This window comes from Rhopalosiphum maidis, chromosome 1 (assembly GCF_003676215.2).
Source record: "Rhopalosiphum maidis isolate BTI-1 chromosome 1, ASM367621v3, whole genome shotgun sequence".
Lineage (NCBI taxonomy): Eukaryota > Metazoa > Arthropoda > Insecta > Hemiptera > Aphididae > Rhopalosiphum > Rhopalosiphum maidis.
In genome coordinates this window covers 20,889,240-21,177,597 of record NC_040877.1, presented here as the reverse complement: position 1 = coordinate 21,177,597, position 288,358 = coordinate 20,889,240, and the positions used below count along the sequence as shown (strand labels likewise).

At 31.9% G+C, this 288,358-nt stretch overlaps 3 protein-coding genes across 6 annotated transcripts; all 3 read left to right on the top strand.

Annotated features, from left to right (window-relative positions):
- The first annotated feature begins 21,481 nt into the window (after positions 1-21,481).
- Positions 21,482-31,033, top strand: LOC113549577 (serine/threonine-protein phosphatase 4 regulatory subunit 4-like). Of its 3 annotated transcripts, XM_026950949.1 has the most exons (17): positions 21,482-22,069; positions 22,163-22,325; positions 22,393-22,466; positions 22,533-22,639; positions 22,709-23,070; positions 23,721-23,809; positions 24,172-24,366; positions 24,450-24,575; positions 24,656-24,832; positions 24,902-25,007; positions 26,569-26,694; positions 27,389-27,591; positions 28,121-28,289; positions 28,360-28,414; positions 28,866-29,348; positions 29,441-29,451; positions 30,774-30,952. In XM_026950949.1, exons 1-17 carry the CDS (start codon positions 22,058-22,060, stop codon positions 30,776-30,778), a joined length of 2,463 nt encoding a protein of 820 aa, XP_026806750.1. In that variant the 5' UTR covers positions 21,482-22,057; the 3' UTR covers positions 30,779-30,952. The 3 variants fall into 3 exon arrangements, with proteins under 3 accessions (XP_026806750.1, XP_026806751.1, XP_026806749.1); XM_026950950.1 differs by having other exon boundaries at positions 22,163-22,316; positions 29,441-31,033; XM_026950948.1 differs by having other exon boundaries at positions 29,441-31,033.
- Positions 31,034-79,234: 48,201 nt separating this feature from the next.
- Positions 79,235-199,609, top strand: LOC113556491 (dachshund homolog 2). 2 transcript variants are annotated; one of them, XM_026961461.1, is made up of 13 exons: positions 79,235-80,678; positions 112,575-112,604; positions 134,350-134,498; positions 148,075-148,297; positions 149,215-149,265; positions 164,120-164,199; positions 164,332-164,505; positions 165,244-165,456; positions 171,272-171,355; positions 189,052-189,198; positions 189,858-190,031; positions 197,110-197,223; positions 198,278-199,608. In XM_026961461.1, the coding sequence occupies exons 1-13, from the start codon at positions 79,798-79,800 to the stop codon at positions 198,328-198,330; spliced, it is 2,373 nt and encodes a 790-aa protein (XP_026817262.1). In that variant the 5' UTR covers positions 79,235-79,797; the 3' UTR covers positions 198,331-199,608. The 2 variants fall into 2 exon arrangements, with proteins under 2 accessions (XP_026817262.1, XP_026817270.1); XM_026961469.1 differs by lacking the exon at positions 112,575-112,604 and having other exon boundaries at positions 198,278-199,609.
- Positions 199,610-229,528: 29,919 nt separating this feature from the next.
- Positions 229,529-241,621, top strand: LOC113560367. Its single transcript, XM_026966202.1, has 5 exons — positions 229,529-229,698; positions 235,331-235,344; positions 239,067-239,249; positions 240,556-240,763; positions 241,426-241,621. Exons 1-5 carry the CDS (start codon positions 229,529-229,531, stop codon positions 241,619-241,621), a joined length of 771 nt encoding a protein of 256 aa, XP_026822003.1.
- The last annotated feature ends 46,737 nt before the right edge of the window (positions 241,622-288,358 follow it).

Genomic DNA, 288,358 nt, shown 5'->3' with positions numbered 1-288,358 from the left:
GACTGTGACATTGTTGTAACTTAACGATGTGTTCAAATCAATTCGTCATTATTTATTTATTTCATAAAAATCTATAGAAATGTATTTCAGTTGGAATACTGTCTATATTATATTTTTAACATTACTAAGACATTTTAAGATTGTAAATTTGCTATCTGGGTAGAAATATAGTTTTATTTGAATTTTTCTGTTATTAAAATATTATTTACTCATAATAAAATTCAATTTTTTTTCAATTAAAAATTTATAAGTAGGTCAATGAAAAATAAAATAAAACGTATACTAGAAGTTTTTGCTAAAAAATATAGTTTAATATTATATATTATGATACAATACGTATTTACTAATAAATATTATTTATATTTATAAATTGTGTTACGTACCTATATATTTTTTTAATACATAAATATTATTCAAAAATATTTTACAAAATCCGTTAAAAATATTCCATTAAACATTCCACCGGTGTTGAACTTTGTCAGTTTCAATTTCGTTTTTAAGCACAATATCGTTTGATATGATCACATATATATTTTTTTAGTTATTATATTTTTGATTGCCTAGGTTAACCTGACGCTGTCGTCGCCCTACAGACTTGTCTATGATATCATTGATAACTTATTCATACAACACGGTTTGTAACGGTTATAGTAGGTATTATAGTGATATATAATACATCATATACGTTATACATATATATGGCCTAGTTTCTTTCCCGCTTTCTTAAGGTTTACTTCTTTCGTGTGCTTTAAGACTTTAAGTTGATGTCAAAAAACACGTCACCTCGATAGAAACCCATTATGAGTAATTAAACTTGTATTATTAATGAAGCAGCATATAGACTCAGTTTTGAATAAACACACACACACAGGATCGGGGATCCTGCGTCGTGAAAGGTATTATCGTGTACACACACTGCATTCTTAGTATAATATGTAAATATGATGGTATATATACTGCGGTACGGTACCTACCTATATAATATATTATATAATTTTATAATATTATGTGTTAGGTACTAAACCAGCTCATGGCCGTGGTGGCATCAGTGTTGTACGCTTTATATAGTTTATATAAAGCCAACGGAAATTAAATATCATCTGCGCGCTGTAATACACGAAACGTTGTTCAGCCGTTTAGTCGGTACATTTTTTGGATACACTTTAACACTTAATCATTATTATATAGGTTTGCGATAAAAACTATTTATTATCTTTAAATTTCAAATGGCTGTAAACTGTAAAGACACCTAATGGAGGTGGTAAAGTTTGTTGTATAAGTTTAAGTGGAACACGTAATAGTGTCATAGTGTTCTCGGAAAAACCTTACCGAAAATGTAAACTAATTGTTTGAAGGTAATAATAATACTATAATATTCAGAAGCGATTTTCTGTATTTTTAATTTACAACATTTCTTCCTTTCCACAGACTTGCTTTTTTATTTTTCCGATAAAACATTTTGGGATTACTTTTTGAAGCAATTCTTCTTTTCTTATCCTCGGTTCGTTGAAAAGTTCATTTAAACTACCGGAAATTAGTATGTAGGTCGATACGTTTTCGCCTTCTCTCTTAATGGATTTGTTATGAATTGTTTTTCAAACACCATGATTTATGATTAATTTTCGTTTGAGATCTTAAACAACTATTCGTTAATCTAATAAACACATCATTTTTCAAAAAAAAAAAAATAATAGCAATAACAATGCTTTTCAACAAATAATTGTTTATTTTAAAAATATTAATTTTTTATAGTATTTGTAAATATTTTTGTTTTGTTTATCAGAAATATACTTCACAATCTATATTTTAATTTTTACAACAAGAAAAACTAATGTGAAGCGGATAGATGGTTTGTTAAGGCTTGTGTGAAAAATCCATCAAATAATGGAACTTTATAATATATAAATAATTAAATGACGTATAAATTTTGTTAACATATCAATATTTTCATAAACTAATTTACCAGTTTACCATGCACAATAAAATAATTTGTGCTACTTGTGTTTATGGGTAATATTATTGACTATAATAGTGGTAGTTGATGTATAGTTTTTGACTTAACCGTTATCAATTATATTTAAAAATTATAGTATAATATTATATAACACTTAAGTACAACATATTATTCAACTATATATCTTCATTTTATATATAAGATTATAATGACAAAATATTTACGTTAGAAGAATCTTAAATTAACTCTATTTTAAAAGTAAACATTTCACTTTACCTATGTATTTAATTGCGTGTTTTCATTTTATTATATTCACAAGTATGTGATAGCTTGCTAGTTGAAATAAATCTAAAAGGTATTTTTTACAATATTATGTTGTATTGCCTGTATTATTGTTCTTAATCACCTAACTAATTGAAATGCATACATTTTGTACGAGCACACTCGTACCTCATAAATTAAATTCACACTTTTGTCAGTATATTTATTATATTATTTAAATTATACTTTGACTATCAACGGTTGAAGTCTTGATTTATTAACATATTATAGAAATAAAATATTTTATGAAAAATGGTCGGTACCTACTTCGTAAACATGGAAAATGATCGTAGAGCCCTTTTTATAATTTATAGTTATTTCAGTGAACAAATTTTATATCACTAAGTGACATTGATATGTTATAAACGCATAACATTTTACAAATTTTAGGTGATAACATGATTTTGATATTTGAATAGATTTTATATCAAATTTTGTAATATGAATTAATAAAGTTTTATTAAATTTACTTTGTGTGAGTTGAATGACTTGAATGCAATTTCATAATTCTTTTATTGCTTTTGAATAAACCCAGTTTAAAAAATAATAATAATACAATTTAAGTAATTGCGTAAAATCATTAGTAAATCAAAATCTGAATCATACATTTTATCCGTTAAACGGTAACAGTAAAGTTTAATAATAATTTTTAATAATTGTATACATACAATATTGTATTATAAGACCAGCCAATTGGTTTGATTATTTACGATTTCATAACTTGAATGCAATATAAACATTATACTTATATTAAATTAAATAACTTTAAATTCATTAAACTATACAACTTCATAAAATTTAAATGATCACATTTATAAACGATTAACGAATAACAATTATGTATTAGTTTACATTTGATAATATAAGAGTATTTAATTGCATGTATATACAACCGACCTATGCCATCTAACTTTTATAAATAATGTCAAACTGAAAACAATACAAAGTTAATAATTAATTTACTCGGAAAAAAGTTGAAATATCGTCGTTGAACGTCAATATGTCGTATATTTATGTAATTTGTTAGGTACTGGCAACGATTATTGTTGGCTGCTGCTTGAGAAATTTAAAATTTTGTTATTTCACTCGAAATATTATATTAAACGGTTTCTGTCTTCAACATACTTACATATGTTTATAAATCGTACAACGTATATCTAAAAAACAAAAACCAAAATTGAGTTACAATAAATATTATATACACTGTACATACCTCACAATCCTCAAATATTTTACGTACATGTTATTATGTATGTGACGCGCTCGCATGTTAGATTAGTGTGTGTGTGTGTGTTGGTAGGGTTATTAAGGATGATATTTTGATCATGGATCATTGTGGTTGAACGGGAGAAGTATATGCTCGGAAGTGGGAGTGGTGGGAAGGGTTGACGAATGCGTCGAATAAATTAGACGCGTGGCAGAGGGTCGGAAAAAAAATGATCTTGGGAAAGTTCTATGACCAAATTACCTGAATGGGCCCCGGGGTTTGGTTTTCCTCTTATTATTCGAAAAAAAAGGAAAAAACTCGTCTGGTCTAAGACGATTGCCTCTCACGTTCGGCTTATCCGAGCGTCGAACACGTTTTGCGGGTCCGATCGAACGCCATTTCTCACATGGGGTGGTAGGACGGCCGACGGCGGAACGCGTTATTTATATACACACACATATATATACAATAATACAAGACCGCAAAAGACAAATCGAATCGTTTATACCAATGACACATACCCCTTTGTTCTTATTACTGACACTGATCGGTCGAGTATACAGAGTTATATGTATAAATATATAATATTATACCGATATTGAACACACACACACGCATATATTATATATGTATATATAAGTACATATCAATAATGAATAATATGGGCTTCGGGAGGTAGGTTTAGGTACTACTATAGTGGTCTGAACTGTTCGTGGACAATTTGTCATATAATCTTAATGTTTACCATTACAAATCAACACGTAGTCGCGTTCAGTTAATACGCCTAACATACAATAAATTATGGAAACTTAAAAGATGCTTATAATGTAAATCGTGTACTTATATTTCTTTTATTTTCTTAGTATATTTTTATTCATCGTAATGTCTTATGTTGTATTTAATTATATATCAATAACTTTAATTAGAAAATACACACTTGTACAATGTACTTATACGTGATAAATGTATTATTATAATACATTAATGGACGATAATTTTATATAATATAATATATATTATATTATAGGAGTTGTGAACGACGTAATTCAATGTAAGTATATGATAATACAGTATTTCTATGTAATTATATTCAATTATATATATAATAATTGATTATTGATAATTAATTAAAAAATAATTGTTTATAATTATTATGAATTGATATTAGGTGTTTTGACAAAACAAATTCACACGAGGTAACAATATTTTATTTTAGCGCCTAATGCTTAAAATATTAATTGTTACATGGTTATAGTGACTATACGTGTCTTTATTCAAATAGTTTATAATTTTTAGCTATAATCTATAATATTAAAATATTACATTATAGTTATTTTGTTTTAATACATTTTTTTTATTATTATTTTAAATGGTACATTATTAAAATAAATAATATTCAACCGTAAAAATAATACTTAATTCAAAACGTTTATAAATGAAAATGGGGAAATGAGTTTGTTTGTTTGGACTGTTTAGAGGGACCCACGAAGGGTCTGCTAATGCTCCAAAGCCTAGTGAATCTTTAATTCGGGCTTGTATAGTATGGTAAAGTTAATACTTAAACTAATATCAAATATATTTTATAATAAAAGTTTCTTGGCTATATTGCTAATATTGCTTATATTGTTTAGTAATATCAGTAGATAAACTGGAGTAACTTTTGCTTATTAGTTATAATAAAATATGACAATTTTTGTAAACTTAAAAATACGGTTTAAGGAATTTTATTTGAAAAATAGCGTTGTGGCATCAAACCATAATTTAAAATTAAATTACCAGTATAATTTAATTAATAACATAAGTTTTAACTAACGTTCAACAAATATAATTTAAAGCAAGTGTAAAAGTTTAATATAAATTTCTAATGTATAGGTATTTATATATTTTTAGAATTATACTCATTGTATGAAATCTTCTTTTTATAATTTGTCTAGATTATATTGAACTGAGTGTTTTTAATAATTTTTTTAACAAAATTTAATTTTTGTTTTAATATTTATGGCTATTCATTGTTGTTTAATAGTGATGTCAGTAGTGGTCGAATGATTTTTCATAGATGGAGGAAGATAATGCTATTTTTTACATGTACTGATGTACTTTACCTAACCTAACGTCATTTAAGATCTCAGTTCACGGGTTTTATTAAAACTTATCGAGAGAGAAAAAATTGATATAAAAAGTTATGAATAGTTTTATTAGTTTAATTAGTATAAATCAAATGTATTATTATTAAATTCATATTTTAAATATATAATATATTGGTTATAGCCGTTATAGGTATTTATGAGTAATACGTATTTCGTAGACGGTATGCGTTCAGAATCGTTATTTGTGTGGCATTTAGAATACAATCAACATTTAACACATCTATTACAGTGACCAGCTACAACGTATTCAATGTCGAAGTACATTTTACACCTACAGCTACTATTATACGGCAGAGCAAATCTTCGCGGTTATGTGTATTATTATTCAGCCATATTCAACCTAATGATAAAAAAAACGTAAGTATTTTACATTTTACGTTATAGTCGTTATACAATTATTTGTAATTAAAATTAAAAACAATTCAGTACAATGTTGAAGTTAACGAAAACGAAAACGAAAAATGCTGGCAGCCCTGTATACAGTGAGTAATGCGTAAGTATATATTATTTTCTTAACTATTGATAAACCTATATTAAATATACATTTTAATTAACATGACAAAATGATAATTCTCGTGTACAATAAGTTGTCAGAATAATAAACGTTTTCAATTCATAAACAATTTCATTTACTTGTTTTTGTTCATATTATTTTACAATTGATGATTCGGCGGGACTGCTTGGCTCTAAGACGAAGGGTGAGAAACCAGAGGGATTTACAGATCTCATCGTTTTCTTACATGCTGTACATGGACATACATTTTAATAGCGAAGGGGCTGTGATTGTCGGTCGCGATGAATCATATCCCTCACCAGCTACTACTACAACATAAATTTGGTAGAATTTGATTAAAATCGTCTGTGGAACAAAGTGGAACCACCTACCCTATAAGTGTTCTAGACGTGTACATAATACTGCTGACAAATGGACGGGTTAAGCGGACGCACAAAAGCTCGGGCTTTAAAAGAACAAGAATACAAGATCCTCCTCGTTTCTCTGCGTTATGCACTGGAAACGATCCAAACACACCTTTGGCTAGTCTTCTTGCAAGTTGTTGAAGGATAACTTTAATAGAAGATATCCCCTAAAGGTACCTACTTGTTTAGCGTTAAAGAACATACTATGGATAACTGCACATTAAACATTTACTTCAATACCATTATTTAAACTTTTAGATTCAGAATAACGGAGCGATGGTCGTTGGGTATTGGTTGTATATACAATGATGTGTGTTTAATTTTTTTGTTTTTGTTTGAGTATACGTCTGTGTTGTCACAGACGGTGGTTTTCGATAGCAATATATCTGATCGGTATAGTTTTTACAAGTAAAAATTAAAAATTCCTAGTAATTTTCAAAATAATCGAAAAAAAAAAGAAAAAATGAAATTATAGAATTGTGGGCATATTTTACGTATGTTATATTATTGTATTTTATTCACACAATGACATTTTCATACGCATTGTTTACGGCAAAATTTAATTCGACCTACCGTATTACTAGTATTACCTACCTATATACTAATAGTTAAGTAAATTACTTTAATAGCAATATAATTATATCCTAAGATATACTTAGTAATACATAGGCTAACAAACCGTCTACACTTAGAATCGTTTAACGTACGCAAAGACTATCATTTATATTTAACACGTGCATTACAGTTATTTATTCCTCAATATGGTGAGGTTCACCCGACACCTGCTGTACAGCAGCTGAGGGGTTACCTACTTTAATTTCTCCCCCTTTTTTTAAATTATTATTATATAACAGTTATTTATTCATATATTTTATCACGTACAGAGTCACTTTTGAACGAGACAAATGAGTATAATATTATGAGTTTTTAGATGCATAAGAAAACTACTCGTTAAGTATCCAATGTTAATTACTATTTATATTTATATTATGTATATTATATTAACATTTTTATAAAGGTGTTCTGCTTCTATAATATAATTATACAAATAAAAATCAAAAGTTAATAAATTATACGATAGTTTCATTAATAGATATGAAGTGAAAATATAAGGACGATTTAAAAATGATAGAATAACGAGCATGACGTATATATTACCTATACGTTTATTTTTCCGAAAAAAAAATTCAGGAAAAGTTAATACTTTTTAAATTACAAATATGTAATGAAATATTTAATAAAAGGATCGTCTGAAACATATTTAATATATACATTATCATTAAGAAAGTTGAGACAAACATTTCAAATTTAGTACTGTTGGTAGGAATTACGAAATGAAAACCGTACAGCATAAAATTAAAAATATCAGCGTTTAATATTTAAAACAAAACCTATCCTTCAGATTTACTTGACATATTTAAATATGTCTTAGCTTGTTTAACTCGTAGGCTAAACAAACCAATAACCACAATAGTACAGTTTTAATAGTAGGTACGTTGGTTTTCAACGGATTTACTCAGTAATACGAAACAAATTAAGCTGTAAAATATTGTACATATTTTATAAACATATTTTTGTTTTTATCATTTAAACACACATTTTTTTCTTCATTGATTTTTATGTGAATATTTTACACGCTTATTACGCTACATTTTCGAAATGTTTGTTTCAAATAATCTTTCCCTTGTGATTTTATGTTTATTATTATTGTTATTTAGCATTATTTATTACCTATTTTAAACGTAGATTATCACGCTTATTTCCATTATTGGAAATATCCATTTGGCCATTTAAAGAAACTGACTGAATGATTCTTGAACGTTCTAATAGTCTATTAGCAATAGAAATAGTCGTTAACCAAAAACAGCCAACGTATGTAAATAAAACATTGATGGTTGGACGTGGACGTGTGTTTTGTAGTCTAATTATTAAGGACCAATGTAAATGTATTCTATTTTTTCCCGTGACTATAATATCTCTATTATTATTCTATTCTGTAAAATAATCATTAATTAATAATATAATTTTAAAATTAACATCGTTAGTCGTTACCACATTCGTCGGACTAAAAGCGATACTTTGTTTATATAATTTAATTTTTGTTAAAAATAATTTATAATAAGTATGTCATTTTATTGCACTATTTTTTATTTATACATAGATAGCTAATAAATCAAATACATTAATTATTCTTAACTAAAAACATTAAGTTACAAATGTAATGTTATTATAATAAGTAATAATGTTTTGCATACGAATTTGTTTTATTGCAGAACAGATTTTAATTTATGTATAACCGAGCGGTCGTTACTTTTTTTCGGACACTTATCATAATAACAAAACAGACAAATGTTTCGGCAAATAATTGGAATTATATATTACAAACTTGAAACAGATCCGAATATCCAATTCAGTAAATTCGCTGAAACCGGCTTTATTCAGGATTAAAAATTTATTAAAAACTACCGTACTAGGACTTCATAGTACCAAAGTTAATAAACCTCCATTATCGGTTAAAATTTTAATTTCCTTTCCGTTATTATCATTTCAAATAATATTTGCCAATTGTTTTCTATATGAACTCCATGTCCCCGGCACCCCCACCTCAAATTTTTGAAATTCGATATGAGCCATTCGTTAGTGCTCCGTTTGTGCTTCTTAGTGCTCTTCATCCCGACGTTTGTGCTTTCGCCGTTCACAAGATATAGAACTTTCAAAGTGGGGGGGCGGAGACATGCTTAGCATCCCCATTTTTAAAATTCGATATCTCGTGAATGGCGAAAGCACAAACGTCGGGATGAAGAGCACTAAGAAGCACAAACGAATGGCTCATATCGAATTTCAAAAATTTGAGGTGGGGTGACAGGGACATGGAGCTTTCTATATGGCTATTCGTTTATTTTCTTTTTATGGTTATTATTTATTATTAATCAATTTATCTTCATGTATAGGAATTACCTGTTGGCTGTTGGTATTTTTCTTTGGTGAAACCGTGTTTTTATATTGAAATAAGGGAACAAAGCGCAACCAATATTTAGCTAATTACCTTCACTGAATTATTAATAATGCAATTTATATTTTATAATACACACATTTTTTAATCAGACCTATCAATACGTATATTGTTGTAATTTATATTAATTTATGTTATCAAAGAATTTTTCATGTCAACTGAAAATTTATCAAATATTATAGTTTGCTTGTTTGGGTGAAGAGATGCTCTTTTTTTAAGTATAACACTGATTGTTTAATGAAGTGGATGCACCGTTTACTCTTATTTTATTTCGCTGTTTCAGAATGTTGCATAGGCATTTAAAGTTTAAACATCTAAAAAGAAATTCACCTTTTAAAACACCATCTAAATTTATTTTTACTCGTTCTTGTACATTATTCTAATATGCTACAACACACTTCATTATTTTGGACTTTAGCACAAAGGTTATTATTATTTTAAGTTGATAGGTATCTACCTAATCAATTTCAGAGTACATTTTTTTCATTCTACCTAAATAATATTTTAATAAAGATATCCTGGTGTAGTATTCATACTAAAATACCACTAATACTAATAAATAAAAGGACATATGCATACCTATTACGGCTTGTAGTTCATATATTAGGTATATCACACATGGTTATGTTAATTTGGTTCATTGCCGAAATAAACTTCAATTAAGTTATTAATTTATTATCTCGCTTATGTAATGACTTCATTATTTACACTTCATAGATAAGTCATACATTTTTGTTTTGCTGTTTTAAATTTGCAATTTTATAATTTTGAAGAATGTCCCATTGATAGACGATAGTGATCGGAAAGTCTAGGACGGTTCACTGTGCTCAATTTGCTCTGCGTGAGACATAAATGAATGTACCATGTATGCATGTATGTTATTTTTTTTCCATGCATGTTTTACTTATGGTGTATTCTATACAGTTTTTGTCATACCTATTTTATTAGATGGCAATGGGCAAGAACAGTGTATTTTATCAATAATTTTGCAATTAATGGCTTATTAAATTAAATAATATATCATTTACCAATTAAAATATATATTACTATAGCATAAAAATTATTTTTGATTTCATTGCTCAGAATTGCCACTCGATTTTTAGCGCTAAAAGAATGTTTGGAAATTTCAAATTATGTACCTACAACTGTCTTAGTTAAGTTTATTAATATTATCGCACATATTTGCATACTAAATTGTATGATATTGTACGTAAACTAAACTATTTGCAACCAAATTAAACATTATATAAATTAATATGTGCAAATACTAAATATGATTATTGGAATAAAATTGTTTATTAAAATATGCAGATAATATGTTACACGTTTACTCCTAGATTCTACCATAACTTTATTTGTTTAGACTGACTAGCGGCGATGCCCAAAATTTCAGTATTGTAAACAATAATTACTAAATACTTATTTCACAGCGTATCGCAAACTATTTTTAAAATCCAGGCCGGTATAAATGTATACTAATCAATAATAACTCCAAGATAAGGTTTTATAATACTATAATATAACAAATAACATTAATTACCTACTTAACTATTATTTTTCAATATAAAGTATAATAACAATATAAAACGTCGTGGTTATAATATTGTAAGTGTATTCTTAATGCTAATAATAACTAATACGTTCACTTGATTTAGGTACATGCTCATGTTTTAATCGTATAATGCCATAATGTAGGTATTTACATAACAAGATAATTATTGACATAATAAGAATTAATACGAAATGTATAAATTCTTACATTAAAAAAACTTAATACTACATTTGTATCATAGATACTTGCGCATTATTTTGAAATTGTATTTTTTTCTTGATAAAAGCATTAGCTAAAAAAATGTTGATCGTACCACTCGAAACTCACTCAAGCTTACAGTTACTTAAAGTTTTTAAATCAAGCAACAAAAATCAATGCTAAATAATTTATTTTTTGTGTCAGAATATTTTACTTCAGAAAAGTAAAAAATGTAAGAGTTATATAATATTTATAAATGATATTTTAAATTTGTTACTCAAATATAATATATACTTCATAATAATAGATTATTAAAGGAAAATATATAATATTATAAATTAAATAGTAAATTGATTTAATTAAATATTAAACTATTGAATATATATAACAGGTGAAAACTTATTTAATTTAACTTTTAATGTATTAACAAAGAAACATTAACGGAGTGGGTATTGCTTTACAAGTTTACAGGGACATTTTAAATTATAGAAGTAATGATTGCAAAAATAACAAAACTGTAAACAAAACATACGATACAATTTAGTTTATTTTAAATATATGGTAATGGAATTTTTGATGGATAATTTGTTTAGGTTTAGTCTTTAAACATTTTATACATTTTTTTAACACAAGAAGCAAAATAAATAATTTTTATTAAACATAGATAATAGCCAAAATAGGTATACATAAATACATAATACATTATACATATTAAAATTCTTTTTAATTTCTACTTAATTATTATCGAAGAAAGGAGTGACATACTCGTACTACTATTATATTGCATTACCATGTACCTACCCGTATTCCACACAATAATATTAGCATAAGTTAAGTTAGTTATTAATATTTTTAAATTCGTCTATATCTACACGAAATATTTTATAAACGTGAAACACATTAATTACTTATTAGTAATTTCTTCGGGATATTAATAAACAATGGAATTAATTATATTATTATTACAATAATGCAATATAATTTAATAAATATAATTAAGTGTACAGATAAGTTCATTTTACAAAACATACAATATTAAAAATTGTATGACTCTTTTATTTTATTGGCAAAATATAATACTTTAATATTATCTATACTTCATAGATAGTGGGTTATTTAATTATTTAAAACTTATAAATATAAAATTATAAACACAGGTACATTATAATATTATCAGTCTTAGTGGCTTCGTGTGGATAACTTAATTGCCGATAACTAAAAAGGAATAATATTATTTTAACTCAATGATTGTTCAATAGAAGGATTACTCGGATGATCGATCGACTAATTAATCATTTCTTCAATAATATTAAAATATTATAGAAATATACTCACTTGTCGCTATCTAGGTGTAATATTCCTATTTAAAACCATTTGTTTATTGAGTAGCGTACCCAGTATTTATATTATTGTCATAGACGTATATCGGGGGGCTAAGGGGGCTCTTCCATAGGCATAATTAGTATCTCCCTTCCAAAAAACATTTATTACTATTCCATATATTACTAAAAAAACACATTTTTTAAATTTTAATTAAAGTACGTTTACTTTTATTTTTCATTAATCATAATACTACAACTACATACTATTGTTTTTATATTTGTATATTTAGCGAAATACTATAACCATTGATTATGAAATATACTTTAGTATTTAAAATCATGGTATAACGGTCCTTACTATTATTAATATTTTTATTATTATTATTGAAATAGCTATCGTTATCGATTATTGTTTTCCCATTTCTAATTTTAGAATTTAAACTCTTATCGTCGATGTTCTCACGATAAATGCATTACGTACTCACTATGCATATAAAGGCACCGATAGCCACGTCTCACATTCGTGTGATGATGTAGTTTATTGTAGTATATGTATTACCGACATTCGTATACAATTTTAATATTATTTTTCTGTGAATGTTTATTATGAACCATTAAAAATTGAATTGAGCTATGAGTAAAAAAAAAATAAAAAGAATCGAGGTATTCTCTCATTCTTTAATAATAATATATTATTGCATGATTTATTATAATTTTCAGGATTTATTTTTTCAAACAATTCTAAAGTATTATACTTTAAAAGTTTGAAATATTAGTAGCTAAAAACATTGCTATTAAAAAAAATGTAAATTTTGATTTAAAATAAAAAAAAATTATAAGTAAAAATGTATAACCAAATCTATAGATTCTTCTTAAAGTTGCATTGTACCTATTGTCTACATCATTAGCTTCTTGCAAAGAAGTTTTTAGCCAATACGCTAAATTAAAACTTGGATGAGGAGTACCAGTGGCACAGACTCAAATATAAATAGAGGTAGCTTATCGTTCAATGGAAAATATATCACCCACCCACAAAATCGCTTTCAAAAACTAAAAAAAAAAAAAATGGAAATTAGTACAATAATGCTTTTTTAATATACTGCTATTATTGGCATTATTGGCGAATGTATTTGTTACAATGTCCGTGTCAATTTGAATATCATTTTTACACAAAAGTGCCATTACACTTTCAAGCCAAAAAATTCAGGGGTACCTTAGAACCCTCTAGTAGTCTAGTGTGCGCCATTGAGGAGTACAATATAACAGACTAGATTTACTTATCTACCCATGCATATTCTATAGAGGAATGGATATAATTTTTTAACATTTTTTCACAAAAATATAGAATGTTATCATTAAATTAAAAAAAAAAATGAATTATTTATATAATATATAAATATAAAATAAAACATATGTAAGTTTAATATCATGTTATAATATTTTTATTTAAACAATTTGCGCTTATGATCATTATAATATTATAATTTTAAATTTTAAAATCAAAGAACAGGTTTATTTTACAATATTATAAAATCAATGGTTCTAAGTATTCTAACTAAATAATAATAAGTTATAGCCAGTAGGTACATTTTATGTGTTATGTACTGTAATATGTTACACAAGAATACATCAAAGCCGCAAGACAAAAACAGTAAATGTCAAACTGTAACGAAAACAAAGTTCAGCTCAAAACAACTAAAACATAAAATAACAAATGTTTAAAACAGATACAATCGCTTTATACTATCAATAAATATATTATGCTATATAGGTAGTTAAAAATGTTAACGATAAAATATTTATTAATTATAATATGTATCTCGAGAAGAGTTAATTGAATAAAGTACTGTTCAAGAAAATATGTTGTGCAAAACAATGACAACTGAATCGTGACAAGTTCAAATTAAAAAGAAATATATAAGTACTCGTTATAGATATATCGTATAGTTGTAGTGTAATTATTTTTCGATTGATTTTAATTTTATTATTTTAATTCTATATAGGTACTCGGAACGAATAAACGTATTTAAATTTTGAATACATTTTTTATCTACATCGACGAAAATAGGTCCTTGTCCTCGTCATACAATAATAATATATGAAGACTGAAGAGACATAAACATACTAATTATATATGATTTTGATTTATAATAAAAAAATTGGCATATACAATCATAATTAATTAGGTCATCTTTTAATTTGATTTATATTTTTAATTTGTTACATAAATAGTCTAAAATCCATTGTTATGGAAATAAGAATTCGTTTTTTCCCAAATTCTTGGTAAGAGTGTCGGAACGAGTAATAAATATCGGTGAAAGGTGGTAGGTACGTATAGTCATGCAGCGTCGTCCTATATTAATACAAATTATAATAGATTTAAATTAAAATAAAAAGTAAAATAACAGACATAAATTATTTGTTACATTTTTTTAAAACTCTGTTATATTAAATTCTTTAGTGTTATGAAAACGTTTTATATATTTTTTTTTTATTTCCAAAAAGGAGGTATCTACGCACAAAACAAATACCTACTGAATAACTGAATTATTATACTACGAATCGTAATAATATGCATAATGCACATATTATAATAATAGGCATATTTCCCGAACAAAAGATTCAAACAAATCGCACAATTAGTATAAAATACATATAAATTGTATAGCCGAGAAACTTAAATTTCCGATTGAAGGTTAGGCGTTGGGTTGTATAAACTATTTAATGCGTTTAACCACACTACCGCAGATTCAATATTATACTATACAGTGTTATTTTATCAATGATTAAACTTAAAAGTTTTAACGACAAACTATAATTTAAAAACCATTTTCCGTCGAATTCAAAATTCATTGCATGATATTGGCTATAATTACATGACGGATACGGCACACGGCGCTTACATCATCCGAAGCGGAAAATGCCGGCAAGATTGGCGGACACACGCCGAAATAATAAAAACACAAACTTCTAATTTTACATTGTTTTATAAATTAGGAGGGGCTATGTACTGAGGACGGAAAATGCCGCGGAAAACTATGTGTATATCTACCCCCGGGCTTAAATCTATAATAAATGAAAATGTTACAAATATGTTGAAAACTTTCAACTATAAAATGAATTGAATATTTTCGTAATGTTGACGATTTTTTCAAAATTTAAACTTTGAACTTATATCATTGTAAAACCAATTGATTCATATACATCTTCTTTTCGCTCAGAATATAAAAGTATTATTAATAATAGTCGATATCGGCAATAAAGGAAAGTACTTAAATAGGTACTTAATATGCAGTAATGCCGTATCCTACTACACTTTCAGAAAAAAAAACACGAGTACGCTTTTAAATGTGTAATGTACCTACACCAAGCTAAAATAAGTTCGAGACCCAGCGTATATACACTATTGACTATATATAGTGTAGCGACTGTACTGTATAGGTAACTACAAACTACGAAAAAAAAATCACTTATTTTATATACCATATAAATACTATAAAAATGCTTTTTATTTTTTAATACACCGTCGTCAATAATTACAGCATTCATCGAGTGGTAAGTCGAGGATGCACCATCATGTGGCATATGGCATGTGAAACAGTATACAGTTTAGTCAGTTTAAAATATTAATCGATATAGGCACATTATCTAATATGTATATATATAAATATATATATGCCATTATAAAACAGACGAATTTTTTTTTATATATACATTTTTTAAACTTTGTCATCTACTCGTATTTTGTTGATGTATGTTCGTGTCTTATTATAATATTTCACTGCAGAAATTACGTTCCATTAAAAATATTATTTTCTTAATGATAAGCTATAAATAAATAATTTAATATTATAATGAATTCTCACATTCTATTGTTATTTTCCTCATCCAAGTGAAAAAAAAATACATAAAAAATTTAAACGATTATAACAAAAATCAATTTTTTGTCCCCCTTACAATAGTTACAAAAAAATGTATTATGTATAAATACGAGTATATAATAATAATAATAATAATATTTAATATAATTCTGTATATTGTGGCGTATAATGTGATATTATGTTAAACTATGATTCTATATTTCTATTCTAATTTCTATTAGTTTTCATTTGCACCTATGAGGTACCTATTACCTATATATTTACCTAATTATTAATTTGATAATTTAAATAATATAATGAATACATAACTTCCTTAAATAGAACTTCAATATTTTGCTGTGTAGATACTTACGGTCAAAAATTATTATGTAATACTCTGTAAAATAATAAGTAATAACACTATAATATTCCTTTTTCAATTTTTCAATTATTGTTTATTTTATATATTATTATTATTACTGTTATACATTATATGGTATTTTATAAGTTCTGAATTTCAATAGAATTGGTCCCTTTGCATTAAAAAATTATAATTTGATTAAATGTGTACAGTTAAGACAATATCTAATAAAAGTCACTAGCTTTTTTATTTTTATATTTTATTTATATTGTTAATTTTGATAGATAGATGATGGATGTGATGGTGGATCACAAAAGGTGTAGAATCGTCTCCGGGTATAAGTATAGGTATATAGGTACTTAGGTACATAAATATTTTGTTACATCACAAAACATTTAGGTCCTTCATTAAAAGGACGGAATTGTGAACAAAATGACATAATTATAGAAAAAGTGTTTTTAGATTTAAAAAAAAAACAAATATACATCATTGTTAGACTAATATATTCATCGCTCCTCTCAGAAACTAAATTAATTAAAAAATGTAATAAAGTTGATTATAAGTATACGGTAGTTAATACGGCATGACTGCACGACGAATTCAAATTTGCTTTTAGAAATATTTAGGTTATGAAACAATGTTCAACAGATTGATACTATTTTAGACAAAAAAAAAAAAACAAAACAAAATAATTAATATTCTTTTGTGCAAGTGCTGGTACGCTCCGTTATTTAATTTCCACTTCGGCGGAACTTCACCCACACAACGAATAACGATCACTTAAACAACACATACATTTACACGACACTCACGCACTTCGAAAATTTCCTTTATTTAATTCCTTAAAAACGGTCGGTATCGAATCCCTTTAATTATAAATGTTGGTATTTTAAATTTTAATTCCAAAGAGGGACTAGTAGTCAGTGTACCGTGGTTAATGACAATACACTTAAATTTTATATGAGAAAATCACAAATTTAATACAATTTATTTTGCACAACTAAATTTACAATTTTGTTTTCTTAAGTTTAAAATTGAGGGATGCAGGTCTTGAAAATACGCATAACTGTATAGGTATATCTAATTGTTTTATAAATTAATCTTTTTATACTTTACTTGATCAATATTTTAAATACACCAAATTCTGCAATTGATATCAATTATATATTTTTCAAATGCATTAATTATTTTTAAAATTGTTTGCCGTATAACTGACACCCTAGGGGCAACCATAAATCATAATAATTTATCATTAGCAGAATAAAATGAATAAACAATTTTTGAAAAGATAAATTTAATTATACGCAAACATTCCATTCCAAAATAATACATTAATATAGTAATATTATGATCTATTAGTTTAATTTTACATAGACAAACTAGGTAATATGGGAATTGGCAGCAAACATATGTATAGTTTATAGATAAGTACTACTGCTATAATATGGAAGATGAGAGGGGTATTTTCGTCGAAGGCTTTGTTTAAGGTATAATTGGATACATAGAAGGGAGCTTTGATGATTTGCCTCGGGGTTTTTAGGTTGGGATATCTGAAACATTTTAATATTTGATGGATTCGATGAGCTTTTATTAGACAAAAACTACATTGTGGAGAGACAAAGACTATAATGGATATTTGGATACACAGTTTTTCAATTTATAATTTAATTTGTTGAATGTGATATTGTGATATATAAAGTATAAAAACATGTACTTTGTCTTTTTCCAGTTCAAAACTATGACTTTTTAATACAAGTTTGAGTGGTTAATTATTAACACATTAATTTTGTCTCGATAATTTCATAAGCTAGGTTAACTTCAGTGTTTTAAAATGAAAAAAGTAGGTAAGTGAGAACATCTCTACTGTACATTAAGTGTCGAGTGATTCACTATTATATGTCTGCTAAATTTCAATTGAATGATATTATCATTGTATATAAAAAGCGATTTTGAGCGGGAAAGGTCTATTAGCCAATATCACCAAGTGATAATGTTTTTTTGAAATAGCTATATTCAAGTCATTTATTTTACTTTTAACATGATAGTAGATTTATATAATTTTTTCGAAAATATTGAATTAATTATATTATTATAATAATTAATATTATTAGTATTTAATTATTATAAAAATATATATTTATACCATATTACATCAACTTATTAATTATATAATTTAAAATACAATAACATCTTTCTAGTTTTTGTAAATACCGTAAAATAATAAAATTAGGTTCATAGTAACTATAAGTCTATAAATATATAATATTTTAACTAGATCAAACATTTTATTGTGTATAAACAAATTCATAATAATATAAAATATACAAGTTTAAGTTCCTCCAAATAATGTTTTTAAATAATAACAAAATAATTAACATATCGTTATTTATCGTTTAAATAACTACGAAAAATACATAATTATCTATGTATAATATTTTTAAATGTTATAGTTCTAATATATGAACTACTAATAAGGAATCTTGTATTATATTTTTAGAACTTACGAGCACTAAGACAATTTCTTATGAATCTCTTATTACAAAATACTTGGTAATGTTTTGCAATTTTGACGGATTACGCTAAATGCATACAAATAATTACATACATGTATTTTACAGTTTTTTTTTTATAAATATAAGAATATCTTTTGTGGGATCTTGTATTCTTGTATTAGATTTTCAAGTATTTCTACCAAGAAAATCATTTTAATCAACTAAAAAAAATTGAAAATGAATTATGCTTATTATAAAGCTCAAAAATAGCCAAAATATTTTGCAAATTTCATTGTAAATAGAAAACGATAATACACTGTTGGTTAAATTTCAAGTATCTACGGTTATTCGTTTTCGAGTTCGGAGTTACATAAAAAAAAATAACAAATATCGATTATGTCGTAAATTAAATTTACTTAGAAATTTCCGTTTTTTCTTAATTTTTTGTTTGTTTTTCCCAATTATAAAAATATGTACTACAAAACCACCTCCATTTTATCGACAACTTAACGTGTACTTATTCACACACTCTCAAAAAAAACATATCATGATAAAATCAATACATCCATCACTTCGCTCAGAATATACTCGTAAAACAGTCAGTCGAGTTCAATTAAAGACCACTTCGATTACAATATTTATATTATTTATGATTATTGTAATCGATTCTGAATTCTGATTGTGTTGAGTACCAGAGAGTAGAGACTGGAGTACTGACTAATGAGTATAGTGTAGTATAACTACTGGGCACTTGGTAGACTGTATCAATGAAAGCAATACGAATTATTCGTTTCGGTATTATTTATTTACATAAAATTTACAATTGTGACGTATTGTCGAATTACCTATATTACACATATTGTGGCACTTACGTTTGCACAAATCTTCTCTTGTTCAAATATAATACACCGAAGACTTTTAGTACACAAAGTAGGTACTTTGCTAATATCATTGATTATAAATACAAATATTAATTATAAATCATAATCAGTGGTTTATATACACATTACACACAGTGGCTCAGTGCCCAAGAGGGTTGTTGTGATGCGGTGGTGGGTGCCGACTGCCGAGTAGGTATTGGGTAGGTACCTATTCAAGTGTTTTATATTATTTGTATTCAACGGATGTAATAAAATAATAGTTTGGATCACAGAATTTAGATAACAGGTAATTATTACAAATTTACAAACGCAGATTTCGATATTTTAGTCCAAGTTTTATCGACTAATGAGTTTGCACCGCCACTGATCACTGGACTAAAATGCATAGATAATATATTAATATGTACATCATAACAATATTGTCAGTATTGCATTACTATAATTCAGATACATGGGTGTTAACTGTTGACTATTAAGTGTATTAAACAAAGATTAATAGTCCTTATATATATAAAAGAACAGGCCATTTTTATGTACCTATTTTGTGACGACACTATTTAACTTTTTTCCAATTTTTTTTCACTGAGTTGTTCCAAATACCTGTCTGAGTGTCGTCACGTCGCCCGATCTTCAAAATTTTGATTTTAAAGGGTTGAAATCGGTGAAAATAAATTTTTACGTGTAATTTGTATATCTATATTCATGTAATAATAACAATAGCAGTCGGCCGATATCTGGAATACGGTACGGCACGGCGTCCCGAGGGTTTCCAGAGGTACCTGCAACCTGACCTTTTTTTTGTATGTGTATTTTATCGGCGTGTAGATATGAATCGTTCCGATGCGTAAAACACCGGTCACCGATTAGCTCAATTATATAAATTATAAAATAAATGTTTTTCGTCTTTAAAACACAACAATGTGTGTTGATTTAAGAATTTCATTTTGAGAAAGCAAAAACTGCACACGGGCGAAGCCGGGTAATTCAGCTAGTGATATTATATAATACGTGATTCGTGAAATAAGTAAGTTATAGGACAATTGGATATTATAAGACACATAATAGGCACATTAACGTGGCCGTCGTAAATCGCACAATAACAAATAACAATAACAATAACGATAACAATACAAAATAACCGCACATCGATAAGCGCGCTGACGGGCTGTTATCACGATAACGACGACGTATGATATCACTGCGTTATCATAATAAGCACCTACACAATAATAATAATAATATTTAATAACACGTCCGTCTTGTGAGTGCCGCAGTAGTCGTATGTGGCTGTGGGCTTTGCCGAGGCTACGGCGGTGTTACTATGTGTCACCCATCTCCTCCTCGCAGACGTGTAATAAAAATATGTTCGTCGTTTCTTCTTCCCCACCACCCGTCCGCCGACGACAGCAACAGCATCGCCGCTTCCGTTATTCAACCGCAACGTGAGTCGTTCCAGAAATAAACATCATCGAACACCACTCGTACCGCAGAGACGCCGTCGTCATGTACCTACACCTGCGCGCACGCACTCGCACACATATGTAGGCACCTATACACACGGTACGTACACCGTGCCGACACGTACGTCCTAGATCGTCGTCGTCGTCGTCGTCGTCGTTCGTTCGTTCGTGCGCCTTCTCGCGTTTTTACGGCATTCGATCGCGTTTTGGTTTTTTTCACGAGGGCTGCCGGAACAGGGATGTCGTCGTGAACGCTCGATTCCGTTCGATGGACCGAAGTTTGGTCGCCGAAAGGTGAACGGAACGAAACTCGGTCGTAACTGCAGTACACGAGAGACACCGAGCTATGTCTGTTATCATCAACCTTCTGTATGATGCAAGATGTACGTATTACGACGGTCTGTCCGCACGTTATTATAACGGGTGTAGTTTGTGTGTTTGCTAATGAACGACTTGGTCGTTGACGGCGTTTTCAGAATGACACGAAGGACTCGGCCGATTATCGTTATGAAGCGACCGAAACGGTGAGGAACATTTTGAAAAGGCAGCTGCTCACCACCGATTTGTTCCAACAGACGTTTTTGACCACCATACTCTCTGCGTTAGATAATCACACCGTCAACAATAACAGTACGTTGTGTACGCGTTTAATCGTTGAATAATCGCCTGTAACGTTTGTAATCTTTTAATTTTTCTTTAATGTTAGGCGTTATCAATACGTGGTTGGACACGCTACTTGATTTCATCGAATTCTTACCTGTTGACTGTTTACAAAGAGAGGTGACATATTGAAAAAGTGTATTTTCTCAATGATATTTTTTTCTAATATTTTATCAATGTTGTTAGATTTTACCATTTGCTATTGAGAGAAGTGATCTTTCCAGGCCCGAATCATTGCGTTTAATAAGTTGTAGGATTTTTGGATCTCTTGCCCCTAAACTAAATGCATATATGTAAGTTACCTATTTGAATTCTTGATTTTTCCTATAATATTGCTTTATAAATTTATTTTGTGATTTTAGTATTAAACGTGAAATATGGCCATGCATTTTATCACTTTGTCAAGATGAAAGTGTTCTAGTAAGAAAGACAGTTTGCCAAGAGCTAAGTAAAGTAAGCGCATTTCTTAAAGACAATACAGAAAATTCAAAAGACTGTATTTTGCTGCCAGCAATTGTGGATTTAGCTAATAATGCTGATTATGGTGTCAAAGTTGCTCTGCTCGATGTCATAGTAGACATAATACCATGTTTTCCCAGGGAAATAATTGTCACCGTTGTGGTGCCAATGGTTAAAAAACTAATTGACACAGATTTTAATAAAAGTAATTTCCTAGTGGTGGCAGTTGCCAAGAATTTCGGAGTCATTTGTAAAGCCCTTAAAGGTAAGAGATATTTTTATTTTTAAAATGTATGTAAACAAAGTTATAAATATTTTTAATTACATTTGTAATAAAGATTATTTACAAACAAAATACAAAACTTTCACTGAAAATTAAGTATGCAATATACTTTATAATTGTGTTGTATATGTTAAAGTGCGTTTTCTTAATAAGTCTTAAATAATGGATATTTGTTTATCACCATTTTAATATGTTGTATGAATTTATGATTACTTAAAAATGTACATTTAATAACTTAAAAGTCCTAAGTTTTTGAATTTTCTACAATCTACTTATTATTATTTTTTAAAACATTTATATTTTAATCCAAAAATGGGAAATAGCGTATTGAATTTAACTTTTACGTAAGAAACCTATGACCATTGACTTTGACAAAAAAATAAATTTAATGAAAAAAATTTTTTATTATTTTAAATACACTTGTCATATAATTTGTTGTTTGTTGAACATCAATAAAGAAGAAGAATTAATTACTTAAATAATTTTTTCTCACCTAATTAACCTATTTATAAATAACTGTTAACAAATATTGAAATATATATTGTTTTTTGAAGTTTTTAATACTAAAAATTGATAAAATTATTTTATTAATAACCTTGTTTTTATGATAATAATTATATTGTCTTTTATAGATTATTTAAGTTTTGAAGATGTATCTTGGTTTGTCAATAAATATACAGATTTATTGAAATTTGATTGTAAAACTGAGTATAGTAATAATGTAAGTTACAATTTTTTATTATTATTATTATTCATACTTATAACACAATATATTGTATTTTAAATCAGTATTAGGTATTATATTGATCATTTTTGAAGGTAATTTAATCTCTTTAACTGCTGTAAGGGGTATTTTAATTTTATAAATGTAATTTGTATATCATACTTAGTGTTGAAGTAAAAAATGTGTTAAATGTTAAATTAACTATACTGAGTAATAAATAAGCTACCCACAATATAATACAATATTTGGGAGCTAATTAATTTAATTCAATTTTAAAATACTTGTAAATACTAAAAATTATTTCAAATATAAGTATAAGTATTTAATTTAATCACTTATATACTTATTTACTTCAACAGGATCATATTATTTGTGATAAGCCATATTTGACTATTCAAAAACTCTGTGCTATCAGTCTTACAGAAATCATACTTTTAAGTTCATCAGACAAGGGTAATACAACTTTGTTAATTTATCTTATCAATCATTTGGTTGATTTGGTCTCAGAAGATTATGTAGAGATAAGAATAGCTTTGGTTGATATTATCAAAGAAGTGAGTAGTTTATTTAGATAAACTTTCTTCTTTTCTTATAATTGAAATTGCTATTGCAGTATTTATATATATATTTTTTTTAGATTTTGGTATCTTTAAATGATAAAGTAGTATTGATTTCTTCAGTGTTAATGAAAATGTTGTCAGAGAGAGACATAAAAGTTTTAAAAGTAATGATTCCTAATTTAAGCTTTATGATTACGAAAATGGTAAATAGAAATATAATTAAATAAATGTATATTACATTTACTACACTAATTATAAACTAACTAGTAATTTTATTTTAAAGAAATATCAAGAACAAGTTTTAAAATCACTGATGCTCTTAGAAGAATATTTATTTGCCCAATACAACTGGAGACTGTATGCAGAGTTTTTGCACCAGGTAATGGTTTTACCTACATGCTACACATCTGACCAAGTATTTTATGTTGGAAAAGTAATGCTCAATCGATTGGAATGTGTTGTAAGTATATATTTATTATTTTATCTGTGTATTTTCAATAACTCATGTATTTTTATTTATTTTTTAAAGAGACAAAAACCAATTAGAGAAGCTGTTTGTACGTTGCTATTGACAATTTTACGTTATAATTTAGATGAAAGCCAAAGAACACTACTACGTGAACATCTCATTGATCGTAATTTTCTAAATACGCTATTTTATTATCTTATAATTTTATATACCAGCGGTTCACAAATTTTTTGGTTGTGCTCACCACAAATTAAAAAAAAAAAAATCTTTATGACACTAATAGCATACCTATATACATAAAGATATAAGAATACAAGTGTAAAGTGTTAATGAAGAAAAAAAACTTTATTGAACCTAATTACAAGTTGAATAATTTTATGAGATTTTTGACATTGCATGTCCCTTATGAGAGAGTCAATATCTAGATTAAAACTGGATTGTGTTAACTTTATTGCGTTAATTGTGTAATATTATGTTATGGTCGACGGCCCAGTCCCACCCTACCTGCTGCCCATAGATTGGGAACCGTTGGTATTTTACATAATAATAATTAAAAATTTACAATTTAATTAATGAAAATAAATAGCCAATAGTTTTATTTTAATGTGTTATAAGATGTAAAGTTCATTTTTAGTGGTTAATAGTTAATACAGAATGATTACAAGGTGTTTATTTTGTTATGAATCACTCATTATTTCAAAATTTGTTAACATTTTTGAAAATATTTTTTCATAATTTCCATTTCAAATAAAACAACACTAAACATTTTTTTTTATTATTATATGAAAAGTGGATGAGTAGCTTTTGAGTTTTATGTATATAAAGTTTAGGCGAGCATAGTATTAGACTAATATTTTATGGAGCATCCCTGTTCATTTAAATTTTAAATATTTATAACTCATAAACTATTCGTCCTAATCACGATTGAAATGTATCAAAATACTCTGAAAAATATTTTGCTTTAGAATATGAAATTAAAAATATATATTGTCAATCAATAAAGTAAAAATTTAAATATAATGATGTATATTTTTTTAAATAATGTTGTTTTATTTTGACTGGAAGTTTTCAGTTCACAAGTAAAACATCATCATTGTACCTCATGTATGAACTAATTTGACCAAGATTGAATATAGCACTTGATATATTTTTGAACGAGGTTCAGACTATTCTCATAACTTTCCTGATATCTCTAAGAACAATCTATAAAGCTTACCTAGATATATTAGGTCATTTTTGAGTCGATAATTTATAAACTTAAGGAGTAAGGACACCAAATTTTGTTGTATGTTTAAACAAAAAACTTAAAAATTTAATATTCTGCTTTTTTTTAAAAAAAAAAATCCTTGTTTGCTAAGCACAGTGTGAGTCAAATGTGCCCAATTTTTCCCCCTTTACACGAAAACAAAGAATTATCCTAGTTTAGTGATCCAAAATAAAATTCATATGAGTACTACTCCAATACCATCCCATAATAATTGAAAGAATAAGCTTAACAGTCCCAACTCTCAAGGAATTTATTTATGTACATTTTATTAAAATAGTCAATAGATCTGGTAGTTTCTGAAATTAGCACATTAATGTATACAAATTCTTCAGCTTTATAATATTTAAATATACATAAATTATTTCAAAAAGTATAAATATGCATTAACTACTTGTAAATTTCTTGAATTTAAATATATTTTATTTTGTTTATTGTCACGGCTTACATATTTTTTTTTCAGGTACGGTTCAAAATCCAAATTTCTACAAAAGATCATTTTACATATTTATTTGTCAAGAAGCTTTGAATATATTTTCCACAGCATATTTTAAAAAACACTTTTTCTTGCCTTTACTTACTTTAGCAGGTATATAATTTATTATTATTATTGCAATAATGTAAATTTTAAACCATATGGGTATTAAATAGACTGTTTTGGATGTTTTAGTTTTATAATAATTACTTTAGTTAATATAAAATTTATGTTTAGTACAATATTTAGAATGTACACTTTGCAAACTGCTAAGTTTAAATCTATTATGACATAAAAAAGTTGTTTGTATTATACAAAATCATTATTTTTAATGATATGTGATTTACAACCAATAGGTATATGACTTTAGTATCTTTAAACTGTTAATCTAATTACTGTGTTAAAATTACTAATCAATATAAATGAACAATTATTAAATTTCATGATCAATAATCAAAATGTATTGTTAGCAATATTAGAGACTACAAAATATAATTAAAAATTTATCTGAATGCTTGGAAAAAAATAACATGAAATTCCCATTAGACTGCCATTTTGTAAAGAAGGGCTTTAGTTTCTTTTGCAACTTTAGGAATGTTCTAGCAGTCTACAGTACATTATTTATGTGTGAACTTATATAACATTCTTGTTTGCCTTAAAATAACAACACAATGTAAATGTTAGACCTGATTGTGTAATTTTATTATTTTTCTTTGCTATTAACAGTGTATGATTAATTAATGAGCTAGACATTTTAATGGAATAATTAATTTTCTAATTATAACTTATATTTTGTTATTTATTTCAGATGATAAGGTTGCAAATGTTAGATATAGCTTATGTAATATAATGTCCAACATAGTAAATATATTTAAGATATCGACTGAAAAACCTTTAGTTGATAAATTGATTGATACTATAAACAAACTTTTAATTGATGGAGATCGAACTGTCCAAGAACAACGTCCACTTTTAGAATATTGCAATACTACAATTGGTCACATATTACGGGTAATTATATTGATTTGTTTAACTTAAAATATATTTAATATTGTAGTCTTCATAATATAACAGTTTTAGTGAGACTAGTGACAATAATAAAATACGTATTAGAAGGAATTAGAAACTGAATAGTATAGAATAAATGTATTGAAGATATCTTTGTAATAGTATCTAGTAAAGGTTGAAAAGTGATTCTAGTTAAAGTACTTATATCAATTTATGGTATTTTATTCAAATATGACATTTGTATAAGTTTGGTTAGGAATATTGGATGGTTTAGTCTTCATCATTATTGATAATCTATTATTATTAATAAAAAAAGATTAATAAACTATCATACTACAATCTAAAATAATGTATAATAATTATTCAATAATGCGATAGTGGTATTTTATTTTGTGACCATTAATATTTTTTAAGAGGATGTTGGCACATTATTTGTTTTCTCTCTAATTTATCTATAGCACAGTAAATTTGTATTCAGAAGAACCAATTCTTGTTTTGTTGTTTAGTATACCAAAAATAATATAATTTTTAGGGCAAGAAAATGTCTGAATACACAGAAACTGATGAAGATATAATCAAATTTAGTGAAGAATCTCGTTTATTGCTTTTGAAATCAACTGAACGTATTCAATTGGACAATGGTGGTGTGTTCTTAAGAAGTTTAATTGAAGAAAAGATGTTTACGAGCCAAATAGATGAATGTGAGTAATTTTAAGACAAACTTTTTAATTATAATTTATAATGTTCATTTATTGGATTTTTTTTACACAGGTTCAAGAACATCAAATGAAGATGATGAAGTTACTTTGGTTGGTAAAAAGTCATTGTAAGTTTATAAAATATTAAATTAATATGTTTAGTTGTAATTATTTTTTATTAAATAAAATATGCAATTATATTGTATAGTATCTATTATATCTTAGTTAATTTTATTTGATTAAATGTGGTTACCAAAGTTAGTACATTTAAAATATTTAATTAGCTTATTTAGATAAAAAAAAATTTATTTATTTTTAAAAAATAGTTAGATAAAAATACAATTGTATTACTATTCTCTTCATTCAACAAATAGGATTGTTATGGTTAATTATTACAATATTTATCAGAAAAGTTTTTAAATTTTTGGTAAGGTATGTATGGCTATTTGAAAATTTAAGAAGGATTTAATGAACATATCAGGTTGTGTGTAATATTGAATTATAGCTTAAAAATTGGTATAAAATTATATTATACTATTGTATTTTATTATTATCTTATTATTCTTATTATATTTTTAGTATGTTGGAATCTGAGTTCATCAAAGACACTGGTGTTTCTATTAATAAAATGATGGAACATTCTTCGAAAATACCTACACCTGTACATCAAATAGTTATTGATCCACAAAATGGTAGATCACTTAAAGAACAAAAAGTATCTCATTTGCCAGTTAAAAAAGATAGAACACTCTCACCGGCATATCGATTACAAAAGAGACATGAAAGTAGTGAACATGTGGTAACTCGCTCAACAAATATTGCCAAGAGAAATGCCAATTTCCGTGGAAAAAGACTTAGTGTTCCTGTGATGTCTTGCATCAATGTTGATATAAAGAAAGATGCAAATGGTAACCTTGTAAAGTTTGCAGCAAAAAGACCACAATCTTGTTATGTAGATGAAAATCAAATTGTTTTGTCAGAAATAAAAACTGAAAAATCGTTGTCTGATGAATCATTAGATAAGAATTCTAAAAATAAACCTTTAAGTCGTCTTCCAATAAGGTATTTAAAAATGAAAATGTTTATATTTATTTAAATTAATTTTATTGATTTAACTTAAAATGTATTTAATATTAATTGTTTTATCATTTCAGAAAATCGCAAGGTAAATAAAAATAAAAAATACAGTTTTCCATTAAGTTATAAAACGAAACCAATGATCTTATGCCAAATTGAAATATTTTAACTGTGATAAATTCAGTATACGCACAACAAATTATATTGTAGGTACTAAACAGTTTTAATTTTAAACATATGTTTTAACTTTTAATTACCTTACATATCATAAGTTAGATGAATCTAAGTATAATTTTATTACCTTTTACAGTATTAAAAACATTTAGATGAGCTAATATATTCGTAGTTAATTTAAAAGTGTAATGTTTTCATGAAACAATTACTTTCTTGTTTTTATATTTTGATTCTGATATATTAAATATATAAGCCTAATTTTACCTAAAGTTATATTTTTGTTAAAATTAGTTTGTAATTATTTTTTAATAAGCGCACATTGTGGTTTGTTATATTGTCTTTTACTACTAATACAACAATAAACATTGTACAGTACAACCTTGATTAATCACTCCTCAATTAACTGCAACTAATCGTGCATTTAAGTAAAATCTTATCTCCTTATATGCTAGCTGGTTTATCCGAAACTTTCTGGAAATATTAACTAGATAAATGATATATACATTTTATGTATGATATTAAATCAGTGTATCTTTGTACTAAAAATTCAGTTGATCATAATTATTAAAAAAATAATAAATAATACAAATGTTCTATGTTTAAAAAGGTTTTCTTCTTGTTAAGCCGTATTTGATTATCCATCAAGGTTTCTGGCCTGGCTTGAGACTAACAATTAATAGAGGTTCTACTGTACAAGTATAATTAAAAAAAATATATATTTAGAACAAAAAAAAAATGGAGTTTAAAATCAGATATTGAAAATATTTATAATTAGTTTATAATCAGCTGACAAAACCTTAATTTTATTTTATAACAATGTCATTGTGTCCATTTTCTACAGTAGTGTTTCCCAAACTTTTTCATCTTATGGCGCTCTTTTGGAACTGAATTTTTCTCATAACAATTTTTTTTAGATAAAATAATGAATAGAATATTTTAAATTTATTTTTGGATAGCATAAGGATTAGTATTGCGGCGCTGCTACGCATATTTTGGGAATCGCTGATCTATAGAGTTAAAACCTTTCTATAAACTGAAATCTAAGTATCTTATACATCGTTCACTGTAAAACTTTAACTGAGGATTTAAAAAATATATTGTAAAATCAAAATTTTAACTGTTTAAATAAATATTTGTTTTAACCAATATTTCATGGCCATGATTATTATACTTAATTTAGGTCATTAGATTGTTAAAACTGGTTTTTTAAGCTTCTGGTATTAATTGTGATTGCAGTGTAATTTGGTAAACTGGTTTTTAAATCCTGAAATTGAATAATAAAAAAATTCCATAAGATTTTTGCAAGTGTATACAGTATTACAGTACATAAAAGACAAAAATAATAAATTCTAATTTTGCATCTTATTGTTAGAATATTTAGGTATTAATAATTCTTACCATTATATTGAACATTATACTCGTTAAATATATAAATAAATAATAATGTAAATTTAAATGACTAATTAAATATAAGTTGTTAAATGTTTACAAATTTAATTATTTTTATAGTGTGTATTTAAACATTTTAGAATTATAATTTGAGTAGAGAAGATATTAGCTTATCTTAGACAGGTTTATTCACTATACAATATTAAAATTGTTATTGTTATATATATATGTATAGGAAATTGGTACTATATAACAATTTTGATGACAAAGTATATTATAATTTATTTTTAATTTTGAATACAATTTTGGTATAACATGTGTAGAAATCATCATATTCATTCATTTCATGAGTTGTAGCTTAATTATTATAACCATTCTTATTTGGTTGAAAATTATACCTAATTATTGATAACTATTAATAATAATTTTAGCACTATTATTTCTTTAAAATTGATAAAATATATGTTTTATACAGATTAATGATCTATACAAAATTTAATTTTTATTGAAAGCTAGCATTGTCGATGAAAAAATATATGTTATATTTATGATGGAATATGATTAAAGAATAAATTATTGGTATTATAATGTCAAAATATTTTTCTGAATTGTATGTATTTGAAAATAAAGACTGTTTATTAAATATTTAAATTTTTAAGTGAGATTTAGTACCTTTTTCTAAGATATGTATATGATATGTTCATGTGGTACCTCTGAACTTTGATGACACATTTTGATAGAATAAGCAATCTTATTATATGTTTGAAGTTTGAACTATTCCCTTTGTATTTTTATAATTGTAAAATCAAATTATTTGTGCAATTTTTCATATTATTTATACCTAGTTATAGTTTAATTATATGTTTAAAAATTATTTAATTTATAGTAGTAACAAAATTGTAACCATATTAAGTAACAAATTATTTATTTTATAGTAAAAACCATAATATTGTTAGCACTGGAAGAGTTTTGAAAAATGCTGTTATGTTGATTAAAAAAAAATATATTGTAATTGTTTTATATTTATTGTTTTGATTTTGGTTTGTTAAAGAATTTTGTGGTTTTTATTGTATATTTACTTAAAGAGAAAAACTCATATTATACTTTTGTTTATATATATTATTTAATTTGTTCTTGTCATAAATTAGTGTTTACTATAAGCTTGGGGGATACATTTTTATGTTTGGGATTGTTTATTTTATGAAACATGAAAAAATAAACAAATGAGTTATTTCTGTCTCACGCAAGCATAATAATATATAGTAAATATTCTAATCAAATTTATTCTAAAAAAATGTATTTATTGTTAATATTAGAGCAATTTTACTCCTTGAAAAATTTGTAGTTTTATTTAGAGTATGCTTAAGCAAATAGTTTTTATTTTAATATGAGTTATAAGTATTTAAATATTTTATTTTTCAAACATATATCCTTTAAAATAACTTTATGAGAAAAAAACCACTCCTCTACAATTGCAATGATTTTAAAATGTGCTCTTATATTAACTATAAGTACTGTAATAATCTAGTGCTGAGATTTACTATTTTACACGTCTGCGAGTCTGGGACAACACGTATGGTTCTATATCCTCTTAAGGTCAACTAGGGTAATATAACTAATAAGTAATAACAGTAAAAACGAATTAGAATAATTCCTAGAGTCATACTTATATTGTACCAGTTTGTTGAGTAGACTTGTATAGGCTATAGATTATTTCATTAAAAGCTGTAAAGCTGTAATGGTATATTTTAAGTATGAAAGCCTAACTTTTATAGTTTTATGGTAACGATTCTGATTTTCGAAACTTGGTTTCTTAAATTCTGGGTTCATTTTTGGATTTTTCTTAAATTACTGGATTTATTCTGGATATAGTTTTTATGATTTTAACTGCTATTTTGTGGCACAAAATATGTTTTTTAATTATAAATTATTTATACAACCAGACATACGGGTATCTGTAGATATTGTACTGATAGAAAATTCGGTACCATGAAAGAAGTGAAAAAGGGAATAATAAATTCAAGAATTTAATAATCATCTATAAATTTAAATAGTCAGCAGTAGGATATTATTTTGTAGCGAGACCATCTTAATATTATGTACCTGAACACAATAGTATTGTTAAATATACTTAAATACTAATGATTAATATTTCAAATAGTTATACAGTTGTACCTACAACCTACTAATAGTAATCGGTACTAAGTATTGGTACATCGTACCAGTCATAAATATGTAGAATGTAGATCATCTACTAAATAGGTATGTTTTATTAATTGTGTTGATCATATTATTTTTTGATTTATAAGAGTATTTTGACCATTGTACAAATTGAATAAGTACATGAATTCAACTATACTATAAACCACCAGGTACCAACTATTAATTATTACTATGAGATAATTAGCATCAGGAGATGACAGGCAAAATGAGTGACTTCTCATTCTTGAAAAGATTATAAGTGTAGGTAGTTAAATACTTTGTGCATGAAAAAAAGAAGAAAATCACGAACTTCGAAACTAAGTCCGACCTACAAATTCTGATTTGATCACTTTTTTTTTTTTAGGGGGGGGGTATAGAAAAAATATAAAAACATTTTATCCCTCCCCCCTGCAAACGTAACCAAATTACGCCACTGACGAATATACAACCTGTATGCCATTCACTCTGTATGCGTTTATTTAATTTATTTCTAATTATTATTAATTATTACATAGTGATGCTATCAAATTTGTTGAAAATAAACTCAGCACAATTTTAGCAATTATATCAATTGGAAACTTTAAGATGCAGTTAAAAAAAGGTTTCCATGTACCATATGATGTGATTTACAAAATAATAATAATTTTGTGGTAAATATAGATTTCGTCTTATCAGCTTAACGTCGACAACTATAACATTGGATATTTGGATAATATGCACTTTTATAATTATTATTAGTAGTAGTATTGATAGTTTATGATATATCATATATTATGTTCTCGTAAATTCTATTCGACGAAAAACAACGGACGCCATCATAGTACACGTATTTCGCCAGCGGAAAATAATTTCCGTACCCCAAAAGTGTATTTTAATTTTTAATCGATTTTCGGATTTTCATTAAAGACTTAAATCGCTCACTATACAGAAACAATAACTATTTTTTTCGGAAATTCATCGAGACTTGCTAGTATATGTACTTATATACTATATACTTTATGCTTAGTATACCCATGATTTTATGAAAAAATCTTAAAGAGTATAGGCAGTATAGGTACTGCGTGTGTGGCCTAATTGTTAAGTTATATGAAAATATAATTCTGTGAACATTTGGACCCGTTAACTTAACCCCTTTTGGCGCCGAAACAGGGTTAAAATATGACACAAGGGGGTGGTTTTAACCTTATTTATTTATATTATTTGCTAAACTACAATAGTCAGTGCCCATAAATAGCGTAATATTGTGCGTAGGTAAATAAATCTTTTTTTGGGTGAACTGCAATTGTGCGTCGAAGCATATAAGTAACATGCGATTATTGTTAAGATTGTGAGAAACAAACCTATAGCTGTTTATAAACATAGGTTTCTGTTGCACAGTCAGCGTTCACGTAAATCACACGTTTCGTTCATATAAATAACAATTATAATAGTAAGTAGCATATTGTACGACCAGTGGGGATAGTCCATCGGTCTTTAGTGAGTAAGAATTTTAAATGTACATTACATTACGGCTTAGAGAATTAACAGTAAAATACTATAAGAAATACGTTTGTGCAATTATTCTTATTAGTTATATATAAGCAACAATTTTAGGCGACGAAGAAAATAATTAAATCTACACTATAAAATTATAATTTTAATACATTTTTCATTTATCTAAGATGATAAAATAATAGAATATATAATGGTTATTTCATTAGAGAAGTTTCAAGTGTTATATTCATATTAATACAAAATTACAACTCATAGCACCAAGTACTGATACAAAAACGAACTTCAATCAAATAATCGAGTCAACAGAAATGTTCGGAACAGGTATAAGGACATTGGACATTAGGTACTATTTTCGCGTCAAGACTTTTTCTATGCAAATTCAATTATGAACAATATTCAAAAAAACAGCCATATTATTACCATCGTCCATCGGTTGGGTAATGAAAAAATACAAAAAATACTTTTCAGTCAATGTGTTCCGAGCACATCTCAAAATATAGAGTATATGACACTAATGAAAAGTTTTAGAGAATATTCTAAACCTGTACTTAGTGATTATAGACATATTTTTTATCGAACTAAAAAAAGTCAGGACGAATCGAAGGCGTCAGTGGTATGTTCACTTTTCAGAATTGTTTAGTAGGACCATTTGAAAATTCATTATCCCATTTACTCCTATAGAAAATAATTAACGAAATTCATGATGACTCTGAAGGTAATAATCGAATTTGTATGGTTGTCGTACCTGTATAAACATATTTTTGCCATGAAACCGCGTTTTCATAGAAAAGACATTTTTAACAAAAAGTGGACTTACCCGGTTGTTACACTGACGCTAAGCCAGTTTGATTCGTCCCGTTTTTTTAGCTCGATAAAAGTTATGTACGTTAGCCACAAAGTACAGGTTTAAAATATAATTATTTATCTGTGCGCCAATTGCAAGGGTGCACATGTCAAAAATCTTGCATCAAAATGTTGAATTTCATCTGAACTAACAGCGGTCATTCGAGACATATTTGTCATCGGTATGGGTTCGGGATCGATCCAAGATCGTCGCTTAGAAGAAGACACGTTAAAGGTCGGAGTTATCAGGTAGGTACCTAGATAATAGAATACATTTGTGCAATTATTCCTACTAGCAATACGCAATATAGTTTCAATTGTCTATTCATGATTATGTTTATGTAATTTTATTAGTATTACATTGGATGTAAGGAAAAATAAAAAAATATAATTATAAATATCAACGCCTAGATATGTACAAAACATTTTGTCATTGTCGGAGTATCATAAAATACATTAATACACTAAACTATATAGGTAGGTACAGTGGCGGATCCAGGGGGACCTAGGGGCCTCGGCACCCCCAGGCCTCATTGACATTATTTTTACTTACAACAAATATTTTAGATTATGTGATAATTTAATAATTGTAATTGATTACATGATATCTATTTTGGAAACCATTGGGAATGTTATTTCCGTTATTGGAATAAAAACAGATAAAATTAATATTAAAATAAACAACATAAATATCATTATAATGTATATATCAGGGGTGGCCAACTTTAATAGACTTGCAATCGACCTCCAAGATTTTCTAGGTTGTCGCAATCGACCAAAAAAAAAAAAAAAGTTGTCAATAAATAAAGAATATATGATATATGTACTTGCGCGTTACACTTTTTATTCAATATCTGTGTATAATTTCGTTTTTCATAGTTATTTATTGCTTTTTTCTAAATACAATTTTTATATTCGTCGGATATACAAAGATATAAAAATTTACAAATTTACAAAAAAAAAAAATATTTTAATTGTTTTCTGAAAAAATTCAAAAATTTGAAAGGGTGTCATGATTGATTCAAATTCATCTCGAGATCGACCGGTCGATCGCGATCGACTGGTTGGCCACCCTCGGTATATGGCTCGGAAGTAATTTTTTAGGAGGCCCCCAAAATTCAATTCTGGATTCGCCACTGGGTAGGTACCGGCATTAAATTATCAAAATGTTTGTCATCTTCGTATTATTAACAATAGGATCAGGCAGTTTTTGAATAAACACAAATTTGAATTAACTATTATTATTGTGTGCAATTAATTTAATAAGTAAACAGAAGATGGCAATAAAAATATTGGATTAGACTTTTAAAAGCTTTTTTTTTTGTTTAAATTTATGTTTACCGCCACCTTGGGCTAAGACTATTTACAGTGTTACATATAAATTATAAATATGCCCAAGCATTATAATTCTTTTGTGTATTGTGCAAATATTTTAGTTACTTAATCATATAGTATATAATTAGATAACATATTGTATTAATAAGTAATAAAGGTATACTGTAGAAGCTATTACATTTTTTATTTACTTAAGCTGTACAGTTGATTAGTACCTACATGGTTACATAATATTATAATCACTATTATATGCATAGCATAAGCATATAGTAAGTGCACTGTTTACTCTAATAAATGAAAAATATAACTTCCTTAGCTGTTTATCGCTTATTAAACATTTTGTTATAAATCTGTTACATTTTTATAAAGGTATATAAATCAATTTGATGAAAATCCAACTTATATATTATAATAGTTTAATGCTTTTACTCATTAACTGAGTTAAAAAATATATTCTTATTATGTAAATTCGATTTCGAACGAAGAGACTTATTATATCTTATACAAGTTATATACCTATCACAATGGATGTCTTGATCTATTATATAGATAAAGCGCAGTGTTTCATTGAGCAAATGAGTTCCTCTCAAATTTTATTAAATTGGGTTATGTATTTATATAATAGACAGGTATTATATATACACTTGTGTTTAAAAACATTTTATTATTGTATTTATTCCAGAAAAATAGAATAGAAAAATTTGCTCGAATACTAGCATATTATTATCTGTTTGCTTTTTAGTTTTCGCTTTATACCTATAAAGATAAAATATACCTATAAAAATATAACACAATAAATTATATTGTGTGACAAAAATTGTTTTTGATTTCATGACGTATAGCTTTATTGTGTATAGTAGAAGTAATAATTTATGAATAGTGGCTAAAATACCCAGAAAAAACCTCTTAAAGGTTCCTGAAAATTTTCTAAAAGTCTTGTTATTGCTCTAAAAATATTAAAGATTTATATTCACGGTTTTTTTTTCAAGCATTTGACAAGAAAATCGCCAAATTTTGAAAATTACTTTATGTTTAAAAATATAAAGAATATTCAATTTTTATATGTAAAAGAACAACGATTTTAGTTATTTTATTTTATTTGTCGGGAACTTAAAACTCTTATGGTATCTTATTATACGAGTTTTATAGACACAATAATAACATTTTCAATGTTTTTTAAATTCAATTCATTCAATTACAATTAATTAATCCAACTTATTGTGTTACTACAGTATAAAAAAAACTACTCTAGTAGAAATATAAATATATTAGGTATAAAATATTCAATATAATGTATTAATATAATATAATATAATATAGGCTGTCAGATCGTCTTCGCTGAGAATCGTTTTTCGTATTCATAATGACTTATCATTATTCATCGGATTCAATTTTAATTTTTAACACACATAATATATTACCGCGGAGTGATATTTATTAATCTTCAACGACGAAGTCCGCTTGACACCTATACTGTATAGCGAAGCTATTAAAGTACATGACTTTCTGTCTTTTAACTTTTAGCATTCTATGAGCATAGTATGTTCTAATATAATATTATCATATTATAATAATTTTAAATAAACCTATTATATCAGGGTACGCATAGTATAATATAGTGTGTTTTATCACTACTATCAGCTATCAGTATTAATAAAAACGCGATATCCGTATTAGTGATGAAAATGTTTTCATATCGTGGCAAAAAAAAAAAAAATAAAATAAAAATGAGGAATAAATTAAGATCCCCAGCAATAAGCGATAATACTGTAGCAGTGATGGGTATTCGATCTGTGTATTATATTTAAGTAGAAGGTGCTACGATTATACCGGTGTGTATATACAATATGACAGATAGTGTCGTCGAAAATGTTTTATTTTACTTTTTTTTTCACAATCATCATTACTCCCTTGGACGATGATGCGCGGTTAGGGGGGGGGAGTAACGTGACCGTGTTAGAGGAGGAGAAATCAATTTGAAAAAGTGCTTTGGATATAAATCATTCTGTGACGGTGTATGTGTTATCCGGGTTTTTTGTCGTCGTCGTCCCATACCTAAAACCCCCCGGTGGCTTTTCGCGGTCGTCGTATTTTTTTTTTTTTTTTTAGACACATTTTTTCTCTCTCGCCGCAGATCGATTGTCGTGCATATAAGCACACAGACACAGACGCACGAGCCCAAAGGGTGGTGTGGTTGAGATAATAGCGTGATAATGATAATAGTACTAATAATAATAATAATATTGCGACGACAACAGTATGTGCGCGTTGCGATATATTTCACACGCGACACGACACGCCCGCGAGGTGAAAAATATTATTATATACGTATACACACAGACGTACATACACCGTCACGGCGGCGGCGGCGGCAGCGGCAGCGGCGGAGGATGATGATGGACCGGTGCCAAATATCGTCGCGTGAGAGACGTCGAGGCGGCGGTGACATGCAAAACAAGCTACATCGCCCTGTTATATTATGTATATATATATACGCGATTCCTTCCATCTGTAAGGCGCCGATAACGTCGTCGTCATCGTCGTCGTCGTCGTCGTCGTTGTCGTCGTCGTAGTCGTCGTCGTTGTCGTCGTCGTAGTCGTCGCGCCGCCACCGCCGCCGCGACACAGATGAGCTTTCACCCGGCGACCGCCGTGAATAATGGTCGTTTCCGCGCTCGCGCGTGTGTGAGTGGGTATATATCAGCTTCACCCACACCTATATCGTCATCACACTGCCGCACACACCCGCACGAAATTCGTCCGTCTCTCTACCCACCGCACCGCCACGCGTATATAGTAATATCGTGTCACGCCCCAACGGGTAAATAATACGGCGGCGGCGGCGGCTTCGAGAAAAGAAAAATTATGTCTGTGGTAAAAAATGTTTTAAAAAAAATAAAAAGCCGCTCGTTTGTGTGTGTGTGTGTGTGTGTAGCGTATGACGTGCGCCCTGCCCGCAACCCTTTTCTTCTCTCTGTCGATGTATTTTTTGGCACGCTCGCCACTTATTTTCTCCTTCGTATATTATGTATATGTATTATACGTACGTATGTATATACAGTGGAAATCACTTTACCGCCTGGAAACGTTTGTACACCTACACGCGCATTACGAATAATATGATACTGCACACAGACGCGTACAAAAAACGTTATAAAATATTACGCGTATGAGGTTCGCGCGCGCACAACTATTATACACATAGAATAGTCGTCGGTATAAGATTTATTATTGTGTGCCCCGTGATGGCGGTGTGCGTACATAATATTGTGTATTATATTATATATTGTTATTATTAGGAGTTATTGGCCGTTACACTATTATAATATAGTAGTAGTGATATACAGTGTAGAGGTATATTGATGATATCGTTATATTATACCGCTGCAGCGCGTGCGGGCTGTGTGCCTACGGGTTTCCTCGTGCGGCGTCCGTTTTTTTATAAATTTTTTCTCGGCGATTTGTAATGATATTTTTGCGTGGCGCCGCATGACGGGAACGCGTTAGGGAGATTTCGAGATGTCGAGAAATAAATAATAATAATGACATAATATGGGTAATTGTATAATCAAATAATCTTATATCGAGTATGTACAAGTCAACCACCAATCATCCCCATCATCCCCCCTATAACTACTCTACTAATCGAGAAGGCGATTCGAGAAAGAAGTGCTTAAATCGTAATGATATTTTAAGACTTGAGAGATCATAACACTATAATGATTCGAACAGAAATGTGGACGACGGATTTGGTTTACTGGTGCTGTAGTCCACAGTGCCGACTTACAAATATTGTGTGAGCTCGCGTGTGAGATCTCACCGGTTTTTAAGATAATTAGTCAATACACGATTGACCGCGATATAAAGCTACGGAGAACGAGTGAATTGTATAGTTCGAATGTTTTTAGTCTTGCACACGATATTTTATTTTACACTAGACACTCGCAATGACAGTGCGTATAATATGTCATCTATACGATCAATATAAGGGGACTATTGTACGAGACCCAATGAATACCTAATTATATTATTACATTTTTATGGTATTTGGTATATTATTATTAAATTTTAACCGTTTCTGTAAAATTGACAAAAAAAAAATAATGTAAATAGTTTACCATAATGCGTAAACTGTCAAAAAAAAATAAGTACTTATTCTTATGTACGTAAATAAGTCGTAAATATTTACATTCATCTATTTCATTAGTTTTAATTCTAACGTGGTTAATTTTTCTTACGACTTAGATAGAAAATATTTTTTGTACAGATAAGCATTATAAGATAAATTATAAGAAATTATTATGGGTATATATTTTTAGACAGAAATTTAGTTTAATTCCTATTTGGATAAAAAGAATACGATAATTTTCCGTATATAAACCGTATAATTACGTAATAAATTTATAAATAATGTTATTGTATGCATAATAATCGGATAATGGTCAAGTGGGCTCGACACGTTTTTCGGAAAACGAAATGTAATGTGATTATTTAAATTTAACATCGCGTGATAACCAAATATTAGGTTTTTATTATGCGATGATGACTTATACCTACCTATATGATTGTGTTCGCCCTATTCCATTGTTTAATGTAATAATTGTGCCCCATGTGCCTTTGAACATTGTCACCCTTTCGGTGCTGCAAAAATCACACTTCAATTGAAGGGGTGCAGTGCCAGGGCCATTAATGACGAGACACATTTTAAAATCTCTACCATGTGAAAAAAAAACGTACAACCGCTCAACCGCACTCTCGAGTGTAAAATATTACATGTTAACAAATTTATAATGCATAATTAATGACAGATTTCACAAACTGATCTATAGGCTTATGCATTTCGGCGTACCATAGATAAATCCGGGTAAAATGTTGGGTTGTAAAAATCTTTATGGCTTTATACAATGAAAACATATCTTATTCTTGTTGTCTATCGCGGATACGCGCGTTTATCGACATATCGAGTCACAACTTGTATAATATCATTGTGTAATTATTATTGTTATGAATTAGATTTGTTTAAAATATTTATTAAAACGCGAAAGCGTTTACGTTCGTACCCGCAGATTAATATTGTTCAAGTAGGTAGATTATAATATAATAGTATTATATTAAAATAATGTGTTTTATTTATAGATGTAGTACATATTATGTGTGCTTATATTTGCATAATTTCTTGATGTAAAGTTTATAAATCAAGTGGTATTTTAAAGAAATTCTTACGACAAAATAAATAGAATTAATATTATTATGAAATATCCTTTAGGCTGAGCACACTGAAGCACAACATGTTTAGTGACTGAAAAATTTTGTCATGCATTTGGCTTCTATAATAATAATATTTATTGTCACCAAATTGACAATTAAAAAACAATTTATGAGTAACAAAACAAAAAATTACATTAAAATACATTGGTTCTCTTTTCAAAAGCTGAGCTTGTGCTGAAAAGAGGGAGTTGTGATATAGATTTAGATATTATTGACAATTAATAAAGCAAAAAATAGAACAAAATAAATAGGGAATACACAAGAAAGACAATAAAAAAGAAAAAAAGATAATAGAACAATAAATTAGTAGTTGCATTATAAAGGCTATATGATATGTATATAATCATAAGTAAATAAAATGTTAAGTTGAGCATGTTCTGTGGATTATAATATACTGATATAATTAGAAGATTAAACACAATTATTTGATAACAGTGATAAAACATTAACACGAATTAAACTATTAACAATGAAAAATAATATAAATTAATGTATAAATTAAAGTATAGATTATTGAAACAGAGCATTAATTATATATTTTTTATACATATTGAAACTCTTAAAGTTATGAATATTAAAATTATAAATAGTACAAAATTGAATGAACTTATATCTAGGGCTATGTTGCCCGAATACTGTATTCATTTTAGGAACGACGACATTAGTATTAATCTTAAAGTGAGTATTGTAATTATGACCTGGAATATCAATACATTTTTTCATATCATAAAATAGTAAGCAAATGTATACAGTGATTTTAAATTTAATATCGTTAGCTCTTTGGATAAATTAACTGTAGGAAATAATGTAGGTTTATTGAAAATTAATTTAAGAAGTGAGTTCAAAGTGATTTCAAGATTCGTAAAGTGAGTGTGATATGGTCCCCCCCAAAAAGAAATTCTATAAGAAAGAATTGATTGTATAAATGCATAGTAAGTTAATTTTTTTAATTTGAAGTTAAAAACGATTTTAGAGATTTAAATACATAGAAAAATTTTCTTAGTGAATTATTTATATAGTTTATGTGAATATCCCATTTTAACTTATCATCAATAAATATTCCAAGATATTTAACATAGTTTACTCTTTTTAATTCACTACATTTGCATACATTATTTTTAGTATTATTATTGATACAACTATTAGTATGAGCAATGATTTTATAATTATTTAAATGTATAGATTTTTGTATACCAAAGTGAATGTAATTAGTTTTATCACTATTTATTTCTAATGAATTATTATTTAGCCAGCTTCTTATGAAACAATATTCGGATTTCGGAAAGAAACTTTCAAACACGCGTTTGGCTCCCGTAGTGTAAATAACAATTAATTTTCGAAATATAGTTTTAAATTAAGTATTCATTTCGTGTTTTTTTTAGGATTTTTTAAAAATCGATCACGATACTTTAAAATTAAAATATATTTGTGAAAATATTTTATTAGTTTTTAAATTAAATTTTGAAATTTATGACGTAAAGTTTTATCACTAATAAGTAATAGTGTTTAACGATTGAGAGTATATGATTGTAGTGAATATTTTTTAAGTTTGGAGATTCACACATTGTTTTTTATTAATAGTACATGTAAAGAATTGACTAAGAACCGCATTGTTTTAAGATGACGTATATTATTTGAAAAGTTTTCTGTAACAAGAAACTTAGTTTTGTATAGAAATATTAATGTCTATGATAAATGTCTTTATTTTTTAAATACACATTATTGTTTGAAAAAGAAAAGGAGATAAATCTCTTGTAAGTTAGTAAATATAAGCTCTTAAAAATAAAGATTTACTTGCACAAACTATTTTCAATAGTATTTTCACTAACTTCGATCTCTATAATGATAAACATAATTCATTCAAGAGTAACATTTGTGTAATATCAAGTATAATTCCGTGTGTTTGATATATATATATATATGAATTCCGAGATGAATATTATTTGCTTATTATAGGTCTAATTAAATGCGTTTTATTACATTTTTGTCTATTATCCAATTATATAAAATATACTTTTAGATTAGTTTGCTGATTTCGTATATCATGTTAGATTTACAAGCCTTCAAATTATTATTTTGTTTGAAAAGTATAATTGTTTCAAAGATTTAAATAATATTAAGTAAAAATTAAAAATTAAAAATAAACAATTGTGATAGTATAATGATTGTACATGGATTTTATTTAGTACCTATTGTTACTAGTTTAATAACTATAGTTTTGGCTTTCATACAAACGATCAAATAAATATCGTATAATTGAAAGTGTATAAAAATGAAAATGTAGTAAAACACATTAAAGTATTCTTTATACGCGCGCATAAATAATTTAGTTTATCATATTTGTGGAATCACGCGTGCCATAGACCCGAATGTATAATATATTTATACCTATATAGAAAATAATCCACGTATAAATTGTTTGATCAACCAACGCGTTTTCGGAGGCCTAATGGCCAATATAATTGCGTAAATCCGATGACACATTAATCTCGTTTTTTATTATTATTTCCGATACGGTCACAAAATCGGAACCGTTAAAAAAAATGGGCCACCCCCTAAATATGTGATGTGTTTTAATTGACATGTACAGCGGCGATGGCTAAGCGATTGCTTAGGTCAACCGATTAATCTGGTATGAGCTAGTTTTAGTGTGTGTTTTACCGCAAAATTCTCTCCATTCATTTTCAGCCCTCTGCTCATGTATGTATATATCTGTGTGTGTGTTATTATGTGTGTATTATTTCTGATAAACGGCGTCAAATCTATATAATGGACCAGATGTTTTACGCGATAATACTGGAAATTCGTCTCGGCCTTTGGGTGAACACGAGCCATAACTAAAAGGTTTTTGTGCGTATGCGTATTTTTTACTTTGTTATTGAAAACGGAATATATCGTACATAGATGGATCGGCCGAATTTCGTGGCAATCGCACGTTTCCGGATGTATATAATTGGAACAGCTGTTGCCGAATCGAATCGAATGGCTTACCGAGAATTATTAGCTTTGGCCACGTAATGTGTTTGAATTATTTAAAAGTATAGACACCGAATACAAAGTTGTCGCAGATTACTGCATTAAATATTATACTAAGTATAAAAATACCTGTCTGGTTTGAACTATTTAATAATTTTTATATTATTAGGTAATATCATCGAGCGATTGAACATTCTCATGTAGGCATACATATTGGCATTTAATAATTATAATATATAAGGTGCTTAAATTAATGTTCGACTCCAATGTTTCATAATATGAATTAACAGTTATAAATACAATGACGTATTTTTTTATCGATTAAAATAAAAATCCTTTTGTTAATTTTTTTTATCATTGATAAGTGAACAAATAGACAATTACTCTATTAGACACTTAAGTTGTATAATGGTGGTTCATTATTGTCGAAGACAAAAGCCTTACAAATGTAGATTATTTCTAAATGAACATCTGGTATATACTTTTTTATTGGAAACTATTTTTACACACGATCAATTTGTATTAAACGTGTTTTTATTACCGTTTGGATTAACTAGCTTTGAAACGACAGATGCATTTTAAGAAATCACGGTTAAGAGCTACATTCGCGACAACCTTATAAGCTGCATTATAAATGAAAATTATTCGATCATTCGACTTAATAAGATATGTGGTTTATTCCTACATACGGATCCGAATGTTAAACGAGAGTTTTGAAGTTAATAAAAAACAAGTTCATACATTTCGTGTACTTATATAGTTTTTAAATTAGTAAAAACTTAAATCGAAAAATATGTATTATTGGTATTACCTAAATTATTATCATTTAAATATAATGGATGTTATATTATTGTTACATAATATCGTGTTAAAAATAATATCAATTATTATCCCATAATTTTTAGGTAACTATTTGATTAATTAGCCTAATATAAAAATTTGTCGACGTATTTAATTTAATTTTTATTTCCGTGTCCTATATTATTATATTATATGTATAATATAATGATGATAATATTTTTGTTTGTTATTTTTCTGTTTTGATGTTATTATACACGTCTTATGGGTCAAAAACCGAAATGTATTTTGTACGGTGAACACACTGCACTATTGTAGTGCATATAGATACGTAATCTGTGTACAGAATATCCCGTTTACGTCGTATAATGGTAGCTATTACACGTTATAACCAGTAGAAACACTCCAGAATTAGATATATAGCTTTACGAGCACCCATTACCGAACTACAATAATAAGCGATAATGAGTGGGTTGTAGCATCAGATTTTAAATTGAAAGCCCAACACTGGGATATATAATATGATAGAGGATATTATGTTCGCTCGAGTATGCCGGTGTGCCTGAAACAATGACAACAATTCATTCGAGTGTTCAACGTACACAATATAAACCTTCATCAGATACAAATTTTGTTTGTGGTAAACACTGTGTGTGTGTCACTACTATAACGTTATTCGTTTTGACGTGCACAATCGAATGGGTTTTTGTTATGTACGTCCACGGAACGCAAAATGCGTTTATTGGTTAAAACACAAAGTAATAACGTTAAAATACGCTAAATTACGTTACGCGAATGCATTTTTTTTATTTTTAAAAATTTCAAGCTATATCGAGTTATTTTGTAAAAAATAATTATATTGCTAGTTCTTTGTTATTCTTTATTGACTTATTATGCTACGAATAATATATTTACAGGTGTATAATATAATTTATTTTGAACGAAATTTCCATTTATATGACTGCGAATTGTGATTATGTTATAGTAATATAGTATTCAAATGCAATTTTATAGTATTGTATTTAGTCGGTGATTTTTCTAGAGTATTTTAGTTCAGAATTATATTAGTCATCGTCATGTAATCTAGAAGTGTATCAAGGCATACAAATAAATATTTTTTTGAATGTTAAATTATAAAATTTTACTACTTGAGAATTATCAGTGCAATTATTGCCGTTTTTATGTTTACATAAATTTATACTATCTTGATTGATTGTCAGAAATAAGGCACCTTTAGTTAATATCATTAGATATTTTTGTGAGTTATTTTTTATTTATAATATTAAATTACACAATAAACATTGCTACAACTTGCTTATTAATTATTGGTATTTAAATATTTATTTTGTTGAATCAGATGATATTCACGAGTTCCTGACTGTATTAAACGTATTGAATTTAAAAGAATAATATACGTCATATTTTATACATAATACATGAGAATAATATTTATGAGTAGAATTTATATTGACCCTCATTATGAAAAAAATGGAGTAAAATGTTTAACGTACAGTCTCGATGAACATTAATTTTATTTATTTGATATTAATTTAGCTTGCAACGTTTAATTTAGGCGAAAATAATGTACTCTGTATCTAGTAGTAAACTATAATAATATGTGACTGGAATATAATTGTGATTAAATATCGGAAGAAATATTTTATATTTTGCTGCATGATGTGTGGTCCGTTATTTATTTCATTGATATTTCTATTTAATATTTAATTATTAAATAAACTGGTTCAACCGACAACGTTAATTATTTTCTAGTCTTAACCTATTTAAACAAAATGTTTTATTTAATATAATATTATTTATTATAATATAGAACATATTTAACAGATAGAATAATTAATACCTAATAAATAGATTGGGTTTTTTGAGTTTTATTTTCATATTTCTTGATTGAATGTACCTATAAAAGATAATATTGACAGTAAAAAAAATGTTTTAACATTAATCTTACCTGTATTCTGTTAAAGCACAGTATATACAATTTTCTTATTTTTGGGTTCGATATAAATGTATAATATTCTTTTGTAATATATGCAGTGCTCGACTTGGCAAAATTAAAGTAGGGGGATTCTGTTAACTTTTAAAAAAAGAGCGTCCCCATCACTTGTTAAATGTTACTAAGCCGTGGGGGCTACGCCCCCACACCCCCTATATCCATCTTTAAATTATATGAAAAATATTTATAAATAATCAAACTAAAAAAAAATTACTGTACATATTATATTGTATTTATAATTAGTTATTTATTAGGTATTTATTTTTAGTTATAACTAATATTATGACAAACTCAAAACTAACTAAATAAAAAACAATTCATTTTAACTATTTATATGAATAGTTCCATAATTTATCATAAGACTTATATTGTAGGATGCAATAGTAGTTAGAACAAATATTTTGTGGCACAATTTGTAGTGATGATTTAAGATAATTAGTTAAATAATAATAATTATTATAATATGAGTTAAATATCTTAATAACTATTAAACCTATGGTAAGAAATATTATTATTATGTTATCACGTGCATTTTGATAAAAATTAAGAATGATGCAGACGATGCAGTGTCCCCTGCGTTCCCTTTAAAAATAAAAGTAGGGTACGCTAAAATTTCTGAAAAATTAGTTGGGGTACTTTGTCCTCCTGCGTTCCCCCCAAATTGAGCACTGAATATATGTATATACTATTGCGAATAGATTTATTAATTATTTTTATTTATATTATCTTATTTTTAATTTTAATAAAATATCAACCTTATTTCATTGCATATTGGCCTAATACGTCAAATGCAGACATGGTATTAAAAGACACTTTATACTTTTTAGCAACTATCACAAAGTAACCATTGTATACAATTTTTTAATAAATGATTAAATTTGTTTCAAAATCTGTAACAACAGTCAAATTGTTTAACAAAAAACGAGATGTTCTAAAATTTTAAAATATCTTTCATAGAAACATAATTTTAAAACCAATTGTTTTAGATTATTATTATTTATTATTTATATTTAGGACATGTAGAAGGTTGGTAGAATCTGTAACCAATCGTAAAATAGTTAGGTTTCTTCCACTTTAATGTTAAATTACATTTATTATTCGCTTAAATTATTATAAGTTATATAGCCTATAGGTATCAATATATGTTTTTCTTCGTTATAAATAAATATAGAAAATATTTTCTAAAGTACCTACTTTTATTTTTATTCCATTAGGTACCTACATAAATATACATATGATTTTTTTACATTGAAAAAAAAACTAATCATATAGGTACCTACTATAGCTACAATTTATCATTAAATAATTTGAATAAGACTTTTTCAAATATATAAAATTTATGATATCGAGTTTACTGATCAAACTGGTTTTGACTGTTATTTATTTAAATTCTAAATTACAAAATTAAACTCATATAATAGTATTAACAATTCTAAATTCGTAGAGGACGGACCATATATATAATTAAGTCGTTTTCTTACAGTATGGCCATTGCTCATATGACGGACAGTTCTATAAACGCGGTGTGTGTTGTGACAACTGTTTTAGCTTACGTTGGTATACAAATCAAATATTGTATTGTGTAGCGAAGAATACATTAATACACTGCATATTATAATGTATAAAATATTATATATAGTACATTTATGCATAATAGATCATTTGTTGTGCATCGTATGATTTTATGGGTATATTTCGTTGTTATATACTATGCCCGTCGGCGTTTTAGGGTGTTGTATTTAGATTTTGGACACAATAATTTAAAGTCGTTAATAATTATTTATATACATGTTATACTTATATTACCTATACATATGAAACGCGATAATTATTTTTTACTAGGTTCTCGCTGTAATTTTTGATCAAAAGATAAGTCGCGGGAGCTATAAAACATCGTAGTTATGTAAAAATACGCATAAACGTGTATTTTACAATACATAATGTATAACTAATTAGTAATCGAAGTCTGCCGTGTTAATTTAGTAAGTATAATTCATTACCTAAAGTAGCAATACATATTATGTACGTTAAAGCGGTGAGTTTTCGAAAAATATTTTCTATATAATTAATTAATTTTTATACGTACGTTTTTATAAAGAAAAAATCTGAGTTTATTACGATGTTTGATTTGTATTTTGGAAAGGTATATTATAATATGTTGTGTTATGACCGAAGCCACGCTGACTATTATAGCTGGTTAAATACGGGTAATGCGTATACCGTCATCATTATATATATATGTAGGTGGTACACGCGTTTAGTCGTGTAGTATATCGTAATTATACACATGCTCGAATTATAACTACTGTAGACGAGTAGATTTGTAAACAATAGGTGTGGTTTACGACAATATTTCTGTTAGTGGATGAGGATGGAGGAGAGAGAAGTGATAAGAATAGGGGCGAAATTCCGTACACCGAACATTATAATTAGAGCATGGATTTGTAAGCACTAAGACTAAAAAGTAACAAAATATGCAGTCGAAATCGTGAAAATGTGAATCAAATATTATGCGTGAAAACATTTTTTTTTTTTACTAAAAAATGCACAATATTTATTTGATTTACAAATTTAATAACAAGTTATAATAATTAATTAGGTATATATGTATTTAGGCCGGGAAATTCTACCATATTTTTTTGTCGAATTTAAGATTCATTGTCTTATATCAAAGTAGCTATAGTAGTTATACACGATGGGCGTAACACGCCGCGTTTTCATCCACAGCAGAAAACGCAAACCGACCAGTATTAAAATAAAAATGATTTTTAGAAAATTTTTTTAATAATTTAATATATTTTTAAATTTTACTTATTATAAAAATGAATAAACATATGCATTTTCAGTTTTTTTTTTGTGAAGCTATGACGTTCATCTGTTAACATATACTTAAGACTGAGGATCGTTCGACGTCAATTGAAGTTGTTTGGGTATATTTGAAGTAACTATAAGTATTGTAGGGTTTTGAAAAATATAATTTATTTATTCATTTACCTATAATATTTATATTATTATATTTAGTGCCCGCCTACAAAATTTATTTTTTATTTTTCTACTTGAAAACATACTCTATCTTTTTTGAATTTTTTTAAAAATATGCAATATGCGCAAGAACGTTCTAAAAAAAATTAGTTTCAAACAATTATGGTTCTTAATGACTACTGGCAGAAATCCAAAAATATGAAAAGGAAAAAAATTTGCATAGAAATCCATACTTTAATATATTATAATATACGCTGCGCAATCGTTTTACCGCAATGACCGCAATTTTAACTCAGGCCGTGTCGTGAGCGAGTAATGAAAATCCGCGGGCCGGATTGCCTCCCAGGTCCGGGGTATTATATATTTTGTCCATGTCCCCGCCATCGGTCACCCGCCAGCCGACCGCCGCCCACGACACAATATGATTACAATCCGTCATTAATCGTCTACCTCTCAACACACATAATAATAATATGTAATACGTATATGCGTATTGGTACGAGTATATGTATCAATTAATTAAATCTGAATTGCTTGGCTTATTAGACTATATTATAATATAATATAGTTATATTATATGCGGTTGCGGGAAACCGGGTTTTTTATTCGTAGGTATACCCGTGATGTTTAAAAATTTCGTTTTTATTTTTAACGACTGAACTGCTGTAATGCATCACGAACGAATTACCAAAACACTACCACAAACGCGCGCGCCACGGCTAGTGTTATAATATTATGTGTCCAATAATGTTCCTGTAAAATTTAACGATCCATACAAATATATAACTATACACACTATTACCTATTGCTATTATTTTTGTTTTTTTTCTATCGAAATACGATTTTGATATTATTATATAGTTTTGTTTCGACAGTTCAGCCCCGGGCGTAGATCCTAATATAATAATCGCCTCCGCGTGTCCAAATTATAGGGTTATGCGCGCACACAACGGCAACAACAATAATAATAATCGATCGGCCGATCGGTCGGTCGGTCGGACGGACGGACGGTCGGCTACAAATAATCACGAAACGTTATAGGCTCTTATTTAACCGATTGTGTGTCTATATAACCGTCTGTAGACCGCACAGCGATGTATTACACGTAAATGGACGGGCGACAATAAGTCGCATTGTCGGTTTGTTATTTATTTTTGTAATTATTTTTTTTTTGCCCACGTAAACTAGAGAATAAAAAAATCGTAATTTTTTTCCATTCCACGTCGATAATAGAACAGTGTACATAGTAGTTGCGTTTGCCTCTACACGGTATTAAACAGTATTTTGACCGAAAATTGTAATCGTTATCTGACGTAGTCGACGTGAAAATAGTATAAATACTGTGCACATACATATATATATATTTTGGTACAGGTACTAAACCTGAGACGGTGGTCAACTTATAATAATGAAAAATAAACACAAAAAACATTTTTGATAAACGGCGACGACGAATATTGTGTGATGGCGTATATCAACACAATGAAAAATTAAAAGAAAAATAACGCGTAGCGCGTGACAAATTCAATCGATAAGAACAACTATATACGTCTAGCTAATAATAATATAGTATAATATATATATTATTATTATATATACGATTTTGTAGTTTTGTATCTGTACAGGTAAATAATAATGTCAAGACCGCACATATACCTACGTACAACTGCACTTAAAAGTAATTACCGCCATTGAGTATAATAATAATTGATAGCGTCTTCATAGCGGTACCTATATACATACTATTATATATGTATATAATACCGAGCTGCAGCATTGTATATAAAATTATTTCGAGATTTTTTTGTTTCATTTTATCGCGTGTTTTAGTAAATGCCCACACAAATCATCAAAATATGTCATTTTTTTTTTGTATTTCATTCAATCCTGAAACGTGTGGAAATGATGCAAATATTATCGAATTCCGTTTAATCGATTAATATACGCTGCCCATATATATATAATATAATACATGTGTTTGTGTTTAAAATGAAACGTGAAATTTTTAAATTATTTATTTTTTTGCGTGATCTTTTTTTTTCTTTTGAATACATATTTGTTTTGCATTACAGTACAGAACATTATATTATTATTTTTGCATATAAATACATGAGCATAATAATATTATATCACGTGGATTTGTATTTAAATGCGGACCACCGCTGCGGTGTCGTTGGAAAATCGGAATGAGACCGATCTGACAGTGCCGGCGACAGGGGCGTCTGTGGCGACTTAGCCTTTTGCGGTTTTTTATTGCGGGAGACTTTCAGCAGACCTGTCAAATAATCTCACAATAACACCCCGCGCGCGTGGACTCTATGCCGGTAGATGGTTTTATTTATTTATTTTTTTTTTTTAATATTTAATACGCCTCACGGAGGATAATGTCAAACGGCCGCCGTCGACGACGCCGATTCATCATTTGCCGGCAAAAGAATCTTTTTTATAACACCACGTCCTCTTGTCTGCACACCGTTTCAATATGATGCAAATTTCCAATGTGAATCGCATGACACGCGCGCCACAATGGTTTGAATGACAGCGAGGATATCGAGAGACGGAGATATTCAATTTTTTTTTACTCGTTCGTGACGCTTCAAAATGTACAAGAGACTCGTGTATATAGGCACGTATTTCGAGCACCCTCTTTGCCACCAAGTCCCTAGTTTGGTTGTTGTTAAATCGTTTTTGAACTAGTAAAAAAAAAAAAAATGAAAAAAGATATATATATATTAATATTATTAATATAAATAAATAACTATACGTTATTGAACGCGTTACATATATTATGATCGAATATAATAGGTGTTTTTTTTTGATTTTTCTAATGTTCTCATGACAAAAAAATGCATTCAACTTTATGCGTTATTTAATGTTAATAAACAGGTAGATAAGTTATTTTCTTTTAGACTATGACGAGTAAAGCGAGGAATGTAGTTGACACAAGTTGTTTTACATATTTGATGACTATATAAGGAAAGCCATTAAAAGAAACTTAATCTATAAAAAGTTTTGAGAATTCTATTTAATAGAATTCTAGTTAGTAGGTGAGACACATAATATTGTATACATTGAGTAGTCCATAATATTCGATTTTCTCTGCGGTCGTTTTCTTTAATTGTGTATCAATCTAGTGCAAAACATCCGATAACCATAAAAAAGACGTTGAAGAAATTCCAACAAGCTCTATTTAATTTTTTACTTATTTATATTAATGTATATTACAATACACCGTTATTTTATATCGAGTTGAGTGATGACGAATTACGAGTGTACAACAGGAACTTTGTATGCTATTCAGTTCATAAAATATTGTTGCATGTTTGATACTAGACCGTCTTGTTGCATTCGAATATTTACCATTTTTGCAAATTCAATTACTAAGCAAGATCTAAATATTATGTTTATAATAACTAATTTAAAGATAATTTTATGATGATGCATATTACTTAAAATTTATGTTATCTAAAAATCTGAGATCTGAGATAGATTTTTCTGAGTGTTATAAAAATAGGTATTTCGTAACGTGTAAATAGTCCATTTAGTTGATTTTTTAAAAACACGGAAGATATTATGTAATTATTGTTTTTTAAAATTTAAGTTGGGTTTAGATTAAAATGTTACTAAACAATCATTTATATATTGCCATATTGTTATAGACTTCACAATATATCCATTAGGTCTTTGAACTCTTTTATACAACAATATGTAAAAAATAAATGTGAATATGTCTCCTCCCATAATTTATTCACGACTGACATATGCAAAAGAACGTCAACGTTTATAATTATTAGTAAATATTGTGATTATACTTAATCGTGTTAGTGAATTTAGATATATTAACTGCTGTTTTTCGATTTTTGCAACAAATAAAAATACATATTTATGCAATAAATATATGTATTGTACACATAGTAGGTAATATGTAAGTACATATGTATATAAATGCACATAATATAATAAACAGCGACTATATAATAAAGTTTTTTTTTAACATAAAAACGCTCACTGGTTTTGCACGAGTCTAAAGCAAACTAACGTGGTTTTTAAATTTAATTATAGCCTACAGTTTTTGTAGAATGCTTTTAGATCACAACTTGCTAATGCGTTATCAATCATTTCTATACCTGTTAGTTTTAACCAATACGCCTGAGGCTAGTATTGTGTTATTATCGACATTTACAGTCTACACAGATTTTTATTACCCTCCAAACGTTTAACCGGTAAACCGATTTACGTGTAAAAAGATTACTACCATATTTGGATTGTACTATTTAGACATCGGTTACCTCCATTTAGAATCTCGTCTTCTTCCTCAATTATCTTAAAATAAGTCTCAAAGCTAAATTACCGCGGATTGTATTGCCTCATAATAGCGACCACAGTGTACCTACTTATTATGATATTGATATCATCACAATATATTATATATATTTTACATTAACAATCCGTATCATAAATACATAACTAATATGATTATACAATATTTCAATATACGAGACGGTCATAATCATTAGTTTAATCACGAGGTACAATATGATTAAATCGTAACGTAGCCATAATAGTGTTTAAACATTAACGAGGAATGATGATTTCGTATAATTTATTATGTATTTTTGTAGATAAAGAATAATACATTTTCAATTTATTCGTATATACCTATCTATATCTATAGTATATTTATGATGTATTTTAATTCGTTAAAAATGTGTAAACAAGAAGTCGGTGTAACTATAAAATAATGGAGGCCATTTTGTATTTTTATTTAAAGAGACTGTAATTATTATTTTTTAGTTCTGCGTCTTGTTATAATATGATCTACTGTGAGCAGTAGAATATAATTTCAACAGATGTTATAAATTATAAAGAATAATTTAAAATTCGCTTTGTCGAGTATCATATAGATAAGACAGATAGGCACTTTTATATAATATATTATGAATACTATTGATACAGCTGTTACACCAGTTAGTAGTTGATAGGTATTTAGGAATTAAAAAATGTGCCGATGTAAGACATTTAGACATTTATTATTTCCAAGTACCTATAGATAAAGTGAACTTGAATTTATACCCAACACTCGAGAGTCATAATAATAATGCATTATTATATTTTATGTTCATTGGTGGTATTGAATCTTTTGTGCTCCGCAAAATTCCGTTATCTCAGTACCGTTTGCATTGACGGTGCTAAGTGGTTAAATTAAAAATTTGTATTGACACTTTGCACGATTTACATTGTACGCAATAATATTTATTTTACCTCTTGCAGTAATAAGGTATAAAACTACGTAATCTGAATAAGCGTTTATGCGTATAATTTATAGTACAAGTATAATAATAAAACAAAGAGATACCTATAGAGAAATCCTCATCCAATTTAATATAACAGAACCAATTCACTATCATGAAAATTGAAAATTATAAAATTAAAATTTAAAAGTCTAATAACAAAAGGCTATCTTGAAGTGGTGTTTGAAAACGATTTTGAACGGAGGTCGCTGCAATTCACTTTTAACTACGTTAAAGATTTGTCTACCGATCGATGATACTTGTCTTTACAACATATTTTTTTGATATTTTTCATAGTTCTTCGCAAATACTCAAAGTATAGTAGGCATCAGTGGTAAAATTTAAATTTACATACTAAAAAGCTTTTTAATTTTACCATACACTGACGACTGATTTTCAACACATAAAATGTATAATAAATCGATACAACACCATAAAAAACGAACTTGTTCTAAGTTAAATAAAAAAAATAAAAAACACGTTAATTAATATATAATATTTGATAAATGATATTTAAGTGCTTTTCTATGAACTGGATTTTTATACCATAGACTGATTGTCGCCCACGAATTTTATCTTTCTAGTAGTCGGGTGTGTTTTTTATCACCGTACATCCATAACGTATCGAATCACTAACCCTCTTTTTGTTTCTTATTTCTAAAACCGCGTACACTATAATAATATACGTACCTATATACATATATACAATACCAAAGGCGGGAGCATTCTATATAAAAGCAGTGGTGATAAGAAATGATCATAACACGCGGTATGATTGCTCAATAAAGTGTTTTTTGGGGGAAAACTAGGGATGTACAAATAAAAATATAAAAGGGCATCACCACCACGGAGGAGAGACGAAAGAAAGCGTTTTCAATTTATTATATTCGATATACATAAAATATACTGAAATAATATACTCATAGGCGAGAATAACGCGTTATATGTCGCTAAGTCGATGATACTTATTTTGATGGTCTCTATATATATGTGTGTACTGTGTATATATATTTCCCTCTGCCTCGATTTTTTCTCCGGGGACACATGCGCATGCGCGTGCACACACATACACACATGCATCTATACGTAAATATATATACCTAATATGTTCGCTTACGTGCATGCATGTGTGTGTGTGTGTGTGTGTGTATGTATGTTTTTTTATCGCTCCATGACTTCCCGTTCTCTCGGTAAACAGCCATAAGTTATACTCCACAGACTTTACACGTTTTCTGTATTAGCCCCAATGGTATCGATTACGTTTTTATATTGGTAACTGTCGTATTCGTCGAAAGTATGAGAAAATACACGAGCGACGGGGTAAAGCGTGTATATAAAAAAATAAATAAAACTAGCACTTTATGGACTTTCAAAACAATTCTATCGACTAAAATCCACGGCTAACACATTCGCAATGCAGTGTGAAAACATGTCGTTTATATCCAGTGTAAGTCTTATACGTACACACACACGCGCTGACAATAATATAACACCAACACATCACACGAGTGAAGCAAACGTATATACTTACTGTGGGGAAGGAAATGATATTGGTTCCTATATACATAACATGGTGTATTTTGTTGTGTTTACCATTCGTCCCATTCCTATGACATACATGCGTATTATTGAGCATTTAATAAAATAGTTATTACAGGGAAGGGCAATACGATATTTAGAGATATACCTAATTATCTCTTATTATACACGTATCGTGAACATACATATACAAGTATAGGATATATATGAATATTATTGTTTATTAGTAAGGAATAACAAAAGTAAAAACGTATTTTATAGGTAAAACGATGTGAAATAAAGTAATGTTAAAAGCTTAAAATGTTAATAATGTATGCATGGTAATAATTATTGTTTAATTTTATTTTTTTATTTTTTTCTTGCCCACTATTTGAATGTGTATGACATAAACACGCGTTTACCGCACAATAATAAGTAATTTTAAATTTACACATTATTTTACGCTGCACTTACTTTACGACAAAACTTTTTTAAATTTGTGTGGACAGTATTTTTGAGTACAAATATGCAAAATGCTTGTTCTATTAACTATATGTTACTGTATACTCGTGTATATAATATTCTTGTTTCTGAAAAAAAAAATGAATATGATAAGTATTAGTTAAAACAGTCGAACAAGTTCAATGTAAATATCATATTTGAGTCAACATAGATTCAATGGGCATTGAATAATATAACTAATTTAATTTCGTTTTCATTATTATATTTCAAAGGTCTTGCAGTAAAACATGTTTGAAGTTAAAATTACTTTATGCGATTAAACACTGGCGCAGTGCACTCGCCATGTAATTATAAATACGAAATAGCCTGTTATTGGCAAAGTTATGGTTGCATTATAGGTAAAGTCTGTATATTAGACGGTACATACGTATGTATATTGTACACCTACCTACCAACTATAATTCATTAAAACGTATTGTGCGTTGCTGATCTTGTATAAAATTGAAAATTATCCAGTTTTACTCTTCGAACTTTACGGCAGTAAACAAACTCGAGTTGTTCGTAAATAACATATGTTAAGTCATGTAATAAAATTATCAAAGTATTTCAATTATGATGTTATATATATATATATTACATATTATACATACGAGTGTCGTATGTTTTTAATATTACTCGATTAATTTGCAAAAACAGCAGATAGATATAATTACATGCAACTGTTCCATTATAATCGCGATAAAGCAGAGAAAAAGAAAAGACAATATTGGATTTATCGTCGTGAATAAAATACATGATAATATTCGATAATTGATATGTATGGGAAGCGAGTTAGATTCTAATAGTCTTTGAAAAGTTGTATTATATTACAACGATTATATTTATTTTAACACTCGTAAGACGTAGAAATTCAAAAAAAAAAAAAAAATACGTACCTATCTCTCATAATAATTGTTTTAGTTTTTTCATTTTAGTGATGATTAAAAAAAAACAATATTATACTTTTATTTTATGCAAAAACGTCAAAAAAGTTAATATTTGTTGGTTACACCTAAAACACGGGTAGCAGGTGTTGGTCTATAATATAGCCGATTGTTGTTAGTATGTAATTACATATTTTTTTTAACTTTATTATTATTGTTTTTATTACAACCATTCAACCGTTTTCCCTTCAATTTATCCTCCTACTTTATTAAATTAAATTTAGATTGCTTTAGGTACTTCTTTCGGTTTCCATAGAGATTCTTTGGACATAATATTATAATAATATTGTATTTTATCAGTTAACATTGCGATTAGTGTTATTATTAAGGGACTTATTCTCCAGACTAATTTTAAAACGGTTTAACGCAATCAACTCACATAGGTATTATTCGTCGGTGTCTAAGAAATGATTAATTATTAAATTAAAAACTTTTATTTTTATTATGAATTTATAACGGAGTTATTATTCTAAAATAATATTATAGGTAACCTTTTTAACCTATTACTGTTTATATCGTGCTAATACGATCTGTAGAAAACATGATTATAAGTGTGTCGCAATGAAATATATGTTTAAAAACATGGTTGAACTCACTTATTTTATAACTTTAGTCTGTTATAGTGTACAACTGAGTCAATTATAAATGCATTTAATATTTTTTTCCAAATAACTAACATATTGTTTAGGGTTCCTTGTAATTATTTTTGTACTATTTTTGTTGGCCTATATGTACTTATATTTAATTTAAAATCCTTGTTGGTTACTTATTATACTATATTTTTCATAATTTATCATTGAAAGTTAAAAAATTAAAATAGAAAATAAATGAGCATTTGCCTATCATTATTTTTGGACAGGAAAACTATTACTAACTAAAATTTTTATTATTTTAATCTTTCGTTACAAGTATTTATATTGTATGCATTTGCTACCTATACACGTCGAAAGATATATTATAACTTATCAGTTAACTCTGACTTAACTTGTAACACTAAATAAAAGTATAATATGCCTTAGCATTAAAACACTCACATAATTACACTGTACGCAGGTAATCCATAATAGGTAGTTATTATAGATACTGTTTTGCTAGGGAAAATTGATCAGAAAAAAAATCAAATCAAAAGACATAATTCCAACAACAAATACATATTATTGTTATACCTATGTATTATAATAATATAATATTATAATGTATCTATATAATATAAATAAGCACCTGTGTTTATTCACCTTATCATTTGATATTATAATATAATAAGTCAAATAATATTATTAATGTATAATGTAATTTATAATGACATATTTTTGTACATACACGTATTGTACATATATACCCACTTACTTCCACTTATTATTAAACACATATCGTACGATATAAGATTGTCGTATTGGCTTATAGACATCATGTGAACGACATTCGAAATTGCATTTAATGGTCAGTTATAAACGAATAATATAATATATTATACACATTGTACATAAAGAAATAATAGCGTGCGTTCTATTATAAAAATATGTAAATTTGATGTTATTACCCCGCAAAAACTGCTGTGGAGTTTTCTAGACGGCTCACGGCCAAATCTTGTTTTTAACCAATAATTATTAATCTATCGAATATTTTTTATATTTCCATTTGTAATACATTCGTATTTTTCAGATGAATATAAAAAATTTAAAATTGTAGGTAGATCCGCGAAATAACGAAGAATTCACTGTATCGAGTAATTTGTATATATTGCATAGGTATGTCTAATAACAAACTGAACACGTATTTATTTCATGATGTTTAAAAGTAGTTTTTTTTTTTTAATTTAGGGTTGGCGCATGCAATTCTAACACTTGATATTTTTCTTATTTTTGATATTTCTTTGTTAGTAGTAGATAATATAATTAGAGATATTTTTTAATTATATTTAAAAATTAATATTAAAAAGAGACCTATATTTTTATTAAAGATACATACAAATATTTCTATACATATATCATGATGAGTTTAATTATCGAATATCAAGCGAATATTTATTTTGTTTTTAAAAGATTAAATTTTATAGATAAAAGGAGTGAAGTGTCAATATTAAATTATAGAAACTTATGTATATTTCTTAGTTTTTGCAAAATTAAATCGTGAAAGCAATACATATGAACATTTATCTATAATTAGTGTATTTCGCTGTGTGCGTAATATTTTATTTTATGAAATAATCAGTAGGTATAATACCCATACTCTCGGACAGCATTGACAATGTATTCGTTTGAGGTTCTATTATTTTCTTCTTTAATAATATTTATGTTGATTGAAGACTAAAACACTTTAATTGTTAATAATATAAGAATTAATATAGTTTTATAGTTCCTGATACATGTTTTGTGATAATAACAGTTGAGAATTATGATTTTCATTGAAGGTTAACCAAAAGGAAATTATAAAGAACAAAAATCTAATCGATTATTAGGGAAGTACCAAAAGGGTTCAATGTAATTTAAAGTTTATTTTTTATGTGCATTGTGTAGAAAACAGATTTTTTGTGTTTGATTGTACTGAAGTATAAAAGAAAAGTAACTTTTTCTATAGGGTATTTTTTTTTAACAAAATAATATTATTAAAATACTGCAAAACAAAAATAACGCTTAAACAATTAATTGAATATTTAATTATAACGGTTACACACGTTAAAAAATTAATACTTTCTTAATCTTAAATCAATTAAAATACAATAGCATATCAAGAAAACGAATATCTTCAACGAAAATTTAAAATGACGGCACACTATCAATAAGAATATTAACTTAGTTTCTATGGATACATGGTCATGAATAGTGATTTAAAAATTTGTATAAATTCCGTAACGTGAAAATTCCTACAATTATGATTTAACATAACTTTTGGTTGGTCGGTAGGTAGGTAGGTAGGTAGGTAGGTAGGTAGGTAGGTAGGTAATAGGTATAGGTAGGTAAGTACATGCGAATAAATTGTTCGTTGCGTTTTACAGCATTCGTAACAGCTAGCAGACATGTAAATCATCTACATTGATGAACCACACCTTCATTTAATTGTTATTAGAATCGCATGATAATATATGTAAAAAAATTACATGTATCCTATAAACAAATTATAATTTACTCGTTGAGTACTGGATAACTAAGTACCTATACCTAAAAAATTAACATTACCCAGTCGTGTTACTTATCCCTAATTGTTTTATTTACACATATTCATAAAATATTTAATTTGCCTTTTTTTGTGTATTCATTATTTTAAGCTTAAACACAAGGAAATTCTTACGAAAAATGATAATCTTGTATTGTCTATGTACATTCACGGTGGTATAATCTATATAATGCAATGTATAGCGGGATAATAATAACATAGTGAGTATAGAAATGGTATAAATAATGTACAGACATTTTATATACTATTATTATTATTATTATTATTACGTAAACGCCAGACAGGATATACAATGTTAGCCACTCGTCTCGCTTCGTTCACCTCATCGCGGGACAGTGGTATGATGAGAAATTAAATTTTAAATCCAATGCAAATATCATCAAATATCCACTAAAATAGTTCTGAGCCGAACTTAAGTTTATAATGTAACTATATTACACCAGTGTTATTCAGAGTATACCTACCTAAAAAAAAAAGTGTGATGCCGAGTTAGAAAAATATGTTTGTTCTGCATTATTAAAGTATTTGTATATGATTATTAAAAGTAGGTAGTACCTATAAGTAAAAAAAGTATACCTTACACTTCACAGTTCCTAAATTTTGTTTTATTTTTCGTCTCGTCTTCACTGCACACAAAATTATTTTGTGATTAATCATAATACCGTTTTTCATACATCATACAACTGTCGAATACCATTTTTTTTCTGTACATATATTATAATATCTCATTTGCCGAAAGATCGTTGCGACTCGCGGTTATCCGTGTTTCACATAGTTGCGATGTACTTAAAGAACAATATATTTGGGACGGAAAACTAGTAATGTTTACATCGATAAGACAACGTCAGTATGAATTGTTTTTTTTAAAACAAACGGATAATTCATTTTTTCATGACGCAAATGTCAAAATGTTCACTTCGAGTGGTTTGTGAAATTAACGAAAACATCATGAAGTGTTCGCAATTATTGTTATCGTCCTATAGCGGTAACTGTGGAATGCTGTCAATTTTGAAGTATGATTATATTTGTTATTATACAATATATGAATCTGTACATATATTGTATATATTATGCTTATATGCTTGAAAATTGATAAATTTATAATATAATTAGTGCAATCAAGAAGTAGCACAGAGGTCTTGTGCAACTCAGAGTTTAAAATGTATACACGCCTAAAAACAAAGGCCTTTTTCTACTATATTTTTATTATTTTAATGTAAATATTTTCGATAAACATGAATATTTTGTTTTAAGTATACCCGTATATACAGCTAGTTTATTGAGGAATAAATAGGTATCTTTAGCTTATTTAATGTTGTATAAATCAGGTAACGGATACGTAGTTATTTGTAGCGCAGTAATTATGATTTAATTTTATTATATATTAACAAAATAACTTTGAATACAGAGTAACCACGTTTTTCTTTATCATAATATTATCTTTGGTAAGATACAGGATGGACTATAAATACGAACGTGTTTACATAATTTCCTTGCTTATAATTTTCGTTATGACAAAAGTAAACTGTTAAATTGTGTTGTTCACGGATTTTTTACGACAGTTAAATATATAAATGTTAATATTACTACTAATATAATCAACTATTACCTATATACTATATGGTAAATAATAGTTAACAATTAATAAGATATTAATATGTCTTACCTATACAGTATTTTTAAAAACAAAAAGAATACCGAAAAATAAATTAATGATTTATAGGTCTTCCAGTTTCAAGCTGTTCTATTTTTAGTTAAAATCAGTTCGTTATAAAATGACCTCAACTAAATAAAAATAACTATAATGGTCTATTGATTCAGATAATCGAGTGAGTGGATTATGTCATCTTAAATTATTAGCAATTTAAATAAATATTATTCACTGTAAGATAAAAAAACCATATTAAAATAGTTGTGACAATTTTATTTTGTTAAACTGTAACTGTTTTACTCATTTTGAAGTATAGTACATAAATATTATAGGCACATTTGAAATCATTGTCTATACATTAATACAGTGTTAAGAATGTTGGACATTTTTACGATTTATATACTCCCAAAACATTGGTTTAATTGCGCATATATATAACAAGTATTATTAGGATATGATGCTTGTATATACTCGTATATTACTTAAACACGTATTTAATAAAATACGATTTTATCGAGCAGAGAGCTATAATATATAATATTATATAAATTATTTTAAAAGGTCTGCGGGTATAAGTATAATATATTATGTTAATAGTAACAAAAATCTATAATTGTTCGTCAGACGACTTATGTATTTATAATATATAGTGCTTACATTTAAATATTTAATTCTGCGTCCTGTGCAGTTATATTTATATTCGCTTGTACAATGACTTAATACTGCGTCAAAAGAATAATAACAGCAGTATATATGTATAAAAGAAACGTTTTTTTGGGGGCGGAAAATAGGGTCGTAAAATCGGTTATATAATGTAGCGGGGCGACGATGGAAGATAAGTGCTCAGCATACGCGTTCTCCACGTGTTTGAAAAAGTCGTGCTTTTGCCTTATATATGTATATACACACCCGACGCGGTTGCATAATGGCCAAAAATTGTTGTGCTAAATGCCATTACTGCCGCGGTATGTGTGCAGTCTATCACGTATTTTATATTATTTTAATGGGTACAAAAAGCTTAAGTCCAAAATATATTTAGGTTTTCAATTTTATTTTTTTATTTCATTATCGTCTTATTTTTTTTTTTTATCTCTGCAACGCCATTTCTGACGTACTATTACTTATACTATTTTTTTGTTTGAATAATAATTCATTAAAATCTTTAATATTTTTGTGTTTGCGTATAAAAAAAATAATAAGTTTGTAAAAAGTTTATCATCTTTTACTATTATTTATCTATTATACTTTTGAAGTTTTGAATTTATGTGACGTATGTACTGCGGTGTGTCCGTGATATGAATTCTGATAACTGCAAGGATCACTCACTATATTAACTTGGGATTTTTCAATTTTAATTATGAGCTTTTTATTTATTTCGCGTGGTACTGAAGTATTTACATATTTATGCTGTAGTTATTTTTTTTTCATGTATTTCTACGTTTAAACTATTTTATCACAAGTTAAAAAATGGTAGAGTAAAATAGCGTTTTGAATGTTATTAGATATTATATTTTTATTAATCGGTCATTTTTGAGCTGAGTGAGATATTATGGGTCTCCTATATTGAGTTATACTATACTTAGTCTCGGAATTATAAAACTTCCATTTTCAGCATTTTTTTAATCGTATTTTATTTTTTAATACATTTAAATACATTATATCAGATTTTTTTCATTATATTTTTATTTTTAGTAGTGGGCCACATAATCAATAACAATTACTATCTATATAAGAGTAGATTAATAAATATTAGTAGAAATCTTCACGGAATACGTCATTCTCGCTCAGCTTAAAAATGGCTGAATAATAAGTGATTTATACGCTGTACCTACACGTAAATAATTTCTAATATTCGAAATGGTATTACTTAATCACGTGTTTCAACTTTAGAAGTTTTATGTTCGACTACTGAAATTCGTGAAAATTCACTAAGGAAAATAATCGGTGTTGAAAATAAATGATTAGGTATAAATTCAAAAAGAAGTTGGCCTATTGCATATGCGAAAAAATATAAGTTCTTCGATAAAAGTATTGTATAATAACACAAATAAATGACTCTATATATTCATTAGTATCTTGACGAACAAGTAAATCGTGATTAAAATAGAAAGATTCTACACTGAGTTAACGAGTGTAGCCGACCATCTTAACCATACAGTTTACTGGCATTATTATTATTATTATTACTATTCAATCAGAAGTTTTTGATAATTGATATTTTATGATATAAAAACCGATTAGGTTATTTTTCGTTATGATCAATTATTGATGTATGAAGTATTTTTATTTCTTCAGAATGAAGATCAATCATAAATATATATAATATGTGTAATGTGTATGTATTATGTAGATAATGTATATACGTAAAGCTATTGTAACACGTAACCATCGAATGTATGGGTATTTCGTTTATTTTATGTTAATCACATGTTTCAAATATTTTTGACGTTCTAAACTCGACGAAGTAGGTAAACATTTTTACTACACATTTCAGTGTTGAAATAGAGTTACAAACCGTTTAGGAGCAGGGAAATTTGCTCTACCATCGGGCCATAAATATTGTAGTCGAACATACACATTATGCATAATATGTTCAATAAATTTAAAAGGGTCTAGTCTTAGTCCTGTATATTTTTACTCAGTTTTGCACTATCGGGCCATTAAAATAATTCCACAGTATAATATAAATCCATCACATTACTATATTATGTTTTGTTCACTAGAAAATCTTTAAAGTTTTATTTAAGAACATTGATTAGTGTAAATTATTCATTACATAACGAATATTATATTATTAATATATTTGGATATGGTTATAACCGGTAAAATGTGCATATTCTTTTTGATTGATGAGTGAAACGAGAAGTGTGTTTGCAAGTTTTTACAATATTATACATATTATACGTATTTTTATTTTTTTATCTTTTTAATTGCCAACATATATTTTATGGTTTTAAGTAAAAACAGTAAAATGATAACTACATTTAATAGTTACCATCATATTCAAAAATAAATATTATTAAATAAATAAAAATATTTATCGTTATTGAAACTTTCCACGGTTCTAAAAATAGAATTTGATAATTCGACACACTCATTCGATAATGTGAGACAAATTTATTCGGTCGCATATCAGTTTGTTTTTGATCACTGAATCAATAGGTTTATGTATCATTGTTGCAAAAATGTACATCGATTTTTATAAAAATTATAAATTACAGTATTTCATAATAAAATATATACATACACTTATACAAAAATGTACGAAAATTAAAAATACATTTTTTCGTTTTGTTTTTATAAAAAAAATGACAATATTTTTCCATACATCAACCGTTTAACCGTCTATTTGATTACTCGTCAGAGCTTTTGTCCTATGCCTGACGGATAATCGATATTTCACTGTAGTATCAATGTATATCGGTATATGGGAAATTGTATGTAATTGTTGTTTTGAACTTTAGATGACTTCTTGATTTTTTATGTCCGTATAGTTTCTATCAGTCTTAACAATTCGTAACAATTCATGATAAAATAACCAACCAAATGTGTAATTTGGGATTTAAAATTTAACATTTTCTGTGTAGTTAGTTTTATTACGGTTTTATATATTGTATCTTGAACATCTTAAAAACGTTTATTATAAAAATGTCAAAACTTTTTCGAAATTATATGTTATATCGTATTATTATTTATTTTAGGTTTCTCTTTAGGGTATTTGGATGTAAATATTTGAAATTAGAATGTAAATAGTTATACTCTTATCATATTTTATTATTTATTATTTAAAACTATAAACAATGCACATGTATACATTCAATCGACGTTAAAACATATAATTTTCGCATAAATTCGTTTCGCGAGTGGTTAAAATTTAGAACACGTTTTGTAAATACCTTCTAATAAAATTAGTAACACATTTAACGAATGTAATTGAAATATTTTCAAGTTGAAATTAATAATACAAACACTAGATTATTATTATTTGCTGTGGGGAGGTATTAGAAGGAAGACAAAATACCATTGCCAAATACCGCTATTACCCAATCATCCTGTCCAGTTCTTTTAATTTTAATATTATGTTTTTTCAATGACACAACAATTCAGAAATTAATTTAAATGCATGTCATTTCATAAAATATAATCAGTTGCATCAAGCATTGTACTATAGAAATCATAAATTATTACATGCATTTATTAAAATACTTTATGTAATTATTTATACTGCCTGCGAGTGTACCAGATTTATGATTGTTCGAGGACAGAGCGATCGAAGCTTAAAACAAAAAACATTTTTCTTATCTTCTTAATTATTATTAAAGTGGTATCGATACCTAAATAATAGGCTATAAATACTATTCATGTTGGGAGATACTTTCACGTGTGTATATATATATATATGAATGTGCCTTTATAGTAGGTATATATTTATTATGTATATGTTATGTTATGCCACATTATTGTTAAGTATTCACTGAAAATAACTACATAGGTATTAAGTAATTTTATAATTATTATTTAAAAAGATTTAAATTATGGGCCAATAATATGGCAAAATAAATTTCTGTTCCTAACGATTTAGCGATTACAGCTGTTTTTTTTTTTAATAGAAAATCATTATTAAAATATTAATTTGTATACAACGTGACGTATTTATTTTACTATTATATTAGATTATAAAAATGAAAATTATTTTTAAGGTATCACAATATTATTTATATTTAGGTAGGTATAGGTTTGTTAAAACTTAAATTTAAATAACAAAATTAAAGAAATAATAATAATAACATATAAATAATTTCAAAACGGCTAAATAAATATTTATATTATCATTAAATTAATTATAGGTAAAACAAAAATTAAATTTATATCTTTTTAAAATAGTTTTCTTTGACTCAATGTTTTTATGACTTGTTATCAATCGTTCCGAATGTCGGATTAGTGCAACTATTATACTCGTAGTCCGTACAGTAGTATATATTTTTTTAATCTGCTGATTTGTGAAGACTGACCAAACGTGTACCTATACTACAACAAACGATCGTAAAATAATTTTTTTTACGATCCGTAAAAAACTAATAAAATCAAATACAGTATATATAAATATAAATATACTTATTTCTCAAGTATAAGAAATCATCGAACAGTGAGAAGATGAAAATCGATTGGATAACATGTGCTATAACTGTTTAACGTTATAATATAAAAATGTTGAATGGGTATATATAACCAATAAATAAATATCGTCATAAAAATGTACGTGTATCTACTTATCTATTACAATATGTGTATTTAGAATAGTAAGTTGTTAATGATAATACTTTGAAAATTAAAAAAAAAATGAAATTTGTATCTATATTATATATGATGGCTAGATAGCTACGTTCAAAATAAACAAACATGCAACAATGCAATACATTTGTACGTAATTTGTAGGTATTTGACATACTTATAAAATAAAACGAGTTATAGATAGTAGATACCCTAAAATACTTTTCCAAAACAAAATCAAGTTGGATAAATCTAATTTTAAAGTATGTAAAAATAAATATGGATTTGATTCCAATACTCTAGATATTCACGATCATTATTTAAAAAAAAAGTTGAACCATAATTTTTCGCTTGTGAACTATGATGTGCTTATAATAAAACGTACAATATATATATAATATTCAATAGTTTATAGTATAATATAACCACTCACGACGGGCATGACGTATAGAAATTTAAAAATAAGGGCTAATGCATTTCTAAAGAAACGCCTAACCGAAGACTTGTAGTCTCGTGAAACTGTGGAAAGCAACTAGTGACTGCTGTCAATATTTTGTTAAATTGTTTCAATAATAAAATTGCACTTACTCTTAGCTATACATATAGTACATAATCATCATCATCATCATCGGGACGTTGTCGTTTTCAACTTTTTTCGCAGTGCACATTACAAGTCTGGTAACTATTCGTAACAATGTAACATACCTACCTATTTTTTGTTGTTTTTATTATTATTCATATAGTTACATGCACATATTCTGTGCATATGCATATTATATATTCTATAAATTATAATGCATGCGTATGCAACGTGTGTACATCGTGCACGGACGCCATACTCGAACGTTTTCGGATTAGACACCTGCCTGACATTATAATAAATTATGTGTTGACCTGGTTGTTTACTGTGCTATTATTGAGTAAATAAAACGTGTCAATCGTCTTTTGATAAAACTGTCAGTATCGAACTACGTAACAAAGGACTGTTTAATTAAAAATATATGTACGCCGTAGCTGATTATTATTATTATAATTCTACACAAATATGCGAACGCATATTATACATAAGAGACACGAATACAATAAATATATGTATAATACCTGTACGATATTACATAGGTATAGATACCAATATATGTACACGTTATGTGACCTGTGATTTTATACAAAATTTATTTTAAATTACGCGTATCCCAATAGCCGCTGTTATTCGAAAAATTGACTATGCATCCATATATATTATAGATATGTGTATATTATTATGTATATAGGTACGCTACAAAGTCTTCGTCGTAGCAATCACGAATCATAAACGAGTGATATATTTTAAGCACATATTATAATATTATATATTATTGTTATTATACACAATATATAAATATGTATTATTCGGTTATTGCATGTTTGTCGGTATAGGTAAATTTATTAGTGTTGTAAATACTCGTTAAATATCCAAATGAATCGTATTTTTTTACCGATCGGCCGAATCGGTTTCTATACTATCACCCGATATACACGCAGTTTATTATTATATTGTCCTGTAAGAACTAAGGTGTTCGTATAATATTATTATTACGTCCTATCAACGCGGTGGATTTTTTTTCCATTGTACCACGTCGTCGCGTCGACCATAGAAAACTATCCGTATAGGAATATACGTACACATTTTTCTCATTGTTAACTTTTTTCTTATTTATTTATTTCTTATTATTATTATTTTTTTGTATTTACCCACCTCTAGGCACGAGCTGGGCACGCGATTAATTTTAAACCGTTTTCCAAATAACAATCGCCGGTGCTTTCATTGTTTCCTATTTATTTTCGTGGAAACGTCTTACGCATTATTATAACCATTGATATACCTATAAGTATATACGTGCGTGTATGTGTGTGTGTGTGTGTGTGTGTGTGTGTGTGTGTGTGTGTGTGTGTGTGTGTGTGTGTGTGTGTGTGTGTGTGTGTGTGCTGTACTTTTAGTCAGCAGCAACGCCGCAATGATGAACCGCTAGGTCATCCAGTAACCCAATCAATATAAACAATTTTATTTTTATATGCAATAACAAATATTCTTGTTTCTTAGCTTATATTCACTTTGTAGTATTTACAATTAATTATTAAAAATTAACGTTGTTATTACTTAGTATATAAACGTTATTAGTAATTGTATTAAAATGTAATAAAAATAAATGTAAACCAATGGTAGCCAATTGATACATATCATAATAGGTACTTATATGTATGTCAATTATTTTTATAGCTTAAAAATAAAATAATACATTTGTGTTTCATATAATAATTGAAAATTGCTGCGCCGACGAACACAAACAATTATTAAGGACATTATAGGTTGATAATTAAAAACATATACACAGAGTTATGCAGATGACGCCAACATATGGTTGTATAGAAAGTATACAGAGATGTATAGTTCTTCGTTTGCATAAAGATAAAAATTCAAAATATAAATTTACAAGAAAAAAATATGTGGTATGAGTATTATTAAAAGTACCTGCTTTATACTATGGAGAATCATGCTACCAAGGGGTCATGTATTTGGGTTTATTAATAAAATTATAATTACCTATAATGGACATAGTATTATTGGTACCTATATAGGTATTGAATTTTATTTGGGACAGTGGAAGGGGAAAAATAGTAGGTAGAGAAATAATCGTAGGTTATTATAAATGTCTAATTATGATAAAATTAACATCTCCCGACAGTTGTCATGAAAACCTATAGGTTTGTTATATTATATTATACCTATGTTTGACATGTAATATTGAATGATCTCCGTAATTTAGATATAATTATGTAGTAATTTATAGCTTTGAAAGTATTTAACCTTTGAAATTATAAGAAAATAATATTCGTTCGCTGTATTTTTTTTTTTTTTACAAATTACTAAATAATTAAATATATAAATTATCTGATGATTTTTCACAATGTTTTAAAGTTTCTTTAAAAATTAATCTTCATGTTGTCATTATATATGACTTAAATAGCTTATATTTTTATTCCCTGTACTTACTTCATAATATAATCTATTTGAAATATTTGTGATGAATTCTTCTGTTCATATTTTTCAAATAAGTGATGGTTATGCAGATTACTGACATTTATCATTATCTATTAATTCTTATAATTGAATTTAAAATTTATCACACACTTTAGTTATATTTATATTATTAATAAATATTAAACATATATTATGATGTTCAGTATCCATGTAGACAATAAGTGTATTATTAATTATTATAATATATTGTTATAATTATTAATATTAATTATTATCAAGTTAACTTTGGTACTTAACTGTATTTTGTTACTACATAAATAGGATAGTATCAGTAATATCTAATAAACAAATGAAATTAATAACTTCTGTTATAAAAGACAAAAAAACTAAACAACAAGAAATTTAAATGTTAAATCGTGATGCAGTATAATAATCTGCAATTTTTCATTAAATTCTTGAAAAAAAAAATGATTTTTATTATAATTAAAATTATAAAAAAGAAAGTTAAGTTAAAAAAAAATCATTTTATTAAAATACATTTTTTATATAGTGTATTTGTAAAAAATAAAATAATTGAACTCCTCTCATTTGTAATAATGTTATAAAGATAAATATTTCTACATTTTCAAATGTTTAAATATACAAATATAATATAAGCAATAAGTTTGAAAGATATTCTCTTCCCATTCATATTCGTTAAAAAAAATATAAAGTTAATTTAATAACAAGTAATTAAAATACTTATTCTCCGTGCTAAACCTAAGTATCTACATATATTATAATATGAAATATGTATAATTTTTAATTAATTTACATATACATACTATTGTATCTATTTAGCCATTAATAAGCTTGTAGAAGTCTAGTCCTTTTAACTAGTGACTTATTTTTTTTGAAAATGTCCATGTATCTAAATAAAAATACGAACGATTCCTTTAAGTTATTATAAATTTCATTTTATATACATAAAGAAAAATATAATCACATATTATATTTATATATATTAATAAAAAGTATTTGAAAATATAGTCCTCATAAGACGTATTGTATTTGTATTAGTATTTTAGTTATATATAAAATCCCAAAAACAGATTTTGCAGAACAATAAATGATATATCTAAATGCGAAAAATTTGGGGATAGCATGCACGGTCAATCGTCCTGTATATTATAGCTTAAAAACTATCTGCAACACACCTATATATGTACGTTATATAAATACATGCAAGAATATGGCCCTGTAAACGAGACCATTCCAGTAGTTAGAACACTAACAGGTATATACTGCAGTTTAAAATATGTATATTTGTAATTAAATAAATCATATTTATTACATGTATAGATATACATATATTATGTATACCTACATATAATGCTATACACATCGCGAAAAATTAAAATAACATCGCTATGCGTAATTTTCGTTTCGGGCAAACGATTGTGTGATGTGCAGTACATAAACTGTGGGGTGTACGCGGTGATAATAAATATATTTAATATGTATACGTATATTATATGTGTAATATACTCTCAGCTGTCGTCGTATTAGGACCGAGTAGATCTGCCCGGGGACGCGTTCGGTATGCAAAACGGATTCCGAGTCAAGGAACCCGGTAAATGCACCCGCCGACCTTGATAGAAAAGTGATTTAAAAAAATTGTTCCGGTAAGTAGCCTATGCTGGCGCGTACATATGATGTATAAACGTGTTATGAGTGTACAACATAATATTGATGTTGTGTGTAGCTTCAGTAGGTGGACCGCGCGCATATTTGCATCGCGAATGGCGGCGGCTGCGGCATTTACATGTGCTGCAGGTCCATCCATATCCACAGGTATATCGATGACGATATACCATGTTATTACGTATATGTACACAGGTACCTATATATACTAATCTTCATGTACCTACCTATTACTACCGTATTTACTGTCAGGCTGCCGTCAAATGAAAATGTCGTTAATTGGTTACAATATGATTTATCAACTGCCTGCATGCGGTCACAAATAATAATGAACACGATGGGTTATAATAGGTATAGATGATGCTCGTAGCGTGTTATAGGTATGATGAGGTTTAAAGGATTTTTAATAAAAAAAATATACGTTATATTATTATTATTATGATATATATGGAAAAAACCGTTATGGATACTTGCTCATTATACTATCGTCGAGGCAGCCTATATTATATGTATATGTGCTGTGTACACATAATATTATTATATACACCTTTATATTATATAGCTGGTACATATATAATATGTATAAGTATAGTTACACTTTTGTTCCATCTCACCGTTCTTTATTTTTTAATGTCAAAACATTTTTCGATTAGCTTGTGTGCGCATATGTATTATAAAAGGTAGTAAGTATACACACATAATATATATATAAGTGTATATATACATGTATAGCTACCAACTACTGTTTGTTGTGAGTACAATATATACCTATATATATAATATAATATATATTATATATGCGCTTTCAAAACTATAAAATAATAGAATCTGTCATATAAGCCACTCAGTAGTAAATCAAAATGTGTTTTAGGGTACAATTTAATGCTTGTAAAAAAAAAAAAACAACAAAATAAAAGGAAACTGTAACCGCTTTGTTCAATTGCCCCCGTATATAGAGTAAGTATACATATATGTATAGATGATGCATTTATTTTTTTATTTTTCGCTCGCCCCTTTTCAATTCCGGCATACAATAATGTTCCTGCTCGGATATATACATATATATATAGTACATAGGTACGAGGTACTTTTATGTGTATATAATTTAATACAGGCAAATATATACGACTGGAGCGCATATGTATTATATAATGTATAGGTAAATCGATGGCGTGCGTGTAATGTAAGTGTGCACACACACTTAAAGACAATTCGCACATATATTTTAAGCAAAAAAAAAAAATGTATATAATAATGTTTATAGTTATTCATACCTTATTATATTCGTACATAATATTATTTGGGTAGGTATTATAGGTACTAAACATATATATTATTATAATGATGAATAATTCTTAAGATATCTAAAATATATTTATATATATATATATATATATCATTATAATTTAATAACAGATATTGAATAATATATAGTTTAGCTGAATACCTATTTAAAATTGAATATTGATAACCAAATATCAATAATTGTTCCAGTATGGCGATTCATAGCTAGGTAGATAATTCAATGTATAGTTGTTTTTGGCTGGATATTATAATGTAATAAACAAAATATATAATATAGTTACCTTCAAACCGGATTATATGTAAAAACAAATGAAACGTTAAAACAGATTAACGTAAACATAGTATACGGATAAATATTTGATGTTATATAGTTCATATATATATATAATGTACCATATAATGCAGTTTCGTATTTTAATTTATTGTGATTTTAATGGATTTCCAACAGATTATAACGTTTCCTTTTAATTTTCATGACTTAATTTAAATATATAGTTTTAATTTATGTCTATACCTCTATTCATGAAAATATTTCTCGTGTATATATACCTATACTATATATAATAATTTATATGATTTTACATGAATTTTGAAATTGTCTATTGATTATATACCTACGCGCCTTTACGGTTATTACGGGCATAAATATTATACTCAAAACACAATTTAAACAATTGGGCTTGTCAGATCAATACTATATTTATTGAGCTCTATATAATATGTAATATTATAAGTATTGTTTGAAGTTTTATTGGTGTCATGAAGCGTAGTTTATTTTACTTTCTAATCTATTTATTTGTTCTCATTTATCGATATTCATAATTGTAATTTGTATAACCCGTAAAGTATTTTTAGAATATCAATACATATTATAGTATAAGCATCATTATTATTTAACTTATACTAATATGTTTATTACTAAAAATATTAATAAATGGTAAAAACATATTTGGTGTACCTATTTGAAAAAAAAATGATTTAAGTTTAACTTAAAATTAATTTTAAATATATATTATTGTTACTCCTTTAAACGGTATAATAAAATATAGACAACTATAAATTAAAACGATTCGATTCTGGAGCATTCTGTGTATTATATAATAATTCATTACCATAAAAAAAAAAAAATCAACTATAACAGTTTATAAAATATAACATTATACAATTAGTTGCAAAAGTAATATTTTTAATTCACTAGGTTAAACGTAGTTAATGTCTGTCTTAAATGAGTTTGAATAAATAATACCCTGAAAGAATTTGCAGCACATTTATTCAAATATAAATAATATAGGTACATCAAAAACCAATTAATTGAAAATAATTAAATCTCAAAGTTATTATATAGTCAATAGATTTTTATATGCTTGTAGCTAGTATATTATATAGATATATAGGAGAGCAAGGAAATATATATATATATATGAACACACCAGGAACCATACAATGTTACAGCGATAATGACTTTTGTTTTAAGCGTAGATCGCCCTATTTATTTTCTTTTTATCAGTCAACCGACCGCGGTATCCGACCATGTGCGAATAATTAATTGTTGATAAGTCTGTTCGTTAAACATGATGCTATATTTAAGTAAAAATCGTTAAATTTAAATAAGACATTTCTAAACAGAAAAAATTAACTACATAATAGGTATATTATATTACACATAGAGCGTTATACCTTTACGAATTAAACTTGTTATGTGCTAACTATCCGTGTGTATAGTGTACCTATCTATACACTATTAATTAATAAAAAGGTAGGTATATCTACATTTTAAATAGATGAATTATTCAATTATTGTGCACATAACGTAACGCTAGTATCTCTACTTAAATGATTCATAGACAATAGACTTTATAAATATATATAGGTATATAGGTACATATTTTCTTATTATATATACCTACACACGTATTCATTTGTATATATAATCATTTTTTACTAACAAATAGAAATTTTATTCAAATATTGCGTGTTTAACGAAATCGCGATTTAAGTGCAAACCATAGAATATAATAGAGTATTATATACATATATCAGTAATATATTATTCATAGTTTATTAGTTTATAAAAATTCTTTTATAGATATTTATCTTTTTTGTAAATATTAATTATAATAAAAATACAATAATGTTTTTTTAAATAAACCTATATAATATGAATATAATATACTTATATAATATTATAATAGATCAATTCAATATTGTTTTAGCTAAAATGTGTATCATTCAAATAATATTATTTTTTGTGTTTTTTCGCTGATAATATATACATATAATATACTTATGACATAACAATATTATAGACTCATCATCATTTGAGGAAGGATTTAGGTTGTTTAGGATTATTGGAGCATCATATGGGGAAGACAAGCGTTTACGTCATATATATAGGCGGTACATAAATATAATATGTACAATGATGAATATTTAGTATATATTATCTAATATTTTAATATTTAATCTATGTACGCACACACACACACATATATATATATATATAAATAGCCGTATTTGAAATTGACAAAAAAAAACCAGATTTGGCGTTTTATTATTTTTAGTAACATTTTTTTACGTTTTCACGCATAGCCACTGTAATTTACTATATATAATATATTATTATAAATATACGTATAATATAATATATGTACATAGCACATTATAAATATGTATACGAACATTAATTCGCGCCTATAGGTATATTTCTGAGTAAAGTAGTCGTACCTACAACCTACCTATACATAAAATGATAAATATATTATGATATATGTATTATATACCTATAATAATATTCATCATGTATATGAGATATAATAATTATTATAGGCTACCGTAGTTTCAGTGTACTTGTTTAATAGACGTATCATTGTTGATGTAAAGACAAAATACATACATTTGGCCCGCGTATCGTACGCAAATATTTTATTTATTGTAGACGAATACTCGGGTATATACGTATATTTCGATGAAGCAATAGTACACGGTAGGTATGTGCGTATACCTATATACAATGCGCTGTACACAGGCCTTTTAAAAATAATATAAAAGCGTATTATTTATTTTTTCCATTTATATATAATAATATATAGAATATCCGTTGCGGGGCGGGCTCGGGCAAAAATCGATTTAGACACGAAAACTCTGTGTGCGCGCGTTAATTTTTTCCAATTCACTATGTACAATATTTGACCCATTTCTTTGGCCGTCGGTCCGCGTCCGTCCGCGTCCGTTCGCCGGCGCCCACGCGAGGGGTGCGATTTTCGCGCGCGCGGCGAGTTGCGGTCGAGTGGTGTGCGGTGGGAGCGCGGCGCGCAATGCTGCACAAGGTGCTCCGCGGGGAGTTTGTTGCTGCGGTTGGCGGTGGGGAGGGCGGAGGGGAGGACACAAAGGGGTTGGACACACGAGCGATACTTTTGCCATACAAAAGTAAACGGCGCGCGAACAGCGAGAGACAGAGTTATATATGTACTATTATTATTATTATTATTATTATTATTATACTATGCTGCAGTACGCGGGTGTGAGTGCGAGCGAGAGGCGAATTCGCACACAAACACACGTGGCCGCGCGCGCGCAGACACATATTTTATACAATATAATATTATATACGTTTGCAGCGCGGAAGAACGAACGCGGCGCAAAAGGAAAAATGGGTAAAAAAAAATATAATAATAATAATAGTAATCATAAAAACGAAGAAATATTATGCATCACACACGCGCGTGTGTTTGTGTGTGTGTGCGATGTGCGGAGCGGAGACAGTCAGAGTCGTCGTCGTCGTCGTCGTCGTCGCTGCCGCCGCCGTATCGCTAAAGCGGTGGCGGATGGGGGCGGAGCTCTGGGGCGCCGGCCGCGCGGGACGGGGTTCAGCGTCGGTGGGCGGCACCGTGGCGGCCGCGGTCGGCCAATGGCGCGTGGCCGGCGCGGTGGGGGAAATTCGGCGAGCGCGAACGCGGCGGCCAACGCGACGACGACGACGACGGCGGTAGCAGCAGCAGCAGCAACAGCAGCAGCAGCAGAAGCAGCCGCAGACGGCCGCGCCCGCAACAGTCGCGTTCCAACCGTACCGCCGCCCGGTCGCAAACCGCCGCCCGGCACACACCGCACGCAAACAGTGTAGAAAAAAATAATATCGAAATCATTTTACACACATATACACTCGCACGCGTATAATTTCTTTTTCGCGTGTGTGTCCGCGTGATCCGGTGCCGCCGCAGGTATAAGGGGGAATCGTTTTGGTGTCGTCGAATTTTTTTTTACCGTTTTTCCGCGCATGTCGACGGTCTGCTGTATTGCCGTTGACTCGATCCGGAAACCGACCGCCGTTGAATATCCGTTTCCGCGCACCCGCGCGAGTGCAGTGATTCCAACAACAGTATTGCGACCATCGCCGTTGCAGTGTGCGTTTGTTCTCATATGTTTATGTACATTTTCACGTCGTACAGTATAATATATTACATAGGTATATGCGCGTAGGCACACCGGTCGTACTGTAAAGACTGCAACGATTCGTTTCGCATTGCAAGGACCGCAGTCGCCGTCCGCGTAATTGAGCGCGATAGAGCGCGAACCTCGGCACATCATCATCATCGGTGCAGCATCGACATGATCATGGATTCGTCAAATGCCGGCGCGGAATCCACCGGCTCCGGCAGCGACCGCAGCAGCAACGTGTCGACCAGCCCACCACCGCCGTCGTCCACGTCGTCCCAGCAGCAGCAGCAGCTCCAACAACAGCAAATACAGCAAATGCAACAGCAACCGGCCACGGGCCCGTCATCAGTGGGCGGCGGTAGCAGCGTGGGTGGCAACAAGGACGGCAGTCCCAGGGACGAGCGGGGCAACAGCCCCATGATGAACCTCATCAACACTTCACAGCACCACGCCATCATCACGCCAACGCGTGGACTCAGCCCGCCGGTGCCGCAGAGCGCGCCGCCGGTGGTGCCGGCTCCGGTGTCGTCCATGAGCTCGCTCGCGTCCCGCATACCCATGGGACTGTTCAACTCGCTGGTGCACCACTCGTCGCCGCTCGATCTGATGGCCATGGCCCATCACCACCAACAGCAACAGCAACAGCAGCAGCAGCAACAGCAACACACGTCGTTGCAGCAGCAACAGCAGCAGCAGCAGCAACACCCGCCGCGGTCGTACAACAGCCCGCCGCCGATCAGCAGCACCGACCCGGCCGCCAACGAGTGCAAGTTGGTCGAGTACCGCGGTCAGAAAGTGGCCGCGTTCATGATAGCCGGCGACACGATGCTGTGCTTGCCGCAGGCGTTCGAGCTGTTCCTCAAACATTTGGTCGGCGGCCTGCACACTGTCTACACCAAACTCAAGCGGCTCGACATCGTACCGCTCGTGTGCAACGTCGAACAGGTACGCATACTCCGCGGCATGGGCGCCATACAGCCGGGCGTGAACAGGTGCAAGCTGCTCTCGTGCAAGGACTTCGACACGCTATACAGAGACTGCACGACCGCCAGGTAAGGACTTTATATGATATGATATTATATAATTATTATACGGCTAAATCGTAACAGCTACTGTAATGATATATGTTTATAAAACTATTGGCGATGACGATGATTTAGGTTCACACCTATATATATATATATATATATAAACTCCTATAATATATTATTATATACATACACGTTCATTGGTAACTGAATTTGGAACATATGGAAATATATTTCAATGTAACCAATTATATTCGGTATAATAGTTGAACTCACCGGGTATAATATAGAAGTCATCTGATTTAGGTATATTCAAAGGTACGTTGTAGATGCGTTTGGGGATTTTCGAGGATTTATATATTTATGTTTCACGTGTACCGCGAATATAATATTATAAAGGACTTTAACGCGTTTGCCTTTGCGATGTTCGAATGCGCACACATATATTTATATATATATATATATATATTAGTATAATAGGTATATTGTGGGCGGATTCTTTAAATTTGACCCCATGCTCATTCTTTCCGGTTAATACCTCTAATTTCTCATAGGGCGCAACCCTATAATTTTCTATTATCTGTATAGGCATAAATGAATCCAAAAGGCGCGATGCAGACAAATTGCGTTTCCTGTGCATGACACGAGTGCCTGTACATAAAGTTATTCTAATACCTATGTATTATGTAGATGGACATACGTATAAATCTTCACGAAACGCTTTCGAAAATTATGACTAAACACCCGGCTCGAGACAGCCGTATAGACCGGCTAATATACACGTAACCCCGTAATTGACGGTTTTAAAACTATCTAAATGCAATACAAACTGAATTTATATTACATGGGAATGGTATATAATATATATATATGTACCTATACGAAAAACAATACGAAATAATCGTAAAAGCTCATCGCGTATAGAATTACCCACAGTTTTCGCGTGTAAATAATATACGCGCCGACGATTTTCCCCCTTTAATACACTGTAGAAGAGCAGCTTTTGGGGTCGGAAAACACGTGTTGCATTTACAGACAAACCCCGACGACAATCGCATTTATAAAACCCTTGACAGATTTTATTATACCCAAACGGAAACACCGTCCGTGAATCGTATTCGTCCCATTTATTTTCACTTATTCGAATCGCACGTGTACACAATAAACACCTATACAGATGACATATACACTGAAAGGTGCCTATATCACTGTACAGTTAAAATCACATATGTTTCGATAATATAAATAGGTACTTATAGGCATTAAATTTATTGCACCGACCCTATTATAGGTATATTGTTTTTAAATATGTTATTAAATAATGGACAAAATCAGTCACATATAATCATTCATAGGTTAAATATTTATGTATATGTAATTGTACATCGCGCACTGAAACTTTTCAGTTTTCCAACACGTAACGTGTATTTATTGGTAGAATTATTTATATTCATAGCTAGTGTACCTATGCGTATTTTTTAACGGGTTTTAACGTGGCTATTATAGTCGTATACTCAATAATATATTATGGGCCTAGGTAAATAAAAAATTATATCCACCGCAATCGTGAAAAACTTACCAAATATGGCACCTATAAAATATAATATATGTAGGTAGGTAGATGCCGAGTCTATACAATCGTATAGCAGTTCTGACTGGCAAAAAATTATAAGAGATATAGGTATTAAAATACATATATACATTATAGGAGTAGGAATATATACTAACACGGGAGTGTTCGGTGGAGTTTATATAATATATACCAATGCATATATAGTCGGTCATAGGTAAAAAAATTGTCGAGTGGTAGGGTACTATTTATATATGTATATAATATATAGGTACACACTTCCACAATATGGGGTCGCTGTTGCACAATAAGGGGGAAATAGCATTCTAAAGGGTTATTTGCCAGTAGAGAAATACATTGTTACAAAGGAATAAAATATACATATATATATACATTTTATATGTATTAACTACATCGGGGAGGAAATGTATATATTATTATATATGTGTGCGCGCGCGTATGAATAACAATAAAATTGCGCTGGATCACGCGATCGACGAGCGCATGCTATAGATCAATTAAGCAAAACGCGCGGGGAAAATATATAAATCCTAGGGACTTATATTGTGCCCACCCTTAAAATGAGGTGGCATATATTACTTACTATATTCCACTTACATACATTTATATTTGTATACCGCACGAATACTATATCCAAATCGTTGTTATTATTTTACTATAGTTTTGTTGCAATAACATATATATAACTAAAAATAAAAATAAATTAACGCTAAACAACGCCTATTCCACATGGGCTGTACGGTTTTGTATTTTTCTTGATTCATTTTTCACGAGTGTACCTATATATAACTGCACCTATATTCAGAAAAAAACCATTGTAGCTTCCATAAAGTTAAAATAAACCATGAAAACATTGTTTCATTTCGATTTTTTTTAAATCATAATCTGTAACCACTATAATAATGTTAAATATTAAAAAAAAAAATCTGAATCAAACGCTTTTTTTATAATAATAGGTTAAATTTCTACATCAAACTTCTAAATTAAAAAAAATACAACATTTCAGTTTTAAACATTAAAACAAATCTGCATAATATGTAGATACCTAATGTACATATCTACTACATATTATAGTACTTGTATATTTAGATGACCTAATGTATAAACGACGCGTGCAGTTTATATAGGTATAGTATTAGGTTGTGTAAGATATATTATTTTGTTTAAGCATATATATATATATAGTTTTAATTAACAATTAGCCAACTATTATCGTACAATACTATATGTACCTATATACGCATATAGTTCGTTCCTAAACGGTTACCTTTAATGAGTGTTTTATGATAAGTTTTCTGCAACAATGGCCACCTAGATATTATATTATTATTTTGTAGTATCAAATTAACTTTGCAATGATCTCAAGGTAAACATTAATAAGAATGCGCGAGTTATACGTTTATTAATTATTTCACATGGGCTGTTAAATTATATTATATAGGTACGTAATTATTTTACACACAAGAAGTACCTACACGTTTATCGTAAAAATATTTTATATTTTAATTTACTTCTACTGATACTATAAAGGTATCAGCATGTACCTATTTATGTATTCAGAATAAGTACGTTGGAAACTACATATATACATACATATATATATATTTATGTGTATTTGTTTTGTATTAAATAATATTATCACGCACATTAAAAAATAAATGATGTTCAAAGACGTACGAACAAAAGACGAGTCCGTTTGACAGTGGTATACCCGATATATACGTTATTTAATAAATTACTTACGTAACTAATGCCAGTAACTATAATAGCCACACATTTTCATTTTATTCAAGTTCATACGCGTCAATCCGACGATTGAAACGCGTCATCGCGTCTCGTGGTTTCGGTGCAGTTAACATCAGGCGTCTGCAGAGTAGACTTGTTTTAAATGGTTTTACAATAATTTAACGCAAATGCGAGTATAAATACCTACATAATATGTATATACATATACAATATAGGTATTAAAATAAGTAACCATGTAGGGCTTTGCATGGGTTTACGTACTCACGCGTTTATTAGGTATAATATATATAGGTGAATGATTATTATTATTATTTTTTAAAATTAGCAGCTACAAATCGGATATAATTTAAAAACACTTCCTGGAGATAATTCTTATTATTGCAGTTCAAGAGTACAGAGTTTAACAAATTTGCAAAATTTTAGAATAGAAATCATCTATTACAATAGATATAGTACAAAACGATATTATGATAATATTATGTTAATTGTTATTAGTAAAACGCTCGATCATAATCAAAATAGAAGTTTTAAACTTTGTCGCAGGAGTAGGACTTAAACATACAATCTATAAGACTAAGTTTAATTTAAAATTACGCGATTTTAAGATCTATCGAAACGTGTTTTAATAACACGATGACTTTTATTTAATTAAAGGTAGTGATTTCCCACATAATTTTTCTAAAAATTCCGAACAGTCAACTATTTTATCTATTTTATTGATAAACTTTTATATAGGTACTATATATATTTTAAATCATAGCAATGTGCGCCTAACTTTTTAGTGTCTCAATTATTTATATATTACCTATATATTAATTATAATATATCGCAGTACTTAAATAATAAATAATAAAATATAATCGGTATATTATGGTGTTAACGTTACTGTTACAAGCCATCTTTAGACGCAACGATTTCAAGACTAATTTGTGTTAGATTAATTATCAAAATTATTATTATTGGTGATTAGGTACCTGATTATTATTGCACATAATAATATTATAACCAATTCGTAAACGGTACACCTCACCTACGCACGTGTGTGTACACTGCTGTGGGTTCATAATGTTATATTATATTATACCTATGTAGGATCCACCGCTTTTTTACCGGACGCAACAGAGACTGTTTAGGACCCGTAGCCCGTTACAAACAGCCGGTGTAACGTTTCGATAATCACAGAAATACGATATTTTTCTTCTTCTTTTAAGCCACTTTTTTTTTTAAACGACGAAGATATTAATATATGGGTAGGTACATTGTTTTCTGCATATCAAGTATAGGTACATGAATTATGATTTATTATAATTTAATATAATAATACTATACATTGTAATAAGAGTGAAACATTTGATTTTGATTCGCATATTTTTATTATTATTACAATTAGGTACCTGTGTAGATGTATTGATCTAATAATTAACTGTAAACCGTTTCCGGCGAGCTCATTTATTATTTTATATAGGTACCTCCTAACGTGCGCTATGCGTGCAGTTAATATTTAATTAAAACGAAATAAACATAAAATATGATTTCTTGCGAAACGACGACTGTTCATTGTAAATAGCAATGACCTATGTATAGTTAATGTAGGCACCTATTACTTTATACATTATTGTTAATACGTTTTTTTATTCCATATCCGTTAAAAATATAAAGTTAGATAAATACCAAATTATATAATCAGATATTATAGGTATCAATATTAAAATTAAATTAATAATACTATTTTATAAATTATTTTTTTTTTGCTTCATTCACAGTATAATCAAATATTTTATTTATTCTCGTTTCAACTTTTGAAAATATCGAATCAATATAATAATAAACTTTAAACTGAAATAATTTTGAATATTATTACTCTGGTGTAGCGTAATACCATGGTCCATAGTATAATATAACAATGTGATTTGGGTATTACAATGGATTAATAATTAAACAAGAATACGGTTTTATTAGATTTTAATGTTTTGAAACCAATCTGAGGGATTTTATAAAACGCATTCAAGTGTAGTCTGCTCAGCCGTTATTAATTAGTTATTATTGTAAACGATGGAAACAAAATATAAAATAACGAACAATGCGCGTCATCAGTGTACAATACGTAAAAATATTATTTATATAAATATTATTATATATCGGTAAAACTGTAATCAATTTATTAATCAATCGTCGTTTTTTAATTACGGTTCCGTCGTGAATAGCAAAGTTATATTTTATTAATTAAATCATTTCTATATAATCCAAATAATAGTGAAAAAAATTAAGTACGTTGGCATCTACATAGTGTATAATATTAAAATAAGTTACATATACACAGTATATATATATCTTTAATGCTATACGTATACATATATATTTGCTATTATATGCGTGTAGAATGTATAGATAATATATATACCTATAAAGAATCATTTATTGATCCGATGCCATAATTCTACTACCGTTGGTAGTACATATATTAAAAAATAACATTAACAGCTTTTTTAATACTATTATTAATGTTATTGTTATACCTATTATAATATATATAATATATATAGGGTACCTATATATTGTTTGAGAAGGACGTATATGTAGATAAATAGAATAATATAGAATAAATACGTTATACATTATATCCAAGTTAAAACAATAATATTTAGGTAGGTTTCAGGTTTGTAATGTTTTTAATACCTATACCTAGGTATATGCTATATACAATAATTATACAAATATTAAGAGTAATTTATAAGCGGTTAGTTTATATCCATTAAACAACATTTGCTTGAATTGTTCAAAATATTCAATAATTATTTATTATTATTTACTATCGACATACAATTTCATATAACTACAAAGAAATCTAAAATAGATTCAATGTAAAAACATAAAAACATAAGCGTATATCTATATACTTGCATATTATAACAATGTAAATATCATTAATAGATAAAAAACACGCCAGACTATTTGCTTACAATGCTTTCAAATCCCAATGAGTTATGACCATTATGAATGCTCTTACAAAAGGGAAAAATAATTAAAATATTCATGTCACTTTAACGGAATCCGTTTCTTCCTCCTTTTCTCAAAAAAAGTTATGATTAATTCCAGGAATGCATTCCTTTCTATGATAACGCGCTCTTCTTGGCGTGCAATACTTATGCCCGTAATAAAATACCTTCCTCTCGTCGTATATTTTAAAGGTTGTATTTTCGGCGGCCATCACCTAGGTTTATCACGTGTTAAATTGTATATATATATATATACATACATATAGCACTCTGTAAGTAGGCACTAACCACGTGTAGATAATAACGATGCGCGATTTCTGCGGCACAGGATAAATTACGAGTATATATAGTTCGGGTGGTAAACGCGCGCCGCGGGTTATGCGCGTTTGTGAATGGGCGGGCCAGAGAGTAGGATATTACATAGCGATTGAATGGAAAACGCGGTACAGCTAACAACAACAACAACACATACACATAATATATATATTATGTGGCAAGTGACATAGAAAAAAGAGTGAGAGAGAGAAAGAGAGTGTGAGAGAGTGTTGTCGGGCGGTGGGAAAACCCGAGCGTAGGCGTACACCACGGCGGCCAACAGGTGGTCGGCCAGACGGACAGACAGACAGACGTACTATATATTACTACTACTACTACGGCACGCACACAATCGTACACGGCGGGCAATAGTATTGGGCTCGGTGGAGGCATGAATGGCGGCGAGAGAGACGGGAAGACTGCGGAGCGAAGCCGCCGATGATAGGGACACGGTGAGAGAGAGAGAGAGAGAGAGAGAGTCAGAGTCGGCAGCAGCAGCAGTGTAATAATCGTAATAGCAGTCTGTGTCTCTTTGACGCGGCGGCGCGGTGCGATTATATCGTATATATACACACTTTTCCATTCCGAATGCATTCGGCGCGAGCGTCACGCCGGCTGTGGTTTTTCCCCGTTTTCATTTCCAGTCCGATTGCAGCCGTACGCGAGAAGCACCGTGGGCCGCGTGGCAAGCCAGTTTCCTCACCGCCGGCTTACGATAATATATTATAATAAAAGCAGCACAGCGAACTGCAAGACGTGTTCCATTATATTAATATACAGTACACTACGTCATCATCGTTATAAAATCTATACGCGTCGATTGTCATTCGATAAATTACGATGTGTTCTCTTAGTCTAGAAAACGTGTACATATTATAATATAACGCGGTGAATAATTTGCGTTTGTCGGTATATAGTTCGAATATTGCAGTTGTTATTTGTTTTAATTATTAGACCGAATCGACATGTATGTGTTATCAAACTTAAAGGTAAGGTTTAATTTCAAACCGAGAGAGAATATGAGTATTTTTAAATTTTGATATCTTGCATGACGTTCTTACACCTTTGAGTTTGATAAAATATATAGGTAAATTTACTCTAATATAATAACAAAACTTACAACACAAAATTAAAACTGTCGATCGCAAATTTTAAAATTATCTCGTACCCCCAAGGTCTTTAATAATATATTGTGCAGTATATCAATTATTTTGTTCGCTCTCCAATAATATCTTTGCTTTTTACGAAAACCATATAGAAATAACGTGTGTGCGCTGTGCGTTTTTTATATTATATATTTTACTATTGTGCAGACGCGTTGATGGTGCTCATAACATAATATAAAATATTATAAATCGTTTGTAGGAAATTATACCTGAAATACGGCACCACTACCGCCGCCACCATCTACAGATTAAATGGATAGGGTATTATCGATTTGCGCATACTTAACTTCTCGTATAATATAATATTGTACACAAACCGTTACGTGGAAAACGATCACGTGCGTATTATCGTTCTGTATTTTATTATATTCTATTATAATAATATAGCTACAAGATTATAACATTATATTACTATCATTATTTTTCCGTTGACAAATATAAATTTCAAAACACTTCATAATTTATCGGTTTTAGAAATTTGCGTGCGATATATTATATAATGTACCATAACTGTGAAACATCCTGTTTTTCGCATAGATATTCACATATAGGAAACTCACGTACATAACATTTTGACTGGTGAATTATATTTTACTCGGTTGACAACGGTAACGTGTAATAATCGAATGTAATTTTTGAATCGCTCTATAAACAGTTTTCACTACATTACACTACGTGTAACGTAAATAATATTCACCTACACAAATACAAAATTATATATAATATATTATAAATACTTACGCGTATGCGTCATGCACGTGATTTGCTAATATGATGTAGTAGGTATACTTAATATAATGTAATATTCAGAATATTATTAGATCTTAGTATCTATACATACGTATAATGTGTATACGATTATATATTATCTAAATGTTGGTTTCTCAATTTGCAAGGGAAATGCATTATTTTTATATTCTTTAATACATTAGGTATATTATTACTATCTATAGGGTAATTATAGGTACTATATAAACTTTACAATTGCAACTTTTGCAGAGATATAGTTCCAAGTTCAATGGTATTGAACGGAAATCATATAATCGAATTTACGAAGTACAAATGTGTTTTGACAATGTTACAGCTGAAAGGATTGTTTTTATTTTGAGTCATCAGCGTTCGTGTTGTACCAAAAGCCGATTGTAATAATTATTTCAAACTGCACAGCTATATATAATGTTATACTGTATGTTGCGCTGGGATTTGAGTTGTCGCAAATCGATTAAGTCCCCAAAGACGATTTGATTATTTCGTTTATTTTTTGTTCGTATATATTATGTGTGTATAGTAAATAGTATGTATGTATACATTATATTTACAGTAATAAACGCGCAGACTCGTTTACGAACATCCGTTCCCTTCGGTGGAGGCGGGCAGTCGCAAAAAGGGTTAAATTAAACTTGGTATACAGCTGTACGTCATGTCTTATACAATCCGATTATTCAAACGTTAATGCTCCGTGATGGCTAAGGATGCGGATGAATATAAGCCTTTTAAAAAAATTTATCGTTTTTACCGGGTTATGAACGCCATTTTTTTTACACAAATCACAAGAGATGCGCATCTAGTTTAATGTGTGTATATGGCGTCGAATATTTAATTATATTTCACTCATTCGGTTCTCCGTAAGTTTTGCGTTTACAGTCGACCTACAATAATATCACATAATGTTTTGCAAAATACACATACACAAGACCATCAACGAGGCTCGTTATTTGTGACTATTTATATGCATTTATGCATGAGCTATAAAATGGCCGACAAACGCTCATCGAAATCGAATAAAATATCCCAGCAATGTATGCGGTGGTACTTACACAATTATATTCATACATAATGTTTGTCACAGACGGCTGCAGTGATATACAATAAACTCGTAATATATATATATAATATAATACGAAATGCGATGTTGTCCCCCTACTTTGCCCCCCAAAATGTCTCCGCCTCTATATTATGTACCGCACAAAAGAGGATTACCGTGTCCATTGTATCAGTGTGAGTGCATGGAGACAAAAATCAGACGCCATGTTCGAAAAACCTTTTGAAAAAAAAAACCATATTATATTATGTACTACGTTTGATGTGCACACACACACATAAATACAGGCGCGCGAGCGAATTGAAAAAAACAGACAGTAGCAGCGAGGACGCGTCGAACACACAGTTGGAACGTAAAAAACTAAATGTGTATTTCTCGTCTGACTGGCCGCGGAACAATGCGAATCGAGAGAGAGACACACACGCACCACTCGCGCACAAATGGTGGAACACAATATAATATATTATTATTATTATTTATAAATATAATAATGCGTGCTCTACTGCAGTGTATACATATATAGATATCGCGAAGGGGTGTCGTCCTCTCAGCGGTGCATCGTACACACACATACACACACATATATATATATATATATGTATAAGCGTATACGCGTGGTCGGGTTATAAACATATATTATTATATAAGACGCGAGGGGTCGCGTGGAAATCGATCTGCCGCCAACGAGCGTTTTTATCCCCCCGCGCTCTCGTAACCCAGTTACAAGCACCGCGAGCACTCGTACATATTCGTGTTGTATACGCCATACATTTGGAAACAATATCAACATGTCACCTATATGCAATTGCATTTATATATATATGCAAACGTAGGTTAGGCGGCCGCGGATTTGATAAACGGTTTTAAGAGCATTTGCACCGGGCTCCGATTATTTTTTTCACCGAAATCGTGTTTTTTACTTAACAAATATGAAATTGGAGTGGTCTAATGGAAATAATAATATTCAGTTCTCTACGAGAATACGTTTTAATTTACATTTTTATTTGATCTGTATATCAAAATAAGGGAACATATTAAGTATAGTTTATGTATGTTTCTGCAACGTTGATGCTGTAGAGGTTGTCTGGTATATCAACGTCATCGTCTTGCTTATCCCAACTAAATATATCTAATGAATGTGTCCCTTTATCTTCTACACCCTCGTGTAAACTCAAATTCCAAAATCCCTACCAGCAGTTATTATAATTTATAATTATTAATTATTATATGTGCATGATTATATATATTCGTAAATTACGAAACTTGCCATACATCACATATTTTATAAATTTAATGACTTGAGCACTATTGTAATATTTTTCATATTTTTAATATTTATATTAAATTAAGTCCTATAGACATCATTCCGTTGGTATTATTATCGTCGATATGTACTATGATATAACACACATCGCAGTACAGACCAAAACCTCTAAGTATATACGTATATATCTGTATATTTTTCCTTAGTGATAGTATATAAGTATATAATATGACAGTTGTATATCTAAAAACCACGTGGCCCGAGGGAGTGGTTCACACACGACGAATGATGATCGGGATGTTCACGGGGCGGAATATTATATACATTATACTGCTGCATAGTGTGTTGCAAAATAATAAAGAAAAAAAATACAGAGATAATATTAAAAAAACAGCTGCGCAGTATACGTTGTTACAATACCTAATATATATAACGTATACGAACATTTTGACGATCTGAATTTTTTTTACCGTTATTTTGCTAAAAATCATCATAGTATATAATTTATTACGTAATTTTTATTTTTATTCTGTTGTGTCACCGCTACCCTAATACAATAATATATTAATACCTACGTATATATATAATATCGTGTGAGCTTATAGATTTCAACGTCCCTTTTGAAACTTAGGAAATCCTATTCTTTTTTTCTTTTTTAATAAATTTAAACGATTATTGATTGTCCAGATATTGCGAATATAATATAATATTATGGTTGTTTAGTGAAGGGGCGAACGAACACAGCCACTCATTCTTCGTCTATATAATATTATACATTATATACCTAATATAATAAGCTATAGACCATTTATAGTTAAATATTTTCTCATGTTGTGACGTTGCGCAACAGTATATAATACTATTATATCAACACGATTATTAATATTATATTTTTAAGTAAATAACAATAGAGAAAGTTTGTTAATTTTGTTATTTCTAACATTGTCAATCGTTAAATATCAACAATTTGTATTTTTTGATTTATAATATCGGTAGGTATATCTGTATAAAATATGTATATATATTAGTCGAACTTAAATAAAATATTTACATCTTACTCGAATGCTAAATAACCTTAATGTTGGTGGAAGCTAGGTGCTAATTAGTGACCGGATATGACTTGTATCTATATAATAATATATACTTTATTATTATTAATTATATTGAAATTAATTCTACAGTAATATAATTTACACTTCTAAGATTTCTAAAACTTGATAATTAAAAATCGATTCACGGGATTAATATTTTTAGTATGATTTACTATTTATCGACTTGTTTAAATAAAAGTTTATTAGTAATTTTATTAATTACATCGTCACAGAATGTAGACAATAAGTGATGTTGAACTATATATCTTATATATTAAAACGCATAGCTAGCGATCCGTGAAATTTAATGCTCTTTAGACGATTTTGTTCGACGAAGACATAGATACGGTGTAGATTATAATAATAATAATAGTGAATAGTCGAATAATAAATTTTTAATTGTAAAAATATAAAAACTCTAGTACAGATAAAATCTAGTTGAAAATATTTTACTAAGGAAAGATAGGGTTTTTTCACGAGCATTATCTACAATAGTATTTAATCATTTTTTTTTTCTCGTATAATTACGGTAGACTCGACTGAATTCATATTATGTCTTTTCATTTTTGTACTGTATACTGGAAAGCGATTTCATGGCTGTTGAAATATTGGTATACAAGGTAACTTTTTTAACTTAATTATTTTAACCTGCAACTGTGTCCAAAGATTCCAATCTATAAAGTCTTTCATATAATTTCAAAAGGCCATTTTTCACTCAGAATTAAAAATTACTTACTGTCATTGAATTAGCAAAGTTCCATTATAAAAATGTTTTACTAACTAATTAACTGGTCATTTAACCCTTCCTATCGCCCAACTCTCATTCGGAACTATTCCATAGATTCCCAAGAGCAGACTAAAAAACAGTGGTGTCGACGTAGACATGACCTGTAACTTAATTATACCTAACTTAACCTAACCTAAAAAAATATATATTATTATTAATTATAGATTTGACTAATATTTCATGAAAAATCGTTTCCTCTTTATTCTACTATGTTCATGTTATCAATTAAGTTTATTGTTCAGTTCTGTGACTGTGACAAATGGCCTAATGAAAAACTATTTTTACGATTAAGTTTCTTTTTAGTCAATTCACATATTTTGGGCTCCAAAGTTGTAAGCTTTTTTATTTGCACTAGTTTTTAGTTCTCGAATTGTGTAACCATAACTATAGACATATAAGCAGTTTCAATTTTGGTCCGATCTACCTATATATTATTGTAAATATTATATAAATGCTGAGAATTTTACAAATATTAAATATTGAAATGATTATCCTGCAGTATCTACCTATATACAATGCGTTTTATCCAATGTTTTACATTTATATGTATGTCTTATATTAAAATTGTTTAATGCTTCTTGGTGGGTACAAAAAGAATCATAATTTACAACAATACGATTACCTGATGGCAAAAATGTTATAGGTACCTTAACGTTGTAAAAATACCGTTCACGTTTAAAGTAATATTTACACACAATAGTTGTAATATATAGGTAGGTGGGTATCTATATTACACGAGAGTAGTACACTACTAAGTAGGTAGTATACATTATAATATATAGAAGTATATTTGCAGAAAGAGATATCAAGTTCACAGACCGCGTCGTCGTGTTGCGAGTCCAAGTCGTTGTTTAATTACGGTATGTAACGACGTGTGTGCGTGTGTGAGCGCGCGCCCGTGAGTGTGTATATAAGTAGTAATCGTAATTAAAAAATAATAATAAAAAAAAAAATAAAAAAAAATATCGTTTGCTCGAATAACAACAATGTGTCTAGGTATTATACATACCTTTATATGTATAATATATTATATACCAACGTTATTATTATTGCTATTCGTTTTCTATTGTAATGACATCGGCGGGCGGCGAATCGTCCGAGAAAAACATACAAAACGTGCGTGCGCGTACATTATAAATTTAATTGCGAGTTATAATGTATACGTATAATATACGATTCCCATACGAATGCGCCGAGGAAACGTTATAATAATATTATTATACGTCGGACGCGACCAGCAATCATAATAATAATAAAAACACGAATTTTATGTTTTTTCATTTCGTTTCGTTTTAATAGACATTTGTATTAGAGAAACGTTAATTAATCCATACACTAATTAAACTAGGTCTGACCGAAAAAAATATGCATATATATAATATATTATATGAATGAACTATACGCGTGAACGTCTCTGCCTCGTCCGCCGTACATATTTTAATATAATATATATTATACACGACTTAGCACGATAATTGCGCGCGCTTACCAAAAAATGATAATTATTGTTACCGTCGTCGTCATCGTTGACGTCGTCGTCGTCGTCTTTTGGCGCGCGGCATAAGTACACACAAATACATCACTCGGCACTTGGCTGTTCTCGTCCGTCACTCTCGACTACTTTCTCGTGTAACGGACGCCACTTGTCTGTGGTAGTCGTCCGAATTAAATAAACTAATGTCCGGTAGCGCGTAAAAAATAAAAAAAAACTTCTCTGCGTTATTATGAATATTATCTTTTGCTATACATCTGTTTGAACATATTACATAACACGGTTTGAACGTTGGGCACGGACCGATAGAAATGCAATGAAATAGGTTTTCAATTCTGTTCGTGTGTACATTATTATTATTATTATTTTATTTTTAGTGCATTGCACACACATAAAGGTGCAAATTAAAAAAAATATATGCCATTATTTAGCTGTTATTACCCATTAGGTACCCAATATAATATTATATTAATAGGCTGTCTTGCTATAATTAAATAAAATAAGTATCTGTAGACCGGTAATAATATTATTATATTGTGTGCATTTTACTGTTTTCTTCAGTAAAAAACGCGGACATCGATGAGTTTGTTAGATTAGGTAGCATATTGGTACCCCGCAACGCTATTACGATCTCGCAGTCCACGCGAACCGCGTCACCACCACCGGGGGGGGGGGGGTCACAGTTATTATGATGTACAACGCATTTATGTAGATATCAAATGTTATAATATAACGATTGTTATATTATTTTATAGGACAATACGAATCTTACGTAACTACTATAGCCATATCGAGATCGTTTATTTGTTTCTTTTTCGAGATATCTAACATCACGATTAAATGTATCACAATAATATACGCATCGATAAAATACAATATTATTATTATAGACTAACAAAAATTGATCGGCCCGGAGTACAACATACGAGTTTGTTGTTTACCTCTCAGATCTATAAATTTGTCGAGTCATTTACAATGTAATACATATATAACATATATATATAAATTATAATACGTATTAATCCGTACGAGAATTATTATATCTTTGATTCCTCCGTCGGAACAATGGGTCCGGGGACTCGTCTTGGAAACCTCGAGCCAATAGTTGCTGTATGTCTATGTATAATATATATATATACATCAATACATACACATTTTTTTATGTATGTGCACACGGCGGCGAAGAATTTTTCACGCGATGACAATTATAATATGACGCCGGGATAATACGAGTGTACAAACATATATACTGTTTTACCACCCGATGATTTTTCTCTATTAACCTCGGTATTACTTATAACTTATAAGTATATATAAATATGTGTGTGTGTGTGTGAAGGCTGTAGCTGTTTCGTACCTTTACATTATTAGGTATATATATATATGTATGATATACATCTCGTGTATACGAATATAACTCAATACAACATTTTCGTACGCATACACACTAATCATATATTACAATAATAATACATATTAATAATGTTTATCACGGTTATACAATATACTTGTGATAACTAAATTACCGGCGATATTAGTGAACACGAATTGCGCCTCTAGTTGAATTATGAAACATATTTTTTCAGTGATTTTTATAAGTACCTATAAAAATATATTCAATTGCGTATAAGGTAAACTTAAATTTAATTTAGCAATATTATTTTAGGGACCCCTTAAGAATATTAATTGTAAATGTAATACAATAAAGTTTAGTTTATCTTGTTGCCTGGTACGGTGCAGCATATTTAATGTGCGCCTCACTATGACATACCTAAAGCTAAACTATCAGTAAATTCGTTTTCTTTCCCCTCCACCAACCAGATAGACTAAAAAATTTGATTTTCATACAGCTGGTCTGTTTCGCTTGCTGTAAAGGTTATTCAGGTTTCGAGATTATACATAATATCATTACTATACCACGTGTAGGTGATTGTTGTCCGCAAATGTTCGTAATTCGTATTAGCTAGGGCGCATATTATATGCTCTGCAGTGAACGCGTGCCGAATACACATTTTGTGTATACGTTGCAGTATAATATGCATGTAATATGCAGTGAATGATAATAATTTACCGATGGTGGCAACGGGTTTTAACGGCTTCCGCGAGAAACGCACCGCACGAGACGCACTATAATCACGCGTACTGTAACGATCGCAATGATATGTACGATATAATATTATGATTCCGTCGCACCCGGTGTCCATCGATCGTATATTGTTGTTTTGTCGTTGCGGTCGGGCACAGTTGGCCGGACACGCGGCTGGTTCGATACCGTCTAATGTCTAAATGTGATATAATATTATTGTCGCGATAGGCTTGATGTCGATTTCTGTGCCGGGAAAACTCGAAATGGCCCAGCTGTTTGTCGTAATAGATAATCATATAGAGTGCGAAATACATCGACAACAGACCGACAATTAATAATCCCGTCGCGTAATAGATACAGAGTCAAATATAAGGCAGAAAAAAATATAAAATAACAAATGTTTTAAGTTAACGATAACTATATTATATTATATTCGTGTATAATATAGTATATTATACGTATGTGCACTTAAACCCTATCATACGAGATGTCTTACTCGATTTAGATAGATATATAGAACTAACGCTCGTAGGAAAGCCATTGCTTATCGGTCATTAGGTGATCTGTCGATTGTGTAATTTTCTATGACATGTATAATAATAATAATAATAGTTGATATTTAAAAACATATGACTACTATTAATTATAAGCGAATATATATTATATGGATTACATTTGGCAGTCCACTGTTTTCGTAACGTGGGTATTTTATAATCTAGTCAATCCTATAATAATATAATATTCCTCGCGTATAAAAATATAATATTGTCATTATTGTTGTGTGACCGAAATTTTACGATCAGAACTCGCATTTTTACACAATATGCCTATATTTTCTACGAGTATAGAAAGCGAATTGTCCAAGAAAAACGGTGGTCCCGCACGATTTTCAATATTTGTATTTTTATCATAATCGTTTTATTATATATTATTTTTATAGATCACGGTTGTTCATCATTGTTCTAAACCTATACCTATTGAAAATTATACTTATGCGTACACGTACCATGTATTGTATTATACATTTATTATGGCCGTAATACGTTTGGGCTAATTGCCTTTTCACGCTCATAAAAATTGCTATGTGTTTGAGCGAGATGTGTAAAATATGCTATTTGGGCGAGTATTATACAATAGATTTGAGACCACCTCAGTGTAAAGTGAGTGCAGGATATGTAAAACTTATGACAATAGCTCCAAGAGATGACATTGAATCTATTAAAAAAAATAGGATCAATGTTTAAATACAAAAATTTCATTATTTGAATATATTATGTAAAGCGGAAAATTAAATTTACGATTTTTTAAATTTGTTATGTTTGCATAATATTTGGTCAATATAATATATTATACTATTTTTCTATACATATTTTGCTTATTCATAGGTACTATGTGATATTTACAGACAGTATCTGTAGTTCTGTTTAAGTGAAAAAAAAACATGCATTGTGTAAAATTTTGTATACAAAGTTATATTATTGTACCATATTAAAAATGCTCACTTACATATATGCCAATTTTTCTAAATACATTATCAATTTCACCCAAAATCAACAAACTTCAACGTTTTGTTTTATACCTCATTTACGTAGGTACACGCGTATTCCACTCTTACTATTTTGTAACAATATAAAATATAATCTATATTTTAAAATATATTTAAATTTTTTTATAATTGATAACGTATCGAAAATCAAATACAATATATTTCATTTGATATGGGTTCATACTAATATTATATATTTACTTTTATAAGATTATTTTTTTCTCTCGGAAGTATTTCGTGGTAAACAATCAAAACGCACGCATTTCTGCAATTGTAAGCAACACAGTAGATATATTATTATGTATGTAATTAAATTTGGATAATATTTACCTCGGTTTCTACACACGGCCTGTGTATATGTATAATGGTTTATAATATATGCAAATGTACATGATTATGTTATAAAGAGGTACAGGCGGTACACATGGCGTTGTGATCAGAAAGAAATTCGTATTACACGAAATTCTAGTAGGGATTCTATGCGATTATTAAATTAAATTTCAACTGTTTTTATAAGAAGAATTTCTGATTTGACTGTGTGTACACATTTTGAATATATATATATGTGTGTGTGTGTGTGCGTGCGTGTGCCAAATACGAAATAATTATAAAGTAAAAATAATTATGTATATAATCCAACTTCGCTTGAGAAAAAAATGAACAAAAATAAAATACAGCACTATATCAGCGTATCTTGGTTTTAGTACACCTTAGTTAATGGGCAAACGAGTATTGCTATATCTTGCTTTGTGAACTAATTTGATCGAGATTGGCTATTATCCCATATCAAATTGAATATAGTACTTGGATATATTTTTGAGCGTGGTCTAAACTATACTACTTCTAAACTTTTTATATATCTTTAAAAACATCTCTATAATTTTTGTCAAAATCAGTTTAGTAGTTATTGAATTTATTAGTTAAACCAGCATTCTAAAAAAGTAATACGCAAATTAACATTATATTATAGTCATTAATTATTTTTTGTTAGATATTATAATAACAGCCTTCTTAAAATTTGACTTATATAGGTGGTCTTTTGTGATTGGCGCAATTTTTATAATTTTATTGTGAGTAATAAAAATTTTGCAACTAACTATACCTATATAGTAAACATATTATAATACTTCGCAAAAACACTGACTGGTTTCTTATTATTATATATATAGTCATAGGTATCGCGACAATCATTTAGTAATATTATTATAGACGTATTTAAAATTTATTATTAAACGTAGAATAAATAATCCATTCGATGTTAATTTTATACGCACTCGAATGTCGTTTTTGAGGCCAAGAATTTGTTGTGTGGGCGTTAACTTCGGCCCACGAATTTTGTATGCAAACGTATGCTTGAACGATATGGCACATAAACATAGTAATATTGTATATATATACAATTAATATTATATGTACCCAACAACAATGAATGATTTTAAATAATTAATTATTACCGTTGGCCAAGAGAAACACAATTAGACGTACACGCCGCAAATCCAAATATTTTAAATAATATACCTACGTTACTATAAAATCGTTTTTAATAAATCTGTAAAAATATTTTACTAATGAGAATATTCGGTAGGCGTTTGTCGTATCGGGACCGAAATGATTGGATCTGAGCATAGATTGCTTCATTCTATTCACGTAGACAAGGAAGAAAAAAATATCGAAACCCGATTTTAATATTATGATTATATGTAGTTCAACTGTACATGCACGTGCAATTATTCGAATACCATATTATAATATTCATAGGTTCAGCGAGCGCGTTATTTTTGTGCGCGTGTGTGTTACAAGTCGTTACTTTTAAATAATAATGCTGCTTCTGTTACCGTTCATGGTGCACAGTACTGTTTTTGGTCTGATTTTAGTAAATATCGATCTGGTTTTTTGTTCGGTCGCGTGCGTATTTTTGTTGAAAGTAATGAAAAAAAAAAGCAAAAAAATAACACTGGCATCTATTATATTTTACTTGCTGTATTCTGCGTGAATCACTGCAGTTGTTCAGAAATAATGACTGAGAAAAAAAATTAAATAAAAAAAAAAACCTGTTGATCGATTTTTGCGTCCAAAATATCCATCTAGCAATCGTTTCGATCTGGCATTTTTCACTATACTTAAAAATCACATTTCGCCAGGGTTTCATAAACGTGTCTCTCTCGAATGATATATCGTGTATGCGTACATATATAATAATATGTATATTATACTCGTAAAGATGAAACGATAAGGATGAGCGTCGATATGGTGTACATAAATATGTGTAGGTACGTATATGTACATATTATATACATGTTGTGGAGAATCACTGAACGGACATCGCGTGATGCCGGTGAAATGTAAAAAAAAATAATCTTAAGCTAATGAAATTAATACAGAAAATATCTCTATAAAAACATACGCTCCCGGGGGGTACACGATAGCGTCTACTGCAACACACTATCACGGCAACAGCAACAAGCGTGTCATTTGGTCGGATTTAGGCAGTCTGAGAATATCGAATCTACCGCCGTGGCTGACAACCTATGATTATGTGCTTAAAAATACATATTCGGTTCTTCGTGTGCGCCGGCCGTTTTCTCTGTCGTGGGCACAAGAGATGCGAGCCAGTCCGAAGACACGCGTTCGACTCCTGCCATACCTGAACGGGTGTATTATACATACACATGATAATATGTAATTCTTCGTATCGTTATTGTGTTGTATAATATTATTATACACACACTTATATGAGGTCGAACACAAAATACACATCACATTTCTCAGCGGATTCGAAACGCTGCTCCCGAACAATCGTTGTGTTATTAATAAAATATATAATATATATATAAAATAGTAATAATAATAAACAAATAAATAATGTATATAATATACCTACTAACGCGGAGGACGAGATCGGGCTCCCGCCGAAACACATTAGTGCGTCGGACCAATTAGTTATGGGGAATCTGAAGAGGATCCCGGCCGCGTTACTGTGTATACAACAACAATAATGATAATAATAATACCTATACTGGTAATAGTATATATCGGTTTGGTTTAGTGTGTGTCCTTGTTGAATTTGTGTGTGTACCTATGTGTTATTAGTTATTATGTTATACGACGACGGGTCTACAAACAACGAGAATAATAATGATTTATCAATACGTCAATGAGCGTGTTTGGAAGCAGAGGGGAAAAAAACAAAACAAACGAAACCAAACACGTCGTAGATGGGCTCGCGCGCACGCTCTAGGAAGAGAGAAAAAGAGAGAGACGACGAGAATCGGATGCGAGGAGACGCGTTGTGGAAGAAGAATGGTTAAAAAAAAAAATGAAAAAAGGAATCGAAAAAAACCAACATCTAGTCGTTCGAAATTACTTTTCGGATACGCTGTGTCTCAACGACGGGCTCTCGGGTAATTTAAAAAAATAAATATTGTTACAGCCGCGAGTCCGTGTCTATTTGTTATCATTCGTCATGCGTGTTCGTCAAAAGGACGCACGTAATGCCAGGCAGACCGATCTTCGTCGTTGTCGACGTCGAAATGCAATCGCGTATTACGCCCGCTGCAGCAGCTACACACACACACACACACACACACACAAACATATATTATAATATACAATATCCTCTATAGGTGTATAACACACCCGCACCGATCTGCCTACCCGCTCACGCGCTGCAGACAACAATTACTTAGCTGACGTTTTCCAAATTAACGCCGCGGGATAATGGCCGCGTCCCGTCTCCGTCTATGTCTACACACGCGTATATATATAAAATATAATAATATGCATATTGCTCTGTCGCTCGTGTATGTGTATTGTGTATATGTATTTCAGATTTGTTTATATAGAATTTGTTCTTTTTTTCTTTTCTCGTATTGTGTTATTCGCCTTATATATACATAATATTACGTGCTCTTTTCTATATGTATACATATATGATATGAAACATATACGTTGCACATGCGATATATTGTGTCCGTGTCACGCGGATCATCTTTTGGTAAATATTCGAACATCGACGCGCGTCTTCACGTTATTATTACTGTGTTTATTATAATACAGACTACGAAGAGTCATAGACGTATATTATTGTATATGCACATAATACACGCGAGATGTACATATGAGATATTATGTGGTGCGTGTATGGTGTATATTGTGATGCGGAGGAAAGAGACGGTTGAGAAAACGATTTTAAAATATTTCGATCGATTTTAGACGCGGTGCAATAAACACCGTGTGTCCACTATAATATATTAATATAATGTAAATATGTACTTACAGATAATATGTTATTATGGTCGAATATACTTCATACGAGTATATAGCGCGTTTATCGTTCGAACAAAATTATAGCTTGTCACCGATTCACGTGAACCTACGTTATATTATTGTTGTTATTATTATTATTATCATCATTATTACCGTTATTATATACTGCGTTCAAGTATTTCACACGAAAATGTCAGTTTCTCGGTCTACGTATGTAGGCATGTATAACTGCAGAGATTGATCGATTGATTTTCATATCGCGTTTACAATAAAATAAACTTGTTGTTCTCGGGCGTCCTATCAACCTATAACAGGTCACCGTGTCAGTATAGAAATATCTTATATATTATAATATTGTATTATCGTCAGGAGGAAGAGGGGAGATTTTAAAATTTCTATTAGGTATTATTATAATACACCGCAACGTATATCGTATACGACTCGCGGTATCGCAACAATTTGCAGTGTGCAAAATATAATCGTTTTTGCGCACGTTTTAAGTATTTATAAATTATAATACCTATACACCACTCGTTTTGCAGTGAAATATATAAATATTATATTGGCATTGCAGCGCGGGTCCAAATGTCACGATGACTGTTATAATATTATGCCGCGAGGCGTTAATAACAATAATTATTCGCATTATAAAATGTACCTTTGTAAATGTATATAAAATAATAATAATAACAGACGTGTTTATCTAATAAGTACGCGGCCGTCAAGGTCGATATTGCAATCTATGTTCGATATTGAAAAATAAAAAATAAATTGTCAAATGGTCGACTGTTTTAGGTGTACTACAATAGGTACGTATCTTGTTTTATTACGGAAAGCGAATGTTTTCGGCAGCGTTGTGAGGCGGACTATTTAGAACACGTTATAATAATATTTCACATCCGTACCTGCCTCGTAAAATACATATATTATAGGTATATACATTTCATATATACATTACATGGGTAAATACTTAATATACGTATAATATGAACCTATATAATATGCTAAGCGTGTAAAGTACACTGTAGTGCAATGAAAATGGCGCATTTATTCTATATAATATTTAGTGCAGAGGTACAGAGAAATGACACTCGCGATTTTCGTCCTTCAAGAATGTTATGCGCTTCATACATTTGTTGTTTGTCTACTAATAGCATTATTTTAGTACTCATGTAATTGCCACGTTTTTTTTTTTTTGTATGTTTAACGAATCGTAGAGTTGGGTAAGCTTGAATTAATGTTTAATATACTTGCAGACGCGTATTATTATAATTTAATCTATTTATTATCGACGGATAATATGTGCTGCGTAAAAACGGTTAATATAATATTAAAAATATTGGATACTATAGAAAATGTATAAGTATATGGGTAATTAAATATTTGAAAACGGAGATTTCATATTACATGTAAAAAAACGGGTCGGAACGACGCCACCGATCAGCGCGAATCGCGTGTGTTCGCGCTTAGTATTTAATTTATTTAACTAAATACTCATACAAGTAACACACACACTCACACACACATATCTAATATTATACGGGATATGTATAATTATTATTATTTTTTGCCAAATAAACATAGTATATTAAAATATAACATACGCGTCACGCGTGTGTTGTTCTTGTTATAGATATTATAATTTATGCGATATTTTTGGCCACCATATTTTTTTCACCTTTTTCCCGTTCACTATCTGACTCACAGGTTCAGACGATGCCCTATATAAATGCACAAACATTATTTAGTTATATGATTCGAGTATAATGATTTATGCCTCACGTATGCGTTAAGAACACCGGCGCCATTGTAATGTGTAACGCGTTTCCCTTTGAAATGCGTTTGAATTGCACTCCACATTATAATTAAATATTATTATTGTTCATGTCGTTCATGTCCACGTTTGCGTATTTACACTTTCCATCACCGACAAACACAGAATTAAGCTATTTTCACTTAATAAAAAAAAAAAATCGAGATGAAAATTTAAAAACTGTCTGTACATTGTTTATTGAAACATACACAACTGAAAACAAAACGCAATTTATTTTATATACATGATCGATCGTGCTTATAAGATTACCACCACCTTTTTAATTCGCTGCTATCAGTCTTTCTACAGGTAATATCACATTGTCGTTTTTTTCAATTTTATTTATTATATAAAAGTATAGATTGTAGATATTGAATAAACGCTTTTATGAAAAATAAAGAAATTTTTTCACACCATTGGAATAAATGGAAAAAGTGACAATTCTATTTAAGAATTGGCTTGATTCCTCACGTCTGCGTGATAATATATTACGGCAGCGAACTTGTGACGCCGCCAATCGACTTTTCGTCTCGGGCGCTAGCACGCGTACGCGCCCGCCGGCGGCGTTCTTCCATCTGTTCCCGTATAGGTACTCGTAATTGACGTAACACAGTAAAATATCCATTGTGAATGTAGTAACTATATAATATATAGTGAACACCACAAACATACTCACACTAGCTCATATAAAATACAATAAATATAATATTATACATGCGTACTTACTATACTCATATAAGCATGTTTACTAGACGACGGATGATTATTGTGTTATGTGCACGGTAATGTCATATATATATATATATGTATGATATATACATAGAGGTGTACATGTCATGTATATTATTATTTTTTTAATCGGTACAAAACCCACCGCGCGATTTTTAAAATTATTTTTCTATTCAATCTCTTCGCAACGTATCATTAAATTAACGTTCTAGTGCGGGCTGGGAATACGTACGGGGGTATGGAAATAAAAGAAACATAGCGTGATGCACACTGCAGTACGACTACACATAATAATATGAAATAATAATAACAATAATAATATTATATTATTGTCCATGTACGTACATTATAATATTATACACTCGGCATACAGACCGTCGCAAATTATCGTTTGTATTCGTATAATATAATATAGCAGTTTCGTATCTTGTATTCTTAATTATTATAATCGTATAGGCAATATAATAGATAGCGTCCGCTGTGCCGACTCGTCGTGACCCGTTTCGCAAATAAATTTCTAGACTGTGCAGTCCCACTTGGAAAAAAAACGATCGTAAATTATATTATTTTTTGTAGTGTTCCGTTAAAACAATTTTAACAATATAACATTGTATCTTATAAAATAAAACCGAACGTAATTTATGTTGAGCACGCGCGCTAAACGCGTTCGTCGGTTGTCGTTCAGCGCTGCCGCCGCATCGACGAAAACGATTTCGTCACACCGATTCGTACGGCGGCTTTAATCGCGACGACGAGGACACGCAACAGACCATCTCGGCTACATCGCTTCGTCGGGGAGACAGAACAAGATTTTAACCGGTCCGGGGCTTTATCCATGTTGTTATTACAGCAGATAACTGCTCCCGCCACAGTGCGTTTTGTAAGATGTCTAGCTTACGAGATTTTGCCTGTATATACCTACCTACAACGATTACTCACGCGTGCAATACAACGATAGTATATTATTATCACGGTCACGAAGCACGTGGTTACCGCTTCGGAAACCATGGTACACATTGTAATTCATATTTAACGTCATACCTGATACCAAGTTAAAACCAGTTAATTTGCGAACGATTATCGAATGAAACATGCGTGTAACACTTAATAGTAGAGTTGAATTGGTTATATCTGTCTGAATTGTATTATATACAGGCTCCGTGTTGGCTACCATATTTTTGATCCAGATTATCCAATGTCACACACTATAATATATTATATCGATGACAACGAGATTCTGTATAGCTCTAGACGATCAAGGACGATATTCCAGTGTGTCCTGCAATGTTGCGATCCAAGAATTGTAACGTATATATATTATGTAAATATCGTGTCACACGATTAAGATCGTTCCACTAAGATCCTAAAAATCATCAAAACGGGTGTTTTGGCAATCAGGTCTGAATCGGCCGATTCGAGTTATATAGAGTACGCTCCCATTCTCCCTACTGTAAAACCACGTTGATCGGTTACAGTTATAAGGGAAGGTACTCTATTTTTTCGACGTCGATATTGGTTTTTCACGGGAGGCGTACTTAGGCGCGTACCTACATTATGCATTATAATAGTATAATAATATACATAATATCATGTAGCTGACAACCGTATATTATAATATATATTGCGGCGGCATCGATTTCCGATGAACAACAATCAAAACGTGTGGACACATCTGTAGTGCGTGTACCAGAGAGAAACATTTTTATTGTCTCTCACTCACTCTCACTCTCTCACTCTATTCACAAGCACCTGCTGTCATTGGTTTATATATTGCTTCACGTATTGGAAACGGCACAAATTCGTGGTACATGCGTATCGGACGTCGCTTTGTAAACAAACACACACACAATCAAAATGTATGTAATTCTATAGAGTCGGGGATAGTAAGTATAGATGTAGTTGTAGTAGAACCCAATCATATTATTGACTTTTTGTGTGACCAAGGACAAAAGAATCGGATTAACTCACAAAAAAAAAAAATAGTAATAATATAAAAAGAGTAAAATACAAATACCTAAATGTATACGGCCGCGTCGCCGCCGTACAATGGAAATCGGGAGCGCCCAGAATAATTTCTATTAAAATTCTTATAGATATATGTATTTTTCATGTGTACATGTATATATACCTATACCTACGAAAATTGTTATATTCTTGAAGAACGGTGTATCCATTGTCTAATGTTTGAAAAACAAACAATAGGTTCATATGAGTTTTTTTCTTAACCATCTCTCTTATTATTATTGTTATTATTAATATTACTATTATAAATATCTTATAGTCATGATTGGAGGCCACTGAGGTTGAATGCCTCGCGGCTTTGACGACCAAATCATTTGTCGTATGCACATGAGTATTATGTGTATAGTTTATTCGCTAGTTTAAAAACGACATTTTACCCGCAATAAATAATTGGACGTTTACGTCGTCGTCTCCTTTTCGAAAATGTAATAAACTCTGCAAAACCTTTGATACTCACATTTTAACAAATAACAATACGGTTATAATATAACAACTGCACAACAATACCCAACATTTGTTTACGATCAACCGTTCTTTCTATCTGTTCCGGAAATATTATTCAGGAATATACACAGGTATATGCAATATAATACCTGTATAATATGTCATGTGTGTATAAGGTATTATTGTATAGAATAGAAACACAATCGGAATGTTCATTAGCCGCAAGAGTAATCATAAATCATAACGTAATCAATTGTTCTACGAGCGTTATAATTGTTTCGAAGTTTGATTGATGGACTTGTGATATTGAACTCTTCGGAGCACACAGTGCGGCGGCGGTGGCGCGGATTGACATCCCCCGGCAAACGGCGCTGGCGCGTTACATACCTACCTTAGCACCGGCGACGAAGGTATAATATAATACACGAACCGGTGCAAAACAAATATACGTCGAGGACCGCCGCCGCCTTGTGTGGGACGGATGAATTTGGGAAAACATAAAGGCGCCAGTGCAATAATTAAACGTTAACGATGTATAGGCTATATGCTTGCGCGTGTGTTTATGTATTATACGCATACACACATCGACATATTATACACAGGTCGATGATTTGTTTCGCTTCAGGAGGCCTCAAAATGTCCTTTTCATCCAGACACCCAAATCATTAAACAAAAACAATATTAGTCTTGTACGATACGTGTATTATTATCTATATACACATTACATAATATAATATATATATACGTATGTTTTTACCAATAATACCTACGTATACACGTGCAGACGATATACCTTGAGAGCGCGGGGGATCCCGTCATCGCAGAGATATCTGAAACGGTTTTAATTATTATTAACCGCGACCAGGGCGACTCAGATTGATCACATAAATAGGTATACGAATCTATATTATACTTTTTAACGTTCTGGATACTTTATTATATGTCGGATAATATGTTTGTGTGGTATTATGTGGCATGACAGGGTGGGCTACAGTGTTTTCCCATTTTCCCATAACGTTAACGCAAGAAAACGGGTGCTACACGCGACAGAATAAAAGATCCATTGCTTCGTCGGTGGGTACAATATAATGTACGAACGATTCGAAAATATTTTAAGCAGATGATTCGTCCCGTCTCTTCGAAACAATACTCGTGAGTCGCGTGTCTCAGGGCGTACCTATTATTATATATGTAATGCGTTTACCGAAAAAATGCTTTTGTATAATAATATTTTACAATTATTGTCATATATTGCGCACACGTCGCCGGCCGGGCGTTTCCTTTTTTCAATATTATAATGACGCACGGCGGTCCGTACGGAAATACGAGTTTAGGTGTACGTTGTTATTGTGTTTGCGATCCGACGAAGGGGGCCGGAACTGAAGATTATTGATGTCATCCGACAACGGCAATAAGAACAAGCGATATCGTTATTTCCGCGTACGACTTGTTGCCGTTGCACACAAGGCGTGTGAGTCGTGTGATCGCCGACGACGTATGGTTGAGACCCACTGCAGGGGCCGTACCAGGCTGAGTGATGATAAATGATTACTGAGAGATAAATCGTACGTATAAGACCTGCTGCGGCGCCGCGTGGTTCGTGAAGAAGCGACCGTGGCGAACACAACAACAAATATTGTACTTTTCCATTTCGGGGCGGCGTCGGCGTCGGTCATTAACCACTCGGCCGAAATTAACTCGACCGCGATGACACATTGTAATTATCAAACGCACGGACATAATAATATTAATATGTGTGTGTATACGGAATGGGGAACGACTCGCTTGTATAATGCTGAACGGGTCGAAACGAAAACGACAGTCGGACAGGAGAAAAATCGGATTTTTAGTCGGACGCGCGGTGTCGTCCCGCGGGTGTATCGCCGTCGCTATAATACAGCCCACCACTGTTAGACTACGCTTATGCAACATATATGTAATACACGTTATGATGTATAAATGTTTATAGGTTTACGATATTGTTGTTATTACTATATAATCGATTTCCGTCAGTATACCAATATTGTCCGACCGACAAACGGTGATTGGATATTTCCGTCGCGTAAAACATACTGGTACACTGGCTCTGTCTATATACGTACCAACGGTAATTATTATTGCCTAATACATAATAATGTATAATGTAATATATGTTATATGTATAATATTAGTACCTATACAATCTGTCATCTGCAGTTAGCGTTAAATTGTTCACGTGTTTTGCGTAGGCCCTGGTTATTGAAAATATTACTTGTGACTGAACCGCGACTTTATTTCGATCTACAGGTCACAAGTATTCCACTTTATATACAGTATGGTTGCAGTATTCCTGGAGTTTATGTCTACGTCTTATTTATCATTTTTTGTCGGTGCTGGAGTGTAAGACGGGTCAACTTTTTAAAAAAAATGTTTGCGGTGTAGAATCGAACTACTTAGAAAGAAATAGAGCGACGCGCGGTGATTTTACTGCCACCTGTATAGTGTTTGGTTGTTATCAGTATGCGTATGTGTGAATTTAATGTACTCGAGACGTACGATGAACTTGTTTTTCCCAAAGAAAAACGGAATGGCTGTTTGATTATTAAAAAATGAAATTTAAAAAAAAAACACGTTATTAAAAACGTTCACCGTGGAAAATGCGATACGTGCGGCGCGCATATCCGACACATTATAATGAGATGTACATTATAGTATTATTGTATACTGATACAAATAATACGAAACACACAATACACATGCTTGTTGTATCTATATGTGCGCGTGTGTATATACAGTAGTCGCGGTATCCATACGAAATTATGATATTATATTTAACGGTTGTAAGAATATATTATATTATATTATTATAGTCGAATGTACATGTGCGGTTGGACCGTACCATATATAAAATATAAAATATGTAAATATTATTACTGTTTTTATTGACGCGGGCGGGAGTTTTGGTTAAAATAAGAAACATTTTTTTTTCGTATATATATTTACGATGTAGATTGACGTTTCGGTCCGGAAAATCGACATCGGGTCGGGCGCAAAAAAAACACACGTAGATCCGTTCATTCGTTTGCATGTGTACACCGAAAACGATATTAAAAATATATATGCATAAAATAATATAATATACTTACGATATACACACGGCTAAATACCTATACGCGTAATGCATGTAAACGAGATATCCGAGCCATACATAACTCGGTCTGACAGGTGTAACGATACGTTTTAATAATATACAGTTTAATATATTATATTATCACGTGATATAATGTTATAGTCGCAAACATACAGCGATGAGTATATGCGTATGAGTATAGGTATATTTATGGGTTTTTATTGCGTCGATTCCGCTCATAACCGGCAGTTGTACATAACACGCAACATATACTTGTGCATATATTTCGTTGTACATGCGCTTAAGGTTTGATTTTTTTCGAATACTCATTACGGCCGGAACGAAATGACATTATCACGTCTCGTCGACTGATCGGACTATGCAGTGATGTACAAATTTCAAATATTATCGTGTTCAATATGAATCGCAAGATCATCATTATTGAGCCGAACGATTTAACTCGAGCCAGTGTGTTATACAAATTATATTAATCATTGAGAATATAAATTTATATGATTTTTATAGTTTTCGTCATCGTCGCTTATTCTCTCGCACAAACAGTTTTTTTTCCGAAACGGCCCGAAAAACTGTCAAATAATAATCATTTGTACACATGCTCACAACTATTGATTTCATTGGCAATCATATTGTTGTTATTAAAAAAAAAGTATATATATCATATTATATTATATTAGTTATAGATTGCGCGTAAAACGACAATTGTTATAGGACAAAACGTCATCAATCGATCACGCGTCGATCGATCTCGATAAATCTGAAAATGCAAAAAAATTGTATACACATTTAAAAAAATCTTTTTTTTTTATTTTGGTTTGGTTTTTTTTTTACCCGTTTGTTTCATTGTCGCCGGCACTACTATATGCACACATCTGCCACTGACCTTTGAGACCAATATTCACTCTCCCCTATACATAATATCATTCCGTTTTAATAGGCGTTCGACGCCCATGACCTTTGCCACTCCACAATGATATACCTTGACAGTATTCGGTAAACCGTGACTTTTTATTTTTTACGTTTTTATTTTTACCCACCATTGAATATTATATGATATTATTGTTCATACTACTTTTTTCCTTCCTTTTCTGCCTGCCTATTTTTTTTTAAACAGAATAATGGTGTTTATTGCGTTTTATTGACGTCCCGATGTCGCACGATCTAAATCCGCCTAGTCATTTCGGGGACTTGATTAACGACCCGCGGTGACTTCGAACAGGGACCGTTATAATATGCGTGATATATAATAATATTATTATATGTGTGTATATGTATTATGTGCAAACGTCGTCGATACTTCCAAATTCGCTTGTATCATATATCCCTTGCCTCATATATACACACTTGGTATCGTCGTCATCGCCACTAGTAAAATAATATTAACAATACACGTGCACGCAAGAAATTCAATATAGTTTAACTAAGTGTGTCGGAAGAAAAACTGAACGTAAATAGAGAACCAATTTTTTTACCAATACAATATTTTAAACAACCTGCAACACTGTTAAACTATATCGAATTTCGGGTTTGCCTGTACTTTGTTTTTTTTATCTATTTTTTTTTAACCAATTATTTATGCACTTTAGTTAAACTATATGTTTGGTTTCTTGTTTGCAGGTGCATGATGTCGCACAAGCCGACTGACAGGTAGGCAACGAATTGGATCATATTATTATAATATTATTTGCATACACATACACATATATACATACAACACGAATCGGGTAAGAAGTTTTCACGTGCTATATATACAGAGTATGAGTATATATAATGGGCGCCGTCGACAGAGTGGAGAAGGCTTCCGGTTATGGGCGATACAACGTCTGGAGGAGAAAAATCGTTATTGGGGCTTATAATTAAAAAAAAAGAAAAATAATAAAATAAAATATATCCTATCCCGCGGGGGTGGAAAGAGCAGCAAAATCTGAATCCGAACAAGAGATGGAAACATTTACACATTTTTTCGTTATTAAACGTCCGCATTTGTTTCTCGTGTCGGGTTTAAATTAACTCTTCTCCTTCCCATTCCCCTAACAGATGAAGCCCCTTCATTATTTAATAAGGTTATAAACGCAAAGAAAAATATCCTTCTTTTATTCCCGCTCCCTTGTTTAATTAATTACGCGTCCGTTCTTCCGGCATTTACTTTTTTTTATCTGAAGAATTTGATTTTTTTTTTGCCTGTCAGATCAAATCTGTAATTTATTTTTGTCAGGTCGATTTCGATTTTTTTTGCCAGTAAGATTTATTCAAAACGCTTTAATCGGATTTATCATTCAAAAGACGTTTTGACAAGCCGCGTTCTTTTTTTCTTTTGGCAATTTCAATAAGTACATATACCGGATGTGGCAGTCGAATTTTCATGTAGTTTGTTTTTATTACGTTATCCATAAAGTGTAATAATGTGAAATAAATAACGAAACCGGTCATTTTTATATATAAGCGTTTCTCTAAAATATAATACTGTGACAATTTGACCGGAACTATAGAAGTTTTTTGTGTCGTTTAAAAAAAAATCATATATAAACATAATATAATAACAGTGCCTAATATCTAAGTATAGATAGACTTTATATATATACATACAAACGCGAAATGACCATCGGCCGTTTCGTGCATGCGGATGGAAAAATGTGAATTTTTTTCCCCACATAATTTCGCACCTTATAACTCTGACCCCTGCGGTGGCTATCGGAGTGTTATTGTGACAAAAAAAAAAAGGGACCGGTCGAAAGTTCAACAGACAGTAAACGATTGGAAATGAAAAAAAAATAACAATAATAATAACGGGGAAAAACATGTAATGACAACGAGAACGACAGACGATGACGGCGGACGGCGGCAACAACAACAGCGAGACACAAACGCGAGTTCTGGTCACCGCGCGTGTGTGATCCTCTTACGTTTCACGGTCCGAATGGCGCAGACCATCGGCGATTTTGTGTTCACACATTAGGCGCGAATCCCCCACACTCGCACACAGCCGGCTGTCGTTACCGTTGTCGCCGCCGTCGCGTGAGTGTGCAGTATCGGTGTCAACGTGAAAAAAATAAAAATAAAAGAGAAAAAAAGGCGAACCCGAAACGACACTTAAACACCGCCGTCGCAATGGGTTCGGGACACCATGAAATTCGGAATGTGTATAACACGCACTCGTACACCCGCACACGGCTAGAACACGGGGAATGAAATTTGTGTAATAATATATATAACACAAATGCAGACAAAAAGAAAAACCAGATGTCTTCTCGTAAACCGAAAATAATGTATAATAATAATAATATGTCCTCTTACGCCTTTTCGAGCACATACACACGCCAGGAACACCATTTACCGCACTATACTCCATCATACACTTTTTACTACCTACCTAATACTATACGCCGTACTAATGGCTTAGGTGTGAGTGTTATTCCATTTCGTCGGCGAACCCTGCTCGGCATAATGCAAAGCGGCAGACCCGTATTTTCTGCAGTAAACGACCAGAATCATAATAATATGTGCTCTTGACAATCGTACTCGACAATCCGCGAGTGACACGATATATAATATTATAACGACGGTAATAATAATAGGCGTATAATGGACGCGCGTACACACACGAACGCCTAGTGACTGACGGTCCGAGGGGGTGAGGGGTAACATATATATATTATTATATAATCCGTGGGTGCAAGGGAAAAAGCGTTTCGTCGTCGTCGTCGTTCGACCTGCAGACATACGAATGCAATATAACGACCGTAATCCTCCGCAGTGCCTCGTCCGAGATGAAAACGATATCGCCGCGACGGATCGAGAAAAAACAAATCTCTCTAGATGGTGCGCTCGTTTTCGGGGCGCGAGGACAGATGGCCTGCGGGTGCTCACATATAGGTACACCGATGCACAATATGCACACGCACGCATCACGGACGAGTTGATATTATAATGTGTATCCACGAGAGAATTCTTTAGACGTTAGTGAGTGTTGGTATTCTTTTCGTTTTTCACGCTTGGCAAATTGGTGTAGATTTCGGTGTGACACGCATACCGCCGGCCGTTTGAAATAAGAAAAAAACACGAGCATTGCCATATTACTGGATTCAAAAGTGTTTACGATATGATCAATATGGTGACGATGATGTTGTAGTAGTAATATATTATATTATAAGGTGGTCAGATTTAAATATTCAAAACACGCGACTTTATAGTTATAACTTATAAGTATTGTGTTTTATATCCATATATATGTGTGTGTGTATACTCATCTCAGCGTAGACCGACACATCTCTGAACGAATTTTTTCTACTAAAGCCCCTTGAATTTTGGCTATATATTTCTTTTTGAAAATGTAAAGATATTTTACTGTATAGTTTTATTTTTATACGCCTTATATAATATGAGGTCTCTAGATAATAATTCAGGAATCGAAAAGCGAATAGCCACCACAATGTTTTGATCTGCTGAGTTTAGTTGTGGAGTCCCACGAATCATTGACGCATAGTTGCTCACCCCGTACTCCCCACACTGAGGTCTATGATGTATATCGTTTAACAATAATTATAAAATAATAATATATCAGACAAGCGATTTTAAACGCCTCACGAATTATTATATAATATTATCTTATCGACACCGGACACAGAACCAGATTGGCGTAGGTCGCCGCCACCTTTAATACATAATAACCCACAATGAATCGGATTACGACTGAGAGGAAATTGTTATCGACAGGGTTTTAATTGTGTGCTGTAGTAGTAATTGTAGTTGTTGTTGTATGGTATAGGTACCACTGACATTTACTTGTTGTCTGGAATTTTAATTAGTCAAGGCCGCCGTCATTCATCGCTTTTTCTCACCGTATTTTTTATTTATTAAATATTCTAATCGTTCTGTAAAAGGCAGCTGTAGTATGATTATTATCCACATCGTTATGCAAAGCTTACGTACACCATTTCACTAGGTCGTATAATATGTTTAATAATGTAGACATGTAACACTTCCATGCTGTAGGGCGATACAAAAATCATGTTTAAGAAAACTGTGAATATAATATTATCATTGTACGATTATTGTGAAATCTATATAATATTGTTACACACTTACACGTGACAATCTGTAGTGTACACGCTTTTTTATTTTTAATCAAAACAATGTGTAATAATAATTTGTACAAACGGGCGCCGAGTATAGGGAAAAAATTAACATCACGAAATCACGTCGTCGATCTCTCCGCCATATCATAATATTATATATATGTTTTGGTCTCGTCTTCGGCATCGCGTCATTTCACGGTGTGGCCCATTGTATTTAACCTTTACCGTTCAATACCTATACATAATCGATTATTCTTCTAGTCGTCACCCCGCAGTCACCCGGTGCATGTTTGATATATTATTGTTGTTGTTATATATTTATGTATCATTTTTTCTCCTATCCATTACATTGGGTAAAAAAAAAAAATAAAAATACAAAATAAATAGTGTCGCCGTCGTCGTCGCTTGAATAGACCCAAGCCGAAAACCAATTGTCCGGCGGCGAATTTTCTCGTTGGTCCAATCATTATTGGGTTCAATTGTGCGTGTGTGTGTGTAACCACAAACGATTCGATCTCCTTTATCACCTCTGCTATGCGTTGTCTTTTTTTGTCTATTTTTTTTATCATTATTATTATTCTCGTTGTATCACCTTTTCCGTTTGATTCGCTCTTTTTCGAATATTTTTATTAATAGGTAGTAATAATAATAATAATGCCAAAAAAATCACCTAGACAATAATAATATGTATTATAATGGCCGGCGAAACGATCACGTACCCGAATACGTGTCGCGCATTGTCTTCTCGTCGTCGAATACACGCACACTAAACACATAGATGGCCTCGTTCGCGCGACTCCATACCTTATTTATAATCATTATTTATATATATATTATACTTTTTTCTCTCAATTTGTTCTGTCGTCGTAGTCGCTGCCTATTATTGTTCGCTGACCAATTGTTTAACGAAATTGATGCGCTCATTTGTTATGTCGTTTGTCAATACGTTTTTTTACCCTCCGAACCTTCTTTCTCACTAAACCGCGGTTTCCTTACCACTGACCCCATATTGCGGTCATATCATATACTCATAAACACATAAAGGTACACACCCAGGACTGTATATATATAGTACATTTCGTCGGGCAGACGAGAGTATATTAAAAAGTTATTAGCACGATATAATATATTCATATAGTATACTTAATATAGTAATATTACACATTACAAACATCCATAGGAGTATCATAATTATATATAGTTACATTCAACACGTTATTTCAATATTTATTTCTTGCTGATGCCGCAGTGGTTTTGTACTTTTTTCTTGCCTCGTCGAGCCCCCTTTGCACTAAAAGCCGGCGAAACCGAAATTTCATTAACGTCATTTTAAGGTGAATTTATGTCGTAATTTCCGATGGCATATACACTCTCCTCTCTGGTTTTACACTCGCACCCATCACCTCCAGTCTCCGCCGCCGAAGCCACGGGACAATGGATGTGCGCTGTTGCTAATTCTTTGCAACACCCTCCGCCGACGGCAAAAGAGAGTTTTTCCGGACGGCAAAAGACGAGAACGAACGCGGGCAATGATTTACACGCACATCGCCCAGAGAATAATATTACACGGTGCAATAATTATTGTTTTCGTTAGCATAAAGGCTTTACAACGAAAACGATTCGAAGGATTAAGTTTTAATTAAAACACAACCGTTTTATACTACCACCACCACCACCTCCGCGGCCGCCGACAAACTTTTCGCTCTTTTCTATTGTTGTTATGACATAATATGTTTTTAAGTTATGTGTACACGCTGCCGCAAAGCAGTCGGAATCGAATGGGCGCATCTTTAAGAGGGGCCACTGCGACCGCCACGAATTCCTTTTAGCAGCATATACACATGTAAACGCATATTATAATATATGTATTATATTATTATTATATACGTCGATTCAATAATAATATACATGATAATACAATACATACTTTGTATTTTTTTTTGGACGCGGTACGGGAAGAGATGTGTATAATAAAAATAAAAAGTAAGGTAATAAAAAAATGCAATAAGAAGGATTAGCTCTATAAACAGCCCGCTTTCGCATAAAAAGTAATGAAAAAACATGACGTCGTTATAAACAATTTAGTTTGAACAAATAAGGGAGGTCCGCCGTAACTGCATCGTGGATTTAAATATTACGAAATAGTTTGATTACGATTCATTGGAAACGAAATTTTCTCTACACACCCCCCTCTACGCCATATTCGTAAAATATAATTTTGTATCCAATACCATTATATACCATTGAACACACAATACACGTTTGTGACAAATTATACCGTTTAGAGTAAATTTTAGGGTCCATGGACAGGCACCTTACATAATATTGTAATACTTTTATAGGTGTTTATTGTAACAAGATAGGTGGGATACATTAAACTTTTTGTATCGTGTAATATATAAAATTACCTATTTATTATTGGCAAAAATTGTATATTATTATAAAAAAAAATAATTTACAATATTATTTATATATTATTATACATATTGTAACATATTAACATAAAAATAATATTAATATATAAATATTATTTTGTTTATAATTTTTGTTTTGGCTGAAAGGGGAAGTCGGTCTTTTTTAAATTTAGTCAAAAAGTGAATCAGCCGAAAATGGAAATGTACATTTTTGGTCGAAAACGGCCATGCTCTGTCATTTTAATAATAAATAAAATTTGGACGGAGCCATAAAGTGTCTAGTCTGTTTGTTTTTTACTGGTTATTTCTATATTGTGTAATTTTTATGGGTATTGGATGTATGTATAACGATACTGTTACACTATCGTAGTATGTGTGTAATAATTTAATTTGCGCGCAGTTAATGTTTCGAAATGCAGAGCAATTTAATTAATTTTTTTTTACATACGGTCAAAACGGAAATGTAGTTATGTATGATATGATCACGATGCATATATAGTAAATCTACGTAGATGATACTTGTATATTCGTATAGAATAAATCGCTATGCGCACATAGATATATACACAATACGTTATAGTCAAATATAATATATTTGCTGTGTGTGGTATAAATAGTAATTATATTTTAACGATTCGACGCATCATTATTATAATATTATATTATGTACCTTATTGTATAGCTATACATATTTTATACACACATTTATGGTTATTAACGCCATGCGATTTATCTCATTTGAAGGCGGTGCAACTACAGGCCGTCTAGCGATTTCTTTCGATCTGTCCGTACATACCTATTATATAATTATTATCCTATCACCGGAAAATACATATTATTATTATACGTATGATTTTTATGCGCAATTTAATTTTACTCGTTGACATTTCACTTTATATGAATGCAATCGTAAACGTTTATCGCATAAAAATGTATAGAGTAGACGCACTGCAGCATTGATTAATGAATGGTTTCGTGTTACCTATAAGTGCCAATGGATTTTATTAAAGCCGTCAACGATGAATATTATTATCAGAAGCGCACACAGTCGCAATAAAACCACTAATAAACGTCGAATCGTCGACGTTTTGTATCTGAATATAAATAATATGTTATAAAGTAAACCCTCCTCGGCCGTCTATAAAGTATTAAATAAACCATTGCCATTCGAGCGTAAAATCGTTGCATAAAATATTATTACACACGCGTATTATGTATACGTGTGTATGCAGTGGAAGTTGTTTGAGTCACGATTTAAATGTCAAAACATATTATTGGACAAAACGTTATACGTCACTCTTGCGTTTGTACACGGCTATGTATTTATAAATATATAAAATGGAATAATTTAAATAGGGTCGGTATATAAGGTGATTAAGTCCGTGTACAGGCGGCGGCGGTATATTGGTTTTGGACCTTCAATTATTTCTTCCACCTCCACCCCGTCCGACGGTCAGCTAAACAATTTGGCCTCCACCCCGCTCGCTCTACACCCTCTGCCAACGGTTTGTGCGCAACAGAACTCTGTAGGCTATACGAACGTACACACACACACACACACACACAAACTTACAAGAACAACGTTAACCGAAGATGACAGATATATGATTATGAAAGGATGCGAATCGGAAGCAAATACGGAATGAAATTACATATGCGTTTTACGACTAATGGAACACAACAAAGGCTCTCCCCATACAACAGTGGATATATACTCTTTCCGCCGCCACTGCGGGACCCTTTTGTACGTGTGTTCATATATACATATATGTGTGTGTGTGTGTATGTGTACGAATTAATTGCTAGAGCTTTTAGCGATTCTAAATGTGACGGCCGCGAGAGGGTTCGACGATATCGGGTTTTGTATTATCAATTATTATTATATGTGTAGCGTATTACGACCGTCGTACCATCCATATTTTGTGCGTATATCTATACATACATAACCTGTACGCATATTCGCACGTGTTATACACACACACACAGGTATAATATTATAATAAAACATACATAATATGTGACGTGCCGCGATCCAAGCGAGTTCCGGTTATTATATCGCTATACTGTTGTGAAAAAAATTTCAATATAAAAAAAATGCTCACCAAACAGGCTACTTATAAATAGCATATAACATACGTTTACCATCCAAACATATATAAAGTACAGTACATATATATAAGTAGGTAATAAAATACTGATAATCGCAGGTGTGTACGTCCGTGAAATTGTTTTTGGTTTTTTCGTATATTGTATCTAGTGTATTCGCTCTCATCCTTGTTTGTACCTTGTACACCTATGTACAATATTTTATACTATTATAATATTTTACATGCGCATCATTCGTGTTTTCACGCATATAGAGCCGGATAACTCCGCACCGTAATTGTAATTAACAACGGTGTGTTGACCGGACGGAAGCAACAGAAACAATAAATAGTAAATAACCGTAAACAACACTCTTGAGGACACGAGGGACCAATTTTTTTTTTTTTAATTAATTATTAAAAATCGTTAACTTTTTCACACCCGCACCAGTAGCGTTCGCTTTTGTTTCACTGTAGTTTTATAGGAAGTAGGTTTTTTTTTCTTTTCGTCATACACATGTACTCAATGGCCACCAGTGTCTCGATGACCGATCAAAAACTGAACGGCGTATCAATTATTACCAACGTTTTCATCCATGTAACTAACCCTCACCGGCAGTTAAAAAAAAAAAATAAAAAACAAATCAACCGTCGTCCAATATGCTACACCTTTAACAGACATTTTCGTTGGCTTATACGTATATGTTAATATGATAGTATTTTGTCGAGCGTGTGATGTACGGTTTTCAATCAGAAAGTATTATTCACGGTCAAAATCCCGATGGGGCTCGTGATGTAGTTATATTACATAGCGGAGAGTTGTTGCTCACAGATAACTTCCTCTCAAAAATAAATATATTTTAAATCCGGTATTTAATCATTTTTAAACATTTTTTCAAAGAAAATAAACGTAGTAATAGCTCGGTTTTCTTAAAAAATCTAATCGTAAAGTTATTAATTTCCATGAAGCATCTACGAGGACGATTATTATTGAATAACTTACAGTGCACGGAAGTGTTTACTCACTATCTTAGTAAAATCGCCGCAGTACATTATGCATCATTCGCAACAGTCGTGGCCAAGAACTGGCTGTACTTAGAGAAATGTGCGAATTCATTGGGGAAATGAATTATCGCCGTGACAAATGCGGCTTTTGTTACTTTCCCAGTACAATATATATACGTAATAATATATCATTTAATAGCGTTTGCACATGTATATATTTAGCCGTCGATCCGGATCCGTCGGTTTCTACGGGATTACAAGGATTAATGTGTTTCGAACACGGGGGTGGGGGTTGGGTGACTGAATTAAAAGTCGGTCGATTAGCCGCTAATATCGGGCCCGTCCGGACGATTATCTGAAAAATCGGTTCCGTTCTCGCGCCGGTGAATCGGAAAAACCCGGTTGCCGCGTGCTCTTCGCATTTATATATTATACACAGCAGACACACACATATATATATAATTTACATATATATGCGCTCGATGCGGCGTCTATCTCCGTCACTGTCATTCTCCGCGTGTATCCGGTATATACCGTGGCGGTTTTTAACAAAGTGGTTTTAATTTGCAAAACAATGCACCGCTCTGCGTAGATCCGCACAAGTGTCGCGTACTCGTCTGTTTCTCGACCCCCGCTGCCGAAATAATCAGAAATAAACGCGTTCGAATTTTCCGGATTCTTCCGTCCGCGTGTATACACTCGTATAATATATTAAATGCGTATTTATTATGTACAGGATGAATCACCACCAATCACGCTATCCCCTTATTTTTATTCAATAAAGCAATTATTCAAAATTTATTTAAACATGTCAAAATCGATATTCCAACTACTGTTCTACAACAGTTTACAAACGCTTGAGTTTTTATACTGGTTTTTATGGTATGATTTGAACATTGGAATAATTAGTATCGTATAAATTCATCGCTAAAGAAAAAAAAATAGGGATGAGTATGGTCGATGAACCACCCTGTATTATAGTACATAGATACCGTATTATTATAAATAGTCTCCCACGCATTTTATTCATTCTCCTTCTCGCTCTTTTTGTTTCTAACGTTTTATCAACCACCGCGCGTTTCACAACAATTATTGTTTTCCGTTCCGTCAATTGCACGTAATTATTCAAAAACACGACGGAAGAGGAGCGAAATGGTTTTTGAAAAAAAATTTTCCGCATACTACGTCTGTATAGTTATAATATGCAGTGTGTTTCTCGGGTCACCGTGGTGTATCATAATACTGTAGTGTACCTATATGATTACGAGAGCCGCCGAACAAGAAATTCGTTTCATATATAATATTATATATAATTACAATTTTAATTAACCTGATGTATTTAACCATCGCCGTCGCCGTTAAGGCTTCGTGAAACAAATTCACTGTGAAAACGACCATATTATTATAATATTATTACAGTACACATATACGCACGTGTATTATATTTATATGAATAGGGGCGGTAGCGTTCGAGTTTCAGTGTAGTTTTATTATTGTAATTAAAATCTTATCGAAACAGTCGAATCTTCGGCAGACTGATGGCTCGATCGAACGTTTCAAACTCATGGGAAATGAGACGTACATAATAGTATTAGTGGTGAATAATTAACGTGTGCTTATGTTTTGAATGCGCTCGTGAAACGATTTTCTGTGCATATACACTCACAGATACAATATTAGACTATATATATATATATACATACGTGTATACTAAACACAACGCAGATTGACTGACAATAAATGATATACGGTCGGTGGCGTAATACACGAATCGACAACGTCAAAACAATTACTATTTAGTAGACGGTCGTAATCTCTGTAGATCCGCAATGATAAATATTATATAAGCGCTTACATATTTTTCAAAAAATAGTCGTCGTCACTGAACCGATGGTGTGGTTCTCACACGATCGACAGATCGACATTTCTGGTTTTTTTTTCTTTTTGTTCCTCAACACTAATGTATACATGTATATATAGACCCGTAAAATATAATATGTAGTAGAAGAAACGCCGTCAAATTATTGTTTGGCGCCGTCGTCGGTATTATATATATATATATATATATATTAAATGTATAATCGATCGCGCGGCGCGAGAGGACCTTTCAGAAATTGCAAAACACACACGGTTTACCCGTCTGTCACAAAAAACCATTTCTCTTCCGAATGTGCCTTCTCGTTTCATTATTTTATTTTTTTATTTTTCCAATTTTATTTATTTAATACTCTTTTCGCCGCTCAACGGTGTTTCTTTTTTAACGGCCACCCGATGACTCTGCGGTTTTCGCTATTTATTCCCTCGTCGATATCGTATAGTTGTATATATACGGTGCACTGCATCTCTTTCCGCCGCTGTACCTATATAGGTTTACACTCGTGCGTCTCGTGTCTTATATATAAATATACGTACGCAACATGTTCGCTTGTCTATTAATTCGATCGCCGCCGCCGTCACCGCGAAAGTGACGAAAATAAATGAAAAAGCCGTGGCGCTATACCTCGCCAACGGCCTAAAGGGTGGCAGTCGTGCGGTGCGTTCGCGAAAATCTCGCGCTCGAATACCAATGAACGCTCTGAAACTCAATTTGATAGAGTATAATAATATATAAACACGCTGCGAGGCGAGGGCGCCGTCGAAATAGAAGCAATTTCCTGCAATACACACGCGCTTCGTAGACGAATACACGAAAACTACCAATATATATTATATATACAGTATACACACATTATACGTATATTTATTATTGACCTGACCAGTAATTTGATACGATTTTTATTACGGCCGTTTATCAATCCACTGACATATCGCGTGACGATTGGCCGCCCGGAAAAATGGTTTATGATTGCCGCCGGCGGTTGAGCAGCGTATATTATATTAATATATATATATTTACCGCTAATATAATATTTTTCCGCTGCTGTCTTCCAAAGTTCAAATAAAATTACGACGGAGCTCGCATGTAAACTGTTCCCGAGGGTCCGCTGATATGCCAAACTTTTCATATACACGTGTACGTATTGGGTTTAATCAACGGTAATGGTCGTGTGTGCGCGAAGGATATACCTAGCTATAGGTATAATATATTATTATTATTGTGTACGCGTGTATGTTGTTGTGCGTCTTACGTAAGATGCTCATAAAGTCCGCAAGTTTTATAATCCAAATCGAGTTTTATTATAATAGTAATAGTACCGTTGTTTGAAACGGTGATATTATTATTATATTACACGCGTGTATAATAATATTATATATAGTATATACGTATGTATTGTTATTATTTTTTTAATATCTCCTTCGGTGACTCGTATTTCATTTAGGGCATTTACTGTACGGCGATGGCAGAGGGCAAAAATAATATAAATTATATCTTTTTTTTCTCCCCGCGCCCCTGATCTACCACCACCGTCGTCGTCACAAACAATATGTAAAAACGAAAAGTTATTAAAAACAACAACCGTTACTGGAAAAAACTTATCCATCTGCCGGAAAGAGGCTCCGGTGTGTTTAATTCTATATACATTTTGTACACAACTTTTAATACTCAAATGGCTTTTCGGATGGAAAAAAGGTGTATTAGTTTTTTTCCGTAAACGCATTTGCATGCGCCCACCGAGAGGAAATAAAGGCAACAAGACGGTCGAGAGTAATTTGAAAACACCATTAGATGGCAAATAAGCCGCGAGGAAAGGTCGTTTCTATTATGTAGCGGTAAAAAAAAGGAAGAAAAATCCTATGGCGGCCGCAAGGGGTGTTAAAAATTTATTGTTTTTAATTTTTTCCCATATTTTTTTAATTCTGGAAAATATTTTGTTTCTGTAATTATCTCTTTAATTTTTATCGATACTGTTATTACAAGTATTTTAGACGTTTTCCATAAAATTATACATAGAAATGGCTATAATAATAATACTAATTATAATAACACTAATATAATATATTATATTCGTTTTTTAAAACATGTAATGGAAAATACAAAGAAATTACATTTTTAATTATCACAAAATGTTCAAATTATATATATATATATTATAGTAAATTTTTCAAGAAACAGTTTAACGGGTAAACATTTTGTTTTTACGAATTTCTTTTTGTCCCAAAGCAAACGCATTTGCCACAAAATTCAAATGTACTTATAAATACTATTTGCTGCAACACGAGTCGTTAAGGAACAAAATAATATTTCGATAAATGTTTTCTTAAGGTTACATTGTTTTGGCGCACAATGAGATGCACGAAGGTTCAGCGTAGAATTTAAAATTTTACCTTTATTTATTACTATGATAAAAATATAAAATGTCTTATTCGGGCGAGAAAAAATTTAGAAAAACTGAAAACAATGTCTCCTCGGCGATTAACAGAAATGGAAAGTAAAATTTTTGAACCGAGTACAAATGAATGGGGTAGAGTGCAGGGGTTGGGGAGTCGACGCGCAAATTGCAAAACTTCTGTTAGTCCGCCGCCGGGGTCCGCGCGGCGATTTAATTACGGTATTAAGTTTCGGGGGGACTCGATTAATTATTCAGTGGCGTCAAAAATGGCGAAACACCAGTAGTGTATATTGTACACGGTATATAATATTTATTTACTGCAGTGTTTTGTATATACACATTAAACACAGTAAGTTCGAACTTTGTGTGGCGTGAGAATACGCGGTGCCTATACGATATTATTTTTTTCCCCGTCCGCCGGCCTCACCGGAAAATACGAATTTAATACACTGCAGTTGCGCAATCACCCGCCCGCCCATCAACCAGATCTCTGGCGCTAATTAAAACGCCATGAATAAAACACAGGTATTACTTTGGATGTAATAACACGCGCGGCGGCGTGTCGCTCAAAACGCTGTGGAATCGTATTTATGTACAACGTGTATATTATTATATATATGTTGTGATAATAATTCATCGTGCGGACGGGAGAGGCGCCCAAAGCCCCCGAGGAGGAAATATTACGACCGAAACCGAAAAGGGCTTTGCATTTCCGCCATTAATTAGAGACAATATTACTTGTGTATTTCTTATTAATATGCGCGCGGGTCGGCCGCGGTTAAATATTATACTATATTATTATTATACTCTCACACAGCCACTCGCCCTCTTTCTCACTCGCTCTCTCTCCCCCTGTCTCTATCTGCGATATTGCGTATCTCCCGTCGAATCATCATTATTATTTTCGTGTACACCTTCATAATACGAAATGTGTAGGAGGTTTTTTTTACAATTATCATTATTCGCTAGTCTATTTTCTCAGTGGTTTTTCATCGTCTCATCGCGCTCACGAACGACCACTTCGAAGCATTAATCGGCTCTTACCCACCCGAACGTCATACGTTGTGCGATACGCTTCGCGTCCCGTGCACCGTCCTGTCCGGTCGCCACTGTTTGTGCGTCGACGGCAAACCGCTGCAATCCTCTCGACGCCACCGTCGCCGACTTGCACACATGCACTATTGTGTATATATGGGTACACCTCGCGTATGATATTATATCTGCCACATCAGCAAAGAGTCATCGTCGCCGTAATGAAGTGGTGGCGTGCCGTTTCGCCTCAGCTGCCGAGAGGGTTATTTCTCTCACAAAGACGAGAAAAAATTATTTAAAAATAAAAAAAATAAAAAAATCATCGTCGTAATAATAATATATCCTCGACATCAATCCATTGTTTTAAAACGTACATCATGTGCGTAGAAAAATCGTGTGGTATACCGTCGCAGGGCACGTTTTCGTCAGCATCATATTGTCCGGGCTCATTCGATATTATAACCCGCCGGCCCGGGACCATTGTTTCTATCGCGCGCGCGCGCTCGTTCGCTCACACATACATCGAGTTATTATTACTATTATTATTATTATTATACCGCAGATATCGTATTATTACACAAAAGCCTCCGTGCGTCTTCTCCGCGTAATATGTGCGTACGTGCGTGCGTGTGTTTATAAAACTACTTTTGTGTAAAATAAAACGCACTTGGTTTTAAATTTATATTACTATATACACCAGCCACTATATATTATAATATTATATATATGGGCACTCTCGAGTGGCACGCCGACCGTATGTCATCCGATACGGATCACCACCGCACCGGTGTAGTACTTACCTATACGTGTGTATGTATGTGAGAGTGTGTATTGAGACAACAATATACACTCGGCTGAGGCCAAATGAAGTGTCGCGCCGCGTTATGCGTATTATTAAAATATTATTAATATAATAACGTTCGAGACCGATAAACGGATGTCGCCATATGTATGTGTGTGCGAGTATACATTATTACAGTCTACCCGGATATACTTGGTATACTCAATATATATAATATAATATACGCCGTATTATAATAAGTGTGTACTTCTACATAGTAGCGGGAAGGTGTATATTATTATGATTTTTCTTTAGACGTTTCAACGATCGTCCAAAGCTCTGTCCGTCCCGACCCTCGGCCCCGCGCCCCGTTGGTATATTAATAGTAATAGTACCTAATAGCAGTATACTAGTAACAGCTACGACTACTGCAGTCGCTTCCGTAAAAAGATAAAAATAATAAATAATAATAATATAACGCCGAGCGATAATTTACTGCGCATGGGTCATATGTTTCAGATTTTCTTCTTTATTTCGACGCGCTGACGATAAAATGACTTAAGTGCGCGTGTATATCCACGTATATAAACATTTTACTGTGCGGACGGTTATAATTGTACGAGGCTGTAAAAAAACTTTTATGGCCCAATAATTGTATATCAAGAGAAGTGAAATACGCTTGCTGATAATCGAGGCAAACAATGACTGTTGTTGTGTGCATACCAGTGTTATTACAGTTATAATATTATAACAATTTATAAAGCGCATCCGATAGGCGGAATAACGATATGAGTTTGTACACACACACACTTAACTCGACGGCGACCTATACGTCATTTCGGTCGTTACGGCAATCGTCGGTTTTTCGTTGTTTACCATTATGATATTAGGTACATTATTTATATATACACATATATATACACCTAATTAGGAACGCGTCACGTTTCGTGTGTATATACTTAAAAATTGGTCCACCCTTACGGTGCGGTGGCGTCGTCTCGACGAAAATCGACTATATATAGGTATACGCCATATGCGCGATATATTCGGATAAATCGTGTGACGCGAGCGCGTTTGTATATAAATGCGCGTGTTAAGTGTCCGTAACGTAAACGGACCGTAATAATAATATTCGAATGTTTTTTCTCATCGCACTCCCGACATAAATCTCGAGTAAAATTCAACTCTCGCTCGCGCATTATTGTTTATATCCGTAGAGTTTGTGTGCACTCGAAACGCTGCTGCAACCCCCGAAAAAGGGTAGTGTGTGTGTGTTATACACGCAGTCGTTGATATATACGCGAGTGAAAACCAACACTTACGCACACACTCATACACACATACACACATACGGTAATCATCATCCCATCATCGGATATACCATAAATGCGCGACGGTCTGTCGTAGTGTTGTTTTTGTTTTTTTTTAAATAAACAATTTCAATAGCTCTCTCGGTCTCTCTTATCCGATATTATATTTCTCGACCCCATACATATTACAATATGATATAGTGGTGCCATGCGGGACATGTGTCCTGGGCCACATGGGGTAAGATATATGTATATCATCGTCGCAGACGCGAGAGATCGACGGCGCCTCGTCAATGACGATTCTGTCGCTCGGGTGTCTGTTACGTATCAAAGATATTATTATGATATTATTATTACACAGACAGGACGCGCGACAATAATATATTATAAGTTTACGTACGTATACAACGATGCTGATAATCGCCGTTAAATCTGAACATCCCCTGATAACGGTAAGTGATGTATTTTTAACGTCGCAAGTATAATATGACATTAAAACCAGAAAACCAAATTTAGAAGAACGCGTTCAGCAGGCGGTCCGCGTGATAGTTTTCGGCTCTTTGACATAGGTTTATGTCGTAATTAAATCTCCATACATATTATAACACACGAGATCATTAACGACGTAGAATAGCGCGGGTTCTAGAGGGAAAACGGTTTCTGATAGGGATTCTCTTTGTGTGGTCACCACGCTGTTTTGTGCACGAATGTATACGCTAAACGGGGAGAAAAAAATGAAATGGAACAAATTTCGAGTATAATAATATTATATAGACCACCGTCTCGTCGCCGTCTCGCGAGCTCGTAAATTTTGCTCTCGAACCCGTCCTAAGTGGTGGTTTCCCATTCGCCGTATATGCCCGCGGAGTTAGACCAGACCCGGTGGACGCGCGTCGGAGGGCTATCAATCAAAACGAGTTTGGACCCCGTCCCCGTTTATATATAATAATAATAATATATCGTTGCCAACAATGTATATTATTATATTCTTATCTAGTTTTCCCGTTTAAACTAGTATATATATATATATATATATAAAGACGTATTGTAGTAATATTCAGTATATAGTAGTCGAAAACAGTCGGAATATTGGATTATGTATAGCCCGACCCACCCCACACGTGCGAAAATAATACACTCCGGCACCCTCGACGAGTGCGAGTCAAACGATCCTTTTTCGATAACAACTTATTTTTTGGTCGTTTTTTTAATGGTTATTTTTTTGCACACGCGTTTCCCTCAATTCGTAATATATTATTATTATTATTATTATTATTATCATCAAAACTATTATTATTTTTAAACGCAATCGTCTCGTGTTACAGTCGATGGTCCGTAACCCTATCGATATGTGTTGCCGGCCGAGTCATTGTCGTGCAGTGCGGCAGTCGTCCGCGTGTGCATTTCGTGTTGGTTTTTACTTCAAAGGATAATAACATATACGCAATAAAAAAAAAAATTACGAAAAAAGGGTGTACTACGTGAGTCCGGACAATGTGCCCTCCTATTGTTGTAATACGCGTACGTATACATACAGTATATACATCATATACTTACAATACGCGCGGCAGTATATCGATACGGCGGCGGCACGTGATAGTGCAGAAATAATAACAAACGTTTATATTTCTATTATGTACATATATATTGTGTTGTAATATAACTACAGCGTGAAAACCCGTTCGGATTCGGTTGTTCAGATAACGTTTCCCCGGGGTGTATTTTTTGGTACGATTTGATGATTTTGATTTTTTTTCCACTCCCGCGGGGTCGACGACAAAGTTTAACGAACTCGTCGGGGATTTTTCGTTTTTTTTCGTTTTATACTAAATTTTTAAACGTATGTATCTTACGCGGAAAACGGATGTCTTGTATATCTTAATCGTCTGTTTGTTCCGCAACACGTTTCCTCAAAAATGTCGTTGTCGTCGTCTCATTATAATTTCGTGTAACGCACACAAAGCGCGCGGGGCAAGGTGTTGATAGCTTTGTTCCGCACTGTAAACACGCGGACAACTATAGATGTTTTTTGTTTTACCTTTTTTTTTTTTTGATAAAACTCTGACACTGCCATGTGTATTGTTGCAGCTGTCGAAATCGCCAGTCTCGACTTTTCGAAAGTCAAATAGCTTATTAGCTATTACAGCGTACGTATCTACCACAGTATGAATTGTAGGTCGGGATAGGTAATACGTTTAACTACCGACATATACATTTTAGGTTGTACACCGTATAAAGGGAAGTTAAACACAATAATATATGTACGTATATATATATACATATATGATTCAATTGAGTCAACTGGCACCAGACACTCTATTATATTATTATATAACTATTCAATTGATATTCTTGTTGTATAAACAAATGTAATATCGTGCGAGCGTACAATTTACATATTATAGTAGTAGTATAAACCGCGGTACACGCAGAGAATGAAAAATTCGACAACAAAGAGTATTGCGAATGGAATAAAAGGCGTTTTGCATTGTGCGCGTGTCCCTTGCCGAGATGATGTTATTATGCCGTAGTGAGCAAAAAAAAAATTATATAATAAAAATCGAGACCCCCGGCCATGTATCAATATTTCTGGTAAACGGGGAAAAGGAGAAAAACTCGGAGAGCCTATTGTTGAGCAGCCAATTTGAATTATTTACTTCCTCCGTTGAACCAACAAATGAATGTGGAATATGCCCGTCCTATTATGCATGTATAGGTACACCCGAAGTCATAAATCTGACGGTTTTTTCCCTCGTTTCCGACCAGTATTTATTTATTTTTTTACGAATTATTCGTGTTTCTCCACCGCAGCTCATCCCTTCTTGCCCACTCTCTTTCGCACTATATATACATTTTTTACGCGGGGCGTTTAGGTACGTTTATTCCGCACATTAATATGCGAAAACCGCAGTTTTTCTCCCCATCGGATATGAAAAAAAGTACAACAAATCTGCTCTGAACAAAAAAATATCAAAATCAAAAAGGGCGGTTGTATAAAAGCACAAGCTATTACTGTGAACCCGACATCATAACACTTTGACATAATTTATTTGACTGTTAAACATTTGTAAGGGAAATGTCGATTTTTAAATCATATTTTTTATTATGCAAATTACACAAAAAATATTAAATCCCCGAAAACATCATGTAAATTATTTAGAAGACTCTTAATCTCCTTTAATGTTTATTATTATTTTTTTTTTCGGAAAAAAATTGCACCCTTAGGTCGATCAAAGTTAATTATCAAGAATTATATTCGCTAAATATAAAGACGTTGAAAATCGTTTTAAATATTAATAACTCTTGTGCAATATTTATATTAGCGCGTATAAAAGCAAATCGTTATAATAATAAAAAAAAAAAAATACGGCCACGTACGGAACAACAAAAATAAAATAATAAATGTACATATATATATATATAAATATTGTATATGCAAAGGAACAACAATGACGTGGAGCGAAAATACTTTAGACGTGTATGTTGGTATAATATATTATTTACCTCTTCGTCGATATAATAAAATATTAATATTATGTCCTATACGTATAACATGACGTTATATCATAATAATATTATTATATTATATCCGTTGATTCTATTGTTGAATGTATAGTATAAATATATGTACACAGACCTGGGTTATTGTCCAAGACGTGATTTTCTTTTTATTTCTACTCGTTTTCGTTGCCACAGTACGTGCAATAATGATGCGTATATCATTTTATACTTTTCTGATAAAATACATATTATATTATATTAAAGGAGTATAAATCTCACGATTTGAACGCGTCACAATAATAACGTAGTTTATGTGCACGCAGTTCAGTAGTGGTTGTGGTGGGATATAGGTTTTCATCAGGTCACCGCGCGTTCCCGTTCGTACATATAGTAGGTGTAGAGTATAGTAGAGAATATATGTAGGTAAATAATAATATATCGGCAGCGTTAATATAATAATATAGCGACAGAAAACTCCCTACTATAAAATATAGTATATATTGCGCCCGATAGGACTTACTAATCCCATCCCCTTCCGCGAGAACCATCTCTCCTACTACCGCAGCCGCCGCGCTGGAGTCAATTAAAAGAGAAAACACCGAAATCAAAGAGGTGCGGATTTAACGGACTGTGTCCGCGTTTGTGGTAGAAACCAATAAAAACGGGGTCGTAAATAAAACGACACAACTATATATAATAATACGCGTCTGCGTCTTGTCCGCTTTCTTACGGCCATGATTCTTTATACCTATCTACGTATATATATATATATATAAACACACGACTTTTAAGCTTATTCTCTGCAACGCGCGTTGGTCTTATCAATGCGTTACCAGCTAGTCGCGTTATCAACGGATATACCGGCGTGGGGGTGCCTTCAGTCGTAAAAACTAAAAAAAAAGAAATCCGAAGAAATGAAACGTTCAATATATAATAATATATCGCCGTCGACAGTTACATAATATATGATACATGGAGTAATATGTGGTAGATATATAACACAAAAACGACTATTTGTTAAGCGTTTGCAATTTACACACTAGCTGCACTTAAACATCTCTCAGTCCATATATATAGATAATACACACATGATACGCACATCACTACGATGATATTGCATCCCTAAAATAGTGTTGTAATAATAATATATACGTACATATCATTGACGAGGGCGGTCGTCGCATCTTCTGGTGGTGATTTTTTTTTCGGCTCCCGAAAACGTACACATTCGATATATGTCACCGCGATGGGGCGGTTTTCGTTATCTGACCGAACTTTTGAAGCAAATATTATATAGCTATATATACGTATGACGGTATTATATTATGTATATATACGTACGCGTGTGTGCGCGTACGCCGAGATTAAATCCCCGAGAACACGGCACGTTCCGTCTCCCCTTTTTGCGTTTTGTTTTTTTCATTCCCGGAAATCGTTTTTTAAAAACCATTATAATCCCGTGCAATAACTTGGACCGCACGTATGGTTTTCGGGGGTTTTTATTTTTTCCGTCGACGACGAGCCCACACACTGAGTGAGAGCTCGTGGAATTACGAAATGAAAATAAAAAAAATGCACGGGAAATCTAATAAGAACGCGAGGTATTTTCGTCGTAGGTACGTGTACAATGCTTGTGTGTGTGTGTGTAAATACAAACAGCGCTTTTTTTTTGTGTAACGTTTCTGCCGTGTTTAAACAAAAATGCAATTTCCACACAGCACGCGCGCACTTTATTAGTCTAACGAAGAATTGCGCGTTATTCTGCTCGCACGATCGTGTACATTCGAATAATACATGCGATATGCAAATTACAATGTATAGTTACTATTGGTTTTTGAGGATTGCTTTTCATTTTATTTTTGCCCTGATTTTATTAAAAACTGTTACTCATTTGTTTGTTTTGTTTCCCTTGTTCACAGTTCTCGGCCCGGAAGACCGCCCAAGAGAGCGTCGTCCGTAGGCCTGTCTCTGGCCGCGTCGGCCTCGCACTTGAGTCATCAGCTGAAGAAACACCGTCTCGAAAACGGAGACTACGTTGCTGGAGTTTACGAAAACGGACATTTACAAGGTAATAATATAATATTTCACAGTAATAATCAAACAGCCGGGTTAGGCGTAAAATAAAAAACCCGTTTGCGGTAACGCACGCTTGTTGATCGGTGGATCAGAGGTCGTAAACGCGGTCTTAAAAACTGTTCAACAACTGTTTTTTTAATTCTTAATTATGGTAAATTATGTTAAAGTTTAACGTGATTTTTACCGTTTGTATCATAGCCGAACGCCTTGTAATGATGTACGCGTATTATAATGCACGTATACGATTCGTTTTCTATTTATAATATATTAATTTAATAACAGTGTTCAATCGATAATTTTAAAGTATATACTTACAGACGTACCACAGTAGAAAATCATTTAATCAGCGTTCGTATACGAGTGATTAATACACTATGAGTTAGTTTACAGCTAGTATAATGTATTATGTGTGTGTGAGTAGTGGATATACGTTGTAGTTTGATATGGTGTTGTGTATATTAAATTAATGAGCGCGCGGCAAATACGTTTTTATTTATTATGACTAATTAGCAAAGACTTGTAATACGCGTGTAGAACTCGTAATTGCTATTACAGTTTTTTATTTTTTGAACAATAATTTATTCGATCCCGGTCGTACGATCGTCGTTCAGTGGACTAGTACCCACTTTATATTTGGTCAAGTTTAACGACCAACAAACGATTATAGCGTTATCAAGTCAGATGCTGAAATGCATTATAATGAATATGTAACATGATAGTAGTTTAAAATTATAGTGTCAAAAATATATATTAACATTTTCATTTGAATTTTCTCTACCGTCGCTAGTTGAGGATCACGGTTGAGTGCGATACTAAGATTTTTTTGTTCAAAAATATAAATATATAATATAATATTTACTTGTTATTAGAGATAAGTACAATTATTGAATTGAAAGAAACACACCAATACATTTGGACCTTTATCATTGATTGTTTTCCAAAAACTTGTTCGGTTTCGTATAATACGTAAAAAAAAAAAGAATAAATTAGCTAACCGAATTACTGCACCAATGATCTCTGCTGGGGCTCCTGCATTCGAATAATAATAATATTGTTTACCGTCTAAAAGTGGGCATTATAGTCTGTTTCTCAGTATGCTATAAAACGTACCTTATACGAGAGTTGTTCTCATCCGTTTCCCTCGTCTTTATAATATAAAATATATTACATTGTATAGATATCGTTACAATATTTTTATTCGGCCGCAGCTGTTCAGTGATCAATCATCTGACAAAAGGAGAACACTCCCGTGCATGCCCATTATGTTCGTATTTAGTCTGTAACATTGCGTTGTTGCCCCGTATATTATTTTCTTTTTTTTTTTCACCGACGATACTTATTTTTCCCTCGCGCTCCCCAAAAACCGGTATATTTTTCCTGTTTTGTTTTATGCATATTATAATATTTTATAATCACGCTGATTAAAAGCCTGCAGTGTTTGCTGCAGTGTGTGAGCGCACGCGTCCGTCTGTTTCGCACCCTTGATCTCTTCTTCAATCGTTTTGCGATGAGAGGAGCGTCAAATTTAATTTAAAATGAGTGAATGAAAAAAAAAAAAAGAAATAATAAAAAAATAACACGACATTTTTCTCGGTGTTATGTAATTAAGAGTTTTTTTCCTTTCGTTAAGAACGGTGTACGGTTCGTTAAGCACGATTGCCGTCACCGCCTGCCGCCGTTGTCACTGCGCTACTGTAGTGTTAACGTTGTACGCTCCGCGGCCGTTGCCGGTGCAGCGCGCCGAAAGACATTGGACACTGTCTTTTGAGCGTCGGATTTCCGCGAAAAGTTTTATAAAAGGCGCGTTGAAGTAAAAATTAAAATTACCACCCCTTTGAAAATTATCCACCGCTCGCCGTGTATTTACAAGGACTTCTACTAGTAGTACCTACTCCAAGTACATACGACTGCTTCCTGTCACCGTCGATCGGCTTCCGTCTGCGATGACGGTTATATCATAATAATATAACAACACGTCAAACAACAATAATTAATAATATTAACAGTATATATTATACAATATGCGTATTTTTTAAGTATTTTAATAATAAGTTTATGTAGGTACGTGTGTGCGTATACATACGAGTCGCGCGTAAAATGAAAACAGAAAACAAAAGTGGGACCTTTTTCTCACACACACAGGATAGACGCACTTAAAATGTATCAACAGTGCGTTTCCTGTCACCCAAATAATATAATAATATTCAGTCGCGTTGTTTTTTATTCCGCGCGGTTATTTTTTTTTATTAATATTATTGTTTAATTCCATTATATTACGGTTCAATTGACAAAGCACTGCGCGTGTAGCGGTGCAGTGGTAGTAGTATATATTATTATTATGTGTGTACACATGCACGCGCATTTACAGTAGCCAACAGAGTGCCCCCTTCCACCACGTGGTCCACACCGATAGTCATAGGTATACGTGCGCCAGTAGTCCCGTTCGGACAATGCGAACGTTTGTTGTTCTTCTCGCTCGTTATCGTTAATTGGACACACACGTATGTATATATACTCTATAATATAGTCTCTTTATTTCACTCTCTCACTCTTTCTCTTTCTCTCATACAATTTAAACGTATAATATATATACGTTTATATATATAGATTTGTGTTATAACCCCCAAATGACACATTCCCCTCATTTCCCCTCATTACGACGGTTGTTATATTATTATTATTTTTAATTTAAACAAACCGTATCGATTGTACAATAATATAATATCCCCTAGGCACGGTCATTGGAACCCACTCCTGCGGTGCAGAAGGTAGAGGTATACCGCGGGACGTCCGGCGAGCTCTCCAAGACCTCCGCTCGCGCGCGCGTGTGTAAACAACCGCTGCAGCGGTCGTTTGTATATAAACTTACTACGCGCTAGCCACATATATGCGTATTATGTAATATATTTTTAATTCAAATGTTATTAACGCGATTATATGTGTGTGTGTGTGCAATTAAACCCGTTCGGTTCCCACCGCGACGTGTGCTATGCGTGTGCATATATTGTCTAATATGTATGGAACGAACAAAAAAATAAAAAAATATAAGAAATTATATGGTATACCACCGCTGCCCGCGTGTGTGTTTTTCTTTGAAAAGCCTTTTCAGGTAGACGCGCGCACACACGTTTTGTATGTTCGTTGTTTCGGACGTCGTACTTTATTTACATTGGCGACGTGAAAAAAGGGTTAAATCGACGAGTGTTTTCACCTGCGGGACGGCGATCGCGGGGGCGACGACACGTACGGCTTTTGTTGCCGACTTTATTTTTTTTTCACTTTTAATTGGTCCGGAAGGGTCCGCCGCGACGACGACTCATTTTTTATTTTTCTAATAAACCGTAATAGTCGGTCGTCATCGACGACGACGTCACCCGGTGGTGAATCGACACAATCGTTTATTCGTTTATGAAAACACGCCGTCGCCTCGCTTGGTTGCCGTTTTTTTGTTTTCTCCTTTTCACACGAGCCTCCAGGCAAGCGAGCGCGCGCGCGCTCCCTCTCTACCGCTTGCGGTTCAAAGTTCGGGACGTATTTACGAAATGTCTTATTCGTTTGGAAATTAATGAATACGCGCAAAAAATGTAATAATATTACAAGTTAATAATGTATGTACCAATGACATATGGGCGTCGTTGAAAAAAAATTAAAAACCGTAATTATCGAGTTTACCGTTTTTATTCGCGGTGGTTTTTATGTATTTTTTATCAGCTATAATATAGTGCTATACGTGCGTATACTACAATATACTGTGTATAGTCAGCCGTATATGTCGCGGATTTTCGCAATTCAAACACGCGGTGCATAGACGTGCGTGTTGGCCGCTGAGTTTATTTATTTTGTTTGTTCGATAAACTGTAAACACACATTATAAATTACAATATAATCATATTATTATACCTACATGCTTACTATGGTGTATATCTATACTACTCGGACAGCGATAAGGAGAGGGCATAAACTTCACCTCTCCCATCCCAAGGTATATAATTGAACCAGAGATTCTTTTCACTGCTCTCGCGTGTGCGTGAGTGTGAATTCTGTGTGTGTGAATGTGCGTAGTGTATTATATTTAAGGTACACTTATACACGTATATTATATGCAATGTATTGCAACGGTGGCGGCGGCGGCATAGAGTTTGTATTAACATTCGCGTGTTTTGCACAATGGTCACGCAACAGTCGAAAACGTTGTGTCGCCGACCACTGTAAGTACATGTTATGATGTATATTGTGTACCAATGTGTGTTTGTGTGTGAGAATAGATATAAAACACATGCGCGTATGCGCGCGAAACCTTTGCGACCGATTGTTATTAACCGTATAGACATGAAATATGTTTTGCGTTAAAATCTCAAACCACCATCCCCTTTTTTTGTCCACAATCAAGGGGTCGTGCAACTTGGGCTGCGTGCACCGTTTTCCGATCATATTTCTGTATACCTACATTTTTTTTTTCGACGCGATATTATAAATTGTATATTATTGTAATTGTATCTATAAATTATTTTATATTCCGCCAACGAAAAAGTCCATTAGATTCGTGATGGAACCGACGGAAAAATAATACGTTACAACAATAATATAAGTATACAATGTAATCCATTTGGAAATATTCGATTTTACGTGATTTGCGTACATTATATATTCAATATGGTCGTTGATCGGGATATTATTAAATATATATTATTATAATTTAGAAATGAACCGAAAACGTTTCATTTTTAAAATCAAACCGGCTACCTGGGTATTTATAAGAATGAAGTTAACGACCGTCAGTTAAACTATTTGAACATGCAATATCGTTGGTATATATACATAATTCCCAGTTTGGTTGGCATCGATTGCCGCGCACCCTAGTGAACACCAAATATATATATTTAATACACTAATATACGACTACGATTCACGGCACTATATATATATAAATATTTTCAATCCGTTAGTTGTGAAACGGTTTTTTTAAAGTATATAATATTATAACTTTACTATATATTCTTGTTATATATAAGCACACTTAAAACTAAAATACATTTCTGGGACTAATACTTTTGGAAAATTCACGTACAATGCTTTTTAAAAATTATATAAGGAGCGCACGTAAGGATCGAACTGTACGACGTTTTAGAATATACTGGTGTCTAAAACTAATAACATTTTACAAGGCCACGATGGTCATCAGTTTAGGTTACACATAAATATACGTTTAACTAGAATATGGTATGACATCAGTTTGCTTTTTGATGCTTTTAAACTATGTGGTGTAATGAAAAATATAGTTTAAATTGTTTACGTCTCGTATGCCGTCAACTTTATCCTACACAGCATGACTGATATATATGAAACGGACATCGAAACTGTCATCCCGCGTCGAACGACGTTGTAAAACCACTTGGCGTGCGTTATCGCATCAGAACCAGGAGACAGAATATAAAAATAATCATGATAATAATAATAATTATTATTATTATAATGGTAATAATAATATGCGCGTCCACAGGGGTTGATATCCGACCGGAAAACGTACGCGATGCCAGCTATCCCTCTCTCACCCGTTCCAACCCCGCGACGGACGAATTCTAGAGGCCGTGCGTGAATAATGAATTGCCATCGTTTTACCGGTCAACGGGTTAAATAGTTAAACATGCGCTGGGATTTCGGGCGAGATAGAGCACGTATTCGGCCGTCCTTGTATTCGCGCGTCGGTTACGCTCCCGTAATCGGCTATGCCGCAGCAGCCCTTTGCGCTCATACCGTTTTCCTCCATCGGAAATGGAAATCCTCCGCTGATTAAGTTTAAATATATATATATATAGGAAGAAATAAAATAAACGCGTTTTATCAAAATATTCACATAGAATAATATACATAGTGTGCCCAAATTCTCGTCTTTTTTGTGATGTTTAACGGATTTAAAAGTGACAACCACGTCACATCAAAAGTTGCTTTTTTCGTCGTTTAATCTTCTTAAGCTTTTCACATCAAAAGCTAAGTTTACGTTTTTCTTATAAATTTACTATATCCTATTTAATATTTATTGTTAACTAGTCACGTGAAATTATATTTTTCTACACATTGAACCCCTACTCTAATCCGAAACATACTGATACTTGTCTTTTAAGTTTTGACTACTAATTTGTTCGTTTCGTGTACGCAATATGTATATAATTATATTGCGTTCACCACTCCACTACCCTCAATAATAATATTCTTATACTATTCAAGCCATCTTCTCAAATAAGTTTAGTACTGGAACTCGTGTTAATATCGTAGGTACATAGTATATACAATTATATTAATATTTATTATTGCGTACTATTTTTTCTTCGTTTGCGGCATACCACTGTTATTCATCATATATTTTATACTACTTGTAAGTTACTACACGAAACGCATAATTTACGTTCGTAAAGAATGGATATGACACATAAGTCATGGCGGCGGACAATGAAACGGAAAACGCATACTATTTATACGACCCACGTCATAAATGTCTTCTTTCGCGATGCTAGATATCTCCGTCCTGCGGGCTGTTATAATTGTTGATAATTACACGGTACGCATGCACCTACCTCGGACGTCTTCATTTCCCACTCTGCGAGCCTGCTGTCTGGTAACAGAACCACCAGGCCTAACTTGTACGCGCGCGTACATACACACACACATACGTACCAACACTTGTTCGTTGTGTCGGTCGTACTACTATATAGACAGCTGAATAAGTTACTGCATTATGATTACCGCGGTAACCCAGTTCCGACGTCATATTTACGGTCGATCCCGATATCGCGTTTAATACATACACCGATTTTTAGCATAAATTATTATGTTTTATTTCCTCCTTTCGCCGCCGACATATCATATTATATTCTGCACGATGATAATATGATGTGTATATAATATATTAGATTATTATATACACGCACGTAAAATAATATAATATAATAAAGTCGTTCGGACGAGGCCGTCGAGTGATTTCGAAATTATATGAACATACTACGGTGTATTTTGAATAGGAGAATCCTCGTGCTATATTGCACGCAATCAACAGCAATTAAAATATATTTAATATACGAACCGAAAGGTAGTAATCGAAAATTATTTTTCCTCAAACATCATATATCGCGGCTTCACGCGTCGGTCTGTATGTGTGTGTATATGTATATTGTATGTATATAACCTGTTTAGTCGGTTAGCTCCAATTACACACCTCGGTCGTGTGCAATTATAATATTATTAAAAATTCGATTTAAACGTAACCGACCGTTTAAAATCGCTACATCCGTCGTCGGCGCATCATCTAACGCAATAATTTGATTGCTCGACTCCGCGTGTCATCAACACGGTTCGATTCGTCATAATATCGCCGTCGGTATAAAGTACATATTGTTATTATATGTATATCCACAACACATTATGTATATTACTCGCCAGACAGCCCAGCGAGGTGGCCTAACACTGAGTGTGTGTGTATATTTATATATTGTATATACGACGAGATGATGATAATAATAATAATAATAATGAAACTGATATTATGTTTGTTCAATTAATGATATTATTATTATTGGTGTTGTCTTGTGTATGTAATTCACCCACCGACGACCGCGACGGCGGTGGTATATTTCCACGGGGTTCCGACCAGAAAAACCCAAGTCCGCTGCGGTGGTCTCCGAAGCTGCTTATTGTGCACGTCTCGGGGGGGGCCTTTCACGTGTGCGGTACGCTCGCTGTTAATCTTCGGCGGTCGAATATGAATATAATATAATACAGTATGTATGCACAGAAAAAAAGAAGACAAGTGCCGCCATCGCCGCGTGATTATATATGTATATATATATATATATATATATATAATGATAAAGTAACCGTTTTATAGCGATTGTTATCTCCTTTTGTTTTTCGTGTGTACGCCGCATTGTTGCAGTGACTTAAATAAATATTTAATTATAGAAACTTACGATGATGATTTACGCGCCACACACGATCTCATGTTTACACTTTTTTCTTCTCGTCAGCTTGTCACCGCCACTCATTACTTGTGTTATGGCTTGCCACCGCGTAGAATATAATATAATATTCTTTTGCGATTTGATGCTATTTCGGTTGAAAACATTGCGCAAAATGTATTATGTTAGTAAGAATTCGATCGAAACATAGCTATAAATCCGTTATGATTTTTAAGGCGGGAGGAGGGAATAATTAGAACCAAAATTTAATCGTTTCAACCGAATCAACCAATAAGTTCAGTGTTGATCACAGAATTCTATCAAAACCACCATAGCAATTTAACCTACCGTGTGGTCTGCCACGGCATTCAGCACCGTTTTGTCTGACCAGAAATTCCTACTGGACACCATGCAATGTCGCGGTAACACAAATATACTGCGGGTAAAAACGCGGCAAACACGGTCGAAAATATCTCTTGGAGTATATGCACGACGTGTCCCGGCAAACCGCCGGACGATGATCAAACACTACCGCGTGCGATCTTCGCCGGTATGGTATATTTATTTTATGCACAGAAAATCCGTCGGCGCGTCATCCATCATCACGCGTAGATGACGACCACACGATAAACAGCTACTCACCACCATACCCCCGTGACCCTGCAGATGAGGCTGTGGTTTCCCCGATCATTCCCGCAACGTTTATTACTATTACTTTATTATTATCGTGATTATTATTATTATTGCACACAGGGCTTTTCTTGTTGCCGCTGTTACAATATACAACAGCGGTTCCGGAAAACGCGCACCGATGGTATATATATATAATATGTATATTATATGGTTTAGTTGTGAGGTGGTGGCGTATCGTCGTCATCGTCCGTGCCGTTGAATATTTTATGCTTAATCCCCGGACCGCATTTGTCAAAAATGCCCCTTCTGCCTCTCGAGGCGGCGCGAACCTCTCCGTGAAATTCGAAATGATCGAACGGTTCGTTTCGGAAGTGACGCGGTGTGTATTTGGTCTTTTGATGTGGCTCGTTTTTTTTAATTATGCATTTGATCGATGCGACACGCGCACGACTGCGGTATGGAGAGTCGACGACGGCCGTGCGAAACATCGACGATTTTTAACAGACAATCGCCAAAGACAATAAATAACAACCAGAAAAAAAAATAACAAAAATCCGTACAGATCGTTCTACCCGTGGGATTCGCTCAGTATACATCGTTTGTGTTTGGATGTTGAATCGATCTATATATTGTTATGCATTATATATTATACTGCTGTTGCTGGATTATAGTTTCACCGTGGTGTATAGACGTAGTAATAATACATTGGTACATATTATTGTATATAACATATATACACATACAGATATATTATATATGTTGGTGTGATCTCGTGCAGAAACTATAGACTGAAGATGTTCTGGAGTTTATGATATATACGTATTTATGGGCTGTGTATAACAAACACTGTTATATAAATGTATATAAAATAAATGCGTATGAGGAATATTGTGGATCTCTGTAGCGTATATAGTCGGTGGATCGTTTTGTCCGTGGATTATAAGGGATACTAGCACTACTATACCAGTTCATAAATTTTAAACACGTACCTATCTATAAACAAGCGATGCTCGAAGTACCACATACAAATTATATACATATAGGTACATCGGGCAGGTGGCCGTAAGATGAAGAGCTCATACTTATAAGTTAAATAATAACGGTTTAATGTATATTATAATAAATAATATTTCACTAGTGTCGAGAGAATTAAATGTGTGTGTATATATATATAGAAATGTATAATTTTATTTTAATATTCGGTATATTATACGCTTGTGGCCCGGTTGTGACTGTTTAATTGTAAGTTTATAATATGATGTACAAAAGCGGACGTTTTATACTCCATGGAAACAATATAATATCGTTTTAATAAAAAAAAAAATTATGAAATATCGTCACTGCAACGTACGTTTTTGTGCGACTCGGAGGAACGTATAATAATGTACGGTATTTTGTAGCGATTTCGTTGCAAAAAAAAATAAAAATAAAAACCACACAAACCCTTTCAGACGAGACGGGCTCGTGTATAAATCATCGTTTACCCGTGCATAAAAAGACGCAAAGCTTTCATCTGTGAAATTGAACCTTCGTTTTTACGTTTCAATCGCAGATGCTACTCATCGGCGAGTCATGATTCACTGTCAGTCGTCGTCGTCTTCCTGGCCCATAACCGCGTAACGGCGACGTGGTGATAGAGTGGTGGAGGTAAAAAAAAAAAAAATATAAACTTCCCCTGACCTCGAGATGATTTTTTTCTCTGCCGACGGTATATATCGTATGCTAATATTCGACGGTGGCTGCTGCTGCAGCGGCGGCGCGGTGAGCAGAAAAAGAGAGTGCAAATTAATTTCAATTTAAACGAGTCGAAATGTATACATAATATATTATACAATATATATCGTGCGAGTATATACATATATATGTGTGTGTGTGCATAAAGGGATCCCTGCAGTACTGCCACCGTCACTTAAAGCCAAGAAACGGTTATACACACGCACAGAGCTATATAGAGTGTAATCAATCATCCCGCGTGCGCGAGTCCGTTCTCTCACTCTCTTCGACTGTCAGCAGTGTACACACACACGAGCGCTTGTACACATCGGTCCCTACGTACATATATTGTGTACGTGGTTATATTTTTTTATTGTTATATATATTCCGAAACCCGTGGCGGGAAGGATTTTAATTTTAGCATATATTGTTTCTTTTCGGTTCCAAGACAAACAAACGCACACACTCGCCCGGTCTTAATTTCCATCCCGTCCCCGTGGGTCACCACTTCCCCTACCGTGGTGGCGGGGACTGTGACTACGACGACGACTCCTGCGATGATGATGGATTGCACTCGGGTATAGCCGCTTTACACTGTAGCCACCCCCGTGCTTTATCATTAGCACCGGCACCCAAAACGGCTAATTTAAACCTAAGGTCTTTTTTGTTTTCTTTTTTGCCTCCATCTCTACATCGTCGGTGCTATACCGTCGCCACCGAATTATAATTACCGTCCGAAAAGGTTTTCACACTTCAAATGGCTGCAGCGACCCGAGTTTCCGTATACCACCCACTGACATTGGTGTATATATATATATATATACAATATATAATCATATACATTATACATATATACATACTTTATACGCCCTTTTCCTCTCAACCATTCACCGCCCTTTCATTCATCCGTTTCTCCTAAAATCCGCCAAACTTCATCCAAAAATAGCATACACTAGTTCCTCCTTCACCCTCTCTCACTCTCTATCTCGAGCTTTTGATAAATTATACGTCGCATATAATCTGTCGTTTGTTTTTACGATAATCAATTATTACATTATATATTCCAATTCCGTGTTACAGCGGTGAGCAGTAGATTATACTCACAAGCAAAATGCGTAGCGTCTGCATTTTTGACTCAACGAGTCGCTTCCCTTCGTTTAATATACATATATATCTGTATAGGTATTTGGTACATTTACCGTTTTATTAATGGAAATTGTTCTGAAACGAAAACACTTTTTAATGGAAAATAGCGTTATCCAATTTACATGTTGTCTTTATACGATAACAAACACACCGAGGGACTCGTTTAATAATTTTTTTTCACGCGCACACGTGTATAAGTATATATAAGTAGAATATAACTCAAATCGAATTAACATTTTCCGGTATCGGAAGTGAGATTTAATAATAAAATTAAATGGAAAAAAGTGCCAAGCTACTATGTAAAGCAAGAACTTAAATGAATATTTTATTTTATACAAGAATACAGCCGTAAAAGCATTTTAAAAGTTTTGTTATTTCATGTCTGTGAATCAAGAATATAATAACTAAGACGCATTGATCTACGAAGTACTTTAATATACATTAAAGTATATTCAGTGCAAAGTTAAATGTTGTGTATCAGTGTATCCGTCGTCCGCACTTTACACACTATTTTAATATAATACCATAGTATGGGAAGCAGTCACGTGTACACGCATATTTTATGATAAAAAATGTATGACTATCAATTACGAATATCGCGTTGTATCGTTTATTTTTGAGTTCTGTCACTGACAAAACTACAGCGATATAATTCGGTACTATATTAATTATTTGTGTGGTAGACGATCGCGTGGTTACAGTATACTATACAGAAGGGTAACCGGGTAAATACGAACTTGCGCGTGAACATGTCGTTACGTAATAATATAATAATAAAGATAATAACAATAATATTCTCGTCGGTAAAAGCGATTATTTGCTGCGGGTGCGGTGCACTGCGAATACATGTTGTTATTAGGCATATATGGAGATACACTACTACATACTATACACTGTATATACGTTTGTATACATAATATAATATATAAGTACATTAACACAAACTGTAGCGGACGATCGACACGCGCGTGTACAAACAAGATTTGTAAATATATACAAAGCAGAACAGTAATACTGGTAATAGTAATATAATATATGACAAATAGCGGCGGTTATTACCTCGGCGGGAAACGGTCGTCGGCGCGAGCGTATAAATCACGCGCACAATCGTCGTGTGTCGGCGTTGGTAGTGGCGGCGTCGTCGTTCAAGTAGCTTCGGCGAAAAGCCGAGTCTTATTAGTCAAAGTCCTGCGGGTAATTGAATGTGTGTGTGTGTGTATTATTATGAGAGAGCCGGCCAACGAGGGACCCCGCTGAGAAAGGCCAATCAACATCTATAACAAAATGTTATTATTATTATTATTATTATTATATAGGTACACATCGCGAGACCAATAATCATTATTACCGTTTGCCAGTTGTTTATTTATTATTATTATATATTTCGGGTACTCGCGCGTGCGTATATTAAATATTCTACGTCAGTCCGTAAAGACAAAACCCATCAGTCACACACATACACACACAAACACACCGCAGAGACTTCGTAACGAGTTCTATATGTATAGGTAGGTACTCTGACCGAATGCCATTAGGAATGTCCATTAATAATTATAAGTGGCGACCAGTAAGTCTGTTTCAATAATTATATATGTATGCGATATTTTTGTTATGTTTTGTTCTGAACGTTTTTTGATCGCACGGTCACGTACGTTTAAACTTAATAAGTTATAACACTCGGGTTAATGCATAGACCTCGCGTCTTCGGACCGATAACTATTATAATATACATGTATTAATTTGATATATTTACATAATTATTTTATTGATAGTTTTACCTCTACGCGTTTTGTATAGAACCAAACAACGTATTAGGAACTTTACTTTAAAGTGCTGTGCATATGGAATCATAGCGTTATTTCGTGTTTTTCTCCTTGAAAATCTTGAATCATAGGTACTAAAACCACTGTTATATAATTAGTATAAAACCGTAAACGAAAAAAGCTCACGGATGGTTCTTTAGTTTTGATCGTCTGCTACGAGCACCAATCTCGGGGTAATAACCAATAGTTAATACTCACATTATTATATTTTATTACACATACCTACACAATATTATTTTTTTTTTGTAGCACTGTTAGCACCCGCCTTTTATAATAACATTTTAACATGAATATACTTTTGCAGATTCGCCCCGAATGGAAAAGTCGCCGCTGCTGGCAAACGGATACAATCACCCACCCACGCACCTCGGACACATGCAGTACATGCAGCAGTTTAACCACCACCACCATCATCCGGCGGCCGCACACGCCATCATGAATCCAGCCGGTCTGTCGCACCCCGCATTACCCCGTCCCGACGCGCAGCTACTTAAGAGCCAAGGACTCTCCATGGAAGCGTTGGCCAGGTGAGTGTTTCCCCTGACCACCGCCCACTATATAGACCCCTGGAAGTTATTATCGATAACCGGAAACTGTATTTAAAGACCATTGCTGTTTTTTTCTCTCATTCGTTAATATGCACATATTATATATATATATAGCAAAGAGAATGACACCTAAAGTCAATCCCGTATCACTATTATTTCATTTTGTTTAGTACTTACTGTGAAATAATAATATCGAGTATAATATGAATGAACATTGAACCGGGTGCATAAAACAAAACAGTAGTTACAGTTTATTACAGTTTCGATACTATTACCCCATATTACTTGCGGCATACGAATATTTTTAAATTCATTGTTTTCACAGTTAGCCGTTAGAAAAATCAGATTTTATTGAAATAATTTGGAAATATTAAATGATCATAATTTTTAATTTTTTTAAAAAAAACCGTTAAGTTATTTTTACGATTTATTAATAAAAAGAAAAGAAAATTAAAAATAAGAATATATTGAAAACAAATAAAGTAATTATTAACTAATATACGAATAAAATGCATTTTTTAAATAAAACTCGACTTTAATATTGATTTTTCATAGTATACTATATACCTAATCGTTTACCTGTATTAATGACATGGAAACTAAATTAAAAATTAATTACATTTCTTATAATAGTAAGTACAGTAAAAAAAACATATTTTAACGTTTCTAAAATATTATGTATATAAAAAAAAATAATTCATCCAAATACGTATAATATATTATTAAAAAAATGTTATTGCTTAAAAAATATATTACTAAATAATATACAATACAAATAAAATATTGTGCAGTTAATAAATTATTGTAATGCATGCTCGTACCTAATGACACAGTGGTTTATTTTATTAATAACAATTTATCACTACGTTTTTAATATGTTTTTTTTTCGTTTACAGTTCGGGTATATGGGAAAAAGCGTATGCCGGCTTCATGAAACAACTAGAAAGGTAAGATAATAATATTAATAATCGCACACTGCTCGTGCTGCAGTATATAATATCATTATTGTTTATATCCACGACGCCTTCCCGTCCAGCGCGTCGCACTATTAAAATAACGACTTGTATATTATATACGTATATATACCGTTTTCTGCAATATGCATATATGTTTATAGAAATATAGAGATATAATGTAATATGCGAGCTGAATAACTGACGCACACGATCGTTCGATGGAGGTGGCGGCGGCTGCGGAAATTATGTTCTGTTCAATTATATACGATCCAATGATATACGAAATATAATAGTAATAATAATAATATATAATATATACTGCATTCGCGTGGCGCAATATCATCATCTCGAGAGCGACGATAATTATTGTTATTTTTCTATTAATTTTATTACTTTACCGCGTCATGATAATAATATTATTACCATATCGCATCGGTACGCCGGACACGCGTATAATATATAAATATAATGTAAAGACAAGGGGGGTCATCAGGACATTGCACTAATACAGTACCTACCTATATGCATATTTCATGGAGAAATGATAACGGTGATGTGTGCAGCTATATGGAATTTACGACTCGAACACGACTGTTATTGCCTTTAGTATAATAATACACGCACTATACACGGCGCCGCCTGCACCGCTGCTCATTACTTATATCGGTCGCGGTTATTCGTATTTAAAAATCTGCAGATCTCTTAATTTATAATAAAATATGATTTTGACTACAAGCATTTCACGTTGTTCCGGCGATATAATAGGTATATCGACAACTTTTTTTAAAATGTCTAAGTCAGACACGTTAAACCAATCTAGACCAAACACATTCAATGTATACATTTAATGAAATACTCATAGACGTCTCTAGATAAATAATTTTGCTTTTTGAGGTTCTGAATATGTTCCAAAAAAACGTTTAAGTGGAATAAAGCAAACGAATCTTTATCCGATCAATTAGAAATTATAATTAATGAAAGCCTGTAGGTGGTAAATTAAAAAAAAATACTTTATAATTTTTATGCAGTTGTTTGAAAAAATAATTAATAACGACTAAAAAGTTATTATTTTTAAACGACATATTTATTACTTCGTATGCGAAAAACCATCCTCGATTGATAATGGCTTGTAAGATGTTAACATATTTTTCCGAGTGGTATACCTGAGACAGCTGCAGCTCTCAGTGTAGTCTCCTAGATGATAGTTATTTTGTAGTACACATTATTGCAGCAGACCGGTGATCTGTGACTGTGCGAGTATCACACGGTGCGTAGCAAAGCTGTGTGACACGCGACATAAATATTATTTCGTATATAACGATAATAATAATTTGTTATTATTGTTTGCACCTCGCGCGATGGATGCGGCAGCGGCGGCACTCGGAAATTTCTTATTGTCTGTGCCGCTCTGCAATCGTGTGTTGTCGGCAACAGTAATAAGACGAAGGTCGTAAATTTCAATGAAACGCATGAAAGTTGTGTTATTTGTACTCGGTGGTAGCGGCGGCGGCGGCGGCGGTGACGACGACACAAAGGTATACGTATATGATATCTCCTCGTGTTATTATATGGGTGTGCACACAAAGACACGGGTCGAAAGCAGAAAACGACGACCGGGAGCGAGCGCGGGTGCTTAAATTGAATTTAGCGCTAAAACTTTTCTTGTATTTTTTTTTTCTTATCGTATTTATATACACATCATATAAATGTATATATATATGTATAAAAGATATCGTATATATTTTCTGGGTTATTATTTTTGTTCGCGGCGCCCATCTCCGGGACTACTCTGATCTAATTTATATCCGGTGATGGTGGAGGTAGCAGCCTACAGAGTTCCTTCGGTCGTCGCGTATCATTTATAACAATTTTCTTTTGGCGCGCAATGGATACACACGTACACACACACACACACACACACAAGCACACATAAATAAGGGACGATGGTGAAATAACGAAGGGTGGATAAAAAATATATACACGTATTAATGTATATACATGTATAGTATAATATGCGTCGTCGTGTCCGGGGAGCGCGAAAAGAAACGTTTTACACGTCTCCGGAGATTATACGCGGGCACAGGGAAGGCCTATTATATGAACGCCGCAGTCATTTTTACGTTAAATATTTATGCAAAAGAAGTTATTAACTTTTTTTTCCGTTTTAGCTTTCTTCACGGTTTTTTTTTTTTTTTTTTTTGTAAGGCATCTCTAAACACGCCCAATGTACCGCTGCCGAGACCTATAATAGTCATCGCCGTCGCGCGTATAATATTTATAAATAGGGTCTTGTGGACCACGTAGAGAAAATACAAGTATACGTTTATCGCAATAATTGTTATTATACCATCTTATGCCGTATAATATCGTCTTTGTTTAAACATTTTTCTTCGCGCTGCATAACGTATTAATACGCATATATAACACGCACGCAGTGAAATAGTAATAATAACGATAATAATAATAATAATAATAATATGCCGCTATTCTCGTGTTGCTGTATGCACACGTTTTTCACTTCTCCGCCGTCCGTTCGTCGACGTAGCGGCAGTTCTCAGCGGAGGCGGAATTGATGGATGACGTTTTCGATCTGCCGCTGTCCGCGCCCGCTCGTATTATAACTTGCCGAAACATATTCCCGAAACGTTTAATAACAGCACGGCGCGCGCGCTGGCAAACGTGAAACAAATAAAAAACGACAACGCGGAAAATCTTCCATCACGAGTCACACGGACGGGGCAAGTAGTCACGATGGAGGGGAAAAACGGGGAAAAAAATAATAATATATATATGAAAAACGACTTTCACGTCTCACACGCCCACCCGCCACTCCTTCGTACATAGTGTGCGGTACCATAATGAGAGAAGAGCCTCGAGAATCGAATAATATACGAGAATTGAACGAACGATTTTTTTATTTTCCGTTCACACCCCTCGTCGCCGTGGTAGTCATTTCTTTATGATGTACACGACGACGCTTCTTGCTCTGTGTGTATGCGTGTGCGGTGTGTCTTAAGGGGTTGCCAGATGCGACTTCCATTACGCCAATTTCTCTTTACGTGTGGGAGGGCGACGGCGGCGATGGTAAACGACGTACACTAACGACGTAAAATTTTTATAGTGTTGTCGTGCGCCGACGGTTGTGTGTATAAGGTGTGTTCGATGGTCGGGGGTTGGAAATGGTGAGAGGACGAGGAGAACCGGGAAACAATGTCGCTAAAACGTCAAACATTAAATTACATTTTTATTCGAATTTCTCGCAAACAACACTCTGGTGGGTTAAAAATGGTATATTCTGGTTGAGTAAAAAACCCAGCGCAATCGTTACGTGTTGGAGAAAAAACTTTGTCAATAACGATAAGCTTTAAAGGCGAAATGACGCGCCGGTTTCATCCCTCCTTCAACCCAGTGTATAACCATTGCAGTATGCTATGCAGCAATAATATATAAATAGTAGTGCATCATCGTATTAAAAATGAATTTTGGTTGAATCTCGGTGTTCGAAGTTGCCTTGATTGGTGTGGATTGTCGTTTTATTTTCTATGACTCAAAAAAAAAAAAAAAATGACAATTATGTTCCAATTATATACCTTAGTACAATAATACGTTTATGTAACTTCCGCAGTTCGTGTGCCGTTAAATCCAAATAATCCAGAATAGCGACTGATGCATTTAACGGGTGGCAATTTTACCAGGGACGCGTACAGTAAATTAAAAATCGGCAGCCAACATTCGACGTGTTATCGAAACGCCATATCGTTTAATTGATTCAATATATTATTATATACGGCTAACGGTTCACGACGGCGTCACTAGATACAATGCTAGCCAGACACATGGTCGATAGTGCCTATAATATTATACTTTTGTCGATCAAAACAAACACAGCCGCATAATAATATAGAATACGCGTACATATAGACGGCTGGATGTGTAAACTCGCATATCATATTTATATAGGTACAACGATAATAATAATAATACTAATCACTAATCAACCACGGCGACGGTGGCAGTGGTGGTGATGGGATTATATCGCGGTTAATTACGCGGCATTAACGACTATATAGTAGAGCGGCTTTTCGTATTGTTTTTGGGTGGCCGGGATTTCGGGTCCATTGTTCCGAAGGAATAACAATAACAATAACAATAGTAACACACACGCAGACGTTTTTGGTAAAGCTGGTCCAGTATACACACACATCGGGCGCACGTAATAATTAGCAAAACCTCCGCACACAATATTGCCCACAAATCTAGATATCACAGAGGTGGCGGCAGTAGCGCCAGTCTACACACACACACACACACATATATATATACACACACATTACACATAATATTATTATTATTATTATAATAATATAGTGGCGGGCTCATCACGGGCCGTCATCATCGCCACCACCACCACCATCGCGGCTGCAGAGTATTATCGGTCCAGTGTTTTAATCTAATATCGTTGTTTCCCCATTGTACCCGCGTCTGTTCCGCTTTTGTACGGGATATATATTATTATATTATATATAAATATCTATGTATGCATGTGTGAAAGCGTCCGTCCGAATGCCCATTGTTTCTACAAAACCTCTGGCTGCGATCAAATGCCATCCCTTCCGGGGATCATCGAAACGTGTCTATGTATATATATATATATATATAAATATATACAATAATGATAGTAATAATGATAATGATAATATTACTGCGATATGTTTATACATGCGTTCAGTTATAATATAACAATATAGAATTGTATGTATCGATGTGTATGTATAATATTAAATTACACGCAAGTACATGACGTGTGCTGGTCATGTTTAAAGCTAGTGGTCCTACACTCATACCACCTCACGCAGTGCAGTACGACATGATAATGTTTTGTGTTGTTCTGCTGCTATCCGATTCGAATCCGTTGTGCGTACGAAAAAATCGATATACCTATACAATACGCGCGGATGACTGGTACAGCAGCGGTCCGGCTGCAGGGATATTCCGTCGCATCGCGCTTAGGACGGTTAGATTGGAGGGGGAGAGTTTTATAGTAATAAAATAAAGAAAAATTTTAATATCGAAATATTAATGTCCCGACAAATCCTCCCCGTCCGTATTTTTATTAATAATATTCTTTACAAATACTTATCCTCTTCGTATTAAATATACAATAATATCTCGGCTCTGCCAGATAAAGCGCGTGGGATTACGCGCACAAAATTTCTTTTGTCGTTTCTACGATGCGGAGTAGTAAATATTATGACCGGCTCTTCGCCGCGACCGACCGGCCGTTCTCTTCCTCCGCCGGAGTTTTCTTAAAAAATAAATAACCACTGTATAATGTATATATATATAACTGTAACACACCGGGGATTTATTTCTGCACTATCATCATCGTTATACTACAGTTATCTAATAGTTATCTACTGCGAATTCGTTGACGGCCGTGACGTAAAAAAAATAAGAAGTCATATTGTCGCCTTTTAGTAAACCGAACATCGTACGGGGACGTTGAAGTTAATATCCGTCATCGTGGTATCGGCTTTCTCCCTTATCTGCAGACCAAAGTTTGGGTCGCGGGGGTGACAGCGGTGGAAGAAAAAATATTGGATTTCAATTGAAAACTCGTTTTTCTCGACCTGACCCCGAAATGCGGACAAGATGGATTCATTTGTCACCGACCGTATCGGCCGAGTGTGTATGAAAAAACACCACCCCCACAGGACACATTTTCGGAATCATAAATTCACTTTGCTAACTTTTTGCCGCGGGGACGTGTCCTTTTTACGCTGCTTTTGATAGCCAGTTGATATATTACCAGTTGGTAACTTTCCGATACAAGCACACGCACATACATATACGAAGAATACGATTATATTATATTATACGGACTGACGGGACGGCCAAAATGTGAAAAATAAAAATATAATATAATATCTTACAATATTTTTAATACGCAGTGCTTATATAGTTATATAGTACCTATAACAATGTGAAAATGTATGAATTCTAAAGAATGATGTTATTTCGAAACTAAGTAAATTGAAAAAAACCATTTCAGAAAACCACGTAAAGTTTCGTTTCAATAATCTCCGGTTGACAGGTCTTTTTAAAAAGCGTTTGTCCACCAACCAGCGTTATATATTATATATAGAAAAGAACGTTTTATATTGGTCTCGAGTGTAAATTTATCGTTCGAAATAAATTCCAAGTCGCCTTTGAATTAGTCGTAGCTTTGGTGTATGTGTATTGTAAATCACGGGTAGGGCGTAATATCGCTTTCGACCTTCACGTTTACACACATACACGCACACACACACACACATACATAAGTATATATATTTGACTCCACGCAGAATATGGTACCCAAAGTCGTCCCTATAGCACTTAAAAATACGATCTAGTCCTGACAGTCATTGTCTCAGATATACACGATAACTAATTATTATTGCTGTCAGCATGGAACATAGCATAATACACGAGCTTGGACAACAGCTATAACAATAATAAACAAATTAATGATAAACATATATACCGCGACGGTGAAATGATATGGTTTTTCAGTTCAAATATTATAATAGTGTGCTCACACGCGATACGCGACGGTACACATCATAACCGGACGACCACGGGACAACTCGTCGTGGGAATGAAAGAAATACCTTTGGATGACGCGTATTTTGATACGATTTTTTATTATATTATATACGATTAACAGCATGCGAAAAATAACTGTCACCTTGGTACCGCCTCACAAGACGACAAAAACTACGAATTTACGTAGCATATTATTATATGTGTGTCGTATGTGTGCATCACGCAAATCCAAAGGCGGTCGCCTGCCGCGACAAATACGCGGGTTTTGCGGTCGCGACAGCGCGTAATCTCCGCAACCTCCGACTGAGATTATACGCTTGCCGGACGGGACGTCATTATTCAATCTAATGGACCGCGTTAATCGCGTCGCACCGTGACCCTTTGCAGGGACGCAGCAACGAGGTTTCCTCGTTTAGCCCCGAGGATTATGATATCGTATCACCGGCGCGGAGACGATGCAGATGTATGGAAGATGAAATCGTTTCGTTTGTGTCGCTTGCGAAACTTTCGACAGCGCTCGTTGGGACTTTGATTTAAAATAGATGCATAAAATATGACAATACATTCGATGATGATAAACAGTGAGTTGTATAATTTTATTACTCATTTGTTGCCTAAAACAAAATTTGTATTTTGGATTTACCAATTTATATTTTACGGTCAACGCGGTTAACCTACACATACGGAATTAAGTTTCCGCAAGCTATCTATCAACCTAATCGGTTCGTCACATGGCGTAATACTTTATGATATATAATAATATGGAGCAATACATAAATGATACTATACAATTTAGATACTTTAGTGCGATTGCGATTAGCGTAGACTTAAGTTATAAGTATTGAAAATAATAAATATTATTATAGTCGTCGTATATTTAAAAACACGAAATGGTCCACTACTGAATGCAATATATTATCGGTCTGTCGATTCTGAAAATATAATCAAGCGAAATTATTATATTGGTCTACGATAAGGTCGTGTTTAGCGCAATCGATAAACTCCCATTTTATATATATATATGGTCCGTGTCGGTTGTACCGCATTCCGCGCGCACCAAAGCGCACGCGACCGATTTACCGGTATATACCCATCATCCCGGAGGAGAGGCAGAGCTGGCCGGTATAACGCACGACCGTCGCACTAAAACATCTCGTCGTGACGTGTGCAGGTGGTGGTGCCCGCCGCCGAATCAATTACCATTCGGAATAGGATAATAATATTATTACTATTAATATTTAATACGGTTGCGCGTGGGCAGCAGTGGCTGCAGCGCACAGGGTGCCGCCGCGCACACAAAGCTATCGGCCACTACCGATCTCTGCTCTGTCCGGGTATTACGTGCAGCAACAACAGCAGCAGCAGACGACGACGACGATGTTGCGCGACTTGCGCCGCATGTCACTGTCACGAGTTTATATTACGATTATTATTATTATTGCCGTTACTATTGTAGAGGAACAATATTCAATACGTATATAATATGTTAATATGTATGTATAAAAACCGTTTTTGATTTAGTTGAAACGCCTTTTTTATTTTTCCAAAGTGGGTGTGTTGTACGGCTATTCCTTGTCCGCCGCCAGCTGCTAATTACAAGGCACTCACTCCGGCGCGCGCGTGTGTGTGTGTAAGTATATTGTAAACGCTCGTGTCATTTCAATCGAAATACGTTATCGGTCGACACACATCTATCTATATTATATATTTGTGTGTATAAAATATGCGCTCTATATATTGATAAAAAAAAAAAAATACAACTTATAATAATGAATCACCGGGTGGGCGATCGTCGAACGCGCGTATTGTATATTTTAATGTATACACATATGTACGTAATAATGTTATAATGTACAATATTATTATTATTATATGCACACGTTTGTCCAGACGGAATAATAACACGATGATAATATACAGTGATAAAATATCGTTTTTAGTGTTTTTACGTACCTATATAAAATTATACGTGAAACGAGTTTGGAGTTTTATGATATTATATTATTATACTAACGTTCTTATTCAGGTTCGATTTCAGAGGTACAAATAATAATAATCGTATTTGAGCTTTTTCAAAAAGTCTGTTGCTGTTATACTGCCTCCGTCGCCGCCGCCAACGCTGTCGATTGCCTTTTATACTGTCAAAACCAAAAATTCAGTTTCGTTTCGCGTTTTAATTCCCTCCGTACTGAATCCGTTTTAATAATTAACTCCCTCTTTCTCGCTTTGAACTTTTAACCCTCGGAAAAGAAATTAATAATCTTGTTTTAAATGTATACAAATTCGGTTTACGAGTAGTCTCAAAGGAATGTGCTCCGGGGCGTACGAAACTTTCCCATTAAAAATCTGGACGTCACTTACAAATCGTTCGGAATGACATTGAAAGTAATTCTAATTAGGTACTGTATTCTGTTCTGAAACTACGAGTTTATGACATGACGTTCGATCAGATAATGTGCCACCGATCGACTCTCGAAGAAATAACCAAGAAATGTAAACATTTTTTTTTTTATATATATTATAAATATTATTATAAAGTTCGTTTGGACCTTCACATATTATTCTAAAATGAAAATATTATTTATTAAATTCATACCTAATTATCGTATATTGATACAATTCTTTCAATTAATGTGTTAAAAATGTATATAAAATGTATACTAACATCTTGGTCTTGGATTATATATATAATTATACATATTATCTAAATAATATAATACAAAACATGAGAGTATACCTATTAGGAATATAAACTTTTAAAATAATTGTGTATTTAAAAAATAAATAGCAATTTCTGTAGCATTATTTTAAAATATCATAAATGTATATAACGGTCTGTAAAACGTGCATATGATATAGGTCAAAAAATTATTTAAAAAATTTGATAGTCGCATACGATAATATGATAAAAAATATTAAAACTGTTATCGTAAATCAAAAACTAAAATATTTTAACGAACATTTAAAAAAAAAATATATTTTTATTTTCCACTGGTGAGTAAAACGTACGACGTTACGTTAGCCTTTGTTGAATATAATATGAGTGTGAATTTTATGTGATCAAATTATCGTGAATATTGATAAGCACACGCTTGAACTTAGATATATCCGGTTGCCAAAGTAATATAGAAATTATCTTGCAAACTAGACAATAACTAAATTGTTTTGACTTTATATTATTTGCAAATTTAATACCTACTAGCAATTTATTATCATATACCATATTGTATTATTACGCGCGTATAACGGTGATGGAAAATTAAACAGTGCAAAGGGCGTAGCGTATATTATAACGTATTTAATGTTATTATTTTACATGTCGAGTGTTGTAGCTATATATATATATAGAGTGTGCGAGTATGCAATATCAGGTTATATTCACCAAACACACATATATGCGATTAATATTATTTAATATAAATCATTGCGGCTGTGACGGCGGACGTACTACGCTGCTGTTAGAGTTAATGAATTGCGAAACATTGTTTTATCGCCTCCGGCATGATTATTCGATAATAATCACGGCAGGCCTAATTATTGTACCTCCGCCAATCCAACAAGCATACTACCACTGCAGGCAGCTATATAATATAATGCTGTATATACCTACACGCCCGCTGATTCCGGAATCCGTCCGGTCGGATTTTCGATCATCTGCGAATACACACGCATACAGATAAACACATACAAACAGACTACGCATAAACTTTCCGTAAACACATTATAATATATACATGTACAATATATATGCACTCGCACCCACCTCCACCACCACCTCAGTGCGTATGTCTATGTCGATTAATTTAATATTAAATCCTCTCCGACTCTCTCGCTGTCTGTCTCTCTCATTCATTCTTTCTCTCTCACTCTCTCCCTCTCTCTTACTCTCGTACACTCACCCTTGCTATGCCACACTCGACCGGCCGCCGACGAATCTGAGATTTCGTTTCAATTAACATGGTCCCGGGTCCGGAACGTTGGAGTTTAATATTATAATCGTAAGGAGTTTTGCGCGTTGCACACACAGGATACGTGTGTATTAATAATCATAACTCAAAACGGCAAAGCCCCCAAAGGGTTTTGGTAACACACGCCGCATAACCGTATAGTACCTACCGATGGTGGGCGGATGGTCGGCGGGTAGTGACTGAAAAGCGGGTAGAAGACGATGCCGCGGCGTTTCGCTCCAGAAATCTTATACTTATTACTTATTCGACCCTTCTGCGTAACGGGCAAAAGTTTAAAATCTTCTACTGCCGTTCGCCTGCCTAAAATGTACCACCACTACCACCACTACAGCAGACGAACTACCCTCTAGCCCGGGGCCGTTTCTCGGGTTATTATTGTTTCACCACGCCGCCGAATCGGATTTCGATGATGTGATGTTGCTGTTACTGCTGCTGCTGTTGATCCTGTATCACAACCCCTTCAACAAATTAGCATGACGGCGGCCGCCGTCGCTGTGCGCGGGACCCCCACCACAACTTGTCAGATTGCGAGGACACTCTTTTCGGCGTATTTTTCGCACGTGTTTATTAAACACAAACAAAAGACACGCTGCAGCGCAATAGTGTCGAGAGGATTAGTCAAATTGAACAATACAATATATCATTACAGAGTGCAAATAGTAGGTATATATATTATTATTGCGCGTGTCACGTTAAAAGACGATGGAAAGAAAAACGGTTTTTTGATGACGATAAAAAAAAAATCGTCAAATAGTAATAATATGTATATTATACACCTAATAATTATATGGGTATACTTGCATACCTTGTACGTGGGTCCTGATGAAAGAAAAAACTAATACTAATATACTACTAATAAAACGAATGGCTAAGGAGAGGAAAAAAAAAACGTTCCGACAAAACGAAAAAGAAAAGAGAGGAATTATCATAATTATTATCGAATGGCCATAACGTCGGGATTAAATGAGCGGAGAAGAAGAAAAAATCCCCATCGGAGCCGGTAGAATGATAAGGGGAGTTGTGTATTTAAATTTTAATCAAAACATCCGATTGAATCAATATATATAGCTGTCGGCGGAAATGAAAGGGAACAACATCCTAAAGACAAACAGGACTTTTAATATGCGGGCTCCCGCTATCCGCGTCGGCGGCGGTCCGGACATTCTTCTCGTCGTACAGTATTATTATTATTATTATTATTATTATTATTACTACTACTACTACTACTGCTGATATAATATATACACAAAGAACGGATTAGAATATATGCGATTCCGGCGCGCGGACTAATGAAAATTCACCCTCCACACGCGACGGGAAAGAAGTCAAAGAACGTTACGGGAATTAATTTTGCCGATCTCTTTTTCTCCGTCTCTTTTTATAACAGTCTTTATTTTGATTTTATTTGTTATTTATCCTGAAGATCCAAATTTCTGACGTCCCACAGATAAGAAACCGTGTCCGCGGTGAATTCGTCAAAATGACGACGCGGCCGCTGTTGAAGAATATTTTCGGTGTATTATATTATACTCTTATTACCATAATAATATTATTATTATTATATATTTTTATACACTGCGACGGGCCGCGGATAAACGATAATTAATTATCGGTGGATGGCGGCGAACGTGTCCTCACCCAGTTGGATCGACCAAATGATATACTGTACACGACAGCGAAATCCCAGCGGAACTTATCTGTGCGGCGACACGCCGCCACCGCCGCTCGAAATTTTAATCTCGTCGGGACCCGTAATCTCGTTCGCAAACGAATCGCTCGACGACCAACGACAACGATAAAACTACCATATTTTTTCGGTGCGTTGTCGTGGCTATAGGGGGCGTTTACGTGACAGATAGGAGGTACAGGTAAATCGTACAGCTAATAATATGTAATTCAACGGGAGATGGTGGTTTTGTGTGTCACTGGCGTGGACGAGTCTAGCGCGCGGATTCCAAGCGATAAGACCAGCTGCTGGTGAAGAACCGAAACAAATTTATTTTTTTTCGTATAAAATTCAATATCGTTGTTGTATATTTAACTTCAGGTACGTTCGAACACGATACACCATCAATGTAAATGTGTGTGTGAGCGCGCGCGCGAGTTTATTTTTTGGACGACTATGCCGAACCGGTTTCGAAATATGTATTATTATTAAAGTATTAACGCCGGCTCCGGTACCACGATCCGGCGAACCCTTTCTTCGGCCAGGTCTGGTCCTCTGTGCGACTCTGTTTGCTCCTCGAAAACGGAGACTTTCGAATATCGTATAGTAATATACTAATATATTACTATTATTATTATATGTATTGTCATCATTATAATATCATTATGTAAAGACAAAATGAGTCGTCGTGGTCAATATAATACACACGCGCAAAATAAATAATATGATACGTAGCAGCGTCGTTTTCAAAAACTCGTTTTCGAACAATAATTATACACACACATACACATGGTGATATTTTATATAGGTACGCGAAATCCATATTACGGCCGCGGCGGTGAGTTTCCAAAGACATTTTCTTCATACACGTATAATAAAAAAAATAAAAAGCTATAATATTATTATAACACGGTCACTGGCGTTGAAACGAAACCTTATCGAAAAACCGTCTTTCGCATAATGTGACATAATAATGTTTAAACTCAATATACCTACCATAAAATACAACACGCGAGTCGTTAAGTATGTAACCAACATATATCCATATGATATATTATTGTGTCGGTTTGATTTTACTTTATTTTTTTTTATTATTCTATCGTATCCGTAATGCTAAAATAAGTCGCACGGCACTGTCTTTTTTGCACCGGAAGCAACAGCAACTCGTACGTAATAATAATATTGTACCCCGTCTATCATAACGATGATTATAATAATATATTGTAATATACCGTGTGATATGTATAGTGGCGTATCGCGTGACGAAAACATTGACGATAATTAAAAACTCGTATTTAACGTCGATGATGTATATTAAATATAATACGCGCATTATTTTATTATGTGTATTATAGAGGTACGTGGGGACCGGTGCCAGACCGCGCTGTACGATGTCATAACGCGCGTGCATAATGGTTGATTTATGTTAGGCGATATATATAATATGTGTGTACACAAGACGAGACGATTAGACGATTTCCCGGCGTGCCGCCTACACCGTTATTATAATATTATTATTACGCGTATACTGCACATACTGCGCGCGCGTATGTGTGTGGGGAAATTCGTATATTTATAATAATAATATTATCATTTGTCGGTTTTTGCGAGATATTCTCGATCACGCGACCGATTTCGTTTGAAACGGGTATCCTGTGATGTACCGTGATGTGTATAAGATATACGCATGTTCTCTCCGCCGCCGCTGTCGACAACGGTCTACTCCGCAGGACACCGATTGCGTGGCTGCTGTGAGCATAATAATTATATGTATAATATTATCATTACAATATTTTAATATTACACATCGGCGCTTTCTTTGGGATTTATACAACGATATGATAATATTGTAGTTCTATACTACGACGAACTCTATACTATTATTGTTATATAATAATGATATTGTACGCGCACGGGTTACGACGATAATAATGTGTACCGCAGCAGTCATTTCCGACGAGTGCTGCAGATGGAAAATTAGTCATTTCCGATTTTTATTATTGTCATTTTCGTTGTTACACCGTCGCAGTGCCCTCGAAATTGCCGACGTCGCCGTTATTACGTTTACGATTATTGTTATTACTATTATATTTGTATTATCATTATGTAACGCATTTGAAATGTCTTTTACGCGTGATATCGCCGCAGAGCGAAATGCATTAAAAAAATACGCTGCCCCTCCGCGTTCGCGTGTGTTATATGTATATATTTATATAAGTATATTTATTGACGATAGTAAAGCCCCCGAATTATGCAGATGTATATTATATACATGCCGCTGCTGCTGAGACGTTAAAAGCTTTCGCTCATTAAGACACACGAAAAGGACTTTTTCGGTTATTCGAGTCCCCCGGCACCACACTGTATATTACTACTCTTAATGTCTTAATCGCATCGTCCGCCACCGATGAATTTTCGAAATGTTTTATTTATGTGCGTACAAATAAATGTATATATATAATATTATATATACATTTATGTGTATACTTATCGTGGAGTAGGAACTTAATGGAAAATGGTCGTGGAATAAAACGTCATAATTATTATGTATACGTATATCTTTTTTAATAGTATTATGAATCAATTTTTTTTTAATTTTTTGTTTGGTTTTTCGTTTTTGCAGAGCCAACGACGAACGAGTGGGTGATATAAATCGAGCGCTGAGCTTTGATCAGAAAGCAAGGGATTTGACATCGCAAAACGGTACGTCCACGTTATAATAATATAGTAAATATGGTATTAAATGTAGCTATAATATTATACTATATGAGTACCACCAATTATTAGCCACTCAAACAGACGTTACAATAACTCAATTTTTCTATTATGCTGCAGGTTCGTCCGAAGGACACAGCCCAGTGTTGAACCTGTCCAAAACGGGAGGCGATCATTCGGGACCGGCCAGCGATCATTCGGCAGGCGGCAATACAAACGTAGACGACGAAGACGACTTAGACGAAGACGATGACAACATTTCTGACGGCGAAGAAGACGATATCAAGGATCACGGTATAAATTATTATTATTATTATATACGATAAAATGTTTTGGGATGGTAAAAAATATCATTTTTTTTTTTTTAAACTCGGTTCACTTTATGCTTCAACTGTAAGATGTAAGATATTAGATGTGGGTATACCAAATATAATTGTTCAAACGGAAAAAAATAACGAATTATTCACAAACCATTGGAAACAATAATATCAAAACGGAGAACGTTCTACTTGAGTGCATCTTTGACACAATATAAAACCATCATGTCGGTATAATAAAGTGAAAAGCGGATTGTAGGGGAGTTGGTGTGTATTGTGGTTATAGTAGTGGTAGTGGTAGTGCGGCGGTGGTGTAATTCGAGATGGGAATACCTTTTTATAGGATATTATATTATCGCGTACGTTTGGGTTCAATTAAAATTATTAGTTTTGTATGTATTGTGTTATTTGTATACGTTATGCGACCGCAATATCGATTATACTGTACAGGCGATGATATAATATATTAAATTATATATGTGTGTGTGTGTGTGTGATGTGCATCATACAAAGGGCAATTTGAAATCGTCAACGCAAATAACGACGTCCGGCGTGCAAGTAAATACCCGTGTCCGTTATTATTTTTCGACTGGTGTAGGTTTCAAAAATATCGATTTAAACAATTAAATTAATCAAATAATAATAGCACTTATATAAAAGTATAATAAATTTATGACATATTTTATTTATTTGTTTTTGTTTTTAACGTGTTCAGACCTCAGCGACAATCCGGACGTGGGAGGCAATAGTAGCGCGCACGGTAGCGTTACGCCCCCACCACAGGCGTTGAACTTTGGTTCCGCCGGTTCCGGGGACATGGGTTTACCGTATATGACCACTGAGTCGCTACTTCGGAAGATACAAGCCCTGCTTAAGGCCGCTGCTGACAAGATTCGAGATGACGACCGCGCGTTGAACTTCGAAAAAGGTGAGGCCCTTTAAACAATATATTTTAGATAAATTAAGTATAATGTGTTTTGGTCGACGAAAAGGCAACAAATAGATTATTTGATCGAAACCGAAGTAAATATATAAATAAAATGTTAGTCAACATTTTTGGAGAAAATGTCTCTTATAGCTACAATGAAGTTTTGTATTGAATTATTTAATGCAGATATACAGTTTTATGTGTTCAAAGTGGAATTCCGTTTACTGGTATACCTATGTGTCGTCAAAAATAGACCATCAATTTTCATTTTTCCCACAATTATTGAAAATTTATTATATTAATGTTTTTCGACAATCTAACCCTATTTATATTATTAGTAGTAAACAATCGTTCTTTTAGCGAATCATAATAGATTATCTTTTCAAAAAATCGGTATTGATGTATCGATTGATACTGTCATGTCTTCCATCGTCGTTTCTTTTTTATGTCTCAACTAGCTTACGCAAAGCTACATAACACAAAGCTTGCCTAACGATGTCGTAGAAAATGGCATTTTATGATAAATTCACACCTTCCACCCACGTCTTGACCCCGTTGAGTTTCAATCAGTAAGTCGATTAGTATATATGTATTTTTTTATTGCAATGTAGATAGACATTTATTATTAAGCTCGTCGTTCATAATGTAATACCGTTTGTGATATTTCATAAACATCATAAAACGACGCGGAATTCGACCGACCATTCCGTGAGACCTATAACCGGTTGAATAACATAAACACTACAAGTATATACGTTATACTTACATATTGTATCAATACTATTACCCGCTCGTATATTTCTCGGTCAGTTGTCAAATAGGATATTTAAGACGATGGTAAACGCGTTTAATAGTTTCAGAAGAATTAGTGACGGGACAGAAATCATACAACAGTTTAGAGGTCGAGTAAAAGCGAGTCCTCGTACCGGAGAGCACAAACGACAAAACAAATAAACACGCCGACACAACATACTGAACCAACGTCAGGACGGGTTTTGTGGGGCTCGGCGACTTTATCGTCGTTCACGATAAATCCGGCGGTGCCGCGGACGCCGCGTTATAATTATAAAATCGCTGAACGAGAGCAATAATCATTGCCGATACACCGTTAAATGATACAAACGAGAAATTTACGTGATGGTTGACACGATCGTGTAAAATTGACCAGGTCCGTTTTAATTACGCCCAGTCGGGAAAAAAATCAAAACTCGCCTGTCGCAATAGTAATAACGCGATAAATTAATCGTCGCGGATTACTGTTATTTCAGCTCCGCCTAAACCGCCTGACATAGTGTAGATCGAGAGAGACAGAGACAGATAGAAACACGAAATAATAATAAAAAAAACAATTTCACCGCTGCGCGCGCGTATAAATTATTATTGTACGTCGGTGTGTGTATGTTTGGACCGCACTCCGTGTGGTGTGGCATACACTTGTATAATTGGCCACTCGTACCACTTATTCCCATCACGAACTGACCTTTAAGAGTCGTGTTCTGCCGGCTCTCATGGGACGCAATGTTTTTTTTGCCCCCTTTCCCTCCCATCATCCTTATTGACGGAACACGCCGTTCCCCTCCGCTGCGGTGGTAAGCCTGACTCGGGTGTAATGGATCATTCGTACAAATTATCGTTTTGAAAAACGACCGTTTTCATTAAATTACATATGAAATTATACCGAAACGGACAGACGTAAAAAGACACCTCATCACCACCACCTGCGTACGTTTCCGAGTGTGTATGTGTGTGATTTTTGAGTGTACATTATATATATATACATCTATTCTTGTTTTTTTTCTGTTCGTTTCGTCTGTTTATAGTAAATATAATTCCGTGCGCGTTTAAATAACAACAATTCCCGCGCGGGCTTCAATCAATTCCGAAACGTATACTTAACACACACACAAGCCGACGTACACACGGACAGATACACATTATAGCGCAGTCCCATTTCATTTTGTCGGGGAACGCCCACCGTTTTTGGTCGAAAATACTGGGCCAGAGCTGCAGAGGAGAGAATGCGCGTCTATAATATCGTCTTCACGAAATGCCATTTAATTCGGTCGACGGCCGTATTATATTGTGATTGCTGCAGTACGCGCACGGAACCTGAGGCACGAAAATACGATTTATAATATAATATTATGATATAATAACCGAACGGAGGAAGGAACGACTGAAAAAAAACAACGAATGAACGATTACTCCGTAAACAAATGTGCGCTCCAAGGCCCGCCGAGTCGAAATTAGGGCTTATTATCGCATATATATATATATATATAAGGTAAACGTGAAACACGTGCGTTGTATGGGTAAATGCGTTCATATGAGGCGCCCGTCATAGAATCCAAACACGTCGTCCATATATCACACACACGTCGAAATTACATTAATATATTACACTATCGACTTAAGTGTGTATATGTGTGCGTGTGTGTATGTGTGTGTATATAATTTCACCGGTCGTCGATCCGCCGCGGGAGTTTGCGTGTCGCGCGAGTCGGCTATTTTCGGGGCAAAAACGAGCGCGTGCGCCGGTGTATACTTACGAGATAGAGCACGTCAATATACGAGTAGGCTTGATATAATGTTGAAACGATGTAACAGGATAAATAACAGGGAAAAAATCGAAAAATCTGTCTGACCATTTTCCGTTGTCCACACACGCGATTCTTAAAATTATACATGATCATAAAATCATATGTATATGCCTATAGGTAATATGAAAATTATTTTGTCAAAGTGGCATTGTATAATTTTCTACTGGTGAATATGGTTATACACCCTGACCCCGACAAACCCATCGAAATATAATTTAGTTAAATGTTTTCTGGACCATCTGGAATGTTACTTATGATTAAAACAAACACTTCTGTATTTGGCATTCTATTTTAAGAAAATCTTTATTCTATTCGTTTGATTACATATTTTATTACTTGCTGGGCATTTTATCCATGCTCGACATAAATCGAATACAATTTTGAAATAAGTACATTTTCCATCAAAAAGTCACAGTTCGTAACAAAAATGTTTTTTCCTCGAGTTAAACATGGGATTCCAGTGAAATGCTCGGTGTCCTGAACAGAACAAATATCGTAAACACATTAAACGCGCACTCGATACCTATCACTTTATAAAATCAAAAATTATATGTCGTCCCGCGATCCCGGAGATAAATCTACTGTGCCTGTAAAACAGTACTATGCAATAGGTATACCAATATATTATAATGACATAGGTACACTGCAGCAGTGTGCAGTCCGCACGCGGCTGACCGACTATATAACTTGGCCCGCGTTCGCGTTATATCGACACGCGTGTGCGGTTTTTATTTTTTTTATACAATGTAATGTATTATTATGTGTGAGCTGCAAGCTACTCACGGCAGCAAAATACGACAACGATATTCACTTATACGGCACACACGTACACGCGTCTACGCACGCACACACTCACGCGTTGCATTTAAGCGGTGTATTGGTGTGTAATGACTCTGCCGACACGGTTTTTCGCGCTCGATAAATATTCCGTCGGCCTCGCGCGCCGCACACGAAGGCGTCTCGTCGAAGACTGCGCGAGACACCTATGATATAATATATGTATAATACGTACACAGTTTAAGTACACACGATATATCGCTATATTTTATTATGTATACATATACTGCATATAAGTGCTTCGTCCGCCCGTGCTCTGGACTACCTGTAACAGATATATAGGCATTAAAGTGCAGTCGATCGTCGTTATCTCGCGGAACAGGGAATACTGCAACTGCAACAATGTTCTATAGAATAATATAATTCTTATAAGGCGGGTTTAAAGCGTTTAAATGTGTGCGATATCTTTACGTTTGTCTTCGGGGTATATGTGTTATATACTTATATCATACATAATACGTATACACCGGTACAATATGCAATATATACGCGTGTTATCCTGCTTCATTGGCTGCATATTATAAATAATTGTAATATACATAGATCCTGCCGACGACGAGCTGCTTTCTGTTTATGCCGCGACATAATATTACTTGAAAAATACCTGCGATACCAAGATATCTGCTAAAGTTTAGGTTTACGAACTCATATTTTTGAGTTTTCCAGGCACACGCGTCAAATTGTAAGACGTTAATAAAAAAAAATTCTTATCCGTTTTATAAAACGGATAAGAATAGTATATATATAATAATATATTTAACTATAGTTAAATAATACTGGAATAGTGATTTCAAACTAATTTTAGTGCCCTGACGTAAATCTGGAGTGAGTTTTATTATATAATGTTAAGTACTCACATTTTGTATAGGTAACCAAAATGTATTTACAACTGAAGATTGATAATTAAATTATTGGCAATTGAGATAATACATATTAAATTATTCGAAATATTTGTCAAATTGTAATGCATATAATAATTTTATAAATTACGACAATTCTTCAATATTAATTCCATTGATATTTTACGTTTACACGCTCATCAACGATTTTTTGTTAGTCATAGGTACTGTTTGTTCCGTGAGGTGGGATAGACAACGCCGCGAGTGAGAACGTTTTTAAAACGATTTGCTGTGATTACCGTCCAATTTAACGAAAAATATATAAGACGTTTAGAAATGTAAATATGGTTGAGATAATGATTATTGGAAATTATGTGTTTCCAAAAACGAATAGCCAATTGCCATATAATTTACTGCCTTCGTTATAGTTTTTCGAAATGTGGACACGAAATATTAATACCTATTATAATAATGTTGAGCAGCCGCCGTGGGAGATATCTCGCGTTATTACTTATTATTTCCACGTTATCCCGCTGCAACAAATTTATGAGACGGTGTTTGTCATCGCCGTTAGTCGTCGCATTTTTTCATTACCCATATTGTTACTTATATCATATTGTGTGCGCTGTATATATATATTATTTCCTATCGGGGCCTTTCGAAAATTTAATATCAACTAAAACAACAGACGCGCGACGTGCACTCGTGTTTAATATCGCTCTAAGAGTTATGAACCGATAAAAAGACGCGCTACGACACTTTTCGTCTGTAAATATTATAATATTAAATTGTCCGGCCGAGGAAATTAATGTACCAGAAACCACGGGGTGGTCGCGTCGGCGGGATCGGTGGTGACTTAACTGAATTATCGAAACCGATAGCATTGTGCCTTCTATATATTATTATGATATTCTATAAAAGAAAAGAAAACATTACAGTGAAACAGGGATAGGAAAATGACTACAATTTTCCCCAGGTGTTGTTTTGCGTTGCGCACTTCACGGCGAATTGGTGACGGTGGGCGGAAACTCCGGCAAAAGTTATTCAAATCGCTAGCGGGCGCTTCTTGTATTTTCCCCGAGTGTTATGTTAGTATAAATATGCACTATGTATATATATATATATATATATATATATGGTCTCGAGTGGCCGTACACGAGCAAACAGCCTTGGGTGACTAACCGACACGACCCTTCAAATCGGGATTAACACAACGTTTCCCCGCAAGCCATCGATAGCTCCTCTCGCCCAAGCCCACATATACACATACCCGATATATATATATATAATATGTTATATGGGTATATGCACACACTGCGTACATATATATGTGTGTGTGTTACAGTTGGTATATATATATATATACTGTTATTGTTATTACTATTATGGTGATGGTGTACAGTGCTGCAGTCTTATACCGAATAATTATAATAATAATTTGAGAAAATGTTGTCAGCGAGTTCAATAATATGATATATATTATAATATTCAAATAATTCACTTATCAAACTTAATCGGTTTTTTTTTGTTTTATTGCAGCCGAGTTGAAAATGGACGTGCTCCGTGAAAGGGAAGTCAAAGGAAGTCTAGAACGACAGTTGGTCGACGCCCAAAAACTGCGGGGTAAGTGATGTTTTCGTACTTGAAATCTCATTTTCCGTTTATTATTTACACAAGTACTCTGCACCCTTTTTTTTTTACTCTTTGTTTTTTGAATAACTCGTAAAATATTTCCACTAAAATATACCCTACGGGGTGTGCGGTTACTTACTTTCGTGTCCCAATACCGACAAATTCGTTGAGGGTGGTCAAAAACTCAGTACGATTCTGATGAACAATAAATTTGAGTATCCTGTTTAATATTAGGTTACACACGCGCTGCTAATTTACAGTTGCACACAAATATAATACACAAACACGCACTCATACGCATTTAAAATACGTATATTCGATGAACCTTGACTGACCGTCTGTTTGACACAAAAACTTCACTTCCACACACGCACAGCGTACAGCATGTACATATATATATATATATATATAAATATAATATATGATATTATATTTATATTGTATACGTGTGCGAACAAAAATAAAAATATATATACTCGAGAAATATAATATCTTACGATCGAAAGGTGTATATATAGTGTTACAACAACAATGAAGGGGTGTTTCTCATTCACGCATTAGCATAAAATAAAACAAACGGGCCACCGGGATTTCCCCATACGGATTTCCGAATCGGTTGACAGTGTGTAAACGTATACGTATCGTCTCCATTTGTGCGGACTACCCAAAAGCTTCTTTCTTTATTTATATATACACATATATTATATTGACCAGTCCATTTAGTCTATTGGACGTATCGAGTTTCATGCTGGTCAAGAACTAAACATAACATTGAGCAAAAAAAAAAAAATCATTTCGATTTTTCTTTCACCTGAAATGCGCACGTAACCTGATTCCTTGCAATACGCGAGGGAGTTAGACAGAAGCTTTTAGGCTTATTATATATCTATCTTTTAATATATATATATTTATTGACAATAGATCTCGGGTTTGTCCCTTATAAGTGTGGTGCATTGGACTCTTACGAGGATATTTGGCTGCTCTTTATCCACCTTCATCGGAAGTCTCTGTGTGTTTTGTATTTTATTCTCTCTTTTTCACTCACTCTCTCTCTTTCTCTCTCACACTCTGTTTCTTTTGCTTCAAACGTAATCTACACCGACTGATTAGGTTTAATTGGGCGATCGATAGTTTCCTGTTCATTCGTCTTGAATTCCGAATCCACCTCTGCACTCTCTCATCCTTTCTCGCGCGTTATTATACACGAGTATCCGACTAACAGTACTAAAGCAAATGACGAGGGAAAGAGGAGAGCGATCGAAGAATGATGGTAAGAGGTGAAGAGGGTTTCATTAAGGAAACGTCTGAGTGGGCGACGACGACGCCGGCGACGATCATCTCTCAGAATTAAACGCTAATTAGATCCCAAAGGGGCGGCGGGAGTGCATAAATCACTCGTTGCTGATTGGACAATTGACAGAGACACAGTTGATTGGCAACACTGGCCGTGTGCTAACGATGCCAAACATTAATCCGTCTCCTATTCGCTGTAGTCCCTTGAATATTATTATTAGAAAACGCTGTGTCTGGTAGTTGGGGCAACATAAACAACCTCATATATAGTAAATCAATATATTGTACACTATAATTTTTCTGCAGAAAACTTCCAGCAAAATTATATTTACTTAATAACTTCAAATTTAACTATGAAAAATAATAAATAATAATATGACGTTATAATGTGACATTAACTATTTGTAGAAAATGAAATTTTGGCAGTTACTCGTATTAAACAAAATATAAATTGTACAACATTGGTAACCTTAATTTAAACGTTTTAAAAAATGGTATAAAATTACAACTAAACAATAAACTTTATTAAATATTTTTTAACTAAATTATTTTACCCCTTACGGCCTTATTATTCTTAGCTGCAGTGACACTCTGTAGCTCTATATTATACAGAAACCGTTTTTACGTAATTCCTCAAACGATTTTAACAGTTTATTGTCCGGAAGTATTAAGTTTTAATTAGATAATTGATATTTAAGTTTCTGAATAAAAAGAAAATACACCCTCGTAAATGCTCTTGTGAATCAGTCGTGAGTTGGTGGCCTTTTGTTTTACTACCAAAGGGGCGTACGCTTCAATGTCTTGTACACGTACACTGACAATAGAAACCATACCGTATAATAACCATTGTCAAGAAAAGCCAATGATCACTATATACCGTTTGTGTATATGTAAGCTGTACATATAATATATATATATATATTTAAATACCCTTTTCTTACGTTGTATTATTACTATTAGCCGCCACTGACATTTCCAAAGGTCATTTCCGCTTCAGGCGGACCATAAAATTTTTTCTTTTCCGTTTCTGCAGCATAAATACCAAGCAGCCATCGCCCCGTATATTCGTAATAATTAACTCTGGGCTGCGTGCGTGGGTGGTGCGGCGGGCGTTGAATGAGGATATTGATATTTTCGTGTTGGTCGTATTACGTCAAATATGAAACAATTATTATTACATGGAAACGCTGGGAAGGGAGTTCGTGGTGAGGTGTGTTGGGTAGTGGTGGCTAAAAGTGGAGATCAAAAAGAGATATGGAAACGTTTTAATAATAACAACGGGCCTCGTGTTTAACCCTTTTCTTCCGCGCTTCCCCGTAATTAACCGAAGACAATGGAAGGGAGATTGGAAGCCATCCGTCGTTCATATTGCCGTGTGCATAGCCATCAATATTTTTTCCTTCGGGTGTGGAATGCAATAAATGTAATTAAAGTACCCCTCCCCTACCACTATGAATCCCCGGCGGTTTGGTCCGAAACACCGAAATTTCTTTTATTAAAAATCGTTTCCACTGTGTTTTTATATAATATATAATAATATTCTGTTGACGATGGCGAACGGTATTATGCCGACATATTTTTTTCTGTTTCGTCCGAGGGTAAAATTCCTGACCCTCTTTTCTATAGCTAGTAATTATTATTGTACGCAGTAATTTCCAGATATTAATGCGACGATAAAACGCATCACATTAACTCATAGGTAATCGTTAAGCTGATAGGTTACACCAGAGTATACATATTATAAATATATAGCTGTTGGTTTTTATTTCAATGTTTAAATTTAAAAAAACCCAAAAACCTAAGACATAGTTTCCGATATTCGTATATCCTTGTGTTAGCAGTTTAATAACTCGCCGTCGATTTGCTTAGTATATAAAAGTAATTCTATCTACTTGGATATTTCAAATCTGGTTCGAATATACGACTTTTATAATAATATTACTGACCACCGTCTATTATCGAATAATACCCACCTCATACTTGTACATTGTTGTTGATAGAAGAAAAACTCGTCATAGTTATTATTATATTATATACTCAGTAATAGTATACGCTATAGTCCGTAAGCCGGGACTAGAAAAGCATTAAATTGATGTTTGTAGTACTGATCTCGCTGAATCGTATACTATGACAATGGACTCAGTTTTTGTATCGGATTGCTACTGTCATGCGATCATTACAGTCTCCTTAAATTTCATCTTTTATAATGTATCTATGATATAGGTATTATATCGTAATATTCACTGACTCACTATCCTAAAGTGCATTTAGTAATTTCTGGATCAGCAGCGCCATTGATGCTATTTTTAATGGCAAATTTGCGTTTTTATAATAAATATCGATTTTATGCATTCCAGTAGCATTCGCAATTAACACACCAGAGTCGATTATTGACTGGCAGGCGGGTGAACTTCTCGAGGGGGTGTCTAGTTACGTTTCACAGGCGTTTCCGGTCGGCCGCGTGACATCTAAAAATTCACTTCCGTTCGCAAGTCACGTACACATCGAACGTCGCGTACTTTTAATGCCACCGTCGACTCGATCGAGTCTTGGCGACGGGGTAAGAAAGTTTATATTATCGTTCGACGAGACTTAACTGCCGCAAATATTCAAACATGAATCATCATTACCGGGCTCGGCACGCACAGCGCATCATAACCAAACGCCTCGCGTACACCACGATGGTAATAATAATAATAATAGTAATATAACCCTCGTACTTCAAACAAAGGTCGTGGTGGGTAAAATCGCACCGGGGTGAGCGGGAAAAGTACGTAACTTTCCTGCTGTCCGTGTTTTCTTCACACACAAGTAAATCTCGGAAGTCCGTCACGTTGGGTGGTATAACACTCACACCAATACGTAAGGCATCACGCGTAGGCAATCAACTGCACACGCTGGTACTACTGGATGCGTCAAACCCGGTACCGTATAGAGTTCGGAACGGCGTGGTGCTAGTAGACTATTACAATATTATTACACATTATTATTACTACTATTGTTGTTAGGTTACGTTATGGCGTGTTCGCGTTCCACGGAAACATACAACTATTTGCGTTGTCGTGTGCGTGTGTGCGTTTACGCGCGCACACTTAACTCGAAACTCGGTTGGTGGTGGTGGTCATGGCAATCCGACTCTTCGGGCTTTGATGTCCGTTCCCGTTCGTTCCGCGGGGGGTTTCTGGCGTTTCTGCACCGAAAACAAGAGATGTCAAACGGTGCTGTGGTCTGCGGACCGTAGCTCGTATGACCTTTGGCCGGGGTGCGTGCGTTTTACATTTCAAAACCCGCCGGTGCGGGGGTAGCAACCTTTTGTCGCGTCGAGGCAAACCCGCCGCTCGGGATTTAATAATAACGCGATTTTAATCGAAGTCGAGCACATCAAAAGCCCGGTCCGCAGTTTCTTTGTGATAATTTCACGGATGCAAAATCACCACCTCGCCGGACCGTGGTCTGCGCTCAATGCAACAGAGCTAGGGGGGAGTCGTTAAATATTCATTTGCGGGCGAGAAAATCGAATTCACACCATTCGAGATTTTTGACGACGATATTTAAACGATCACTGAAAACTGATTATCATAAACACACATATGGAGACACACGCCATAGTTACGCCTTTCTTTGACAGTGATTTTGACGTGCACACAGTGAATAATATGCGTATTGTACATTAGTAAGCGGTGCAGGACACCGTGTGATCCAAGCAATAGCTACACGGCCTAATTTACGACGATAATTATTGCTATCGCATCGTTATACACCATAATATAATATAATAATAAATAAATAAATGAGATTATACGCGTCCTCTGCATTGGATTAAAAACACACGCGCCCAATGATCGTTTCTCTGGGTCGTTGTTACTAGTATTATACTATAATATATATCTATTATACCTTTGCACACCTTTTAGTCTAGCCAGATTTTGATTTTCCTCTACGAAGTAAATAATACGCACGCGTATAAAAATGCTGTGCTGCGGAGGGGTTCAATGGCAGTTTCGTTATTGCTTTTCGAATACTAACGTCTCCGGGATTTTAATACGCTACTTCTGAAGTAAAGCGCCTCGCATAAATAAGCATTATAAAATAATTCCGAGCCCATTTCATGCACCCACCACACCTACATACCCAGCCACTGATCTGCTGTTGTTGCTGATGTGGGGCGGAGGGAAAATCCTCTTATATGGAAATATAAATTATTAAAGTTACACTGTGTGACCATTTTATGGATGGACAAAAAGGGCAGGGTGAACGACAGTGGTGGCAGACCCGTCGTAAAGGCGAGTCTCTCGCTATATGCATATTATACTGTATACACATACATATTGCACAGCGTATATCTCAGTTTTATTGTTTCTCTACCGTCGTCTCCATCCCCTTTTGCTCATTAATTCCCGTGCGAAATATTCCGTAGAAAGTCTTGTTTACACAGGCCACGTACACCCGAAAACACTTTATACCGCCCCTCCTGTGGCTATCAACCATACACACACTTATGTATATATATATATATATATATATATATATATATATATATTTATATATTATCTGTTCAGTATAACGTTTATTGCCCATTTTGAGTGCGCGAGCAGGGGACAAATTCCGATGCGAATGTCATTCCGATCGGGTTTTAGCGACCGTGTCAAAGAACCCAAAATTCTCGACCTTCGCAGGTACGTATAGTCCATACGTATAGTAATTATTAGCCGCAGGATTTTAAGTGTCATTTGGTAAGATTTTAAGGGTAGCTTTCCAAAGAATTATCGTTCGCCGGTTCAGTGCAAATATATGTTATTTATTTGCCTATTATACGTACCCAAAGGCTTCTCAAAAGCATTTTAACGTGCAGTAACACAATAGCAATTGATTGTTCGTCATAAAATGTAATTTGATTTAGTTAAGTGTTGGACTCGCCAGAAAATATTTCTTGCCAATATACCATCTGGCGCAAGCAAATTTTTTTATTAAAAAACATTTTACCTGTTTAGCAATTTCGAGTTTTATTGACATGATTATAAATAAGTTTCTAAACACCATTGTGAACTTTGGGTGAAAACCCTTTGTGTACGGAAACATAGTATTTTTTTAAGAACGTTCCAGATAACGTAAATTGTCCGAATGAAGACAATCCCCAGGGAATATAACCGTTTACCTTTGATCTGTCGCTATTAAAATTCGCGTATACAAACTCTCGAAGGGTCCACTCATTATTATATTCTTCCCCATGGCCGACGAACAAATTGGATTCCTTGCTCGCTGCAGCGCGTCCCTCCGGCTACGAAGCACATAACAGTAAAAAGGTATTTCGGTTATTACCGAGAAGAAATATTGTTTTTTTTTTATGTTACGCAGTAAAAACATAAAAAGAGAAAAGAAAATATCGCCGTACAAATGGTCACGAGAAAATTCATTTCTGTGTCCGAATATGTTTTGCTGACCCTCACCCCACACGCCACCGAATAATTGAAAAACATGGAGCAATACAGTCGTAAAGTCTGTCATCCCGAAAAATGCACAGCGATGTTTTTACGATCTCCGCGCCGGTAAGACGCCGTTCGCTGCAAATGAAATAATTAAATTCCGGTAGCTCATCCCACGTGATGTTACATCGAACGGTTGCGAAGTGCGAGTGTTTGATAATATTATTTTATCATCGTGCGCACGCACCACACTTTCGATTCAATTTGTTTCCTCGTTACCTCATTATAATATTATATTTTTGTCATATTTTAACGTCGGTAATGAAATATTATCGATTTTGCCGGAGAGCGCTATTCGTTATCATGAAGTCTTTTTTGCACAAAAAATTGTTCATCTAATTAAAAACAATCTCGTATATTCTTGCAGAGATGCATATTATTATAAACTATAATATATTATAATATATATATATATATATATGGTGCATTCAGACGCTCATGTAGCGCTACAATGGTCTGTTTCCGGTCCGCCGGTTCGCCGAAGCCTCGTCCCCATGACCTTAGAATAATTTGCACAAGGCGTGCGCTAGCTTCGATTAGAATAACCATATTTGTATAATATGCACACTGCACACAGACACACAAACGACGATTACGACCCTTATTCTCGCGATCTGCGGTGAATCTCTTTAGACATACACACACATGCGCGCGCGTATTATTATAGTCACTAGTTCAGTTTGTTTTTTTTATCTCCGTGACGCATACGCTCCAGCCCCATCATCGTGTGCATGCGTGTGCGTCGCGTGGGGAGCGATTCGGAAATAAATCGTTATTGCTTGGGTTTGGTTTTTTTTCTTTCCTTTTACGATTCGAAACGAAACGACAGTAATAATAATAATTGTCGGCGCGTGTACGATACTTGGACAGACGTATATACTGTTATTTATACTGTATAAATATATATATATATATATATATGTGTGTGTGAGTGTGTGTGTGTTTGTGTAATATTATTGCAACCCAACGATATATATAATCGGACGCGAGCCGAGCGGCTAAGTGAATACTCGCGTTATGCCTATGTTGAACTGTTATGTAGGTGCCTCTACTCTATGGTCGAAATCGGTCGGTTCTGTAATTATATTAAACGCCGTCGTGTCATGTAAACAACCAGATAAGGGAGCGCTCGCGCTAAGTGAACTCGGTTCTCGTTATCGGTAGGCAGGTTTACTGACGTGTCGTACATTATAATATATATCCACGGCGTGTTGTACCCGCGTCCGTGTGCGTGTCCTTGATGGTGACCGTTGGCACAGTCTTGCGACGGCGTTTCGCCACACACGGAGACCGTCGTCGACTTCTCGACTCGATCATTGTCCCGTGTGCCACCTACACGCTCACACATGCATATATATATATATATAATTTAGCAGCCAATTTATAGCCACTGTATACGTTTAATAAGTGTTATGCGCGCGTGCTGCCGACCGGCTATTAACGATAAATATATGCTTTGCTATAATAACAATTGCATACTACTGTACTGGTAAAGGTGATGGTAGGGGTATAGAGAACGCTGTCATACAAAATTTTGTCACTGTCCGGATTTCGCTGATCTCCCATGGTTTATTACACGTATACGTCTCCGCGGATTATGATATAGTTTTTTACGTTTCGTCATTACCGCATAATATAGAATTGTAATAAAAAGAATTTCAATTTTTTATTTTGTCGTCTATTATAAAATGCGTATTTTAGTATGATTTTGATTATTTCAATAACGTTTTTGATTTTTAATAATTTCCAGTTCAAAATGTAAACCGTAATGTGTATTTCATGCATAGGAAATAACTAATAACATAATACAGTATAACTCTTTTAGTCAACGTGTTATTCTTAAATCATAATATCCACAACAATAATATCATTATGGTCAATTATTCACAATGACGTATTGTACACATTCGTATACTGTGTGCATTAAGCGAGTAATATAAAGAATTGCCTTGCCGATGGTTATAAATTCATTGTACGCTGTCAAGGTCTGCGTGATTTTTTTTCATATTTTTGCAATCATTATTTTTATGAACTCGTCCATTGGTACAATAGTATTCGTTTATACTATTTGATGTAGGTGTAAAAATTCTCGGCAAACTATGAAAAGCGAAATCCTTCAGCAGGAACTTTGAGTAAATATTTTTTACTTTCCAACTGCTTAAGTACTAGGATTTTTTTATAACAATTATTGTTCTCAGAGTTGTCATAAATTTTAAATTATAATCCTAAAAGCAAAATCACGTCTTGCGGCCCTTGTATTGCGTAAACGACGAACGTGGTCTACATATACACTCTCAGGAACGTCACCACCTCAGTCAGCGTTGTCGTCACTCTCTACATATTATTTGCATGCGATGGAATTACGACAGATAAATTTTATGTGTGGGTAATATGTGTACTTACATATTATTATCATAGTATGACATGCTGTGCTCGAACGCGCGTTTCGAGGCCCGCAAATTCCTGAAACTCGAGGGAAGCGATGTACATAATATACATATATATATATCAGTATTTAGTAATAATAATATAGTCATTGTGTGTATATGTGATAAGACGTTGTTTGCCGAATTGTTTTGTTCGTCAAAGCATTCCCCTATATATGCACCCGAGCACCGGCGTCGGCTTTGTGTACCTATATATATACGTGCATATAATAATATAATATAATATTATAACGATTTCGTCGAGTGGACTTGATTTTATGTGCGTTTGTAAGTTTGCGCGCTTGTTTTAACCGCCTGACCTGATGAAAAATAAAAATCATTGATGCCCACGACTCAAAGCGTAGTTATATTTTAGCGGTCATCGCGCCGACTGTGGTAGAAAAGTGAACTGAGAGTCGCCAAATTACCTATATTATAGTACCTAACCTACCTATGTATCTGTAATACAGGTGAAGGCACTAGAAAAATGTCCACAACACAAATATTATTATAGTAATATCGTCATAATATGAACATCATTAAATGGCGTTTCGTTGCTATATTATAATAGGCGTCTCATCGTATATATATTATTAACCGTTTTAGTTGTCGAACGCACATCGTGGCGTTATGTTGTGAGGTTGATAGATAAGTGTATGATACTGGATAACCGGAGGTTATTATTTTCTTGTGTTTATTTTTTTTATCGACGGACCCAGACGGTATTTTACAATAAATTACGAAGCATATTACGTAATTACGGTGAAAAAGCAAAGAATGCGAATATTGCGTGGAATGACCAGAAGAGACGATACGATGAACCTCGAGAAATATCGAAATGGATATTATATATCATATATTATCCGGTCGTAAAAATACATATTATAATATTATACTTGTATATTGTATACATCGCAACAGTGTATGGCCGCGAAATGCTTATATCATGGCCGTACACGTTATTATTATTAATATACTGGTATAATAGCGAGCGACTGTGTATGCACTTGTATACTTTTACGATCTACGAGATGACGTTTGACGAGGCACTGGATACGAACGTGATGGTGGAGAGGTCAAGAAATAGGTGGAGTGGGGGTGAAGGAACGAAAGTATTTATGTAATAACATATATACATAATATACAATAGTCGAGTACCCTCATCTACTCGTAAGATTACCGCCACCGGGGCGCCTCAGGTGACATAAAATATAAAATATACGAGTATAAATATTATGTAGCTTGTTTTCGCAATTAAATCGCCGACGAAACGCAAAAAGCAAACGCCGTCAGTACGATATACGTGTATATGGCTGAATCTTCACATTTGTCAACGCGCGTCTTTTTACCATCAGAACTGGTGACTTTAACGACCAAAAACCGCCTTCGCCGCCGACGACGACGCGACGGTTCAGCAATATTATATTATTGGACTCCCGGAGCGTTCGCGTGAGTAATATTGATTGTGGTAGGTAGCTGCAGTATTTGAATTGTGTGTGTGACGGCGGTGTGAAAGAGAAACGAGAGAAAAGTCTTCTCACAAATTCATTTAATGTCTTAGGCTTTATAACAGCATTCCTCTAAACGACGTACCTATGCCGTGTACAATATTATATAGACAGTCTATATATTAGACTTCTGATACCGTATGCACACAAATCGTTAGTTTTTTTCAACAGTTATTAAAATTCTCCCGATTCAAATCCGCATACACACTACGCACTTGCCAGCGATTTGTAATTTTATATCGTGTGTGCACACCAAACATTAAATATATCGAACGACGCAAAAAAACAAAACCCGGGATGACACATACGCGCTGTGTTTTGTGTACGCGTAATTATGTTTAATTGTAGTGTACGGTCGTTCGATCGAACCGTTAAAACGTAGTTATTTTTGACGATCGGGGAGATCCGCGGCGGCGTCGAAAGGTACATAAAAACTCGGCGGCGGATGACGTTAAATTCAACGAGGGAAATTGAATTGGCGTTTTATTATTGGACCAAGTGTCGTGATTCCAACTATAAAACAACCGTTAAATAGGTCCGTTACTGTATGCACGTTATATTATTATTGTAATAGTTGCACATACATATGCGCGCGCGTTCACGTTTTTAATTGACACGTAACGTTTCCAATTTCCCGTCGGGTCTCCCCTTAGGAACGGTCGAGCGGACGCTTAAATAGGTTAGGCGCGCTGTATGTACACACACATACCATAATTTACGTACATATTATATACGTTGACGCCGGTGATGACCGAGTAATATTATGTTACGGCGAGTCGTAATTCAAAGGCCAACGACGGCGGCCACACGTACAACTATATACAATCATATATATATATATATACAATAGATACATGACGGGATGAGATTATGCGTCGTTTTACGAGGTTTCCTACGAGCGGGGTTAACTACCACCACCCACTACGGACGACCGCTCAACGGCCCGTTTTCTCGAGGAATTTACAATAAGGTCCCTAAAGTTGTCCGGGGATTTGCTTTGCGCGTACACGCATAACATCACACAAACACTACGACGTAGCTATATCGTGACTTCGTTTCTCTCGGCCGACACATGTGGCCGGGCGGTGATCCTGTTCCTCCTTTTATGGTCCGAAAGCACCTTGTTGAGATAATTACTTGGTGGGCGGCGGACGTATGTACACGGCGAGCTTAACTGCGGTTTCCGAGTTTCCTCCTCGATTACCCAATATTAATATTAATACGTGCCACGAGATGGTCGTCCGTGCGGCGGCGTGAAGCGATAAGGAACGACCGCGACTACGACGACAACGACCCTTTCTCAGTCATAATTGCCTCTGCACCCACCCCGCCGTCCATACACCGGTGCATTTTCTTTCGATCGTTTTAAGGCCATATGGGACCGAGTATCCGGTCAAACCGTAGTCGTTGTCGTGTGGGGCTGCGGTACAGCGGTACACGTGTCTTTCGTAATAATTATATTATTATTATAATAACCTATGGATCTGTATTAATGTGCAGGCTTCTACTGCCAGAGTCGGGTACTTATATAATAATATGCGTGTGCGCGTGTATACTCGCGTCTCTGTGATTCAGATCTCCCCCGTGATGTGCCTTAGGAAAAAAAACAATATGCTGTCTATATTATATCATATATAGTGTTATGCAGCGAAATGCTCTCTGTGTGACGACGACCATTGCATTTTCTTCTATCGTAACGACGCTAGTAATTTTTCAATATTCGTTTCGTTAATCGAGACAAAAGTTTCGCAGATCAATCCGCAAGAGAGTTTCGTTCTAGCGTGGAAATAAAAAATGAAAAAGGTGGCGATGACGGTTTTAGACAGCCAAAGAACACACCCACGCGCGCAAATACTCCGCCGCGCTACAGTCTCCCGCAGTCTAATAGGTCGTGTTAAACGCAAATTATATAAAGCCCGATGACGGTGTTGTCATTTAAAATTCACTTAAAACAACCACCGTCGTGGCCCGCGGGTGTGGGAAGAACGAGTAGGAGCGGCGGTGGCGCACCCCTTTTACCAGCTTAGCAAAGCGTAAACACAAAGGACGCAAATTCGTATAACTTTTCTGGACGGGCTGTTGCGCGAAAGAAGAGAGGAATTTTGGAGTGCGCCTCAAGACGTACACACACTCGCACACACACACACACATATATATATAAACGAAGAGTTTTTAAGCCGAAATGTTTTAATATGATTTCGAGACAAAACTTGCCGTTTTCTTAACCACCTTTTGCCAACCCGTCCGCTGCGAGGGTACGTTAAATCTTCGACACTGCGAGGGGATGATCGGTGTTTGACGAAAATCGATAACGAGTATAATATAGTAGGGTCGACACAGCGAGCTCACGTACCCGCTCACTCTCTATACTTATACGACCATACGTTATTACAGTATATCAATATGACAATATAAATACACGTATATATATAAATGCGAATATAAACACACGTGAAACGCGTTGAATTTATTGAATATAATCCTAGCGCTTCGTTTTATATGCGTATTATATATTATATATATATATGTATGTGTGTATGATAAGCTTTCGTGCAATATGGCGTATTATATAGTGTATATAATATTGAGAACGGGCGTGCGCGCGCGCGCGACTGAATTATTATTACCCTGTTATAATATTATTCTAGGGGTCGCGGTGTGATAAGACCACCGTCGCACATAAAAGTAAATGACACGAAAATCGTATATATATAGAAATATATACCGTTGTGTATCCGACGAGTGGAAAAATTGACTTTTTCCCGCCGCCATTGTTCCCCCGACTACGACGTTTTATGTGTATACAGTATCCAAATGCAATTTCTTTATCAAATGACAAAACGACTGGAAAAATCATTTTCACCTCCCGCCACCGACTCTACGATTTTTTTGCGCACATTAAACGTAAGCACGCGAGTAAATATGATTTCGCGCCCTACATAACACACACGGGCAGATTATATATATAAAAATCGTGTGATGGGTGCAGCGGATCGCGGATGTGTGCGCGCGTTCTCCCTATCTTCTACAGCAGTATATAAATGTACAATATAAATAATATGTATATACGCGTTTTATTTTTATCCACGTCACCCGCTCCCTCACGTACCAGCGTTCCATTGTCCACGAGATAAACGCAAATGCGAGTTGTCACGGGTTAATGCGGGTAACGCGTACGGTACGTACGGTCCGCTGGCCGCCGGATATTGAGTTACACCACTGCAGTTGGACTCGTCTATTCCGGTGCGGTGCATTCGAAAACGGAACATCGGCTCTGATATATTGTGTATATATTTGTCGTCCTGCACGTGCTCCAGACCGGTATTATACGATACATCTACAGGCGATGCAATAATATGCATAATATACGTCATTATAGCGTTGTACAAATACACTGCAGCTACAGTGATGGCATGGGAGCTAATATGTATTATAATATATGGTCGCCTCGTGTAGTGGACACTATTGCTATGTTTTATTTGTTTTTTTATTTTAATTTTTTTTTTCTGAAAAAAAAAAAACAAAGCCGACCATCCCACACACATTCTATCTCCTAATCGGTTCAGACTTGATTTCCCTTTTGGATGCGCACCGCACGTTCACATGATATACGCATTAGATATTATTATTGGTACGGCGTACTGTGGTATATATTATAACGCGTAGGTAATATTATTTTATACGTCGTGCATTGCTATATCGCGCGTAAACTGTGTAGAAAATTGTACGTATTTCATACATATTATTATGATAATAGTTATTTTGTATTATTATTGTAAAGAATAAGAGGCTTTACACAGATGGCTAGTAAACGATGACGTGTTTTTTTTATATTTTATTTTCTAATTATTAGACGAAGACGATTTATTACGATATAACATAGCACGAATGTTTCGATTTATTCGAGTAGCTCTATAAATTGTTGTGATTTACTATTTTCATAGTGATTTTCAATTTTTAAAGCCGGCAAATTATTTATTTTCAATTTAACACTTTGACAATTTTAATTTTTAACGTAGGTACTGAATAAATAGTTGTTTGTTTTTATTACTGGTTAGCATTTAAGTTTTAACAGCAAATAGTTAAAGAATAATTTACATAAAAATAAAGTAAAAAAAGCAATAAATAGCTCGAATTACATGCAAAATTGCTGAACGCTAGCATTAGTTCACTAAAGTGAAGCTCGAAGTGATAAAACTTCAAATGACAAAGATTTTAAAAATTACCTAAATTGAAGTCTGATTCAATTAGAATCTGCGGTATATTATTATAATTACATGTTGGTAAAAAATTTTTATTACAAAAAATATTTTTTTTAATACAAAATTTACCCACTGACATTATGAATATCTTTTCTTAAAAGTCATTCGCCCTGTGTAAGAATGCTGCATTACATACGTAGGCTAGTTATGTTATTTTATTTGTCCACATTATATTATAATATTATAACTATGCCAAACGCAATCCTGTTTCGCCCGGTGAGTTTAATATTATGCTCGATCGAGTTGTTCGCAAGCGTTCTGGCTGTAGGGTTAAAAGCTGGTGCACAAGATATGATAAACGAGTTTACGATTTTTGACTTTAATGTTCATAATTTTTATATTCCCTGTTTTGCTACAGAGTGGGGTGCATATACGTATTCAAACCGCGCGTTCTGTATATATACATATACAAACTCGTGTTGTTCTCCTTATATTATACATACTTTATCGCTGTTAAAAGTCGTAAAAAAAAAACAAAGACTCGTCGCATAATTTACGGTTAAGCGCCTCGATAATTGTATTTTCCAGTCGGAAATTAACGTCGTTTCTCTCGAAATTATTCATGCCGATTCCGCGCGCACGTTAAAAGCTTTGCGCCTGAAAGAAAAGGTTAAAAGCTAAAATAAGAAATAATAATGTTGCAAGGGTTGTTGTTGTTGTTGTTGTTAGTTGTTACTTTTTTTTTATCGCGACGAGCTGTTTCTTTTTTTTATACGTTTATACAACGTTAAAAGGGTAAAGGAATTGCTGAGAAAAAATTAGCTCTTAATACGATTTCGTGTCTGGTGGCGGAGCGGACTGGAGTAAAAACCTCTTTCGTTTTTTGCAAGTCAAAACAGCGGCGCGGCGTGTAGTACCTATATATATTATATAAATTATTTGAAGGAAAATCTGTTTTTAATATCCCGACGCGTTATTTTTCTTTGTAATATTCATTACTTTGGTATATTATAGACTGTAATTTTAGCATCCCTCCCACCGTCATCCGTTACTAACGACAAAACTTCTGTTAAATGTGCCGTACAGTATGCAAGAGATAATGTCTGTAGAAATATAGAGGGTTTGTGGCGCAAGTCCGAGGCGGACGCCAACATCAACGACATCACCGCTCCCGCCGAAAACGGATTACGTTTCCAAAGCCAAAAAACTCCGCCGCATGCACTATTTAAGGTCGTCCAATTACCGCGTGGGTCTCAGGAGACAGAGGTGGCTGTTTTAATTGTATTCTTTTGCGGAGAAATAATAATTATAATGGAAATGCGAGAACGCTGCAACGTCTTGTTGAATTTTCCTCTTCGGATCGTCTTCTCCTCATCGCCGCCATCCATCCCTCTTGTTAGAAGTTTAAATGAAAATTATTTAAGAACCAGGAATATAAAAAGGAGACACTGTCTCTTCGTTTTCGATTAACGCCATTTCTTGATTGGATTATTTTTCGCGTTAATGCACTTTTGTGGTTTTAAATGGAGGGAAATATACTTTAAACACCAACGCCACAACGGTTTTTTTTTATTTTATTTTTTCTTGTCCAGATTGATTAAGGGGAAGTTTTTTTCACGAGTTTAAGGTGCTGCGCGCGATCCATGCGATCGATATTCCAACATATCGATGTATAGATTCCACACGAATCTTTTCTCATTTGTCGGTAGAGGTGCGTAGACGATGTCGACGACCGCGGGAGGGGCAAACAAAAACCCGATTTGTTGTCGAACACACTAACACCGATGGAATATATAATATTCAAAATGAAAACGTTCAATATAGCCGATGGTCTTAATTAAAGAACCGGTGGTCCGTCATTGTTCGAATGTCTATTATTATTGTTATTTATTAATCTTCGATCTGTGCCGCGCGGCACAGCCTTGCCCACAGAATACACCCATCGACCAATGATACGCGGCTGCGGTGGCTATACACAGCGAACATAAAAATATTTTTCCGTCGTTTAATTCGTGTGTACACGAAAAAAAAATAATATAAAAAAAATCAAAAAAAATTACAGGAAACAACGAAATTGTCCGCCGTCGTCGTTCGTTGTAGTGCGCGCCCGCAGGGGCATTCGTATACATAATATAATAATACATAATATAGATATATAGATATAAGAATAAAACAGTCCTTTTGTGTGTTCATTCGGACGATGCGGAGAGGATGCCTGACTTGTTTTCCGATTTCTTTGATGAAACCACCACCCGGGTGCGGTCGGTGGTGCGCGAAAAAAATATATGTAATACGTAATAATATGTATACATACATATTATTTATTATATACATGCGTTTGTCTGTATGTGTGTATGTGTGTGTGTTTTCTATAATATATTTTTATTAAATATGATTTCGTTGTGTTTGTTGAATCGAAAGAGACGGGAACGGTATAGTGGTCGGAGTTCGCGGAGTAGTAACTATATATACATACGCTGTGTATGTGTGTGTACGTGTTCGGTGTAGGTACCGCGCGTATCGTATAATATTTGTGTTTGTCCGGTTCGATTAACTGCACGCCAGCGTATAGTTGACCAGTGGACCACAAAAATCGGGATATGATTGCGAAATAATAAACGGAAACCTAATTTACGAGATGTACCTACACATTGTACGGCACGAACACACACGCACATTCGTCTGTCGTGATGTAAAAAATAACCGACAGATAATATTATATTTTGTGTGTATTGATTATTGTTATTTATTATCATTGTGTTTCTTGTGTTTCAGTCGTTTACCAAAAGCGTCTGCGCAGAGAAAGAAAAGCCAGGAAACGCGTACAGGATCAGCTGGAACAAGAGTTGAAGCGAAGGGCTCAACTGGAAGAGATGATCAAAGCGGCTGGTGCGCCAGCAGACGCACTCCGTGTACTAACAGGTGCGTACTTATCGGACTAGGACGGTCGTTATATTAATATGCTGCGAATAATGTACAAATGTTCAATCACAGCTATTATTTCCATACCTAAACATGTTGTCGAACCGACTTCGAGACGTTGTTCCGTTGTTTTGTTCCATGTAAAGTTAAAATATTCTTATGATTCCGCGACAATTCAATAATCATGTAAATAATATCGGGGACATTCATCGAATCTCAGAATAATTAGACTACAACTCCAATAATTGGATAAATAATTGTATTGCATGATATCTAAAATAGAATAATATCATCGTTTAAGAGATTATAGATTTCTATCTAAATTATTTTGTTTCCGCATTACGTGGGTTATTAATAATATATAAAACGGAAGAGTTAGTTTTCCTGTGTTTGTCGATTATGTTTATAAGTAAAAAAAATAATACAACATTTAAAATAAGTTTTTATGTAAAACACGAAAAATTTGTGAATATTTAAGTACGCGGCATTTGATGTAAAATTTAATATTACCCATTGTAGGATCTGATAAGACTATATTCATTGAAAAATTGTACTAGTAAATTTGACGTACATTATTTCTGTACTGCATCGACAGTAGCAGCGTCAATCAATGATGTTCAATGTTCGTATCAATAAATGAATGCCTTTTTTTCTTTCAGAGAATAACAACGAAAAGCCGAGGGAAAGGTCAGAGCAGTCACAGAGTCCGCAAAACTATTCTTCGGGACAAGTACAACGGGGTTCGGAGACATCCAATGACAAGCAATGGAACTATTCGGGACTGGATCTGATGAGCTCGTCCGGGGCTGCCGCATTCTGGCAAAACTATTCCGGTAAGATAATGCAACACTATAATTTTATTATTTATTAAGTAATGTTTATTTACGACGGCAGTAACTTGCACTGCGTGACGCATCTACATCCGTGTATTCCGTACATAATAATATTATAGTGACCAGTGGCGGGGCAAACTCTTTCAGTCTTCGAAGTGAATTTCATATTTTTAACGTCAACAGCATTACCCAGGCTACATTGCTATATTATAATGCGTTTAAGAGATTTCGCTACCAATATATTCTATACGTATATAAATAATCTGCTAAATTTTATATCACATTATTATTAATGTATTTCAAATAAAATGATCAATAAAAACGATTAGTTGTAGACCACTGATCGCGTGTATTATAATCCAATTATACGCTCATAAGTATTCACATAATATTGTAATATTATAATCAAATATAATTCTTACATAGTACAATGTGCAAGCTTATAAAATATAACTACCCATAACTTTTATCTTCAATTACAATATAATAATACTTTAAAAATACAGGCCTCTGGTCCATATTATTATACCCGTAAGCAATTCTGGCCACGAAACGATTGTCTAAAAACCTGCTGCTACCACTGATTGAACTCATATAATGTTTGCACATGCATGTACCTGCAGTGGCTCATACCCATACACGTGTAGGTGTGTATATATATTTAAAAAAATACATACAATATGCATACAGCGTTATACGTAACAATATTGCGCCACGCGGGAAAATTGTCTCTGGCGTAAAGCAAACATAAACAGTGATTAGTCGGAGATTTTCTTTTATTTTTAAATTCGCATCTCACCCACGCACTAGTTACGTATTCATGAATCGTGTATGTGTGGCATAATCGTACGCGTGTTTCCCGACCGAGGGTGGTAGTTTGTTATATACAAATATGCATATACATACAGTGACTCGAGCAGAGTATTATTTAAAACTGCCTGCGTTATGCGAGTGTGTCGGTTTGTAATGAGAATAACTTCATACACTCGTGTGCGTATGACGTCTACCCCGCGCTGCTGCTCAGAAATTCCATTTGCAATAAACACCGAGGTTAACCCTCAGCCGTGCAAACGTTATGTGCCACCGCCGCAATTGACCCTTTGCCGTCCGTCCTCCGACCCCGCCACGCCGAGCCTGCCCTGGAGTAGTATACATAATAATATATAATATAGCTGCAACGCGTATATTATTATACGGCTTTTTTTATTTTTTTTTCCGCCCCATCTCTTGACGTCGGCGACGACTACGACGGTGACGACGACAACGTACACACACACACACACACACACACACACAAACACACACATGCGCGCATACATACATATATATATATATACGTAGAGTGCGTTGTGTAAACCCTTTTGTACACTCGTAAAATCAAGCATTCACTGCGAATTATTAACCGAAAACTATGCATTTTTAAAACCTAACGGGACCTGACATGCACCGGGAAGTTGTACACACACTCGACACTGACGCTCGCAAACAATCGTTTTCCGGACGTGTAAAATGAAAAATAAAACGCAAATGTAAATAAAACAAAGGGTGGCGGCTAGTTGAACGCGGCGCACAGAGAGTAATAAAAAATACGACTAAAAATAATACACCGACCCTACTAAAATATAAACGAAATCGTATAGCACGTAAAGTAAAACTGCGATTACCCAGAAAATCGGTCCGCCGAGGATATTATTATTATTACTGTTACATATTATTATTCTAATATTTTACCGCATTCGTAGTCGTCCGCGATTGCGTGCCAACATATATACATAGGTACTTACACGACGGCGGTGCAGTGAAGCGCTATATTATTTGTACCTAATATGTATGTATTATTATAATATGCGTATACGGTTTTCAAAGACTTTCTGCGCTTGTTGTTTTTGCGTTTGTACTCAGAAAACGCCGCTGACACGAAATCCGCTTAAGTGGCAGAGGAATAAAAAGAAATAACGCCGACAGGCGGGGTGGCGCGGTAAGAAGGACAAAAAAGATAATCTTTTTTTAAACACATCGTGACAAAAGGTCGCGGGAGAGAACGGCGGCGGCGGTGGCAGAAAAAAAAGCTCACGTTATTTATTCAATTTCACGGTTGAGCCGTTTTGGCAAGAAGCGATTATTTTATTTTTATTTTTTTTTTACATGATATCTCCGCACTCCCTACCCCGCGGGCGTATATTTTTGTGCCGACTCTCCTTCGTCGATTTAATATTCCTCCGCCCTGGGCGTTATTACGGCAATTTTCTCGGCACCGAATTACAATTTAATTTCGTCTTGACACATGAACTGCTGCTTCTGCTGTATTCAACGGTATATGGGAAAACGAGATTTATACTGCAGTTTACTTACACACGGCACAAAGCCGTTTCCTAATGAAAATGATATTGAAACGGCGTGGTAGAGCGTGCATAAAAATCCAATTTCGAACACTGTTGAGTAGATGCATATAATAATAATAATATGTGCCGTCTCTTGTTTTTATGTTTTCACTTTTAACTAACAGCGAATTTATATATTTTTCAAGATATTCGAAACGACGCGATTGACATCGCGTAATCGTTAGAGTAACGTCATGCAGTAACATAACACTGCAGTGAGCGATATCCCAACTTCGTACGATGTTACGTTGTAATTTTGCTAAATCGCTTTTACGGAGCACAGAATCGCTAGAATTCCTCGTCGTACTCGCGTGATGGGACATAATAATATACGATTATATCAATAATAACATATTTCCGGTGTATCAATGCTATAACCCTTCGGTATGTAATAGTTTTTTCGAAAAGACCTTCGCAAAACCAAAAATATTAAATAAAAATAATGAAAAAGAGCGTACTGCGAAATCTGTCCAAGTCTTGGAAGTATACGAGAATTTGTGCTATTATATTATATATACTTTGTATTACCCGCGTATTTTGGAATACCAATTCTGGAGGTAAAAAAAAAAAAAAATGAAAAAAATAACTCAGAAAGACTTTGATCCGCAGCAGCACAATATTATTACTGCAGTGTAATGTCACCGGTGACGACGGCGGCTTCTGCGTCTGCCAACTACCATAATATATTTTATTATTATTATTATCATCGTGTGTGTATCTACCTACATATTTCGGTCGTGTGAAAACTGCGTCGATCGGGTCTGCGCGATGATGATAATAATAATAATAATACGCATTACGCGCATATAAATAATAATGTACCTATATATTATACATATGGAATATTATAATACGTGGTGTACACATAAACGCGATTTTTCGGTATTCGGACGTTCATTTTACAGTTACACGCGTTACGAATTTAAATCGGCTTCAGATTGCGTACAAATATAATAATAATAATAATAATAATAACGAATAATGATAATATAACGCGACGAGGACGACTAGGACGACTACGACGGAGACGTATTGATAGAATTCTACTGAGTATATAATATATATAAATATATATGTAATATACATGTTTGACGTGCGCTTATTGTGCGACGTACACTATCCGTGATACCTAGTCCTACCATTGACCATACCAAATAGTCGAGGAAAATTGACGGGAATTCGATACGCAATATATTATTATTATTGTGTATAGTAATTTTTCGAGGTGGACAATCGTTACGGACTCGACGATAACTATATATACATCTATGTGTGTGTGTGTGTGTGTACATGTCGTCTGCTGATGGCAATCGTTGCATTGTCCTGTGCGTATACTCGCGGTGTGTGCGTTATTGTCGAAAAACTCACGTCAAACAAATCGTGCGCACGATAGAATATTATTATTTTTGTATTGTAATCGATTTCAAATGTGTACGCGCGTATGTGTGTGTACCTCACCGATGGGAAAAAAACTATTAACCGGTCAATTGCGTCGGACAGTGGTGCAGTATTCCCACACACAATATCTTAACGCTCAATGCTTCGGCCGCGGTGAAGGGGGAAGCGAGCCCGTATGTTATGATATTATATGTATTAAACAGGTGTATATATAAATATTATATATACATAATACGGTTTAAAATCGTTGCGTTTTTCGAGTTTTCGACAATATTGGGTATTTTTAATTTTTCGTTTCATGTATATTAATATGTATTTTTTCCCCCGAAAAGCTCATTAAAGTATAATTGAATTAGTTATTGGACCGTACGTTTTTAATTTGTGGATTTAATTTTTTCCACACACGGTGTGGACAGATATTATATGTGTTGGCGTACGCGTGCGTTGGATTTGCAATTTTTTTTTTCGATTCGTTAACGCCCGGAAGAGTATATCGCTCCCGCGGATTTAAGCTGTCCGATGAACGCGACGATTTATCATCATATACCTGGTGGAACACAAACCCCATTATTTGGTTGTTAAAAAAATTGTGCTTCGGTCGTGTGTACACAATGCAAAAAAATGCAAAAAAAAAAGAAAAAAGAGAAACAAAAAGGGGTCATCTTTATTTGGCCTGTTAGCTTATACGCGTTGCGTAGTGCTATATAATATACTGTACCTATACATATATATGTATAGTATATAGGCATGTATAGTTCTGCTAGTCCAAGTAAATTATATATACATATATATGTATATAGTTGTAGGTATAGTGAAGTTTTTTAAGTAAACTATTGCAGTACGACGGTTACGGGGTGGGGAAACAAGGCAACTGTTATATTCTATTTTCAAATATATAATATAATATAATATAATGTATATGTACATTCCAAAATTGGAAACCGTTCGTCCGGACGCGGGAAAAAATGAAAGTAATTTCAAAAAAAATATCCATCTTCGGAAACGTTTATTTTTTTTATTATTGGATATTCAAATGCACCCTTTTTCTCGTTTCTCGTCGTGCGCATCCCTGTTTTTCCTTTTTTTTCTTTCGCCACCCGCCTTCTCACAATCCTCCACTACCCCTTACACAATATTTTCGAGTGCTGCGTAACAAGTTTTATTTTCATTCAAATTCTCGTTGCCGCCACGTTAAAACACACGGCGACGGCGGTGTGTTTGCCGAATGTCGGATTACGCGGTCGAACCCTTATTTTCGAGAGTGTGTTTTTCGCTGTCGTTGTCGATTTTTTTTTTGTTCGATTTATACACAATACACGCGTATTGCCTGACGCGCGCAAAATACGAATGGCAATAGGAGTCAGAAACTGCATGTCTTCTGTATATGTATAATATGCAAATCTGCGGTTAATCGTGCGCCAAAGCCGACGGGTAGAAAAACCACAGCGAGAGAAATAGATGACAGAGGGTGGAACGAAACAGGTCGGGTGGTTATAAGTTATAACGCGAATAGCCCCGTATCAAAGTAGTGCACGAGAAGACGGCAGTAAAATTTCGGGTTAAGGTGCCTCACCGTCTATGTAAGAAAATAGAGCATATAACCATTATATATATATGTGTGTGTATATAACAACCCTTTCGCTTATTATCTAAGCGGATTAACATCCGGTGGTACCGCGTATTTAATATTAATATGTATAGAAACGCGAGTACAAGAGAAACGCATACGCGACGACGACCTTTGTCCGTCAAACTTTCTTAAAACAACGTGCGCGCGCACACACACACACACACACATATACATACATATAATATATACATGTGGTATGATGGTGATCCATAATTAAAGCGAAAACTTGGGAGGATGTGCCCGCGCTGCTGCCCACTCGTAATATTACGACGTCCGTTCTTCCGGCGTCCGGGGGATGGTTTTCTTTGTTTTCAAGTTTTCCGAAGCCAATACTATACCGCGCATATAAGACCAACGGCGAACCCTTTATTATTTACCCGTCTCCGCCTTTATATTATTATATATAGGTAAAATGATCTGGTTGACCGCGGTGGAAATAATAATAGTAATAATAAGCATGATGTGCATCTCTACATAATAAACATCTATCTATGTACACACATATACAAATATTTCGGGGCGCGCGCGCGTAATTACAAGTCAACGAAATAGGATTATACCGCCGTCGAGATATTAATTTTCCGGTTGTATACTCGTTCGGCGGTCGGTTTCTCTAATTTGACGAATGTTCGTGTGTGTAACCCTCTCCGCGCATTTATTAAGCTCGGATTACTACTACCTATACACATATATATATATATATATATGCACGCGCACGTGTTAATGGCACATTGATATCCGCGCTATACGCTCGTCATCGCATGTATATATACCTATGTATCATACACTTGTAATTAACACGATACTGATATCGGCTCACATAGAATCGTACAAGTAATAATAATTAGTGGCGGGCAATCGAGTGGCGTGGTATGACGACATCTGAGAGGTTTTCCGCCCTCGGCGCGACCAAGACGTCCCGTTAAAATATCGTCGTTGCCATTATTATTAATATTAAGATATCAAAATATTATGATATTACGGGTTTTCACTGTTCTTGGCGTGGTACATCCGGTGATTTGAATCCGTTGTCGGCAACAATGATTCGGGCGTCTAACCGTCTCTAACGCTTTTGCCCCCGGGGGTGGTTTTGATTTGCGCGTACATACATATATGCATATTGCACCGCCGCACACAGTGAAATGCAATAACAATAATAAACGTGCTATATATATGTATGTATGCATATATACGGTATACTTTATATGTACGGGTTAATGGGACCGTCGTGAGAACGGGACAAAAAAAAGGCCTCCGGAGAGAGTGTGAGAGACTGAGGGTGACGGGATCGTGCCGAGGAAGAGCCGATTTATGCGCGCGGCGTATATATTATAAACGTTTTCCGGGCAAATTCGTATTATGAAACGTATTATAAATGCATAGATGCGTTTTGCATAAGACGATACGCCTGGAGGCGCCTCTCTCTCCTTGCTCGTATATATATATCGTGTGTAAGCACTTCTCGGGTTCCTCGCCCCATACCCATCCGCCACCCCCGATCGCCCTTTTTGCCGCCGCCGACAATGACATTTGCCTCGCGCGGCTATTCGATTAGCCAACAACAGCCCTCTCCGCCGCACGCACACGCAGTAATAAAGGGAAACTATATATGCGTACAACACAATGAGCATTTTTTACCATTTATTTTTATTTTTATTATTATTCGCAGAAACGTTTGCGCAGGAGCTCGATCTGGAACGAAAAGCCAGGCAGCAACAGTCTGCCCAACAGAATCAACAACAGAGCCAACACTCGGACAGAGACATCAAATCACCCGTTCCAGGTACGTCCTAAATTTACGTACATGATATTTATATATCTATATGGATAAGTTATGATGTATATGTCTACGTCCGGTGAAGCATTTGAGCGCAGTGTATAATATTATAACAAAATCTAATATAATAGATTTATGGACGCGTGTCAGAATTGGGTAGGAAAATTTAAAGAAAACAGCTTGCAAACAACGAAGGAAATACTCGGTTTTTTTTATTTCGAAAACGTATATATCACGATACCTATCAATTTGAAATAATCTCTTTGGTTTTTAATTGCCGGAAGTGTGCAGCGCAGCAGCAGTAGCGCGCACCCTTCAGTATGACGTGGTTGCTAATATATATATAATATGTTATAGGTACAATAATAATGTTGTTTTCTAATTTTGAAACTTTCCGTTTTCGATTCAACCCTCACAAACCGCCCACTCTACCAGTTTTTCTTATATTATAATAATGAAAGTTGGACGACGATATCCGCTGTCGCTTTAATAACGTCGGTACACGCGTCGGCCACGGCGGTGGCGGCGTGTTGAATATCAATTTTCCACGACTGTCCCTTCACCCTCGCGCCCACCATTGCCACCTACCGCCACCTCTACCACCGCCGAAGACGGCGCGATCGCCACCCTTTCCGCACCGCTCTCGTAAACCGCGTGTATATGTGTACAACAGTCGTGTGTCGAGCAACTATATAATATTTTGCTCGGAAAACAATCAATCATAAAGCTCCGGGGAAACGCCGCCGCCGCCGCCGAGACCCCGGAGAAAGGCGAGTTTCCTTCTGTTTCCGACAGCAATCGAGTCGTACCATATTAAAATATATATACACTAACGTACACACACACACACCACATACACACACGTGCGCAGACCTCTATATGTGAGCGTGTGGGTATAATATCGTAGAATATTCCCTCGTACACGCGCGCGTATAACGCTGTCGCATCGACGTCGATCCTAATTCGAAGTGAATTCGACTACTATATTATATATATACATAGGATATTAAGTTAACCGACGGATTTTGTATTATTATCTTATTTATTTTTGTTTTTTCAGACAACAGGGCAAAGTTTTTCAATAATTCCGTATTGTTCAGCACGGCAACATAATTGCGGAACATAGTTTAAAAATTTTAAATAATATTTAAATTGTACTTAAACAATATTAGTGAAGATTTTCTCGTTTTGTATCATATTATATACATCATATTATTATATTTATATTATAATAAGATTATTAAGTATGTCGGCATTTTTTTTCTTTTGTATGCATTTACGTATGTGACTTTATTATGGGCTTTTATGCATGCATTTCAAATGCATCATATTATATTATTATGTATATGTATCATGTATTATTATTATAGTAATATTAACTATTAAAATATTATTTAGATGTATCGTTATATTGTATAGTGTTTCGCGAAGAACAAACGCATATTGCGTGTTGTATTACACATTGCTGCCGATGTTTGTATCGACCATTGTGTAGACAGTACGAAAAGTGTTTGTAATATCATGCGATCTCAAAAATCATGACGTAAAAATGACATATTGTATTATGTAATGTTGCACGAACTAGGCGGGAAACTTCGCCTTGGTCGGACCCGACGAGTCTGTATAAATTATAATATAATATATATATGTATATGTATGTGTATATATATATATATATATATATATATAATAGTATATATTATTTATTGATTCCATTATTATAACTAAATAAAATTTACCGACTGATTTTTAGAAAAAAAAAAATTGTAATTAAAAATACTGTATAAATATCTATACGGATCAAGCGTGTGTCGTTTGGTAAACATTATATATTGACTTTAATTAATGTAAATGTCTCGTGTCTCCCCACCAGGAAAAAAATATTATTGCATTATAACACGGTTATACGTCCAAAATTGTATAAATATAATATAATTATTATAAGTAGTTCCTTCTTTTGGTATATATATATATATATACATATATTTTTTTTTTGTTAAACTAAAAACGATACTTTCTCGTGACCATACGTCATGATAATAATATGTATGTATAATATATTATGTACCGCCTAAATATTCGAATCGATATTTAAAGTTACAGTAATATCAATATTTAAATATATATTATATGTATGTATAATGTTGTGTGAGGGACGCCCACGCGTTTTTTCGCATTTTGTATAGAAGTATAATAATTTTAATATATATATATGTATTGTGTATCGGCGTAATTTTATTAATTTATTAATTACTTTTTATATAATATTAAATAATTTATATACATATAATTATTATGTGTATAGATATTAAACATATTATTATAATTATAATTATTAGTATTATTACGTGTAATACGGTTGTAGATAAAACCAAAGAAGAAAAAATTAAAACTTAAAAAAAAAGCATTATAATGTACTAATAAAGATTTAGCCAGTATAATATATATATATATATATATATATATATATACACAATAATACAGTATATTATGTATTTCTTTTTTTCTGTAAATTATTATTATAAATATTATATACGATTACATAGTTCTATAATATCATTATATTATATTATCATTGACTAGGCTATATTATTTATTAAACTATAATATTGATATATCGCCCAACGTGTGTGTACATTAAAAACAAAAAAAAAAAAAAAAATTAAAAAAAAAACATTAATTAACAATAATTTCTACTTTTAAGCGAATATATTTATGTAATTTTAATGAAACTATTGTTCGCCAAAATTCATTAAATGTGCACAATACTTATATGAAAAATGAGGTGTTTTTTCTTTGTTGTTCCTTTAGACACGCGGCTCCTATTATACGCGTGTATTCTAACAACGCTATTTAAAATGTAATGTAATATTTGGATACGAACGTAAGTATAAGTGCACAAAAAGTCAGTGTGAGTGCACCGAGTACAAACACTGCAGTGATATATTGCAGTCGGGCGATGTTGTGCGTATATATGTATATTATGTATTATATACGTACATGTATTTAACAAGTCCTGTGCACACGACGTACCTACATAATATTACATTATAAATGTGTATATTATAATATATAAATAATGATGTACGCGTATAATAATAATTATACAATGAAATGCACAGCGTATAATACCAGTTGAATATTATCAGAAATGGCCATCTTGACTACGCATAGCTGCAGACGACGACGGTTGGTGCCATTATGTATTATTAAAAATAAAATAAAAGCAATATTATTGGACATTACGTTACGGTAATTTTTTTTATTATTAAGTGTATTCCATTCTCCAAATAATAATTATTGACGGATAATAATATCCGGAGGCTTGCAATACATATAGGTACACACACTCACATATACTATTTATACATATATATATAAACGCGTTTATATGTATATATATGTATGTTTCAGGTTTTTTATTATTATTTTTATTATCGTTATTATTACCTTTATCCAAATTATTATTATAATATTGTGTTCGGGCAGTCGCGGAGAACAACATAAGGTAGGCAGAGACCTGCCGGGGCCAATAACTCGTTGTTTATTTTTTAAATAGACAAGCGTCACCCCACCGTTGTTTTCGAGGAGAAACCACACCTATTTTGGAGATAAAGAAAAGTATTAGGAATAAAAAGGAACTTTATTGATCATTATTCATGTTAACACGTAGGACAGTTCGATGCCAAAATACATTGTAAATAATATCGTTGTATAACTTACTACGTCTACCAACCTACCTGTTATAATAAAGCGATGTTACTATTAGTCGCTGCTCTATTACCTCTGTATAATATATTATTCGTTTTTCTTCCTCTCGTCGAATACTATTCGCAATTTCAACAATACCTTCAGTTTGGTCGTTTTTTTCTTTTACTTTTCAACCGAAAAACATAATCGAATTACTATGAAACGATGTATACAATACAATGTATGTATAGAAGAAGATACCTATGTAGGTACTTCGTTGTCCCTTTTGAATAATAATATGTTTAAAAATTCAAGTAAAGTCGTACGATACCAGGAATTTCGACTTTTGATTATAGATATCGTCACGGGTTCACGATATAAAGTTCATCATATTTCATAATATCCTTTTTTCAATACACAATATAATATTATGTATTTTTTATTATATATATAAATGTTACTATGGCGGTGACGGAGTTGGTGGTGGTGGGTTCAATGTCAAATAGTACATAATATAATCATATTATTTTTCGGACCGATCCGAAACGTACATATAATATATATAGCGAGGATACAGCCGCCGCCGCTCCTCTTCCGTCCGTTAAATATAAATATTCTCAAGTCTCGCCATGCATTTCTAATCAATCAATATACATACCGTCGGAGAGTCGGAATGGTCGGAGTCGCGCCGTCGTCGTGTTTCCTTGAGTTTTTATTATAATATACGCGTTTTACATATTATATACACACACACTCGCATATAAATATATTAAATATATGTATATATATATATATATATATATATTGTATATTGTACACGACGACGACGACCGCTCGCAGGCGGTGACGACGGCGGCGGCGGGGGGATAATTATACGTTTTGGTTTTTAAATGGGAAAAAAATGGTTCGGCGCGGACCTCTCTCCATAATACGCGCGCGCACACACACACACACACTTGATTGGGTATATAGCCATACCGCGATATTATTAAACGTTCTCGTTCGGGACGTTATCTCGTCGTACTTAAAAATACTACTCACACACACACATAGCATGTACATATATTTTCTTACATCGAAATTATTATTTCCCTCCTTTCGTATATGTTTTACACATGATGTGTGTGTGTGTGTGTTTATATATAATATGTACACATACATATATATATATATATATTTATACGTCTATAAAATATAATTTACGACCGTTTTATTCATATGTATGTATAAGTGTGTGTGCGCGTGTGTGTATAAAATCGTCTATGATGTGTATGTATTTATTTTTTTTTTTTTGTCGATTCTCAGACGGCATTTTTCATTATTATACATACATATGATGAGTGTGAGTGTGTGTATGTGTGCGCGCATGTGTCGATAAAACGATTACGGATTTTGATCTGTCCGTAGACGGCGAGGACGCGGGAGGGAACGGGTATTTTTCTAGAGCTCGCTGCGCCGATCGTCTGCACGTCACTATTACAGTATAATAATAAGTAATAACACCGTCTGCACAAATCATCGTATTGTGTACCTATATGTATATATATATATACATATACCGGATGATAGATCTGACGTAAGACGCATTCATTATATCGAAAACTGTAATTTAATCAGTAATAACTATATATATATACAGATATAATACGTTTTGAAGAGACTAATAACTGTTTTACACTTTGTGGTAATAAAAAACGAAATTATCTATAAAAAATTAGCACTTCGATGTATAAACAATCGAGGTTTGGACGAGTAGCTTATGAGCCAAAAGTATTTACGGTGTGATATATGGTACGCGGCAAAATGTTGGTTCGCTACGCTCCGCTCATATCATAACTTAAATACTTATAAGTTTTGATTAAAAAAAAACAATTCGTCCAAAATTTAATTTTTATAAACCGAAATATTTCGATTAATATTCTTATTTGGAATATGAAATTAAAAATGCATACGTTATTATTTAAAAAGTATAATACATTAAAAATGATAACGATACATTTTTTTCCCCAAAAATGTTGTTTCGTAAAATTATCAGAAATATTTTAAAAAATAAGTTTTCTGAAATAATGAGTGTTTTACGTTAATGTATTATCGCGTTAATATTATATTTTATTCTATACGTATTATAATACAGCAATTATATGTAATGCGTATGATCAACGGATGCGAGTTGAAAATTCGCGTCGACTGAGCATCAGTGGCGTGTGCGATTAAATAATTATACGAATTGATATTAAACGTTTAATAAAATATTTTATGTTATCAAACAGTATATTGTAATTGTATAAAATGTCATGAAATAATCGTGAAATCTATCAAGTTTTCATAAAATATGTCCGTGAACGGTTTTTTTTTTTTTAGTGATATGGAGGGTAATTCTTTTAACAGTAAATTATGAAGTAGAATATTAGTTCTTGAACACATTTTATTTTTTTATTACATAGTTTGAAGTCATTACAAGACAACAGCATTTACTTTTTGCTTTCTTATCGTAATCATTATTTTAAGTTTTTACCTTTTTTAAACGACAACGAACATTTTTAAAGTTCACATTACTGCGTTGAATATTTTTTTTAGTTTTCCACTAAAGTACTGAAATAATTTAGTTGCTTTTTAACGACACAAATATAAAGGTATTGTTCAATTTCCCATCATAGTATCGAATCGTACGTAATTATAGTGCGGTAACAGGTGAATTTAAAACACCAATTTCTGATAAGTCGCCAACGCCCAACATATTTTATAAAAATATATGTATTTTCACTTTAATTGACTTTTTATATTTTCACATGAAATATATTATTAAACAGTACTTATCTGTCTTAACTTCACTACATATGATACCAAGATAAATAATGCTCAATTAGCAACGGATTATTTGTTAAAAAAATTAATAGTATAATATTTACTTATATTTCAAACCATATAAAATAATATTGTCTTCGAAATCATCTGAGTGAACTTGAAGAATTAGTGTAGCAACTAGTAAATTAAATAGGTCCACTTTGCATAGTTTATAATATTGTATTATATAGCATCATACTCGTATAACCGTATTGCGTGAAGGTCAAATAACTATGATAATATTATACTTGTGTCATTATGAATGTTGGGAGGGGTGTTTTGAATGTCATTGAACGATTTAAAATAAATAAATGACAAACAGTACAATATAATATGTATAGATGTAAGCTGCACTCGCGTAATCTCAGCACAGGTGTATTTTGCTGCAGGTGTATGCATGGTGATATATTTAGTAATTTTAAGGCGACCGTGATAATTGATGAATTATATAGAAGTAAAAATCAATTTTAAGTAGAGTTCAGTGCAAATCATACTTGCCATCATAGTTTGAAAAGTGATTGACACTTAATGGGTGTCTTACGGCTTACGCGCGATTAAAATAAGTAAAAATTATTATTTGAATAGCAAAAAAATGAGTATTCGCTGAATAACGAGTTATTCGCGGATTCTACAACTTTCTGTTTTTAGAAATAAGGAAACTTTTCGTAGAACGTTCTTTTTATAGATATCTATTATGAAAAAAAAAAATGGAAAAACATGACATCAATAAGAAAAAAAAATTAAAAAAAATGTACTCGTGTGGGGGGACATATGCGGCGAAGCATACCGTATAATATGTTTGGTACTTATATCGTTTATAAGTACCTACACCGCAGTTTGGGCACTACGACGGAGAATCGTGCGTGTTTATATTGTTATTTTTGTTTACGAGAGCGAGACAAAATTATTTTATTGTTTCAGGCGTCACGTGGCGGCTGCTGCAATGTTATCGTCAAATTTCGAGGACGCTCTCCTCGTCGTAGACACACAATACGCGCTTCACGAACGCAATATAAATAAAATACCGACGGCTTAAAAAAAAAATAATAATAATAAAAATAAAGAATAACGAACAAAATATTGTAATACACGCCCATCGTTTATTGTGCAAAACGCATCATAATAGTCGGACGCGCGGCAACTGCAGCTGCAGCAGCCACTGCAGTAGCAATAACCACCAGAAGATAATATTATATATATATAGTTAGCTATTAAATTTATTATAGATATAATATTATGCCGTCCGAGTATCGTGTGTTTTTTCAATGTAATGCATTTTACCCTGTCTTGCATTTTTAACATATGTGTTACGCGTATTATTGTGAGTATACGTTTCTCCTAACTGCACAACCTCTCTCGCAGCGTTCAACGCAACGTGTTGTGTTCGCGCGGCGTGTACAAGAGTGATGAGGTTTTTGGTGTTTACACATAAGTCCGTAATATAATATATCGTAGTATCGCGTGTATAATAGGTTGATACATAGTAAAATAATTGGAAGATACGCTTCAGGTAAATCAAACGATTTTTAATTCCTATGGCCATAAAATTCTTTTTGCGCTCTTTTTTCTATTAGCGCGATTTGATTTTCATATTTGTACAGCCGCCACGCACCAAAAAAAAAAAAAAAGTTTTACAAATTTTATTTGACGTCACATGTGAATACCTAATAATGTTATTAGTTATTATTGTTTCTCGGCGAAAAATGTTGGTTAAAAAAAATGTAATTTTATGTTGCTGTAAAATCGATAAACTCTCTGCTCCCTTAAAAATTTAAAAGAAATAAAAAATAAAATAAAATAAAAATGTTAGATACTTAAAAATATAAAAAAAAAAAAAACGTAGAAATTAAGAATACAAAAGTAAAAAGAAAAATATGAATTGTATTATTTTAACATGTTAAAATATTTTTCAAAAAGTATTGAAAATCTTTTAATGTGTTGTTTTTGATTATCAATCTAAAAATCCCGACAAATTGAATTAAATTTCTTTGATTGCATTAATAATTTATGTATATACGTACAAGAATTGTTTTCTATCGTGAAATGATTACAAATATTTAATAGGTAAATGCACATTCACGACAACGATGACAATAATTTTGACGTGCTTATATTACACTAAATATTAATTTTAAAAAGTTTAACAGGCAGCACTAGTACAACGGGTGTTTCCGTCTTATACATTAAAATCGGTTAACAATATTATTTACAAAAAATAATTCTCTTATAATTAACTTTTGGTTAAAAGTTTTTTTTTTTCAAAAAGCATAATAATTACTTAAGATGGTTTTTTGTTTGTTTAATGTTGATTTATAGCAAAACAAAAACTAACTATTTAATTTTAATTACGTACTGTTGTTGTAATTTTAAAAACAATTTTGTTGTTCCACTAAATTCCGGAAACACCAAAGAAATATTAAATTAGTTAAGCCGCCAAACCATTGTAGTTCAGCTTATAATTATTACACTGCATGTTTTTAACGATGAATAGTCTCAAGGCACACATATTATAATCGGATATACACGTCATAAAACCGTTAAAAATGATAATAGTATACTGCGGAAAAAAAACATTTTTTGGTTATTTCGTACGATTCTGGTAAATAATAATAAATTATACATTTAAAACTTATAACCCGAATTGTTGAAGCTGTAAAAAGAAAAAAAAAATAATTTGACAATATTATGTTTATACACACGGATAGATTGTTTTTGTTTACGAGAAACGCAGATTCAAAAATAGAGTGCAGTTGAATACTATTGATACTCAGATCTTATTGTGTACCTATTTATGGAGGAATTAATGGAATAACAACTTGATCGAAGCTGAGCAAGTCTACTACTTCGTTTAACTACTTATTGAGTGCATTGTTAAAAATTGCTCTTTTAAAAGTTACATATAATATATTTATGTACTTTCGATGTTTGGCTCAGTAAGTAAATATTTTATGAAAAGTATGGACACACAAAAACGGAAAAAAAAAATGAAAATAATATGCTTAGGAGTCGTTGGAAAAAAACCGAAAAGTAAGTAATCCGATTAACAAACCTACTGGTTGCCGTTAAAAATTATTTAGGTTAATTTTTTTAGCGATCACTGTGCCGATTCCCATTTAAACGGTTGTTTACGAACCGATGAGTTATATCCAGTTGTATTATTGTTGTGAGATTTGAAATTAATATGTTTGGGGCGGTATTTTAATTCCATATTAGTTATTATATAACATGGACAATTTATATAGATAGTTGCATTAGTCTACCGGTACTAAACTTTGATACCTAGTGAAATCCAAAAATAAAACACATGTTTTACGGTCTAAAATTTAGCATTTACAATGCATATTATATAACATTATGAGTGGGTAATAAAAGAACGATTTCTCTACTTGTACACGAATTACGATTTGTTCACAATATTATTATTCATGAATTAGGGTCGAAAACACGAGAGATGAAACCCACCGTGCTAACTATTACGGCGTCTTAGTAGTTAGCTTACTGACGGTCTCGGATCACAACAGAAATTATTTATCAAGTTTAGATTGGAATAGCCCTTCGCGTTACCGTTTCATTTAAAGAGGCTCGCATTTCTCAGGCGCTATTTTATTTCCATTAGTCTTCATAACTACACGTTATTTCAGGACAGGCCATTTAAGAGTCAGTGGCGCACCTAGGAAACATAGGGACGAAGGGATATTAAATGTCTCGCGATAAAACTAAAAAAAAAAAAATTATTTACTAACCCAAACGATTCAACACTACGTAAATGACGTTATATACATGATAGTAAAATAGTAATAGCAATCGTAATATTATATCTCGCACAAATTAACGCTAAAATAGTTTAATAACATCACTGATTTTGTTAAATCCCGAGTCATAGACTGTAAAATACAAAGTGTAATATTATAATAATATGGTCAACGTGTTCGCGCGTTAAATGCATTTAAACATAATATCTTATGGGGCGATCGCATGTCGAACCGCGAAGTCCGTACGCTTTCGCATGTTATTATCTTAAATTAACACTCCATCAAAATCGTCTTGTATGTTGTCAAATGACGTAAACGTTTCGGCGCCCTCCCAATGCCTAACGTTTTTATAATAACGACACATACGCGCACAGCCAATCGCGTTTCCATCACGTTTGCGAGTTACAGAGGTGCCGTCGCAACCGCGTGACCGGCTGTCTGCTGTTATAATTATGTGTACACACACACGTCTGTACAGTATACACTATATGATATAATTATTAATTACCGCCGATTGATCGCGTTCACAAAATATGTTCCATATTCGGTTATCTACCCGATGATGATAATAAATCCTACCGTATCGGGCGGACGACTCGTCCCACCTATGCGCCGAGCGGACACACATAGGTATGTATAATAATATTATTATTATCGACCTACGCATACTACCGTTTTGAAAATCGGTTTTCGTCGCTCCGGGAGCTTGTGCGTGTATAATATATAATATTATATATTATATTACCTGTGTAGGTACTTCAAATATTACATTCTCGAAATAAATCGAAAACGGTCGTCGGCAATAGTATTATGTCTTATACAGACGAATAATCGACTCGTCGGCCCGCTAATGAACCGCAGTCGACGTAAAACGAGTTATAATGCGATGTATTCTTTATACGACACAAAAATATAGGTTCTACCTCACATTGCTATTATTACATTATTGAGTATAATAATATTACAAAATATGTATAAATGTATTTTGATTATTTTACGGAGCCAAGTATGCTCGAGACAAACCGTTTTTCGATTTATACACCGTATTATATAGATGTAGCGTTCGACTTCGTTGATGAATGAAGGTATGTAGAGATTTGTAAAAAAGGGAGTTGAAATTCAGAACTTCAGAACGCAAAACTAGGGTGTTGGTCGAAATAATTATATAATATTGTTAAGCTACGTTAGGTACTGCGTTTAAAAGCAATGATGTATTTGATATGATTGTATAGAAAACGATTTCGAATAGTTTTTTTACAACGCGTTTATAGTATAACTCTTGAAAATTTAAAGAAATAACGGCATAAAAGTGTACATACTGTTCGTCCATAATGGATATCGAGATTTATTACGTTCAGATCACTTATTGCGTTTTACTCTCGTTTTCGCCTTAATCCTCAGACACAAACATTCCTTGCTCCTTTCTTTTGATTCTTTTCCGCTGTGCTTTCTTCATCCCGAAGCAGCTATTTGAGATTTTGAATATAATATTATCTTTCACTTCCATCGTTGTTTTTTTATAATCCACCGCCGCCATGTCTCGTCTGTGTTCTTTATAAGTTATCTCTCTTTACCGATGTTAAACTTTTCTAAATTATCGTTCTTCTTTTAATTATCGCCAATCATTTTTCTTCTTCAACCCATCTGGTTTCTTAATTAAACCATTAAAAAAAAAAAAACTGAATATAAAATATAAAATTAAATGTTTTTGTTAATTTCTATTTTGATAATGTTTTAAGTAATAAGACAAATAATCACATATATTGATTAATTTCCAAAGTTAGTATGTACTTTTATAAGGAACTGCTCTTATATATTCACAAAAAAAAATTCATGGTATGTTATTATTATGGCAACATAACTATAATTATTTATAAATTATAATATATATTATTTTGAAAGTTAAAATGTAAATAATAAATGAAAATATATTAATGTAATGCCTCAAAGCTAACTTAATATATCCTAGATAAATGTATTATTTTTCTTTCAGATTCTGACTTCTGAATGGTACAAGGCGTACAAATTATTAATTATTATTTTTACTGGAGTTGTTTTATTTATTTATTTAAAATATTAAAATTTATAATCTGTACAATATACACATTGTTATGTGTAAAATTAGCAAATTTGAAAAAATTAATCAAGAAGCGTAAGTGAGAAATCGCTCATTATAGTGTCATCACACCCATTTTACTGGAGTTATGTTTTTTTTTCCTAGCAAATATTTTTAGGTTTTATGGGTGTTCAAAATGATTATGATTTAATGATCGAAATGTGGTCGTTTTACGATTACAATTTTCACTGTTAAAGTATGTTAGGAGAGAGTACATCCATTGAAAATTTGAATAATTTGAAATGTTAATTTTAAATAAATTTTTCTGAATCGATTTATTGTATCGGTAAATAATTGTAGACTTTGCTTTGCCTTAAAAACGTATTAATAAATCTTTTATATTAAAATATAATGGGAATTATTCAATTTTTAAAATATAAATATACTAAATATATATATATACTTTTTTTGATATGATATTTGAAAGTACGAAAAAAAACTTTTTTTTAAATTACTTTTTGTAATCAAAAACTAAAATTGAATAAAACTTATCAAACTAGAACTGCTGGTCAATATTTTATTAGTATATATTTTTTTTAATGATTGTTTTGTCAACTGGAAATATAACTGATTGCATTTTTGTAAATCTAATTTTAATGCATATTAGATTACATATTTTATATATTCTGTACCTAAAATGTATATTATATTCTGATCATTGATCAGAAACGGGCGCACTCTTTGACGCGTAAGATATTAATTAGAATAATTGAAAAAATTAAATTGTAATGGAATATACATATACATTATACCTAACGTTTGACATTTTTTTAGTTTGACAGCCATATTATTTGAGAAGTATGTTGCAAATTGACTCAGAAAAAAAGAGTTCCATTTTAAACCAAACTTATAATATAAATTTAGATATTTTAATTCCAAGTCTTTTGAAAAAAACTTAATTACAACTCTGCGTACTGGCCAGAGCTCGAAGAGATATTAAAGGTCATCTATTGAATCAGATATCACAGAAACATTATTTACATTTTAAATAAATTCGTGACAGACAAAGTTTGTCACAAAAAAAACAGCATTTGTACATTATTATATTGAATGAATAGCTGAATCACCAAACATGCTCACCCCTATTTTATTTTTTTTTTTCATAGTGAATTAATTAAATTTTTGGTCTTTGAAATTTATTAGTGTACCTATGGATCATGCTTTCAAATACTTTGATTTTTTTATATATTATGATCATCTAAGGAATATGGCAATAGAAACTTTATTTTAAATTAAAATCCCGATTTAAAGTAAATTATAATGAAGTTGATTTTTTAAAAATTATATTTACACATATATAATTTAAATTTCAAACAAGTAGTTTATAGGTAACCTATACAAATTTAAGTTCTAAGGTAATAATCAAAAGTAATTAAATTATTAAATATGGAAGCTATAGTTATTGAACAATTAAGTTAATCAAGTTAATTCATCAAAATTGTATAGTTAAGTAGTAAATATACATATTATACCTAATAGACTAAAATATTTATAATATCACATATATTTTTACATTTTATGTATTTAAAGACTATAATACTGTCCTTGATACATACAACTTAATATTTCAGAAAGTTGTTCGAGTTGTAATTTAGCTACATTTAAACAGTTCGGAAAATCATATGTTAAACTGTATATTGTACAGTAAAAAAGGAAAATTATAATTATTTAGGACAAAAGGGTGAACAAACTTGGTGAATCACACAATATAACCTGTAGTTTTACTCGCACATTCCACGGCACTATAGTATAACGTTCAACTTTCAAGTCACTTGAAAAAACACGAACGGTCGCCGCTGTTTAATACAAACTTATCAGAGTAAAAACGAAAATAATATTATTATTATTATCGCTTTATATCTTTCGTGTTAACACTTGGTTGAATATGATGGCACGGATCCACGTTTGACGTTTTAGCTAGAATGGAAAAAAAAACGTTTGGGGCAAGATGAGGCGTCGCGTTGTGTGTTTACGCTTAATATTTTATTACATAAATCGCCGGTTCTCCATAATATTCATAACTATATGTATTCAAATAAATAGCGAAAATATCACGTGCTTTGAACGGTGAATTCATGTCGTCCTGTACGTCATGTTTGGGATTTTGGAGATCTGATCAATGATCGCACACTATAAGAGGGGAATTTCATTTTATTTCCATACACATATTGTTGTTAAATGGGTAGCTAATATAATTGTATATCTTGAATAGATGTGAAAATCCGCTTGGAAGTATACCCTTATCCATACAACCCCTACATCGCGGTTTTCGAAAATGTTCTCCAAACACGTTACGTTTGTCAATTAAATACATAAATATGATGCAAATCTGTCGATTTCGCGTTGATTTGTCTAAGCTTTCAAATACATATAGGTATCTTCAATTTCTCTTAATCGATCGTCAATCCTAGACCACGGTTTCACTTGATGCCGTAGAATGTGTTAGATTTTCACGTTCTGTTGCCTACGAAAAGCTATAAAAGCTACAATACCTATATGTATATCACATATATACCCTTCCGTGGTCCTGTTGGTTTCTTCGAAATAAAATATTTTCGTTTTCGCCACCTTAAAATAATACGTCGTGCTACGCGTATAACGACACATTACATCTAATAATATAGCTGTTATGCCATTTAAAGTTATCATGTTAAAACTGTCGATCTTCGGTGAGCAAAATAACTTGCTGGTGATTTTTATTATTTACGAAAGAATAAATCACGACAATTTGTTAAGTAGCAACCCCGTCGCTTTTATATGATATTGTTGTTTTGAGTATTAAATGTATATGTTTATATTATTATATTAGGGCTACATACACAATCATTAGTGTAATTTAAAACTAGGTTGAGAAAACATTTGTTAAAAAAAAAAACAAATGTATTTAATTAGATCCTTATTCAGTAAATTTTAATGGACAAAAAAAAAACAATTATGTAGCAACACATAAAACTAGGTTAAGCTATAATAGATGAGATGTAGGCGGATACTAAAATTGGTACTTTTTGACAGTGATCGCATGATGTGGTCACTGTAGAAGGTAGAACAAAAGAGTAATTAAGTGTAATATTTGAATTGTGTATGTGTGTGTGTGTTTTTCGTTTTATTGGTATATACGTCGGAAGTAATGGGCGTCAATACGACAGTAGGTATATATATATAGTCTTCACTAATTAATTATTGATGTTAAATTTAAATCTATCCAACGTTTTTCTAATGATAAACAATATTATAGTTTTAACAATTTTATTGGTCCCATTAGCTTTTTTATTTTGAGACGGCACAAAATAGGAAAAAACGAGTCAGTATGAAATAGATTAAGAATTGTCCATATAAAGTTAATTCACGTTTTCTTAATGGCTATATAACAAGATTCCTCGATATGCACCACCCGTGAAACTCAACTCATATAGAAATATAAAACACATTTTATCAGACTGGCACTGATACACAATATAAATATAAAAAAAACAATTCACGGGATCATCTTCGCAAAATTCTCGCAGGACCTTAAACTGTGAAACAAAAAACAAAATAATACAATATTCAAAACAAATACAGATTTGTACAAAATCAAATGGTAACATAAATTGGTAAATAAAATGAATTGGAAAAAAAAATGTGGGTTTAACTCATTAAAATATTATAACATTTATAACACTTATAACCCTCGAAGCAAAAATTAACAATAACAAAAAAAATGTAAAAACAACGGCCGTGATAACAGGTATTACGTGTACGCGCACTTAACATTAAATCTCATAACGAGCGCATATCGAAGAATAGTATAACATATTTTAACTACCTACACACAAAATGTGCGTTTTGAGTATATTATATTAATACGTATGATTTAACACAACACTATGATTTGAATTAATTCCACTATCATTATCTGTATAGCTGATTTAAATTTATATTTGTTTCCGAAATCGTATAGTGTAACAAATTTGTACCTCCAGTTGTATAATTGTAAAACGAATTTGGTTTGGGATTTTTATTTATTCTTACGAAAACCTGATTTAAATGCGTTTAAAGACGAATTAAATACAGGTGTACAACGTTTTGAATAATATAATATTTTTACCGAGCGCAAGCGTATGTGACGTGATTACGATGCATATCTACGAAAAACAAATCCACAATTTCCCACTATGCCAAATAAACGTAGCGCATTACATATAGGTACGATGTATAACAATTAAAATATAAATTATTACTGCTATAACGGTTATATTGGTGGGGGGGGGGTGTATAATAAATTTTACGAGCGATTTCTCACAATATTATACGTGTTGAAATGTTATACAAATAAAACATAATATTATATAAATTAAATTGTACAATTTAATATGTTGTTACACTAACCCTTTTATCGTGTTTGAGTAAAATATACACAAAATGTAAAGTTATTGTCCGAGTAATAATAAATATGATATAAATATACATAGCTCTGGTACACACATATATGTATAGGTTTGAATGCACCTAACACACGGCGGCGTGGAAAGGTAGTCCGAGTCGATTGTACGGGCGCGCTTGTACAGTATAGGTATTCTCTGCAGGTCCGTTGTTCAGATTCGACCTGAATCAATACTCTACTGGAAAATCGGCCGATAAAGAACGTTTTGTAATATTATTTTATCGAAAAAACGAAAGTCGGCATAATAATGATAATAATAAGTATAACGCAGATCATTTATTATTTTTTAAACGGTTACTATCGTCGTAAGTTTTGGGCGAGTATCGTATTTTAATACCTAATGGACGACAACGAATTACTATTATGGTCCGTGGACTGATGGACGATGACTCGGGACTTGTTAAATACTCATCACGAACATCTTGTTCTCCGTGACGGTGCGGCGGTGCGATTGAAAATAATTATCATTCATCCTATTGCTCGCTGTAACCGGTTAAACGCCACTGGTAAAAATAACGCGTGTACTATGTAGTCTATGTATATTCAATATTGTATATATTATACATATCATAAATATTTTAAAGTTTACTAAAACAGTTTAGACGTTAAATATAAACACCGTGGTTCAGACTAATCCACTTGCCGTGCATTATATAGATTCATATTGAAATCGCCTCAAAACTCGATGCACGTAAATCATAAATAAAATCGGTAGATCGATTTAACTCAATTCTAATTCGTTGTTACTATTTAAGTTTTTAATAAATAACGGATATTATATGCAGGGATGTCCAGCGTTAGAGTTGTCCACACCCCCGCCACAGTCCCTCCTCGCCAACATTTAATTTCACCGTCTACCTACGACCGTATATATATAAAATACATTTACAAGACTGTTGATATTTGTTTATTAAAATATTTTTGATAAACAGGAAAAAATAACCCACTTAGTGTTATTATCTTTTTATTCAAAGTACCTAATTTTCCAGGCCATTTAAGATTATACGTTACTTTAAAACTCTCTAAATTCGACCTAATGTCTTGTTGTTTTCTTAAATAAACTTTTATTTAAATTTAAATTAAAATTGGTAATTTCACCTACTACATAGGTATTGTAGTGTTACACCTCTGACTCTGGACACGCAGCCTAATACACGAGAAAGGACACGTGTGTGCAGTTACGAGCTGTAAATTAAAATTTAAAACCGAAAACGAACGGATCGTCCGGTACGGTATTACTATAACCGGATATAAATATATATTATATTATACGGTATGCACATATCTCCGGTATTCTGTATAGTGTGCATCTGATGTTACACAGGTGAGTGTGGTGTGTACCACTCCATACACACTCGTAGGAAAAAAAAATATATAACACACGCACATGTGTACACGCGCGCGTGTAAATTTTAATTAACCCAAAACCGAACGGTGTGAAAATTAATCCGTCAGTGAGCGCGTCTCAGCGACGGCGGCGGTGGCTACTCGGACGGGCCCCGACTCTGCGGCATGATTACATATTATAATATTATCGTACCTACCTAATATATTATGTTATGTACGTATGTGTAATAATAATAATAATAATATTATTATATTAAAAATATTACGTGCTTATAATATATATATATATTTATACATGTATAGGTGTACATAATAATAATATGTATAATAGTCCGTCGTTAAACGTCTGTCATCGGCAGCACTGACGGCGGCAAAGTGTCGGTCGCGGGACGGCGAAGCGGAGAGCGCCGCGAGTATACGCACACACGAAACGCGTATAAATATAATTTTACCGCCATCGCGCAGTATAAAATAATAATATAATATTATAATAAACCGTACACACACTTGCGCAGAATTGTAACATCGCGTAAACGGACCATATGTGTATTATAAAATCATGTCCGGTAGAGAACGAATAGGTACCCCGCGAATTAGCGGAAACGTGAAGGTTTTAATAACTACTAACACACGATTCCGAAAACATCATATTATACTGCACATCCAAATTTTTTTTTTAATTAACACGCTTGTTACACTATAGTTTACGTCGCGATTTAAAAGTAATAATTGATAATAAATTATAAAAACAATCGATTCGGTTGAAATAATAGTTTATTATATTATATACATATCAATAGTACGAGAGTTTGATATAAAAAATTGACATTTTCGGGTAAGGGTATGTGGATATATGATTGGATAACGAAATGCCTGAAATTATTCTTGATTTTACCCCCACAGCGGACGGCAAAAAAATATTTCTATTATCTATAACGTGTACATTACATGATACTATACGTTAATATATAACTACGTAGGTAATACACTAATATTTTATTTTTTTTTCAGTTGTTTTAGTTCCGTATAGTATGTATGTAAAAATATTTTTGAAATGTGTTAATTATATACATTTTTCTGTGTTTTAGACTACGACACACTTGCTTGACTTATTGCCTCGGTCTTACAATAGCGTACAACATGGCAACACATCTATACGTTTACAATAATCGATTTTACACTGTTATTTTTAAAACTAGCGCGAGTTGGTCTATTATAACTTTTGAAGGTATATAATATTGTTATTATCTAAGGCATTCCGGAGAATTTTATTGATATATTATATTCTTGAATCATGCGTTATAATCCATCCTCTATGCCGTATGCTTCGTTCCATTAATAATATAATTCTTCATATCTGTCTTAACAAATATATTTTGTTAATTTATAATATTATGTTTACGTACAATCGAACTTCGTTATCTATATAGACTGTAATAAGGACTATTCATGTTATAATATATTATGAAATTATGTTATTTGTTTATAGACTGGTTTTTAACTTTAATAAATTCAATTAAAATAATTGCAAAACCCGTGGTGGCCCTTGGGTTGCAACCCACTCATTCCTCCCATAAATGCGATTATGTCGGTGATACATAAACCATCTAATGTGCACATTTCGAGTGCAAATATTCCGTAATAACTGTACCATTACGATTAGGTGTATTTCAAGTTAACTGTAATCGTCGACTTTTCAGCCCTCATCTACCACCCCTCTCCCGCAAAACAAACCACCCACCCGCGACAACGCCGCAGATGTCCACCTGAACGACCGTGCGTGTGTTTCCCCACTATATATAGTCTATATTCTATAATGCGTAATTAAAATGGGTTTTAAATGCAAATATAATACGGCTAAATATAATATCGTATAATTTAGGAAATGTATGAGCGCGACCAGCTGAGGTGTTTGAGTTTACGCGTGTGCATTTGGTTTGTGTTGCCGTCGTTACGGAAAACAAAAATATAAAATATAATATTATAATAATAATTCATTTTATACTAATATTATACGCATGCCCCGTGTTCGCGATTGGGATTGTATTTCAAATTTCAATAATCGAATATTTTAATAAGGTGTTCAAATTAAAAAAAGTCTTAACGATTTAAGTACATTAAGAGGTTAAAAAAATATTCAATCATATATATATATATAAGATTTTTTTTGTATTTTTTTTTAATTTTCTCATACAATGTTCATTACATCCTTTCACTAAATAATTTAATAATAATTTAATAATATACGGTTAAGCGGCACACTTAGTGTGTAGTACCTATATACCATCTATAATGCGCGTATATATTACGTGTGCACGTGTCGTACTAAAAATAATTTTTAGCTAACACATTTGATATTGTTCTGAGGGACATTGATTGAAAATATTGTATATTCTTTATATCTACATTTTTTTGATGATCCAATAAAATTCGATTCCATAAGAGCAGTCCAAAGGGATGATTAGTTGTTTGTTTATTAATATATATATATATAACTTTTTTTTTTTTAGTGATAGTTTTTTAATATTAATTTTAATCTCAGTCGCTTCGATCATCGCTTGTCGTTTGGTATTAATAAAAAATACGTCAAAACGCACTAAATTCAAATATTATTGCGAAACGTTGTTAGTAACTTATAATTTAAAATTTTTTTTTTTCACCTAACCAAAACGGAAACAGGAAGTTATTGTGCAACTCAGTAATTTAAAATATGGCTTACTACTTTAAGATTATAGTTTTATTACAACGTAAAATTCATTTCTGATGTTTTTAATAACTGTTGTTGATTATTTTAGAATGTTTCTACGTGTTTTTAATAATTCTCAATAGAATATCGTAATTCCTGAAAATAGTGTGAAATGGATACAATGGGTTTTCAAAAGTTAAACCTCGAATGTAATATTTCATTTTACTGACATATGACAAATAACCATTGCGAATACCTAGAATTTTCTCACATTAATTATTGTTTTCGCCAGTTAAATTAGAGTAGACGATTATATTATATATATATATATATCGCATACAGTATAAAGTATACACGAATATATTTATGATGCATATCACAGCGAGTTCAAACAAAAGAATTTGATTAATAACTCCATATGATATTATCATGCAAGTAAGCATAATCAAGTTTACTAAATCAAAGTGGTTACACACAATTTGTTGACGCCCATGAGTTTTGTAATTATAGGTCCTAGTAAAAAAGTAGGTACATATGCATCATTTTTTTTTTTTGCAAATTCATACAACTGCAGTAAGCTGTCTTAATTATTTATTTTTTAATTATTGTGTAAAGAATAAAATATAATATTAAAATTATGCGTTACGATCGTGGTGAAAATTAAAAACAGTATATCTTTTTATTTTATTGATTAGACTAACAAATATTCATAATATAAATTAAACTCAGGTATATCTAAAATATTATACATTATGCAAATTTTTGTGCTCTCAATTTTCTTCTCCGGGCAAGTAAATTTTTTTAATAATAATTGTATGTATTTTAAAAACGATTTTTAGCTGAGCTTTTATGGTGTATGTAATTTTAATCTGGGAGTGATCATTAAAAATATTCCCAGAAAACTAGTTTACGAGTAAAATATATAAACAAATGATAAGAAATAATTTAAAATTTCAAGAATTATTATAAAATTATTAAGTATTGTGAAAAGTTATTTTCTAATCGAAAATCGAACTAGGATTTGCAAGTTTCCGGAAACTACGTTTAAATTACAAAACTTTATTTCAATCAATAAGAAAAGTTATTATCTGACGAAAAAAAATTATGTTTAACAAAATAGATGATACTTAATCGAAAAAGTAAGATTTTTTCTCTACTAAAAAGTTCGAGTATAGACTTAGAATATTGAATTTGTAGTGTTTATTTAATTTTTTAAGGTATATTTATACAATTTTATATTTTTGCATATTTGGGTATCAGTAATGTATGAACTATTCATTCAAACAAAAATTGCCTTAAATTGTATGCGTTTTCGTACACATCATTTTCGTATACGTAGATTGCGGAATTATGGTGCTCTGAAGCATAGTATTGTACAACACTGTTATATGGTATTCCGCGGAGGATTGAACAAAGTAAACCAAATTATTGTTTATAGACTTCATGTGTGATCGATGAAAATATAAACTGTAAGACTCACATAACATTACAAACTTTTACGGTAGAGAGTATAAAAATAATACCGTGGACTACATCAACTTACTGGTATTATGAGTTTGCAAAATAGTTACCTATAACTAATAAGTTTATAAGTTCACAATTTTTTTCATTTTTATAATTTATAGTTTTTTTTTACACTATGTGAACATTATAATTAGTGGCGGCTCTAGGGGAGGGGCCCAGGGGGCCATGCCTCCCCCAAAATCCAAAATAAAGACAGGCGAATTTAATAATAATATAATATGTATAATATGATACGCTTATATTATATTAGTTTAATAGTTATCATTTAATTGTAAATCCTCGTTAGTCGTTATCTTATATTTTCGCGTAGTACACTATAGTATGTAGTATTGCAGTATGAAAATGATTTTCCAATAGAGACTCTTGGATTTTCTATATATATTCCTAATTTGGTTGATTTCTTATTGTTAATATGTTTGACCGTTTGACGATTGTCGTGTTCAGACGTTCAGATTAATATCGTTTTAAATGTTTTAATTTTTGTAGCTTCATTTTACCACAGCTATTTTACGTGAGCAGACGATCAAAATAGTTACTATTGTAAAAAATTTAACCTCCGGATTGCAATTTGCATTGTAATGATACGTATTATTTCAGCATATTAAATTTAAAATTATTTGATTAATTTCTTTACTCTAAACTCTTTATTTCATTTCAATAAGTGTTTACTAACTTTAGAATTTAGAAAAAAAAAATTTTTTTATAATTAATGTTTTCATTGATTACAATAAATCATATAGGTTATATACAATAAAAAACGATTGTGAACGGAATAAACGGAGACGGAATTAAGTTTCTATTATTAGTATGGAATTTTGACAAATTTCGTAATAATTCTAATTTCAAACGCTAAAAAAATATAGTACATATTATGTATTTTAAAGTTTTTTAAACAACTGTAGACCATTTTCCTTCGTTATACAATAATTTTATATGGTTATATAATTGATTAAATATATTTTTATTTTTAACATTAGGCATAATATAACTATATAGATATAAATTCAAGTAAAACACCAATAACTGTAAATGTTTTTTATCTCACTTTAATGAACGATTTTAAAATAGCATCCAAATTCCCAATAGGTATTTTTATATTTTTAGAAGTTTTAGTCAAATTATATCAAACATATTATGGACATATAAAAATCAATAACAGCAGTAATAACATAAAATCATTAACCAATAAAAAAAAAAAAATCATAATTTGATCTCAGTTTAGGAAAAATGTTAAAAGCAATAGATAATAATAACCTAACCTAACCTGACCTCGCTCTCATGTACATTCGCCGAGACATATCTATAGATATAAGTTATAGATAGATTTGTTAAAAATAAAAATTCGAATTCGTTTTAAAAAATGTAATTATTATATATATATATATTTATTTTATTTTGTATAATATTTTACACTAATGACTAATGTGGGTAGTATATGGCACTAATTTGAATAAATATATTATAAAATATTTTTAAAAAAATTGTGTGATGTTTATGCCCCCACCCCAGAATCAAACTCTAAAGCCGCCACTGATTATAATATTTCATTATATATTTAGATTTAATAATACAATATAGCTATATGTTGATTGATTGAAGAAATCTATGAAAAAAAAAACGTTGGGCGTATTTTACCACAACAGTGGATATTTAAAGGTATTATGTTTAACAAATTACAGTTAGTCGTAATTAGTGTTTCTGATCGAATAAAAAAAAAAAAAATTTCGGTACAAATAATAAACCTATACATACGACCAGACGACCAGGATGGATAATTACGACCGATTGTTGGAGAATTATTAAATTATTCAAGCAATTTTCTGAATTAATTTGTAATTTTAAATCGAAAAATATTTTTAATCTCTGTTTTTACATTAAAACCTGATACAGTACATTTATAAATTAATACGGTATATATTTTATTTATCTTATTCAATGACGAGATTGCAGTGGTTAATGTGTTCGTTTATATCTAATACACCGCATTTAATATAAAAATCATAAAATATTATAGAGCGTATGGTATATATTATGAAAATCAAAAAATTTTCAAATCGTATGTATAGGAACCGGTAATATAGCCAATATAATAACATCTCAACCGAGTCGATAACTCGAATTATTTTCGGTTCGTTTACACACACACACACGCGCGCGCGCGCGCGATTTTTCACAACTATGTAGCTGGAAACCGCCAACGGAAGCGCAGAACACGGGTAGCTACTACGGCAGCAGCTCAATAATAATACAGAATAATAATAATATAATATTATAAATTATAACATGGCGCCGGTTCACAGAAACGTGGCGCGGTCGAATATAAATTTACCATCATCACTACCGCACCATATACATATATTATTATATGTATATTAATACATCCGATATGAACGTATCGCACATTCGCTGTATATACCTCTGTGTACACAATATGATCATAGTAATATTAAACACACGCACATGTTTATACGTACACGACGTGAATTCGTGTGCAAAAACCCCGTGTGTTTAGAGCGCGAACGCGCGACAGCGTGCGCGTTGCCCGCTGGGCATGTGCCGCACAACGAAGTAATGCAATTTGACGCGTCTGTGGAGGATTCCGCGAGCGCCGCGTCGCGGGATGTGGTCAGATTTTGCCGCGGACAAGTGACCGAGATTCGGTGAGATCGTCAATAGTATCAACGGTCGGCGTGTTATGTTATATCGTCCTGTATATATTATTATCCCCGTCGGTAAATATAAATACCGGATTATAGACTATATTATAGTATGTGCATGTCTAATATTATATAATACTTATACGTCCGGTATTCGATATAAGTGTATATAAATACTCGTATATATTACATTATTATAATAATCGGATGTTTACACGGTCAACGATTTCCGCCGCCGTGTACGACGATCGTAAATAACAACGCAGGTACAATGTACCTATCGTGAAATCGCATTTCTAAACATCTTGAAACACTATTTACCATAACGCCCCGTTTTGGAAATCATGATTTTCCCGGTGTTTGTTTATGCATTTTTCAAACTGTCCTTTTTATTGTACAGGTTTAATACATATAGACTAAATATTTTTTGACGCATCAGCGTTTTTGGTTTTTTAAAATCAATTGAACTAAAATTGTTTTTTTTTTTTTTTATTTTTTATTTTACAACCTTCATATATAACTTTACCGCTAATGATGAATTAATAACCTATTGAATACGTATTTGCAAAAATAATGTTTTTTAAGTGTACTCTAAACGATTTAAAAATGGCGTCGACCTAACCACAAAAACGGAGATCACCATCGCTCTGTAGTGTATACCTATTATAACATAGTGTTCGCGATATTAGATTTGTGTCGAACGGACAAATCGAATTACATGTGCGACGTTATAAACATAATATCACATCTCGGTCCGAGGAAAAAAAAGTGCCTATACACATATATTTGTGACACGTATCACACGCTTGTAGGAATATCATTTCCTCTGGGAAATGTGGCCAGTACCTAATAAGTAATAATATACAATATATTAAATTATATCGCATTATATTGTACGAATGCGATTTACGCGTTCGGAATATGTCATTCCGACCGTCGTCGGATTCCTCCAAATCGTATTATACGCACATAATATAAGACCCGTCCGCAGCTGAACAGATGGCTGTATATGTATAAGTATTTTGCGGATTGATTGTCGACTCCAATCAGGATTTACCTTGTCATAGTCCATTAAATGACACATACAAATTGGTAAAAATCTTTAAAATTCTCAATAATGTCACAAATGTCGATACCTGTTGTATACTCGTAATCTATTATTTTATATTTATGAACAATTGTCGTTTAATATTTGGACATTATACCGTATGCATTCGTAAAAAAAAAATTATATTTTATGAATGCTCGATACTGACGAAACTTTTCAGTACCATCCAAAATATTAAAATAGATACCCATATTATATAAAAACAACACCTGTCAGTTACATTTTGACATTTGCCCTACACGATTGAACCAAAATAAATATACAATTTGGGTACACATTGACAATCATATTTGAATTGAAACATAAAGATAACAATACAATTCTTAAAAACCAAACGCGTATTTTCATTAATATACGTATAACCACTATAAATAAATATTTTTCAGATACTCCCCATCCATCCCCTGATATGAAAATCCTTATCCATTAGGACTATATAACCACCCTCCAAGTATAATTAATGCATATAGTTAATATGTTTTTTCACAAAATTGTATTTATCTAGTTTCGATATGTTTAATATTACAAAACGATGGCATCCGTGTAATAATATTTACGTTTTTTCGAGAGAAATAAATATGTCGATATTTCAAATAGTTATTATTGATTTTTGCTATACCTGTTACAGGGTAGTGGCCAGTGGTTGATACTATAATACCCATATAAAATATTAAAAGTTATATAGAGACAATATTATTAGATGTTGCTCTCTTGTACACGGTTGACGGTTCTTAATAATAAATCTTAATGTAAATTCCGATCAGTTTTTGATCTAACTATGTTTAACGTTAAAACATTTCATTCGTATTACAAATTACAAATTATTACTTTAATAATTAATTTTTAATAACTTTAGGCCGTTGTCAAAAGAAAAATAATATATTATACAGATAGGGGTGAAACTCACCTACTCCTAAATTAGTATTTGTATTTTATGTTTCCGTTATCAGTAGTCGTGAGGAAATTGTACTTTAGTATTTATTTAAATACGCTGTGTTCGTAATTCGGTACGCAATTTTATATAATATCATTACCAACATCTTGAATATCACGTTTATTAGATTATTATTTATTACTCATATGCATCAAACGGTATAGCCACTAGCCTCTCACAACCGAAAGTCCCAGTTTTCGCGATATTTTATTATTGTCACTTAATACTATTTTATAACGTCAGAAAAAAACAATGAATTTGTTTTCGATTTTCAGTCAAAAGAAACATATAACAAATCAAACGTTTTAAAATAGCTCACCTAAATGTACGAAATTAGTAGATTGTACGTCATCGTATATACCACAATATACGACTTTATTAGCAATTAGCGTATGTCTGTGTATATAATACATTGTATAACATCTAGACATCTCACTTGATTTATTTGTATACCTATATGATTATCTCGAATATGAAAATACCTATAATATACGAGTACATGATATAAAGCGTGATGTGAAGAGTGTGATGGACAATGTAAATAATCGTGATCTAGCAAAACAGTAATACTACGCCTCTTTGAATGAAATGCAATTATAAATGTAAAATCGTTAAATTAAAAAAATATGCTATAACAGTTTTGATGGTCGATTTCGGTGAGGTAACCTATTTATGATACCTGAGTGGAGTTGGTTAAAAAAAAAACACAATTAAGTTTAAGTTAAAAAGCGTTATATGACATCTAAAAAGTTTGCAGGTACATAATGAAGGATTAAATTGACTCGGTGCGTAAAGTTTAAATTTCACATTCTATAATAATTTTCACTTTAAAATATTCCTCTTTATAATATACTACAACATTATAGGATAACACAAAATATGAATTCAAAAGTTATATAATATTATTACATTTTAGTTTTATTGGATATACTGTAACGGGATTAGGAAAACCTTATAAAACCAAAATTAATTTTACAAATTATCATTTTCAAAATAATTCATACTAAACAAAATGCGTGGGCTGTATTCACAATACTGTGTAAGCGCGTCCCTATTATCGAAAAATAATTAATTAAGAATATCGATTAAGTCACTATATATTGCTGTCGGTGTATTGCTCATCCACAAGTCCATAACCATATTTATTTTAAATTGTTCCACACTAAAACATTGACTGTTCGTGGAGGAAAACTTAAATGAAAAAAAAAAAAAATAGCGAAATAAAAAATGTGATACACTGTTTGACGGACGAACGGTCTTCAAAGTACAAAATGTCCTGTAACACAATAAGTAAATATTTCGTAACTATCTCGCAGTCACGGTGATCGTATTAACTATTATATATTATATATATATATATATATATATATTATATGTTACATGTTTTAATATAGGCACAACAATAAATATAGGATTAATACATAATAATAATACTATATAATACCCGGCTTGGCACACTGTTATTTTTGTTCCGCGTCCTACAAATTAAAAAATAATAATAATAATAAAAATATTAAATAAATAAATAAAAAGTAAAAATGGGCGAACGAAATAAGACACGCGCCAGGCAAGAGTAGGCGTGATAATATTATATGATATGGCGGGTTACCTGTGACCGGGTGTGGTAGGAGAGGGACACACACCGCACACCTGTCCGAATGTTTTCCTATCTGTAATTTTTTTTTTTTTTTTTAATCGTAATTATAATCGCGACCGGCCATTGAGGTAATTTCGAGACGCACCCGCAGTTGTTCATCTCCCACATGCGCGTCTACCACTATTATGGTTTTGTTTTGTTTCGATCGCGGAAATAGTCGCGTCCGACGTTCTAAACAACATCATAATCATAATCATCACGTCATAATATGGTTTCTTGTGCATTCGATATAATTTGTTTCGAGTCGTTGAATGTGGTTGGTTGGTATGCGCCGCAGTAAAATATACATCACGAACAATAGAGGTTATATGTCGTTAAGCACGTTACATTATAATAATATTATACTATAATAATACACGCGCAATGAAATATTTGAATGTTTTATTGCATACATAAAATTATCGACGCGGTGTTAACAGAAAACATTATTTTTTTTTTCTTCAAAATATAACAATACACTCGCGCGGTGAAAAATATAAAAAACAACAACACTGTTTCTTACACGTTAAACAGTTTTATTCAAATTTTAATCATGTATATAGGTGTTGTTAAATATGGCGTTGAAATCGAATATGTGTAAGCACACTTGACTCGCACTGTTGGTTGTGAATCAGTGTTCGCTATATAATACGTACTATTAAATTCTGCTTTTCGATTGAGATTGCGGTAGACACAATATAAACATTAATAATATATATTAAACCTTAAGAACGGTAGCGTTTAATTGTATCTCATTTATCCTTGGTCGAACATATATGTGTAAATATGGCGGGTATCGTCGTCCGATGGCAGGCTTAACCGCTGGTTGAATTGATTGCTCTCTTATATTTATTTGCCCATACGCTTGAATTTATTTTAGCTACTTTCTGCTGCTGTAGTCGCATTATCAAAAACAGATTGTATTTAATCACATTTATATTATATAATTTGCTATATTTATTCGTAATATGATATGGATAGCATTAAATCAGGATTTACTTATAAATGATATGTGTGTAAAAGATAATGAAAACAATTACGATTAAACATCGCTCTACAATTATGTGTAGATCTTGACAAACTAGACAATTACTGTAAAATTGTATTATTATTTTATAGATGTATTGTAGACAGATGCAAGAAACGATCGTGCACTTACTCATTCTAGTTTTCCGTTATGAAATTATAGGTGATGGGTCCTATTTTCCATTAAATTAGGTAATTTTCTATTAGGTAACCCCTACGACGGTGCTTGACGTTAGTGTCGATACACACCGCACACGCAATAATACACGTAACATTATACAATCCGGTCTGACAAAAAATATTATTCTAAAGTCGATACCATAAATGCATAGGTTCTGGGATAAAATATATCAAGGCGTAAGACGTGCAATACAAATCTATTTAAAATACATTTTTTTTTCTAAATCGCTCTAATTTTAGTGAATAAAATGCGATCAAATAGACAACGCAAAAACAAAAACAAAAATACACTGTAAAACCAGTACAAAATGTTAAAAATCCCATTATGTAAGAGTTTTATGGTTCGATAAGAATTTATTATTTCCTGAAACGGAAATATAAAAATACAAAACATCAACACAGTTACAAAAGTATGGTTCTTAAACAGTCTTAATATAATAATTGCAAGTACTATAACATTGTATTATTGTATAATATTATATTTATGCGTGTACATACTATTATATATTATAACAAATTAATACAGAATTTAATTGTATGCAAATTCAAACGGATTAAGTTAATAATTACTGTGGTCTGCGAGTATAATAAGCTAGAAAAAAAAAAAAAGACAAACGCATTAACGAATAGTATTTTTATTGTATTTTTCAATGTGAATGTATTTTACACCAAATTTCATTATAATTGGTTCATAAATTAATACATTATATTTTGCAAATATGTTAGGACGTTTATTGCAATAAATCATTCTATTATTGTGTTGCTTTAATAGTGTAATGTATTTACCCAGTAGGGTAGATGAATTAATTATTACATTTTATCACATAAAAAACTTTGTTTGGTTCAATACAAAAAGGTGGAAATTATAACAAAGTGAATACAAAAACCAGTTCAATTATTTTCTATTTATTATAATATGTAATAATATATATATATATCTGTCTATACATACCTACGAGAACAATGCCTTTATAAAATGCCACACATATGGTTTGCGAGGGCGGGTTGTATTCATTAGCATACATGTGAGTATGTTAATTTGACCGTTATAATACGCGTCGAATTTTGAAATTATTTCGATTAAAACTCTACAAAGGTAAATTTATGTTTACCTATAAAATAAATGGTATTATACATACAATTTGCATTCGCGTACATAAAAAATTTACAATTCAAATCGACCAATCAAATTACTTTTCGATTTTAAAAATCAGTTGACGTGTATATGTACACCTGTAAATATTTGTATGTTATCTATATATATAAAAAAAAAAAATGTAATTTCATCTAGCTTATTCCGAAAGCAAATGCAGCACCACGTGTTCAATATTAATCGTTTTACTGTGTTGTACACGTTTGTGATCGTAGAACCGCCGTACATAAACTCTATTCACAATAAAATAATAGTTTCATAAAAACAACTATACCAATAGTATTGGCAGTAACGCGGATGGAAAAAAATAAATAAAATCTCTAAACGCGTATTCGCCGGTTATTTAAAAATAATTCGAATTTCTATAAACATGTAATTGTAGAATAAGAATAATAGACTTAAAACCCGCTCCGCTATATACACTTTCGTTAAAACTAAAATAAAGTTCGCTATAATACATAGTCGGGCGAGTGGTTTTGGAGAACACGCGTGACAAACATTTCGATTTTCACGCTCATACAACATGTGTGTGTGTGTGTGTGTGTGTGTGCTCGCAACAACAATAATTATAATTATATTCGTACCGCGCGCTTAATCTGCATCGTCTACGGCGGCGGCGGCGCGTGCGAACGTCTTACGGCCGTCGAGTCGTTATAAGAGCTTAAACAAATTCTACGCACGGTCTTTGCCGACTCGCGATTGTTGTTCGCGCGAACTTTTGCGCGCCCGAAACGTCGGCCGAGCGATGACGCGAGCTTAGTATTGCAGTGTTTACCGAACGAACCAACAGCAGACACACATCGTATTATAATACAGCCGGTTAGACGGGCGCGAGAATAAATTACCATTGAATTGCCGTCCGCCGGGTGAGGGGGAGGGTCACGCCGGAGCCGGTTGCTGGGGGGGTAGGTGGTGGTGGGGGGGAGAGCGTTTACCAAAATAATAATGGACGCAATGGGACGGCAAATGTAAACGCATTAAGTCCGCGGGGCCCGGCAAGACAAATGTTTGTCTTGTGCGGATCGCGCGCGATGAGAGGGACTGTCGCGGAGGCCACGTGTGTCGGAGGCGCCAAATCGCTCGTCGCCCTCTCTTATCGGCGGCGTCTTATGCCGGGCAAATCCAATTGCGCGGAGACGCACTGCCGGCGAATCCGATTAATGTATACGAGAAAAGACGCGGTGAGCATAATACCATACTAATAATAATAGGTGGCGCGTCACAATAATATAGCAATGCGTTCAACGGCTACTGTGCTCGGACTCGAACGCAAAGGTCGCCAAAGTAAACCGCGTAGACGAAATATTAATATCTTATCGCGGTCGTCGACTTTTCCAAAGTATCAGAGAAAAAAATCATATCCAGGTCGATTTCCTATTTCGATAAAAATCAACTTACCATCCACGTAAGTATAAACGTCAAACCGTATATATTCGTAAAAAAAAAAAAAAAAACCGTATTCAAAAGCCTGCAAGATATCCGTAAAGTACCAAACAGTATGATGATTATAAAAAATAACATCCACGTGCTAAGGCAGTAAAATAATTATCTATAACCGATGAGTGCGTACCATACCAGACGTACCTATATATGTATATATCAGATGCGAACGCAGGGGGGTTTGGGCGTTTAAACCTCCAAAATATTAGGAACAAAAAATAAATTACCTCTCCCCCCCTGAAATTTTTTCCTGCGTTCACGTCTGATATATATATATATATATATATGTATATAATATATTATACATACAAGATAACTGTGTACGTGTGTTTGTAACAAATTATTAAGTGCAACGTACAATATTGTTTTGTGTAATGGAATGGAAAGCTTGGTGGATTTGATAATAATAATAAGACCACTCGTACGTTGTACATATGCAACTGGTGTATGTTTATCTAAATATATATACATAGCGAAGCAACAATAAGGGTGTCTATTGGAGTTTATCGGTGTGAAGCACTGTTGCGATTTAATCGAAAGTGCCCCGTTTTAGGGGTTGTCGCGTATTCTTTTATTGACTCATTAAATTATATCGTATACAATATACACATTGCAACTGTGCAGATGTATTAATGTAAATATACTTTAATAATACTTAGAACTGAAAATGTGTAATACGAGTCTAAAGGTCCGCAAAGTCAACCGTCCTAATTGAAAGTTTGTAACCGATGACGTAGTATCAATAGAGAATACATCAATGAAAATGTGATAAATGTGTAAAAATATGTATTTATAAACTCCTATAGTATTTAAAAGAAATGTCTTTACCACGAAACTATGTTTTGAACGGTTATTCAAACCCTTTAAATTCCTAGCAGCTAGCCGTAATTTATTAATATAATTACCCCGCATAATTATTTATCTAAATAGTCAATACGAAATAATAGTACCGTATGATTTTTAAATTTAATATTTTCCGATGTTAGCTCGAAGCCTCGAAGGTGGTTATATTATTCATAGTACTACACCTGATCCAATCTATACATATATATATATATATTATTATACTGTTCTTATGACAAGGAATTAATTTACATGGTTATTAATTGGTTAATAACTTATATAACCTATAAAAATCAATCAAAAATAAACAAAATTAACAAATACTGTTTTCATATTCTACAAGACGTTTCGTTACGTGATTAAATGTTAATTCTCTCATCTAAGGTTATTAAAAAATAGTGTAATTATTTAATGGCACGATGATAATTATTTATAATTACAACAACACAGGATGGACGTACAACTCATTTAACGGATGTAAAGTATTATGGGGTATTAAACATTATATTTTTCATCATCTTTACATTCGTAAGTTGAATTTTATTTAAATTAATATTTCAATGAAATTTAACTTCGGCTCTGTGTAACTCGACGTAAATCAAAGCAACAACGTACTTAATTAAGTTATGATTTATAACTTTAAAGTTATAATCACGAATGGCTGACAGGTTGTGTAGATTATACGCTGTAAGACATATGCTTCAACAAAATACTGTATATTCTATAATCAAATACCAACTAGTATTTTTTTTATTAATTAAAAATATTTACAATCGATTGGTTATGACTTATAAGATAGAACACGAAGCGACTTTGATACAAATATTTTTAAAATTCACTAACCACATATCACTACTCTATCATTATTTAATTTTAATTTTGATAAATATCTAATTTTATTTTCTAACACACGATTCGTATTTCCTATAAGGAATATTAACATTTAACATAATTACGTAAAGAAACTCTTATGATTTGCATAACATTGCAATCATAGTTTCACCGCATTGGCATTTTGACAACTGATATTTTAATCGATATAATAGTCAATAATTTACATAAAGAGTGCAGGTAATTGTAAATTGACTTAAATAGACCTCAACAAATTATTTTTCAACCCTCTAAAAAAAACCTTTCAAAACCTCTTTAACAAATTAAAAATACACGAATCGAATATACACAATTAATACAACATGTGCATTTGAATACCTAAAAATTGTATTTAAAATACTTAATTGTATTTATTTTTAACTATACTACAAAACTGGTATTTGAATTTCTTAAAATAACGTCGAATATCACTGTATCAGACTGGTATGAAATGAGTAACAACAATATAACCTTATACAATATAGTCACCTAAAATAATAGTAATAAATAACAATGCGAGTAATTGCGTTTACAGAGTTGTGATTGCAGAGTATATTTTTATTTTCTTGGTTTTTATCTTCCAATATCTTTATATATATATATATACTCGTTTACCCTTATAAACAATGAGTTAATATGTGCATCTACAGTTCACCCGGTGAACTTTATTACAACGTCGTGAATTGTTTTGATGATTAAAAGTGCGTTTAATAGCATCTTGGTTGATATTTTATAGTGTTTGCAGTGTGTATATATACTGCAGTGTCCGTGAACAATTTCAACGACAAACGTCGTAAATAAAAATGGCACATAGGGAGAAAATACCTCTAAGGATTATATACATAAGCGCGTATAACTCATAAGGTGTACGTAAAATCACCTAAATAAATATATATATATATATATATATAGAATGATACTTTCTATCGACTGGATCGATCGATTTCAATTTTCGACTGTAATGAATCGAAAGACTATACGCGCGGCTATAGCACAATACACCTGCGCATTACATACATAAATACGCGCGTCTTTTAGTGTGTACATATATTCTAACTAGCGACGGTTTTATGGATCTCCTTAGATGCTAATTAGTAGCTGTTGTAGCCGCTGCAAGATGATGGTTATGAGACCACGTGGTTAACCGTAATATTTTGTGCCCGAGTCCGGCGTGCATATACGCGACTATTTCACGAAAACAACAGCGATAATGACAGTAGTAGTAATAATATTCGCGTATAAAAATAATGACAATAATAATCATAGTTAAGATAATAATAGCATTGAGTACGTCATAAGTTATATCATTGTTTATAAGTATTCGTAATGCAATACATATCATATTCGCGAACTAGTTAAAATTCGTGAAATCGTTAAAAATAATATTGTCATCTTTGGATCTGACTTTCTAAGTAGAACAGCATAGTACGTTGTAACCAATACGAGAGTTTTTATATAATAGTTTATCAATTCATTATAGCTTGTGTCATTGGTATTGGCTTGGTTTACTGTATCGAACACATCACACACGCTCATGTACTATAATTTATATCACATTATACTATTATAATATTATACGCACCCATTACCCGTTGACCCGGTGACCAGTCCGAATAATATTATATATTATTATGCAGAGACGTGCTAAACGGAAGCGCCGCCAGACGCGCATTCCTCTGACACAAACAATGCATTCCACCTATACCTTTACGAAGGAATCCGATGCGCGCGATTCACGTATACCCATTGGTCGATTACCAAACGAATTCACGAAATTATCGTATTACAGAATAGTATTACTATTATTTGCGTCATAGGCCATTTATGGCCCGACATATAGCCCCAATGTACAATAAATTTAATCGTTTTCGGCTTAATGTCACAGTAGGTAGGTAGGTGGTACTGGCCACTATAGTGTACACATATTTATTTAAGTCAAGTCACTTCCTCCTCGTGCGGAATCCAAAGCGATGAAGGCTTTAAGATGAACACAGGATAAGAAAGTTACTTCTTAGTGAAATAATGAAATCATTTGGTTGATATAAATAATACGCAAAACGTATGAAAGATTGAAGGACTGGAGGACGGGAAAGAGTTGTTTAGCTATTGAATCATTGTAACTAATAATAATCATTACTCTATATAATGTGTGAGCCAGCTATGAGTTTATGACTGCCGGCTGTTATGTTTTTGGTGCTACTTCATATTAATTTATATTACCCTTCATAATTTATACTCGTGCGATTGAAAATTGATTTTGTATATTAGCGTATAGGACATTGTACAAAATGTGTTGTTATCGAACATTTCGTGTCATATTATTGACAGTATATAGATAATATCAGAATAACACAATTCGATTAATATATTACTATGCAGAGTATAATTATTTATTTGGTCTAAGAGTGACACATTACTATGTGTATTAAATAATGTAATGTTTTTATTTTTAGTTATGAAGTTTTGTTGCGTAATAAATGTTTATACTACGGAAGTCATTAAAACATTGTTTTTTTTTTTTTTTTTTTAATATTACTGCATCTAAATTTAAATTAATCGAATACCAAACAAATATTATTTACACACCATCTCACCATTTTCGATGCATTTTGTTGAAGCTATTTTTATTATGGTACAAAAAGCGTTTATAATTTATTGCATAAATTTATTTATAATTCATAGATAGGTTAAATTACTTTGATAGGCTACCTCATTTTTTTTTATCTTCCACTGATACTTTCATTTATTTATAAATTGTTATTATTCTTTTACCTTCTATGAGTTGTTTCGTTAGTTGAGTTCTTGTTCTACCTTTTTTCCCTCTATAATTTATTCAGTTAATTTGTTTTTTCTTAATAGATGTTCAATCAATTTTTTTCTCGTTTATCTCAATTTCAAGTTAAGTCTGTTTAATAATCAATTCAATTGTCACTGCTTCACCCATCCCTGTATTGCTTGTTCCCGTCATAATTTTATTATTAAAATAATCTGCTGGTATAGTTTAGGCACAATTTTAACTGCATTTTTTCTATTCCATAACTAAATAAAATTATACAAGTCAGTGGGGCAGTATCGGTACATGATAAAATTAAAGTGAAAATGTTGCATAAAATCGAGTTTTTACTCGTTGAGCTAATATTGATGAGATTAACCCACTACTGTGTATTTTTATTATCAATTATGTATGCAATAATTTTAACCAGCAATATTTTTACCTGATGAAAAACAAAATGCAACTTGTTTTTTTTATTCAAACATTCAGATCGCGATGTTAACTAATTTATCATAATTATAGTTCGAAGATATTTATAAAAATTGTAATTAAAACAAAAAATGTGACCATTTATCACACCATATAATGAGTAATGGCGTTTAATCAATATTTTTTAATAATTAAAAGTAAAGTTATTTGGTAAAAAGGGAAGCTTGCAGCTTCTACCAGTTTGATTGTATTTTAATAACGAAAACAATCATCTACAAAGCGATCGAATACCTACTGACGTACCTATATTATAATATACATTATATGTATAATGATAAATAAAAATCCCACTCTCACGTCAAACGAGAATATTATCTATCTTTAAATCAAATTCTATGCGGTTTAATTATACAGCTATAATATCATCGATGCGTTATTATATTGTGTTCGTGTTCGTGAACGTTCTACTCGATTTGGTTACAGTGGTTACACGTAAACGTATTTTTTAATAGTTATGAAATTGTATTATCGAGTATAAGGACATAATTTTTGAAAACCATTTCATACAGTGAGAATGTTTTTTTTTAAATTTTTCATTAAGAGTTCCGATTTATGCGCTAGCCGACAAAAAAACGGTCTAATATATCCATTACTTTAAATTGAATACATAAATTGTACATTTTCGTTTAACATCTTGTAAGTACTTTAGTATTTTCTAATCTATCTGTAAAGTATTTCCAGGGAAACAATATATTATTATGATCAGATGAATTAAACAAAATCTCAATTAACTAATAACTGCATTAATAATATGGCGTGTTTAAATGAAAATATAGATTTAAATTCGATTAATGATCAAAATATTAAAGTATTTAAAATTATAGTTAAAACATTGTACATATTTTTTTTCATATAAATGATCGGTGTATTTAATATAATACTATGTACATTTTTATCACTTTTATTATAATTAACTAATTAAAATATGATGTCTTATAAACGATTATTTTCATGTATTTTTGAGTCTATGAAAAATATTTTAGATACTTTTAATACAAATCTAAAATTAAAATAAATTATATCGTTGGAATTGCGTCAGTAAAACTCAACCAAAATCGTGAGTAAATATATTCACGATTTCAGCTTAATTCACACGCCTTTTTCCCAATCAGTTTGGTTCTAAACACTTTATCCACTCTCATAGTTTTATTTTATGGTACTACAATAACTGTTGAAAATAAAAATAACAATAAATTATTATTTATATTTTTAGAAACTTTTTATCTATAAAAGATGTTTATTTTCTTACAAATCTGATATTTAGTTTTATTTTATTTCGTATTATAACACACTTTATATAAACTACAGTTGTTTTTATGAAAAAACTAATTTTCTCAACAAAAATGTTTGAACAATTATTTTGTTGAGTATTGACTAGGATAAAAAATGATTTTTTTCCGTAAATATTTTATTTATATATTATATTATAAATTGTAACATATCTTATTAGATTACTTTAATTGAAGATAATGTATACTGTACTAGCTATTTCTGATTCCGAGTAGATTTAACCTTATACGGTTAAATAACTGCATATGATTAATACTTGAACATGCGCAATAAATGAATATTATCGTTTAATGAAAATCAAAGGAAGTTAATATTATATTATTAGCATGCGATGTTTATAAAACTATTGGAGCGTATACGTAATATGAATTTAAGTAAGAAAAAAATAATACCCGAGTATATAATATACTAATAAAGTACTTATTAAAAAAATCGTGAAATATTATCAAAATTATATAAATGAAAATAATTGTAAAAGTAAATGCAATATTACTAATTATCCGTATAATATACGATTTAATACACTCATCGTAGTCACCATTTATCCTGTGTATTTTGAAAGAACAGAATTACCACGTCACATTAAAATAAGTAAAATAAATAGATTCGTTGAAAAAACTCCGAAATTCAAATCTACTATAACTTGTTTTTAAATACGTTATGCAGTCAATGATGGAATCAAGTGAATTATAATTGCAGTATTTAAAAAAAAATGTTTCAACTCAAAAGATTATATCTGCATTATACGAAAATTATTTTTAAATTAAATGCGTTAAATACGAATTAAATGAGTGCATTATTCAATTATTAATTGATTTTTCTTGATATTTCAATCGTATCACACTCATTTTGAATAGTTGTACTACAGAACCAAAGGTAAGAAAATAATATTAAATATAATTCAAGCATTACTTTTTTTTTACTTATCAAAAAATAAAAACCCTTTCACGCAGATATCAATATAGTTACAAATGATGAATATTTTATTATTTTGAAATAAAACTAGTCCAAAATTATAAAATCATAATTCTCTGACTTATTTTACCAGGATAATATTTCCTGTGAAAAATAAAACATTGCCCGTTATAATTTCACCGCATTTTACACACAATGTTTTACTAACCCTTCTGCACTAATTTAAGTTATATTTTACGAGAAAATTTTCATTATGCAGTTACTTTGAATTAACAAGGTGATTCGCTCCAAAACAACCCCACCCTTGGGGATATTTAACTTTAACATCCGACTGATATGGTATTTTCACCAGTTTTTATTTTTATGTATTATAACTTTGCAAAACTATTATTAATCAAGTGAATTATTCAAATAGGGTGTTTCGTTATTTCTTAAATAATGAATAAAAGTTAATAGAAATAATATAGTAATCGTTATGTTACAGACGTATAATCATACTTATTATAAATATATATCAACTAAAACCTATGTATAAATTATGTATTTATTTGTACTTATACGTTATTCTAATACAACCAGAATTTGAAAATAATAATAACTAAATATTACACAAAATATATGTGTTATTTGTATTTACTAGAATTATAATGTATAGACTAACTATCATCCGTATAATTATAGTATAATAATATTGTTGATATTATGTGATCGTAAATATCTATAGTTATGACAACCGTATATCTACAGTGACTGTTTAATTTTTATGTTTATACTAGTTGCCCGAACTTCCTCCGGAAGAAATTATTTTTTTATAATTTAATTAAAACAAATTTGACTATTTTTTGGTTAAATTATTTATTCAACAAATAATATAAAAATGCAAAACCTGGTCCATTCGTCTCCAAAATCAGGTTAGATTCTTATATATATATATATAGATTAAATACTTATTGTTTATTATAAATTATTCACAATTACATAACATAAAGTTGAGTTATCTGGTAAAAAAATGTTCTCATAAACGCGGCGATACAGCAGAGGCCTTTATTGTTCGGGTCGTCCAGGTTCGAAGAGAGAAAAGACCATACGTTATGCACAGCTCAGAATAACAATTGTTATTCTATGATAAAATATAAAAGCACTAACAATTTTTTTAAAACTGTATTATGAACACACATAATTTATATTTATATAAAAAAGACTATAAACTATATTCGCTGTAAATACTTTATACTTTATTATGTGTCTATGTTTAAAATTGTAAATATTATTTTTTTCCATTTTATGAAAATTTCTTTTACTTATTTATTGCAAAAAAGTAGGTACATAAATAATTCTTGATAAAATATTTAAATAACTTAATGTAATTATTATATTAATATACACAATGTAATATTACATAATATTTAGAAAATATAACAGTTTTTTTGTTAAATAACGTTTTGAAATATCATAATTCAGATATTTATTAGACTGTTACCATGTTAGCATGAGATCATATGTCTATGTAATAGATATTCATTTTTATTATTAACTCTGTTCATAGAGATATATCTAAATTAATGTAATCGTCATATTATAATTATTATGATGTAGTAAATATTAATATAATCTCTATAAACGAGCTGTTGAAATTAGGTACAAGCTATCTATCAATGAATTTACTAAAAATTAAAAGGTTCGTAACATAATATTTATAGTATTTTTATTTTATCACAATACTCTATATGTCTATAATCAAATAAGCATTACAATAAATGGATTATAAGAGATAATAGTTATTTCAATTATTTGAAAATGTAAAAAAAATAAGGTACCCTTAGTAATTATTTCTTTAATTACTTACGAGTTCATTAGACTTATTTAATATGAACAATTTGTTAATAAAAATATAAAACATATGAAAAGTGGTAATTTTGGTATGACGAATTCGTTATTTTTGAACGTAAAAAATACAAAAGTAATGCCGACGTCCATTTGATATACCTAATCACGATTAAAATTAAATAATAAAAAAATATTGACCAACAATCATTGTGTAATGTCGTTGTTAATAATTAAAATTTGTTTGATTTTAAATTTTTTACAATTCATTCTGTATTATTATTATAATAACTGTATAAGTATATAATGTAATTGTTTTAAACATTTAGGCATAAACAGCATAATTTTTCGGACGTGCCACAGTAAGAACATCGCAACTTGCTTTCGTCGAACAAATGTTACCAGATTTCATTTACCACCTCATTTTTACGCAAATGGTTTGAAACAACATATGATTGAGACGCGAGTGAAAAAGAAGATTGGCACCAGAGGACCTTATGATACGTTTACAGGTCACAAAAATAAAATATAAATATAAACTGTAAAAGAGTTGACTAGAAGGTACATATTTTTTTTGTGACTAATAGTTTTTAGTTATATTTAGTTGAATTCGACATTCAACTGAACGAATTATTACGATTGAAAAGCAATGTAATATTTTCCCGTGTCCATATAATATATATAGTCTCAATTCTACACTGCATTAGCAGATGTATCGTAATGCAATCCAGGTATAGTTTAATAACAGATTTAGTGGCGTTTAATTCCTTAAATTATGGAGAAAGTTACTATTAATATTGGTTTAGGTCAATAAGAATAAATATTGTTGATTACTGTATGACGTTTATATTACATTGGTAAATAGTGTAAGTCTGATAATCAAAATGAAATGTATTTTCTTCTATTAGTTTAAAGTAACAGCCAAACAGTTAATACTATGTAACTAAAACAACGGATATCCATAGTAAAAATTAAAAAGTAACTACTCACTCACTGACATAATAATATACATAATAAACATAATATAGTTACCTACTATATACTGGTATTAATGGTAGGTATTTATTTATGTTCAGTGCCTAATATTTTTATTGCTTGATAGTTCTAAACTAAATTAACCCGATGCAATTTTGTTCCACCACTAAGTTCGTTTAAAATGGCGTTTAAATAAATCATCCAAACACAAAATTAATATTTAATCACCATTCATCATTTAACATATTTATATACTTGAAAATGTCAGAATTTAATAATATATGAGCGAATTCCACAAAATCATTTGAATACGATAAATCAACCACCCAGCTACTTTTTTTATGTGTATTATTATTTGAAATCTTATTATTGTCTTGTCGAATATATAATTAGGCATTAGTGATTAATATACGTTGTTTTTTTATGTATAATTCTAATGTGAATAATTGTATTTATATCAAAAAAAAAAAAAAAAAAAAAAATTATAATACATATTATATTAATTAAAAACGTCTGCGATGAAAAATATTATTTCAAGTTTAATAATTGAGAATTATATTAGATTTACATCTATAATAGATTATTTTAGTTGTTTATATATACAAAACTCATATAGTTGGTTTTAATTTCTACATAGAATTTAAAAATAAAATTTAATTTTATTTTTATAAATCAAATAGTGATCACGTGTAAAAATGAATTATAATATATTTATCAACATTTCAGAACGTACACGATGTACATACTACTACGAGGATATTGAGATTTAATTTAATGTTTTTAAAATTACTTCAGTTTTACCTATTTTGTTTTAAAAAGATAAATATATTTCAATTTTAATAGGACCCAGAGATTCAGGAACAGGAAAAAAATGTTATTTTTTATCGGACAATTGGCCACTCCCACTCGAGTGCTACAAATCCCATAATTGTAACCGAACTTACACAAATGTATTTAAATCGGTATTTATACCGATAAGAAAAGTAAAACGCTATGTACCAGAATTTTCTTGTGTAGAAATGCCCAATTGGTTACCAAAAAAAAAAAATAAGTAAGATAAAAACTGTAAATAATTTCAATCACTGTATACCGATGAAGGTAGAACAAATAAATTTGATAAATATTGAATTTTATTCATTACCAATTCGTTAAGATTAAATAACTATAACTAAGGGGATTTCATCCCATGAGTTTTTGTCTTTGTCTAATACACGCGTGATATAGTATTTTTGACATGTTTTTTGCTAAACATACCAATTGATCTAATGAAGCGATAAGAATTCTGAAAACAGATTTGAATTTGTCGTCAAGTCTATTGGGAATCGACTTTCTCACAGCTTTGATATTTTCCTCCAAATTCCTAAAAAAATGATGTTAAAAAAAAGTAATTAAAAATTGCCGTATTTCAATTTTTGGAGAAGTTAAAATCAAAAAATCAAAAATCTGGGAAAGTCAATTTCAAGTAGACTCGACGAAAAATTCAAATCTGTTTTTAGAATTCTTATCGCTTCATTGGATCAATTGGTATGATTAGCAAAGGATCCGTCTAAAACTCTATACCACGCGTGCGTTAAACAAAAACAGAAAATCGCGGTATCGAATCCCCTTAGTGACTTTTTCGCTAACAATATGACATTAAGGTTAGGTGTTGTTTTTAATTTTAAGATAATGTTTCATTTATCAATCACTATATTTAAACTTTCTTCTATCTAGATATCCATTTAACAGTACACAAAAGATCGGCAGCCGTCCGAAATTTAATGAATACTTGTATTACCCGGGACCGAACCGCTACAAAACACATCTTTTTAAACGAAGCGTCGTAAATGGACACACAAACGTATTCAAAAGTACTGCTGCGCAAAGGATGGAGATAGCACGCAAAGGCCATGGCGGCGTATTTGATTAGATACGAAAAACTTTCTTCTTATACCCGCATGTGTTGTCTCTGTCTTACTAACATAGATCATAGCTAATTTTCGTTCAGCAGAACACATTTTGTGATTTTAGGATTAATATTAGAGTAAATTTACCTATTATCAAATTTAAATTTAAGAATATAATCTAGAAAATGTCATATGCTTTTATTGATATTATTATTTTAAAGTGAGTTATAGCTATGTAAAATATTATAATTTTAAAATATTCACAACTCACTATAAAACAATAATATCAATAAAAGCATGTGAAATTTTCTAAATAACATTCTTACCTTTAAATTTGATAATAGGTAAACTTACTCTAATATTAATCCTAAAATCACAAAATGTGTTCTGCTGAACGATAATTAATTATGATCTACATTTGTAAGACAGAGACAACACACGCGGATAGAACGTCCTGTAATCTAACGTTTTTTATTATAGACTACGAGTATGTTGTTGAAAACAGCGCGCCGTAGTGGTAAATATTAAAACTACTCGTAGGACATTAAGTTATAATGGAATAATTATGTATTTTAAAATATTAAATAAAAAATAAAAAATAATAAACAGAAAATTTGAATATTTGGTTTAAACTGAGAAATTAAAAATAATAGTAAATAATTAATCAGCTGTAGGTATATTATCTTTAAAAATATTAATATACCCCGCGCATATTATATTAATTATTATTAGACTGAATGTGTAGATTATTATTATACTTCTTTGCACTATGATTATTTTTTTGTATCTACCTGTTATTTAATACCAATTTTAAAATTAAAAATGTGTAGAATTTTAATAAATCATACCATAATAATTGTATTTTAATATTTTATTTCATTTATAATTAATAATTAGTGTTCATAAATTATAATACAATAAATAATTCACGCCAAACAATGGTAGATGTAAATATCCGATATGGATTTCAAGCTATCCATTCAAAACTAAATTTTATATTCTTAAAGGAACCAATCTTTATAAAAGCAGCCATGTATTTGATGTCAATGAGCAAAAATTGTGCAATGGAATAAGTGTTATTTCTGCTCTTGTTATTAGACAGATTTCTGTATCAGCTGAACCATACAAAGTATTAATTGAGGTAGTTTTAAATTATTAAGTAAAAATAGTACAAGGTCTAAACCTTTTAGTACTTCAAAATCATTTATGGTTTTTACAAAAATATATATTAAATAAGAGTAAATATTTTTTTAAAAGCTTAGAAATATTTAATGAATAAAATTATGTTATGGTTTAATAGTTTTTAATTTAAAATTTAAATCACCAAAAACGACTGGATATGACAAAATAATTTTTTACTGTATCTTTTACCCATACTTTGACCCAATATTTTCTAAGTTTTCGCAAATACTTATTACAGTAACGGGAGCAATATGTAATGGAAAGATAAACGTGTCTATATTAAAAAGACTTAATTAAATATTTTTTCCATGACCAACATATACCGTAAACTCATATTTTTTCTGTTATGGTTATTGGTGAAATGGCAAAAACTACAAAAAGAGAACCTATATATCAGAAGATTGTTTTTTTATCCGTTTTCAACGCGTATACCGAATACACGATATACTTAGTTCTCTTTATAAAGTTATTTTATCATCTAGGTATGATAATTATTAAACAGTATAATTAAATCATTAAAGAAAACATTTTGTTATTTTTGTTTGAAATTTCTACTTTGATGTAGTATGCAATACATATATTGTACCTCTGAAAATATTCACTTGTTGTGTAAACTGTAGAAACTGTATAGGTACATACGTTGTGTTCGCAATGCATATTATATAATATATGTTTTTTGGATTATTTAATACTATTAAAATCTATAATAATCGATCTCATCTGGCAGTAACCTTTGGTTTAAAGTTCAAAAATAATAACCATCTAAAGTTCAGATAGGAGCGCATAAAGACAATAGATTTTACACGTCGAGATAAAATAACTTTTCCACCATATTATACCCTCCTCATCCTAGCTCTAAATGGTAATAGTTTTTGACCCATTTAGTCGTATTAGATTTTGATACATTAAAATATTGCGTCAGTCAGAATTTGAAACAGTGTAATATATTATACTGAGTACATATATAGTTTATGTATATTTAAAAGTTTTGTATAATAAACATAACCTATCATTAAATATCCAAAAGTATAAACCGTAGAAATATGTCAAAATTAACTTGAATATAAAATATATTACTGTAAAGAATAATTAGATTAATGTGTAACTACTATTAATTTTATTATTATTATTATACACAAAACTCAAAACGTTAAACACGTTTTTGTCGGGATGATACTGCGAAAGACGAGACTTTTCTGAAATGAGATAGTCATTTGAATTATAAAATATTAACAAATAGTCGATATTAATGGAATGGACTTATTTGGAAAAATAATCCCGTTGTCATACCGAAAGAAAAAATATATACTATAAATACATATACAGGGTGATTCTTTTATCAGACAACACTCATTATTTAAAAGAAGTATTAATGTTTTTGAAAATATTTTTGTACATAGTTTAAAATTGTTAAAAAAACAACGTTTTTATTAAAAAATTATATTTTTAAATATTTTTTAAGTTTTTACTTCTTTGAATGATAAAATAGATTTTTAATTTCATATTCCAAAGCAGAATAATTTTCTGAGTATTTTGATACATAAAATTCGAATTTAGGGTGAGTAGTTTATGAGTTATACTTATTTAAAGTTTAGACAAGTGGAGTAGTGGACAAATATTTTGCGAGGTAACCCCGTACCACTCCACTCCGAGAAACTAAGCTTTGAATAAGTATAACTCATGAACTACTCACCCTAAATTCGAATATTATGTATCAAAATACTCAGAAAATTATTCTGCTTTGGAATATGAAATTAAAACACTATGTTGTCATTCAAAAAAGTAAAAAAAAAAATTAAAAATTATAATGATAAAAAATATTTAAAAATATAAATACTTTTCGGAATAATGAGTGTTGTTTGATAAAATAATCATTCTGTATATAATTGTGTTTAAAATTTGTTATATTTAAATGTATTGTTCTTAATTAAATTAAAAAACTATATAATAATAAAAACAAACTCTATATATGTTTTTTATGATAATTGTAATTGTTAGTGATTATAAAATATGTTGTTGGTGGTTACAAAAATTATTTTGGATTGACTCAATACAAAGTCTTTCTCGGAAATATCACAATGGCGTACTGCAATTTAAGCGGAAGACTTTAACTATCATTACACGGAATGGGAGTACCTATTCTAGTGACAACGTATAGCCGATTGCCTTAGAATGTGGGAAAACATTAACCCACAAAATAAATCCGTGGTTCTTTCAAGTCAAGTAGATGAGACACTATCACTTTCCCGAAACCTTTGTTTGCCACAATAAACAAAAACAGCCTGCCTCTCTACGTAAGCCTCACAATTTTCTTTAAATCGACATCATATTATTTACTATCAACGTTGACATATTGCTTTCATCGATAAATAAACAAGTTGTCTTGATGAAATTTGATTGAAAAATCATGTATCCTAAATTGAAGAAGTAACAACTGTGTTTTGCAGATCCTGGAAAACTATAACTGGTCTATAATTTGTATTAAAGCGCCTACCTTAGCAATGCTCAGGAGTCATTGGAAAAAACTGTATCCCGTGTTGGAAAAATCAGTTGGATACTCTGATCGTTGGAAATAAAGCGTACAGCCAACCGACGCGCGACCTATCAAACTTTCAAAATAAGAAAATAGGCAATTATGATGGATATGAGCATCCGATATTTTACACATTCTAACAGGCAGTTTGACTTGTTAGGTCACTGATAAGGGATTTGAAAGTAGTTCGATAAACGCGAAAAGAAACAAATATAAAAACACTTGGAATAATATCAGCAGCGCTTTTTAAAACATTTAAAATCGCAGTAGATATACTTAAGCGTATTGAACATTCCAGGTACAGAGGTAACTAACAACGTTTACCCAATTACCAGGGAATCGAATTTCATAGAACCCTAAACTCCAAACAACATACTGAAGGGGTTAAGAACGAAATTAAAACTAGAATCAATACGATAGGCAATCTGGCTGGCACAAGCAGGCGGAAGCAGCGCGCAGGTGTTTTCTAATCTCTGCGTTGGCCATTGTGTACGGACACGTCGGACGCCGAGTTAAAATAAATAAAACATTGCGCATTATATTATCCGGAAACTTAAAAAGCACTCTGTCCAGTTGTTAAAAATGTTTAAAAATATGTACCACCTGGTACATGGTGGAGAAAACTTACCAACAGAATAATATTCAAACGTGAAAAACATCTCAAACCTACCTACCTACTTCTATACGAGTACGTTTCGATATCACGTACGTTTCGATAACAAACAAGTCGATCTATTAATTTATAAATCTATTGCATTTACGGGTTTTATTAAATAATGATACGGTTAAACGTCGATTATGAACATTATTTTTTATTTGTACCTATTTGACTTAAAAAACAAGATTGAATACTACGTTTAGTAGATTTCACCAGCATTTTCTAGTTTAAAAAAAAAAATAATGAAAATGTTGTCGCGTAAAAATAATAAGCGTTAGTTGTTGGTAATCATTTTAATATCATAACTTGATCAATATCCGTCTAATAAGACATTTATAGTCGGACGTCAAGCAGAAAACGTATACCGGTGGAAAAATCCGATTTCAATTTCGTATTCTGTGGTGGGTGCAATAAAAAAAAACGAACCCGATCGTATTAAACGTATTCCAACTTTGAATGTTATTGTTATAAAGGTCTGACAAAACAACACTGTGTAACATTTCGTAGAACAACCAACACGCAGCTATGATTTAAAAATATCAAAAATGTTCATGAAAGACACATCCCCGAATGTCGCGCACTGCACGACAATTATTAAACATATTATAATAGAATATACATAAAATCGTTATATATGTATTGTAGGCATTTATAATATACTACTATTTTAATATACCGACTAACCCGTACATTTGTACGCTAAATAATAATAATTTAACGTCGTAATAAATTGCAGTAAAACACCGCGGAGTACCGTTTGTCACATCCGAGTACACACACACACACATACACAATATGTACAGTATACAATACGATGCAATGTATATTATATATTATAATATTATAGTCTTGTGCGCACATTCAAGGGAGGACGGCGTATAATAATTTACAACGCTTATTAAAAGATCTCGCAAGGGAAAACGACCGCCGTGATAGCGTTGTGCAAGTGTATAATAATATTATACATAAGTACACACACACACACGTTAATGATAAACTGTGCGCGGAGAATGATTTTATTGTAACGTGGTCGAAATTTTATCGCCGTCTACGTGTATGTGTAATAATTATTTAACGATATAATATTATGTCATACAATATGCCGACTGAGTAATAATTAATATGATAATATGATAATACATTATGCTGTTGCCGTGACTTCCCGTGCCCAACGATTATTCTGACTTCGATTTCTCCTATGATAATACTACTGTACGACACGATAAAGTTAAGCGTCACTCAAAGTCCTGACATACCATACGTTTGCTTGTTTTCTACAATCTTACCATTGTAATATATTATTGTCCATACTATAATTATTCAATTATTGGTATATTTGTTACAAATAAGTAATTTTGCCAATCTATACTGCCGTTTTATTTTTCATAATAATATACTGTTAATGATTATCTTTTATATCTATAGTTTTTTTTTTTTATTGGTCTTGAAATTGTTATAATTTCTGCTTCGAAAACTATATGGCCAATAGCATTACATTGGTATTTATGTGTATATATTTACATTTCAATGTTCCCTTATTCATATTCATTATTAATAGAAAATAATAACCGTAATAAAAATATGATTTGTGTAGGTATTCGAGATAACGAAAAACGATTAATTTTATTTCAAGTTATCGAGAGCTAAACGCAGTGTAATGGTAGTTTCAATGAAATTTCAATGTAGTTTGAGATAATGAAAAATTCGAAATAGCAACATTCTACATAATAAAAATGTACTGTATATGTATGTTTAATAAACACACTAAAGGGTGATTTGACCAAATGTTACAATTTGGCTTTTATTAGATACACATTCTAAATGTCTATAACAAGTTTTTTTTTTTTTTAAATATTGATTTTATGAACGCCAACAATAATAATATCATACAAACAACGTGCCGAATTATCGCTGGTTTGACGCATACGATACGTGCAAAATACACATGTATAACCCTGTTAAATTGAATTTAATATTATTTAGATTATAGGTGTTAAAATTATGATAAATTATTATGCAATAATGATTCGAATGCGCAAGAAAATATATTTTTGAAATTCTTATCCCTACACATCTGTGTTTAAATCGTTTCTGTGTAAAAATAAAAAGTTAAGAAATGGTTACCAGTGTAATATATTATATAGGCTAACTTCACAATTAAATTATATGTAAACCCACTAGCTGGTCCTACTGTATATTGGCATGCAAGAGTTGCGTCCCACAATTTTTCTTTTGGGACACACGGTTCGTGTTCGTGTTACAATATAATATACACAATATGTTTGCCATATATTATAATAACTCTCCGTTCTCCAGTCGGACGCATATCGATTCCGCCGTAATGGCCTTTTGTCCATGCGTTTCGAGTATTCAAAGTTAGGCGTTCGGCATTCGCACGTTATCCCCGACAAATCTAAAAAAATATATTCTTTGACTCGCTACAGTCACGTGATGTAATTACACGTTACGCGCATTATTATGTCGCATAGTGAATTAAATCAAATACTGTTAGCGTATTACATTATTATGTGAACAAAGCACGAAGGAAAACGTCATTTTAATTTTTGGGAAACGCCCGCAAAACACAGGCATGTCCCCAATTTTCCGGGATACAAATCGCGAATGTCTTTTACTGTGCAGGACACAAGTCCTTCATTAAGAATATTATTGATGGATAATATTCGTATTTGTAAATGTTAAAAGGGACGCACGTACTTCGACTTAAGACGATGCATTGTTATTTAGGGGTACATTTTGTCTCTTTACAATACTACCGCATTAAAGGACATTAACCAAACGTCATCTATAGATAGATTATTAAATCTATCCCTTCGTGTCTTCATTTACAATATCGTCGTGCACTGGTAATATGAAACCGAAAGCTCTTACGGCAGCCACACAACTGTAGTCAGATTTCTGTTCAAACGCTTATCTATTACTGTTTGGATATTTACAAATGTATGACGAATTATACGATCTTTGTCTCGACACGTAGTTTTTAAAATAAATATAATTATAAATAGTCTCTCGGCTTAGTAGATTCACAATTTTAGATGAAAGTATATTGTTGATGTCTTTATGAGTATTATTTCGTATGTTCACGATAACGCTGATAATTGATATAACCAATTTACCTGATTGATTTTCACTTAATCGTGATCTATATTTAGAGAGAGATTCAAAAACAGCAATGTCTTATGTATAGTTGGATTTCTGTTCACTATTTAAACATAATATTGAATATTATAATGTATAATGATTGTATAGACATTTTACTACGTCACTATTGCTATAGAATTGTTAATAAATAGTTATTTTTTAATAAGCAATCCGTAAAAAAAAATGTAATCAATTTTTATGTTAAATATGTCACGAGAGATTAAGATTAATTATTAATTCATAACTGGATAGTATATAATATATACTATATATTATAATTTTATCTATATGCGATGTACACATACAAATACAATTATTTAGATATTAATAAGTATATTTATAAGTTTTTTTTATTTTAAACTTAAACCCAACAGTCGAGTTAAAAATATTTAAAACATCTCATAACGAGTGTTATGAGCCTTTTGTACATAGAGAATATAACTAACGAGCCCAGAGGCTGATTTGTAAACTGTAGACTGTTAAATGCAAATGAGGACCATTTAATACAACCGGTTAAACATATTGAATTAATAGCTATAAATAAAGTCAATGTATTTGTCTCAATCGTTTTGGTCTAGTTCAAAATCACAAAATTATTAAATATAATATCTTAAAGGTACTTCCATAAAAATGTAAATCGTACACGACGGATAACAATTAAATATTAAATTAGCTTACGAATTAATTATATATTATTATTTTCGTTCTTAAAAAATGTGCTTTCCAGCGATGCATATATTATATGAAAAAAAAAATGATACTCGACACAAACTTTCATTATATTGCTGGTATTTGATTCCGGTTTGTAATTTGTATTTTTCCTTTTTAAATAATTTATTTAAATCGTGCTCCCGTTATTGTAATTATCGTTATAATGAAGACTAAACAATGCTAACTTATTAAATATGAATTATACGCCATTATTGCAATGAAAGCTATAACTTACCTACTTTCTGTCATAAATTAACGTTTACAATAATTAAAATGGTGTTAATAAAATATAAAATATAGCAAAAGATATAATATCATTATTAATGAGATAAGTAGTATAGTCAAATTTCTTTATAAAATATGAAATGCTTAGCATATAATTGCAATGTAATTTTGTAAAGGTTTGTAAATTACAATACAAATTGCATTTTTCATCAATCGTTTTTGTGTTACTATTAAATGAGGGTGGATACGTATTATACACTGAAATTGGTTACACATTATAAAAAACTGTGAAAATTAATAAAAAAAAATAATTTTTTAAATACATTCTATTAAATATACAATGTGTATGATTTGTGATAGCCAGTGCGTACTAATTACATAATCTCCTGTTATTTGCGAATATAATAATATAATTATGATTTTATTTACAATCGAAGTCTTATGGTCACTACGGGCTTTCCTCTATCCCTTTAAATACCCATTTCACATATTTATATATCCCTAGGTGTACAGCGTGCAAGCCGACAGTATTAAGTGGTACATTTAAATGAGGCAAGGCCGAAAAAAAGGTTATCATAATTACATCTTTATTTGAATATGCTATACAAAATACAAATATTAGATATTATAATATGTTTTTGTGCATCCATTAAACTATCGTGCATTGTATTTTGTATTATTTAAAAAATATATAGTCTATAACTTTTTTATTTATTTAAATATGTTTTCTTCCATTAAAGCATTATTGAACGTTTTATTTTAAAGTTCGGGAAAATTAAAAAAAATATTATTAAATCGTTCGTCATCGTATAGAATGAACCTCAATTAGGTACTCACTATATGTACTCATATTAAGATTGACACTACTTATAAAGCAAACAACGAGGCCGCGGGATTCACACTGCAATCCTCCATATGTGGCATGAACATATCGGTAAATAGTGCGTATTACAATATTTAGTTGCCATACATTTTTTTTATGCAAAAAAAGTTCAAATGTGACGAACTCTGTTTCTATATAACATCATAATCGTCACGCGCCGAGCGTGTAATTATGTATAGGTGGTATTTAATAAATACATTAAATAATTACGTATACGTTTTATTCATATCGTACAACACAGTGTAAGACGGTAGCCCTTTAAGAAGCGGTTTCTTATTATATAAATCACAGAAGCGATGTGATTTATCGGCATTGATGTATTATATGTATATATAATAATAAACGTTCGCCGAGGGTGGCGTGGTATTATATACACATACGTATAGCGCACGACTTTCGGGTTAATTCGGAAGACATTGAAACCGCCGTTATTATTTCGATATATACACACACATATTGTAAGAAAACGCACCCCGACCGCGGTATTGTTTTTCCTGCGCGAGCGCCTCGAAATATAAGAGGTGTAAATAATAAGAGACTACACGGCGATGGTAACGGAAATTCGACTTTGGCCGCGGAAGAAACGTACTGCAGTGAGCAGTGTGGTGGGCGAGGGGGTGGCAATCTCTCGGCAATATATTACTATTATTAGTTAACGAAACGCCCGAGAAGAAGTAAGTACGTACCTATATAACACGCACTGCTGCCACGGAACGCGCGGGTACGAGAGAAACGGTGTGTGTGTGTGTGTGTGTGTGTATGCGCACGAGAGATTGAGAGAGGGAGCGAGAAGGCTCTCGCCGTAGTGTGAGAGTGGTTTTTGTCTTTATTTTATCATCTCCTATGGCTTTCGGCGGCTTTCCCGCACTCGGCTAATGAAATAAACGCGCGTGATATACGACGCAATTTTAAATATTATCATTCTGCGGCGCCATGGGGAATACACACCTGCCATGAAAATATATCCGAGCGTGTGCTGCGCAAAGTTTTCTACGCGGAACCAATTAAAAAGTTCACTATATACCATAGTCCTGCGAGAGTCCTCGTCGTCATCGGCGGCGGCGGCGGCGGCGGCGTATTTAATTAAGGGACAGAGCGCCGCGATTAAACCCGACACTCATCGTATGATGCAACAGCGTCCGTGTGTGCAGCACAATAACGCGCGTCGGCCCATGTCATATTATATAGTCCGAGGACCATACCGGGCGATATCGAAGTGTTGGTGGCGGCGGGGGAGGGGGTGGCGGTGGTGGTATGCGCCTACCTACGATATTGTCATATATCGCACACATCACGTGAAATAGGAGTAGCGGTTTAAATAATGATAATAATAATGGTATATATGACGGGGAAAAAGGGTTAAACGTAATAGAAACTAGATTGACTCGATCGCCGCACCATTGTCCGGGAGCACAGACCATCAAACGCGATTGTTGTGCGCGGCGCGGATGCAGTTTTGGTCCTTCGCAGTATTATCATTACACTCTGCGCACGATGTCGAGGGGGAGGGGCGCTCGGTTGTCACTGCGTCGATTGATTTCCAGATATTTTACGAACGGCGTCGGCGAGTCCTATAACAATTGTGACACCGTGGATCGGCGCACGAACAATAACGCATGACAACGATGAAAACCACCTATATATGTGTACGACAAGTAGGCCCATATATGTTATAATATTATAACCCGTGTGTTACAGCGTCCAAGGTTATATATGTATAATATTATGTAAGGACCCAGACCTCGTTTGATTTAGTGTGTATATATTATCATGGTCGTTTCATTAGGTATTTGTAATAATAATAAGTGCTGTTCGCGTGAGCGCGTGTGCGAAGATTCACGTGACTTAAGACTCGGGACTAACGGATTCCGGGAACCCGTCCAGACGCCCGAGAAGGAACCGGTGTCGGAACCTTCAATTCAACCTTTAATTTACTGCCCTGCCTATAGCTGCTGCGGTATAATACTATTACGTTCATTCGCATTAACTTGTTTATTTGTTTAAAGTAAACGCCATACGACTTTTTGGCGAACAGCGTACAACACCCTGCGTGAGGCCAAAACGTTGACTAAAATAATACAATTTAAATACCATAAAACATACAAAACAGTAAATAACTTATAATGATACATATAGTAAGTCAATAGTCTAAGTCAACGAGGGTTTTACATTGATAAAATAATCAAAAAGTAATAATTAGGTGAATATCAATAGCTAAATAGTATTTTAAAATTTTCTTAGAAAATAAAATCAAAAACTGAAACTAGACATTTGAATGTGCATGTAATCAATATTTGAATTAATGGGTTGTTAAGTGTGTAGTTTATGAAATAGAATGTATATACAATAAAAGAGAATTACAAAAGGTGTCCCCCGTGATACGTTTACTAAGAGTTTTGGACGATCAAACATAATATTGTTTACGAATTTATAAATAAAAAATGACAACTGGAGCATTACTTTTTTCAAGCCACGTCGTTCCTGTATGATATATAAAAGACTATTTTCCATACACAGCTTATTTGGAGAAAACGTCATTGTATTTTTTCTAGTTTATTAAATAATCCACTTTGGGTTGCAATCCAAACTACACAACTATATTCGAGTGCAGAACAAACTAGTGGCTAGTGCACAGTATAACGTTTTTCAAATAAAGGGGATTTCTAAACTCCAACGATAGCGTTTTATAAATCCTAAAGTATTAAATTGTTTACAGTATATATTATATGAATATACTGATATGTAATTTAAACGAAATATCTCTAGTTAAAAACCAATACCCAAATCTTTAACCAATTTTGCAGTTGTAAGTCCAATATGATGGATATTTCAATAAATTATGGGTACCACTTTGCTGTAGATGAAATGCGGTCAACTGTAATGGGTGCGTTATATTTGAATTCAATGATACATCATTGCGTACAAACAACGAGTCTGAGCGGAGACGGAGATGTCTGCAGCTGATAAGTACATTTCTCGATATTTTTATTAAAATGATTTATTTTACTATTAGTATTGCGGTGGGTTGATTTAACTTTAACGAAAACATCATACTTATTTTATCATTGCAATACCTAATAGGTAATATATATATATAATGTATAATTTTACCATATCGTATTGTTGTTATTACATTTTTGAACCACGCGTATTATGTTGGTTCAAATACATTGGTGCTTTACACTCAAATTACGCACATATAATAAAGTCTTATCTCAAATAAAATATATGAAGTTGTTTTTATCGCCATATAAGTTTTTTTATGATTATTTAAGAACTGATTTACGGAAACTTTAGAGCCGTAGGCTCCGCATTTAATAATAATAACAACTTCAAAATAAAATAGTCGGGGCATATGAATATTATATTTTATTTGAAATGATAAGAAGCAGATGGATCGTTGGTGATAAAAAGTACTCGAGCCACTAATATCGTAATATTAATTGTTATTATTGTATATTACATATAGTTACCTGTATGTATTATTATATAGGTATTAGGTATATCTGTACCACTAATTCGCTATTGCACGATATACACCTCTATTAGAATCCGCTAAAATATTATTTAATCTATCTTTACGGCTATTTTGCGCACATTCAAATTTAAAACACAAAAATATTAATCCGATATGATAATAAATTCTAATTCTATAATATAAAATTGATGTTTATTAATATAGTTGGATGGTAGTATAGTATGTAAAACTATAATAGGAAAAAACACATTTTTTATTTGCATACAACGATGTTGGTATACAAATTACAAATTAAATTAACGACTTTTTATTAGTATCACTATATCTGTATAATAATTATTATTATAGTCGTAGAACAATATTATTTGTGTAACAACTATTCACAAATCGATGAATATTTTTCCTGCACATATACGCGTACTATGTATCATGTAATGTACACTGTATAATAAATGAGAGTAATTGGTGAGTGGAATAAAAAATACCCACATACCTAAAACCGTCCAGAGATCATCATCACATAAAATGTAATACCGACGCTTTCAATTAAATTGATAAAAATCAAAAACCCATTTAATATTTTTATACACATTTTTTCTTGATTTTTTTTAAGGTTTTCGTCGTAACGGTACATACGCGCATGTTTTTATATATACATATATATACGTATAAACGGAGATCAATAAAATCATTCCGCACCCCTAAACGGGTATTTCGGTGTGCGTTGCCCAGTGCATGTGCGGTACATTTTATAGCTAGGTACCTGCCTATGCATAGGTACCCCGGGCAACGCGAACTAATCCTGCGCGGGCCCGCACACTACCGCTATTTTCGTCGCATCCAAAGGATTGCTCAATCCGGTAAAGAGATAAAAAAAAAAAAAAAAAGGATCAGACATACTCCTCTGTTTTAATAACACATCTACCGCACTCGTCGTGAATATGTCCGGTAATATCTTTTTTCTGTTAATAATACGTTTTCGAAACAGAACAGACGCAGTCTGAAGTAGATCCACCTACATAAAACAGCTGCAGCTGCTGCTGCTGTGCACGACGGATATAATTTTCTACCAATAGAAACGAAAATAATGATAATAATAATACTAATAAAAACTAGAAAACACCCTCGACGTTTAACCGGGCCGATCGATTATATCAGTTTAATAATTAAACAACTGCGACGATTTATAGCGCGGTCGCCCGAGGGATCGTGTGTTATATTATATATATATATAGTTTAAGTACTTTGACGGCGAGACAGTGTTATACGTCCGTCGTATAAAAATAATAATAATAGTCAGTGGCTAGGTATATCAACATATATTTTTTAACGAGTTGTATTGTTTTTCTACAGAGAAAAATGTTAGCTGTGCAATATTGCGTTTGTTTGTAAAAATGTTTTTTTTTCTTTCATATTACATGTGTCTTTTGACTTTTGAGTAGAAGATGATTGAGCTGTTTTGCACGTGGCGTGGACAGGGGTGGATTGGTTATATCTTTTGTCTCACGAGTTATAAATACAAGCGGAACACGATAATATTTTTTTCTACATTTTTTAATAAAAATAATATTTTTCCGTACCTAAGATTTTTGTACCGCCAATATTATTCTACTACACATTCGGTCTTCAACAATAATGGAGTAGAATATTCGGAATAAAGTTATAAGACACAAATTCATTTAAAACTTATAATTCAATAGTTAAATACAGTATTGCAATGCATAATGTCTAACAAATTAATTAATATTATTATTTCGAAGAGTTTACTTTTAAAACATCTGACACTTAATACTGCTAAGCTCCCTATGAAGCAATTTAGTTTTACTTTTCAATTGTTTGAATACTTCATAAGTTAACTTCATTTATATTATTAGACATCTTGTTGTTAGAAGATATAAGTATAACAGCATATAATTTAATATGTCGTTTCAACAAATTTTGCAACTGAGTTTTAATAAGTTTGAAAAATTCAAATTACAGTCACCTATTCGGCAATTGTGATAATATGAGCCCGAGTTGAAGGAAGTGTAAGAAAACACTTATAAGAAAATGATAATTATTGATTTGCATCACTTCAAAACTTAATTAAAACGTTAAGTTAACAAACACCACTTTGTTTTCTTCGCGAGAATATTTACGTGGGTGCTCACAATACGGTTCTCTTTATTATTTTACCTGGTAGATAGTAGGGCGATGGAGGTATAGTGTATCAGTGGTTGTAATAGTGTGTGGTTTTTTATAATTTTTTTTGAACCACATAAAACCATTTGGTGTGTTAAAAATTACTTAAAACAATAATTACCACCGTAGTGTACCATATTATAATATCATAAGTAGGTAGTGATCTATATTTTTCAATTTTACTTAGAATAATATGTGGTTTTATAGACCGATATAGTATTGATGATGATAGGGTTTTATTTTAGTTGCCAATAACTGTTCAGTTACAAGCTCAAAAATACTGAAATATATTGTATATCTATCATCTAATAATCAATACTTAACTGAACACATCATATAATATATTATTAAATATTTTAATTAAAAGATAAAAATGTAGAATAATACCAGTATCATCGAACCTTGAAAATTACAACACAATATTGAAAGTATAGAAATTTAAATCTTCATCGACAATACACATTGTATAGATAGTTAGGAAAATGTCAAATGATTAATATTGCAGAGGTCAACGGAATATGAAAGAGAGTAGTGAATCTATTTTTATGAATAACGACTTTGAAATTAATTTTAATAAGTTTTTGAATAATTTATTCTAAAAAATATGTTAAATTTCATGTACAATTAGTAAGACAAAAATACATTAATTTATTTATCGAAAAAGTTTTATAATAGTGTTATTGGAGTACGTTGTTGAAATAAGTTCATGTTATCGCCTATGACATAGCATGCAAGATATTTTTATTTTAAACTATATTATAATGATGTGTATTATTATTGTTTAGAACCAAGTGTAAAGTACATGCATGGAAACTAATGACTCACCTGGGTCAACTGAAATTAAATATAATATATAGAACTATTGAATTTAGTTATAGGTAACGAAAATGTGTCTACGGCGTTGTTGATGCAATATTGATTGTAGTATATTATTTGTTAACTCTGATGTGATTTATTCAGTGGTAAACGTGATTAACAAGAGGTGAAAACTCGAGGAGGCGTCTTTCAGTACCTATCCATAATGTGTTTCAAGAAATGAACCTCGTTAAGTAGTACAATATTTGTATATTAAATAATTGACCAGGTAATAGTTCTTCATACAAGACAGTTTTCTGACATCATTGTAGTCTTAATGACCGAACAATTAAAGTAATAAATAAATAGCTAGTTTTTTTTTCTGTATATTTTTTTAGTACTAAGAAATTAATATTTGTATAATAACAGGTACAATAACGATTAATATCTGCATATAAAAATACTTAAGGTTATTTATCATAACGACCGTCCTTATAATTTTTTACTTGAGATTGTTTTTTAATTTATGTATGTTTATGCGTTATAACATATAATTTAGTTATACAAATATATTTTTATTTTTATTTATTAATACAGTTTACCATAAATAAAAACTTTCTACATTGCATTGTTGTGAATATAGTTATAACAGCGCTGTATATGAGTAATAAAAACAATATAAGACAAGGATCACACATTTTGATCTTTAATGAGAGTATATAAAAGTCCTAGTTACGACTGGATCGCCATATTAAAAATACTATCACAGCACATCTCGAAAGACGTTTTCTGTTGTTAAATGAGATCATATTATTTTTATATTCATAAATATTTTATAAACTTTGTTTTTGTCATAAAATGACATACTTGCATATATATATATATATATATATATATGTTGTAACCACATTGTCAGATCGATCTTTTCTGAGAAGTTTTTCGTTTCATGAAACGGCTTTTTCACACTTCTTGAAATGTACAAATATTTCATGAAATAGTTACCTCGCATGACATGATCCCACCAAATTTGCATCGTTAACTTGTTTTCCACTCTGTGTACATTTTTAAATATTACATTAATTTACCACACAACCACTTATCATTATTATTTACTACCCATTCACTATATTTTAATACCATATTAAAATGTTATATAGATAAAATTGGGTAATTAAGCTGTATATAATAATACTCATTATATTTTATACGTAACTATACTATAATATTATTTTTAAACTTTTAAGTCCTTACATAAAAATATAAATACAATTTACGATATATACCAAATGTAATAGTTAATACAATAAGTTAACTGGTAGACAATTGATATAAACATAATTATAGAGAAACACAAAATAATGATTAGGCAGATTATCTAATGATAAGATCCTATTATAATGTATAATATGTGTATTTGATTTGATTTTTTTTCATGGTGCAATATCAAGAATATTATATCACAATACGAATAACTTTTGGCTTTATCAGCGGTTATTTGGAATTGCTAAAGATTATTGATACAAGATTAGTGGGATAAACTGAAATGGAAATCTGTGAAGTAAACCATTAATAAACATAAATTAAAAATTAAAACAGACAATAAATTTAATCGGTATATGAAATATTATATACATTATAATATAATATTATGTATGATATAATATGTTGTTTGTTACAGGTTACCAATGCCGTTGACTTCCTATGTTCAAAATGAAGGACTACATCACGATTTATTTTCCAAAAGTTGATAGTAAATTTTCAGACACAACACGCGTAGCATATTGCTGACATTGTTGTATATATAAAAAAAAAATAAATAATAAAAAATAACAATTATTTGAATAGAGTTTTTACTCGATATGGAATTGTTAAAAAATAGTTAAATTCTAGAAATATGCAGTATGCGTTTCAAATTAAATTTCAGCTCAACGAATAAACCACAAACAAAAACTGTGAAAAAGTGTTAAAATTCTATCTTGATATTTAAGTTTTTAAGTTGTTTATGTAAAATGGATATCAAACTTAATAGCAAATCAATGATTTTAATTCTCTTACAGCAAAACAAATGTTTAAATGTTTATAACTATGATGCACCAGGTTGCATGAAAAAAGAATATTATACTTCAGTGACAGGTATACTAGCTATATGTATGAAAATTTACTATTTTTTTACTGTGGAATCGTAACTAAATAATATTAACACATATGGTATACATTGAATATTGAATATTAGTATATATAGTATATCATAGTACTATATCAATATTTCAACAACAATGAAATGTTATACTGTTGAGTAATATTATAAATATTTCAGTAATCAAATTTCTGTAATCTGATTGATGATTATGAGGTTATTATAACTTTCCAATCGTTGTGTTGCAATAATTATTATTTAAAGATTTCATTAATGCCTAAACATTAGTCGTTATATCATAGTAATATACACGTTCAAATCATGTATAAACAAATAAGTAAACTAATTTTTATTAAATGTTGACTATTTAAGACGCGTCGTTAGATTTTATTGAAACAAAAATTGAATCGTTCTTGCGTATACAGTATATATCGACAATATAAAAACAAACTGTAGGAAATAAAAGAAAGACATTAGCCTATAATCATTTTCAAATGCAATTCTACATAACGACTTAACCATTAATATTTATATGGTATATTTTAAATACACCAACTTTGTAACGAGTGTATAAGATATCAAAAACAGGCGGAATTTCAAATATTTTCTAATATTTTAATAATATTATCATAATCGATTATAAAATCGACCGGGAATAAAAAATATCATTGGATTTCTCTGCAAGGAAAAAAAAATAGGTTTTACAGAACTCTGTATTATTATAATACTTTTCCTCTATTTCTGTGAATGATTCGGGTATAAAGGGTAAAAGATGCACTCATAAAGTTTCTCGTTGCGTTTTAATTATACATCGAAACTTGAGTCTAGACGATAGTACTTATAAACAGAAGAGGTCATTTTCTCATCGATTTCTCAAAGTAGGTATATAAGGGAAAACTGCCGACAACCATGGAAACAGTTTAAGTTGGATGGTAACACGTAGTCGTACAGAGGCTTTGTAACAGAGTTCCACTCGGAATCGTTTTTCAAAAATGGCAATTTATATTTTATTATTGATTGAAAACATACATCAAATCGCCACGACATGCGCCCGAGTGCGCAAAACTATTATTGTACTCTGGACACTCGATCTTTCCCGAAAACACGACACCACACGATGCAATAGATTAAAACGACGACCACGAGGCGTGGGGGAGAAATTTAGTTTTTCGTTTCGCATATCATACTCATCCCTTTAGCCCAAAAAATAAATCACTATCAGTGTCGTCGCGACACCGGTACGTATTATATGCCACTGCGGACCCTTTGGAAAACTCCTCGGCGGTGTAGTGGTGGTGGCGGTAACAGTGGTGGCAAAAGGGCGTGGGGTAATTAAAATAAACAAAGCTCGGGACGGGTATATATACGTATATATCTGGGAAATATAATTCGAATTACGCGCACACGTATTATAACAAACGCGGAACGGTCGTCGGCGACGACGTTTTCAGCTGTGCAGTACAGGTAAACGACGAGTTGATGGAATTCACACACGGATATAATACACTATTATATTAATATCAGCGAATAAGACAGATTGAGATGGATAGAGATTTGAAGGAAGGGCGAGAGAGAACGAGCCGGGGGGGGGGGAGGACGTTACACGTATATAATGTGTGTGCGTGTGCGCGCGCGAGTGCGAATCATAATCGAATTAAACGCGACAAAGCAGATTAGTCCGACGAACCAATTTCTCCGGATTGGCGAAGACGCGTAGCTCTGTCATTATAATAATATGGTTACGAGGAGAAGGGGCGATAGGCTTCAGCCTGTGGCGGCGGCGGAGAAGGGGCGGGCGGGAGAGTATGCGTATCGTGCGATAACCGATCTGTTTACGCGTTACACTCGGCTGTGGGTCGTGATACGCGTGTCGTGTCTATACAGCTGCACCGTGTACCCGGGGGGAGAGGATTCGGGACCCCGAGTGAGTGTAATATACTGCGTACAGCAGGGCGAATTGAAACCGTCTCCCGAGTGGTAAGTTCGGAGAAATCGCAGAAATCTTAGAAACTGGTGTTTACATGTATGATAGAGTACCGCCAATATTAATTCAGTAGTGCGCGTACTGTATGTGATAATTAATATATTATTTAAGCGTAAGGTTAGGCGAGAAAGAAAGATTATCTCTGTGGATTTAGCTTTGGGTTTTTTTTTTCAATTCATTTTTTCTAAATAGAAGTTTTGAAAAGTCGCTTACTTGTTACAACGGATCACGAGGATCAAACACAAAAGTATCATAGGTACTCGAATCCACTCTTAGAACAGTGGCCGTCCCGATCGCCACCACGGCGTATACCGGCTGCTGGTGTGGGTAACTATGCATAATATATTATTGATTCGGTGCACACTTTACAACACTCAGTAATATTAATCATAACTCGTGATGTATAACAGACACAAATTAATAATAAAAATATAAAATCTTAAGCTTAAAACCACTGAATAAATTAGACAACTTTACTGTTTCCAAACTGCAAATATTGTAATATTATATTATTTTCATTCCGATAACAAAACAGCATACAAATAAAACAATCAGACTAAATCACTAAAGTACGAGTTATTTTTATTCCAGCGTAACTCACTATTCACTACAGTTGTACACTCGCACTACGCGGGAAATTGTCATTAGCTCATATGGTTATATTTAATGTTCAACAGTTTGAGATTTCGAGTATTTACAAACTTTTATTGTGATTTATGTTTAAATTTAAAAATCAACCGGTTTATTATTTATTTATTATTGTTCATTTATAAGTACACAGTAAATCATAAAATATATTGAATACTACTAACGTCTCTTTTAGAAAAATTCGTATATTAGTTTTACATATTTTTATTCTTCACTATTTTTCGTTTAAATAAGATAGTTTTATAAATACATGTTGTGTGTTCTTACTTATAATATCAACACTCAATATTTTGGAAAAACAGTGCTGATGGTAACGGTAAATGTACAATCCTCCTCACAGGTAAATTATGTGTTTGCCAACCGTACCGTATATACTTACCTTAACAAAGGTATGCTAGTGAGGTAGACACAAATATACAATAGTTTGAAAAACTATTCGTTCAAAGCTAAATCGATATTAATAAAAATCGAATTAACTTTTTATAACTGTAGACAACTATAATTGTTATCGATCAATTTTGCTACGAATTCAGAATAGTTTAAAAACTCGTTGAAATGACCTATTATAATAGCCTGATAAATTAATTAAAATTTCGATATGTTTATCAATTGGGTGTAATAATAATATTTATACTTAAATAGTACTCCGTTGCATCATTGAAAAATATATTATGTACTTATACTTATTGACATTACACTTAATTGTGGTCATAGTTGTTTAAGTCATGCTTATTGCAATGTGTTCTGGATAATTTCGATACAGAAGGACATTTATAGGTTCATTCTGACTTTGTCTGTTCATTGTGACATGCCTTAATATATCATTATATATTTGTCCATGTCACGGTTTTCAAATAAACGGCAGTTGTAGTATATCCTGACGTTATATAGGTCGCACAAATACTCCAGGAAAATCGAAGACATTCGCAACCACTAATGCTCTACAACTAGACCCGAAGTACCACGTCTCAACCGGTAGCAATCTGAGGGTTAGACGCGTTGTTGGCGGTATAAAGTGGAGATGGCTCGTGGCTGACGGCTGGTTTAAGCATATTATAAGTGCCTATCGTATAATATTATACAACACGCCGTGTGATAATAATAATGGTTGTAGCGGTCACCGTCCTACCGTGTTATTATTATGTATGTACGCGTATTAAAACTATAATCAACGTAAGTCATCGCCCGTAAACGCAAATGTTTGGGACGTTTTTCAGAGACAGACAAAAAAAAAAAATCCTAAAATCATTTAAATTAAGAGATTATTCATGAATTCATGTATATATCATAAAGCTCCTAAACTCCTATTTTTGTGTTCGGTGCAAAAACGCAAAAAATGTGACACGAATTTAAATTTTAAAATGTTTACAATATATACGAAACTAAATGCGTTCTTTCGTTTTTCCACAAAGCGATTATAAATGTTCTGCCTTCTCACCTCCAGACAAAATTATGACTAATGGGAACGATCAACTCTATACGTCATGTCTACACGATGTCAACAGCAGGTTGCTAGATTAGATATTTTAGTTTTGCGCCAGAAATACCTGATGCTGCCTCAACATTGTAGATTTGAAGTGAATAGACTCCTGAACAAAAGGAATTATAATTATTATGGCACTATGTTGCTATCTATAATAATATAATACGATTATAATTTAGAACTGGACAAACGTCAAACACTGTTTATTGTATGATACTTTTATGTTATAATTTGTATTGAATACCTACCTACTTATTAACTAGACTATACCTTCTGCAGAGTACTTATATAATTTGTTTTCGTGATTTAGTTATCATATTTCTATGATATTATTTATTTTATACATTTATTATTTATTGGTAAGGTCTATTAAAAAAAGGATTAATCGACTGCTCAATGCCCATCGTATCTTATGTTATTAAGTTATAAATTATAATACTTATAAAACGGATATTATGGGTATACGAAGTTAATTTAATTGTAATATAATTATATATATTTTACAATAGTTATTTAATTAAATAGAAACTATTTTTTTTTTTTTTTTTTAATTTAAGGTTTTTAAATAATGCAACAAATTATAAGTTAATTATAAATACATTAGTTAGAGCAAAATAGCAAATTAATTAGAAAAATAGATGCGAAAAAAAAACACTGAAATATGCAAAAATATACACTATATACACTTTTGTTTATTAATTATTTATAGACTTGAGTATAATATTAAAAACGGAACTAAAACAAACTCTACAATTTAAGCAAATATAAAAACGTTATTAGTTATTTAAGAGTCTCGAATTTATAACTTATCGACGTTTGACGATCTATTTGTTAATGTTTCACATGTTCTACATACAGAGAGAATTTAACATTAAATCCTCAATTATCGAAAATTTTAGGTACATTTTAAACTATTTTTTTTTTTTATATATACGGGGAAAACGGGTTTTCGTAAATATTTATTTATAATTTTAAATTGTTTAGAAAACAAGCGCATTATGATTTTTACTGTGTAACCCTTAACTATTTTATGCTACTCATCTACACGTCATTGGTTCATTTATGAATATCTTTTACGCGTACATGGTATTTATTTATTAAGTTAACGCCTTAGTATAGACTGATAATACATTTGTCAAGTAGCGTATTACAGTTTACGTGTGTAAGACAGGAATTTAACACAATAGATAGTGATATACTAAACAACGGATGTGAATTATGTCGTCTTAGGTTTGATAAAGTATTGAAGAAGAAATTAAAATTAGATAGATTTCCTAGTGCAAAGACTGTATCAAGTGGAGTCTGTTTTGCAGTTTTGCCCATAGTTTGTGGGTTCTTACATGAAAATATAGGACACGAGCGAGCTATATATTATTATGGTACGTGGAAAAAAATACGTTTAATAATAAAATCTAAATATGTAGACTCATTAACTAATTTATAAAAGAAAGATAAATCAGGTATTTTGTGACGGGTTGGGAGAGAACCGAGTTTTAAATTAATTTGTAGGGACTTAATTACAGGATCATTTAGTGTATTGGTTAATTTTTTTTATATCCTATAAAACGTATAATTTTTCTTTGTACTCTAGTTTTTATTTATAAAAGATAATAGCAGACATACCTACCCATATTCAAAATTTCTATTGAGAAGCATACTAAGGTATTTAATGTGTATATGTTAAAATTTTAAGAAATTATGTATTGTTTTCTATTTATGTCTATAAAATTAAGAGTAAAAATTATCGTCATTAATATGAATTGAAATACTTAACCTGACCAGTAAGACTAAAAAAAAATTAACAATTGTATAATATGTGTATATATTTTTAATTTTTAATAACGTTATAGATATTTTAAAATTCATCTTTAAAAATAAGAATTTCGAAAAATGAGTGACGATATAATATAAATAGCCACGAACAGAGAATGAGCTGCTTATATAGAGCAAGAAACAATAGCTGTTTAGACAATATATTATATACATAGGTACGTCCTTAGGGCTAAAACCATTATTATTTTTTTTTCCAGTATTTTGTCCATGACAACGATTTTTTTCTTAAATAATACCATTCCAACACACCCAAACAAGTTTTCTAAAAATAAATCATAAATGTTAAAATAATATAATACATTACTATGTAACTGAATAATAATATATATTTTTATAACGTTAAAAATATTAATATGTTACATTATATTTGCATCGTATTCATATTAATATTAGTTATATTTTCATATCGTGATAAATTAAACCATAATTTGATAAATGGATTTATTTTACACAAGCATGCCAATCGACTAATAATATTTATTTATCACGGTCTACAAAACATTCGACGAATAATATTGTTTTGATATTATTTCGTTCTTTTCACACATCTTCGATTAATACAAATTATTATCTATATATAGGTATATATACTCATGTCGATTATATACCGAAAGTACCATATCTACGCGACTGTACAATACCATTGTTGTTATTATTATTTGTTGATAAATAACAATAACATAAAATAATCGATTGACACGTTAGGCTTGAGTATCATGTTTTAGATCGACAAATCACCGAATAACAATAGTTATATACTTCTGTCAAAATAATTGAAATGTCAATCGGTGTATTACAAGCAGTTTGATTGTCAAAAATTGATAGTTGGTGATTATATAGATTTTTACATAATAATATTGTAATCAAACATCAGCAATTGAAATAAAATAAATAGATTTTTTACCATTGTTAAATTACAAACACAAACGACATAATTTAGTGACTATTGTAGTATAACAGTATAATATGATACAGTAAAAAAAAAAAAAAAGTATAATAGAGGCCGAATACAAAATATGTCATTATTATTAATAAGCAAAAAAATTCTTGTAATGAAATCTGGGCTTTATGGCCGTTGACAATAGTTTTCTCTTTAATTCACATTTTTCTATTTGTCGAAAACTATGTTAATTAAATCCACAGTTTTTTCTACAAAATGTGTTGTGTTAACATACTGATAATATATAATTGTACGTCTTAAAACGCACAATAGTAATAACAATAACAGACGTGTCGTGACGAAATTTTATATGAAAATTGTTCGAAAGCGTTTATGATTAGATATTACATTTCATACATGAATTATGGTAATAAATCAGTATTTTTAAAAATAAGTATAGTTTATAAAAGAAACTAGTATAGCGTCAATAGGCAACCGATTAAGCATTATATTATTTTTCAATAACATAACCCGCGTGTGTACCACAATTAACTGGTTGTGTTATTTCCGAAGGTCAGGAAATAATAGTTTCTTTTTCATTTTTTGTAACCACTAGTACTAATCTAAACATAAAACAATTTTCGTTTGTGGTACATATAATGATTAGTAGGTACATTTACTATGAATTAAAATATTTTATATACATATGTCTTAGCAAGGAATAAATAAACCGTCTAAAATGAAGATCATTTGAATGTATAAATATTTTTTTTAATCGAATATTAAATATCAAATAATATTTAATATCACGAATTTAAACGGTTTGTATCACTAAATAAAGAAGTAGAAGTATAATGTAAGTGCCTATAATATTTTGATCATTTTCGATTAGGATTAGTAGGAACATATAAAAATAATAAAAATTCTGCAACTACTCGTCAGCCAATTAAATATGTAAAATCGATAAGTTTTAATTATTAATTACGATCTCGATATTAAAATAATTTTAATGATTGATTGAAATAATACGGTAACTACGCCATTTCTTTCCCATCAAAATACCTAGATTCGTTTTCATAAGTTTATCGTAAAATATTTTGTGTTTTCATCGATATTAGAATGAAATATTCTGAATTGTATTTTAACAGCTCACACTACGATAACTCCGGAAAAAACCAAATAATATCGAAGTTTAAAATTTTTAAAATTATCAGGATTTGAATCGAAAATTTCGTTCACCAATTAGGTATACAAATATATATAATTTCGGGGTGATAATTTTTTTTCATAATAATTAAGCGTGGTATTTATTATTTATTATACTCGTATAATACGTGCTAAAGGCAAACTAAATATATATACATTATACGTGTACTCGGATACTCCGATGACCCTTAACGTACATATGTGTAGTACGTTACGAGTTAATAATTTAGACGGCTTTTCGAATTGCCTCAGGTTTTTTTCATCGCGTTTCTAATCCTAATCAACTTATATAATGTACTGGATCGTCTCGCGCAGCTATAATAGTAGATATAGTATGATTTAAAGCACACACACACACACATCATAAAGGGATGAGGGATATTTAAGCTATTTAAACATCGGAACGGGTAAATATCTAGGAAATTGTCAACATAATCATTTGACGATACACTCAAGGTGGCTGGAATGAGTGTGTGCGTATACCTACGTGTAGAACGGCGAAGGATGGATTTTGTACGGCGCCACAAGCAGTTTAACATTGCACTACAGCGGCGCGAATTAGTGGCATTTTTACGATGATAAAAAGTAAACACACGAAGACGACCCGCCGACGATAAGTTATTTTCACCGTGATGGAAAATCGTGTGTCGCACACGTCGCGTCATCGGTGCCATAAAAACGTATAGGTACACATGCAGCACTTGCCGGAGAGGAGTTTATAAAATAATAATAATAATAATAATAATATCTTGTGCCCCGGGAAAAAGGTATGTTTAATTAATTTTGATCAACAAGAAAGGAATGTGTTTGCCAAGGTTTTAATGAAACAACTGTATTAAATTCCAAAAGGTGGAAAACCCGTTTTCACCCGCACATATGTATTATATACACATATACACTGTGCTCATGTGGTTCGGGGGGTGCGGTGGGAGACATACGTGACATGTGCGTACGGTGGAATTATTATCACCCTATACGTTGACTGTGTGAGTGTGTGTGGGTGTGTGGGTGTACGCGTGAGATTTGTATGTATGTGTGTGTGTGTGTGTGTGTGTGTGTGTGTATTGGAGGGTTCTGATGTTATTAATGTCAACAACCCCAACGAATGGATTTTTCCACAACGATCCGTGTTTTATCACTTGGCCAAGTGTATGGAGAAAAAAAAACTTTTTCTCAAAACTATATTGTTGCACCCTTAAAAAGGATAATCTAGATTTACTTGATCGAAAGAAAAATCATGAGATTAACTTTACACTTTTATTTTTATCTCTACAATGAGTAAATAAAAGTAGCAATGAATGTCAAATTTCAAAAACTTTTCACTAATATATGTTTTTTTTTATGAGCAAAAACTCGATATTTATTCGAAAATATGTCATAAAAATAAAATAATAATGATAATAACGTATTTTAACAGTTTTTTTTTTTTTGTAAACATTCTATGATATTTTAATAATCCAAAAGAATTATCAAAAAGAACATTATTAACATATTTTATTATAAAATAACACATTTAAAATTTTTTTATACGTGTGTGTTCATTTGTTTTTATTTTAATTCATTATAAAATAATGTCAAGTGCCTACCATTGCAAAATATGAAAAAATGAATAGACATAAATTACTTTTTTCAAATTCAAATTCAATCTATACTTTTTATATGAACAAATATTTTGAATATGATAAAAAAAATATTTTTTATATTTAAACATGACAAAATACATGCATATTTACATAATTATTTTAATGAAATAATCCGTTTACGTCTAATTTTCACAATAAACATAAATCCGATATAATAACCTATACTACGCAAACACAAATAAGACGATATTGTGTAACTATTAAGTTGTGAACTTTAAAAATATTATAGATATTACTTTTAATGTGAATCAAAATGATGAACCATTATAAATAAGACGAAATCGGTGTGAGCATCTCGTATTCTGTAAGAAAAGATTACTGGTGTCAGTAATGGAATCCTTGTTAATGATGAGTATAACAAAGTTGTAAGAACCCAACCATTTTTTACTGTGTCATTTTCAAGTCATTTTTGGGGCGATAACTTGACACAAAAGAGATGATTTGAGAGATGAGTTTTATAAATGTATGTTTACTTTGGAAATTGAGCTTACCACTCGGTTACTTTAACTGTTGGTGCTTTTTTTAGTATTTGATTTTTTTTTTTTTAATAAAACTATTAAGATTCCTTGAGATGTTTTTTATTTTAAAAAAAGATTGTAATACTAGTAATGGCAAAGAGCAAAAGATTATATTTTTAAATATAATAAATATAAATTCTTGTTCAAATTAAAAACAGTTATTTCTGTATTATTTACAAGATAAAATATTAATTATTTATTTTCCTCAAAATTGTATTGTTATTTTAAAATAAAATGGTCTTCAAATGAATATATTGTAAATTAAATAACCAAATTCATGAGTTTATCTATAAACAAATTCACATACAGTCGCTCAAATAATATCATTTTTAAATTGAAACGACCACATTATATAACTATATTAAACATAATAAAATAACTGAACATAAAATATGAACGTCGTGTATAAGGTACTCGTATAACAGAAGTCGAATATAATCGATATTTTTATCGAATTATAAAAGTTTAATATTTAGTTAAGAACAAACAATATGCAAGTTAAATAATAATAATAATAATAATATAATGATTTAAGTTTCAAAATAAAGGAAACTGTATCAAAATACTGAACGAATCTGACAACATGATAACTAGTTATACGAACAATGATGAAACGAGTAGTGAGAGTTTATATTTAACTCCAATATTGAAATATTATGATTTATTAACATAAATTTATTACAAGGCAATTATTTTAGATTTTTTTTTTCTGAATAACGTAATGCATTCAATAATAAAAAATAAAAAAAAAAATAAAACGAACATAACGTATACACACTATACACATACAATATGTCTAATTTGTAATAACTATTGATCGACGTATCCATATAATAACATATTCGTATGCGGTGGTGTGTACGCGGTGTTCTGTGGTTTCCTAAAATAAAGGGTTGTGGGAAATGTATAATGATTTTAAATTGACGCGTTGTACACGTCGATCGATTCGTCTTGTAATTACTTTTCGGTCTCTCACTCGCCTCGTATTACACAGACATAATTTATTGTCTTCCGGTCATATACTCGCCGGCAAGAGAGAGAGAGAGAGACACGCACCCAGAACGGGCACCCTATAGGCGTACTGCACAAACCGGCGTCGTCGGTCGTGATCAACCGATCGCAGTGCAATAATATATAGCGATCGTTTTTGTCAATTATCACGACGTGGCACACGGCAAACCTCAGGCCGTTCTTCGAGCCATAGACCATGCGCTAACCCTCGCGCCGCGGGGCTTATATCAGATTTCTGTGCGCGTCTTTCTCCTATGACGTACTATATATATATATATTATATACTATCGAATAAATATATATATTTCGAAACTCAACCGCTGAACCACCCCCACCCCCGCGTCGTCGGTATATATATATACGCGTATACGTAGGTAGGTGCATAATGCCGGGATTTAACAGGGTGTCGTATAATCAGTGTCATTGCCGTGATGGATTAGGGGTCTCTCCTCCGAACCGATGAATGGTTTTGTACTTGCAGCAATGATACAAAACCTTATACCTCGCCGCCGTTCGAACGAAGCGATTGAGTTATTGCCGCGGAATGATGCGGCGAAATAGCTGCTGTATGGCGCTTTTTAACTTTATTCGTCGGTAAATACCGCGTGGTTCCGGATGTTATTTTTTTTTCTTTCACTTCCCGAGTGGTTTTGGCGCTTCGAGTCGAGCGGGTGGCGCGGCGGGTCGGAATTAATATATACGTATAATAATTATTGTGGGTAATAATGATAATGCGAGTGAGAGAAGAAAAATGATTAAATAACTAATAGTAATACTGCGCGTAACGCGGACGGAAGGGCCACCGCAAAGGTGTCGGTATGAATTCCGGATCAAGGGTGTCTGTGTTCTGGGCTATATATACGAGTGGATAAAACGAGAAAAGCGGCTTTGTATAACGACGTTAAAAATATACATCCCTTAGTCCTAGTAAGAAACGCCTGTGGTTTTAAAAGGGTGGTAAAATAACGCCATTCAAGCTCATTTTCAATGTAATCGGTCTTTTTACCTACCTTCAGTGAATTAAACTATTCTACGTATATATTTGTTAATAAAAATACATTTTAACGATTTATATTTTTGTTTAATATACTTAAGTAAAATATTCATTACAAAAACCATATTAAGTATAATATAAAAAGTCGATTAACTACCATCATAAAAACCATTATATACATAATTAAATTACCTTGTGTGATACATTTAAATAAGAAATGATTATTTTTAAATACTAATTTACATTATTTTAAAATACACAGCAACACACGGAGGTTCAGCTAGTCTATACCAAATTTGTATTGAATTATTTTTCTAACACTAATGACAACACTATAAATAAAATCCAACACTTTTGTAATAGATTTTCGTTAAATTGTGTGTGTGAGCCATTTATAATTATATAGTAGTTGAAAAAGCTAAAAAAATTACTCTCCAAGTTTTATGATACCTACCTATCTAATGATATCAATTTTATTAAAATCGATACATTCGTTTTTGAGATTAGCACGTTCAAACATACAAATTCTTCAACACATTAATATTAGTATTGATTTTATGTCTATGTCACTGAAAATTTAAATATGTATTACATGTGATCAAACCCACGTGTCGTATTATATTTAGTGTGTAAATATGCTAAAAAAACTAGAGAAGTTAATACTTTCTATGTATCCATCACACTACTTATTTTAATAAATTTAGGACATATTTTGACATTTAAATTGTAACTTAATGTTACAATAATCTCATTCATATAACCATTTTCGCAGTAATTAAACTAGTAACCACAAAACAGGGATTTTTTTTTTTTTTACCTACAAAAATATAGCCAGTTATCAAATAGTTGATACAAAATTAATTAAATTTATTATTAGCAATATAAAGATTATATCGTTTGTCAACCTATATGTTAGCTATAATTATCTTATTGATCTTTCAGCATCTAAGTGAATTTTATTATATATAACGATGTACATAAGTTTATCTGTCAATCAAAAATGTATTACACGTGTATAAAGTAATAGGTATAATATTCAAAGATAAATAAGTATACACATATATTTTAGTCGCGGCTAATATTTTATAAAAAAAATTTTAAATCTTTTTATTTACTATCTAAATTTAATTAACATTTTTAAAATATTTCTAAAAATAGCCTTTTTAGTTTAGATGAACTTTTCTCCATTGTGATGACTTTTTTAACTCGATACTTAGGCGAATTTACCGAATAGTTGACGTTTATTTTCACTGTTACCCTTATAAAGCTACTTAAAAATAATCTTTTTTTTCATTCAACTCATATATCATCTGTACTCTAAGTACAATAAGAGTATCTATGTGCTGAATGAAAATATCGTACATGAATGGGTATTACGAAAAGGTTACTTATTGGTGGCACTTTTTGTTTATGTGGCTTAAACATACAACTACCTAGTACAGCTGTAATAGTATGATAATACTACTAATTAATCAAAAAACTGTAACGGAAATAATCGAAATCAGCTACACAAAAATATGTTGGTTTAGTGTTTTCAAAAATATTCTATTTTAATGTAAATGATACCTCAAACAATTCGAAATAGATAAATACAATTTATACAATTAACATGATATGTTCATTGAATATATAGTAAAATATCAGAAATATATAGGTAAAAACAAATTATTATTTCATGGAAATTATTAAATCACAGTATTTTCAATGTTAATAATTTTATTTTCACTTGCCAATTTTTGGTCGGTCCTAAGTAATCAATGTTATACAGATTTTCTTAAGTAAACGCATTTCTAAAGCTCCGGGTTGGAATAGTTGTTAGTGTCAAGAAAACAAGTGTCACGTGGTAGTATTAGACACGAATTGGTTGGTGTAGTGTACAGGGCTGGGATTAATAACACTATAATATATAGATGGCTGGAGGGGAGGAAGTTTTCAAATATACTCGCGGCAGTGCAGAAGAAACGCAATTAAAAACTAATTAAAATTCAATCGACCGATTGTTTTCATTATGTTCAATCACGGGCAGAACACCGAAGTCTTTTTCCCGGATTGCCGATCAAACGAAAAACTTTCAATTGTCGGTATTTACAAAGTTACTCGCTCCTATCTCGGGCCACACTGAAACATAAGAAAAGCTTGCAATTAATAATATCCAAATGAAAAGACCTGGTAGAGGTTGCTAACTTTTTTCCACTTGCCCTCTTCCGCCGTCTCCCGTACGGTTCCTCCGGTTACACAGAGACCTACCCCTAACAAACAATTAACAATGGGTTTTAAAAGAGATAAAAAAAAAAAAAACTAAATTAGAAAAGCTGCCGCGGCTCGATAAACGCGATGAAGAACTGCGCCGCTGTTATTATAATATTTTATTATTGTTGCTAAAAACGGAACAACGGTTTCAATTAAAATTAACGAGAGAAAGGATGAAACCTTAGGGCTATATAATAGTGTATGGTAAATAATAAATATATAAAGGTCTCAAGATCTGTATTCGGACTATTCGAGTGTTTAGGTTAAAATATATAGGTACATCGGTAGGTATACCGATATTTTCATTTAGATAATATTATGTATAGTGTGCACTATAATATATTCAGCAAAATATTCATTGCATTAAAAATTCAATTACTTACTGTTGAATGAAAATTATAATATCTAAAGTTTTATCACGATGTCTGCGGACGTATACACGAGTACTTAAACATATTTTGTACAAAACGAGTAAAACGACTAATGGGGATGGTTACATGATAAATGCCTTTCAGCATTATTCATAATACTGCGTATGTCTTTAAATGATAAAAAATATCTCCTAAAGATTTCACGACTAAACCTATTATACGAGGATTGAATGATAACTGTAAGAAAAACTAGACGATCGATCTTACAAACGAATGATGATCGCATAGAGTCGAATTTTCAATATTTTGTACGAGATAAAAAAAATAATAACTAACGTTTTCAATGTTTAAATTGGAAATGTTATCTATTGCGCAATTGATGTGTAAATTGTACTATATATATTATAATATAGACTTAAGTGAGAATTCACATCGGTTATGACATGACGTAAAAAATGTTCAAACGAACATGACTTATAAAAATATTGTCAACGATAACAAAACATATCAATTAATTATAACTATTACAAATGCGTAAATATATAAACATTATATTCATTTTATTTGAGCATAATACAAACATAAAACGATTTTACTTATAGTAAGTTACGTACATTTCTTATCGTATGAGGCGCTGATAATCATTGATGGATGATGCTATTTTCGATGAAAGTAATATACATTATAAACTTACTATTATATTGTATTATTATTGATAAAACATATAACATAATATATTTAGTATGACAATGAAGTACATTTAATTGTACGAATATCATTTTACCTGTTAATTACATATTTATAGGCACATTCGTATATATAAATTTATTACAGTGAATATTCTTGTACAATTTTATTTCAGTGTATTCATATTAATTGCGACAATATATTATTATAATATTATACATTAACTATGCTATTAGTTTTTGTTTTTTAATAGTCAATTTATATTTTTAACTACTCGAGGTTTGTATCATCAAATTATATTAGATTATTATTACTTCATATTAAATACTATAATGTTTTTTTATGATTTAACACTATTTCTTGATGAATTTCTAAAGCAAATAACCCTTAATTTAAGTTTAGTAATGTCTTTTCTTTATTCATAACATTGAGAATTGTTTATTTTTATTCGAAAACACTTAACAATTTAGTTATTCCATGAAGTTTATTATTAAGTAAACAAATAAATATCAAACTTTGCTGTAACTTGTAAAATTTTAGTATTTTAAACAACAAACTTTCTTTAAAATAATACACATAAATATAGAATTTCCACTGAATAGCTTATTCACATTGTTGACGATTTATTATTAAATAAATTATATTTGTTAAATTTCATTAACCAAAATAAATTAATGGATATAATACCTTTTTATTTTTTAAATAATATATTAATTAATATTAATTCTAATGAAAATTTTTAAATATTTAATAATTATTCTGAATTATACACAATTATTATTATTATACATACATTTATAATATTTAATCATATGTAACCAACTATTTTCAATTTCATATTTGACATCAAAATAATGATCAACTAATAACAAAAAAAAAAAATAAAAATGATAAGAATAAAAATTAAATTTTATTAGTCATTCCATATTAATAAAATACTAAAATGTGTTACTATTTCTAGAAACTAAAATATACTTAAACGATAATACTAGAATATATTTTATTCGCTTACTATTAATTATTAATATTGTATTACATCCAATTATGTTTTGTATGTTTACATAGGTACTTTATCATAAATATCCCCATTATTATGTTAAACACCTTTTCATCTACTAATTCTGCACTTAACACACCTATACATTCACGTATATCAATTTTTACAATACCTAATTAATCAAATATTTATTGTTCAGATTAAGATTATTAGGAATCACAATATTCTATAAATTATAATATGATACACCAAACATATGTTTCAAATCGTATATTGTTCTTGTTAAGTTTATTATTATATTGATATAATTAACTTCATTTTTAATATAAATTAATTATTTCAAGTTTCTCCAGAAATGTTTTTTAAAAAACAAAAAAACATTTTCCAATTGAAAAATAACTAGTATAATTTAACTATATTATGTTGTCACAAGTCATCGAATCATTATTTTTGAATTTGCCTAATTATTATAATAATTACTAAAACAATACAATGCAGAATAATGTTCAATTAAATTTTCAAATGAAACCAAAGAAATAGCAAGTTTTGTGTCAGCTTTTTTATTGTGTATGATGATCATATTAATATAATCATTTAAACTGTACAATAAGTGTTCTTGTGTGATATAAAAGGGCATCGTTTTCGTTTTCAACTTAAAAGTATACAAGGGAAGGGCGATTTTAAAATCCAAAATATATATTTTGTTTTCCTAACCGCTTCGACATCTTTGAAGTGATTTCGCGTGGAATTGACACGTCCGGGGTGAATTTTCTCCCTCGAAACCCCCCGGGGAGACAAATCATTCACGGCCGTTACGTCCCGCATAAAAACAGTTTAAAATGTAATAAAACGTATTGCTTTAGTGTATCGTGGAAAAAATATATATGGTATAAAATACCCATGGCATTACGGAAGGTTTAGGACTTTCGCGCGGTCAACGTTTTTTTTTTTATATATATATTTAAAAAAAACGCTGTCCCAGTATAATATGTCTTTGTCAATTTCACGACGTCCCTATTTTATTTCGTATTTTTTATGCGATACAGTTTTTTTTTTTTTTTAAGGTCTGGACGAGGATTTTTATTTTAACGTATCGGTTGAATTTGTAAAACGCTTTATAAACGCACTTAAAGGAAATTGATTTTTTCATTCACTTCTTTCCTATATATGATATAGCGAGGCTTTCGATAAACGACGTGTCGGTTACTCGGCAAAAACCCAAAATATAATTTACACTCGTCAATTTTCTTCATAATATTATACCAGGCGTTTTGCAATGGCTTATTTTTAACACGTTAAAACTCATGATTGCCCGTTAGTTATTTAAATAATATTGGTATATGTATATAATATATAACAAATAAATTACAAAAATAAATTTGATAGCTTATAAATATTGAGCTGAATAAAATAATATGTAAAATGATATACCTCAGAATATTTGAAAAACTATATTTATTATATTATTTACTACATCAAGAACTATAAAATGTAAATTATTAATTTATTGTGTAAGTATTATTGTTATCGTTCTGTTATCGGTTTTGCCTAATATCACGAAGGTACAACCTTAATTTATTGCTACGCATTATTGGTTACCGGCCTTAAAGGTATAATCATGCATTACATTATGCCTAATACAGTTTTTTTATCCAATCCATTACATTACGTTTTAATCAAATATATAATATAGTGTTTAGTGCAATATACTCGTTTGTCCAATTTATGTCTTACTTGAAAGTTAAAAAAAAAAATTATTATCTGATCATTTACACAGTATATTATTATAATAATATACTACAGTTTCAATAATGCGTAAACAATACACATGTAATATTATTAAATTAATATATCTTAAGCTTTATTGAAAATATTCACATCATATTTTTAACATTGTTTTTCAATATAGCACGTTCAGCACCGGCAAGCACACTATAAATATGCTTCTCGATTTTTTTTCTACTATAAAAAAAATTAAACATTACATATAATAACAGATTTGTTATCAGTTGCATTAATTTAACAAAAGGAAAAATGATTCACCAGTAGTACGAAATAAAAAAATACGTAGATCTTGAAAACTTGGTTGTTTAGTGCAATGGACAAAGCCCTTCAAAACACCCTCTAGTTAGTGCTGCCATTGAAGCGGCAAAAGTTGTTGTCCAAAGAATTAAAGCATTAGCTAAAGCAGCACAAAACTTAGTTCCAACATTTCAATAAGCGTACTTGTTTGAACTAAATATATTTAATTAAATTGTAATGGATAATATTATATACAGCGGACTAAAAATGATATGGACTAAAATTATTATTATACGCCAAACTATCAAAGAAGCAAGGAAAACTGTGTTCTTAGTTTGACTTTGGTTATCTCTACAAATTGTATATATTATTTAAATTTTAAGCTTTTAAAATAAATTAAATATTCTTTGAATATCAAAGAATTTACAGACTCTTAATTTGAGTAAATACCTAAAGTTAATGCGTACAAACTATAGACACGCATTTTAAGAAGTGGTTACCTATTTTCGATATTTTAAAATATTCAACCTGATATATGTTATAGTACCGACAATAAACATTTATGTAATAATATTATTTTAATATTTACTGATAAATAATAAAGTTATGTTAAATCGAATTAATAAATATTTCGAAGAATAATATTTTGTTCAAAAACAATTAAAATTGATTAGAAATACCTAAAATTAGTTCTACTTGATCCAATAATATTGTATCAAATATCACATAAAAACGAGCATAATATTATCTATACATTATATGTTTTCCGCGTGTGAGCTTATGACAAACTAAAAATTACCTATAATTGTATAATTTAAATGTTGAATAATAATAATAATAATAATGTGTATAAATGTATAATTTGAATAATATACAATATACATATTAGTAACTAGTAAGCGTTTAAGCAAAATAAAAAAAAAAAATCAGTTAGTAGATAGGTACTGTTTATTCAATTTTTCTTTACACCATGATCTATCCTACATTTTTAAGAAGAGTTAGTAACCTCTACACGTTTAAATCCAGTCTTTTTATAGTTTTAATATGCTTATTATATAAAATACATATTTGTTTTTATAAATATGTTTTTAGATGAAGTACAACTACATACGTAATAATATTATTCAGGAGTCAGGACCTCTATAGGCTTTCTTTTATATTTTAATTTAAAAAAATTCATATGAATTATAAAAGACCACTTCGATGCAAAACTCCAACTCCAACTCCAAACAGCTCATTAGAGATTTCAACTCATTAAAATTACCCGAGAACCCGATACAAGCGGAACATGGTGTCATGACTTAAAAAATACACAATAAATCTGTTAAGCACTATTAAAATAAATTCGCTTGGTGTCTCTTATGTGCGATTTCCTACCGTGTTATTTTACTCACTCTATATATAGATTATTTCTCGTTTTTCGTTTCTCATAATAATATTACATTATTATTTATTGTATTTATGTATAGATTGTAATTTTTCAAAATAAAGCTATATTTAAAAAAAATAATTACAAAATTTTAAATTTTAATATTATCCTTAGGTGACATTCGTATCCCTAAATTAGATAACAAGTTAAAAAACAGAATAAAATAGATTATTCTGGACATTGAATTTGTTGTGCAACTTATATTGTATATTTTGTTGAACGGAATCTAACACGATTATGGCTAAACAATCTTATAACCATATATTAAGACAACCAGTATAATAGCAATTTATTAATATGTAACCATTTAGTCAAACCAAATGTATTAGTAATAAATAATAATAAGTACATATTAAAGTCATACATACATATAATTGGTTTTGATTTAGTAAAAGTAACTAAAAAAAGTAAGACGATTTTTTACAAAGGTTCCGTTCATCACCAATGGAGATGACTCTGTTATGTGCCATACCGTATAAATGACTTTACGATAAACACTGCGCCGCCAACAAATGGACAGGTATACGTATAAAACGTTAAACGAAGCGATAATTATGCTGCTGCGATTGTGCAACGTGCGCCACGTCTGATGGTCGATTAATTTCAATCGGACGTCAGTGAAATGGTCGCCGGCTGTAGTATATGTTCGTTGGCGATACACAGTCGAACGCACCCGGGCACAATCGATATATTATTATGAACAATATTAAAATATTATCATAATATTGTACGTATATATGATACGTAATAACAGTATTATGGCTCGCGCGTAATATAAACGTCGAAACTCGAACGTCATTAATGCGATTAGGCCGGAAATCCGGAACACGCGAAATGTCGTACGCGGATTAAAAAATAATCATTTATTACCCAATAAAAAATATAATACTATGGAATCATTTCTGTGCGTGCGCGCTTGCGGATACGCGCGTATTATACATATATATCATATTATTATTATCATATCGGTAGGTATTTTCAAAAAATCTATAGGTACGAGTGTAGGTTTATACGTATAAACGTATTAACTAATGATCCGGTGCGTAATTACGTTGCTGCGACAGAGTCGTAACGGCGGCGCTACACACTGCGAGGGCGCGCACACGTGATGTATAATATAATTACATAAATAAGACAATATATATATGTAGGCGCGTCGAACATAATATATAAGTTGCGGAGACCACGACGACGTCTTGCACTTCAATTACGCGTATAGGTGTATGCGTGCGCGCGCGTGTGTGTGTGTACAATGTAATTATTATTATTTCTGTAAAAAATAACAAAAAAAAAAAAAAAATGATAATATAATACAAAAGAGGAAACAAAAAAATACCCATCGGCGACGCACAGGAACTATATATATATATATATAGGTACACTGTACAACGCATTCTGTATAGGTAATACTGTGCGCTGTGCAGCAGTACCACACGATGAACATAATAATATAATAATATCATATACGCTAGCGCGTGATTTGCGCATTTTGTTGTTTATACCATTTTTTTTTTTTTTTTTTTTCAATAAATTAAACACGCGTTATCATACGACACACACGAGCACACGCAATAAGCGCAATGCGTATATAATACGTATAATGTATATTGTATACATAGCATGTAGGTATATGCTCTACCCATATTATGCGCGCGCGCTCGCGTGTGTGTGTGTGTGTGTATTGCTATTAGGTGTATTATTATTATTATTATTATTATTATTATTATTTTCTACCCACCGCACGACGGCGACGGCGACGACAACGACGACTACGAACGCCGCGTGTTTGATTGCTTAATTAAAAAAGGTACGCGCCAATCGTGACGACGAAAAGGAGAAGATGAAAAAAAAAATCGCACACCGGACAAACAACGAACGAACGTGAACCGGCGACGAGACGACGGCGGCGGCGGCGGCGGCATGAGAGTGTTGTACTACTTACAATATTATATTATTATTATTATTATTACTACAAGTATTACGCGTGTGTATTGTTGTGCAGTGTGAACGGTAGCAATTATGACTTTTTGGCGGTCGTGCAAAAGTCTTCGTTTACCCTCCTCTTATCGCCGCGCCCTATCTGCAGTCCTCCCGATGTTTATCTCGCAGTCCCGCGGTCATTGTGTGTGCCGGCGGCGCCGTGTACCCGACCAACATGATATTATACCTATAACACAACATAATACGCGTATACGATATTATTGTGTGGCGAAAAAAAAAAAATGAAATAAAAAACCGCGTCGTCCCCGGTAGTGGTCGCACGATCTGCATCATCGGTGCAGGACTCTTCACGGTCGTGTGCGAATGTGCAATGCGTTGTATATCTGATGAGCCTCTTTTTTTCTTCGCTATTTCGCTCTAGAGGTTTTGCATTGACGCGTGTGTACAAATATTTTATTATGCTTTACACTGGGGAAAGACTATTGTTGTACGGGTTATATGTAGCAGGTGTTCAATTAAAGACCGCAACGAATCGACAAAAAAAAGAAAAATGAAAAACGAACATAATAATATGTAGATTTTCGTTTTTAAATTCCAATTCAACAACAGCAATTTGAGTGTCATCATAGAGTGCAATATCGTATTGTTCCGTGATAGAATAATTATCAATATAAGTACGTCATATACAGTAAGCATTTCATATAGATATAGGTATATGACAAACCCATAATTTTATAATTATTGCTAATTAACCTTCTTCTTTTTTTTTTTTTTGTTATCTTAAACTGAATAGTCATTTAATTTAATACAAATTAATTTATTCATTAAACTATCCAGTAATTGATTAGTGCGTTTTTATAATAATTTTGTTGAGCTCGTTTAACTGAGTACCTATTTGTAACAAATAATTGTGATTTTTAAAATATACATCAATGTAAAACGAAAACAAAATCATATAATTTATAGCATAGCCAAGTGTTATTATATAGCACGCAATCTATACGCAATATTGTAAGACTATATTAGTGTGTTAATAATCCAAAACACTATATACTTTAGTTAACAGTTGTATTCAATGTAATATTATACGGTTTAAACTCACTAAATATTAAGAGTTTAAGTTTACGACTCGCGGTCACCGACGGAAACTTAGATAAGCGTAAATATATGTATAGCATCATAATCGGTGCAGAAGCCACCAAAGTGTACGCCGGCCGAAGTGATTAACTTTACCTATATTATATTATGTATATATAGGTACTTCGAGACCCAGCACCGGATTCCAAATGGATACCGTTGTTCATCCGTCCCGCGAAGTTTGTTATTAAACTATTCACGAATAATAAAAGGGACGCGAGTCCGCTTGCTGCAGTACACCATTGTATATATACTCGGGGGCAGCCCATATACACGAGGAATAACGTGTTAATTGACGAAGACGCGAGTGCATATACCTAATACCTCTATGTACATACTATATGTATGTATGTGTATACTGTATATATATATATATATATATAGAGAGAGAGAGAGAGAGATCCTCGGGGACGCCGCGGAAAATCGGAAGTAGCCGTTTCTCTCCCACTCCCACCACACCGGATACACGTGGCCTTACGTGGCGACGGCGAGGCGATTAATCAACACAAAAGATGTTTGCTATATTATTATATAAGACGCGCGCGTGTGTATATGTATATATATATAATACCATATAGGTGTATAGGTACTGCAGCCCGGCCGCGGCGACCCCGCACGGTCTCCTAATGGACTTTGCGAAGACCGGGAATTATAATCGGGTCTTAATATACTCACTATATATACACTAGCGAAAGCCTTTGACTCTGTGCCAGTTCCCGGCTAATTGGCGATCCGTCATCCCGCTCGGCAAATTAACGTATCACCACAACCGAATACTACAATACCCGACGTATATATGCAACTCGTGTGAATCGATCTCCGTAGTTACCTATACATTATCATATTAAAGCGATAATGATGATGATGATGATAATAATAGTTGTTGTTATTATTATTCGTACCTTCTTACGTTTGTGCACGTGTACACCAGACAAATAATATCTTTTAAACTGTATTTCGGTATTGACGGTAAATAAATATACACCAGCGTCCAGTGGGATTTCGAGCAAAGGGCTTGCGGGAGAGTTTTTGCATAATATCATAAAATGCAGTTAAACGTGAAATTAATTCGTTTGATATTTTATAACATTATGTGATTGTCAGCCTCCCACTAGGTTTGAGTTTGGAAAAAATTGTCGCTGTTTTTTGTATAACGGCGTAGATAATATATAATGTATATTTTAATGTCTTGTACATTATTTGAAAAATTATACAAAATACAATTTTGTGGGGTCGTAAGCAGAGAACGGAGTTATATTTCATTTAGTTCGTAAGTCAAAGCGTATCACCTAATTTAATTAAGTGAAGACCTCTCTTAAAGCTTTTGTCTTTATATGAATATAAAATGTCACGATTGCAGAAATTAACATTCAAAAATGTACTATTAAGTATTGATCTATAAGTGATGAAAGAACCCTTATACGAATACAGTCGTATTATAGTGGATATTTATACATTCTTGAGATAATATTTTTTTTTTTTTTTTGAAACAGAAAATCGTTTGATTTTAACGTGGTTTTTGTGTGATATTTTGCGTTAGAATGAAATATTGTATTCCCTACAAATATTTACTACTGTGGTCTGCGGGTGATATAGTGCGGTTTAAAAAGGGTCTGCGGGGACACCCATCTACCGCCAAACAAATTACCATACAAGACACAACACAGAAAAGTGCTGATATTTATAAAAAAAAAAATAAAAAAGTCCTCCCTCGCCGCCGGGGTGTAAAAAAAGAATAACCTCTGTATCCGTTTATTTAAACGAACATCGTTGATACGAGGGATCGCATATTCCCAGTTCATTTGCAAATCCTGCGGGATACCATTTCACGCGAGCGTGTGTTACATTCAAATGATCTCCCTTCTACCCGCCCGCCACGCAAGCCTCTATCGTCCCATCAGGCGAATTCGTGTATCCAGTGTAAACAAAAGGTTTTTCATAAAAACACATATGATTATTAATAACACAATGGATTAAACAATGGATTTCGAAATATATACACAGTATTTGTGGGCCCAAAGAGAAAAAAAAATATGGCTTTTCACCCTTTACATGTTTGGTGTAATTAATTAAAACACTCGCGATGACGTCACGGTTTCCCCCATTGCCAAAAAATTAACGTTTTCCACTTCGATCTGTCAAAAAAAAAAAAAAAAAATACACGCGGTGTTCATAAAAATACATGAAAATATATGTACAGGCATACGTATTATACCTATGTTCGATTCTAAATAGGCGTCACCGATCACAATCCATTATATTGATTGTTTGTGAAGACATTAAAAGGTATATTTTATTGACATCCCAAAAACAGAATTATAGAAAATTTAACCTGTGAAAATAAACATTTTCAATCAAATTAAAGCTCTTAGTGTAATGAAAAATAAACCTACCTATTCATTTTAATTTTTGACGTACACAATATTTCACTTTAATATGATATGTAGGTACAATGTTGTAAGAACTAAATAATTCTAAAAATAAAATTATGTTACTAAAATTATAACGACCATTTTGTGTGACTATTATTAAATATATCATTGTAGTAAAATTTTCACGAATTTCAACAATAATATAAAAATCGCGTAATAATACAGGTGAATATACATGGTATCGAATATTTTAAATTACTAAAAACACGCGAATTATATTTTATAAAAAAAATCCAATTATCGTAATAAAATACTGTATTAGAATAATAATAAAAAAAAATCCCTAAATATGTATTACGTGTATATATGTATATAGGTATACATTGTACAGAATACATTATATACTTATATAAATATATACATACAGTTACCTATTGCAGCCTGCAGCTGATGATTTTGCTTTGATCAGTCAGTTTACATATTGTAATAATATATATAGCTATAATTAATTTTATCTTCTCGCCCCTCTGTGCAGTTCAAAACGCACAAACGTATACAGTATTCGACTCTCTGCGGACACGTCTCCGATGAATATCCATGAGCCGATTTGTCAGCAAACACAGCCGGACACCAGTGCTGCACGGACGATCAAAAGCCACGGACCTGTTAATTAACTTGTTCATCGACGCGCCGAAATTATTCATCGGTTTTGATTGGGGCTGTGTGACAGACGCACTGCCACCCGGCCAGCTGGATTGTCGTAATAACTACCTACCTATACATTATGTAAGTGTCGAAAGGGCGATTGTCGAATGATGGCGAAATATATTTTTAATATCCTGAACGGTTTAGATTTAAAAAAAAAAAATAAATAATTAAAAAAACAACGACGATCCGTTAAAGCAATTTCCGAAATGTATTTTATGTTTGTACCGAAATGATCTAACGAAGAAAAACAACACCCGCGATACACAATGTTTTATAAAAGATCATATGCTTATATACACTGTATTGCATAAATAATGTTGATATTATGTGCAACTCAAAACCTACTTGCTCGATCAATGTTGTAACAAGTGCTATGTCCAACAATGAGATATCCTCCGCAGAAAAAAATCTTCATTCACTTTTCTCCATTATCAAAATAAGGCGTTTTCACCCTCTCAATAATCAATTATACGTGTTGTTACAAACATTATTTTTAGAAAAATGCTGTCTGTTAAATTTGTTTATACTTAATACGTTTACTACAGTTTCGATGAACGTATGTCTATGTGTGTGTAAATTAAATTACAAATAATGAAGATGAATACATTACTATCTGTGTAATACAACTAATACCAGTTAAGGTTGTCGGTGGCATCTAAAATAAAGACTATAATAAAAGTCATAGGCAAAATACTATATTAGATGTAATATTATAATATTTATTTTTTATAATTTTAATATTAATCTAAAAAATTTAGTCCGAAAACAGAAAATGCGTGGGAGATAACGGTATTTCATTTTCGGTGGTGTAAATGGGTACCGCCCTATAATTTATTGGTATTCATTTTTAAAGCAACTTAACTACAACACTAAAATAAAGTCTAAAATTACTCAATATAATTTACTAAATACTGTAGATAAATTTAATATAATATTAATTAGATGTTCTTACACTTAGAGACACATCAAAAACAGTGTCCATCAATCCTTCAGCATTCCTGCCGTACAATAACGAATACACTTTTATAGTATACCTATAACCTATGTGTCCAATACAATATTTATTTAAAACTAAATCGATTATTAGATGTACAAAATAATTATTTATCAATAGCTATTATTTTAATTAATCAAAACAAACGATTAATTATTAGTTATAGTTTGTACAAATATTAAACATCATAAAGAGCTTTGAAAACTTCCATTTTCTGTATAGTATTTTTAGTTTTAGTTTTTTCATTTTTTCTTACTAGCAAATTTCAAATAAATTTAATGAAAAGTAAAACAATAATATTAATATATGCATACAGCAGTATTATATTTAAAAAAAATATGGAGTTAAAGATAAATGAATACAAATATAAGTAGGTAAGTGGACCTGCTTAGTTAAATAACTTAATTACACGTTCAGTGGGTACCTTAACAATTTTATATCTTATCTTATTAATTAATTTATTTATATATATTTCAACGGTCTAATGCCCGAAACAGTTTTAAGTATAGGTGTAATAACACTAATAACAGGTATTTATTGTAACAGAAAAATTAATAACAAAATTATATGATACTTACTAATAAAAACTTAAAATATAATTATGAAAAGTTCTCAATAGAATTAAATTCAAGTAAATCCATTTGAGAATTATTATTAGTTAATCTTGTGATTATATTTACATGTAACGCGAAGCATAATATATTTTTTGTATCGGAATATTATACTCTAAAATATTATTATTAATGGTTATTAAATCTAATAATCCAGTGAGTACATTTATTCAACAATATTAACGTTGAATTGTATTCGCAACCCATAGTATTACCTACATGTATCGACGCTTAAGGATAATTATAAGAAATGCACAACAATTCTTTGGGTTTTGAGAAATCCGTTGGGGAACTACTACATATTAATTGTTAGGTTGTTTTATGATAAATATACATCTCCTCGACATATCTGAAGAATATTTTAAAAAACAAAATTTTATGATACTCTTAATTATTTATATTCTTAATTTATAACTTCTACCAGGTTTTTTAAATTTTGTAGAAAAATGTCTGTCATGTGAAAATTTGGGTCACTGTGCATGTACTATTATATAGTATATTTTGTGTAATTTTGCAGTATATGCAGCTATTGACTCCCACGTATAATAATAACATAATTAATTACACTATATATTATCAGCTATTAATCGAAATATTGAACTCAATTAACGGGTGATTCATGGGTGACTTCGTAGTCGACATACGACACCTACGTTTAATATTACTCAGTTAAAATAAAACATTTATCTAATTTAAATATTAATAAACTGGTATTAAACAATGTGCAACTAAATATGCGGCTGATGGTATAACCGATGGACGAAACATGATATGATTTAGATTTTTGGTAAATCGAACGACATTTCGAACAAACTGTCGGAACGGTAAGTGTATATTTACCTAAAACATGTTTTAATTTTTAAACCTATAGATATTCGAACACTGCGGTATAAAAAACTAGAACGTACATTGTTATAGTGAACGCAATTAATCGGACCATCAGCCGCCGAACAGATGAGAGTGGTGCGGAGAGAATTATTACGGGCTCGAATCCAGTGTGTTTTATGGGGGTTTTAGTTTAGATCGGTTGTTTTTCATCATTCTTGGCGTATCAGTAGTAATATTTCTAGTGCGGAGGGAAGTAAAACCATTTTTCCTC

Excerpts from the sequence above, each read along its gene's own strand:
- LOC113549577 (XM_026950948.1), top strand. Across the intron at positions 22,467-22,532 it reads TTGACTGTTTACAAAGAGAG|ATTTTACCATTTGCTATTGA; the intron begins GTGACATATTGA and ends CAATGTTGTTAG. Across the intron at positions 27,592-28,120 it reads CAATTGGTCACATATTACGG|GGCAAGAAAATGTCTGAATA; the intron begins GTAATTATATTG and ends TATAATTTTTAG.
- LOC113556491 (XM_026961461.1), top strand. The coding sequence starts at position 79,798 with ATGATCATGGATTCGTCAAATGCCGGCGCGGAATCCACCGGCTCCGGC. Across the intron at positions 80,679-112,574 it reads AGAGACTGCACGACCGCCAG|GTGCATGATGTCGCACAAGC; the intron begins GTAAGGACTTTA and ends TCTTGTTTGCAG. Across the intron at positions 134,499-148,074 it reads CGAAAACGGACATTTACAAG|ATTCGCCCCGAATGGAAAAG; the intron begins GTAATAATATAA and ends ATACTTTTGCAG.
- LOC113560367 (XM_026966202.1), top strand. The coding sequence starts at position 229,529 with ATGCGTTCAACGGCTACTGTGCTCGGACTCGAACGCAAAGGTCGCCAA. Across the intron at positions 239,250-240,555 it reads ACCTTATGATACGTTTACAG|GACCCAGAGATTCAGGAACA; the intron begins GTCACAAAAATA and ends CAATTTTAATAG. Across the intron at positions 240,764-241,425 it reads TTACCAAAAAAAAAAAATAA|ATATCCATTTAACAGTACAC; the intron begins GTAAGATAAAAA and ends TCTTCTATCTAG.